This window comes from Moschus berezovskii, chromosome 11, assembly GCF_049115385.1.
Source record: "Moschus berezovskii isolate FMDL1 chromosome 11, NW_MosBer_1.0, whole genome shotgun sequence".
NCBI lineage: Eukaryota > Metazoa > Chordata > Mammalia > Artiodactyla > Moschidae > Moschus > Moschus berezovskii.
Window position 1 is genome coordinate 5,690,056 of NC_142470.1, and position 244,373 is coordinate 5,934,428.

Sequence of the window (244,373 nt, forward strand, 5' to 3'; positions counted from 1 at the left end):
GTGGGGCCGGCTCTCCGTCCGCGAGCACCGGACTCAGGCCTACCGGCTCTGGCCGAGGAGCTCCCAGGGCCGGCCTCGCTGGTCGGGGTCTGAAGCGGGTGGTCCCTGGTGGCCGGAGACTCCGGGCCTGGGCGCACTTGCCCCAGGACCCGGTCCCAGATCTCGGACACCCGCAGGGCGCGCCCTTCGGCTGGCCCCCACCCCCGGACCCCGCCGGGTCTCAGGGTGAGCCCCCGTGCCTTGAGGGGGCCGGGAGGAGCGCAGCGCCGCTCCCCGGAGACGCCCGAAGGCCCCTCGGGGGCGCCCCCGGGGCCTGCCCGGCGCCGCGCTCCCCGCGCACGGTGAGTTGGCGCGGGTCCGGCCCGGGAGGAAGTTTGCGAGGAGGCGGCCCCCGGGGTTCTCAAGCCCCTCCGGGCCCGGCGAGGGGAGGGCTGCCCGCGGCTCTTTGCTATCCTCCCGGGCTGGCCCCGGGGGTCTGGGCCGGCCCGCCTCTTCTCTATTAATTAGCCTTTGGGGAGGTGGAGTTTCCCCGTCGCCGTCCGCGGTGTGTGCGTGCGTATCAGAGGGAGAGCGGGGGAGCAATAAAAGGCAAAGAGAGTCCGAGACAAAAAAGACGCGGAGATTGAGAAGGAGGGAGGAGGGAGGGAGGAGCGCGCAGGGAGGCGCGGGAGCCGGGAGCGGGGACGGCGCGCAGCGCGGGCGGCGGGCGGGCGACGGGCGGCCGGCGGCTCTCGCGCTCCCGCTCCCGCTCCCGCCCGCACACACCCGCGCACACGCCGGCACGCACACACACACGCACACTCGCACACCCGCCCGCTGGCCCGGGCCGTCCCGGTGCGCGGCACCGAGGCGGGAAGCCGGCGAACAGAGCGAGCCCGCGCCCACCTCGGCGCCTTTGCGCTCCGCAGCGGCGCGCCTCGCCCGGCGTCCCCGCCAGCGGTCCTGCCGGAAGATGGTCAACGACCGGTGGAAGACCATGGGCGGCGCTTCCCAACTTGAGGACCGGCCGCGCGACAAGCCGCAGGTACGCGCGGGCCTGGGGCGTGGGGATACCGGGGCCCCGCGCGGTAGGCGAGGCGGTGGCGGCTCCGGCCGGCGGGCTGGGCACCCGGGCTGGAGTTTGGGGCGTACCCCGCGTGAGGGTCGACAGGCCCGAGTTGGGGCGGGCACCCTCCTCGGCTCCAGAGGAGACATTTGAACTTGGGGTTCGGGCTGCCGATGGGGGCGGTACCCCTTCAGGAGCCCCCTTGCTCCTGCAACGGACTCAGGTCCTGCGCAGAGAAAGTAAGGGACCCACAGAGTTCACAGTGTCCCCAGCACTCGAGCTCGAGCCTCTGTTTCCTCATCTCTACAATGGGCATCTGAACCATTTACTAAGTATCCCACCCTGGGCGCCACCCCGTGCCAGGCACCTGGCATGCGACCCCCCCCCCATTTCCTCTGAATCCTCACACTTTAGCCAGCCTACCCCCACCCCATACAGCAGAGGATCAATAAATATTTGCCTCTTGTAAGAACACTGGATATTGTGATTCTCCAGGTTTAAGACAAGGGAAGCAGGATTCAGAGAGAGTTGCTTCTGCCCCAGGCCTTGTGGCTCTGCTGGGATTTGAACCCCGGGTTCTTGGGCTGCAGGTCTGTTCATCCCCTGCTTTGTGCTGCCTCTTCAGGGGGCCAAGGAGGATGCCCAGGGCTGTTCACTGGAAGTGGGGTGAGGACCGAGCTCCAGGGCTGGCCGGAGAGGGGGCTGGGGATGGGAAGCCGAGTGGAGGGGCAGCCCCGGGGCCGCCCCAGGCTGGGCTGCCGAGGGACTGGGGCAGGCAGGCGAGATGCCGAGGTCTGCTAGCCAAGGAGAGGAAATAATGGAGCTGCCCGTTTTAAATTTCAAATTTCTCCCAGACAGATGTCATTGGGGAAGGAACAGTTCTTGTTTGCAGAGGCAGGAGGGGGGTGGCAGGGGCGGGCCTTGGCGGGCCCCTCACTCTCTCGGGAGCGGCAGCCTGAGTGAGCGTTGTCTGGAGCCACATGCCTCCACACTTTGCAAAGCCCTTTCCCAACCGTCTGCACAACCTCGCTGTCGGCAGTAGCCTGGGTGGGGAGGCAGGGGTGCACGTGGCCTTGTCGCAGGAGGATGGTGGCGCAGAGAAGTCAAGGCATGCACCCAAGTCACACAGCCTGTTAGCGGGAGAGCAAAGTTTCAAAGCCAGGTCTGACTCCATGCCTCTCCCAATGCCTCCTGGCCCATTCTCCTTTCCTGTGAGCCCCCTTACAGGTACTGGCTGCTTGTCATTTGCCAACAAGCAAATGACACCAGACTGCCTGTTTCCAAACGTTTGCTGCCTCATCGTCCCCCAAACACACGCACACACACACACACACATGCTTCACTCAGGGAAACCCTACATATACTTCAAAAACTTACTCAGATGCCATCTCCTCCAGGAAGCCCTCCCTGATGCCTGATACCCAGTGGGCTCTGCCTTGATTCCCAGCAGCATTTAGCCTGTGCTGCTCAGCTGGTTTATCTCCCTGCCTTGTTCCTTAGCCTTGGTCCCTCCTCTAGCAGGAGCTCCCTTTGGACACATGCTTCTTCTGGGCCCCCATCTTGGGGTCTCCCCCTGGGTCCAGTCTCCTGTCTTTCCATGCAGCTCAGACTGGGAGTTGAGGGATTTTTGCTCAATTGAACTGCATGAAGCCCAGCCAGGAGGAGCTGGGAGAGCAGCAAGTGCTGATGTGTCTCAAGGGGAGGTGGCTTCTGGGGGATCTATTTGAAATGTGCCTTTAAGGCCTCCTGGATCAGCCCTGGCCTCTCTGCTGCTTCGTGGGGTATATATTCCAACTGCAACCAGGCCAGAGCCCAGCTGTCTGCCCCTTGGCATCGGAGGCTGCCAAGAGCTTGTGGTCCCAGCGGCCTGGGCCAATATCAAACACCACTTTCTCACTCCGCCCCTTTGGTGATCCAACATGTAGACAGGCTGTCTCATTGCCAGCTCCAGGCTTCTCTGAAGCTTCAGGTAGGAGGCAAGCCCTTTCCTGTGCCCACCGTCAAAAGAGAAAACCAAGGGAACCTTGGGCCTGGCCTTCTTGCATCCATTGCTTCTAGTTTCATCTCGACCACTGACATGCTTTGTGACTGGGTAAGTTACGTCCCCTCTCTGAGTCTGGGCTTTACCATCTGTAAAATGGGAACAGCAATCACTGCTTCCTCCTCACTTCACAAGGACTTAACAAGAGCTGAGTGAAATACTGGTGTGCTTTGCAAACTGTAAAGCGCTGTACACCCTTGAGGAAGGTGGTTCTCAGAGCAGCCTGACCCCTTTGCCAGGCTGTCAACGTCCTGATCACCCCTTTGCCCACCAGGGAAAGCAATATGACCACCCAGTTCCCTCCAAAAGGCTGACTGAGGTTCTCTAACAAGGCACTTCCTCCAGAAAAGGTTTCGAAGCCACACTTGGAGTGCCAGCTGTGCTCATCTGCATAACTTCTCGTTTCTTAGTCAAACCACTCTCGGAGTTTGGCAGCAGGAATGATCAACCCAATAAACAGATGAGGAAACTGAGGCTGAAAGTTGCAGCCAGGACTTGAACTTGGGTGGCCGATGAGCCTTGTTGGGAAGACTAAGGGAAGAGAGAGGCTGGCTGCCCTTGGCTCCGCCCGCTTGGGCACATTATGTAATTCCCGAGGAGAGGGCTCTGGTACCTAGTGCGTGGTTCCCCAGGGCACACACCGTATCCACTGCCATTGAAGGGCCTACATCCAAGTGTTGCTGTTTCTGCGGACAGCCTCAGGCCGGCTGTGTCCTGGGCCTGTCCGGCATCAGCTCCTCATTTGCCAAGTGACCTTGGACAAGGTGCCGACTTCAGTAGAGCTTCACTTCTCCCCCTGTGAAACCAAGGGGCTCTCACACCCTTAGGGCAGCAGGTGATGGTGGAATATTTGCCAGGAGTTCGGAGTTGCTCAGATAAAAGGACCCAGAAATAGTCACGATTCTCCTAATTGTCTAGTGTGGGGCAGAAAGTCACCCTGTAACTATCTCCTCTTGTTGCGGGGGTGGGGGCAGGGGGGAGGTTCGTTTCTGAGCATTCGCTGAGTCAAACCACCCCACAGGGAGGTCAACCTCTGAACCATCCCAGGCAGTGTCTCTTGATATTTTCAAAACTTTGAAAAATATTCCAGACAGGGAATACAATTCTCATTGGGAAGTTCTTCTTGATGTCTAACCTAAACCCTGCTGCATTTAATTCACTCAGTGGCTATTTATAGAGTCGCTCCCTCCTCTCGGAGAGACCGCTGTAAACGTGTGCCTCAGGAACTTAGAGTCTCTTGGGAGGAACACACTCGCATCATGGGATTATGACAAACCACGATGGGCACTATAAAGAAAACCATGCACGCCTCTGTCCTCATTGCCTGGGCTTTGGGCGGAGGTCACTGTGTCTGGGTTGGACAAGAAGGAGGCTGAAGAGAACATGGACTGCCAGTCAAGGACTCCTTCCTTCTCCTTCTGTTCCCTCCCCATGGAGCTCAGCCCCTAGCCCAGCGGAGTGGCTGTGATGAGGAGGCCGGAGGCCAGGAGAGGCTGGGGTGGGAGGGCAGAGACCACTTCCCCAGGGAGGCGGCATTTAAGCTGGACAGCGTCTGTCAGATCTGTGACACCAATGTGTGTTGGAGGAAATGACAGAGGGGGCGTCCCAGGTGGCGCTAGAGGTCAAAAGCCCATCTGCCAATGCAGGAGACTTAAGAGACGCAGGTTCGATCCCTGGATGGGGAGATCCCATGGAGAAGGGCATGGTGACCCACTGCAGCATTCTTGCCTGGAGAATCGTATGGACAGAGGAGCCTGGTGGGATACGGTCCATAGGGTCGCAAGGAGTTGGACACTACTGAAGCGACTCAGCGCACAGGCAGGCAGCTGGAGAGAACGGGGCAGGAGTGGGAGTCGGGGTGGGGCGGGACCTGCTCCTGAGACCTCCGTAGCCCCGCAGTGGTCTGAGCGGGGCGTCCTGTGCTTTTTGGCATCAGGAAGGTCCTGGGATGCTGGGTGGGGTATTGGTTGGTGGGGCTGGGAGGAGGTGGGGAGGCTAACAGGGAGATGGTTGTGGTGATTTTAAAGCAGATGATGGGGCTTGGGCCAGATCAGGGCTGGGTGGCCATGGCGAGAGAGGGGCCCTGGGGATTCGAAGAGGTAAGAGTGGGTGCAGCCAGGTGCTGGCTGGAGGTGGGAGTGAGGGAGGGGAGCCCAGGGAGGTCGCTGGGTTTGGAGGGGGCTGGTGAGGCTGATACCATCCCTGGGTGGAACTCTCAGGTGGGCTCAGGTTTGAGGTGGAACGAACCTGGTTTAGGGGTCAGTGGGCTGGAGGCCTGGAGATCTGGGGAGTGGGGAGGGTGAGCAAGACCCTCACAAGACACATCAAGAGACCCTCCCTCATCGAAAATGGACTCAGAGCTGAGTGTTCTCTGGGGAGTGACAGGGCTGGTGGCTTAGCTCCTCTGGGAGGGGTGGACACGGGCAGTTCCCAGACCCTTCTCTTTGTCTCTAGAACACCTCTGGCCAGTCTCCTGGGGCCTTCCTGGTGGCTTGAGGTTTCCGATGGCTTTCAGCGTGGGTCATGTTCAGAGGCCCCTGGCAAGAGAGGGAGCTCTTTCCCCTGGACTCATAGAGTGAGCCAGCAAGCCCTCTTCCTAAATCTTTGGGAATTCCCCCCCAGATTTTGAGCAGAACAACCACCTCCTCTTTTTAATGGGTCTCTGGGACCCTCCTAATGCCAGGGCCAGAACATCAGAGCCCAGCCCAGGTCAGGCACTGTTTGCCTGGCCGGGGGAGCAGATGTGTGTTCCTGGGGAGAGAGGAGAAAGACTCCCCCAGGGCGTTTGGGCTGGGCAGGGGCTGGGCTGCCCCGCTTGCAACGATCCATGAGCCCAGGTGCAGCTCTGAGTCTCTGCCAGGCTCAGACCACACTGCCGCACCTTGGCTTTCCCAATGCAGACCCACGCAGGGTGTTTCTGGGGCTGGGGTGCTCCAAGGAGATGGGGGGCTGCGAGCGGCTTGCACCTGGATCTCACCGTGCCTGGCCTCCCCCTGGGGGAGGTTTTCTTCTTCCCACTTTGCTACAAGGAGTGTAGTCTCAGCTTATTCAGGGGAACCACAACCCAGCTCCCTTAAAAAAATAGGGAAAGGGACTTCCTTGGTGGCCCGGTGGCCCCCTGCACACTCCCAGTGCAGGGGGCAGTTTCGATCCCTGGTTGGGGAACTAAGATCTCACATGCTGCACAGTATGGCCTTAAAAAAAAAAACAAGAAGTGGGGTGCGGTGCAGGCAGAGCACTGGAGCCATGAGCCCTTTCTTCCAGAGCCCTCTTAGCCTCAACCAGACCCTGTGGCCATCCCTGGAGGCAGGGGACTCAGAGGAGGCCGTCGGGTCGCACGCCGCCGCTCTAATGAGGCACCTCCGGGGCTTTCTCCTCCTGCTTCCCCTGGCGTGAGCCCACCGTGTCCTCCCCTGGCTGGGACTTCCTGGGCTGCCTTGGATGCCAGCACTAGGGGTCATGCAGGGGAGGAAGCCACATCCCCCCAACGGAGAGCTCGCACAGGGGTTTAGCGCCAGCAGCAGGTCTCAGACCCTGGGGTTCCTCGGATTCCCCCCAACCCCTGCCTGGGATGCCTTCCAAATCTACAGGCTCCTTGCCCCTGGGAGGTGGGGACCCCAGGCATTCACCGCTCTGCCCTGGCCAAGGGCTGATGAGTTAAAAGCCAGCCCCCCACACGCTCCACTGGGCTGCTCGCACCTAAAGCCCCCCTTATGGTCTCGGATAGATTTCTTTGCAAGGCACGTAAACTGCAGCCTATAAAAGCGAACAGCACTTCATGTTTAAGGTGATCTCTGAAGACTGATTCTCTTCTGCTGAGTGGCCGGTTTCGTCTCCAGGCTCCGGCGTCCCCCTGCCCCTGGGGGGACCCCCCGCAGCCTTCTCCAGCACTCCTCCTCCTCTGCATCCTTGGCCTTCCCGCCAGGGACCAAGGGCCTGGGTGGAAGCGGATGCCCAAGGGGACTACGGTCCTGGGGACGCACATGGGGGATGTGGCTGGCCGCTCTGCCTCCCCAGCCGGGGACCTTAACGCTTTCCTGTGGAGGACATTGCTTAGAGCTGCTCGGGGCAAGGTGTCTCGCAGTGGAGTCTGGGAGGGGACTGACAGGGACTCACTGGCTGACACAGGGCTTTGTCTCAAACCCCAGCCAGGCTTCCCACAAGGCAGGACTGAGGTCGGATGGCTCAGCAACAGCCACACAAATGGGCGATGGGTTTGAACCCAGTCATCCAGGCCTGGGTTCAAATGCTCCTGTGACCTTGGGCAAGGCTCTTCTCTCTTTGAGCCTCAGTTTTCCCATCTGCAAAATGTAACCAACCACAACAAGGGGACGTTGGGAGGTTTCAGTGGTGGGAACACAGCATAAACTCAAGTAATAACGGTGACAATGCGATGCCCGCCCCCGTGGATCCTGCTGACTTGTGGCAGGGTTGGGGCAGCCTGGAGGCAACCTTCATTCTATGCCAGGCCATCCTGGCTGGGCACAGGGCTCAGCATGGAGGTCATGATCCTCTGCCCTGCCAAGCACCATGGGTCCCAGGGCCTTCACCTCCTCCAATGCCAACAAGGTCAGGGAGAAATGACCCAGCCCATCTGTCCTGCCCTCCATCCATTCAACAACCAGCTGCTCTAGGCCTTTTGGGGGAGGGTGGGGCTCACGGTTTAGAGCAGGTTTCCTAGACCTGGGCTCTGCCGGCCCCAGAAGTCTAGCTTCCCTTGTATCCACAGCTTTCATCATCTCCAAGGGGATCCATGCCCCCAAAGAGGGTAAGAGTCATAGTCCATGGGAAACGAGGTCCCTACAGGCAAGGCTGGCATGATTGTCCACTGCTACCCCTCAGGGACTGGCTTGGACCCTGGCTCCGGGGGAACACTAGGTAATACTGAATGGATGTTTGAGTGAATGAATGCAGTCAAAGGTGATAGCTGTATTTGTTAGTGGGGAGCAAGGGCTGTGGGAACACTGAGGAGGAGCCTCACTCAGACTGGGAAGAGGGCTGAGGAAACAGTCTAGGAAGGCTTCCTGGAGGAAGTGACATCTAGCTGAGCCCTGAAGAAAGAGAGTTTAGCCGTGGAAGAGAAGCAGGGGAGGCTGATGCTTCGGGCCGAGGGAGCAGCCTGTGCAGAGCTAGCGGAGGGAAGCTGACGTGTTCAGGTCTGGCTGGAGTAAATCGTGCCGCTCTGTGGAGTCCCAGTATGTCTGGGCAGGTGTGGAGAGAGGCGGGGTAGAATGTTGGGTCCCATCACTGCAGGGACAGGCTAAGGAACCTTCTCCCTCGTCTCTCCAATAACACAGACCCCTGAGCCCTCCTCCTCTGGTGCCAAATGGGAGATTCAGGAGTTACTTGTAGAATTTGAATTTAGGGAAAAGTAGCTATTTGCTCTACCATATTTTCTCATAGGAAAACACTGTATATAAGAGGCTGTTATTTTTTTTTTTAATTTGGCTGCATCCTGCTGCACATGGGATCTTAGTTCCCTGACCAGAGATCAAACATGCGCCCCCTGCAGTGGAAGCATGGAGTCTTACCCACTGGACCACCAGGGATGTCCCTAGAGGCTATTTTATGTATCACCAAGAAAGAAAGTTGTCAATTACAATTTTAAGATCCTCCCAAATGTCAGAGATGTTGAGATATGGAGACACACACACACACACACAAAAAAACAGGGAACGGCCATTCTAGCATCAATGACACAGAAATAGCACTTTGGGTGGAAAATAAAAAACCCGACACCTCCAGATGCTCTGTGCACATTGATCATGAGATAATAAAAGCTGCTAATATTTATTGCGCAAACACAGTGTGCCAGGCATGGCTCCAAGTGCTTTAATATACTAACTCATTTAAAGATGCCTCTTGGATTCAGAAAGTTGAGAATGTGGGGAAAATTCAGCGCTGGGACATGCCTGGCCCCGGGAGGAGGTGGGAGGCGGTGGGGCCAGTCCGAGCCTAGCTTCTCAAGGGCGGGGTGACCGTGGGCAGGCCCCTGGCCCTGTCTGCACCTCAGTGTCCCTGTGTGTCGAAGGCTGAGTGATCGCTCTGCAGGCTTCCCTTGGGCCGTGAGGGATGCGGGCCAGTGAGTCTGGATTTGTGCTCCATCACGGCGCCTCCTTTAATTACAAGCTGCACCGGGTCCAGGGGGTGCGGGGGGTGCTTTGTGAAGAGGGGGAGGAAGGAAGGGGAGGCAGGAGAGGAAAGGGGTCAGGGGAGGTGCTCGGGAGGCCACCCCCAGCCTGGGGACTCGTGGCAGCCTCATGGGCTTGCAGCGGTTTCAGGACGCGGGGTGTGGGTGCTCTGGGTTGAAAGACCTTCAGTGACAGCAGCCCATGACCCCAAGGCATCCATCCTGCTGAGACAGCGTGATGATTTGTAGCTTTGCTGTGTCACCATCGCAGCTCTCCCTTCCCGAGTCTGCACGACGTCGGGCGCCTGCCTATGGGGCAGGCGTGTCATCATTGCCCCCATTTGGCAGATGAGGACACCGAGGCTCAGGGAGGCGAAGACCCTCACTCAAGGTCACCCTGCAGGAGATGATAGCTTGGGGACCTGAGCCTGGCCTGTCTGACTGCAGAGTGGGAGTTCACCTCCCGCCCGCCTTTACCAGACCTGGGAGGGCTCAACATGGGGTGATGTGCCCACGGGGCAGGGGCAGCGACGGAGAAGGGCCTGTCCCTCCATCTCCTAGCTCTCTGCCCTGGATCGTCTTGTCGCCGTCCCCATCGCTGTCCCTCTGCCTCTCTCGCTGTCTCAAGCTTGCCATCTTTGGTAGCGGCTGGGGCCTGTTTCTCTGTCTCCCTTCTGGGGCTCTGTTTCTCCGCGACTCCCCTCCCTTGTCCCCGAGAAGGAGCTTCGTCCAGGCTTCACAAAGGGCAGAGGGCCCCGTCCGAGGGTTGGAGCCGGAGGCCGGGTCTGTCCCTGACGCTGTTGCTTCTCTCTCCCCGCCCGTCCCTGTGTCCGTCTCTGCGTCCGTGTGCCCCGGGCGGCCCGCAGCGGCCGAGCTGCAGCTGCGTGCTGTGCACCGTGCTGCTGTCCCTCACCGTGCTGCTGGCCGTGGTGGCCACCGGTGCCGTGCTGCTCCTGAACCACGCCCGCGTGCCCGGCACGGCGCCCCCGCCCATCGTCAGCACCGGGCCAGCCGGGGCCAACAGCGCCCTGGTCACCGTGGACAGGGCCGACAGCTCACACCTCAGCATCCTCATTGACCCGCGGTGCCCTGACCTTGCCGACGGCTTCGCCCGCCTGGAGGGCGCCCAGGCCTCTGTGCTGCAGGCGCTGAGCCAGCGCCAGGCCGAGCCGCGGCTGCCGGGCGAGCAGGAGCAGGAGCTGCTGGACACGCTGGCGGACCAGCTACCTCGGCTCCTCGCCCGGGCCTCGGAGCTGCAGGCTGAGTGCTCCGGGCTGCGGAAGGGGCACGGCACCCTGGGCCAGGGGCTCAGCGCCCTGCAGAGCGAGCAGGGCCGCCTCATCCAGGTAAGGGTGGGGGTCTGTGCCTCCCTCGGGGTCTGGGCAGGGGTGGGTGGGGTGGCTGCCACCATCTGCTGGCCCTGCTGAGTGCCTGGTGCCCACGGTGTCACTCCGTCCCCGAGTGCCCCAGGGCCAGGGGCTGTTGTGATTTCCATCTGCAGATAAGCAGATGAGGCTCAGAGAGGTGAGGGTCTCACCCAAGGTCACACAGCTCGTGCGGCCACCTTGGTGACCTGGGTGTCAGTGTAGTCTCCATGGCAATAGTCCATCCATGAGTCAAACCCATCCATCGAGTCGAATCCAGGCCTAGAGGGGCTTCCCAGGCCCTCCTGTGCAGGTGGATGCAAGAGAGGCAGGACACGGCCTCCATCAGGTGAATAGAAGTTCAAGGTCACGTGGTGCTCAGCGGCAAGCCCTCCCCACCCTCGGCTGTGCCATGTGGCCAGAGAGAGTCGTACCCACTCTGCCAGCTGCCCCCATTCACTGCCATTTGACGCCCACAGCTTTCCAGGGAAGGGGGGCACCAACTGAAGAGCTCAGCCAGCCCCTTAGTGTGTCCCCAACACTCTGTCCCACTCCAGCCCCCACCAGAGCCCAGCCAGGTAGGTCCCAGCAAGCACCAGGTGGATCTGGGTGAAGGGTCTCTAACACTGACCATGCTTGCAGCACCAGCAAGAACTTTCCCCCTCTTTCACCCTTGTAGAATCAGGGTTCAGGATCAGCTCACTGGCCCTCTGCCGTTTTCCAGAAGAGGAGAAACTAAGGCCCAGAGTGGGGCAGTGATTTGTCCAGGGTACAGTGGCCAGGTCTCCCCAGGTGGCGCTAGTGGTAAAGAACCCACCTGCCAATGCAGGAGATATAAGAGACACAGGTTTGATCCCTGGGTTGGGACGATCCCCTGGAGGAGGGCATAGCAACTCACGCCAGTATTCTTGCCTGGAGAATACTGACAGACAGAGGAGCCTGGTGGGCTACAGTCCATGGGGTCATAAAGAGTCAGACACGACTGAAGCAACACAGCACACGCGAGTGCACAGTGGCCAGGTCAGGCCTGGCATCTGGCCTCTGGAGCACTGCTCAGACTCCAGCCTTTACCCTGTCTGCTGCCCACCCCCCACCCCCACCCCCATGACTTAGGTCCTTAGGGACTGGGAGGTGAGCCCCACCCCTACCATGGGTGCAGCCCCTTCCAGACACGTGAGATGGCCAGGCATTTGGTCACTCACCAGCTCAAGAGTGACAGGCCTTTTCCCTCCCCCGAAGACTGCAGCTGGAGAAATTACAGTCCTCATCATCCTGTCTGGGTGACTGATGGGGAGGCAGCCACCCCATCCTGGGGGGTTGTTCAGCTGCCCTTCTGCTGCCCCTCCATCTGCAGCGTCCCCGCCCCTCATCCTCAGGGCTCGAGGAGACCTCCAGACTTTCTGGGGCATCTGGGAGTCTCACTCTGCTCTCCCCGTGGCTCAGCCCTGGACAGCCTGGCCCACCCGCAAACGTTCACCTTCAGGGCAGGGGTGGAGGACTGGGTGGGAGCCCTGGGCCTCCCACCCGCTCACCTGCACGGAGGCCTAGAGCCGTCCCCGGAAGACTAATGGCTCTTCTGGGGCCCAGCACTTCCTCAGCTCACCTGATATATTCACTTCTCACAAGAATGTTTAATTTGACTCATTTCCCACAGACTCAAGGTTATTTCAGAGACCATGTGTCTTGCAGAGCCATGTTGCCGTAGATCCTAGTTCCCCTTCTACGAGCTTCCCAGACCCTCTGCTGTCAGCCCGAGACCTGGGCTTCTCAGAGCAATGCCCACGGCACTCCCTGTTGGAGTGACCAGAGCTGCTCGTTAAAAGGCATGTCCCTGGACCTCACCCCCAAACCCCCAGGTCCCAGCAGGTCAACAAACTCCTGGGTGACTCCTGTGTACTGATGTCTAAGACCCACTGGCCTGGGAGCGGCGGAGCTGAGTGTTCCTGCCCTCACGGTTTGAGTCCGTAGAGTCAAGGCTTCACCAAGGACCAGCTCTGCATCCCTGAGCACCTGCAGTGCCCTCTCTGGGCGGGGTACTGCCCTCCTCACCGGTAACATGGGGCTAGCACAGTCCATGCTCAGTAGGATGCTGGTGCTCATAGCTGTACTGAGCTTGGCAGGTGTGTGGCACGTGAGCGATGTTGTCTACACATCCCCACGTCTTTTATTATGATGGTAGAAACTTTGTAAACTGAAGTTTCAGCCCATGGGGAGCCACCACTGAAAATCTTTTTATCGGTCCACACTGTGTAATAAGCACTTTGCAGTACAATAGCCCCAGGAGGTGGTGAAGTCGAAGTCAAAGTCTGACTCTTTGTGACCCTATGGACTATACAGTCCATGGAATTCTCCAGGCCAAAATACTGGAGTGGGTAGCCTTTCCCTTCTTCAGGGGATCTTCCCAACCCAGGGATTGAGCCCAGGTCTCCCGCATTGCAGGCAGATTCTTTACCAGCTGAGCCACAAGGGAAGCCCAGGAAGTGGAGGGAATCGTTACCCCCATTCTACGGAGTGACAGACTGAGGCTCAGCGTGGCAAAGCTCCAACAACTGAGAAATGCTAGAAACAGCAGCTCCGATTTCACTGCCTCTGAAAGTCGCCAAGTCCTCTTGAATGCAGTTATGCAGCTCAGCGAGCAGACACTGGCTTTCCCCATTAATTTGGGGCATGTTTTTATGTACATTTTCAACTTTAATCATTTGCTGGTTTAAACTGAGGTCTTCCTTGCCCGTTAGCAAGAGCTGGCCGTGCCTGAGTTTCTCAAGTGTGTCTGCCTCGTCACAGAAGGATGGGCAGTACAGATTCGACTGAACCGATGGGCTCGGTGATCTTTCCTGCTCACATCCCGCAGGGCAGCCCCCTGCCCCTGCTCCCTGAGGCTGCCTGCATCCCGCTGCAGGGCTCCTCCAATGGGGCTTGTCTCCAGGACACTGCAATAAAACCCTGGGAGAAAGCTGCCACCCCACCTCAATGCTCTCTCCACCCATCTGGGTGCCTCTTCCCCAGGACTGAGCCCCCACTGAATCACCTGCTCAGCAGAGGGGAAACTGACAAGGAAACTAAAAGCTTTGTTGGGCCTCTGCTCCCGGACAAGCCGAGAATCATATTTTGTGAACTGCTGGCACTGTATATTTCTATTTCCCTTCCTTGAACGAGCTATTACCTGGCCAGTGACAGATTCGGTGTGTAAGGACCCGGCAAGCTGCATGCTCGCTGGCTGGCTGCAGTCTGTCTGTGACCCTGCCTCCCTCCTCCTGGAGCCCTGGGGTGGGGAGGTGACAGACCACACACCCCTCAGGCAGCAGGCAAACTGAGAGGCCCCAGGTGGGACAGAGCTGCACTAACTGAGCCCCAAACCTCTGGACACGATCACAGTGGGAACGGTACAAATCAAGAAAGCAGACTGAACACATGCTGTCGTGAACCTTCCCCCTCCCTAGAAAACAAGGCCCACCGCGGTGGTTCGCGGGGAGGAGAGTAATGTGAAAGGGGTTTGGTTACCCTTCCAGGGTTATTTGAAAGTGATTGGAGGAGGGGCCTGAGCCAAAACCCAGAATCAACACCAGAGCCTGGATCCAAATCACAGACCGGCCTGCCCCCACCTTAGGCTCCCTGCACGATGGCGCAGCCCTGGATTCCTTTCCTGCCAGTCGGCCCACACGGGTTATGGCCTGAGTGTGTCCTCCACAGGGACCTCCCCTTCTGGGCATCAGTTTCCCCGTCTGTAAAAAGGGGACGGCACCTCAAGCCCTTCCACCTGGCAATGCTATGGGGTCAAGTGAAGGGGTGGACATCAGAGAGCCCCGGAAAGTCAAAGCCGGGTTCTCATGGGGACATGTGGGGGCTGCAGGCCTCCAGGGTCCCACCTGTGGAGTGCAGACCCAGCACCCCTGCTTTGTAGCCTTGCTGGGCTCTGAGAAGAGATGTTGGGTGACGGTGTTTTGTAATCTGGAAGGTGCCTCGTGAATTCCCAGGTGCTGAGTGCTCAGCCCCTGCTGGGGATTCACGCTGTGACTGATCCCCAAGGCACCTGGGCCAGGGACGCTAGGTTAGCTCCCTCTCAAGGCTGGGTTAATCACTCACCTGCAGCCGTGTAACTGGCAAGTGGGTAAGTTGGGGTTTGAATAGCGGGGTCTCCTTTAGTCAGTTCAGCTGGGCTTAAGGCACAGAAATGGATGAAGGACAGGGCCTGTGGGCAGCAGTGGCACAGGGGTCTCCTCCCACCTGAGCCCCCGTCCTTTGAGCACCGGAGCTGAGACCGCCGTGGGTGGCGGCCAGAGTAAGTCAGGGTCTCGCATCAGGAGCGTGCCTCCACCTTGAGGATTAGTGTGGGTGCACCAGAGCCGTTGCCATCCCTGTGCTCAACTCACCCAGGGCTCCACCCACCCGGAGCCCTACCCATACAGTGCCCCACCCACCTGGAACTCCACCCACCAAAGGCTCCACCCACCAGGAGCTCCACCTACCCAGTGCTCCACTCACAGGAGCTCCACCCATACAGAACTCCACCCACCAGGAGCTCCACCCACCTGGAGCTCCACCCACCGGGTGCTCCACTCACCAGGAGCTCTATCCACCCAGAACTCCACCCACCTCTGTGCCCCACAGCTTCTCTCTGAGAGCCAAGGCCACATGGCTCACTTGGTGAACTCCGTCAGCGATGTCCTGGACGCCCTGCAGAGGGAGCGGGGGCTGGGCCGACCCCACGTCAAGGCTGACCTTCAGAGGGCACCTGCCAGGGGATCGCGGCCCCGCAGCTGCGCCAATGGTGAGTGGGGTGGGGACTGCCTTCCTTGGATGACCTGGGTGCCCGGGTTCATTCCCACACGTACCCCACCTGCCCCACTGCCCCCTTCTACACACTGCTTCTGTGTGCCAAGGACTTCCTGCTGCTGGGCAGCACTGAGCACCCTACCTATACCCTCCTGTTGACCCCTCTCCCAGCCCAGTGAGGTGGAGCTCACTGCACCCATTTTCCAGATGAGGAAAGTGAGGTTCAGAGAGGGTGCTCACTCACCACATCCACCCAGGGGAGGAACGTGGATGCGGGGCCCAGTACCCTGACGGCCTTCCCTGTCTCAGGCTCTCGGCCACGTGACTGTCTGGACGTCCTCCTGAGCGGACAGCAGGAGGACGGCGTCTACTCCGTCTTCCCTACACACGACCCCGCCGGCTTCCAGGTCTACTGCGACATGCGCACAGATGGAGGCGGCTGGACGGTGAGTCTCCCGGGGTGTGCGGCCGGCTGGGCCAGGCCCCGCCTCCTCTGGGCCCTACAGATAGTCTGGGCAGACTCTGGGGTGACCCAGGAGGCTGAGCACGTGAGCCGGGGTGCTCTGCCTGGCCCTGCCCGGGGGCTCGCCAGCCCTCACAAACCGGCCGGTAATCTCACCAAAGCCTCCGCAGAGCAAGCGGGGGTGGTGTTCTGACACGTTGGGGCCACTTGGGAGCAGGGGTCAGATCCCGATGTCTGAATGGAGCTGCCTTCCACTCCCTGAGCCTGCAGCCCCCACCACCACCCTGGGCAGTGGTTCTGGAGGATTGGGTCCTGGGACTATCCGCTGCTAATGTGAGCTCAAGGGCGGAGGTTTCAGTTACTTGGTGGCTGGCGCATGTGCCGGGAACACAAGGGCAGCACGGTTGCTGTGAGCAGGCCCCCCCCAGGGCCTCCTGGCGGAGCCGTCGCCATCTCCTTGCACCCCCTGGTTCCTGCCCTGATGGGGATTGGGGGCCACGGAGAGGCAAGGGTGAGGTCCGCAGGTGGCCTGAGACCTCCCCGGGGCCAACAGAAGGAGGGGATGGCGTGGTGGGGCGGAGGCCGTGGTTTGAAGACCTGGAGGCCTCCTGATGGGCCAGCGGAGCAGCCCCTTCTACAGCAGGGTCGACACACGGGTCTCCCCCAGTCTGCGCCGCAAGTCCTCAACTCTGCCTTCGCAGGGGGAACGTAGCCACAAAACTAAAACGCCTGAGGGGGTGTGGTGCCATACGAGGGTGAGGGCAATGGGGTCGGCCAAACGGAGCAGGAGGTGAGACGGGGAGGCCGGAGCAAGGCGGCTGGGCAGGGCCCGAGCAGATGCTCTTGGAGGGCAGAGCTGCCGTTAGGAGCTGGTGTGAGAGCCGCTGAGAGCCCCCTGAGGACCCCGAGACAGACATTCCTCTAAACGTCCCTACAAGCTCCAGAGACAGGAGCGTTTAAATGCACTGGACTCACATCTGAGCCTAAAAGCACTTTTGTTTTCCGATCTTGGAGTATCTGAGTTATGGCCACCGCCTCTGGGACCCCCTCGGCGGGCAGAACAGCTCTGATACACCAGCCAGAGCCCAGAAATCAGAGTTAAGGGTTAGGACAGGCTTAATGAAAGACAAGGATGCCGGCCTGGACTGTGCGTCTTCCACTCAAGGGGAGTGGAAGCCAATCTCCTGGGAAGTCAATCAGGCTTGGGGCCAGAAGGCGGGTAATTCCTCAGGTCTGGGCTTCGGGGGCGATTATAGGGGAGTCGATGAGGTGAACTGGCCTGCCCAGCCCTCCTGCCCAGACATCTGGATTAGCCAGCCTGGAAGAAAGGCCATTCTCAGCAGAGAAGGGCTAGTGAGGCCCACAGACGTTAATATCCATTTGGGCTTCCGTCAAAAGCAATCTTTTCTTTGGATACCTCTGGGCGTCTGTCAGGATCACCTTCCTGCCACATGGAATCTCTTGGAAACTCAATTGCTGTTTGGGAGGGAGCTGGCTGCTGCTTTGCTAGACCCCGATACCATCCATCCTCATTTAGGCTCCATGTCCAAACTGCCGGGCCTCGAATGCCAACACAGGGGACAGGGTGCCTGGGGCCAGACACAGCAACCAGAACCTGCTTCCCAGAGAGCTGGGACTGCGAGAGGTTGGCACTCAGCATCCCTGTTTGCCTAGAGGCACTTTACAGTTTATATACCGTGGCCCTGCTGGCACTGCTCCAGCCCTCCTCCAACCCCTGGAGACCCACAGGGCAGCCTCAGAGAGGGCAAGAGGTTTGTCAAGGTCATCCAGGTGGTGCTAGTGGTAAAGAATCTGCCTGCCAATGCAGGAGACATAGACATAAGATGCAGGTTTGTCAATCCCTGGGTTGGGAAGATCCCCTGGAGGAGGGCATGGCAACCCACTCCAGCATTCCTGTCTGGAGAATCCCATGGACAGAGGAGCCTGGCTGGCCACAGTCCATAGTGTCGCAAAGAGTCAGACACGACTGAAGTGACTCAGCACACATACACCTGGCAAATAAGCAGCCCAGCCTCATGCAAGTTCGTGGAACCAACTGTCACATGGTGTCACTTGTCAGTTTACAGCTCAGCCATGGGGTGCCAACCACAGGCCAGAGGATTCCGCAGCAAGATGCCAGCCTGGCAGGGAGCTAGACAAGTCAGCCAACCTGTGTGGGGGCTTCAGGGCTAGGGGTCCAGGGGGACCCCAAAGGAGAGCCCCCTCACCCTGCCTGGGGCGGCCAGAGAGGCTCCTGGACTGGGAGGTTGGGGTACAGGGGGATGAGGTGAGAACAGTGTCCAGGCAAAGGGAACACATGCGGGGGTGGCATGGAGGGGGGCAGGGCTTGTTCTGGGACCTTGGTGGCTCCGTTCTGCTGGCATATCGCTCGGGGGCTGGGCACGGCAGGCAGGGCTTAGCTAGCATGGTTTTGCAGATGCTGTAGGAGTCGGGCTTTCTCCCTGGGGGCACGGTGGGCTCTTGTGGGGGAGTGACCGAGAGACGGGGGCCAAGGGGGAGAGCGTGCGAGCAGCTCAGGAGCGAGGGTTGCAGGGGCCTTGAACCCTTGCAGAGGGCATGGGAGTCGCCATGTGGGAATGAGGTCAGGGGACAGGGGGACACAGGCCTCAAGGTGGCCTCTCTGCTGATGTGGCCACTGGCCCTGGGGGAGCCCCAGCCCCTCTCGACGCTCACCATTGACCACAGTGACCCAGGCCACACGGGGTCAAGCTGATCAGCCAGGCCACTGCAGAACCTGCCCCGTGCACCCCACCCACACCCGCCCCACAAAAGGAGGAGGAAGGCAGGATGCAAGGCCACCCCCTGCTCACCTGTGACCCTGGGCAAGGGGCCCAGCTTGGTCGCTGGGTCATTTGAGAGTCCTCCCCGGTCCCCTCTCATGCTCCCTTTTTGCACCTGTCACAGGTGTCCCCACCAGGCTAGAGCTCTGCAGGGTGGCAGCTGGTCACCCTGTGGCCCCCGAAGCTCAGGCATCCACACGATGCTTGCACACCATCTGTGTTCCTAAATACTTGCTGGATGGGTAACCCTTGTCATCTTCTGGTGGTATAACTTCCCCTCTTGGAACCTCACTTTTCTCATCTGTTAAATGGGGATAAAGTAGTGCTCTTCATGGTTGGGGGGCGCGTCAGAATCCCCCACAGGCTGCCCACTTGTGGGGCAGGAGCAGAGGAAGGGGAAGGGGCACCAAGGGTCCTTGCTGAGCCTTAGGGATTCCCTGAGAACAGAAGAACTGGCTCTACCCTGTAGGATCTTATGGTCAAACAGTGTCTTTCATTATTTTTTACCTTTTTGGCTGCACCCCACAGCACGTGGGATCTTAGTTCCCTGACCAGGGATTGAACCGACGCCCCCTGCATTGGAAGGCAGAGTCGTCACCACTGTACCGCTGGGGGAATCCCAAGCGGTGTTTTTAAAGAGGAGGAAGATGTGTTAAAAACAGAAGCCAAATTTCCTCATTTGGAAGGGTGATGCGTGGGACGAAGCAGCCGTTTCCAGCTCATCCCCGGGGCCCTGAGAGACTGGAAAGGTCACATTCCCTCTGGAGGCGTCCCCTTCCTCGTCTGGCCAGTGGGGTGGCCCTTGTGTGTTACGTGGCCACCTTTCAGGGCCTGGGGAACAGGGTGACCAGGCCCAGGGCCTGGTTCGGGTTTTGTGGTTGGAAGGAGGGTCCAGCCGGCATCCGCAGACTGGGTCCCCCACTGTCCTGCCCTTCGGCCCCGGGGACACAGCCTTGTCCCCACCGGGGTTGCTTCAGTAGAGCTGCCAGCCAGCCTGATTGCCAAGCCCTCATCTTTGCATAATCACCAGTCGAGGTCACAGAAATCAGGTCCAGTTCAGCATCTCCTACCGTAGGGACCTGCAGTAGGACTGACTCTGCTCTGCGCCCCCCGCTCAAATCTGCGGTGCCGCCAGCTTTCCCCCGGCCCCACCAGCTGAGTGCCCGAGCCTGCGTTCTCTGCCAGCCATTTTACTGCCGTGCAGGGTCAGCCGGCTCAGACGGACCTCTAATTGGCTCCACTGCGAGAGCAAACCTCCCTTCCCACCGTGTCCATTCCCTCCCTACCTGCGCTCCCCAGGCTGAGGAAAATCCTTCTCTTACTGGGAAGACATCAAAGGAGCTGAACCCCTGAACAGATCCCAGCCCAGCAGGGGATCAGGCTCAGGAGAGATGAAAGCTCCCAGCCTCAGCCAGGATGCAGGTGATGGGGGGGGGTGTGGGACACACTGGGGGCGCCGCCTAGCAGGACTTGGAGGTCCGCCAGGGTGCGGTCTCCTCCCTGTGTCCCAGGGGCTGTGGAGGCAGGTGGAGACCTGCCGTGACATCAGTGGCTGTCGCCCGGCTCCCCAGTGTTCAGGGGGAGTCCTCTGAGCGCACGCTAGTAATGACCACGTCTGCTGCTGACGGCACCCCTCTGGTCCATGAGTGATCCGCTGGGAGCGGTTAGTATTTTTCAAACTTTGAACGTAGATGGGGTGGGGGGGTGCACGTGGAGCTCAGCCTGGCGCCTCAGCATCTGATAAATGGCAGCTCTGAGCGCTGTTTGCCTGGAGCCGACAGCCACCGCCTGCCAAGCCTGGGAAACATGGCGGGGCGCCAGGCCCAGGGGTACCATTTGCAGTCACAGACAAGGAGTGGGCCCACTTCCTTCTGGGCTTCGGCGGCTGGTTCTGAAGGAGAGGGAGGTTAGACATACCGTGCCCCTCCCCCACCCCACCGGGCTCACACCTACCTTCTCCTGCGTGGCGTCTTCACTGTGACCCTGCAGGACTGACAAAGGGTTGCTGACGGGGCCTTTGACAAAATATATATATATTTATTTGTCTGCCCAGGTCTTAGTTGCGGCCTGCGGGATCTTGAGTCACGCCATGAGGGATCTAGTTCCCTGACCAGGGATCAAACCTGGGCCCCCTGCATGGGGAGCTCAGAGTCTTAGCCACTGGACCCCCAGGGAAGTCCCTGATGGGACCTATTTTTTTTAGAGAGGGGAACTAAGGCTCAGAAAGGGTCCTGTGACTTGTCTGAGGTCACACGACCCACGAGAGGCACAGCCAGGATTTGAACTCAGTTCGGCCTTATTCCAGCAATTGTGCTCTTGCTAGCAAGCCCAGGCGCTGGGTGGGAGCTGCTGCCCAGAGGTGTCCAGAAAGGACTGGAGGAGCAAGTGCCTCCTGGGAAAGCTGGCAGAGTGTCCCCAGGGGCCGGCTTTGAAGGGCTGCGTTTGTTCCACGTCTAAGTTCTTTGTTCTTTAGAGACAAGAATCCGCCTCTGCCATAGCCTGCCACCCCTCCTCCCGGAACCGCCTGCTCAGGAGGCCTGGGAAGGCTGGTGGAGCACACCCAGCACAGTTCTGCCTGTAATTGGCTTCTGCAGCAGCTTCATCAGAGTCGAGGAAAAATCCCAGATGCTGCCTCCTGGGGACCCTTTGATGGCGGCAGAGACCACCCCTGGTACCTCATAGTGTTTGGACCCAGCCTGTGCTTGTCTCTTGCACCTCAACTCCTCTGACCACCTGCCAAGACCCTGCTCAATCTGCAGTTCAAACATCTCCTCCTCCAGGAAGCCCTTTAGGCTCCCACCCTCTCAACCATCCCAGCAGGTCGCTCATCATCCTCTGAGCTCTGGACAAATCCTCTGAGCTCTGGACAAATATAACAAGTGTTACCCTTATGGAATGCTGTGTTATCAACCAGCCCATTTAACCATGTCACCTGTATGCTGGTGGGTTGGAGCTGTTATAATTGCCATTTTACAGATGAGAAAACTGGGGCATGAAGATCAGAAGACCACCTCAGATTGGGAGCTGCTCTGCCCTGAGGCTGCTGGCTTGTGCATCCATCTCTCCTGGGGCTGTGAGCTCTCTGAGGGTCTGAGTCCCCCCACGAGTCCAGGCACACCACACGGGGTCTGCAGCAGCAACCCTGTCATTTTGTGGAAGAGAGAAACCAAGTCTCAGATGGTCACACGGCCCTCGGCTGGAGCCTGGATAGAACTTGAATCTCCTGGGTGCCAGCCCAGTGCATTTCCTGGGACCTGCTCAGCTCAGCTATGATGAGGGACAGACAGGGGACTCACAGGCCTAGGAGGGTAATGTCCACCCCCTCAGCCATGCGGCACTCCTAGGCCACCCTCAGTTTTTGTGTACTGTCCGTCTCCCTCCATCAAGTTTCAGTGGGCCCCTGCCTTGGGGCACTCCTACTCCGCAGAGGTCGCCCCACCTCTCCAAACCTTAGTCTTCTCATCTGTCAAATGGGAGCATGAACCCCTCCCTCCTGGGTTGTGGTGGGGAGGACTGAGATCATCCTTGAAGGCACTGGGGTGACCACAGAGCCAGGCCCCGACTCTCAAGAGGTCTCCACGCTCTGCGCAGCGTGGCTAACGAGATCAGTGGGGGCCCATCAGAGGAAGAGGCCCAGAGGACACTGAACCTGCAGGGCGCGAGACAGGCCCCTAGGAGCCTGTCTGACAAACAGGGGACAGTCGGCCGCTCTGCTCCTCCCCCCACCCCCTCCTGCCGCCCAAATGCAGCGGCTCCTTCCTTTGAAACCTCCGGGCACCATCTGCAGGACCATGTGGGCCCAGCGCTCCCTTGGCAGAGCCTCCCTGAGCGGCACTTGGAAGATGCCGGGCGGCAGGCGGCTGGCTTCTGAGAATCCGTACCAAAAAAATGCGCCCGTCTGTCTTCCCACTCGTGGCATCTGCCCAAGAGGCCGCGGAAGCGTTTCTCCATCAATCACTCTGCAGCCGGAACCCAAGGGAGAGGCCCCAAGAGCTGGGCCAGTGGATATTTTAGCCCTAAAATTAATCGCTTGTTTCCCGACCTTTCCCCCACCTTTTTTGCCTAAATGGAGACTCCTGTTCCATGGCTGGGACAGAGGAGGGGGAGGTGGATGCCTCAATCCTTATCTTGCCTCCCCCCTTTTTTTCATTTGGCTGTGCCAGGTCTTACTTGAAGCATGTGGGACTTTTAAGTTGCAGCATGGGGGATCTAGTTCCCTGACCAGGAATCGAACCCGAGCCCACTGCATTGGGAATGCCGAGTCTTAGCCACTGGACCACCAGGGAAGTTCCAAGAGGTCTTTTTTTTTTTCCCCTGCTACACTGAGCTGCCTGTGGGAATCTTTATTCCCTGACCAGGGATTGAACCTGGCCTTTGGCAGTGAAAGCATGGAGTCTTAACCACTAGACCACCAGGGAAGTCCTTTGCTTTCTTCTTTGTATCTTCTTGTCTGGCTGATCCTTGCTCTGTAATTTAAGGCCTTCTGGTGGGTGACATCTGGCCCTCCAGGGTCCCCAAAGCCCAGCTGGTTTCCAAAAATCTGAAGCCACGACTGCAGTTCACCCTGAACCCCGAGTTAGAGAAAACACTCTTGGGAGCCTGGGAGGACCTGCGGATGACCTGTGGCCTGTGCCCACCTGGAACGCGTGGCATGCTGTGGTCAGCTCAAGGGCAAGACCAGGGCTTTTGAGTCTGAGATCCCAGCCATTGCCCGGCGTGCTCGGTCACCCAGTGTCGGAGCTACAGGATCAAGACAGCCCATGGCAAAGGCCGACAACTTCAAACTGCGGGTCGTGATCCACTGGCTGGTGGAGAAATCAATTTAATGGGTTGTGAGCAACATTTTTTTTTTTTTAATGAAATGAAGTGGAATAGAACAGAAGAACAGGGTGGAAAATATTAACACCCATCCATCTGAAGGACAAGTATCGTTTCAGGAAGCTTTTGTTTCAGATACAAAGAGCTGTGAGTATGTGTGTCAGGATGTCAACCACATTTCCCTGGGTCACGGTCCAAGAATCGAAAAGCCACTTCTTTGGAACTGCAGCACGGCTGTGTCTCAGCCCTGGAAGGGGTCGGTCATGGTTTGTTACCACTCGGAAGAGCACCCGTGTTGGCAAACGATGCTCTGACCTCTGAGCTGTGGCGGATTGTCAAGACATCTGCTGCTCTCAGCGACCGCAGGTGCTTCCTAGGTGGAGGAGAGAGGCCGGGAGGCCCCAGTGATCTGGAGTGTGTGCTCACCCACCTCTGATCATTCACCCAGACCGAGCCCCAGCCGGGGCCCTGCCTGCTACTGGCACCCAGCCTGGAAAGGTAGCAGGCACGGGGGGCTGAAGATGGGGGATGCTGAGACATCGGCTCTTGGCCTGAGAGGCCTGGCACAGAGATAAGGGGCAGGTTGGGGACGCCCCTGGTGGGTGGCAAGTGAGCACGTGGATGTGGGCGGACTTCCAGGTGTCCAGCACGGCCTCAGGCTACGGAGTGAGGGGTGAGTCAGACTGTCCACTCATAGCTGCCTGACTTCTGGCCAGTGTCCGAGCTTCTGTCTCCTGGGATGGAAAGCGGGGCGGGTCAGGGGACCCAGAACCGGGGTCCCAGGGTAGGGGTAAGGAAGTGTGTGCTCCGGACAAGGAGAGCTTAGCCTGAGCGTCGGCTGTGCTCAGCTCTCAGCCCAAGCCGCTCTGTCTGTCCCAGTGGCTAGGGGTCATGTCCTGCCTGTGCCTGCAAGCATGACAGCCCCACTTTCCACTTCATAATAGCGGGAACAGGAAAAACAACAGCGATGGCAATAATGATACCAAATACTCCGTGATTTATTCCTCACTGAGGTCTGGGAGGTGGGCTGAGCGGTGGGTGAGGCAAGCGTGGCCCTGGGGCAGGAATGATGTTCCTGGGCCACACATTGGGACATGCGGGGGCCAGGACGGGCCCTTGCTCCAGGGTCACCCTGGATCCCCTCCCAGAAGCCAGCCCCTCTGGCCATCCACTATTCCTCTGATCTGCCCTGCTTCCTGCCTGGGTGGGGAATCCCCTCAACCAGGCCTCACCCTGTGTTTCCCTGCCCCAAGGGCCCTGACTTGGATTTCCCAGCTGGTTCCTGACACGGTTGTGCTCAGTGGGACATTTGAGGGAATAGACTTGGGACAGCCCCCAGGACAGTTCTGGAGGAGACATGCCCAAGTCTGGGAGCAATATGGCCTGGGGCCGGAGCCAGGAGAGAAGGGAGGAGGGGAGGCCCTGGTGGCCCGTGTCCTGGAGCTGTGGGTCTCCTCGGCTGGTATGGGCTGACCACCACCCATGTGCCAGGCCCTGAGTGGGCTGTCTGTGGGTGAAAGTCAAAGTATTACTCCCTCAGTCCTGTGCGGCTCCTTGCAACCCCTTGGTCTGTCCATGGAGTTCTCCAGGCAAGAATACTGGAGTGGGTTGCCATTCCCTTCTCCAGGGGATCTTTCACAACCAGGGACTGAACCCAGGTCTCCTGCATTGCAGGCAGTTTTTTTTTTTTTTACCATCTGAGCTATCTACAGCCAGTGGTCAGGGGGGTTTGATGCTGAGATCCCCATTTTACAGATGAGGAAACAGGCTGAGCAAGGCAGCGTCACTGGCTGGCACTCTAAGTGGCAGAGCCCGAGCTCTAGCGCCCAGATTGGGAACCACTGTCCTCCCCGCCCCCGCCCTTTTCTCGGGCTCCTGCAGCCCTCCCCCACCCCCCCACCCCTAGCCCTGCTCTTCCTGCAGAAACAGGCTCTGCTGCTGTCCGAGGCCTTCTCGGGGGAGTGTCTGAGCTTCTGCCAGGATTAGGCTTTCAAAGGGCGCGTGCTCAGGGTCCCAATCCGCAGCCATCAATACCCGCTCTCCACCGGCTCTCTGATCTCCGAGCCTGATCGAATTTCCTTCTGCTCGCGTCCCTTCTGAGGGCTTTCACGTGTCAGGCCCAGGCCGGGTTGAAGGTAGAGAAGCAAAGGAAAAAGGTGTCGTCTCCCTCCCCTTCCGCCACCTGACGTCAGAGCTGCCCGAGCGGCCGCGGTGATGGACGGTGCCCCGCGGACAGACCCGCAGTTGCGGGCAGACGCCGCACAAGGCGGTTCCGGGCGGCTGAAGTCGGGCTGCTTAGTAATGGATCGGGCGGCTCTGTGCCGCGGCCAAACCTCTAACACCTCAGACGCGGGCGCAGATGGAGGCGGTGGGGGCGAGTGCTGCCTCTGCAAATGAGCAAGAAAAAGGCTTGTTAGACAGAAAGGCTCGGGGGCGGAGGGGGGGCGGGGGGCGGCGAGCGGGGGAACAGGATTGTCAGCGGATCCTGTAAATACTCAAGGCAGCTCTGGTCTGGACCAGCGTGCTACTTATTTCAAAGCAATTTAACCGATGGGATTCCGGACTCCCAAATCAAGAATGTTATTAAAATGAAGAACAGAAGCGGCCCGGTGGCTGGCTGCGGACTCCCGGTGCTCCCCTGAGAAGTGGCCGGGGCTCTGCTTTCCCAGGGCCCCCTGCCTATCCCCTACCAGGGGTTTTTTAATAGTGTTGTGGGGGAGGTACATGAATGTCGCAGGGGCGTATTGAGAGACCCAGCCAAGCCGGGTGTGTGTGTGTGTTAAGTGAAGTGTCAGTTGCTCAGTCGTGTCCAACTCTGCAACCCCATAGATTGTAGCCCATCAGGCTCCTCTGTCCATGGGATTCTCCAGGCAAGAATACTGGAGTGGGTTGCTGTGCCCTCCTCCAGGGAATCCTCCTGACCCAGGGATCGAACCCAAGTCTCCTGCACTGCAGGCAGATGCACCTTGTGTGTGTGTGTTATTGGGCTTTAAAAACTCAAGGATGGGTTTTTGTTCAGTTTTGTTTTGGACCTAGGAAAAGGTACAGGGACCCTTGTTCACTCCCTTATTATTTGACCAGTGGGGAAACTGAGGTCCCTACAGGGATGGGAGCAGTCCAGGGTTGCACAGTGAGGCAGCAGAGTGGGTCTGGAAGTCTGGCTTTCTCCACTGCACCCCAGTCCACCCTGGTTCCTCCTTGACGGGGGCATTTCAGGGCCTGGGGGCGTTCGGTCAGTCCCCCCACCTCGGAATACCGTGAGCCTCCCGGGTCCAGGTCCCAGCGAGAGCTGTTGAGATGCATGAGGCTCAGCCCGTGTGCTCCCCAAGCAGGCAGGAGAGGGGCAGTGGGGGGCTGGGGGATGCATGTGGGGTCCTGAGAAGTCTGGGGCCAGCTCTCCATTCTCATCCGCTCTCAGGTGTTTCAGCGACGGGAGGACGGCTCCGTGAACTTCTTCCGAGGCTGGGAGGCGTACCGCGATGGCTTCGGCAAGCTCACGGGCGAGCACTGGCTAGGTGAGACCCCTGCCTGACGCCTTACCCACCCTCTCGCTGTGCGATGCATGCTGTCATGCACGAGCCCCCTCCTTACATGGATGCCAGCCAGGTCTCTGTGATCTCCCCGTGCCCAGGTCAGCTCCCAGGTTCTGCACGGAAAGGGGACCATCCAGTGGAAATGTGCTCTAGGAGCGGGAAGCCCAGGGCGGTGCGCTTGCCTTGGGTGGGTCCCTCGAGGCTGTGTGCTTGTCCTGCTGGGGGTGCCCTGGGACCTGGTTGCTGTCCCGGGCCAGGCAGCTGTGGCCGATGCAGGTGCTGGAAGACCAGGACGACCCTCACACTCCCCTTGCCCTTGAGGGTCGGCTCCCACCCCCCCAAAGCAGCACTGGTGCCCCTGCCACTCCTGGCATCTTAACTGAAATCTTCCAGCAGCCACTGAGTGCAGGAAAAGCATCCAAGTGGAGCCTTGACCAGCTCCGGGCGGGCAGGGGCCCCGATGGGAATGTCAGCGGGAGCCCAGTCCTCAGCTGCCCTGTGATGTGGCCTGCCTCTGCTTTTCCACACTCCCCTGCCACCTTTTCATCCAGTGTTTTGTCTTTTCCTATTGAGTTATGAGAGCTCTTTATATATTAAGGTTATTGATTCTTTGTCAGATACCCCTGATACATAGTTACTCCCAGTCATTTGTCTTTCACCCTATCTTTTTTTGGTAACATTATTGCTTATTTCCTAGGAGTTTTAACTTTTTTTATGTAGTTGATTGTGCTAGTCTTTTCCTTCATATCTTCTGAGTTTTAGACCCTGTTTTTCTCTCCCAATGTCATAAAAATGTCTATTTTTAAAATGCCTTTTCAGTTTTTGGTAGTAGGCTCAGCTCTTTAATCCACCCGGGATTTCACTGGGGTGGCGATGGGGGTCTGAGTATGTTTCTGTATCTTCCTCCTCACGCTCTGTGGTCTGAACTCTGATGGATGGTGGGGGTGGAACTCCAGTCACCCAAGGGGCGCAGGGAAGTGGGGGTTGTGAGCATCCTGGTGGATCAACAAGGACTGGAGAAACCCAGAGAGTAAAGATGAGGGAGGCGGAGGCAGGGGGGAAGGGGGCCTGAGGGGAGGAAGGGTAGAGAGGAGGGAGACCCCGGCCCCTCCCTCAGGACACCTGCCCCGGGGCCCCCCGTAGGCACTGGGCTGGCTCATTAAGGAGTGGAACTCTGCTTATCCCGGCAGAGTGCTGTCTTAATGGGGGTCCATGGGGTCCACTCGGGGGTGGGGAAAGGAATCTTCCAGCATCCCCACGGGGCTGGGCTCCCTCTTGCCCTATACCTGGATCAGATCGTCTGTCCTGGGCAGTAACTAAATGAGTGCACAGAGTCTGGCGAGTCTGCCTGGGTTTAGCTCTGCCACTTAGCAGCTGTGTGACCTGGGCCAGTGACTTCACCTCTTGGCACCTCATTCTCCTCACCTATGAAACACGGCTAATACTAGCAGCTGTCTCACCGGATCACGACAGCAGTGTCAGACACCTGGATCATGTGTGCAGTGGGCCAGGCGCTGTTCTAAGAGCTGTACAGGGGCCCTTTAATTAAATCAGACTCACTCGAATCCCCCTGGCTTCATTAATCCACGTGAAGCGCTCATAGCAGCGCCTGGCATTTGTAAGTGCTGTCTGGGGGGTGCCTACAGTCTGCCCTTTGCAGCCTGGGAAGCCCTCTGGCCCTCCCTCCACGGGCGTGCAGTCTGGGACCCAGAGAGGGCCAGCAGCTTGCTATGAGGCTCCAACCCAGGGAGACAAGGCCCCTGGGCTCTGGCAGGCAGGTCCTCAGTGACGGATTACGGTGAATGCAGGGAGGTTCCGGCTGTCCGGACGGCTTTTGCTCTCGTCATGGTTCCTTTTTCTCTGCCCTGGACCTGGGCCGGAGTCTTTCCTCTGGGCTGGTTGGGGAGGAGCCCACACAGCCCTCCCGCCCTGGGGGCATGAACATACTGACCCACGCAGGAAAGGAAGGCAGGAGGGACAGGCTGATGAAATGTCACTTGGTGCCGATAACTTGTAAGGCATTTAATTAAAAGCCCTCTTAATCAAGAGGTAATCAAACTGGCAGGGAAGCACCTTGAGTGTGAGTGGCAGGGGCGGGGTGGAAGGGGAAGGGGAGGGCCTGGCATGAGACCCTAGGGTGGGCGCAGGAGAGTGCAGGAGGGGAGGGGCAGTTGGGGGGGTAGGAAGTAGGACAAGGTGTGCTGAGGGGTGTCCAGAGCCAGGCGTGGTCTTCTGCCTCTCATCCACCAGGCCAGTGTGTATCGAGCACCTGTTATGTGCTGGCCCACCTCAGATGCCGGGGTTCCACAGTGAGCGGGACTGTTATGTTGATCGCATGGAGCTTTCACAGGGTGGAGGCAGGAGCCCGACATGGAAATAGGCAGCTGGAACCAGAATGATAAACACCAACAGGGGCACCTGGGTTGGCAGAGGTCCTCCACCTCGACAGGAGGTCAGGCAGTCTTCCTGAGGAAGTGGGATCTGAAAATGAACAGAAAGTAACCCGGTGAGGGGGCTTCCCTGGTGGCTCAGAGGTAAAGAATCCACCTGCCAATGCAGGAGATGTGGGTTTGATCCTTGGGTCAGGAAGATCACCTGCAGAAGGAAATGGCAACCCACCCCAGTATTCTTGCCTGGGAAACCCCATGGACAGAGGAGCCTAGTGGGCTACAGTCCATGGGGTTGCAAAGAGTTAGACACAACTGAGCGACTAAAGAACAACATCAAAGCAGGTGAGGAGAGTAGGGAAAAGTGTCTCAGGCAGTGCGAACAGCATGTGCAAAGGCTGTCAGGCCAGGGAGTGCATGTGAGGACTAGATCCCATCTGGCCGGAGCCCAGAGTGTCAGAGAAGATAAAGGCGACATCACCCCTAACCCAGAAGATTTTCCAGACTCCTCTTGACTCCTGCCACCTTTCTACCAGCCTTCAGCTTAAAACATTAGGAAAGCACAGCCTGATTTAAAGCAAACACAAAAAACACAAAACATGAAAAACCGTCAGTCCTGTTTCCTGCCAAACACAACTCTGCAGGAAGAAGAAGTAGCCCAGGGCTGAAAGGACACGCTTGGTGGTGGATGTCCCTTTCTGCCACCAACCACATCAGCTTAGCTCTCATCTCCCCTTGGTTCTTTCCAGGGAGGTCACTTCCTCAGCCCCCACCTTCTCTCATCATTCTCTCCTGTATGTCAGGGCTCAAGAGGATACACGCTCTGACCACTCAGGCGGCCTACGAGCTACATGTGGACCTCGAGGACTTTGACAATGGCACAGCCTATGCCCATTATGGGAGCTTTGGCGTGGGGCTCTTCTCTGTGGACCCTGAGGAAGATGGATACCCGCTCACTGTGGCCGACTACTCGGGGACAGCAGGTAGGGGTCCAGGCTGCCGTGGGGGGTGCGGAAGGGCTGGGGCAGCCCAGCCATCTCCCCAGCTGGAAGGACAAAGTCTTTCCAGGCCAGGGGCCAGCATCAAGGCTTCTCATCACCACCACCAAATCCCCAGCTAGTCCTCATCCCAGCCACATGAAGCTCGCAGGGCCTCTCCCACAGAACCATCCATTTTGCAGGTGAGCAAAGAGCCCAGAGCCAGGAATCAGGACATCTGGAGTTTGAGCTCTGCTGAGCCTCTCCACCCACTTTGAGCTGGGTTTCTCCTCCCAGGGCCAAGGCAAGAAAACCCGGAAAAGGGTGTGTGACAAAGCTAGAAGGAGGGAGAGGCTGCGGGGACAGCCGCCGGGACCATCACGGCGGCGCTGGGGCTGCCTGTGGACACCAAAGATGTGGGAAGGGGCAGGTGCGCGCGCGCTCACGTGTGTGCATCGTGCACGGGAAGCTGCGTGCACGCACCTGTGCCCCACTGAACACACACCTGTGTGCACCTGCTTAGGGGACTCCCTCCTGAAGCACAGCGGCATGAAGTTCACCACCAAGGACCGCGACAGTGACCACTCGGAGAACAACTGCGCCGCCTTCTACCGCGGCGCCTGGTGGTACCGCAACTGCCACACGTCCAACCTCAACGGGCAGTACCTGCGCGGCGCACACGCCTCTTATGCCGACGGCGTCGAGTGGTCCTCCTGGACTGGCTGGCAGTACTCACTCAAGTTCTCCGAGATGAAGATCCGGCCGGTCCGTGAGGACCGCTAGACCGGCGCGCTCCGGCCCCGCCCCACCCCTGCTGCCCCGCCCCCGCCGCGCCCCGCCCCGCCCCGCCGCCAACACGCCCCGCCCCTCGCCCCGCCCCAGCCACCACGCCCCACCCTACCGTCACCTCGCCCCGCCCCTCGCCCCGCCATCATCACACTCCTAGCCCCGCCCCCTGACGTCACCACGCCCACCCCAACTCGGCTCCTGCTCAGATTAGCGCCTGCCCGTGCATGACTGACCTGCTCTAGCCATGGGGTGGGCCAGGCCAACTCCGACCCGAAGCACCCCCTGAATGAGTGAGGCCACACGGCACCTTCACAGTCCCCACTCCAATTTGCCCCTGCTGATGGGGGCGGGGCAAATTTGACCACCCCAAATTCTGCCTGCCCCGACTTTAGCTCCATGGGCCACGTGTCTGCCTCGGCCTTGGCCAGAAGTCGGCCACATGCTCCTGGCAGCCCTTCCACTTTGCCAGCCCAAGCATCTGGAGTCATGGGCGGCGGAGGGGCAGATGGCACCCGTGGAGCCCTTTTAGCAGACAGAGGGAAGGGTCAGATATTTCTAGTTGGGTCCAAGGCCAGCCTCCTCTGACCCTCTAGACCGCTCCTCAGTTTCTTTGGTGCCTGGAGGTCCCCTTCTCTCCCAAGGACTGGGGAGTCGTGGTACTCAGGGCTGCCTGTGCCCACGGGCTAGGTGGCCACATCCCTCTACATCCCGAGGCCAAGCTGGGGTGCAGCTGCTTTCATGAACTCACTTGGGGTGACAGATCCGTTCCCTGGAGCCCTCCCCACCCACCCTGATTCCTGGTGTCTTTCCAGGCCTGGGAGGCCCCCAGTCCCCTTGGCTGCTCTGCCTATCCTATTGCCTTCCGGGGACAGCTGAAGTCTGGCCCCACCCCATGCTCCTGCCTGTGGGAGACACGGGACCTGTGCTGGGCCAGTGAAGACCTTCTGATTTTGGGGGCATTGGCGGGGCTGTGCCACCTCGAGCATCAGTTTCCAAGCAGAGACTCTGGGATCCTAGGTCCTCTGAGGAGCAGGCTGGACGGAGAATGCTGGACCCAGAGGGGTTTGGTGGCTGGTACCTGGTCAGCTGAGATACGGCTGCCTCAGCGGGGAGGCTGCCCCCTGCTGCCGACTGTGGGTGTTGCCACTTTGGGTCGGGGAAAGGGAGGGCGTCGCTGGGCAAGTAGGGGAGGCTGAGGCACCTCCCAGGCATTCAGAGACCTTTCTCATCGAATCCTGTCAAACTCAGTGCACTGCTTCTCCGTAACAAGAACCGCAGGTTCCCCAGGCCAGCGGCCAGGATGGGCAGAGCTGGGACTTTAGCCTGTGACCCCCTGCTCAACCAGCCTTGGGGTTCTGGTGTTAGAACCAAGCTCAGGGCTGTTTTGCCGAGTTTCTGCCTGTAGGGACCTGAGAGGGCCAGGAGGTCAGCCCAGAAAGCGGCCCAGAGGGTGGGCATCCCAGTGACCCCCTCCTCAGGCAGGGGCTGGGAGTGATTCCTAACCAGGACATCTGAAGGCAGTCGACTGGGGGATTGTCGGATCCAGCCCTCTCTTCCCTTCCCACCACGGTCTATGCTTCAATAATAATAAACCGGAGTTGGCCATGGACTGCAGGAAAGGCCCTGAGGGCCTCTGATGTGCCAGGAGACCGGGCCGGTCCCCTTCCGCTTCACTTGGTTGTTGGGCGTTCGGTAAGGTTTTCCAGACAAGACCCAGTCCCTGCTTTCCTGGCCCTCAGCTGGAATCAAAGACAGCCAAGGAATCGGCGGTGACAGCACAGAGTCACCAGGGCAGTAACAGGAATGCCAGGTGCAGGCAGGGTGGGGGCAGTGTGCTGGAGATGTGTGTAAGACGACCATACGGGCCCCCCCGCTGGCCCCTTCCCCATCCTCTAGAAACCAAGAGAGCCAGCCACCCCCGTCCCTGGCCACTAGGACCCCCCAGCCAAGGAGCAGAGGCCATGTGGAACCCTGTGTCCTCATCCTGGGGACCCCCCTTCCCCCTTCCAGCTCCAGACCAGAGCCAGCTTCTTCTGCCAGCCTCGCAGTGCCAGCCACTGTTTAGAAAGTGCCAAGCGCTTTCTGATCTGTCATCAAACATGCTCCTGGTGAGCGTGATGTTAATGGATTCACAGATGTGAGTGTGTGTCAGAAGGCTCAGGGGCGCTCATGCCAGGGCTTGGCCCAGGAACAGACGAGCCACAGCTTGGGCCGGGCGAGGATGGCTTTTAGGAGTGTCGAACCGACCTGGACTCACTGGTTCCTTCCTGCTGGAGATCCCTGGTCCCTCTCCACAAATCAGGTATAGCATCACTAGGGACACGGCCTCACCGAAAGCTGGCTGAATGGGCACATGGCCCGTCATGGTGAGGACAGGCAAGGCCAGTGCACCCCCTTCCTAAAGGGCACCCCTTCCCAGGGCCAGGAGGCTGAGGTGCGTGAGGCAGGCCTGGACCCCGGCTTGGAGGAGCTCACAGCGTGATTCCAGTACACGTGGCTGTCACCAGAGATGAGTGACCACAGAAGGCAGGGGGTGCCGGGGGAGCCAGAGAGGGAGCCACAGCACGGCAGACGGAGATGACGGATGCGTGTCAAGGCCACCTGGGACCCACGGTCACTGCGCCCGAACGCTGACCCACTGTCACGACGACGGAGTCGGTGGCTTGACGGTGGGCTACCTGTGACCCAGCTACACCACGTGGCCTGATCAACCCCCTCCTGCTTTCCTTCATTCTCTGATGAGGAGAGAACCAAGCAGGGGAGGCGGGCTCTCTCCACTGGGACCCTCAGGCAGGGCATTTACCCTCCCCGCTTCCGAAAGTTCCTTTCCATAGACACAGGTAGGTTTTATGGGATCAGCCTCAATCCTTGCTGCTCAAACTCTGGATCCATCTCTGAGACGCCACTCAGCCAGCCACCCCAGCTCCCCGAGTTCAGAGGGTGGCCAGGCCCTGGGTTTCCAGCCTGAAGGCCTCAGCGCGGTCAGCAGGAGATGAACACGGAGCTGGGGGCCGTTCTCAGACGGCATGTTCCCCCTGCAGCCTCATGTGAATAGGTTTTGTCACGTTGGTCTTGGAGCAGAAGCGATAGCCACACACCCCAGCACCCACCGCCTCCGGGTCCCCCACGGCCACGCACCCTCACCCACGCAGGCCTCTGGCCCGGAAGCTGGGAGCCCCGTCACCCAGGGTTCAGAGGATTCGTGAGGTCCGTCGACAGGACTCGCCGGTGGTGTGCACTTCAGCAGAAGGGGAGGGAGGTGGGGATGTCGTGTGTGCCGACGTCGGGGGACCCGGGACAGGGCCCTGACGAGTTTGAGGACTGACATGCTCACGGGAGAGACTGTTAAGGGACGTGCAGTCAAGGACACGAGGCTTTGGTCCGATGGGCTGACCGGCACCTCCCCAGGGCCTGTTTCTTCATCTGTGAGAAGGGAGAGGGCTGCCCCCAAACCCCGAGTGCCCAAACAGCTGGCAGGACTTGGCAGACCCGGCGGGGGCTGACGTTGGACCTTGGTGGGGATAGGGGTAGGCAGTGTACGCTGGACTCTGACCTGGCAAAGTCGGCCCGCTGCCATGCCCACGGGCTGCCTGACTGTCCACACAAGGGACAAAACCTGGCCTGGGACTGTGCTTGTGGGGCCCGTGTGTACTTGGCATCATGTGTGGTCCTGTCTCCAATAAAGTCTCATGGTGACTGACATGGGCCTCTGCCTCCCGCCTGCTTGGGGAGGCCCCACAGGGTGGGTCAGACACCCCAGGGTACCAGGACCACCTCATGCACACTCCCCAGCATGGCTGTTTCAACATGGGCAACCCCTGTTCCCCAGACAGCTCTGTACCCCCGGGAGCCGCACGAGACCCTGGGCAGAACCGGCCCCCCGCCTGGCCAGCAGCCTGGGCATCGGGGTGGGAGGCCTTCCCCCCTCAAGAGCACACCTCCCGGGGCTGAGCCTGGGCCCTTGCTTCCCACCACGGTGCCCAGGGCCCCAGTCGGTCTCAGCGGGTCTCTCTTGTGGCCGGGCGGCAGTCCTGAGGAGCTGAGACTCTTCATTCAGAAAATCAGTCACTGCTCTCAAGCACTGTCGTATCCGACTCTGCAACCCCATGGACTGTAACCCGCCAGGCTCCTCTGTCTATGCGATTCTCCAGGCAAGAATACTGGAGTGGGTTGCCATTTTCTCCTCCTGGGGATCTTCCCGACCGAGGGGTCGAACCCACATCCCCTGTGTCTCCTGCACTGGCAAGTGGATTCTTTATCACTTCCCTGGTGGCTCAGCTGGTAAAGAATCTGCCCGCAATGCGGGAGACCTGGGTTTGATCCCTGGGTTGGGAAGATCCACTGGAGAAGGGATAGGCTACCCACTCCAGTATTCTTGGGCTTCTCTTGTGGCTCAGCTGGTAAAGAATCCACCTGCAATGCGAAAGACCTGGGTTCAATCCCTGGGTTGGGAAGATCCCCTGGAGAAGGGAACGGCTACCCACTCCAGCATTCTGGCCTGGAGAATTCCATGGGCAGAGGAGCCTGACAGGCTATAGTTCATGGGGTCGCAAAGAGTCAGACACAGCTGAGCAATTAACACAACACTTCTTTACCACTGAGCAACCTGACCTGGGAAGCCCCATTCAGAAAATCAGTCCCTATTCATGGGGTTGCAAAGAGTCGGACACGACTGAGTGACTGAACTGAACTGAACTGAATGACTGTTTATTCATAAAACAAATTTGAAGCTTAAGGACATAGCAGTCCCCTGAGTTGCTGTAATGAAATCCAGTATTTATCAAGTGCCTGAGCTCCAAGCCGTCTGACCTCCTTAAGTCCCCTGGGGGCAGAGGCCTGGCAAGCAGACCCGACAAAGGCAGGACCGTTAGGGTTCCTCCGGGCTGGGTGGGACCCCAGGGCCACGCCTGTGACTCACAGTGAATGCCCTGGCTCCTCCAAGCAAGGCTGCCTTTGTGCAAAGGGCGGCCCTGACTGGCCTCTCATCAGACCACATCCTTTTTGTGTTGGGTCTCTTATCAATGCGGTCCACGCCGTCCCATCCTTCACTACCAGGTCCCCAGTGGAATCCCAGGGTCAGGAATGCGCAGCAATCAGAAGCGTGCAGGGCACGGCCCCCCCAGGGGGAGGCTATATAAAGCAGGGAGCGCCTGGGAGCCGCACCTCCCGGACGAGAGCCCAGAGCAGCTTTGCCCGGCCCAGCCCAGGTCCAGCCGCCCAGCTGGGAGCAGACCCGCAGCACCGTGAGTACGGCCGCTCCATCCCCGGCAGGAATCGCACTCAGGCCTCCTGCAGGTTGGGAGCTGGGCACGGGCGGCAGGAATCCTGGGGACCCACAGGACTGGGAAGGCCCCGAGGCATGGAGACCCGCACCTCATCTTGCTGCCGAGAGCAGGCAGAGATTGGCCACAGGTGCCCTCCAGGACTCCGGAGAAGGCAATGGCAAGCCACTCCAGTACTCTTGCCTAGAAAATCCCATGGATGGAGGAGCCTGGTAGGCTGCAGTCCGTGGGGTCGCTAAGGGTCGGACACGACTGAACGACTTCACTTTCACTTTTCACTTTCACACATTGGAGAAGGAAATGGCAACCCACTCCAGTGTTCTTGCCTGGAGAATCCCAGGGATGGGGGAGCCTGGTGGGCTTCCGTCTATGGGGTCATACAGAGTTGGACACGACTGAAGTGACTTAGCAGCAGCAGCAGCCCTCCAGGACTCAGCACTGGGCCTCCCTCTGTCTTCTCCCACCAAGTCCTGGATGTTAGGGCCTGAGCCCCAACTTGTGCAGGGGCCCAGTTTTCCGTGTGGAGTGTTCCAAGCCCCCCCTGGATTCCTGAAGGGGTCCACGGTTCCCCCAAAGGGAAGGAGAGAAGGCACCCACCCCGTTTTGAGACCCAGAGGCCACTCCCAGGTGGACTCATCCACCGGCTGGAGTCCCACCTCGTCTCAAAGCTGTCTGCCTCGCTTTCTGTGGGGAGGAAAGCCCTTGAGAAAAGCCCCCACCCCACCCAGACACTGATGGAGAGGCTTCCCTGAGGCAGGTAAGAGGTTGCTCCAGCCTCAGGACATGAGAGAGGCGTAGGAGGGCTGGATTTGGGAAGAGAAGAGGGGACAGGCTTTAAGATTTTCTTTTTAAGCTTTTTGGGCTGAGTACACTTTGAAATGTCTTCAAGGGAGCCATTTCTGGAAAGAGCTCTGGGAGGCCTGGGCTGTCTTCTCCAGAACCTGCTCCCTCTATTCCAGCCTCAGCTCTCCTCAGAGGACCAGCCAGCTCCCACACACGCTGTGGTCATTACTAAAGAGGCTTCCTTTGCGAGGGAACGAGCAATTACTGCCAAGGCAGGGGCACTGGGGGGAAGCTCCGTTTCTGTTCGCGTCCCCCACGGACCGCCGTGCGCAGGGTAGAGGAGCCATTCCCGTGTCCAGCCCAATTAGACCCGGGCTAGGATCCTAGCTTTGTCACTTACAGAACCGAGATCTTGGGCCCGTTACCCGTTTGGGGATCCTGCCTCCTCTGTAGAAGGGAATAAGGGCGGCCCTCAAGGACAGTATCAGGTGGGGATGGTTAAATTGGCCCACAGTCCAAGAAACCCCCTGGCCATTAGAATCGGGAACCCTAGAGCCTCTGCTTTCTAGCTGTGGGGCCTGAGCATAGTCTCTTAGCCTTTCTGACAGTTCTCTTGCCTGAAAAAAAAGAGGGAATAACAGGGCTTCAAGTTAGGTTTACTGTGAAGATAAAGTGCAACCATGCAGGCAAAGGTTTACCTTGCAGCCAGATTACACAGTTGGAGAAGGAAATGGCAACTCACTCTAGTATTCTTGCCTGGAGAAGTCCATGGACAGAGGAGCCTGGCAGGCTACAGTCCATGGGGTCGCAGAGTTGGACACGACTAAGCGACTATCACTGTCGCTCAGGTACACAGTTGGTGCTCAGCGGCATTGGCGAGCACGCCTCTCAGGGAGGACGTTGGAGTTAGGCCGGGCCGTCAGATCTGGTTCCCGCTTCCAGGAGCGACTGGCTTCCATGTCCCAGAGACATGAGCAGAGCATCCCCACTAAACAGCTTAACCAGACCCATTTATTATAGAGTTGAAAACGAAGAGGGGTAGATGCTAGTAACTGTACCCCACGGCTCTGAGATGATATGGCCCAGGAGTCAATAATTATAATAAGGGAAGAATGAGCCCAAATTTGCTCAGCTCTCCTGGGGCCGCCTGTAAGCCATCCCAGCGGCAGCGGTATTAGTGTGCTAAGCTGCCAAGGCCGTCAGAAGATTGCAGGAGAGGGAGAACCAGCCTAATTGGTGCGGCTGGCTCCTGAGCCTGCTAAGAAAATAAAGGCTGGTCCCCCAACGTGGTACACTTCCTCAGCTGCTTGCAGGCTGGGCTCCACCGAGCCGTCAGCTCACGCCTTTGACGGCGGCCCGGGTCCCCGGAAAGCAGGTGCACAGCAGTGCGTGGCCCCGGGGTGCAGCCCGTAACCCCCTCCTCTCTCCTCTGGACCAGATGCGGAGCCCTTACTCCCTGCCCTGCCTCCTGTTCCTGCCCCTGGGTGCCTGCTTCCCGGTGCTGCACACAGAGGAGACCGTGGACGCCATGGGGGGCACCGGATGTGAAATGAGCTGGATGGACCCGGCGGGGGGACGCCCCTTCCCATGGGGCCCCCCTGGGTGGCCAAGAGCCCCGCACCCACATGCCCTGCTCGTCACGGCCAAGGAGCTGCGGGCGGCGGGCAGGGCACGTGCTGGCTTCAAGCTGCGTCTCGGGAGGCAGGACGACGGCAGCGAGGCCACTGGCCTCCTCGTGGGGGAGGCCGAAAAGGTGGGGGGCCCGTTGGGGACCCTGGCTGAGGAGCTCAACGGCTACAGCAGGAAGAAAGGGGGCTTCAGCTTCCGCTTTGGCCGAGGGTGAAGGGGCCAGCACGTCCTGGGAAGGGCCCCTCTCCACCCGACTCCATCCCCGCCGTTTACACGTGCTTCTCCTCTGGCCTCAAAGACCAAGACACTGAGAAGGTGTGGGGTATTCTTATAAAGAATGATGATAGGAATTATAAAAGCAGTAGGATTGGTTAGGTGGGTGCTTACTTTTGATTTTCAACTTTGCTGAAGCAAAAAAACCCTGGATGGTGTCAAAAAGGAGCTTAAAAGACCAGAAAAGCGAGGTAACAAGAGATACCACATCTGGCACAGCCCCCTGGCAGACTGCTGTATTTCAGCCCCCTCCTCCGGGGGCCTGGAGCCAAGGATGCCCTTGGACCACGAATCTGAACAGGCAGAGCTGGTTGTGCTGGCTCTGGCTTAAAGGTAGGTGGCCTGAGTGATTCCGTCGGATAACCGAAGTTTTGACAGTCTCCGCCAGGACGTCAGGGGTTGACATCTGAAGTGTGACTGTGAGCAAACACATTCCACTGGGTAGAGTGTGGTTCTGAAAGTTAACAATGGGAAAAAAAAAATCTTGTTCTCCATCCCATTAAGACAACCAAAGTCCCTCTGGAAAGAACCTTGCTGCGGTGTTGCGATGCCACTCGGAACCCGCTGCCCCGCCCTTCTGACAACTGTCCTCATTGGTGGTACAACGTTTGCCAAGCCGGGAAGTCTCGTGGGAGGTGAATGAGGAATATTTTTTTTTTTTTTGCTGCAACAAGGTTGAGTGTCCAATGTTCAGAATGTGAATGTATTGCTGTCTTTTGAAATAAAAGTTGTAGTGACTGCAAACTGTGACGGGAAGCCCGCCTGACTCTTGCCTGCAGGTCCTCTGTGCCCTGGGAACTTCGCTTCCTGAGCTGAGTTGAGAGTTGCCTTGACTTTGGGGAGATGGAAATCGTGTTGCCTGTACCCCACACACCTCTCCCGGCATTCCCTTAATTGGCAGTTGGCGAAATACCCATGGTCTGAGGTACAGGGAAAGACCCATGGGGTGGTGCATTTTTCCTCTTGCGCTACACAGCTCTTGCCCTGGGTTTCTGTAAGCGAGGAGAATTCTGAAAGCAACTGCTCTGCCCCGAGGGAAGCCCGCGCTGGGCAGCCCTGGGGCGAGGCGGAGCGTCTCCTTCAAATGAGGCTTTGGTGAGTCCTGTGTCCCGACCCTAGTCAGCTTGGCAGTCTGATGCTCCTCACTGCCCGGCTGGCTTCAGCTGCCGGGACCAGAACCTGTATCGATGTTGCCATGGCAACATCTCCCCTCCTCCCTTGTGAGCCGTGGCTTGCCCCTGCTCACAACTGAATAATTCTCCATTGAGCTGTCACAATTAATTGGTAGATTCTTATTAGCCTTTTTAGAACCACACTGGGCCTAGGCCCAGCTTGGCACCTCAGAGCATTTCACAGTGCTTTTCCTCTTCTATTAGACTCAGGTTCCCCGGCAGCAGCTCTCAATCCTCGACAGCCTGGAAAGTCACTTCATTAAGGGGTGACAGATTTGAGCCACAAAAAGAGGTGGGCTGACTGGGGAGTAGAAATGGGATGGTGGGGTGGGACGGGGACGCGGGAGTTGGAGCTTCGCCTTACGCTGAAGCGAGCTGCTCAGGGCTGTGGTGACCGGGCCGGCAGTGACGCCTAGTCTGGGAGGCCTGGAGTTCCCTTTGGCCTCTGCCACTGGCGAGGGAGGGAGGAGCCATGAGGCCTGCAGCTAATGTGACAGGTTGACGGCGGGGTGGGGGGAGTCTTTGTGGGTGAAAGAGGCAAACACTCGGCCCTGAAGCCACGGACGGAAAGCTCACGAAACCAGTCAAGGACAGCCCTGCTGCGGAGGCCATGCAACATGGGGTGGCCAGAGGCGGCAGGCGGGGTCCTCGCCTGGGCTCTCACCCCGGCACGTGCTCACTTCCACTCTGATACGGGGGTTGAGGGGGGAGGCAAGGCAGCATCCTGGATTAAGTACTCCACCCCGAAGCACATTTACACACACAAAGGAGCCAGAGAATGTGCTCGTGACACACCGGGGGAAACAACAGACCAAGGGCAGAGGGATGCCCTGCAGCAAGGTCCCCTGGCCCATGCGCTCGGGCCAACTTCTACTCTCGGGACTAAAGGAGCCGCCCCCGCAGTCACTAACGGTGAGAACTGAGACCCTGGAGGTCACCGTGGCGGGAGGCGCTCCCGCATGTGTTTACACACGCTGCGGGTATGCACCGGCAGGCTTTTAATTTACTAGGATTAGGTTAACCTCGATGGAGAAATCCGAGATAAAGCAGGGGCGGGGGGAGGGAAGGGCCTTCAAACAGTGGATAACCTGTCATTAGGCTTTCATCATTAAACAGAAATCAACAACAAAGCTGTCCTCTCCAGTTGCTTGTACATTTGAGTTCAATAAACCTGAAAATCAGAACAATCAAACTGCTACGGGCGTTGATCTGTTAAATCCACTCCCACCGCGTTTGGCTAACCTTCCTCTTTAACCTCCCCACACCTCTCGACCCCCTGGCTCTGTAAAGGTTTGGGGGTCTCTTGTGCCATCCCCACACAGCCCCCCCTCCTTGGTGGAGATTACTCCCAGGTTCAGTGAAGGTGAGGCTCTTCGGAAAACATCTGCTTTGGAAGCAGGGCGATTAGGCTCCCCCCGTGGCCCGGCCAGCTCCACCTGCTGTGGCCGTGCTGTCCTCTGGCCCAGGCACCTGGGAGCTGATGCATTTGCTTGTGTTATGCATTCAAGACACACACAAAAAAACGCTCCATCTTGGTGTGTAGATCTCCAGGTATTTAGCTCTTAAAATGGACAGGGAATATTTGCCGGTATTTTCTTGCATGTTTGAAATATTAATAAAAATGTCCAAGAAAAAAAGAGGTTGGGGGCGGGGGTGATAGCAGACCGTCAGGCAGCAGCTGTAGTAAGTGAGGCGTCAACTCGTCCAAACAGTGCCCTGGTGCCAAAGATGCTGCAAGACACACGCCAGGGGAGACCCCGTCCCAGGCAGGGGGCTTTCACCATCCAGGCAGGGAGCCAGGGCCCTGGCCCGAGATGGGGGTGGCGACTATGGAGGAAGGCTGGCACCAGAGACAGGGGACACCACGGTTGGGCAGTACTGACCCACCTAATGTCTTCTGTACAAAGACGACACGTCGACACGGGCCCCCCAGAGTGCTCAGCTGAGGAGTGCCGTCTATAAAACACCCCGACGCCGACAGAGCTGGGCGAGCTGTAGTTCTCACCTCCCCTCTTTCATGATGGAGGGGGGGAGGTGAGCCTGGCCCTGGAGCCCTGATCTCTGCGGATCGTGCTGTGGCCATCTGGACTGTCGACAGATGAGTCTGGCGTTAAGCGGGCACGTACTGTGTGACCTTGGGCTAGCTGCTGTGCATCTCTGAACCTGGCTTTCTCACCCATGAAATGAAGACGGTCACAGAACCTCCCTCGTTAATTCTGAAAAAGGCATGAGGGTTTCCCATGGTGATGCGCAGTGCATTCATAGAGTAGCACTCCCCTGTGGGCTGTGATTCTAAGAAAATCCTCAGTGCAACCTAACACACATCTGGAATGCTCCCCAATTCTAAGCGTGGTTGGATGAGTTTCCAGCCAGTGACACCCATTAGCTGGCACCACCCAGGCTACGCACCCCGTGTCGCCCACCCTTCTGACCTCTTCCACCAGACCTCGTGCCCGTTTAAACATCACTGCGCTGGGTCTGGCGGCTGCCTGGCACCGTGTACCGTGGAGTGCGGTGAGTCTGTCCCCTCCCACTCCCAGTGCCCCCCACATTCCACGGCGTAAACACACCACCCCTACCTATTCTGTTCCCCTCTTGATGATTGACTTGTTTGGGGATCTGAAAGGTTTTAAAATTTTTGAGGCTGGAGGCTTATACATTTCGAGATAACCATGTCAACAGCAGCTGCCCGCCTTGCGGGGCCTGGCCCTTGGGTGCCCACTCTTGGTTCTGGACCTCAAAGGCACAACTCAGACCTTTGACCACCGTTGTGTGTGCACACAGGTATGTCTTCCTGGGGCTACATTCCAGTCCTCACTAGGTCATCAAGGGGTTCTGTGACCTAAGAGGTTCAGGCTAGAATGGCGAGACCCAAGCAAGTGTCTTCAGCTCGCCTGATACTCATGAAGACGTTACTTTGGAGAAGAGCCTTCTGACACCCCTGCCTCACGCCGGTACAGCTGCCAGGGTGACTGGCACATACATGAGGCCTCATCCTGGTCTCACCACGTGGGCGCCGTGACTGGACGAGCTCTCTGCCGGGCGCTGGGAAGACGGGACAGCTCACCCTGTCTACAAGGCTGCAGCGAGGAGTCTGGGACCCACGCACACCTGACCCAAGGGAAGCAGCCGTCAGCGGGGACTGTCACTGCAATCCCACGCCCTCTTTCAGACTTGAGAGCTGCCACTCAAAGGAAGAGCCTGCTCCCCATGGAAAAGCCCCCGACTTGGGAGCTCTGGTGTCCAGTAACAGCTCTGCCACTGACTCACTCTGCGGCCTGGGCCCATTTCTGCCTCCATGAGCCGAGGGGGAGACCTGTTCCCTGGTGCTGCTTGGGGCCATGCCACTCAAGCACAAACCGTGGGTCCCACCAATCTCGTTCCCGGGCTGGCGTTCCCACTCCCCCGCTGCAAAGCGGCACGGCTCGCTGCCCAGGTCTTTGGGAAAGAGGCTCCGCTGGACCGTGTCCACTGGTGGACGGGACCTGTGTCCTCGGACAGGCCTGCTGGCTTAATAAGTATCATTAGCAAGGGGCAGCTACTCACTTCCCCAGTGTCCACTTTCCAAGCCACCACCTGGCGTCAAATGGAGAACGGATATTGAGGACACATCAACATCCCCTCGGGAGGTCCCCGTGGGAGAAGTCACATTATGGCCCTGGCCAGTGGCTCCACCCCCTCGCAGGCCAGCACACCCTGCTCGTCTTCGTCCACCGAGTAATAAGACGCCCAGTGCGCTGAACACAAGTGAGCGGACGGAGCTTTGGGGACTGTGATAGCGGCCGAAAGTGAATTCAAATGCAAAGAGAAAAAAAAAAGACCGTGGGGAGGGCTGAATGCTTTCAGGCCAGAGAGGAATGCCGGACGTGACCTCCTCCCCCCGTTTCAGGGACGGGCGGCACCGCTGACAGTGGCACCGCTGACAGTGGTCCTTTCCCACGCCAGATGGCCACGGCCTGTGTGGGAGCACGGCCCACTCTCAGTGCCGCCGCCAAGCCAGGCCGCTGGCGAGCAGGTGTCGAGGGCGCAGAGGGGCCCGACGTGAGGGCTGGCTGGTGACACGGCCTGTGTGGGGTTCTGCTGCACTCCTGTTCTCTCCTGTCGTGTGAGACCTGACACGGTGCGGCCTCTGGCCGCTTCGGGAAAGCCTGGCTCCCTCCCGGCCTACGCATGCGCCGGGACTCTGAGGATGACAGGGAAGAATTATGGACCACAGCAATTCGCCCAAGGTCTGGTGTTGTAAACATTTATTTAAAAAATACTACGGAGGAGAGACGTGGATTCAAAAAAACAGAGTCATATACAGAAACAAAATGTACTGGACCGAAAAAAAAGACACCACAGGCATTCCAGAAGGGAGGACAGTGGAAAACTATTTACAGGTCATTTATAAAAGAGCGCGTCTATAAAAGAGTGTATTACCAAAGTATAAATGCAAAATATAGTGGCACATCGTGTGAACGGGAAGAGACAAGTACCTCATAGAAACGGGCAGTGGAGGGGACCTGGTGGGCTTCGTTCCGCTTCGTCTGCAAGGCCACTGGCGGTGTTCGGGCACCCTCCCCCCTCAGTCTGCGCAGCACAGCAGCCTGGGGGGGCAAAGAGGTGAGGCGCTGTGAAAACAGCATAAAACGACCCAGAGGAAACCATCTCTATCAGAGAAATAAAAGACAAACTCAGGTGATTAGTGTAAAAACAGGGCTCGAGTGAGGTCATGGGTACGGGGCGGCCTGGGGAGCGGGTGGGAGGCGGTCTCCTCCTGGTTTCTCCGAGGGTTCTCCTGAGCAAGGCCCAGGCAGGTGCTGGCCCACTCTTCAGTAGCTGCTCCAGGTCATGGTCAAGGGCACACAGGCTCCTGCCCCCGAGGCTAATCCTGGGCAGCCCGGGGAGATGACGCTGAGGACTGCTGAGACACTTCCTGGCGTTTCCTTTGTCTGATTCTCTTCATCCCTGATGACTCCCACCGGAACATTAGGTTAAGTGCTGCTCCTGGTGATTAAATGAGCTGCGTGCCCATCAGGGTGCGGCCTGCGCTGGGCGGGGCTTCGGTGCCCCAGTCCTTTCCCTCCCGTGCACGCGCTGGGTGCCCGATGGCGGCTTCTTCTCTGTGGGGAGGCAGCTGTGCTGAGGGCAGTTTAGAAATGCTTCAGGAATTCCAGAAAGCTGAAGACTGGCTTGTCACCAGGGAAAGAGCCCTGCAAGAATCTACTTTGCCTTAGAGGAGCACGATGGAATGGAAAGAGAGCAACTGGAAGTGAAGACCGAGCGCCTTGTCAGGGCCCCTGGGAATTCGGAAGGAAGCTAACTGCCTGTGCTCACTGCCGACCTGCCAGGCCCCGCTCTGGGCCATCCTGGGCCCGGCTGCGCCCCCAAGCTCACCACCCCCTCCCACCTCTGGAGCCCCCGTGTGCTCCCCCACGACCCTGCTACCCTCCAGACTCAAGCTTTCTATCCAGGATTAGCAGTGCATGTCACAGGAGAGCAGGTGATGGGGCCCTGAGGACCTGGAGAGGATGATGAGGAAGTTCCCTCCATCGCGGACTCCTCGGCTTCCTCCCGGCCCGGGACCCAGAGGCCAGCACTCTGGCCTGTCTCAGCCTCTCAGTTAAGAGCCATCCTTCACATGGGGGGACGGTGCAGGGCGGGGGGAGGGCAGGGAGACCTCTGGGCCGCGGCTCTGGACACGTGTCCTCAGCAGGAGGCCCGAGCGAGGCGAGTGTACACCTGCTGCCTGGGGTGAGTGGAGGGGACAGTACCCAAGCCCTGCTGACTCAGCTCCCGTTCAGGGTGCTTCTTCTTCGGGACAAAGGGGGCGAAGGCAGAGCCAGTGGAGGTCCTCCAGGGAGGAAGATAGAAAGGAAGTGCTCATCGACCTTCCCGCCTGGCTCCGAGGGCTCAGTTTTGAAGCCCCACATGCAGGGAAGGGGCTGGCGTGCCCATAGCAGTCCACAGACAGAACTCGGATGAGGCTCCAGGGGCCAGGTGGAGGAGGGAGGCGAGCGCAGAATGACGGCGGGCAGGACAAAGGTCGTGGTGCTGTGCTCCACGGCGGCCTCTGCTCTGCCCGGTGCAGAGCTCCAGGCCAAGGTCCCCACACGCGGGTCCTGCTGGCCACCTGCCTGCCGCCCTGGGCACACACAGGGAGCCCTCAGGCGCTGCCGGCTCCTGCTACCTCTGCACGATGTCGCTGATCTCCTTCACGGCGCTGAGGAGTTTGCTGAAGTCCTGAGTGGCTGCTGGGCCACCCCCTGCTGTCGCTGGGCAGATCTGCAGCTCCCGGAGGTTGTTCTCCAGCTTGTTGATGGCCTCGCGGAAGGCGAATTTGTTCCTCATTTGCTGGATGGAGTCCACGTAGCTCACGCAGAACGTGTAGAGGTTTTTGCCGGCTTCGAGCACGGCGCTGTGGCTGGCCATCTGCTCCGAGTTCTTGGAGATGGCCAGGCACAGGGCCTCGGTGCCATCCAGCACCATGCCCTTGGTGATGGCGCCACTGGCGATCCGCTCGGGAGGCTGCCGGGTTTTCCGAAGAGACACGCGGGTCGATATAAGTGGGATGAAGGCGGTGGAGGATGGCTGGTCCCCTGCTAGGGCAGAGGGTGCTGATGGCAAGGTGGCAGGGGCGGGGGCCGGGCTGGTTGGGGTCCCCGCCGGCTTGGAGGACGCCGGCGGCTTTGGCATGGACGGGAGCATGGGCTTCTTGGCGCCCTCTCCCAGCTGGCCAGGCTTGGCGGTGTCGCTGTTCACGGCGTCCACAGCCAGAGTTGCGGGTTTTGCCTTCCCCCCAGCGCTTGCATCCCCGGCCACTTCCTGGCTCGGGCTCTGTGAGGACTTCCCGGCTTTGCCAGTGGAGGTGGGTGGCGGGGGCGGTGGGGCGGGTTTGAGCTTGGACAGCTTCCCCTTGTCTCTCCCCGGGGACTCGGAGGCAGGCTTGTGCCTCCTCCCCCGGGGCTCCTCTGAAGTGGTGGTGGCGGCCTTGCTGGGCCCTCCGGAAGCTCCTGGCCCGGCCCGGCTGGTGGGGGGTGCTGGCTCGGCGGGCGTCCCCGCGGCACTGGGCCTGGCCTCCTCCTTGTGGGGAGGGCTGGAGGGAGGCGCGGCCGCACCCTGCCTCCGGAGTGGTTTCGGCGTTAGGCTGGGAGGGCTAGAGCCTGGGCTGGCCTCGGCCACGTCCTTGAAGACCTCGTCGGCAGCCTCCTCAGTCTTCTTTACCAGCCGGGGCGGTGGGGTGACCGTGCCTCTGGTCACCTGGTCAGATCTGTTCTCGCTTGCCCGCTTCCGGGGCAGGGCCGGCTTCTCGCTTTTGTGGCCTCCGAAGGTGGACGAGTCGAACTGCCTGCCCGTGGATTGTAGGTCCCGAGGCAGGGTGACTGACCGCCACTCTGTGTCCTTGGCACCATGGGGCACGCAGGAGGCTGAGCAGGACCTCAGAAAGCGCTTGCTGGCGCCGCCGCCACTCTCTTCTTCACCGGCGGCCAGCCGGCTGCTGGTCAGCGTGCTGGACTTCTTCCACAGGTGGGGCGACCGAAAGCCCGCGCCCCCAGACTCCCGGAAGGCCCCGTTGGGGACCGCGGCCCCACCGCTGGGCTTTGGGGACTTGGCCGACTCCGCTGCATCTGGGGGTGCCGGCACCAGCGCCCCATTGCTGATTTCCCGGCCTTCCTCCTCGCTGGCCGCTTTCCGCTCGGGCGGGCCATCCATCTCCCGGAAGGAGCTGCTGCGTTTAGGAGGAGTCGGGGCGGTTTTCTTCTTCTTCTTGATCAAGGCGCTGAACAGGTTAGTCTTCTTGTCTTTGGGAAGCAGGCGCTCATCCTCATTGAGGACGCCATCCGGAGGACCCCGCTCTTTTCGAGGGAGCAGCGGAGATACAGCGGGCTCGTGGTCCACAGGATCTGAAACATACAGGCAAGAGTTGAATGAGTCCAGGCCAGAAGCGACGAGCCCAGCCTTGCCTGGGCTGGCCGGCCTGTCCTCACAGAGCGGCCCTGCGTCTGGGCTCTGCCAGGCCTGTGTGTGTGGTTGGGCTGCCCACCCCTGGCGAGCGACTTCTCTCTGCTCACCCTCGGCTTCCTCATCGATAAAACGGAGGACAACAGAGCTACCCGGAGTGCTGCAGTGAGGATGGATTGGATGTGGGGCATTTATCACAGCTCTTGGCATGAAATCCTCAGTAGCTGTTGTCACTATATGTTGGTGTGGTTATTACTGGGCAGAGCTAAGGTCTCTCTCTTTGAGGACAGCAGAACAAAAAGCTGGGGCACCCGAGCCCACCGCCCCACCCCTGTTAAAGCGGTAGAGGCCCCTGCACACCACCATCTGGAGGGTACAAGGCAGACGAGGCCAAGCACAGGGTCAGGAGCTAGGCCTCTCTGATCAGGCGGCTGCTTGCAGCTCCTGCGAGGCCGGGCAGGAGGGAGGGGGGCCGCATGCTACGGGGTGCAGTGACAACAGGCTATCATGCTTGGGGAACTAGAAGGGTGACCTTTTAAAACTTTTAAATGGGCATTCTTTAAATATGAATAACAGCGCCTAAGAAATCTTTCTGGCGTTGCCAAGCTCCCTGCGAGTGAGTGACAGAGCTCTCCCTCCAAGGGCGGCAGCAGCCCGGTGGCTGTCAGCACCTGGGACGCTGAGGGACGGGGCATCTGTCAGAACAGCAGGAGGCACACAGGGCTCCCGGGTCCAGGGAAGTCGAGGCCCGCCCCAAACCTCAGCCCCGTTGGAGGAAGGCGAAGAGAGTGAATTTCTAATGAATTATGCACAGCTCTGTTTCAGGGGCTGAACAGCTAATTGACACTCTTGGCGCGCCACGAGATTACCTATCAGAATACCCCTCAGATGAATACTGATGGGGGGTAAATGAACATGATGGCTTATCACTGGCCTTTTAATAAACCGCAAGCTCTCAGAGCGGCCCCTCCTCCCCACCACCATTCCACTTCCTGATGTCAGGACAACTAACAGAAGGATGAAGGGGCCAGGTTCTAGATGCTGTCGAAGCAGGGTAAGCAAGACGGCCCAGGGAATGTGCCAAGAAAGCAGGATAATTTATCTCTTATGTCAACCTTTTAAGTGTATATTTTTGCTATATTTCATAGTAAATATATTCATGCAGAAGTACATATATAATACCTATGTATAGGAGCTACACATTCAACTTTTAAAATATGGGTACATGATGAAAGAATAGCAAGGAGAGAGAAGAAATCCGAAAACTTCCAGATGTTCAAGCTGGATTTAGAAAAGGCAGAGGAATCAGAGATCAAATTGTCAACATCTGCTGGATCATGGAAAAAGCAAGAGAGTCTCAGAAAAACATCTACTGCTGCTTCATTGACTACTCTAAAGCCTTTGACTGTGTGAATCACAACAAACTGTGGAAAATTATAAGTGATCAATGCAAAGAAATACAGGAAAACAATAGAATGTGGAAGACTAGAGATCTCTTCAAGAAAATTAGAGATACCAAGGGAATATTTCATGCAAAGATGAGTTCAATAAAGGACAGAAATGGTATGGACCTAAAAGAAGTAGAAGACATTAAGAAGAGGTGGCAGGAATACACAGAAGAACTAAATAAAAAAGACCTTAATAACCCAGATGACATGATGTTGTGATCACTCACCTGGAGCCAGACATCCTGGAATGAGAAGTCAAGTAGGCCTTAGGAAGCATCATTATGAGCAAAGCTAGTGGAGGTGATGGAATTCCAGCTGAGTTACTTCAAATCCTAAAAGATGATGTAAACTCAATATGCCAGCAAATTTGGAAAACTCAGCAGTGGCCACAGGAATGGAAAAGGTCAGTTTTCATTCCAATCCAAAAGAAAGGCAATGTCAAAGAATGTTCAAACTACTGCACAATTGCACTCATCTCACACACTAGCAAAGTAATGCTCAAAATTCTCCAAGCTAGGCTTCAGCAATACGTGAACCGTGAACTTCCAGATGTTCAAGCTGGATTTAGAAAAGGCAGAGGACTCAAGAGATCAAATTGCCAACATCTGCTGGATCATGGAAAAAGCAAGAGAGTTCCAGAAAAACATCTACTGCCGCTTCATTGACTACTCTAAAGCCTTTGACTGTGTGAATCACAACAAAGCGTGGAAAATTCTTAAAGAGCTGGGATATACTAGGCCACCTTACTTGCCTCCTGAGAAACCTGTATGCAGGTCAAGAAGCAACAGTTAGAACCAGACATGCAACAACAAACTGGGTCCAAACTGGGAAAGGAGTAGGTCAAGGCTGTATATTGTCACCCTGATTATTTTAACTTATACGCAGAGTACATCATGCGAAATCCCAGGCTGGATGAAGCACGAGCTGGAATCAAGACTGCCGGAAAAAGTATCAGTAACCTCAGATACAGCACCTTTATGGCAGAAAGCGAAGAGGAGCTAAAGAGCCTCTTGATGAAAGTGAAAGAGGAGAGTGAAAAAGCTGGCTTAAAACTGAACATTCAAAAAACGAAGATCATGGCATCTGGTCCCATCACTTCATGGCAAATAGACTAGGAAACAATGGAAACAATGAGAGACTTTATTTTCTTAGGCTCCAAAATCATGGCAGATGGTGACTGCAGCCATGAAATTAGAAGATGCCTGCTCCCTGGAAGAAAAGCTATGACCAACCTAGATAGTGTATTAAGCACTGGTATCACTGCCAACAAAGGTCCATGCAGTTAGTCAAAGCTATGGTTTTCCAGTCATCATATATGGATGTGAAAGCTGGATCCTAAAGAAGGTTGAATGTTGAAGAATTGATGCTTCTGAACTGTGGTGTTGGAGAAGACTCTCGAGAGTTCCTTGGATACCAAGGAGATCAAACCAATCCATCCCAAAGGAAACCAAGCCTGAATATTCATTGGAAGGACTGATGCTGAAGCTGAAGCTCTAATACTTTGGCCACCTGATGCCAAGAACCGACTCATGAGAAAAGACTGATGTTGGGCAAGACTGAAGGCAGGGGGAGAAGGGGACAACAGAGGACGAGATGGTTGGATGGCATCACTGATTCAATGGACATGAGTTTGAGCAAGTTCCAGGAAATGGTGAAGTACAGGGACGCCTGGCATGCTGCAGTCCACAAAGCCGCAAAGAGTCAAACACGACTGAGTGACTGAATAACAACATGATGAAAAAAATTGGAATCATGGAGTCTTGTAGATTCTGGCTTTGTCCTGTCCCTTCCCATTCACCCAGAGTGTGAGGCCCATCAGAGCAACCCCCTAGAAGCAGCTAAAAACCCAGACACCTGGCCCACTGCAGACATCTCCACTAAGCTGGTCTGCTCTGGAATCCAGACTTCTGTAATTTTTCTTTGGTTGGGTAACTGCAAAACCAGAGCAGCCCTGCTCAGAGCAGAGCCTGGCACACAGGAAGCACTGGATCCATGTCTGCTCATATTAACCCCTCTTGCAGCACTCCCACTGCCCTCGCTAGTCAAGGGGACAGCACCAGAGTCTCTTCTCAGGGACCACGAGAGGACCCCAGCTCTGCCATGGGGGTCTCATGGCTCCCTCAGCACCAGTGAGCTTTTCATATCAGTGCTTTCACAACGAGCTGCTCTTTGTTTGGTTCAGAGTTTATCATTGCTCTATCTGTCCACAATGCAGAACAACCACAACCAGTGTGAATACACGAAAAGGTGGGTTTGTTCCTGGTAGGAACATGAACACCTCTGCCTATCTGACTCGACTGACTGCCGAAGCAATGGCTCCTAACTGATGGGGGCAGGGGCTGGGGTGGGTAGAGAGTGCAGAGGAAAGGAGAACTTTCCTCGCTTTGCAGCTGGCCCACTCACGAGGGATGTGCCTGCCTTTCAGTTCAGGGTCGACTCCCTGGGGCCCCCGAGGCTGGGTGGGGGGTGGGCACATACCGGGCTCTCCTGGGCCCTTGGAGTGGGGTGTCTCGGGCAGGTCGGGGGTGTCTTTGTGCTCAGCAGCTCTCCTGGAGGTTCTCGTCTTGGTGGGCAGTTCTGGGGCCTGCAGCAGGGTACCTGCAACGCCTCTCATGCCTTTCTTCCCCAGCTCCTTTTCCACTTCTAAGAAACACCAAACAAATTAAGAACAAAACCAGCAGTCATCAGCAGTGGTATCATTGTGGTATGGTGGCTTTTTCTTTTTAAGGCAACAGTAGCCATCTATAAACGGTTACAGAAAAGGGACACACACTCTGGAGAAACAGTACTTGAGCAATCTTCAGAACCCTGGCTGCAGGAGACAGAAAGCCACCCTCAGCACCCCTGCTCCGCTTTCTGGTCTCAGGTGAGATGCTGACCACGTGTTCTAGCAGGAAGTGGACTGAAGGCCTGGGCTGGGCCCCACACGGCTGTCCCTCCCATGTCGACCTCGCTCCCTGACAGGGGCACCCCCAGGACGGGCACTTTACCGTCTGATATGCTGGATTCCTGGAACATCGTTTCAAAGGCTTGGTGGATCTCAGCGAAAGAGGGCCGGTCAGAGGGATTCCACTGCCAACCTGCGAATGAGACCCAAGTCAGACTGCCCACGAAGGCTTGCTAACATGGGGGGACGAGACATTCTCAATGGAAAGTCTGGAAATTAACATTCCAATCCTGCTTAAGCATCTTTTGCTGTGACAAGTTAAAGTGATGAATGTCATTGTGTCCTATTACAGACATTGAGAATTTGAGAAAATTTTAGATACTGGCAGGAATAAGGAGTCTAAAATCCCAGAGACAGGCTGACAGCAACAACTACATTTACAAATAGGATTTTACCAGCCTGCTTCCAGCAAATGTAGGAAAAGTTACTAAACCCAGTAGCTGGCTTCCTACCTTACCCTTACTTCATGGTTATCAAAGCCCCAATTCCTCATCAGGAAAGATGTACTAATTAAAACAAGGTTAAAATGAGGATTAAGGGATGACTAAATCCCATTAGGTGAAGACACAGAGTCCCTCTCGGAAACTTCTGTTGAGACTATCAATTCATATAACCTTTTTGAGAAAAAGATGATAAAACCTATCAAAATTTAAAATGCACATAGCTCCCTGAACCAACAGTTCAACTTCTAGAAGTACTAGCAAAGTGCATAGAGGTCTATGTATGAGGGTGCTGGTTCCTGCCTTGTTTATGATGACCAAAAAAAAAGAAACCAACAACAAATGTGTAAAACAACCAAATGCTCATCAAAAGAGGACTGGATGAATGAATAAATCATGCAATAGATATGCCAGATAGCTACATAAACGTATGAGACAGGAAAGTGGGGGGAAGAGAGTACACTTGCTCTGAATCACAGACATGGAAAGACAGGCCTGTTCCACTGCTAAGTACAAAAAAAAAGTTGAGGTGATAAATTTTTATACATTTTATATATGCAAACACATATATTATATACTTATGCACACACAACCTATAACACACATATAACATACATATACACACACCTGTAACATAATACACCAAACATATAACACACAAAGAGACGTGTGTGTGTGTGTGTGTGTGTCTGTGTGTGTGTGTGTCTGTGTTTGTCTGTATGTCTGTGTGTGTGTGTATTGCTGAAATTTCAGGGTCCATAATATATATGGGCTTCCCTGGTGGCTTAGCGGTAGAGAATCCTCCTGCTAATGCAGGAGATGCAAATTGGATCCCTAGGTTGGAAAGATCCTGGAGAAGGAAATGGCAACCCACTCCGGTATTCTTGCCTGGGCAATCCCATGGACAGAGGAGCCTGGCGGGTTACAGTTCACAGGGTTGTTAAACCTGGGGTTCTTATTAATAAATGCAAATTCCTAGTAGAGTAGGCAAATATTCTGAGTGACTTTTACTCACCCAGATTTAGTATCCATTGGTCTCATTTTGCATGAAAAACAAAAAACCCTCACACTTAAAATACTATGTATGAATAAAGGCACACAGAAACATGGAAAAAAGTTAAAGGAAAAAAAAAAGGTAGCAAAGTGTCACAGCAGTTGCTTCTGAAGAATGGGAAGGAAGAGAGGAAATGGAGCACTTTCAACCCCTCACTTGACACACACGCCCCGCACTGGGTGGCCTACAGAACCCCCATGGGAACCGGCAGGGGAAGGCTCACATGCTCGCATTAGTTCGTAGACCTTCTCTGGGCAGCCTTCCGGGCGCTCCATGCGGTAGTCCTTCTCCAGCAGCTCATACACCTGGGACAGGTCAATTCCTGGGTACGGTGACATGCCATAGGTAGCAATCTCCCAAAGCAACACTCCAAATGCTAAAAGAAAACATAAAGAGCAAGGCTGTTGAAGGTGCGTTTCAGACTCGACTGCACCACATTTAAAGCCGGCTAACCGTGCAGCAGACTTCAGAACTTACAACCTCAGGAGCAGCCCAGAAACTGTGACATGTCATGAGGCTCTTAATTACCAACAGCCCTGGACAGAACAGAACAGAATGAGGCTTTCTGGTCACTCACTCCCACGGACTAGCTGTAGGAGAGGAGAGGCCTAGGGTGACCAGCCCCTCCAGGGACTTTAAGGGAGCATGGCCATCTTGTTGGTAGATGTGGTGGAAGGCACCTAGGACTGGAATTGAAGAGGCTATTTCTAGTTGTGGCTCTGTGACCAATTAGCCACGTGCCTCCAACAGGTACCTCTCCCTTCTGGGTACGTGAAGTTATCTCTAAGGTCCCTTCCATGAGTTGGAAGTAAATATTCCATTAAAATCTAACGAAATCACTGAAACTCCAGGTCCCACCAAGGAACCATAATTCCTTGGAGAAGCAGGTGGTTCAGGTCTGGGGCAGAGAATGAACCTGGAGTATTTCATTCATTTCAGATAGCACAGATGCTACAGAAGACTATAGGGTTTTGTCAGAAAGAACCAGGAATAATCTGAAGTCCCCACGGGTCAAAGCTGAGACGATCTGAACATCAATTTTAAAAAACAACTGCAGTGGCTTAATCCATAATATACTCAAATATAATTAAATCCAAGAGCTTGTAATAATACTACAAAAGAAAAACAAAACCTAATTGGTCACCACTGGAATGTATTAAGAAATCAATCTGTTATCATGGAAACTGGTAAATAATGGCAAGGAAGTTTATATTCATCTTGTCTTTCCTGTATGAACTGTACCCCCTACTGTAATCAAATGGTAGGAGACAGGAAGTTTTTTCTTATAGAAGTACGGAACTCATAAATGAATACGGAACGACAGAACTAGAGAACTGTCATTTGGCAACCCCCTCATAAATCAGTGGCTCTAGACAGAGAGGGAAAATCAAGAATTAGGGGCTACTGATCAAAGGTACTCTCCTTCCTATGAAGTACTCGTACCAAAACAAAACAAGTCAAACCCGAATGTGATCAAGGTGTCTAGGTCCAACTACCCATTTTCTGGGAATAGTGAAGACTTGAGGAACATGAGAAGCAGTGAGCAGAATCCAGAATGTGGGAGACTTTAAAGGACAAATGGCAGGATCTCTTCCACAAATAACCAGCAAGAGACACAGAGAGATAAGAAAGGAGTTTAAAGATTAGAGACCTAAAGGATATCATCGGGCTTCCCTGGTGGCTCAGAGGTTAACGCCGTCTGCCCCCAATGCGGGAGACCCAGGTTCGATCCCTGGGTTGGGAAGATCCCCTGGAGAAGGAAATGGTAACCCACTCCAGTATTCTTGCCTGGAGAATCCCATGGATGGAGAAGCCTGGTAGGCTACAGTCCACGGGCTCGCAAAGAGTCGGACACGACTGAGCAACTGAACAGAACAGAACAGAAAGGATATCATCAACTAATTGCACTGGAAAATTTGTATTTTCACCCCAATTCAAACAGATTAAAAAAAAAAGTGTGACTTTTATGATTAATTGGAAATTTAAACATTGATATTTGCTAATATTTAGAAACTGGTTACTTGATGGCTCAGCGGGTAAAGACTCTGTAATTCAGGAGACACGGGTTTGATCCTCGGGTTGGGAAGATCCCCTGGAGAAGGAAATGGCAACCCACTCCAGTATTCTGGCCTGAAACATCCCATGGACAGAGGAACCTGGTGGTGCTACAATCCAAGGGGTTGCAAAGAGTCGGACACAACTGAGAGACTAAGCATGCAAAATTCAGAAACTAAACTCAATTTGCAGTTCTACAAATACAAAAGCCGTCTTTAAGAGACATATGAAATATTCATGAACAAAACATTATGTTGTCTGGAATTTGCTTTGAAATAACAAGGGTTGGGGTATACGGTGAGAGGGTACCACGAGGTGAAGACAGCAAAGCTGGGGGTGGCAAATGCCTGGAGTCATCAGGCAACTCTGCCTCCTTGACTGCCTGCTGACAATCTGCATAACAAAGTCTAAAAAGTAAAAATAAAATACTGTCACACAAGGCTTTGGAAAGGAACATTCTACTTGAATCCAAAACCATACTCTGCAGCATTCTCTCCGCAGAGGCAGACCCTGGGTGCCTGCAGGGTGGGCTGGCTGCCCTGCACATCCAGGCAATCTAAGAGTGAAGAAGACATAAAGTTGTTAAGTTGAGGGAAAGAGTTCATCTGAATTATTTTGGAAGAGAAAAAAAACCTCACTTTTACCTCATTTGGAGAGAAAACATGGGAGAAAAGATTTTTTTAAATGAAAAAGACGTAAAAGAAACAGAGAAGGAAGTAATGAGAAAGAAACAAAAGAGCAAGGAAAAAGGAACTGAAAGGGAAGGAGAGAAAGCAAAATGGGGACACAGCCCCACCTTAAATGAGGGCGAGGACAAAACTGGAGCGGTGGCCCTTACCCCAGATGTCCGACTTGATGGAGAACTTGTTGTAGGCCAGGCTCTCGGGCGCTGTCCACTTGATGGGGAACTTGGCCCCGGCATGGGCTGTGTAGGTGTCCCCTGTCATCAACCTGCTCAGGCCGAAATCAGCCACCTTCACCAAGTGGTTTTCCCCTACCAGGCAGTTTCGGGCAGCAAGATCTCTGGGAAAGGAAACAGTTTATCTGTGAGTTCCTGGCTGGCTGTCAGCCTTACAAATCTTCCACCACTGTTTACAAAGGTGCAACACCCACAATGGGAAAATGGAGATCCTAAATAAATACATCTACTTGTAAATAGTAACCATCAAGCTCTACCTGCAGAGGGTGGCGGGGAAACAGGCTCCCTGGCCCCGTGACCTGGAGTGAGTAAATCACCCTAGGACTCGCTTCTCTCACCCATAAAATGAAGATGATGATAACGGTGCTTGATTCTTAGGGTGGTCATGAGTGGTAGTGAATTAACAGTAAAGCACTGACTGATGCCTGGGGGACAATGTCCTTAAGAGTCTGTTCAGCTACTACTGCCCTGTGCCAGGCACAGGGAGTGGACATCCAGGCCAGGCTTTGATCTCGAGAAACTTACATCAGAGTGAGTCTCTGCTTGTCCTATTTAGACTCAACAGGATAGAATAAAGCCCACGACATTCTTTATCCAAATTGTATTTCCCACTTTCCTATTTCTTCCTGATGCGTATCCAAATGTATCCTATGGATTCTCTCCTGTATAATCGGCTTCCTTTCGCTTCCTGATTCTCCCACGGAGGCAGGAGCCTAATCTCTGGTTCACGGACGTTAACCATGAAATCGCAAGGCAGCCTGGAATGCGGAATGAGAAGAGGCACCCGCTGAAGGCGATGGCTGTATGAGATAGCCTGATCACCAGCAATGAGAGGGAAAGGAAATCCAGGAGGGCTGTGCCTAATAGGATTTTGGTAAAGCATTTTGAGTGAATGAAGAGAGAACGAACCGAGCCGTGCAAGGCAAACCAGAAGTCAAGAAATTTCAATTTGCAGCCTCAGAGGCTTCACTTTCCTGAGTGACAGGAGCCTCTGAAGCAGACTCTCATGGAGCAGAGAAAAATCTGTTGTACAAGGCAACGCCAGCAGTTCACACATGCTCCTCTTACTCCTCACTATGAAGTCCCGGGTACAGGTTTCATACTTGAGTTAATTGGGAAGGAAAGGTCACCACGGTGGCTGAAGAACATCTTGTATAGAAGACTCCGGCAAAGCCCATCAGGCCCTGTCCTGCACAGGCCATCACTCTGCTAGGAAGCCATTTCCACCAGCAAAGAATGTGGAGACCAAGATAATTGTGGCATGCTTGAAGGTCAGAACACTCCAGGCTTTGAAACAGCCAAGATGCTTAATTTAGAACTACGCATACACAATCCTGACAATGGTGGAAACATCCCTGAACCAGATGACAGCAAGTTAAGTGGAGAATGAAATGATAATTACCAGAAGGGAGGGGAAAACACACACACACACAACACAGGAACAAAACCCAGGTAGGGCCTTTTCTGAGAGCTTGTGGGGAAAAAACGCCCCAGCGGTTTCTGGGAAGAGGTCACAGCACGACTGATGAACCCTAGTCCTGGAGGATAACAGGTGCCCTATGTCACAGGGAGCCCTGCCAATGAAAAGGGGGGCCTTCTGATGAACTTCACTCAATATTCCTCTTAGTCCAAAATGATTCTGCACTGAAATACTTCTCAGTCTGGGGATAACTGCTCTGTGGGTCCAAGGGTCAGGCCGGGCTGAGTGCAGTCCTGGCCACACGCCCGAAGCTGGCAACGTCAGGAACCTGGTGTTTGCCTTTGCTCCAAGGTCCAAGGAGCTGCCGGCACTAAAAAAGTCAGAGGCCGAGCCAGAAGACCTTGTAGGTTGGGTCTCTTTTGTAAAAGGATGCCCGGGTCCCGTGGCTGCCCCGTGCCTCTGCCGGTGCGGGGAGGGCAGCCTCATGGGGCTCCTACCTGTGGATGAAGTTTTTCTTCTCCAGGTACTCCATGGCAGACGAGATCTGAGTGGCCATGTAGAGCAGCACCACGGCATTCACCTCCTGCCGGTTGCAGTCCCTCAGGTAGTCCAGCAGGTTCCCATAGGTCATGAACTCAGTGATTATGTAGAAAGGGGGCTCCCGGGTGCAGACCCCTGCCAATGAGACTAGGCTTCAGTGTGCCGCTCCGCTCCCAATGGAACACACAGCAGAAAAGAGGAGCCCTGAACAACGAGGCTCCTGAGACGCATTCTCACTCTGCCCCGACGTCCTGCGATGACTCCATGCACTCATGGGTTGAGATGACGTTCCCACGGGAGGGACATGGCCCTCCTTTTTTTTCCTCTCAAGCCCATGGGCTTCAACAGGAAAGGCTGCTGCCGAGTTCAAGAGCAGAGGCCAGGCCACATCAAACACACGGAATCATCACCCCAATGGATATATGGATATTTCTATGTACAGGATCGCTTCAAGAAGGAACTTCTGAAATTTTTAGGTTTCAAGATGCTGATTTGAGACTTGTGCTTGACCACTTTTGGGTATCAACTTAAAAGTTATAACATTCTCTCTCACTCGTGTGACACATGGACACACACACACACCCGCCATCTCTTATTTGTGCGGGTGCATGGACACACACACACACACACCCCCATTCCACACAGGCCTCTCTGTACCAAGGGCTGATGCAGGCAGGGAACAGATGTACAGACCAGAAACCTTAAGGCAGTGAGCCATTCACCTCTGCTCCAACAGTGCCTGTATCACTCGGAGAGTTTAATTCAAAGCTCAGAGTCCCTCACACTCACCGAGTAACTGTACTAAATTGGGGTGCTTGATCTCTTTCATTACTGCAGCCTCTTTCAAGAACTCCTCCACCTCCATGGTATCCTCCTGCAGGAAAGAAAGAAGTGATGACATTATCTCAGCAAGGAAAGTGTTCAAGTGGGGAAGTACGACTTGAATGGTTAACAGAAGCTGGAACTTTGACGGGCAACGATCCTGGTCCACCCGTTTCAACCATGACATCCTTCTGGACAGGTTCCAAGGTGGCTGGTCATCAGCCCGACAGCACAAACAATTTTCCACTATGGCGCGGAGCTTTTGAATTCTTACCCTGAGCACAAAAGCAAAGTTGGCTGGGTATGTTGGTGACTTGCTCTGGTGGGTGGCTCTATGCAGACTACTTGTTTCCATGACCTACTGAAGTTTATGGGGAGGGAGGGAGATGTGTGAAGGCAACCACCACAAGCATGGTACCACTTCCCTAAGGAATGGCTGGTTTCCAAGGACTCCCGAAATGCTTAACATAAAAAAAAAAAAAAAATCACTTGAATCCGAAAGGTACTTGATTCAAGAGAAGAGACCTTGATGACACAAGAGGATGTACAGCACTACCAAAGAACAGGGCCTCAAGGTGTGGCAGCAAGAGAGGACGCTGAGTTTCTCAGAAACATGGTCTCACACAGCCCTTAATGAAGCAATCACCACTACCTGTCAGGTCAATTTACTCAGATCCTAAAACAAGCCTCACTAGCAGCTCCCCTAGCAACGGGTTCATAAATGTGATCACCAGTCCACACCATGTTTTAGCGAGTTCACAGTATTTAAATGCCAAGGGGAGACAAAGATATTAGCACATGCTCAGAGCAAATGTGACAATATTTCTACATTTCCTCACCTATCAGGGCGGAGTGCTGTGGTGCTGGGTCCTGAGGTTGGCCCTGTTATCAAGATCGTGGGGGTAGGCTTATGTCAGGGAGACCTCTTTTCTGACCACCAAAGGAAGAAGCCGGTGGACGAGACATGACGTAGTCTGTTGCTATAAAGGCCAACGAGGGAAGTGAGACCCTACCCGCCCAGGTTTCAATATGGAGTTTTGAGTCTGTCTGAAGAGCAAGACTGCAGGGGAGACGGGGAGAGCACGTCTTGAAAACTAGATTCCCCAAGAAGAAAGCTTTATCAACTACTTCAAAAGGGGAGCTTTCTTTCTTTACACTGTACCTGCTGCCCCTCTGGGAAACAAAGAGCTAAAGTGTCCTACTCACTGTAGCTGCCGGTTTCCACCCTGGCACCTGGGGATGACCTCCAGAGGACAGGTCACCCTCTACTGAGCACTGTCCTGCTCTGGTCAATCGTGTTTACCAGTGAAGCAGGACCAGTGAGGATATGTGTCAGCCCCTGAATCACTCAGCTCAGGGCTTGGTGGGACTGAAACGTAAACACAATTTACTGCCCTTTAGAAATGGTGAGGGCTTCCCTGGTAGCTCGGTGGTAAAGAATCCACCTAGCAGCAGCTCAATATCAGAAAAACAAACAACCCAATCAAAAAACTGGCAGAAGACCTAAACAAACATGTCTCTAAAGAAGACATACAGATGATTAATAAATATGAAAAGATGCTCAACATCGCTTATTATTAGAGAAATGCAAATCAAAATACGATGAGGTATCACCTCATTGTATGAGATGATGGCCATCATCAAAAATATCTACAAACAACAAATGCTGGGGAGGGTGTGGGGAAAAGGGAACCTTGCACTGTTGGTGGGAATGGAAATTAATAACAGCCACTATGGAGAACAGTATGGAGATTCCTTAAAAAACTAGGAGCAAAACTACCATATGACCCAGCAATCCCACTACTGGGCACATACCCCGCGAAAACTATTTTAAAAGACACATGTACCCCAATGTTCACTGCAGCACTATTTACAACAGCCAGGACTTGGAAGCAACCTAGATGTCCTTCAACAGATGAACGGATAAAGAAGTGGTGGCGTGTACATACAAGGGAATAGTACACACCCATAAAAAGGAACAAATCTGAGTCAGTTCTAGTGAGGTGGATGAAACTACAGCCTGTTACACAGAGTGAAGTAAATCAGAAATAGAAAAACTAATATCATATATTAAATCATACATATGGAATCCAGACAAATGGTACTGATGAACCTATTTGTAGGGCAGTATTAGAGACATGTAGACAACAGATTTGTGGACGCAGTGGGGAGAGGAGAGGATGGGACAAATTGAGATAGAAACATATGCACTAACATATGTAAAACAGTCAGTGGGAATTTGCTGTATGACGCAGGGAGCTCAACCGGTGCTCTGTGATAACCCAGAGGGGTGGGGTGCAGTGGGAGGTGGGAGGCAGGTTCAAGAGGGAGGAAACACATGTATACTTATGGCAGATTCATGCTGCTGTATGGCAGAAACCAACACAATACTGTAAAGCAATTATCCTCCAATTAAAACTAGATAAATTTAAAAAAGAAAAGACTCTACCAAACAATGCAAGAGGCCTGAGTTCCATCCCTGGTCTGGGAAGATTCCACATGCCCTGCAGAGCAACGTAAGCCCGAGCCACAACTATTTCCTAGTTTTTAAAGAAATCTCCACCCTGTTCTCCACAGTGGCTCTATCAGTTTACACTCCCACCAACAGAGCAAGAAGGTTCTCTACTCCACTCTCTCCAGTGTTTACTGTTTGCAGATTTCTTCAAGCAACTACTGAGCCCTCGTGCTGCGGCTACTGAAACCTGCGTGCTGCAGTCTGTGCTCTGCAAAGAGAAGCCCACGGACCCCAATTCTACAGTGGCCCCCACTCACCACTGCTAGGGAAGAGCCGTGCAGCAACAAAGACCCAGCAAAGCCGAAAAGAAATAAAATTGCTTAAAAAAAATAAAAAAAAAGGTGAGCCATTCTAAGGTCAGTTAAACATCCTGGGTGGTCTCTGTGTCAAGCTGCACAGGTGGGAAAAGAACACACCCCTGCCACCACCTTCTCTGCTCCTGAGCACACTACGCAGACCACACTGTCTCTGGCGCGGAGGGCTCTGATCTAGCAGAGTGACACACTATCGACTGCTGGAGGGCAAGTGCCTGCCGGAACCACAGGATTCAATGCCACTCACGGGAAGGACCAGGGCCTGTAAGACTCTTGTTCAGCCAACAGTATGTTTAATAAGCAGCCCTTGAATGAAGGCTTGTGGGCGTAAAGGCCCCTATAATGAACCACGCAGAGTGAGCTCATTTCCGAAGTAACACTGCTCTTGTAGCTACTGACTCTTCTATAAGAACCATGTTCCAGGTCTTGAGGGGCGTGGATGTGCAAAGGAACACTGGTTTTCGAAGGCATCCTCTCTCTCCGTTCACTCACTCACACACGCACGCACACACACATGGCATGTGGACAGTTTAACTCCTTGTTTTTCATCTTTCAGGACAATCTTGTGTGAACTTGTCTCCCCCTGCTGGAAGCAGGCCTGGTTCAATTTTTAACTTAAACGACTAACGGCATCCTAGACTGGGAGCTGTGTTAACCTGGAAATATCCCTGATGCTATCCTGTTATAGTCCTTTCATTTTAAAAATCTCCATCGCCTTTTTGAAGAGGATTCTTCCATTTACATAGTGAAATAAAAGAAATTCTGAATGATTAGGGCAAAGGCCACACTGTGAGTAAAGGCTGTGAATCTCAGTCCTGTCTGTCAAGGAGGGAGATGGGTCCCCTGGCCTCTCTTCACAAGGCCTGACTGGATGCGGACGAAAGCTGTGGCTGGCCCAGTGGTTAAGAGGGTGCTCGTGAGGTATCCCTACCGAGCTCTGCTGCTATGTCACCACGGTAAGTCACTACATGACAAATAACAGTATCGCTGAACTTGTTCTCTCACCTACCGCATGGAAAGAAGAGCGCTATCTGGCTCGTACACAGAAAGCGCTGAGGGCAGCACCCAGACACGGTATCACCATTCCTGAACTCACTGTCACTATCATTAAGAAAGCTGATCTCTATTCCTGAGAAGCAGGCTGAACATATTGCTTGTATGGAAGACAGGCTGGTTCTTCACTTAACATTGGTTTTTGGGTCTTTTTCACATTCTCTCAGACTCAACACGTCACAGGTAGCTTCATCCTTTTTGTTCACTGGTCTCATCCCCAAGAGTAGGAATTCTATGGCACAGGAGAAAACACCATTTTTAAGTCTAGCCCAGCTCTCAGTCCTCTCCAGACCTCCCTCTTCGCAGAGCTGGGCTCGTGTCTACGGTAGAGCAGCTTCCACGTTTCATGTTTACCTGACGTCAGAGGAGCACGGTTACAAGCGCACTGAAGTGCCACCCCGCACCATCAGCTCAACCAGGATCAACACGCAGGAGAGATGGGGGAGATTCTGAGCTAGAGTAAGGAAGACGGCTGGTTCACAAATCAGGTGTGGGGGCTTAAAGCTCAAGTGAAAAGTCCACAGGGGACGATCTCAGAGGAACCCCAGACTCTGGTCCCCAGCAGTGTAGCTGTGCTGAGCTCCATGGCCAGAGGGAACCCACGCAACAGGGCAGCAGCCCCTCTCCCCAGCACATGGCTCCTCACGAAGCCAGAGCGACCACACAGACGGGCCGGGGTTCCTGGTGTCCTGGGGCCTTCCCTTCTCTGCTCGGGACTGGAGCTCTCCAGTAAGACCAACTTCCTGGGGGTGGGGGTTGGGGAGTAATATAAAACCCAAACCAAACACATACTGTGTTGGTGCAGGTGGGGAAAATGGGCACTTCCTCCACACGGGTGCTGGAGTGCACAGTGGTATGAGCACTTGGATCCAGCAGCTTCTGCTCTGAGGAACTGACCTACCAGCTCAGTCTCCCACAAGTGCAAACACAGAGAGTCACTGTACACTCCATGTAATAGCAAAGCAACAGAGAGAAGATGCATGTCTACGGAAGGCTGGTAAGATATTAAAATATCGACCAAAAACAAGGTCACCTTCTGAGTACTGTCAAGGAGGAACTGCCAAGATATAGTAATAGAAGGTACAGAGCAGTGTCTATAGCAGGCTACCATATGGTTAAAAAAGATGACACGCGTGGGGACTATTTCCGGAAGGACATGAAACTCAAGGATGGAGGAAACTATGTATGTATATTACCTACTGGAAAAATAGGTAAACAAGTGAGTATGGGGTTAAGCTTCAACTTTTTTCAACAGTGCTATTTTCCGCTATTTTAACAGTAAATTTGTCAGCTAGCTTAGAGTCAATATTAACACAATTAGACCAATGGCAGACTTTTCCAAATTGTATTACTTATACAGCTGTTTTATACAAAGATGACTGATGTACAAACTCTTACTAGACAGCTCAAGACTGAAGACTGTCAAAATTCAAACTGAACGTTCCCTATGAGGAGGCCGTTGCTGTAATTCCAGTTTCCCACCATAGGGGTCAACCTAGTGTCCTCTTTTTCTCTCTTCGGGTCTTCCTTTTGCCCTGAAGGGAGCGACCAGTGAGGCCTGGAGGATCAATACAGAGTGGTGGTTAAAAGCAGGGCCTTGCTCCCCTGCTGGTTAAGGAGGGTCTGGTTCCGTCCGCAGAGGGCCCTGAGATCCCAAACAGGAAGAACAAGGAGGGCCTCCGTGAGAATTGGCTGAACGGACAGAAGCTTGGGCTGGAACATGAGGGCTTCCCAAGACGCTTCACGAGAAAGGCAGGGCACAGCCTGGGGGGAAGGGAACGGGGGCTGGGAAAGGCGATTTTTAAAGTGCGTGATGGACATGAGTTTGAGTGAACTCCAGGAGTTGGGTGATGGACAGGGAGGCCTGGCGTGCTGTGATTCATTGGGTCACAAAGAGTCGGACACGACTGAACGACTGAACTGAACTAACTGTAGTTTGTGTGTATTCTTCATGATGGACGAGGAATCGGACGCTGCATATCAATTTTTCGAAAGACCTGGGCTTGACAGCAGGGTGTCTGGGTTTACGCCCTGCCTCTGTCACTGCCAGCCATGCAACTGACGCCAGGCCAGTTAGTGAACCTTCCCCTGCTTCAGGTCTCTCAACTCTGAAATGGTAGGGGTAATCAGCAGCCTTCTCTTCAGGTTGGAAGGATTAAATGAGATGCTCTATGTAGAGCATGAAGCATTCAGACTCTGCCAGGCATGCTGGGAGCATCAGTAAACGACAGCCACCACTGCCACTCAGAGCCCACACACACTCTCTATGTGTGTAGTGGAGATGAATGCCCCAAATGCTGACACCAGGCTGATCTGATAAGCAGGAAACATACTGACACATGCTTTCTGAACAGGGTAGTCTGGAAGGAGGGATCATTTATTTAGCCATTGCTCAGTACCTTATTATTGGGTTAATCCACCTCTAGAAAATGAAACACTCCCCCTTCCCTAATTAGCTGCCACTTGGAATGACTGACTAGTCACAGAAATCTATGCAACTATATTCTGTAATTTTTTTCATGAGCTGCGGGATCATAAGTTAATAAGGCTCTTAGGGAAAATCATTAAAAGTATAAGAAGCTTAATAATGCATCATTAGAGAAGTACGTTCTGGAAAGTACCCACTTCCAGATAACTGTGATGTACGGGCAGGATAAAGACCCCCTGAGCTCCACGGAGCCTCTCCTCTAGAAGCATCTTCAGTTATTCAGAAAACAATGGCTCGGCACAGCTAGTGGGCTGTGGTTTCCCCAAGTGCAACTGCTACCTCCTTCTCAAGTTTTCAAAAAGGCCTCTCCCAGACTGCCGACTATTTGTGATTTTCCCCTTGTTTGGCTTTGGCAAATCCTGGCAAGCATGTGAGTAGCGCCTGAGCCTTGACCAGTTCTGCAAGCCAGCCGAGGCCTTGTCTCCCAGGGCCTGGTCTGTGGCTGTGGCACATGGGGACGCGGGAGCACACGTCTCCCTGCCATCGCCAGGCCTCCGCTGAGTTCATTCGAAGCCTGTTGACAGGGCTGCCCCAGGAGCGGTGAATCCGATCACCTTCTTCCTGTGCATCAAAACTTTCAGGGTGCCCCACTGCCTCCGGGACAGCACCCCAGCTCCTCAGGTGGGCTCGAGGCCTCTGAGACGTGCCGAGTCTGCTCTGCCTGCTACCTCCCTCTCCCAGCTCCGTCCCCTCGCTCACCCTGTTCTGCCACTGTGGCTCGCTCGGGGCCCGTCCTGCCCTCTCCTTGGCCAGCAGCGCTCACCCGTCCCTCCTCTCGTCCCCGCGTGGCACTACAGCTCTGAGCTCCCATCGTGATCACAGCCTCTGTCACACATGGTGCAGTGACTGGCACACCAACCCATTTCTCCTACGAACTAGACTACCTAGTAGGGCTTCCCTGGTGGCTCAACAGTAAAGAATCTGCCTGTAGTGCAGGAGACCCGGGTTCGAGCCCTGGGTCAAGAAGATCCCCTGGAGATGGGAATGGCTGTCCACTCAAGTATTCCTGCCTGGAGAACTCCATGGACAGAGGAGCCTGGTGGGCTACAGTCCATGGGGTCGCAGAGTGGACATAACTGAGAGACTAACACTTGCACTTTTCAGACTACCTACTTACAACTAGACAACTGTACCTACCTAGACTTAGCCCGAGGCAAAGAACTCTGTCCAATTCCTTTTTCACAATCTCAGTGTTAAGCTCAGGGTCTGGCAAATAAGAGGATTTTTAAAATCTTGATAATCATTTACCAAATTCTTCACTATCTGGAAAATATACAAGAGTCCTCAAAACATCCATGCCACCCCCCTCCCCCAAGTATCAATCCTGCACCCAAGGACTAAGCTAAGGGGACGCAGTCAGTATGAAGGCCAGGAAGCCACCTTTGGTCTCTGGGACTAAAGAATGTGATCTTTTCTCTAAAGTGTCACTTCGTATCCAGAAACCACAACTTCTACTTTGTCCCGCCTTTGAGTGAGGGCATTAGGGAATTAATCGGGTCCTGGAAGGGCAGGCATTCTGGCCACATGCACCCAAACGACCTTCGAGAAGAAGCACATACACACTTGGGTTCGTTTTCCCCAGGGGTGGGTATTTCAGTTCTGCTTCTTTGCCAATAGCTGCAAAACGGGGCTCCCCTCTCTCTCATTTCTGGGCACAGCTCAATGGAATCGGGAGTTTACAAGTGAAAACCACACAGGTCAACACTAGGGGACACTCTCGCCACAGCTAAAACTGTGGGTCACATTTTTAAGGAGGTGGAGGCCTGCAAATTAAAACTTCCCTCCCTGGGCATCCTAAGAGCCGCCTGGACGCTAAAAACACTAAGCATCAGCTGAGAGGGAACATCACAGGCAAGGGTACAGAATAGACAGTATCTGAGTTAGCAAGAAGCCCCCATGTTTTCTTAATGCCTCCTGGTCGGGGCAGCCCCACACTCGTCTTTCCAGGAGTCTGGACACATGATATAGAGAACTGGAACCTACGAGAAACACCTAGTGCATCTGCTCTCACATCTTAAAAAAAAAAAAAAATCCACAGATTTGGTTTTGTTTCCTACAAAACTCAAGAGATTCCCTGCCCACCCACCCTCACCTTCTTAACTCAATAGGAAGTGATTCAAATGCTACACAAACTGAACGGAAACCCGCAGCTTTAAAACACCCTTGCCACAGAATGAAAAAACTCCTTCAAATGACTAATCGTTTTACACCAAAAAAAAAAAACAAAAAAAAAAACCCACAGCATGTCTCAGCTCTCAGCATATGTGGAAACACGTGGAGAATAAGAGAATGAGTCAACCCGCTCACAGAAACCCAGACCGTGTGTGCCGAGAGTCAGGCCCGGGGCCGGGTGTGCAGGCAGGCGACGGAGCACGCGTGGCTGTACCCCAGCGGACAACAGCACCCTGTAATTGAGGCACTGTGAGTGCCTGGTCTCGCTGGACGGCCTGCTGGGCGGGTCCCGGGCTTACCTTCAGGGTCTTCACGGCCACCGTCAGGCTGTATTTCTTCCACACGCCTTCGTACACCTCTCCGTACTGGCCGCCCCCCAGCTTGTGCTTCATGGTGATGTCTGTGCGCTCCATCTCCCACTTGTCGTAGTTGGGGGACACGCCGTAGACAGTGGGCTTGTTGCGCTTGGGGGCCGGGTAGTGGAGAGTGGTGATGAGCCCGTCAGCCACAGTGGAGTGGTGATGGACCAGCTCGGCCAACGTGTTAAAGCGGCTCTCTGAGGAGACGTAGAGCTGGGGAGACAGGGACAGCCTTCAGCCAGCAAGCAGACAGAGCCCAATGACTCAGGAGGCCAGCTCTGTCTGCTGAGCCTTAATGCACGGCAGCCCCTCAGAGGAACCACCCTCCACACAGGGCCCCGGGTGGAGAAAATCACTCTCTCTGTGTTTCTGTGAAATCCTCCACCCGCAGCTCTCTGCAGCCAACCTGAGCACACTGGCAGAGTCCGTGGAGTGTGCCTGGCTGGCCCACGCACAGCCACGGCTCAGCGCCAGTCTTCTCACCACCTGTCTCACTTCTCGGCCCTGTACTTACCTCGGGCTGATGATTCCTGGCCCACCTGCTTGCTCACTGTCTAGCTCCACCCACCAGAATGCGTTTCATGAGAATAGAGCCCTTCAGCCATCTGCTTTTATCCTGTGTCCCCAGTGTCCAGAAAAAGATACATGCACATAACTGGCACTCAATAAATGTTGCTGGTTAAATTAATAAAGAGGAGAACTTAGTATTTGCTGATTAGAAAAGAAAATGAATTATAATAATTATGTTTATTACCCTAAACTTATAATGATATAATTATCTGGAACTAAACAGTGATCAGGCTTCCCTGATGGCTCAGTGGTAAAGAATCCGCCTGCCAATGGAGGAGATGTGGGTTTGATCCCTGGGATGGGAAGATCCCCAGGAGGAGGAAAAGGCAATCCACTCCAGTATTTCTTGCCTGGAGAATCCCATGGACAGAGGAGTCTGGTGGGCTACAGTCCATGGGGTTGCAAAAGAGTTGGATACGACTTAACAACTGAACAGCAACAACAGTGATCAGAGGTTAAAATCACTAAATAAAACGTAAATCTCCTTCTCATTCTTACTCCCTTGATTTGGGCTGAGTAGGAAGCATCAGAGGCCAAGACTTGCAAATGCCTGTGGCATGCCCATGTGGGATGCCCTGCCAGCTCTCTCTCAGGACAGAGTGGGGGCGTGGAGGGCTGCAGAGGCCACACGGCCCCCTCCAGCACAGGGAAGTAAGGAGAAGGGATAGATACACAAATACACGTCAGTCTCGAATTGAGACTGATGGCAGGTGAGCACCCACACAGCGAACCCCTCCATGTGGCATCTTCGTCTGAACTTGCAAAGGGGAGGAAGGCAAAGGCAGAGACTGGCAGAGAGCAGCATGAGGACAGGACAGCTATCTTTCTTCCTTCTTTTTGGTTCAATGATGCAGTGAGGGGGTATTTCCTTACCAAAACCAATTCACATTAAAATTCACAGAGAACACTTGGGATCCAGGCATACAAGTGACTCTGCTGGCTCACTAAGGGCAGCTGACAATCGCTCAAGGTGGAACGGATCTTTAAAATCACAACTAGGTGTTCGTAAGCCTTGCCCAAACTGCAAAGATATGGGAAGGAGGAATACAGATTTGGGACAGTGGTGATGCCTGAGGCAAGAGGGACAGAAGGAACAGGATCAGTCAGCTGCAGCTGTATTAACTTCCTACTTAAGAAAAAAGAAGACACAGGAAGAGAAAGCCCAGAACACCTATGGCAGGGCCGCGGCCTCAGCTGCTGGCAACAGAAGGCTCTGTTACTTTCTGCATGTCTGCAATTTTAGACAGTAAAAACAGTTTAAAGGAAGGAAATAACAACAAATCTACAAGCTGATCCCATCTATAGCTCTCAAGAGGTAAATAGGAGTCCTTAATAAGAGATCTTTCTTTGCTTGGGAAGATGACAAATTTTTAAAAATCAAGCAAGCCAGTGGCAAACTGTGGGTTCAGATCAGTCGCTCAGTCGTGTCCAACTCTTTGTGACCCCATGGACTGTAGCACGCCAGGCCTCCCTGTCCATCACCAACTCCCGGAGTTTACTCAAACTCATGTCCATCGAGTCAGTGATGCACCCAACTGTCTCATCCTCTGTCGTCCCCTTCTCCTCCCACCTTCAATCTTTCCCAGCATCAGGGTCTTTTCCAATGGGCCAGTTCTTCACATCAGGTGGCCAAAGTATTGGAGTTTCAGCTTCAGCATCAGTCCTTCAATGAATATTCAGGTTTATAATCTGCAATCTTTTTGCAGCAATTCTACTAAAATAAAATTCTAACCCCAAGAACCGTGCAGAACAATCCTGCAGCCCTGGGGAGCTTGTCCCTCAGGAAGAGGGCACCTCTGGGTGGGAGGACCAGTCAGGGTGAGGAGGCCCCACCTTCACACCTCAGAGCGCCGAGGACCAAGCCATGAGTGAATCGCTCTAGGGAGAGGCCACGGGCCACCTGCAGGCCCCCCGAATGAGGCGGGGTTGGGGGCAGGCAGAGGAGGCACCGCTGAGCCTGCCCTCAGCTTCCTGTCTGCACACTGACGACGCGGCACCCCAGTCAGTGCTGAGTCACCAGTGCACCTGCCGTTCACAGAGGCGACGGAGTGGGGCACCCAGGGAGAGCTCCTCAGCCCTGTCCTTCTCTGGAAAACTCTGACCGCACCACTACAGGCTGCAGACCACCCCCCGCCCCCCAAGTCCTTTTCTCTCCGGCTGCTCAGCTGGTGGGCACTTTTCCTACCAAGGAGTGATGAGAGGAGGGAAAAGTCATTCCAAGGAGGCACCCCCCGGGACCAGAGTGACCCTCCCAGCCTGGAAATCTGTGCACAGCACAGGCAGAAGAGCCTGTTCCGCCTGCTGGGCTCCCGGGGCAGGTCGCCTGGGAGCGAGGCTTGTTACCCATTTCTCCCTGTCAGCTTGAAAGCGGCGCTCCCCAACCCGAGGATCAAGTTCACTCAGTTGCAGAGAATGCTAATGGCTCCCCTAAGCCCTAGTTTATGCAGAATTTGTTCTTGGTCTCAGCTGATTCCCTCTCAGGTTCCTTTGTTAAGAGATTTCAGAATGATGGGAGGTTTCACTGACTGGGCAAACTTTATCCTTCCTAATAATTAAATTTACAGACCCTGAGACTCGGTTCAGTTTTCAACATAAAATTTACATCCCGACACTTATTAAATATTGACACTGCTCTTCCTTCAACGTACAGCACAGCCATCTTCTAAGAGTCAAGTCTGGGGGCCCCCCTCTGATTAGGGCTGGTCTGTGAGCGGCAAGTTGCTTAGTGAGCTGGGGGAATCCTCACCAGGAATTCACGGCATGTGCACAGGAGACAGTGAAATGAGCATCATGAAAGGCGTGTCGCCGTGCTATGCGCCCAGTTACATCAACACTCTGGGTGCTCAGCCAGGGCTGCACGTCTTCCTAATCATGCAGGGACCTGAGAGATGGGGCCTGTCAGAGACACTCACCAGGAACAGCTCTCCTCCTGACAGCCAGGGTCACGGGTTCATCAGACTTGGGCAACCTTTGGCTGCCTCAGACCTCGGCGTCCCACATCGAACGTGTTATTTACAGGCTGTGAGGCTAGGAAGTGACACCTGCCCAGCAACTCCCAAGCTCCTCAAACACCAGCAGGAAGGCCGTCCTTACTGATAATTCCCCCTGGGCTCCCGGACTAGGGAAGGTCAGCTCGGTTCAGAAGGCTTTACACCAGGTACCTGCACCTGCTGAGCCAGTGTCAGGGCAGGCAGGTCTTAAAGACACAAGAGGTTATAGAGGTGGGGCCCCATCACACCGCCTCTGCTAAAGCTAAACCCAGATTCTGCTCCTGTCAACCCCGAATCTGTGACTTCAGCAACCCACGAAAATAAACGCCAACTGGGCAGCTCGTTGAAGGAAGGAAGGAAAGACCCTTACCAAGGACTGTGAGGAACTGTGGGGCTTGGCAGTGGCGTCCCCCCAAGTAAGAAAGACAGAGACACAAACAACCAAATAATAGGAGAATGACGGGGGTGGGTGGTGGAGAACAGCAGCCTTTAATTCTGCTTTAATTCTGTTGGCAGAGGGTTCCAAACTTTAAGAAAGCATCAAAAACAAAAACCAAATCCCAGGGTATCTGGAGATTGTTAAGCCTTGCAGGACACCCAGGAAACAGCAGTGGCTGTTTGGCAGGGCCCTTCCAAGAGGCTAGCCTGAAACTCCGAGTCCTAGGCCCTGGGCCCCAGGCTGACTGACCAGCCACACGGGCTGCTGAAACCAGAGCCAAGAGGGTGGAGGCAGAAAGAAACCCTTTGGGGCCTGAGAGAAGAATCTTCTAAAAACTCAGTTGTTTTCTAAAGATTAGCTAATTTGAAAATAAGAATTAAACTTATTCAACCTCGGCCTATTCCTTCCGCCAAACTTTAAATTTTCCCCTTTGAAATCCAACAAGGATTGCATCAAAGCTTTGCTATGCAAGCAGCGTTTTTCAGTGCTGAGCCATGTTGTCTCACGCATCGCTATAATACCTCCCTCCACCCCACCGACTTGGAGGCTGTTCCACTCATTCCAGGAATACGACCCCACCCAACAGAGTCCCCTTGAGTGTGATCTGATGACCCCGTGGGCTGAGAAGGCTCCAGGTGCTGGGACAGCTGAACAGAGTCTTTGCTGGGGGTGGGGCGGAGGAGGGAAGGGGGGTGTCAAGAAACCTGGGACACGCTCATGAGCTGCCCAGCCGTGGACACTGCCTGGCTGGCGCCCCGTGGACCACGTGGAATGAAAGGAACCCACCTGGCACACACCAGATTCCAGACAGGGAGCTGGGCTTCCTCGTGAGAGGACTCTCAAATGCTACAGATCATGCATCCATGCAGGCCTTGCTCTCTCCCCCGCTTTAACAATATTTCAGACCAGCCCCCAGCTAATGAGCTGTCAAACTAGATCATGCCTGCCCTGCATCTGTTCCAAGGATGCTGATTAAACAACTGCAGGGAAAAGAAACCATCACCCTGCTCAGTGCAGACCGCGCCTGATTACTGTGGCGCGGCGCAGCTCGCCCTGGGTGAACAGCACAGACGGGAAGCAGGCTGTCAGCTCCAGGAGACCACCTCCCCTCCACAGGTGGTGCACTCTGTTCTAATTCACTGAAAAGGCTCCCCTGCGGCCTGAGGGCAAGGTTCCAAAGGGCCCAGCACCCTGGAACGTATCCCGTAGAATAGAAGGACTAGGCTCCACAGCTGGGCTGATAACAATGACCTGCAAAGCATGCTGATGGGGCTGCACTCTGGTCACCCGTCAACAGCAGACTACGCAGTTTGTCGTACAGACTCCCGTGCTGGTGTAAAGACATGGGCAGTGACAGAAAGGATCAGAACACTGAAAAAAGACATGTACTATGCGTCCATATGGTACAAATGAGTGTGTGAGAATAGCCATGAAAATGCCAGCAAGGTTAAGAAAAGGTGACTAGGAACGTCCCCGGTTGGTCCAGTGGTTAAGACTCTGCTTTCCAATGCAGGGGGCGTGGGTTTGATCCCTGGTCAGGGAACTAAGATCCCTGCTGGCCGCCGAGGTTTGGCCAAAAAAAAGGACTAGCCTTAACAGATATTAAAATATATTTTAAAGTTGTACAATTAAAAAGTCTGGTATTGGTATATGAAGAGACAGACCAATGAAAGAAAATATACCTAAATACAAATGTAAATTTGGTATACTTCAAATGTGTAAGAAAAGATGAATTTAGGAAGCAGAGGTATAGCAAATATAATGAGGTACCCATCTTTGCCAGTCAGTGACAGAGAGGTTTTTGAAAGTCTGAGAACATACTGCTGCAAAGGGGAAAGGGAACACGCTCTCACAACACTGCTGGTGGGAGAACACATCTGCACAATTCCTAGAGAAATTAATCTGCACCACCTACACAAGTTTTAGATATGCGTAACCTTCAGTCAGTTCTAGCAACTTATCTCGCATAACTTGGACTGCACACAAAGAAGTCTGTGCAGTGTAATTTCAAAATGCTGGTCATGACCCACCAGTGGGGTCTATGGAATAAATGTAGTGGATTATACCCAGAATGTTTTAAAATGAAATAGAACAGAATGGGATACAAAATATCAGAGTGCATTACATACAGTAAGAGTAACGAGCAGGGTTTCCTGAACCTTCTGTCACTAGTGTGTATATGGGATGGTGGTGTAAAGCTTTTTTAACAGTGGGCCGAGATTTTTTTTTTTTGAAGGCTTGAAATCCACCTTGTAACGGCATTATAATAGCAAAAGATTGGAAACGGCATAAAAATTGGCCAACAGGGAACTAAATTAAATTAAAAAATGACGGTCCATCTATACTATGTAGTCATTAAGAAGAATGAGGCAGCTCTGAATGTGCTGCCATAAAACAATCTCCAAAATATATTATTAGATTGGAAAAGCAAGATGCAGAACAGTGTAGATTATGCATCACTTGTGCTCCTTAAAAAGTATAAACAAGTATACACAGGGGAACTGTGGGAGAAACTGGTCACAGTGGTTGCCTCTGGGCAGGGGAACTGAATTAGGGGACAGAATTATGTTTCATGGCAATTGATTTTCTTTTCTTTTACACCATATGCATGCATCACATGTTATTAAAAAATGCAAACACCACCTGGACCCATGCCGACAATCCACCTATCTACACCCTCGATGACAGTGGAGACCCTCGAAGCAGACAGTGGAATCTGAGCCTGGTTCCATCGATGACTCACTATGTGATCTTCAACAAAGAAATTTCATCCCTCTAAACCCTGAAGACTCTTGAGAGTCCCTTGTACCGCAAGGAGATCCGACCACTCCATTCTAAAGGAGACCAGTCCTGGGTGTTCATTGGAAGGACTGATGCTAAAGCTGAAACTCCAATACTTCGGCAACCTCATGTGACGAGTTGACTCACTGGAAAAGACTGATGCTGGGAGGGATTGGGGGTGGGAGGAGAAGGGGACGACAGAGAATGAGATGGCTGGATGGCATCACCGACTCGATGGACATGAGTTTGAGTGAACTCCGGGAGTTCGTTATGGACAGGGAGGCCTGGCGTGCTGTGATTCATGGGGTCACAAAGAGTCGGACACGACTGAGCGACTGAACTGAACTGAACCCTTCACTGGAGGCTTCCCTGTTAGCTCAGTTGGTAAAGAATCCGCCTGTAATGCAAGAGACCCCAGTTTGATTCCTGGGTCAGGAAAATCAGCTGAAGAAGGGATAGGTTACCCACTCCAGTATTCTTGGGCTTCCCTTGTGGCTCAGGTGATAAAGAATCTGCCTGCAAAGCGGAAGACCTGCGTTCAATCCCTGGATTGGGAAGCTCCCCTGGAGAAGGGAAAGGCTACCCATGCCAGTAATCTGGCCTGGAGAATTCCAAGGACTGTCTAGTCCCTGGGGTCACAAAGAGTCAGACCTTCATTTCCTTAATGCAAAAATGCAGATAAAAGCATGATCTGTCCTGAGGACTAAGGTGAGGTTTAAAAGAATAGTAGGAACTCAGTAAATGTTAATTTCTCCTTTCCCTTCATGGACTCTTAATGACTGTTTATAGGAAGATCAAGAAACCATATATATCAACTCCTTTACAAAACTATAGCTCAGGTTTGGAAATATATAGGTATAATGTGATCCCATGTTTATTTAAAAATATTACACACACGTGATTTTATCGACAGGAAGAAGGCCACGTACCACACTTGTTTTGGAGAGGTACTATTAAAGTGATCTCTCACTTTAAAAATAACCATCTATTGTGTGAATTCTCACTAAGGATAAATTACTATCACAGCAAGAGATTTTCTAAAAAGGGAGAGTCTTAATGTAAGAAGTATGTCCAAAACCCGACAGTCCACCTATCTTATGAAACTGCTGACCATACCACTCCAGGAGGACAATGAAAGAACATCAGGCTGCAGACCTCTAACTGCACATGACTGCTCCTCCACAGAGGGTCTTTGACCAGGCTAGTGGGATGATGCCTGCTGTTTCAAACATCTTGCTTTTCTGCAAGAACTTAGCAACCCAGCAGCACGTTCTCTGGCCACCGCCCCAGCCCATCGGTACCCCTGCCTAGGGACACCTACCTTGCCATCAGAAGCAGTGTTGATGCGGTAGTGGTACACCCTCCCTTCATATCTCAGTGAGATGGACCTCTGCCCAGGACTACTCTCGCTCTCCCGAACCAAGAAGCTGCCGTTGATCCCACTGCTCAGAAGGTACTCGGCGGCGTTGCGGGACACAGGCCCGTGGTACCAGGAGTGCTTCTCCAGGCTGTTGACCGGCGTGATGTAGTTGCTTGGGACCCAGCCTTGGCCATTTTTGGTTTGGGCTTCACACCACTCCCCATTGTGATTGTAGCCTAAGACCCGGAGCTTTTCACCTTAGAAGAAAAGAACCCGAACCGGACACGTCAGTTTTAAAAGCTAACGCGTTCGTTCTCATTCACTCTTCTGTGATTACTTAAAAAAAAAAAAAACTCCAAATTCCTAAATACCTACTTCATTTTAACAGGTCCATATAAATAGATGCATTTAGAACTGTATGCGTGTGCTCGCTTCGGCAGCACACATACTAAAATTGGGACGATACAGAGAAGATCAGCATGGCCCCTGCGCAAGGATGACAGGCAAATTCGTGACGCGTTCCATATTTTACAGACTTTTTTCGAGCATTAAACTTGTCAATGTGATGAAAAAAAAAAAAAAAACTGTATGAGTATACAGTTTCCTGTTTACACTGAATTTGTAGATAAATACATAGCCACAGTTTTTATAAATCTATTGTTCAAGTGCCCTAGTTTCCAATATAAGGAAGCTTTTTGTAGAAAAATACTTTTTCTTTAAAAAAAAAAAAAAAAAGTGTTTTCAGTATTTGGTCCAGATGTCTTTTTCAATACAAAATAGAGAAAGCTCTGCTTTTGCTAAGAACTATACAAGAACTTTTCTTCTGAAGGAAAAGTGACTCTCATAAAGATGCTCTTAGTTTTTCTGGCTCTTTCTGCATTCCAAACGGCTCTTTCAACAAGCAAAGGTGTGGCCAGTCAAGCCACATTTCCCCTGATCTCTGTCTCCTGAAACCACCAGCAGCTGCCCACAGCTTCTTTACCTTTAGTTATGCTTAAAGTGTTATCCCCACTGGCCACAAAGTCATACAGTGCAACAAAAAGGTTGGGGTCATTTTCACTGGGACCGGCAAGAAGGTTTTCCTTAGAGTTCCAACGAGCTGCTTCGCTCAGACCTTGGGGCTCGAAGTCAGATGCTACCGGCCTCTGAAGGGCTTCTGGAAGAGAAAGAGAAGAAACAGGGAAAACAGTTTCATTCTCAGGAGCAAAGTCTGTGTTTCCAACATTATGCGTTCCTGATTTACTTTACTTCTTAACATCTGTACATACTACTTATTAATAAAAAAAAAAGGGGGTTAAAAAATGGGACTCTTCCATTCTCAAATCTTGTGAAAAATCCTAAGCATTTACATTCCAGAGAGGTAACTACTTACTGTTGCCAAACGGTTTAAACTTTAAATTCTTTAACTCAAAATGAATTCTATGAGAAAGAGATGGTCCATCCTCACACCTCTTTGCCATTGCTAATTCATGTTATAATACGGAGCAAAAGCTTCTTGCTTTAAAACGTTTGCAAATGTATGAATGTTAACATATATACATAATTTAAAAATCAAATAGCACTGAAGGGCTTATAATGAAGGACATTTTCCATCCTACTCTTCTGTTGCCCAGAGCTAACAGTTGCTTTATTTTGGTGATCACCTCCATCTCTCTGAACACAAGCTATCCTATCATGACAACTGCCCCTCCCTCTCCCACACCAGGCTCTACTACTTACCTTTCTATTTTCAGTAACAGACTTACACTTTAATTTCCTGTTCTCCCTACTAGAGTCAGTATCTCTCAATGATTTACCTCACAAGATAAGGATATTAACATCCTACCCTTCCTTCTACCTACTCCTACTTCCCCACTACACTCCAAGTAGCCCTCCTTTTCCTTTTCTTTCACTTTGTGTAAAAGTTCTGTTCTTCTATTTTGTCATAACAAAGTCTTCCATTTTTGTCTATAGGTATAGTCTAAAAGTTGAAAACCAATCAACATCTTTTATGTTAGGAACACATTGATTATTACTCACTAAGGGGTTAAGCACAATTCAGTATTTTTTCCTGAAGTTTCTTCTTCCACTTTTTTTTTTCCAAAAAAAAAAAACTCTCCCCAGGTTCTTTCAAGGCGGCAAATCTACTCCAAGAAGATCTCAGCAGTTATAGAATATTATGGGGTGAAATCCGAATACTCATTTAAGGACACTACAGTAATAAATCAAACTTTTAAAAAGGAGGAAAGTGGGAGATTCTAATTTTTATGACAAAACACAAAAGCAAGAAAACAAAATTGTTTCAGTTTTTCCCTTTTTTTATGGATTTGGAGGACCCAAACATGTTTTCTTGGGGAATGATGTCCATCTCTGGGGTGGGCATGATTTTCCAGGAGTCACTTCAAAGGACACACTAGAGGCAGCTAAAGTATCTGAGAGACTAGGCTAACCTTCCAGAAACACGACTGGAGAACTTTCAGAAACAAACACTCTTTAAACAACCTCTTTGAAATAAACCAATAGAACATAAATAAGAAGCCCTTTCTATCCTAGTTTTTGTACTCCTGACTACAGTGAATTTTCAGGAATTGTTTTTCTAAAGGGTAAGTCCCAAATTATGTCACCACTGCACTTGGTAATTTCATCTTGTGAATCATGAGGGCAAAGAGAATTTTAAGGAAGAGGGTCTTGTGACACTACCATTTCCCAGAATGTGCAAAAGGCTTAGTGAGATGAGTTAGGCCCTGTTCTCTGAGTACTTACAATATAGATAGCTCTAAAAGCATATCTAGGCTTCCCTGGTAGCTCAGATGGTAAAGCGTCTTGGCTACAATGCAGGAGACCTGGGTTCGATCCCTGGGTAGGGAAGATCCCCTGGAGAAGGAAATGGCAAACCCACTCCAGGACTCTTGCCTGGAAAATTCCATGGACTTAGTAGCCTGGTAGGCACCAGTCCATGGGGTCACAAAGAGTCGGACACGACTGAGCGACTGCACTCACTCACTTCACTCAAAAGCATACCAAAAAAGCTGGTTAAAGCAGGGAATTCTTGAAAATTAAAACATGAGATCCCCTAGCCCCGCCTGAAGGTACACTGATTTGCTACTCTTGACGACAGGGCAGAGGACTGTCCTGAGTGTGGGTGTGTGATTAGAGTTGGATGCTGTCTTACCATCCTACACACAATGCCTCATCTCAGTTCCAGCTCTACATTCCTGCAGGTGGAGGAAGAGGGTGGGCCACTGGCTATAAAATCCCAGTACAATCCCTTCCAACTGTTCACAGTTGTGTCACTCACACCTAGTCCTGAAACAATTTTTTTTAAAGACACCTGCATTTACAGTCTCTCTAAAGCACTGACCCAAATTTTCATAGAGACAAATCTCTTCCCATTTGGATTTCACTGGTTTCATATGAGTCGAGTAATAAAACAAGTATATCTGAAAAAAAGGGACGTGGGAAGAAACACAAGTGGTGTGCTTGTGACTCAGGGGGTGGGAGCAGAATGTGGCAGAGGAGCGGCTGCTTGACTCTGTGGGCACCAGAGAGGCATGTGTTATGAAGGGAGCCAGGCTGCTCCGTGCTGCAGCGAGTCAGTTAAGTGAAAGCAAGTCAAGAGCTTCTATGGTCATTATGCTAAGCAGACTTATTAGGCAAAGGATCCTTAACATAAAAGAACTCTTGCAAATCAAAAGGGAAAAGATGAAACCCTCCTCCATAGAAAAATGGAGAAGGAAAACGGCAACCCACTGCAGTATTCTTGCTTGGAGAATTCCACGAACAGAGGAGCCTGGTGAGCCTCAGTCCATGGGGTCACAAAGAGTCAGAAATGACTGAGCGACTAACATACACACTCCCATTATGGAAAAATAGACCAAAACTATGAATAAGCAATGCACAGAAAATTTAAATTACTACTAAACAAGGAAAGCATGTTAACCTTTCTTGTAATCAAAGAAAGGTAAATTCTCTGTCAAGGTGGGCAGGGACATTTTCTTGAGGCTGTGTAAAACGTCAATGAAACGGGCATTCTCATACAATGCTAGTAGTTGATGTAGACACTGCTGGAACATTTTAGGAGAAAAACCAGAAACATGAACTGAACTGAGTCTTTGAAGAATTCCATCACCTTAGATATACCTCGAGGAATTTATCCCAGGAGACCCAAACAATGATTTGTATCTGCTCAGTCACTCAGCTGTATTGACTCTTTGAGACCCCACCGACTGTAGCCCGTCAGGCACCTCTGTCCATGGAATTTTCCAGGCAAAAACACTGGATTGGGTTGCCATTTCCTTCTCCAATGACTTATATGTACTGATTTTCAAAATAACAGCACCAAAAAGGAAAAGCACAAAATATTTATCCATTCAAGATAGGTTAGTTTGCGGTCGGTCCATCCATAAATTAGAATATAGTCATAATGTCATTCAAAATATTTTTGGAAAAACGTATATAACAACTTGGAAATATACTATAACAATCCATAATTTTATAAAAGTTGAAGAAAGTCCAGAAGGAACTATACCAAAATGTGAACAGTAGTTAATGCATGGTAGTTGTCAACAGTACCACTAACAGTAGTTTAACACAGGGTGGTGGGATTACAAACAATTTAAGTTTTCTTTTTTCTTTTCTATATCCTGGCATACTTCTCATCATGAATGTGAATTGTTTCTATAACCAGAGAACAATTACAAGAATAGAAGAATGGTCATAAAGAAGCCAGCTGATGCTTATATAATTGATCATATAACATGAAAAAGTACACAGGGGGAGGACGGACTCTTCTCTCTCTGTCCTGAAAAAGTCCATGTGCATTTCCCTGCAGGATCCCAATCTCGTGGGCGTGCGCACACGACTCTGGCAGACCAGGGCTACACAGGAAATTAAACCAGAGTCAGGAATACAGAAATGCTTTTCTTCTCAAAGGCCATCTGACCTCTTCTATCAAACATTCTGCAGCATCTGGATTTGATCAAAGTTACATAATCGGGGGAAGCGGCCTGGAAAACACCTGGAATGGGCAGAACACAGCCATCGGCCTGGGGGTGACTATCGAATTAAAGTGTGGATTATTAAAGGGGGACTGTCCCTCACATGGAGACAGATGCTGAGAACTTCATGTGAGGGGATGAGGCCACTCTGTCAGGAAGGAAAGGGCCTCCCACTGCTTTTTGATTCAACAGGACGTCAGGAAATCCAAGGCAGCCTCTCGATTTTCCTCTCCAGTTCTTGCTCCATTCCACAAATTAATGGCCAAAGCCCAAAGGGAAGTATTGCTCATGCATGCCTCTGGATCGAGACGCTGAAGTGCAGCCACAGTCCAACACCAAAACCTTCCAGTCAATTCCCAATCCAGGCTGATGTCAAAATTGACTCACGACGTATAAATGCCAAGTTCCTTGCTTCATTTCATAGTGAACGATGCTCGTCAACCTTAAAAATGATCACAGCTTACAAGGCCCAAGTTGCAGAATGTACTTAAATCTTTCTTGCCTAATACATGAACTTCCTGCCAGTCCCCGGATGGACCCTTAAAGGAGCTCAAAGGATTCATTAAAAAAACGATGCCCAAAATAGCTCCCCTCTTCTGTTCTGCCAAAGGATAAAGAAATCCTTGCATCTATTCTTCTTAAAAATGTTAGTTTAACATTTTATGCAGCATCCTGAGTCATAGCTTTAATTTAAGATTTTTATCTTCAAGAATGCCTCTCACCTCATTGGAAATCCTTTTGTTATTATCGTATCCTTCATGAAAAGGTTTCCACTCACCCACAAAGCTCAGGAAAAGTCATTAATTAGCCAGCTGAATACCAAGAATGGTGCTATCTAAAAGTGCTCCAGAGTTATGGCTCCAACTGTGGCAACAACAAACTGAACAGCGTGTAAGGACGGTGCCACAGAATTCAATGGGTCTGTGAGCAATTAACTTATCTGGACGGCACTCGAAGAAAAGAGCTTGGGTCTTTAAAGCATAATTTAAAGATCATTTTATACAAAAATAATCCTTTCTTAAAAGTTGTGAGTCACTGATCAAAAATGTTTACCAAAGATTCTCCCATATGGCATGTCTGGTCTAGACTCTCAGGGGCTGCTGCTGAAGCTGCCACTGCCAAGGAGGAGGGGAACAAGCTACTTCAGTCCCAAAGCGGGAGGGGATGGGAGTGGGGAGGGGCAGAGGGGAGGGGATATGAGTGAGGAGGGGGTGGAAGGGGAGGGAAAGCAAGGCTTCAGCTCCAGGAAAAACATCCCAGGGAAGCTCGCCATCTTCTTGGTGGTGGTCGTGCAAGGTCATGGTTCCTGCTGGAGTCAGACAGCCGGGCTATGTGGCAGTCATTACTATCCACCTCGTGGCTGGGGGGGCGAGGGGGGAGGACAGGGTGTGTCACACGTGATAAACATCCCCTTTACTTTTGCTCACACTCCATTATTTAAACCCTGGTCGCTTTAGTCTTATTTCCTTTGTGGGCCCTTCATTATGATCTTCCAGTTCAAGGAATCTCTGTAATTTAAAAATCTATAAAACAGATCCTTCAAAAAAGAGGGACGGCTTCGTGTTTTATTTCACACTCGGTTCCAACCGATGAGATCATGCTCAGACTATTCTTAAGTCAGTTTATAATAGTCTGATACAACTTTTTATAATATGAGCTTAGAGGAAAAGGATGATTTCCCACAATCTGAGCTCGATGAAAGTCATTTTATCTACATTCTACATGGTCCTTTATTTTGTAATTTACACCCTCATCCAGAGCAGTTAAACCTAAAAAACAAGTTTAGCTGAATACAGCCTTGGCATTAACTTCACCCTCTGAACACAATGTTCCCAGCGCCCCCAACACACTGTGTCAGCTACTGGGGAGCAAGAGTAGGGCAATGAGGTAAGGATGCAAGGAACACAGCCTCTGCTCCTTGAGGGAGAAACATCCGTTCATGAAAATGTACATACCCTCAAAGCAAAAAGTCTAACAGAAGACAAGCGCTGTCCTGTGGATTAATTTTTAAGGATACAGACATGGACTACCAGAAGTTGTGAAGTGGGGAGAACTCAGCAGGGTTAGGAAGGAAGTAGACTCTGAATGCAATGGCAACCCACTCCAGTACTATTGCCTGGAAAATCCCATGGATGGAGGAGCCTGGTAGGCTGCAGTCCGTGGGGTCGCTAAGGGTCGGACACGACTGAGCAACTTCACTTTCACACATTGGAGAAGGAAATGGCAACCCACTCCAGTGTTCTTGCCTGGAGAATCCCAGGGACAGGGGAGCCTGGTGGGCATCCGTCTATGGGGTCACACAGAGTCGGACACGACTGAAGTGACTTAGCAGCAGCAGACTCTGAATGAGACCATGCCCAGCAAGAGAAGCCTGATTAACACAGGGACCCAAGGCCAGCCTGACACATCAAGCCTACTCAGGGCTTCACCTCTGCTGTACTGTGGGCCCTCTGGTGATGTCCAGGAACTCCTCAGAATAAAGTCTGCAAACACATCAAATAAACATGAAGCACTACAGAGAACAACTGTACTGAAACAGTCCTCAAAGTATCTTTTGAAAGTAATCTGTAATACAGTGTTTCTTTACTATGCAATAAATATATGCTCCTTTATTAACACATTAAACTGCAAGCTCCAGTAGTAGCTACTGTCATTTCAAAGTAGTGATGAGTTTAGGCAATAATCGCAATTGTTATATGATATGAAAATATCTGAGTTCTACTACTGGCAAAGTCACAAGCACTGCTAATATTACTGTGGTTATATACATTTGTAAAAAAAAAAAAAAAGATAAAATACTAATTTTCAGTTAGCACTGAGTGAAATAAAGTCTTAAATATTTTTCCATCCAAGGATATGGAGCCTCTGAATGTCATCCCAGACCCCAAGGGCCTTGAAGGTTCAAAATGTCTACACTATTGACGTAGTTCAGCAGAACGCCAGCAACCCAACAGAGACAGGCCTAGAAAGGGGGCCGTTGTAGGTTCCTGTGAAGTCCAGATTATGTAAGTTTCTTTAAGTAAAAGGAACTGATAATTTTCTTTCCATTACTTCCCATTTAGGTGTGTTATAAGCAATAAATTAGATGGGTTTCCAGAGAAATCCCCTTTAAAAAATAATAAAAGTTTTTTTAACAAGTTATTTAAATTGGCCCAAGGTGTAACTATTGCTGAGAACCTTTTTATATTGTGATATTCCTAGGCAGTCAATTTTAGAAAACAGAATTCCCCATCCTAACCTCTGTTCTGATAGGCAGTTCGGATACTAACTCTTCTGAAGATACACAGTCCCCTGTCCCCCTTCGCTCAACCAGAAAGCGAAAACAAAACAAAACAAAGGAATTTTGTGTCAGTTTCTAAGAATCTACTGTCAATGAAGTCTTCGATGACTAAAAATGGATTACAAGGACCGACATAAAGACTCTACTATCTTCACACTATTCTGAACCCAACATTCACACCCCTCTCCGTCTCAACCCAGTAAGCGCACACCCACCGCCTGGCCACTCTTCCTCCCAAATCTCTCAGCAAGCCTGTATTTTCCAAACCCTCGACTGGTTCCCAGCTTTGATCTGGCCCCCCGTTCCACCTCCGCACTGCCACCAGAGCGGTCTTCCTAGAAAAATGCAGATCTGACCCAAGTCGCTCTTCTGTTAAAACCCACCAAGATGGCCGCCGGCAAAGAAGCTGAAGAGAAAGCTCGGGAGGCGGCCCTACCTGCAGGCCTCCTTCACGTTTACTGGCGCGGTCAGCTGAGGCGATGCGAGGAACAGGGCTATCCCGTGCCTCGCGGGGAAGCAGGCAGCTAGCCGACAACGCAGGAGACACCGTCCCCTCAGACACCGGCGGGGGCTGTTGCTGCCGCCACCTCTGCGGGAGGAGCCCGAGCTCCAGAAGAGCCATCTTCCCCAGGACGCCTGCTCTTCATTCAGCCTCCGCCCCAGGTGCCCGCGCGGTTCCCCGTGGCTGCCTCAGCGGGGAGCACCCTGCCCAGGGTCAGTCACTGCCCTGGAACGCCTTCCCTCCTCACCCTCCACCGGCGCCTTCTCCGGGGAAACCTCTGACCCGCCCCTCCGCTCCCCACGGCTCACCTCTGGTTGAGACTTCCGGTCTGCCTCGCACTCGGGGAGGGCCTGATGTCCGTTAAGGGCACCGCGAGGAATCTACCCCCTGTCCCTCGGGGGTCACTGAGCCTGGGCTCCAGGGTGGACAAGCCTTGTTCACATCTCAGCCCACCGTGTCTTTAAAGACACTAATTTCTGAGCCTCAGTTTCTCAACTGCACAATGGCTTCAAAACCGAGTCGGGCCTTCAGGAGGGGTCAACGCATACTTGCCTATGGAGACGTTCTCCGCACGGATGCGGGCGTGGCGCCTGGCACCAGGGCGCCGCAACAAAGGGTAATCATCCCTTCTCTTACTGTTCTTACCGTTCCGTTCAGTCACTCAGTCGTGTCCGACTCTTTGCGACCCCGTGGACTGTAGCCTACCAGGCTTCTCCGTCCATGGGATTCTCCAGGCAAGAATACTGGAGTGGGTTACCATTTCCTTCTCCAGGGGATCTTCCCGACCCAGGGATCGAACCCGGGTCTCCAGCATTGGAGGCAGACGCTTTAACCTCTGAGCCACCAGGGAAGCTTACCACAATAATGTAAATTCCTCTGGGGCAGAGGTGGAGCGTTCTTCTCACGGAGTCTTCAGTCTCACCTGCCTAATACAACAGACGACCCAGCCCTGCTCGGGGTTTCTTAGAATGAACTCAGTTGTAAGAACATCCTGCATTTGTCTTTGGCACCAAGGTTAAAAAAAAATTAGGTCATGACTGAAGAATGCACCTTAATGACCTGTCACCCTTAAGTAAGAACAGCAGAAGTGATAGACTTGGGAAAGATGAGAAGCAAATGCAATCCAACCAGGAAAACTTAGCAAGATTTAGGACATGCAGTAACTTTTTAAATGGAATGCACACCACAGCCAAGAACCTAAAGCAAGGTGTAGCACCAAAGTGCCTTTCTCTGCGCTTTCAAAGGAAACGGGATCCATTACTGTCTCGTAACAGGCCGAGATGCCTCCACAGACTTCTTGTTTGTGAGGGAAGAAAGGTTCCCCGAGTCCCTGGACTGGCCCAAAGTGTCCACAGTGAGCCCACTAACCTGAAAAGCCTTTTTATTCTGTCACAGGCCACTTGCAATAGACTGAAAGCCTCCCCCTCCGCCTGCCAGGCTTGGGAGGGTGTGTAAACCCTCATTTCACATTTCCTGTTTTCTGTTAGAGCATCATCAAGGCTCCCGGGTCACTTAGACCCGAGTGACTGAAGTGAAGAGGCTGCCCAACAGAAGGCAATTTCCCTAGAACGTCTCATCAGCCATTACTATTGGAATAACTTTAATTGGAGTCCATCCTAAAGGAAATCAACCCTGAATATTCACTGGAAGGACTGATGCTGAAGCTCTAATACTTTGGCCACCTGATGCAAAGAGCCGACTCACTGGAAAAGACCTGATGCTGGGAAAGATGGAAGGCAGAAGGAGAAGAGGATGACAGAGGATGAGGTGGCTGGATGGCATCACTGACTGAATGGACATGAATCTGAGCTAACTCCAGAGACAGTGAAGAACAGGGGAGCCGGCGTGCTGCAGTCCGTGGGGTTGCAAAGAGTGGGACTCGACTTAGGGACTGAACAGCAAACAACAAAAATTGGAGCAACTGAATGTAACCCCAATAAAGGTATTTTGTCTCCAAAACACAATGGTCAACTCTATTTATCCATGGCCCATCTTTAAGTTAAATTTTAAGGTTAAGGTATTCAATGCACAGCACTGTTGGCTAAATTTGAGGACTGATAAGACTGGTGGGCTGCAGTCCATGGGGTCGCTAAGAGTCGGAGACGACTCAGCGACTTCACTTTCACTATTCACTTTCACGCATTGGAGAAGGAAATGGCAACCTACTCCAGTGTTCTTGCCTGGAGAATCCCAGGGACGGGGGAGCCTGGTGGGCTTCCGTCTATGGGGTCACACAGAGTCGGACACGACTGAAGTGACTTAGCAGCAGCAGCAGCAAGAGTAATAAGGCTGAAGTTTATGCATCTGAATGTAAGGGAACAACGGTTAGTACTTATTGATCCCTGCTGAGTTGCCAGCACTGTGCCAAGCACTTTACCTGCACGAAATCCCCACAACCCATTGAGTAGCCTCTATTACGAGCTCTATTATGAGAGGGCAGGAAATGGAAGCAGATGGGAAGCGCCTCGCACGCGCGCTCTCCAGGAATCCCTCGGTCAGCTGTCTGCCTGTCAGTCTCACTCAGGCTCCAGCATTGCTCTCTCACGGTCTGGCTCTTTCTTCTCCTTCTCCACTGCCGGCATCTCTCGTCCCCCTCCCCCATCCTCCCTCTGCCCTGTCCTAGCCCCTAACCCCCTCCTCCTCTCTCATCGAGGTTTACCCCTCTCCTGTCTCAACCTGCCTTCTTGTCTTTGTCTCCCAGTCTGTACCTCCTCCTCCTCCTGTCTGTCTTCTCTATCACCACCACAGACAGTATAACAAAGCATCGAAGGTGTGGATTAAGACAGAAGGATTCGAAAACCAATTTCAGAGAGTAACAACTGTCAGTATCTGAGGACAAAGTTCAGTCTCTCAAAACTCAGCAACTAGCAAGCTATTTTTCCAAACGGCTTTGGAACTTCACTAGGCAAGAAACAAGACTGACCATAAGTGATAACTATTAAAGATGGACAAGGAGTACAAGGGACTTCACTATGCTGTCTGCTGTTGTTACAGGTTTAAAATTTTTCCACTAAAAAAAAGTAAAAAACATGAAAATTCTCTGGTGGTCCAGTGGTTAGGATTCTGCATTCTCAATGCCAGATCACCATTAGAGAGGAAAAGTTAAATTCTTTCAATGTCTCATCTGATCTTTGGTTCTTGGTTACATATACTTCTGGCTTTATTTTTTCCAGTTTTATTGAGATGGAATTGACATACCTCATTGTCTAAATTTAAGGTGTACAACATAGTGACTTGATCCATGCACATTTTATGAAATGATTACCACAGGAAGTCTAGTTAACATCCATCACCACACACTTACAAATGACTTTTCTTGTGAGGAGAACTTAGATCTACTCTCTAAGTCATTTTCAAATACACAATATAACATTATTAACTATAGTCACCATTCTGTACAATGTTACGCATTTTTAAAACCTATCCATCAATAATTTTTCCTGTTTCTATTTCAGATCAGTGATTACACTGATAAAATTGTGGCTTGGTTTTACAGTAAGGTAGTAAGTAGTATGAAATTTTCAGTTTTCACATGTTTGGAGCTGTGGAAATGCATCTCTAGAGATGAGAAATAAGATGCCAACTATGGCATCTATTCCTGCCAAGAGGGTTTTTCTTTCACAATTAAAATATTCACCATGGGAATAAGAAAGGGTCAGAGGAAGAGAAGATACTCTTCCCTAAAACCAAGGACAAGGAAGTATTCATTATAGGCATCAAAGCAAACTTGGAAACAAATTGTTTTCTTAACAAGAAAAACTATGGGTGGGTTTAGTTCAAATTCTATCATCACATTTCAGCCATTACAGCAATTGGCAATGCCAACATTTTAGACCATGAAATATTTAACAACAGCTAACATTTGCTAACATCTTGCTCTGTGCTAAACAGTTTAAATGAAATGTCTCACGTGAATCTCCCAACTCAAGAAGGCAGGGACTACGATGAGCCTTATTAGAAACGAGAACACCGAGGCTCAGAGAGCAACATGCCACAGTTACTTCACTGGCAGGATGGCTGACATCTGGGCCAGGCGGGTTGGCTTCGGAGCTGTGTGCTTCCCAGGAGAACAGGACCTCAGCAACATTCTAGCCATAACACTGCCTGGATTTAAGGACATCCCAAAGGAGCCTCACATCAGTATAAATACGTACACTTAGCACTTTGGCAACCCACTCCAGTGTTCTTGCCTGGAGAATCCCAGGGACGGGGGAGCCTGGTGGGCTGCCGTCTATGGGGTCACACAGAGTCGGACATGACTGAAGTGACTTAGCAGCAGCAGCAGCACTTCATTGGTCTCAAAGCTTTCCTGTGACTCATCTCCTGGATCCTCAAAAACAATCCTCGAAGGTGGGTTGGCCAGAGAATGTTTGTTCTCTCGGTCTTAGAGGTTAAGAAGGCAGAAAAGTTGAGACATGAAGAAAACTGGGTTCGCATGACTCTACATTCAAACATTTTTCCTACCCAACTGAACTGGGGCCCTTCTTCCTCCTCCTCTCCAGAAACCTCATAGCCTTAGTATGAGAATGAAGTGAGGATGTCTATGAAGTGCTTGGTGCCAAAGAACTGTCACCTCGTTGATGCTCAACAATTTCAATGTAACCCTCAAATGAAAAGGAATGACTGGCTTTCTATTTGGTTACAGAAACAGCTTCAGATTTTTCTTTGTTACTAAACAAAGGAAGTATTTGATGACCTCAGAAGAGAGTATTTAGAAAGAGAGCATGAGCTTCTGTGAGGCAGAAGTTCTAAAAGTGTATCTGTGTGGCTGGCACCACACAAAGCCTCCACCAGAAAGTTAACTGCTGAATAGAAGCGTTTCAAAGTGGGCCCTTAAAATAAATGCTGACAGTTCACAAAGAGTTCACTTCACAGAACTAACACGTCCACATATAAGCTTCATGCACAGTGTATGCAAACACAAACACACGAACAAATCAAAGTAAACTGTGGGGGAAAAAAAGAATTGGCGAATGTTCATGTTTTCTTTCACACCTTTAGGAGAGAGAAGAAATTAATCAGAAAATTCAGTGCGTGAAGTAGACCTAAGGTTGTAAAGTTCAATGTGGCCATAAAGGACAGATATACCTATAAACATACATTTTTGCAAAGCTGAAACATGGAAGTTAAAGGCTATAAATGCCTATGTGTGCATAAAATGTTTCTAGAAGGATACACAGGAAACTCAAGTGAGGTTTCTGGATGAAGAACAGAATTTCTTCTCACTAACCTTTAAGAATTTTTAAATGATGTACGGCCATTCTAATAAATAGTAAACATTTAAAATTTTACTGCTAAAAGTAGTCATTTTTAATTAGAAAGAAAAAAAAATCCCTATTTCTGGCTTTAGAGTGTTTCTGAAGAATCCATTTTAACATCCACAAAGAGTTCCAAAGGAGATGAACAGTCACAGCAGGTAAAGCATATAGTGGCTAAAACCGGGCTCTTTGGGGCCAGACAGCAAGGGTTCAAGTCCTAGCACCACCACTTGCGGGCTCTGTGACATTAGACGAGTTTCCTAACTTTCAGATGCATCAAGTTTTCTTCATCTATAAAATGAAAGTAATCAAAGGGCTATCATGAGAAATAAGCAAATAAAATCATATAGTATGCTCAAACAGTGCTTGGTTGGAATACAGTAAGCATTTGATAATTGTTGCTTTGGCAGCTAGGTCTAAATAGCAATAGATGCATGATCAAGTTGCATTTATGGCTGAACTTACTCTCAATGGAAAACTTGATCATATTCGATTTTCTCAGGCACTTGGGACACCTGGGCCCCCAGTGTGTGTCAATAAACACTGACTGATTGATTTAGGATGTCGGTAAAAACAAAAAGGCTGGATTACTTATCCAGATGTTAGAAATATTTTTCCCAAGCGGCTAATACCATATCCAGTCTTTAAGAAACTATCACTTAGGTCTGTTAAATTCCCTCAACTACAAAACAATGATTTCATTTACTTTCTCCAATTAAATATAACAACGAAAGAAGGAAAACTCAGTAACAGAAAAGAATTCCTAGGGTGATACCTTCCTAGATGGAGACTTAATGCCAGGTAGTCTGCTGTAATCAGAATTTTCTTTTAAACTTTAGAGTCAACGTTTCAAGACACATTAGATTTTGTTGTAAACCCTCACCTCCAAAAAAAAAAAACAACCCATAATTAAACCATCCAGGTAAGAACTAAATCTATTGTTTACCCCCAGGGAATACAAAACAACTTCACAACAGTGCTGTGACCTAAACCTTCCTCCATCTCTGCAGCTACAAAAGTCCATTCATCTACTCTGCCTGAAGCATCATCTGCAAAATGGATGGTGATGCCGAATACTAACTCGTTACAGATGTAAATGAGAACGTGCTCAGAATTCTGAGCAACTGGGAAAATAAGCAACATGTTAACTGAAGATGATTTTGGCGGCTCACATGCCAACTTCTAGGGACAAATCAACCATCTTCTCCTTCTAAACGCTGGATCTTGTGAGCCTACTCCATCTGGATGTGCCTTCTCCGAGGTGGCCAATATACACATTTCATGGCAAGAAGGGCCAACTGATTTCGCCTGTACCACTGGTGTTTATGGTTTGAGCTGCCCGTGTGACTTCATGCAGACCCTCAGGTCAAAAAGTTGGAGAGAAAAGAAAAATACATGAGACAACGAACAAGGCCTCCTGTTCATTTCTCCTTCATTTTAAAGAGAAAAACATTACAACTCTGATCGCACTTCAGCAGCCGGAATTCTACCACTTGTTCTGAAAGGGGCTTTACATTTCTACTCCTGTTTTAAGTCCTAAATATAAAGGACAGACAAATGCAAGCAGATTTACATCCCTAAAGTACAACTAACTTTTCTGCTGAAAGCCAATAGTCTGGGGTCACGAGTCCCCAAGTCAGATAAATTTCCGCTTCATCCTGAAGCTACAAAATGAAGGCCACTCATCATAGTCAATTGCTTTTTTAGGTGTTTTTTTTTTTTCCAGTTGTCACCTTACTAGGACAGAAAACAAAGACACACAGGAAAGAGGAAAGGGGGGCAGGCGGCGGGGGGATTAGAGAAGAAAAGGAATAGAATGGGAAGAAAAAGTGAACCGCCGGGCTCTGAGGCTTTAAGGAAGGAACTTAACACGAGGTGACCCTCGTCCAAGTGCCCTAGACTCATTCAAAATCTTCCTAAAATGCGGTGGAACGTCTCTTTTCTCCCCGCAGAAGTCTTAAGAATTCTTACGACCTCTTCGTGGTCCGTAGATAAGATGGAGAGTGTGTGTGTGTGTTGGGGGGTGGGGGGGGGATGGTGTAGAAAGATCACTTCAAATTCTGTATCCATAAATGGTAGAGCCGTGTTCCCTTTTGTCCACGAGACTTTAATGAAAATCGTCTGTTTCGCAAACACGGGTCGACCTTTTGGACGCGTAATGCCCAATTAGCGGTGGAAATTCCACGACGTGGGCTCACGAGGCCCTCCGGGCCTGTACGCCTCGCCTTCTCAAACTTTCTCGGGGAGACCCTGCAGGCCTGGGCGCCCCGCGACTTGGCCCTCCCGGCGTGGGCTGCCCCCACACCCCTGGGGTCGGTGCGCGCGGGGGTGCGGTGGGGTGGGGTGGAGGGGCCCGGCGCCCCGCACCCTCCGGGCTGGCGGCTGCGCCCAGGGGCGGGCGAAGGAAGCAGAGAGCGGGAGAGGGCGCGGGAGGAAGGCAGAGGGGAGAGGGGGAGAGGGCGGGCGCCGAGGGAGCGCGCGCGCGCGGCCGGGCGAGGCCTAGGAAGGCAGGCCGGCCGGCCAGCCGGGCGGGCGGCGGACACGCGGCCGCCCTCGGCCCGCTCCCCCGAGCTCACCTTCCAGGTAGCAGCTGGAGGAGGACGAGAGCCCCTTCTTGGATTTGCAGCCCACCAACTTCAGGCAGATCTCCAACATCTTGGCGCGCCGGGGAGCCCGCGCCCCGGGCTGCCCTCCGCGGCGGGCTCAGGCCCGGCTCGCCCGGCTGGCCCCGCGCGCCGCCCCGGGCCCCCGCGGCCCCGCCAGGCCGCCCGCCCCGCCGCCCCGCGCCCGCGGCCGCTCCCGGTCTCGGCTCCGGACGCGCCTGTTAACAAAGGGCCCCCGAGCCCGGCCCCGTGAGGCCCGCCCCCGCCGCCTTAACCCTCTGCGCGCCGCGCCCGGCCCGGGCCGCCGTCCAAAACCGACGCCTCGCCGGTTTCGACGTTAAGGAAAGCGGGGGGATGGCGATTTTAAGCGCGGCATGTCTTGGTTCTCAGAGTTGCGAAGTACTGTCCTGACGCCCCAAGAAAAGACACCGGCGACTACGGCAGGCAAGTCGGGGGAGGGCGGGCCTGCTCAGCATCACTTTTAGGAACCTCCTGCATCTCTGGGAGGAGATCCCCACCCCCAACTGCACCGCTGAAGGCCAAGCGAGTTGCACCGGGCGCGGTGCCCTGGCCAACCCCGTGTCCCCGACTGTTGGTGAATAAGGCAGATTCCTCTGCATTTATCAATACGGGTTTCATTTCTATTCGGTGAGCTTACTGTGATTAAGGCCAGCTCAGTGGGTGTCTGAGGAGTGAATGATCAGAGAGCTGCAACCCACAGTACAACTACACAAGTTTGCAACACATTTGTCAAGTCATACACCCAGACTAGGAGACAGAGCAGACGTGTGAGGTCAAACACAATGTCTGATTATTAATGAAGGGAGTTTAGTCTCCTCCATGAGAACGCATCAGGGGCATGGCCTGCGCCCCTTCTTTAAGAAGCCTCATTTTTCTTTGAGAGAAAACTCTTGTTTGGTGTGTGCCACCGGGGGAGGGGGAAACACATTATTTAAAATCCATTTCACCCCTGGAGAAGGGCTACGGCTACCCACTCCAGTATTCTGTCCTGGAGAATCCCATGAACTATACAGTCGCAAAGAGTCAGACATGACTGAGCGACTTTCACTCACTGCTGTTCTTGGCTCCAACAGACAATATCATCACATATAACAACATAAAAAATAACAATAACGTGTGACTTGGCACCAAACTGGAAATCTACATCATTGGAATATGAATCCAGTCATACCAAATAATTTAACAAAATTGGGAACGTTTCAGCAAGTATAGGAAGGAGAAGTTGTTTAAACAGTGTTAGATAACTAAATTGCAACAGGGAGAAAAATCAAGTTAGTATACATCATAGCATCCAGGAATACTAAGAGCTGAGGGGTACTGAGATTCTACTACGAGTCAGACTCCTGTGAGAAGCACCCTCCAATCAGTACCTGTGCACAACTATTTTGTATGGAAAACAGAATTATCATCCTGATTCTTCAGGTGAAAATCTGAAATTCAGAGGAGTCAAGCACCTCGCCCAAAGTCTGAGCTGGACTACCCCCAGGTCTCCCTGGCTCCAAGGATCAGGCTCCTAACCAGTGGATTATGCAGTCCCTTCTCACCAAAAATAAATCCCAAGTAAATTAAAGCTACATATATCTTTATCTTTGGCAAAATAACTAAGGTTACCACATGTTTCAGAAGAAACCTTCTGAAACAAGAGACCCTGGCTACAGTCATCAGTCCCAAAGGCAAAGCTGGACTCATCTGTGGTTCATCCTATCCTGTAATGACAAAAACCTGGGTATCTTCACTATACTAGGAATGGCTAAGTGATAAGACCTTCACTCAGGTCTGCCAAAACCTGATAGTTCAAGGTTGGACTAGATGTGACTAGTGTGTATCACAGTGTTTCTCAGCCACAGCATCATTAATTTTTCAGAGATGTCCTGTCAAATTCTGATTCATATATAACATGTGTTTTTACTGCAACTAAGTGACCTGTGGTTTGTGTTGTGGTGCCAGGTCAGACCTCATGAGCAGCTAAGAAGACATAGCACTTCCCATTGCCTGGAGACACAGGGCTACAGGGCTACGAGGTGACAAGTGACTGTGGATGCCATCTATTGATAGATGCTGGGAGACACTATCGTTCTGTCAAACAGCCTGTGTGCAATGACGGCCAACTGTTACTGGAACCTTTCAACCTCCCAAGTATAATGCCAAAAATAAAATCCCAAAGGGTGCCACCAATACAAATAAGCTGAAAACTACTGTGTTGGTACCTTTTAGAAAATGCAAGGGCTTTGGATCAGACTATGGTAAAGTCTGTCGTTATACAGCATTTCAGATGTAATGTGATGGGCTATATTCAAATAGGCACCTTAATGCCAAGAACAGTGGGCATTTTTGCAATTTTAACCATATTCTTGGATTATATCAATTAATACAGGCCCAGATATTTGCCTGCATGTGTTATACTTTATATTAAGACGTAAGTTTATTTTAAAAAGTTAATGACTATTACTAATATTCTGCTCTTGAGTCTAAAATGATCTTATCCCTTTAAAACATCTTAAAATGAGTAATGCTTATAAACTGTGTCCAGATCTTTTAAAATAGTTATAAAACGATACATCAACAGGTCTGGGAAAACACTCTGAATTAGCAGCAATGAACACTGAAAATATCACCAAGCTGCCCACTACCAAATTAAACTGAGACTATTCTTTCCAGATCTAGCTTTTGATGCTTTTGACTCACTCACAAGTACAAAAAAATTCTGCTACAAGCAGATGGGAGAGCTCCAGTTTCCTTACTAGAACAAACAGAAGCCTGAGAAGGATTCCTTCTAAGTAATCTTAAGCCTAAAGGCCATTAACTTAAAAAAAAAAAAAAATTAAAAGATTGTGAAGTAACCTGTTTGCTACGTTGTACTCAGTTTGGGAAAGGATAACCTTTTAATATGTGCCAGGCACAAACCTTCCAACAATCCTATGGATTTCCTGTAGTTTAACTCCATTTCACAGGTAAGGAAACTGAGGGGTAAGCAGGTACGGGGACGGGTTAACAGTCTTTCCAGGTTTACAAGGCTAGGAAGTAGTAAGGTCTAAAGCCCTTGAACTTTCCAAAATGGACATAATTTGTAATTTAAGTGAAAGGTGGATAATTGTAGCAAAGCCAGAGGATGAAATTCATTAACTATTGAAAGATGTCTTGAAACAGCTGATGGAATAAGAACTATTTAAGAATATTTTAAAATAAAGAATAATGAGAAAGAATAAAGGTCCTTACTTACATTAAAATATGTGATCTGCGCTGTGTTTCTGAAAGCACGGTCCATGGACAACCTATTTTGAATTGCCTGGGGTGCCCGTTTAAAATGCAGACCCTCGCTCTCCAGTCTAGACCTACACAAGCAGGATATATGGAATGGTGCTATCTTAGCATGATCTGAAGATGATCTGCGTGCATACGTAAGTCTGACAACCATTGTTTTGGAAGAAGGAAGAGTTCCTCCTTGTTTTCCCTGGAAATAGGACAAATAGGGATGGATATTTCTAAAATTTATTCATCTGAAAGCAGTTTCTGCATTTAAGAAATTGTATAACTCTAAAACAAGTTAGCAAAAGAAGACTTCTCTGAAAATTTTGGATAAAGAATGAACTTTTTTAAAGTCTGGAGTTCAGTCCTTTTTTTAATAGTAGAGTTGGCCAGGGCAGGGGCAGGGGGCATGGATAGGCAAGGGCCCACCACAGAAGCTGCTCGTGGGAAGAAAGCAGGATATAGTTGCAGGAGGCAGGATGTGGAAGCTCTACCTGGGAGCAGCAGGATGGGGGTGGGGGTTTAAGGGAGACAGATGAAATCTGACATGGTGCCTGGTTTGGGACCCCCAGGACCAAATGATCCCAGATCTGACTGATCCCCTCCCTGTTTCCAGCCAAGTTAATAACTTTAGGAGGAAAGAGCAAAGATCTTGAGGTATGTACATGTTTGCTATTTCACTGTTTCAAGTGCCAACAGAGACTACATCCTCTGATTTGCAGACACTGTACAGTGAGGGCCTGCCAGGCTCCCAGGTGATGGGTCCAATCCACAGGAAAATGTGGCTTAGAAGAACATATCAACCATACCTACTTTTGCCCCTGTAAAGGGCATGCATGCACCTCTGTAAGTATCATAGATTTTCAGTGAGATAACACTGTTTATTAGCCAAGTGTCACAAAGGTCCAGGTACTCTGGTGTGGGGGAACTAGGTGAGACGGGAGGCCATGCAGTGAGGCTGAATGAGCCATGACATCACACTACCTTATTCTCGATCTCAGATTTTCCACCCACTGTGGTGGCATAGGTACGTGACTCAGTTTTCTAGTCGGTAAAACTGTGGGGTGGTGGTCTTAAGAGTAGCCATCTCGCTGGGTGATGAAAATTAGAAATAGTGTATGAGAAGTGCCCCATGCAGGGAAGGTGCTCAGTGAACAGTACTTTGATTTCCAAAAGAGGACTCTTACTGTATCTGGTGATGCTCTGTGTTCCTGCCTAAGTCTTACTGGGACCAAGGCAAGAGCTAAAATTAACAAATGTGATACGTGAAAATGATTCCAGAAAACACAGTCTGAGGGAGTGAAAGCAGCCTGGAGGTTTTCCAAGGGACAAGGAAATCAGCTTATTTTATTAAGGGAAGGAAAGAAACACTAGTTATGGGGCAAGAGTAGCAACCAAGGTTCAAGTGTCACAGAGAGTCCTATCTTTAACTTCTAAAGACAAAGTTTTACAACCACAGCTCGGTGGCAAAACACAAACTCCACACCGCACATCTTTAGTGAAAGCCTATTTCAGTCCCAGAACTTGAGAACTTGATGTTCAGTCTACTCATATCATAGGACAGTCTTCCGCAAAACACTGATTGTTTTGTTACTCCCTTTGGTAGTTCCAGACCTACAATTCTCAACCGGGGTGGGCTGGAGAGGCACATCTGAACTGCTTTAGGGTATTTACATCCACTTTCTAGAAAGATTTTACTATATTTTTATAATTGACAAGTCAAACATTATTATTAAGTGATTTTTCTCCCAGAGGAAACTAATATTTTTGGTATGCCCTAAATAAGTCTTATTTTTATTTTCAATCAAAGTAATAAAAGTACATGGTTAAAAACCAAATAGTACTAAAAGTCATATAATAAAATCAGAAGTCCCCTGACTCCATCCCCTGTCTGTTTCTCCAAAGACAGCCTTCTTCACATTCTTAATATCCTCATATTGTTGTTTCTGGATTCATCAACTTTCCATATGCTATATTAACTGGTTAACATAGTATCATGCTATCACCGGCTGCAATCTCCCATAACAATACAATCACAATTTTTGGTTAAATCAACAATGGCCAGTGTTGATCATTATTACGATGACATAAATATTGTTCATTGCGCCACCAATAATATACTGTGAATGCTTCCTTTATTATATAACTTTGTTTATCCTGGAGGTATTAGTAGGTTCCTAAACTAATTGCAGTTTTGCACTGTTAACTTTGCCATTTGATACTGGAATACATTCTTAAATAAATGGTTATTTTATACATCATTTTAATGTGCATTTCTCAGTTTTTTTTTTTTTGCTAACGACTTATTACTTGCTGCGAATTTTATATTTATTTTGGACTATGGAAATGCTTTAGACAAAAAGCAAATTTGGGTGATTTTTCTTATTCTAGCTCAAAGTGGGTCATAAAGCAGCAGAGACAATTCGTAACATCAACAACGCATTTGGCCCAGGAACTGCTAAAGAACGGATAGTGCAGTGGTGGTTCAAGAAGTTTTGCAAAGAAGATGAGAGCCTTGAAGATGAACAGCATACTGGCCAGCCATCGGAAGCTGACAACGACCAATTGAGAGCCATCATCGAAGCTGATCCTCTTACAACTACATGAGGAGTTGCTGAAAAACTCAACATTGACCATTCTACCTAAGGTTATTCAGCATTTGAAACAAACTAGAAAGGGGAAAAGCTCGATAAGTGGGTGTCTCATGAGCTGCTGCTGCTGCTGCTGCTAAGTCACTTCAGTCGTGTCCGACTCTGTGTGACCCCATAGACGGAAGCCCACCAGGCTCCCTTGTCCCTGGGATTCTCCAGGCAAGAACATTGGAGTGGGTTGCCATCTCATGAGCTGACTGCATATCAAAAAAAAAATCGTCATTTTGAAGTGTTGTGTTCTTTTATTCCACACAACAATGGTGAACCATTTCTCAAGTGGATTGTGATGTGTGATGAAAAGTGGATTTTATACGGCAACCAGCAACGGCCAGCTCAGTGGCTGGACTGAGAAGCTGCAAAGCACTTCCTGAAGCAAACTCACTCCTGAAAAAAGGTCATGGTCACTGTTTGGTGGTCTGATCCACTACAGCCTTCTGAATCCCAGCAAGACTATTACATCTGAGAAGCATGCTCAGCAAATCGATGAGATGCACCAAAAACTGCATTGCCTGCAGCTGGCATTAGTCAACAGAAAGAACCCATTTTTTCTCCATGACAATGTCTAACCACACATGGCACAACCAATGCTTCAAAGAGTTGGGCTGTGAAGTTTTGCCATGTTCACCTGACCTCTTGCCAACGGACTACCACTTCTTCAAGCATCTTGACAACTTTTTGCAGGGAAAATGCTGCCACAACCAGCAGGAGGCAGAAAATGCTTTCCAAGAGTTCATCAAATGCCGAAGCACAGATTTTTATGCTAAAAGAATAAACAAATGTATTTCCTGTTGGAAAAAATGTACTGATTCTAACAGTTCCTCTTTTGATTAATAAAGATGTATATGTATAATGATTTAAAATTCACGGTCCAAAACCACAGTTATGTTTGCACCAACCTAATAACTGCCTTGATTTTTTTCATTTGATTAGTCTTCTGTATACTTATTACTGTTTTTTCCCAAAACATTTCAAATATCTGTTAAACAACTAGTAGTATTTTTTCCAAATATTAAAAAACATTTAAAATATCCTCAGTTCTGTTTATTGACTCACATCCTCATGAGGCTGGAATTCACCATCCATTAGCTTCCTGGGGGTGGGGAGAGGTGCATGTTTGAAAAAAATGCCTTTCCATTCCAGTGAGTTTGGCTGGGTATAGAATTTTAGGTTGGAGATAATTTTCCCTGCTTAATTTTGAAGGTATCTCTCAAGTATCCTCTAGTTCTCAGTTCTATTGTTTAGAAATATAAATCCACTCTGACTCCTGATCTTTTATATATCACCTGCTTTTGTCTTTGGAAGCTTTTAAGATCTTCTAATATTCTCAGTGTTTTGAGATTTTACAATGAGATGGCTTGGAGTGAGTCTTTTTCCATATATTATGCTGTGCACTCAGGGAGCCAATCCAATTCAGAGATTTAACTCCAGAAAATGCTCACTTCATTCAGTTCTGAAATTTTTCTGATATTTACTGTTTCCTAAATTCTCCTCCATTTGCTCTCAGTTCCCTCTTTCTGGAAGTCCTGCCAGATGGATACTGAAGCCCTGGGACTGAGCTTCTAAGCTTCTTATCTGTTCTTTTTTGTTGTCTAAGTCTTTGCCTTACGTTTTGCTTTCTAAGAGAGACTATCTTCCAAGTCTCCAGTACAGTTCTTCTGAGCCCTTCTGTTTCCTACGCCATCTTTATTTCACCATGTCCCCTTTCTCTGTGGATTTCTTTTACCCTTTATCTGCCATGCAGAGACTTTTAATTTGGCTCTCCACTCATTATACATGGGAGAGGAACTAAAGAGTATGCACAGAAAGGGCACAACGTGTGGACTTAAATGGAGGGAGGCGGTGAGCTCACCTTTCCATCAAGAGAATGCCCAAACAGGCTTTTCTCTGAGACCATTCAGTTTTTTTTTTTTTTCTAGAAAAGATTCTTTCCATCTCTTCTCTGTTTGGAGGAGAAGGCAATGGCAAGCCACTCCAGTACTCTTGCCTGGAAAATCCCATGGATGGAGGAGCCTGGTGGGCTGCAGTCCATGGGGTCACTAGGGGTCGGACACGACTGAGCGACTTCACTTTCACTTTTCACTTTCACACATTGGAAACCCACTCCAGTGTTCTTGCCTGGAGAATCCCAGGGATGGGGGAGCCTGGTGGGCTTCCGTCTATGGGGTCACACAGAGTCGGACACGACTGAAGTGACTTAGCAGCAGCAGCAGCTCTGTTTGGAAGAGGGCTGGAGAATCTCATTATTCAGTATGCAGACTCAAAAAAGAACCGGCTCTTGCCCACCCCACAGGTTTCAGCCCAATGGTGTACCCACACCTCTGCTGGGGGTAATATCCCAGAGTCTAGAGACTTTATAGGGCAGTATCTCAATAATACTTCTAGTCTCATGAAAGTGGGAAGGAGAAGTGGTCATCTGGCTGTCCAGGGAGGGGGAGGGGTATGAAGAATCTAAAAACTCCTTTAACAGGCTTTCAACTGATCCCCTTGATTTCAGTTAAAAGCCTCACCACTCCCAGCTTTTTGTAGTACTAAAGACTCCAATTTCTGATTTTTTTTCCTCTCAGGTCCTTATACCTGGCTTACTTCTAATCACTGTCTCTCTCAGAAGAGGTTAGGCTTTAGTTTCTTTGATTCTGCTAGGTCTATTACAACTTAAAAATAAATAAATATATATATGAATTTCTTCAATTATTTTTATTAATGAGTCTATTCCTTTATTTTTGGCTGTGCTCGGTCTCCATCGTGGTACTTCTCACTGTGGTGACTTCTCTTGCTGTGGAACACGAAAGCTTCAGTAGTTGGAGGATGTGGGCTCAACAGTTGTGGCTTGTGGGCTTAGCTGCTTTGTGGCATGTGGAATCTTCCCCAACCAGGGATTGAACCTGTGTCCCCTGCATGGCAGGTGGATTCTTATCCATTGTACCACCAGGGAAGTCCTATTACCCCGCTCTTGACTGCCTTCCATTTTCAAAAAACATTTTTGCCTTTCTTATCTGCTTTTCTTATTGGTTTCTTTTTGTCCTTATACATTTTCACTTAAAAAAAAAAAAATCATTTTACTGCTGTTCCAGTAGGGCTTGGGGGAGGTAGTAGGAATGAAAACAGGTCTGCAAACTTTAATCATTTTAAATCAGAGTCTCATTTGACAATTTTACAGATGAGACAACTGAGGCAGGTTAAGTAACCTGACAAGGTCTCATAGCCAGTTAGTGGTAGAGCCCAGGAAAGAGCCCGAATCTCTGAATTACCTTGCTAGACTTTTTCCATTATATGACACCCATGGGGCACCCATAAACAAGAGTTGACAGACTAATTTTAGGATATGAGGCTGAAAAAGTATTTAAAATTTGTTGCAAGGTCTCAAATCTTAATATTGCTGGTAGTGAAGAAACAACCAAACCCTGAATTCTTAAATCCAGTCACATAACTTTAAATTATAAATAGATATGTTATTAAGCAGAAATGGTTTGGGATATTCTTATTAAACTCTAAGTGCTTGAATTCAATTTAAAGAGGTTTCGCACGATTTCATGAATTGTCTTTGTCCCTTTCCTTTTGGTTAACTTTTAAAATAAATGCCACAAAATTTTATTTTAAATCTTGGAAAGTCTTGTTTGTTTTTAATCAGAATATTGAATAAAGATTGAGAAATCTACAAGACAAATAAAAAAGAGCAATGTTGCCGAAATCTAAAGGCTTCAAACTATTTTCTTTATAATAAAGTAAATTTAAGCTCACTTAAGTAGAACTGGTTGAAAAAAGAAAAGCCCAAGCACTGGTTATTTATAAACAGTACTCCTTTTATTTTCAAACACTAGCACTGCTTTGGATTTTATAGTTTTGTTCTGTCTGAACTGGAAAATCAATGGTTAATCTTTTTTCTTCTCTTTCTGTAAGACTAAAAGAATCTGCGAAAGCAGCAGACCAGGCCTAGGGGATCACGTTACTTTGGGGGTGGGGGCAAGGAGGCAGCTGGAGGGGAGTGTAGAGAGAAGGGCCAGAAGGGAAAGAAAACAAGTTGTCTGAACCTCCCTACAGTGTAAGACCCAGCAGGGATTAGGAGGTACGTGGAGGAGCCCGTGTTTATCCAAGTTATCTCTGGGGCGGCTGAAATGGGCTGTGAAAGTATGGGCTCCCTCGATATTAAAACCTTCTCAGCAGCAGAGCTGCACCCGGGAAAGCGGAATTCTTGGTAATTGTTACCAAGGCCTGAAAACCTAGAAATGAAACACTCAGGGAGCGTTAATGTTTGTTTCTTCCAAACATTCAGTACCAATTTGTTTTGTTGTCAAGGTTTTAAACATACAAAGAACAAACGGATTCAGATTTCTTCCCTACACTTGTTAGAAATTACTGCTGTCCTTAGAGAAGCAATGACATCTCTAAAGGAAACACTGCTGCTCTTTTTCCTCCTAAAGAGACAGATCTGGCATATTAATACAGAACTACATACTAACCAGAGAAGGTCAGTTACAGTTAACGTTGGAGAAACTGCTCATTAAATGGCACTGCCGGGGGTAAGAGCCACTTGAAAAGCTACAGAACAAAGTTGACCTGGCAGAGGCTCTCCTCTTGTCTGCCACTTTCCTACCATTGGTATATAAAATCTATATTCAGTAAAGCAGCTCCAGAACTGTATTTGATCACTAGGGTGTCTTCACATTCCCTAAGTAATAATAATTCATATTTAGTATTTATGGCTACTTCACCATTAAGAACAATTCTAAAACAATAGTAAAATGAACTCCTCCAAAAGGTTTAGGCCAACAACAGCATATCAACTAGATTTTCTCTGATGAAAAAGTCATGGGAACCCCACACAGACTAGTTACAGGAGCCGCCAAGCCCAACAATGGCCCCTAACGTCTGTTCTCCTCTCTCACCCTCAGACTCTAAGTTTTAGATGGACGTACTGCCCCTAGTCCCTCCTGTTCCTAGCCATTACCATGTAACTAAGTTTTAGCTGGAATCAAGATTGCCAGGAGAAACAATAACCTCAGATATGCAGATCTGATACGCAGACATCACCCTTATGGCAGAAAGTGAAGAAGAACTAAAGAGCCTCTTGATGAAAGTGAAAGAGGAGAGTGGAAGTTGGCTCAAAACTCAACATTCAGAAAACTAAGATCATGGCATCCGGTCCCATCACTTCATGGTAAATAGAAGGGAAAACAATGGAAACAGTGAGAGACTATTTTTTTGGGCTCCAAAATCACTGCAGATGGTGACCACAGTCATGAAATTAAAAGACACGTGCTCCTTGGAAGAAAAGTTATGACCAATCTAGACAGCATATTAAAAAGCAGAGATATTACTTTGTCAACAAAGGTCCATTTAGTCAAAGTTAACGGTTTTTCAAGTAATCATGTATGGATGTGAAAGTTGGACTTTAAAGAAAGCTGAGTGCCAAAGAATTGATGCTTTTGAACTGTGGTGTTGGAGAAGACTTTTGAGAGTCCTTTGGACTGCAAGGAGATCCAACCAGTCAATTCTAAAGGAAATCAACCCTGAATATTCATTGGAAGGACTGATGCTGAAGCGGAAGCTCCAATACTCTGGCCACCTGATGTGAAGAACTGACTCACTGGAAAAGACCCTGATGCTGGGAAATATTGAAGGCAGGACGAGAAGGGGATGACAGAGAATGAAAAGGTTGTATGGCATCACCAACTCAATGGAGATGAGTTTGAGCAAGCTCTGGGAGTCGGTGATGAACAGGGAGGCCTGGCATGCTGCAGTCCATGGGGTTGCAAAGAGTCGGACACGACTGAGAGACTGAACTGAAGTTTTAACCAGTGATACAGGGAGCAGAGGTGGCGCTCTGCTAAAGCCAGGTGACGTTAGTGGTAAAGAACCCGCCTACCAATGCAGGAGATGTAAGAGACTCTATGTTTGACCCTTGAGTCAGGAAGATTTCCTGGAGGAGGAAATGGCACCCCACTCTAGTATTCTTGCCAGGAGAATCCCACAGACAGAGGAGCCTGGCAGGCTACACTTCATGGGGTCACAGAGTTGGACACGAATGAGCCTCTGAGCAACATGGCGAGCAGAAGTGATGCATGTAACTTGTGGGCCAGGTTCTTAAAAGGAATGAGAACAGCTTCCCTCGCTTTTCTACTTCCCACTGCCTGCAAGGGGACAGGCCAGCTGGAGTGGCCGTTTGGATCATGAAGTAGAATCTACACCTTAAAAGTAACAAGATAGAAGGTGTCTGAGTCTGTGCAGTCCTCATACACATACAGGACTGCTAATGCCAGACTGTCACAGAAGCCAGAAATAAACATGCAGTTGTTTACACCACTGGTATTCTGTGTCTGTACAACAGCCATTTATTCTTTACCGTAATACTAAAAGACCAGTTCTAACTCCTGTAAATCTAACAATTTCCCAAATCAACTGTTTCTTTTATCTAGTGAAATCTTTTATCTAGTGAAAAACTGTTAATCAGAGAGCAAGCATTTGAAATTGCCCTATAACCTTTAGAAAATGAGCAAGTGTTTTAAATAATCGCTGTGAAAAACACAGTCCAGTATCCAGCTAACAGCAAAGACTCAAATATTACACATTAACTGTTATTACTAGTATTTAACTGTCTCTTTCCACAGTCTCTGGTACTGCTGTGAGGAAGATTAAAAGATTCTGTGTTCCAGGATATATCTGAGAAAGAATTTGTATCCAGAATACAGAGAACTCAACACTCATTAAGACAGTAAGCAAACCAAATAAAAAATGGATACAAGATTTAAACTGGAGTGTCACCAAAAAAGAAATATGAATGGCTAATAAGCACATGAAAAGAGGCTCAGCATCATTAGTTATTCTAGAAATGGAAACTAAAAACACAATGAGGTACTTCTTCACAGCCACTCAAGTAACTACGATCAAAAAGACAGACAAAGCCAAGTGCTGGTGAGAATGTGGAGAAACTAGAAGCCTGGCGTGCTGCAGTCCATGGGGTCACAAAGAGTCAGACACGACTAAGTGACTGAACAACTGTTACAACACTGCTGTTGGAACATAAAATGGTACAGCCTGCCTACAGAAAACACTTTGGCAGTTTCTTAAAAAGTTAAACATAAATTTACTATAAGACTCCCAAAATCTCTACTATTAGGACTCTACCCTAGAGGAATGAAGCCATATCCACACATGAATGTCCACAGTAGCACTGTTCTTAACAGTCAAAAACTGGAAACAATCCAAATATCCATCGATTGATGAATTAAACAAAATGTATTTCCAAAGAATGGAGTAATGACTCAGGAACAAAAGGCAATGAAGTGCTACAGCAGAAATGGCAACCCACTCCAGTATTTTTGCCTGGGAAGCCCCATGGACAGAGAAGCCTGGTGGGCTACAGTCCACGAGGTCACAAAAGAGTCGGACACTGCGGAGCCACTCAACAACAACAAAGAACAGATAACCTCGAAAACACCTGGTGACGGGAAAGAAGCCAGCCACGAAGACCACATATTGCACAATTCCCTTCATATGAAACGTTCAGAAAAGGCAAGTCTACAGACACAGAGAGCAGGTCGACCAGCTGCCCGGGGACAGGGGTGGGACGGACCGCAAGGGGGCACAAGGGGTCTCTCTGGGATGATGGAAGTGTTCTACAGCTGGACTGTGGTAATGGCTGCACACTCTATAAATCTACTAGAAATCACTGAATTGGGCACTAAAATGGTAAATTTTATAGCATGTAAACCTTACCTCAAAAAAATGTTAATAAGAAAGCAAGCAACGTGTTCTACGATCCTGACCCCATTTCCTAATTGGATAGTGTACAGAGGGTGAGAAAGCCTGGCCGCTGAGTTCCATGCTGTGAACCTAAAAAGACCACATTGTGTATTGTGGGTATGTAGCAGAGATGCTTCTAATGAGAGCCCCACTCCCAGAGAGTAAGTGTGAAACAATTCCGCCCAGCCCTGATGCCTATACTGTCTCCTGGCATATTCCTGGCTGAGGAGTGTATGTGCGGGAGGACTGGATATACAACTAAGATGATTAAGACCAGTGGGAGTGGGGGGTACAGCTCACTTACCCGTTGATTAAAAACGACCTGGCGCATCAAGGACTGAAGCTGAAATGCACAGAGACACATCTCCCATTCATAAGAAGCACTTGGACATGCTCACGAGTCCCTGCAGCTTTCCAGCCTTCACCTTCACAGAGGCCTGCAGGGATGCGACTTTTGAGTTCCCAAATATGCACCTTGGCACCACTCATCATCTGGACACACAGTCCAAACTGTTAAACTTCTCATAGAAACTGAGAATCATGGTAAATTAGTTGAGATCAAAATGTTAAGAAGAATATTTAAGATCTGTTGTAGGACAATGTCTAGGTGATAAATATTACGTTTCCGAAGTCCAAGGAGAAGGAGAAGCAACCAGTTAAATCCTGGAATTAATTAGGAAGGAATATTTCATGAGTCTGAAGTTTCTGACAAAGGAACTACAAAAGTTAATCAGTCAATAATTCTCAATACTGTGCAGACTTCTCCTTTACTTTTTCTCGTCTGATGTCCAAAGCGACTCAAGGGAGAGAATACCCTGGCGGTCCAGTGGTCAGGATTCTGAGCTTCCACTGCAGGGGTCATGGGTTCCATTCCTGGTCAGGGAACTAAGATCCCACAGGCCTTGAAGTGTGGCCAAAAAACAAACAAAAACAAAACTCAAGGGACGTACAGAGGAAAGACTGTATTCCCAATGAAGCCACAGCGATTGAAGCCCAGCATGACGGAATCCCACAAGAAGAGGGACTCAAGAAGCCGGCATGCTCTGAAGCCAAGATTCCATCAATAACCCAACTGTACCTAGAATAACGGATCCATCCCATGCATGCCTGGCAAAACAGAGGCCACATCAAACTAGAAGAAGAGACAGTTCCTGCTTTAAAGAGATCTGGGTATTTATCTTCACTTCTTGATCCTTGTCTGACTCTTGACTTAGCTCTCATAAAACTCTTATTACTTGTCAATCAAAGATTTGACTTGTCATCAGAGATTTGAGAATGGGCTGTTCATTCAACAAACATCATAGAGCCAGTGGTGATGAAGACGATAAAAAGGAAGAAGACACACTTGCAGGCTTCTCAAGATGCTTGGTCTTGAGACAGACATGGGAAAGAGAGGAGCAGACACTGCAACAGGGAATTAAAAGGTTGTGGTTGGCTGAGTCACTAAGTCGTGTCCAACTCTTGTGACGCCATGAACTGTAGCCTGCCAGGCTCCTCTGTCTGTGGGATGGTCCGGGCAAGAATACTGGAGTGGGTAGGCATTTCCTTCTCTAGGGGCTTTTCCTGACCCAGGGATTGAACCCAGATCTCCCGCACTGCATGTGGGTTCTTTACCAACTGAGCCGTCTTTCAGTTTAGAAAATTTCAATAATAGGCATATGCATAATAGCTGCAGGAGCCCAGAGGAAGTGGCTAGTTCTGTCTAGAAGTGAAGTGAAAGTCGCCCAGCTGCGTCTGACTCTTTGCAACCCCAGGAACTATACAGTCCACAGAATTCCCTAGGCCAGAATACTGGAGTGGGAAGCCTATCCCTTCTCCAGCGGGGCTTCCCAATCCAGCGATTGAACACAAGTTTCCTGCATTGCAGGCAGATTCTTTACCAGCTGAGCCACCAGGGAAGTCCAAGAATACTGGAGTGGGTAGCCTATCCTTTCTCCAGCGGATCTTCCCGACCCAGGAAGATCCTAGACATTCTGCCTAGAGATGTCAGGAAAGGTTTTCCAGTGGAGAAACCAGTAATACAGTACCATTTCCCTTCAGAATACAGAAATCAACTAAAAGCATACAAGTGGCCCACACATATGTGTTGAATTGATTCTCCACAGAGGCAGTACAAAGGCAGTTCAGTGGGGATAGGATGGTCTTTGAACAAATGGAGCTGGAACACTGTGCCATCCATTCGCAAAATGATGACACTTGGTCAATATGCACCATAAATGCTAAATGAAAACTTGCAAAACTTCTAAAGAATATCTTTGTGACCTTGGCATCAGCAAAAAAATTTTAGATACAATACCAAAAGTATAAACCTTAAGAGAAATAACTGATAAACTGGACTCTATCAAAATTAAAAATTTCTGCTCTTCTAAAGACACTCTTGAGAGAATGCAAAGGACAAGACTGGGAGAAAATGCCAAGTGCTGTTAAAAAAGTGGAGCAACTGGTGTGAACTGCTGACGGGGAATGCAAAGCAACACATTCACGTCGTAAAATGGTTTGGCAGTTTCTCAAATGTTAAGCATATCCCTAACATATGGCCTACCAATTCCATTCCTAATTATTTAATCAAGAGAAATGAAAACTAATGTTCACACAAAAACCGGGATGTGAATTTACATACAGTATAGTGGCTTTATTCATATCCACCAAGAACTGGAAACTCAAATGTCCTTCAACAGCTGAATGGATAAACACACTGCCACACCGTCACACAACAGGACACGACTCAGCAATAAAAAGGAATGAACCATGCTGATTACATGAAACAACACAGATGAATCTTAAATGTACTCCGACTCATAATTCTATTTTATGATATCCTATAACAGACAAACTCTTCAGGAAAGAAAACTGAGAAGTGGTTGCTGGGGCTGGGAGGATATGTTGATAACCAAAGGGATCAGGACTGGAGGCATGGGTGATGGGACAGTGCTGGGTCTCAAGGGTGGTGGTAGTTTTATGGCTGTATGTGCTGGGCCTAGTCGCTTCAGTTGTGTTCGACTCTGTGCGACCCCAGGGACTGTAGCCCACCAGGCTCCTCTGTCCATGGGATTCTCCAGGCAAGAATACTGGATTATGGAGTGGGTTACCATGCCCACTCCAGGGGGTCTTCCCGACCCAGGGATCGAACCAGCGGCTTCTGCATCTCCTGCATTGCAGGCGGATTCTTTACTGCTGAGCCACCAGGGAAGCCCTACGTGACTATAAGCACTGCAAAACTCAAAACTCTAAAAGGGGCAAATTTTACTGTAGGTAAATTATGCCTCAGTAAAAACACTTCCTTCTTCCTTCAGGGACTCCACTCACTGCCAGAGCCCCAGCTTGGTGCTTCCCTGTGAATAACAGCTCTCAGGGGCTGAGAGAGGGCACTGCATCACTGGACTTGATTTGGCTGGTGAGAATTACATTAGTAGAGCTAAAGGAGTGGTCCTGGAGGGGTGAGAACAGCCTATACCATTTGGTTCCTTTGCCTTTGCTCCTTCTACCTACAAGACTCAAAGATGAATATATATCAGAAGTACACGCAGCACTGATACGCAGCTTTATCCACTGTCATTCCAGGTGGCAGAAATCCATGCTAAAGGGTTGTCTTTCTCTAATGCAAACCTCCCTGCACCTGGATGGGAAGGCACTGGTGACCACAGAGGAGAGGTAGCTGTGGCGGGTGGAGAGAGCCCTGCAGGACTGTGGGGCCCTGGGTTCCAGAGGTTTCTGTACGGAGGTGAAGGCACTTCGCCAGCTCTGAGCCTCATTCACCTGCAAAATGAAGGCTGTACCAGATGGCTGTTGTGATTTGTCCAGGCTCTCGGTTGATACGCTGATTCAAGGTCTAAGGAAAATCTTTCTGCTTCTCCTTGTTAAGGGCTTTTTAAAAATGACCACAGGCATTTTCCTGACCAGGATGAGTTAGGTTTGCTAACTTACGAATGCCAGCACCGTACCCAAAGACTGGCTTCCCTTATCTAGACCATGCCCACAGCCAGTCAATCTTCACAGATAGACTTAGGAGCACTGGGGCCACAGGCAGGTCTCCAGCAAATCACATCAGAAGTGTAAACGGTCAGCCCTGGCTGGCTTCAACTGATTCCTATCTCAACATTTCCAGAGCAACATTTCCAGAAAGCTTTATGAAAAACAGTGTCCAGAGCCCTGGGTGTCCAACTTCCTGCTGGTAAGGTGTGCAAAGACGAGGATGGGGTGGGGCTGACCAGGTTTGCAGTCTCCTAAGGATTGAAGGCCCTGTTTAATTAATTCTGCAGCTTTCCACTCTTTAAGGCCACAGACTTGCCTTTAACTTTGTCCTATAGTTGTGAGCTCTTGACTCTGCCTAGGGTTTGCATATCTGATTCCTGAGACTCAAAAAGCCCCATAAGGGAAATTTGACAATATTCAATATCTATCAAAACTATAAATTTATTTACCCTTTGACCCAGCGATTATATTTTGAGGGGTTTACTCTATATACCCACCCATACACACACAAGTGGATGCGAATATACACATATTCATTCAAATATATATTCATTGTAGATTGTTTAAACAGCAAGTATCCATCGTTAAGTTAAATAAACTTTGGTCTTAGCCTTCAAAATGGGGTACATTTATGCCTGGATGGGGGCACATGTTAGCTTTCCAAGAAATATGCAAGTATTTACTTTAAAAGGAGTAAAAAAAATAAATAAAAAGGAGTCAACTTTCAGAGCTTCAATTTCACACGTTATCCTTTGTACAACTGATCTGCCTAAGAACTCCTCTGTCAGTTCTCCTTGACTAATGCTGCTCTCATAATGACCCCTCACTTTCCCCACAAAGGAGAGGAATACCCCTCATAAGTCCATGGGTTTAAAAATTCCTGGTTATAAACCATGGGACAATCTGAGAATATATATCTTCAGACAGGAAGTTGGGTTTCTTTAAAAAATTTTTTAAAAAAATTTTGTATTTGAGTATAGTGGATTAACAATTCTTTTCTTTCTTTCTTTTTTTGTGAGAACAAAACAAAGAGATGCCCATTAAGAGATTAAATATTACATATTCTGCAAATGTTTATGGAGTACCTACTAAGAGCTAGGTACTGTCCTACACTCCAGGGTTACAAGAGCTAGAATACAGGGAAAAGAATCCCTGCCCCTTGATATTTCACACTCCCGGGGTGGGGGTGGGGGTGGCGGCAGACAGGCAGCAAAATAAACTAGTAAATTATAGACTACACAGAGGGTAGAGACCACTAGAGAGGGCTTCCCCGGTGGTTCAGTGGTGAAGAATCCGCCTGCCAATGCAGAAGACATGGGTTGGATCCCTGGTAAGAGAAGATCCCACATGCCACGGAGCAACAGAACACAGCTAACTACTGAGCCTGTGCTCTGGAGCCCGGGAACGGCAACTGCGGAGCCCACATGCTGCAACTACTGAAGCCTGTGTGCCCGAGAGCCCGTGCTCCGACACAGGAGAAGCCACTGCAGTGAGAAGCCCGGGTACCTTCCCTGGAGAGCGGTCCTCGCTCCCCACAACTAGAGAGAAAGCCCATGCGGCAATGAAGACCCACGCAGCCAAAAAATAAATTAAAAACAAACAAAACGAAACACTAGGGAAATAAAGCAGGTAATAGGGGTGGGGATGCTGACGTTGAAGAGTAGGGATCGAGAGCAAAATTTTAAATAAAGTGATGAGGAAAACTATCACTGGAGATGACAATTGAGCAAAGACCCAAAGGAGGTAGCGTGAAGTATGGGGGAAGCACTTTCCTAGCCCAGGGAACAGAAAGTACAGTCAGTGGGGCAGGGAGGATGACTGGGGAAGTTAGAGGAAGAGCAAAGATCCCACGAATTTTTCACTGCATTTTCACTTTCATTCAGTTCCAAATACTTAAGAATTTCACTTTTGATTTTTTTTTCTTCGACTCATGGTTTTACTTAAAAGTGTGTTATTTCATTTGCAAACAGTTGAAAGCTCTTGCAGCTATCTTCCTGTTATTGATTCCTCATCTAACTCCACTGTGGTCAGAGATCATACTTTCTATGAATTCAATCAACTTACATGTATTGAGATGGTTTAAATGGCCCAGGAAATGACTGATCTTGGTAAACAGTTTCACGTGCACTTGAAAAGAATGTGTATTCTCCTCTTTGGAGGTGGGGCCAGAGTGTTCTATAAACATAAATTAAACCAAGATAGTTGTTTTTATTGTTCAAACCTCCCACGTCTTTATTGATTTTCTGTCTATGTGTTCTGTCAACTGAGTGAGAAGTGTTAAAATCTCCAGATATAATTGTGGATTTCTCCGTGAAGTTCTATCAGTTTTTGACTCATGTATTTTGAATCTCTAATACATATATGAACACTTAGGATTATAGATTCTTATTAGGCTGACCTCTTTATTATTGTGAAATGACTCTCTTTACCCTTGGTAGTATGTTTTGCTTTGAAATCTACTTTGTCTGATAGACCCACTCAAGTTATCTTTTAATTGATGTTGACATGGTACATTATTCCCTACCCTTTTGATTTTAATCTATCTGTATCAAAAGAGTTGGACATAACTTTGCGATAAACAACAACAAATCTTTATACTAAAAGTAGGTTCACTGTAAGCAGCATATAAATGGGTCTTACTTTTTTATCCAATCTGACAATCTCTGTTTTTTATTGGGACATTTACAACTTTTCTATTTAACATAATGTCAATGATAGAGTTTAATCTATCATCTTGCTATTCTATATTTATCCAATCTATACTTTATTCAAAAAGTAAGCTTCAGATGTACTGCTATGGTTAGACAGCATCAACGACTTAATGGACATGAATGTGAGCAAACTCCAGAAGACAGTGGAGAACAGAGGAGCCTGATGTACCACAGTCCATGGGGCTGCGAAGAGCCGGACACGACTTAACAACTGAACCAGACAAGTACTGATGTGTAATTGGCTCTATGTTCATTTTTCAAAGTTTTCCTGCCTGTCCTTTTCTGTGTTAAGTAACTTCATGATTACAATTTATCTGTTGGCTTATTAGCTATAACTCTGCTGCTTTAGAGTTTGTCACATACATCTTTAACTTATTACAATCTATCTGCAAATGACACATTAACTTCACATATGGTATAAGAATCTTGAGACTTCCTGGGTGGTCCAGTGGTTAAGAATCTGCCTTGCAGTGCAGGGGACACGGTTTTGGTTGCTGGTGGGAGAATTAAGATCCCACATGCTGCAGAGCAGCTAAGTCTGCGTGCCATAATTGGAGAGTCTGTGCACCAAAATGAAAGATCCCACATGCCACAATTCAAGCCCTACACAGCCAGATAAATAAATAAATATTAGAAAAAGGGTCTTCAGTAGTATGCTTCCATTTCCCTACTCCCACTCGTGCTTTGCTTCTACGTAAGGTATAAATGCCACAGTGTGTCATTTCTGCTTTTGTTTAAAAGACATATCTTTTAAGAGAGGTTTAAATAAAGAGAAGAAATATTACATAGTTGTAATAATAGTTATCCTTTTCCCAGTGTATTACTTTCCTTCTGTTGCTCTGGTTTCCACCAGGTATCATTTTTCTTCTGCTTCAAGAACATTATTTTAAACATATTTTTATGAACCCTGCCATGTTCTAAAGAGGCAGCAGTGAGCACCACTGAGCAGTCTAAGGTTAACTCAGATATGTGAACAAGAGCTAAGGTGGTGTTGACTGATGAGAACCAGTTAGTCTTCTAGAACAAGACAAATGAGCAATGAAGAACAGGAATAGCAGAGAGACATGAAGTTTTGGGAAAACCGTTTGACCCACTTCTACAGAGAAATAACCAGTGAAGACAAAATAAGCCATTTTGGAGGGTCGGATAGAAATGCCTTTAGAATGAATGCTAAATGATGTTTTTTCACGGGAAGCTCCAATGCAGTGGTTCTTAAACTTGAACAAACTCCAGAATAACAAGGATAGCTGCTAAAACATAGATTGATAAGGCCCTACCCCATAATTTCTGATGCACTGAGCATGGGAGAAGGCCTGAAAACTCAGATTTATAGCAAGTTCCCAGGTGATGCTGATGCTGCCATCTGGGGACCACACTCTGAGAAGCGCTGTTCTCAGGTACACTACATGAAATTGCTGGCCTGTGAATTTTAGGATCCCAGGAGTATGACTCTTAAAGAATTGGCTGAAAAACAAAAGTCCTCATCACCTCAATTCTCCTCTCAAAATGAACAAATCAACCCAATGAACCAAAAAATTAAAAAATTTTAATAACAAATAATACTATATTAAAACTCTTCTGTTAGAGATATTTAAAGGTGAGTCATCTGTGATCTGTGGGGAAATACCCTAATATATCTCCCTAGAAAAAAGTCCTTGATGACAGGGTAAGTCTCCTGTCAATTTCTTTAACAGAAGCCCAGGCATCAACATGGTATCCATTCCTGCATTTTCAGCTATAGAGTTATCGTGATGCAACTTGCCAGAGTCCATGTCTTAAGCACAAAAATACATACAAGCTGCTGAAGATTCTGCGGAGGGGAGGTGAAGGCAGAATGATCCTGTAAATGTTTCCCTTCTCAAAAAAAAAAATAATAATAAAATAAACATATTTTTAGTGGTAGCCCACCAGTAATGAATTCTTTTAGCTTTTAATATGTCTGTAAAAGATTTTACATTGCCTTTGTTTTTGAAAGATATTTTTACCAGGAAAAGAATTCAAGGTTGACAATTTCCTTTTTCTTTTGTTACTTTGAAGAGGTTCCTCCATGGCTGCCTGACTTACACTGTTTTCCAAGAGGAATCTGCTGTCATCCTGAGCTTCGTTCTTATTTACGTAATGTGTCTTTTTCTCTGGCTGCTTTTCACATTCTTCTCTATCACTAGTTTTAAATAATTTGAGCATGATGTGCCTTGAAACCATTTTTCTTCATGTTTTTTGATGCTTGGAGTTTCTTGAGGTTTTCCGGTCGATGGGTTTATTACCTTCACTACATTTGGAGATTTTTTCCCCAGCTACCCTTCTCTTCTGTTATTTCTTCTGCCCCTCACGCTCCCTTTGTCAGGCATTCCAATTACATATACACTCGGTGCGACCCTTCAGTGATGCCCTGTTCATTAATTTTTTTCAGATTCTGTTCTTTCTGTGTTTCATTTTGGACAGCTTACATTGTCTTCAAAACCACTAATCTTTACTTCTATGCTGTTTATTCTGACATCAATTTCATTCAGTATATTTTTCATCTAGAATCTCTAGAAGTTTATCTTCCATGTCTCTAACACAGTCTTTTCTCTAGCTTCTTAAACATATGGAATACAATTATAATACTTATTTTAATGTTCATATTTACTAACTGTACCATCTGTGTCATTTCTGGTCAGTCACTGGTTGTATTTCTTACTTCCTTACATAACTAGCAATTTTTGATTGGACGCAGAAATTGTGAATTTTACCATATTAGGTCCTAGGTATTTTTCCATTGCTAAAAAACTATTCTTTAGCTCTGTTCTGAGATACAGTTTGGAAACAGTTTGATCCTTTGGGGTTTTGCTCTTAAATGTTGTTAGGCAAGACCAGGGTAGCATTTATTCTACCATTAACTGGGGCAAGACCCTTGTGATGGTTACTTTTATGTGTCAGCTTAACTGGGTCACAGAGTACCCAGATATTTGGTCAAAATGTTATTCAGGTTCTTTCCATGTGGGTGTTTTTGGATGAGATTGCCCTCCTTAATGTGGGTGGATTTCATCCAATCAGCTGAAGGCCTGACTAGAAAAAAAGGGCTGATCCTCTCCCAAGTAAGACAGAATTCCTACTGCCTGACCACCTTTGAACTGGTATTCTAACTTTGTGTAAGAATGGGACTTAAAAGTATACAAATTCATTTTTGCTTACGTTTGCACAAAGAAGTGATGGAAAGACACCTAACATAACTGACTACAGTGCTTCTTCAAGCAAGAAATGAGACTGGAATAACCAAGTAGTTCGCACAAGGGTCAGAGTAAGACTTCTCAATCTACATTTTTTACACATTAATTTTTAAACTAGCAAATTCATTATTTTACTTTTAAAAAGTCATCACAGGAAATAGGGCTGGCCTGGCTTACTACCATATGAACAGGAATCTTGATATTCTGCAGCATGCTGGAGTCCAGTAGGGCGCTCTCTGAAATTTATGTCTTACTGGTGTAACTATTTCATAGTAATTAAATCACCTTGGATTAATTCCAAGGCAGATTTATCCTACCATTAAGTCAACAATTTAAGCAATATTTTGCTCAAAAGAAGAGCTAGACTATGAATTCCCCAGGCAGCTGAAACTATGTCTCATGTCCAGTTCACCTTTGTACATACTTAAAACCAAGTCCTATAGTTATTCATTATTAATTGGTTCGGTTGGCTGAATTAAGAACCTAATTCCACGGTTAAGCAAATAGTGTTAAGGTGAATTTCCATAAGCCCTGTTTTCTAAAGATAGTGATAGATATCTATTGTTGAAGGGTTCACTGGGACTCCACTTGTTGGTTTCCTGGCTTTTGACCAGATTCTAGAGTTATGAGGTTTACACAAGCACCATTTCTTTTTTCTTTTTTTTTTAATTGAGGTATACACCAATAAACTTAAATTCCAAAGAACCCCCTATGGATTCCAGCATGCTGCAGAATATTAGGATTTCTGTTCTTGCGTTAATAAGCCAAGCCAGCCCTACTTTCTGTGATAATGTTTTTGATAAAATAAAGCATTCACTAGTTTAAAAATTAATATATAAAAAAGATTCTCCCACTAAAATTTTTTGATAAAGTAATACAAATTTATTTTAGAAAAGTCAGAGTAGAGAATGCTAGTATCTTATTTTTTATTTCTATTTAGTCTTTTTAAAAATTTATTTTTGGTATTATAGTATCATACCTAAAATAGAAATTTAAACCAACACTTTACTGAAAAGCAATTATCCTCTAATTAAAAATAAATAAATAAATAAAATTTTAAATAATTAGAAATTTACATCCCACTTGAAAATAGACTGATTGCTTAATCAGCCCAGCCATGGCTTTTTAGTAAGAATTTTTCATGTTTATAAAGTGAAAAATACCTATTCTGTAATTTATCTCTTCAGCCAGCTGCAATTTCTAGACATCAGAGTCCCTTACAGAGAAATGTACCTAAACAAAAAATATCTGGCTAGTTGTGCAAAAGTAAGATACCAAATTAAATCTTTAAGCTATAAATCAATAATCAACATATCATATCTGGACACAACTTTATTCATAAATGCAGTAAATTTAAGCAAAATTTTTGAATCTGTCATGCTCATGTACTTATGATATTGTTGGGAAAACAATTTTAAAAATAAGAGCAAAGAAACAGCTACAAGGAACAGACTATTCTGAAACTATTTCCAGGAATAGGGTTTGTTTAAACAAAATGTATTAAGTGAAACCAGCTGCATCAAGGGTCAATGCCATCTGAAGTGGAATTCTAAAACCACCCACTTCATAATATCTGGGTAATTATTCCTTCCTGTTGCTATAAAGGAAACACTCAATGGCCAACTTGCTATAAGACAGCATGGCAAGGAGCAGGGCACTAATGCACAAAAGGCCCAACCGTAGCACAAGTGGATGCCCCCCCAAAACCCTTGAGTCTCACTAGCTAGTCCAAATAGCTTTATGCCTCCATATCACGCATCAGACAAAGCGCTGAAGAAATGTGAAGGGAGCCTTTCTTTTGAGGGTACCAGGAGAGAGAGGCCTATAGTCAGGAATAACAACATTCTGCCAGTAGGTCAACTGATGATGCTTTCACACAAACTGGTTAAAAAACAAAACAGAACAAAACACTCCTTGAATTAAAATATGCTCTGCTGCTGCTGCTAGGGAATTCTAAAATGCATACTTATTTTCTAATCTGAAAACTAAAACAGATCTCAAGAAAAAGGGGAGTCTGAATCATAAACAAGGTTTCATTATTTAAAATCATTTTCCTTAACTTATAACAAAAGCATAAAAAAGAGCTTGCTTCTTTGAAGACTTCCTAGTGGCAATATATCAGGGGGACCCTTCATGAAGTCATGTGACCCAGTCAGGACTATCACCCGTTATGAAAGTGTTTCCCAATGTATCATCAGTACTGGTGGCAGGACTGTAATCAAAACAATGCAGTTGAGAAACGCAGCCATTAATCATTTTATTTTGGAAACCAATTAGGGGATGATGAAGGAAGAAAAAACAGTGATTCATTTGTTTTGATGAAATCTGGCCTTCAAAAGACAGAACGGGCCAGGAGACACCATATTTTTATGGTCTAAGGTATCTTAGACTAGACCTTTTAAAAAAGATTCTTCCCAAGCTCACTAAATGAACAAAATAAATCAGTTAGTTTATGAACCTGACATGATGTATTCTGCTAAATTTACGAATGTAAGCTTACAGGTAAAAAATAATATATATGACCTAAAGGCAGTCACAAACTTAAACTCTACAAGATAGCGATGTACCACCATCCAATGTCACCAGCAAGATAATGGTGGCTCAGGTTTGAAACTGCACTCATTAGCTGGGTTTACCTCACTCTTTTAAAAGCAGGCAAAGCTCAGTATTAAAATTCAAATCAAAATGTGCAGTTCACAACACAGCTTCTATGGACCAGAGCTGTTTCTCAGAAGAAATAGTCTGAAACTTCTAAAATCCACCCAGAGGATAATATCAACAATGTCCTGAAAGGTTTTAAGAACATTCCAATTATAGGGATTCCTGATTAGTATGACAGCTGCTGCTGCTGCTGCTACTGCTAAGTCGCTTCAGTCGTGTCTGACTTTGTGCGACCCCACAGACGGCAGCCCACCAGGCTCCCCCGTCCCTGGGATTCTCCAGCAAGAACACTGGAGTGGGTTGTCATTTCCTTCTCCAATGCATGAAAGTGAAAAGAAAAAGCGAAGCCACTCAGTCGTGTCCAACTTGCAGCGACCCCGTGGACTTCAGTCTACCAGGTTCCTCCGTCCATGGGGTTTTCCAGGAAAGAGTACTAGAGTGGGGTGCCATTGCCTTCTCCGGATTAGTATGACTGCTGCTGCTGCTGCGTCACTGTGTGACCCCATAGACAGAAGCCCACCAGGGTCCCCCGTCCCTGGGATTCTCCAGGCAAGAACACTGGAGTGGGTTGCCATTTCCTTCTCCAATGTGTGAAAGTGAAAAGTGAAAGTGAAGTCGCTCAGTCGTGTCCGATCCTTAGCGACCCCACAGACTGCAGCCTACCAGGCTCCTCCATCCATGGGATTTTCTAGGCAAGAGTACTGGAGTGGCTTGCCATTGCCTTCTCCGATTAGCTACCACCCATTAAAACTTCATGATAACTTGGGCCCAGGTTAGACTTCACAGTACTTACTGAGAACAAAACGGGTAGAGGCTGAGTCCTTGGAGGAACTGGGGGAATGCAGGGCAAAGTAAATCCATGGAAGAAACTTTTGAAGAAATTCATCAATACTGACAGGAATACGAAAAATAAGCAAATTTCCTATGATTCTTGGTGGCTGATTAAAAAGTGTTGTTCCTTAGCAACATCTCTGAGCCATTACTATATAGAAGCAAGATGGTGTTGGTGGAGAGTACCTGATTAGAAACCAAGAAGACATGAGCTTGAGTCCTGGGACTCTGTCCCTTCACGAACACAGGCAAGTCAATTAACCTCTCTAAGCCCAACAGCCTTCACCCAAACAGCTGAGATAGTATCGGCCATCTCATATGACACCAAATGAGATGATGTCACACGACCAATGTTGCCGGCACAACCACGGAAGCAGAAAGTGCGGTATTATTTGAAATAGCTCTTAAGAGTCTTTTTTTCTTAATTTGATCCTAGTTGACTTTCTCTTAAAATATCCTACTCAACATGTTTCACACATCTTATACTCTCCCTATTCGCTATTTTCACTCTTTCTGCTGCCCAGGACCCTACGTCAGAAATCTTACTTGACGCAGCTACTGGTCTGTGGAAGGCTGGGAGAAGGATGAAACACTTGAAGGGTGGTCAGTGCAAGAAGAAAGCTGATGGAAACTGGAAAGGAAAAAGAAGAAAATCAAGAGCCAAGGAGTGAAATGAAAGTAGTCAAGTCCCTGGCAACATAGAAGAGGCTTTCGGTTACTTGTGCCTTAGGCTACCATGTGGCCTCTTAAGGGCAGAAAATAGACAAAAGAAAGTTCTCAGTTTGAGCAACCACTTCAGTGTCCAGAGAAAGGGAAAATGACACATTAGCAATGAGAAGCTCAGAGCAAATTCCCAGAGTCTGTCAAGGCTCAACCTAAGTGATGGTGGGTCCCAGCAAATATGCAGGGCTTACCTCACAAGTGAACCCCAAAGCACCCTAGGTCTACTTCCTAGACAGAAATGCTATTCTGTTTTCAACTTTCTTATGCTTATTCTGTCTGGATGGAAGAAAGATGATTTGGAGGTTTAAGTCCTGGATGCTTACTCCTTGGAAGGAAAGTTATGACCGACCTAGATAGTATATTAAAAAGCAGAGACATTACTTTGCCAACAAAGGTCCGTCTAGTTAAGGCTACGGTTTTTCCAGTGGTCATGTATGGATGTGAGAGTTGGACTGTGAAGAAAGCTGATCGCCGAAGAATTGATGCTTTTGAACTGTGGTGCTGGAGAAGACTCTTGAGAGTCCCTTGGACTGCAAGGAGATCCAACCAGTCCATCCTAAAGGAGATGAGTCCTGGGTGTTCATTGGAAGGACTGATGCTAAAGCTGAAACTCCAATACTTTGGCCACCTCATGGGACGAGTTGACTCACTGGAAAAGAGTCTGATGCTAGGAGGGATTGGGGGTGGGAGGAGACGAGGACGACAGAGAATGAGATGGCTGGATGGCATCACCGACTCGATGGACATGAGTTTGAGTGAACTCCAGGAGTTGGTGATGGACAGGGAGGCCTGGCATGCTGTGAGTCATGGGGTCGCAAAGAGTCGGACACGACTGAGCGACTGAACTGAACTGAACTGAACTGAGGCTCTAAACCTCCTGGGATCTTCAGGCAAGTTAATCCACACCTTTCTGGGTCTATCCAGCTTCTTAAATTTTTTTTCTTGGAGTCATTTACCTTTTGAAATATATCCTTGGGAATGTCTTTTAGTGCTGAGTCCTCAGTGGTAAATTCTTTTTATTTACCTGAAAATGTCTTTATTTCATTCTCATTCTTGAAAGACAGTTTCGTGGCTATGCAATTCTAGGTTAACAGTTATTTTCTTTGCCTACATTGAAAATATCATTCTACCATTTCAGGGCTTCTCTAGCTGTAGAAAAGCCAGCCATCACTCTAATCTTTTGCACGTAATCACCTTTTCTCTCTAGCTATTTTAAGAGTCTTTTCTGTTTTTGATGTTCTGTTGGTTCACTATATATTTAGACATGTGTTTCTTTCCTTCTTTCCCTTTTCTCTTTGACTGCTTTGGACTTTAATAGGCTTCCTGAACCTGAGAATTTTTATCTCTCTACCACCCTTAGAACTTAGGACAAGAGAGGCCCCTGTCCTCAATTCCACGATTTAACAGACTCCAGCTCTCTCCATAAGGCAAGTGGTCTGAAGGTTCAGGGGATATGTCCACCCACAGCCTGAGTAGCATATTTCAGGTACCCGGGACCCTGGAATCCCCTACCTCAACAGCTCCAGGCCCACAGTCAGGGTTTATCTGGATCTCTCCCCCACTTCTACTCTAAAAGTGGAAGGCACCAGCAGTGTGGACACATGCCAGAGGGTGTCCTCAGGTGGCATGTCTGTGAGAAGTGTGAACCGAGATTATATATGTATAATTATATATGTAAAATAATAGGGTGAAACATCTATGCATGTGTGCTCAAGGCCCCTCGGCAGTGCAGAAAAAAGCCGGGGGAATCTTCCAGTTCACTAATTCTCTCGTCAGCTAGATCTATTTTCATATTCAATCCCTTCTTGAAATTTTTATTTCAAAGATTACACTTTTCACTTCCTGACATTATATTTGGTTTTTAAAATAAATTTGCCTGGTTCTGCTTGATGATATATTTTTATTTACTCATACTTTCAACTTCTCCTTTTGTTTCCAAAAATTACTGAGTGAATTTATTTTATATTCAATATCCAATATTTCAAATATCTGAAATCATTAGATGTCAGAGTTTACTATGATTTCTAGTGACGCTTGCTCATATCTTGTTTCTGTGTGTCTGCCTGTCGGCTTTTTGGTGTGTTCACATTGATTGGAATGACCCATGGGAACTCTTTTCAGAGAAGACTTCAGTTTGCTTCTGTCAAATGCCCAAGGCCACTAAAAACCTATGTCCACTTTAAGTCAAGATTTCCAACTTGCAGTGATTGGAGTGGGGTGGGTATCACACAAATAGTATAGAATCAATTTCCAAATCCATGTGAGAGCAGGTCAGTAGCCACAGTTCTTATGTTACTCTCTTTTTTTTTTTAAAAAAAAAAAACTTTGTCCTCCACTTGAAGCCAAAAGTGAAACAGAAAATTTTCTTGCTGCTTGATATTATATAAAGTACTTCTCTCCTAGTCCACCTTTCCTCTGAGAGTGTAACCTCTCTCAAGTCTTGGCTTCACAAGAAATGGTCCTGGATCACCAGCTAACTCACTTCTCTATCCCCAGAGAGCCCAAGGCTTGTCACAGGCACACTACTCCCCTCCCTCCCCCCACCAAAGTTCTAGGTCATCTGAATCTATGTACCAGGGTATCATCAATGGATGCTTATTCTGGGGGTAAAGTTTTGTAATAGCAGATTATTTACATTGTCACAGAATCTCTTCCCCACAGATTGCTTTTCAGTTGCAGGAGCAAAACCAGCAACTAATTATCCAAACCACACACTTTACTAGATAATCAAAATCGATGTCACTAATGACAGGCGGAAGGACACTGTGGGTACCTGGATGTCATACCATGAGAAAGACATGACTTTACTTTTGCAGTATCCTAACCAGGGGTGCGTAACCTGAATCTAACAGTAAGGAAACAGACCAGAACTGAAAAACATTGTATAAAATAACTGGCCTATATTCTTTAAGAAATATCAGTGCTATGCAAGATAGAAATACTAAGGAACTGCTCGAGATTACAGGAGATTAAAGAATATGACTGCTTAATGCAATCCATGATCCTGGGCTGGATCCTACACTAGGGGGCGGGGTGGGGAGATGCTCTAAAGGGCATTCCTGGGACAGCTGCAAAAACTGGAAACACGGATTATAGATTAAACAAAAATATTGTTATCAGAATTAAAAATTTCCTAAAATTGGTAATCACACTGTAGTTAAATAAGAGAATATCCTTGTTGTAAGGAAATATATTTGAAACATTAAGGGACAAATGTTACAACCTCGAGTGACTCAGAAAAATGAATTTTATATCCACATACACATATGGAGGGCGGGGGGGCAGTGCAGAGAAAGAAGGATAAAGCAAATGTAAACTGACAAAAATCGTAAATATTGATGAATTTAAGTAAAGAACATGTGGGAATCTCTATACTATCCTAGTAAATATCTTGTAAATTTTGAAATAATTTCAAAATACAAAGTAAAAAAAGTGGGTGATCCAACTTGAGCCAATGGCAGATACGGAAAACAGAATAAACAAACATACAGTGCTTGCATTAGCAAACTATACTGATCTGTGAGGAACCTAAAACTCCATTTTACCAAGTATTCCTGCTGAGAAACAGGTGAAGAAATAATACAGAGCTCTGCTCCCATTTAAGATACACAAGGTTGTAAGAGAACATCTCTCAACCTAACAAGAAAAAGTTAAGAGTATCTATAAAATCATAACATTTCTTGAGCTAATCAAAGAGAGCTGAGGTCACGAGGTAACCAAGTGAACTGAATTCTAAAGAGTGACAAGTCCCTCCAAGGAGAGACAAGACATACAAACTGTGTGACCTTTCACAGAGCACAAGAGAAAAGGCTGGATGCCATAAAATCAGGTAAAAGGGAAACAGCTTAAATTTTAATGAATTCTTATAAAGCCAGTTGTGGCTCAGTATAACAGATCTCTGGGGAGTCCAAACATCACTGCTGTCTGAACTGTCTTGCGAGCTCCTTCCCATGAGGATTCTACCAGATGCTCATGAGAAAGACTGGGAGCACAGCGGGAGACTGGAGAGCCCTCCACCCCCCCAGTACTGACTTGGGATAAAGTCGTGCCCACTTCCTGGACCATTCTCTTAAATAGTGCGTTTTAATCCACCAGGTAGAAGGCAAGAAACCCTCCCTGCACCCCAGGATCCAGGCAAAGATCTACCATTTCTGGGGGTGGAGGAGAAGCAAAGACATCGTTGGCTGAATTGGCCATTGACACAATATACAGGTCTGCTATTGCCAGGGAGGAGCGGCCCGTGAGAAGCTATATTCCACTCCTGCCACAGAAGGTAGAGTCTGTGTGCCACAGAGGGTGGAAGTGCTGGACTGCTAAGAAAGCCCCATCACAGGACTAAGGGGACCAGGATATTCCCTGCCACAAGCAACCGTGTGCCTGGCTCCAAGGAGAAAGTTACAGCAATTTACCACTTGGGTAATAATAAAGGTAGGTGAAAAGTAAAAGAATGGGGAAAAAACTACACAAGCTTTATCAAAAGGAAGCTGCAGTGGCTATCAGAACAAAAAGTATTACCAGGGATTAGGAGGGAAGTTACATAATGATAAAGAGGCCCATTCAAGTCTCAACAGTCCTAACCGTGTCTATACCTAATAACAGAGCTTTAAAATACAAAAAGAAATAATCTAAATGAAAGTAATTTAGTCTTTCCTTTCATTCCAACTAGTCATTTCTTTGTCCTTCCTCCATCCTTACTAGTACAACTTTTATTACTCGTTATTATATGGTAACCAGCTTTGAAAGCTAATGACTAATTTAAATATATGCCATATTTTCATTGCAGCACTGTTTGTGTGAGCAAAACAACTTAAATGTCCTATGACAAGTTGGCAGAGATGTTTACTGCATTAGGGAAGAGGGAGGAGACGATATAAGAGGAGTTAAGTCCCACCAGAAAGAAGGAGGAGGTCTAAACCTCCCATCGTATCGGAGTGTGACAAGAAGAAGAGAAAAAGAAGCAAACAGACAGACAGGTCATCACCTCCCCTTCCTGCAACATTCTGAGGGCAGGGATGACATATCAGCAAGGGACAGACGTATCCAGCAAGAGACAGAAACCACAGCAGTAATTTGTACAGGGAAATTTTAATATAAAGAATTAACTAACAAAACATTAACTAGTAAGAGGGCTTTCTAACTGTGTCTCTTTGGCATCCACTAACTACAGGGCCAAAGTACCCAGCCAAGCTGCTTACAGCTGCCCTGTGATCCCGAGCCTTTACTCCAAACTACATCCTTATCCAGCTCTCACACACCCGGCTGGTACTTCCCTTGCCCTAAGTCATCCAGGGCCAAGGGAAAGCACGTGAGGAAGGAGCTAAGAACTTAGAAGAGCCTCCCCGCCACTCCAAAGCTGAAGCTCAGACCCTGCACACAGAGGTCCTGCTCCACTGCAGGAACACACAGCCAGCTAGTGGCAAGGACACCTGCCAGTGGGAGCAAAACACAGAGGTCTATGGAAGTGGGCCACCGTGCGGTGGGGAAACCTGTTGGGAAAGTATGTGAATGGGTTGGAGCCAGTCCACAGTATGGCCTCTTGGGTAGTCTGGGAGGGATGCTGAGTGTCACTGGGCGTAGTCCATGAACAGTCACGCCCCACTGAAAATCAGCACACCGGAAATAGGGAAGGAAACCCCTTCTCCCTCGATGGTCTTGCAAGGTCCCTTCAACTCTATTCCTCTACTGACAAAGCCTAACATTAAGCCAGCTGGCAAAGGAGAAATGCTTACAGAGTCTAGACCCCATGTCACAAAGCAGGGCAAAGAAAAACAGATTTGGAGATGAAAGGCAATAAACGGGGATCTGACACAGAGGGGAGGGGGAGGGCAGACTAGTAGATGGAGGGGGAAATAACGGGCTTGTGCCCCACTTGAAACTCTGAGAGGAGACCACCTTGCAGGAGGCAACCTCCCATCCATACACAGGGATGGCCACAGAATAAAAGCAGGGAGGAGCATGGCAGGATGAGACACAGGGAAAGTCTGAATTGTAGCACCCTGAGCCTCCCTTAGTTTCTGTGTGGGAAGAAAGGGACTCGGAAGTTCTTTTCTGCTTCACGGAAAAAAAAAAACCAAGAGCCGTGACATCTGCCACAGGGTGAATGCATTGAAAAGGCAGACAAGGCTAGTCACCTAGACCTGCTGGAAACAAAAGAAGAAAACAAAAACACAAGGTTACCAAACACACCTCTGGGGACGTCTGCACAAAGGGCCCAGGGACCAGACGGGACTAGATCAGCAAAGGCAGTGAACAGGGAGCCCGCCCTCATCACAAGACCTTATTATCCTCAAGTCACTCAGATGTCATTCTTTCCTGGGGAAGGGCAGGAGGTAGGGGGGCAATGTGGAGCTTACCCAGAAGTTAATTTTTAAACTGAAAGGAAATGAGACCATGTTAACTGGCTAATTTAAACATTTCTCCCCACTACAAGATGGCAATTTATGAGGAAGACATTGGTGATTTAAAGAAAAAAAAAAAAAAAGATTCTCATATCTCTGCACAGTAGGTGGTAGAATATAAATCTATGACTCGTCCACATTACTATATGTCTTTAAAAGAGAGGAAAAAACCAAAAAGAACACGCTAACTTGTATATGCATACAATATTAAACTTCATCAAGTCTAAGGAGCCACTGTGAGATACAGTTTTACTTTATGTATCACTAAACCATGGCATTTGAATAGAATTATTATAAGATCCATCCTGATATTAGAGTTTTTCTTCTCAATTTTTAATTTAACCATTTTTCAAAACTGGCATACAATTGATATATAAGTTACACACACGTGCACAATATTCACAATATCTAAAGGCTATATTCCATTTATAGTTATTATAAAATATGTTATAGAGCTTTTTAAGTGTGAAATAATGGACATTTCACAATTAAAGTAGCTCTGAAAAAACACAGGAGAAACTAGCAAGGTAGACCTTGCTGCTGCTGCTAAGTCGCTTCAGTCGTGTCCGACTCTGTGCAACCCCTTAGACGGCAGCCCACCAGGCTCTGCCGTCCCTGGGATTCTCCAGGCAAGAACACTGGAGTGGGTTGCCATTTCCTTCTCCAATGTGTGAAAGTGAAAAGTGAATGTGAAGTCGCTCAGTCGTGTCTGACTAGTAGCGACCCCATGGACTGCAGCCCACCAGGCTCCTCTGTCCATGCGATTTTCTAGGCAAGAGTACTTGAGCGGCTTGCCATTGCCTTCTCCAAAGGTAGACCTTGCTGCTGCTGCTGCTAAGTCACTTCAGTCGTGTCCGACTCTGTGTGACCCCACAGACGGAAGCCCACCAGGCTCCCCCTTCCCTGGGATTCTCCAGGCAAGAACACTGGAGTGGGTTGCCATTTCCTTCTCCAATGTGTGAAAGTGAAAAGTGAAAGTGAAGTCGCTCAGTGGTGTCCGACCCTTAGCGACCCCACAGACTGCAGCCCACCAGGCTCCTCCATCCGTGGGATTTTCTAGGCAAGAGTACTGGAGTGGCTTGCCATTGCCTTCTCTGAAGGTAGACCTTACTTTCTACCAAATGCCTTCCTTTGTTGCTTTCATTTTCTTACTGTGTGTATTTAAAAAAACACACATGCACAAACTTGCCTGCTGCTGCTGCTGCTGCTGCTAAGTCACTTCAGTCGTGTCCGACTCTGTGTGACCCCATAGACGGAAGCCCACCAGGCTCCCCCGTCCCTGGGATTCTCCAGGCAAGAACACTGGAGTAGGTTGCCATTTCCTTCTCCAATGTGTGAAAGTGAAAAGTGAAAGTTAAGTCGCTCAGTCGTGTCTGACCCTTAGCGACCCCACGGACTGCAGCCTACCAGGTTCCTCCATCCATGGGATTTTCTAGGCAAGAGAACTGGAGTGGCTTGCCATTGCCTTCTCCGAACTTCCCTGCTATTCATCTTAAATTGTCTACTTAAAAGACATCCTGGTCACTCTCAATTTGAGGGAAGAACTTAAATTTCTACCTAGACACATTCTAATTCCAACAAAATATGTGTTCCCAATTCACGGCTGTCTAAATTCACATGTAACCTACTGCTCCACCTCTCTGCCTTTTGGCGGGTACCTTTCTGGTGCTTCACCTTATTATCAGAGCACGTCTCTGTGAACTGGCCAAGTGAAGGGTGCTCTCTCTCCTGCAGGTGTGATGGCTGTCCCCACCCAGAGCAGAAACCCCAGGCTCCATCTCATCTCAGCAGCTCTCTGTGGTCCATATAAAAGGAGGCCAGCAGCTGATCTAATATTCCACGTGGGAGTTACACTGTGGGTGGTTACTTTCATCTTCACAGGAGTGAGGACCTTCCTAGGCCGTCTGCTTCATCCTTAACTTTTTTGTCTTTTGAATGGTTCATCTTTAAAACATTCCTGTGAGTTGGGGAATTCTGCACATGGACCGCACACTGAACAGTGCTCCTGGATCCATGCTGATTTTCTCATGTGCGCCAATGGTGCCGCGCTGGTGGAAGAGAGAAGGTCCTTATTCTTGGCTATCAGGTGTCTACAGCCAATCTCTAGGTGGCTGAGTAAAAAGGAAGTGTTTGTTTGTAAAGAGAGACGGAGAGGGTGTGGCAGTTGTTAATAGCTGATGAATCAAGGGGAGGGATAGACTGGTTGTTCTCTGCACTTATTGTTTCAAGTTTTTACCGGTTTGAAAATTTTCATAATAAAAAATTAAGAAAAGAAATGTTCTCGATAAGTACAAGCTATCCTTCTTAACATCTTCAGGAAAGGAAATTTCATGACTTCCCATGAAGCCAATACAGCTGCAGCATCTTAGTAAGGGGAATCTTGACCATCACTGAAGCAGCCATTAATACAATTACCGGGGAGTTCTCTGCAGGCACCATGCTAAGAGCTTTAGCTCATGGCCTCTCAATAATCCTTTGAGGTGGGTGTGTGTTATCACCATTCCTATCTCACAGGAGTCAGAGCCAAAGCTTTCAAGTAACTATGAGTAACCATGAGATCCCACTCCAGTTACGGTTCTGTTCTGTTCAGTCACTCAGTCGTGTCCGACTCTTTGCGACCCCGGGGACTGTAGCCTACCAGGCTTCTCCATCGATGGGATTCTCCAGGCAAGAATACTGGAGTGGGTTACCATTTCCTTCTCCAGGGGATCTTCCCGACCCAGGGATCGAACCCGGGTCTCCCGCATCGGAGGCAGACGCGTTAACCTCTGAGTCACCAGTTACGGTAGAGTCAGGATTTCTGGGCAGAGAAACTCTGGGGCCCATACTCTTTATACCATCTCTTCAAACTTGGATCAGGACTCATTCCTGCTCATGAAATCCACTAGTAAGTCACAGCCCAGCATTTTTCAACTATGAAATAAAATAGGAAAATCACTGTCCAGGATAAATAGGGTGTGTATTAATTCACAGATTTTCTTCAGATACACAGAGCGAATCACAGTACGGTATATATTCCCCACACAGGTCACAATGTTTGAAAACCATTGCGTTATTCTATATTGCTTCTTCTTTCATTTCCTGCCCAGAAGCCTCACTGTTTAGGAGACAAGAGAAAAAAAAGCAATGCAGATTTACAGAGTTAAGGGGGAAATTCCATTGGGAATTCTCTAATCTCAATATAAGCCAAAATAATATAATTTTAGTACACACTAATAGATAACAATGCAGCTGTTGGCAAATTTGCTAATATAAAAGACATTTTCAAGTAGGAATTTGGATAATCCCCTTGATGTTTGTTACAGTAAGATGTTATCTGCCATTCTATTAAAAGATACCAATTTAAAATTCCGGCTGAAATAGTGCATATAAATACAGTCAGTTGTTAAATGAAAATTCTTCTCTGGTGATTCTTCTCCGCTGAAAATCCCACTGCATGTCAACACGACTGAGGTCAGAATGACGAGTGGAATCTGCACTGAGAAGTCCGAGGTGAGGCGTGTGTGTGTCTGTAACGCTGGCAGGGCGGGACCGCACAAATGAGTGGTAGCGAACTATATCAATGGCGTCTCCCCAAACCAAGTGCCCAACCTTTGTTAAAAGGTTAAATGAGAAAAGTGAAGGGGGAAAAAAAAATCCAAACGTGTTGAGGACAACCATTTAAAGAGGGTTATCTGTGAATTAGTCTTACCAGCACCAAATGAAGTCATAGGAAGAAAGTACTATGTCTTTAAAATCCACAGCTATCTTTCATTCCAAGTTTCTGTTTAAGGCCATTATTGCTCCCTTGGGACTGTATTGACTCACTGCATCTTCAGAATGACGCAAGTGAGCTTCTCTGCACAACTTCAAAACAGACTGTGAATATATCCAGGCAAAGGCAGTCTGGGGAGCCAACAGATCCACCAGGCACCCATTCACACAACTGCTAGGACCGGGCAGGTGACGAGGATGCTCTGCTTCTCATCTTCAATTTCATCATGGTCTGAAAACTTTCTTCAACTGGTAAAAAACCCTGACCACTTTTTCTGCATCTTTTCTTAACTTGCCGATCCTCGTTGGGACCTCAGATCCACCTTCTCTGCCCATCTGGGGTCCAGTCTACTTTCTTGGACTTACTTGGTTATGTGGTAAGAGAAGAATGAAAACAAGAAATGCAGTTCAGATTTCTCCTGTGCTGGGTCTCTCACACATCTCCAGTTCCCTCCTCTTTTTTTTTAATCTAACAAAAAAAAAGAGAGAGAAAACTCACCGTGGGGAGTGGAAGGGCAACTTCAGTTACCCATGCTCTCCTGCCCCGTTATTAGAAAAACTGAGAGCTGGCTATAACTCGACATTCCTCCCATTGCTCACAGAACACCAAATGGTTCCCCTCAACTCCTACGTCAGTCCCTGTCTGCATCCACCAACCACGGGCAGAGTGGGAAACGGGGAGGACTGGCAGTGGCGGACCTCCACGCGGCCATTCAGAATTGAAGAGTACCAGCCCAAGGCACGTGCCAGGCTCCGTGCGGGCACTGGAGATGCAGCAGACAGGCCAAGTCAGTCCAGTCCTTCCCTGCACAGAGCTGACAGTCTGGGAAGGAGGGAGGCTTTAAATAACTGTCACACTAACAGGGTTCATTGTAAGTATGGAGAAGTGCTAACGAGGACTAACACAGGTGGGCTTGAGAATCTGGCTGAGAGTGGGAAGGTCTCTCGGAAAGCGACAGGTAACATGAGACCTGGAGGAAGAGGTGATGTTTGCAAAGGAGAGGGGAGGGTGGGATATGAGAAGCCGGGGGACAGTTCACCTCGAAATAGCAGGGACAGAGGCCCGAGGCAAGGAAGGGCTCGCTACAAGAATCAATGTGCGGTGAACAGAATCCAAACCTGAAGCTTCAAGGGGTTTCATCCGGAGACCAGTCACACAGACAGCTCCAATCACCACCAATGTGACAAAGGAAATAAGGCTACAGCTGCCTGGCCTGAAAACCAGGTAACTTCAGGGTTACCTGGTTCAGCACATTTCCTAAAAGCCCTACAGCTTTCTTCCCAAAACACATGACCAAAAGGCAGAGAGACTGAACCAACATAAAATGTGTGTGTTTTTTTTTTTTTTAAAGTAGTTTACATTTGGGGCTGATCATTTTCACACAGTGTTCTTTCTGAGAACACTCAAATTATGAAAGGTATCCGTGGTGCCAAAAAGCAGAGTGGGGTCTATTAATACAACAGCTGAGCAGCTGTAAAGAAGAAAACCTCGAGTAATCAAGCTAAATGTCAGGCTTTGCCTGCAGTATCTCTCAAAATCAAACTCAACTTCATCATATTTCTATTTTATCCTTACAACATGGGTGGTGATAGTGGTAAAGAATCTACCTGCCAATACAGGACACATAAGAGACACGGGTTCGATCCCTGGGTCAGGAAGATCCCCTGGAGTAAGAAGTGGCAACCACGCCAGTATTCTTGCCTGGAAAATTCCATGGACAGAGGAGCCTTGCAGGCACGTTAGCCACCTAAAGTATCAGAAGTATGACAGTGTTTTAAGCCCAGAGAAGCTCCTCACGTAACAGATGAGTCATGCTTTATATTGTTGGGTGCTTAGTTGAGGCATTTCACTATCAAATGCACCACTTTGAACTCATTTCTCTATATAAATGTATAAGCTCCCCCTCCCCAAGTATAAAGGGAGGCCCTTTCAGGATTTACTATTGGGGACGAAAGTCTTTAACATATCTCAAGATTTTACAGGACTCTGTATCAGAGGTGAAATTGTACCCCATTATTCCATAAGTCAGCAAGCTCTAACAAAGTAAAAAATGGCGGAGGGCAGCAAAGAGGCAACGGAGGATGGAATTTTTATAGTAAACAGCTTTGCCATTGTGAATAATGACTGTTACTAAAATGTGCGGCTGCTTTTCCAGTATCTCCCTCTTTCTCCCTCTGTTGATCTCCGTTGCCATAACTACCATTTGAATCATCTTAACAACTGCATACACATCTCCAGTGCTGTTACTGCCACTCTGTCACTCCAGCTCGGCTTTCGTTCACCTGGCAGCTGCTTAGACCAGAGGCTGCTAACACACCACACAAGGGGCTGTTTTTGAACAAGTAGTTAAGAATAAATTCTTAGATTTTTTTTTAAAGTCCTAGTTCTCAATATATGGTCATATTTAAATTTCAATCATAATTTTCAATCAACTAGAAAGTTTTTTCTTCCCTAATTGCCACAAACTTTTTAATTTTCAAGGAAAAAAATGAGAAATTTTCAAAAATAAGAAACTTATAAAAAATTCTAAGCTCTACATTTGGCTCTGTATATTTGGCTTCACGGCCTATGCTTCCCTTTATCTGCAATCCATCATCATCAAAGGTGGTAAAGTAACGACTGGGTTTCTGGGGAAAGATGACGGACTGAGCACATGCCCAACTCCTCTCCTGACGGCGGCCCCTTTAAATCGCAATAAAGGAATTTTAAAGGAGGTCTAAACCCACAAGGAAGAGAAAAGAAAAGGGGGGTTGTTATCAGACTAGAAGTTCTAACAAATTTTTTTGGAATCTCAAAGTGGATGGGTGCACGTCGGCTGGTGAAGCAGAGCAGAGGAAATCACCGCTGAGCAGAGTCTTCAAAGAGAAGAGTGGTTAAGAGTGGTTAAGAAGAGTGTGCCAGGAGAACTCTGAGCACGGAGATGGCAAGTAGAACATAGGGTGGAGGTGAGGCAGGGGAGTGGAAGCTGAGGGGCGCAGGCCTGAGCACAAAACGACCCTCAGCCAAAACCCACAGCTGACCCCGCTCTGCACCCCAGACACTCAGCCCGCCAGCAAGGAGGGGTCTGCGCCCAAGGAGGTGAAGGCAAGTCTAGAGCACACAAATGCAGCCCGCTGACACCCCGATGTCACATAAGCCACCAGAGAAGGTTTCTTATCTCCCCTACTCACCCACACACACAGAACACACTCAGCCTCCCCACTCCCACTTTGCTATGGACAACAAGGATCACCAGACTCTTGAGGAAAGCCTAGAGCATCACAGAGAGAGATCAAGACAAACAGATTAACCCTGAAGGGAACAGATAATTTAGGGGGAAAAAAAATATTTAAAGCACCAAAACACAAGACCCTACAACTCCTCTAATTCATACCCTCAGAAAGTCTTGTAAGGATTACATGTTGAGAAATCAAGAATATCATGCTAGGAAAAAGATTTTAAGAATAAAAAAGAAACACTCTGGTAGTTAAAAAACATGACTGCCAAAAATTTTAATTTAGTTGAAAAATAAAAAATAAACAAGGGCTTCCTTGGTGGCTCGGTGGTAAAGAAGCTGCATGTAAAATGCAGGAGACATGTTCAACCCCTGATCTGGGAAGACCCCACATGCCGAGGAGGAGCAGCTAAGCCCGTTGTCTAGAGCCGGCGAGAAGAGAGCTGCCCTCGCTCCTACAACTAGAGAAAGCCCGTGCACCAGCGAAGACTCAGCACAATCAAAAAACAACCAACTACATAAATAAAAATTCTTAAAAAAAAAGAATGAAAAGTAGGGACTTCCCTGGGGGTCCAGTGGCCACACTCCCAGTGGAGGTTTGATCCCTGGTGGGAGAGGCAGATCCCACATGTCACAACTAAGACCTGGGGCAGCCTAATTAATTATCGATTTTTTTTTTTAAAGCATGAGAGGTAGTCAAGGAAATTTCCCAAAACCCTAGAAAAAGGCAAAGGTCCAGGAGGGCAAATATGAAATTAATACAAAGAGCCCCTGTAGTAAACATGGCCCAGTTTCACAGCTTCCGTGGCAGTCTGCACTCTCCCTACAGCTCTGCTCAGCCCCTCCGGGGCTTTCTCCTGTGTGATACCATCCTGGCCACCAGGGTGCCTGGCAATCAGCTACCACAACTTGTCAACTGAGGTTCACTTAGACCTCACCTGATTCAAATTTCAGAGGCCAGACTGACCCCTCAGGATTAACTCCTGTATCTCAGGGTGGCTATACCACTCAAGCGCACCCACAGCCTCTCTTGCATTGCAGACACTCCCCTGCCTCACCTCTTTTGGGGTCCTTTTCCCTTTTTCCTTAAAGTATAAAAGTTTCTTTGTGAGAGTCTGCTGCAGGTAAAAGTTCAGTTTTCATTTATCTGAAAACGTTATTCCCTGATTATTAAAAAATTATATTTTAGCTGAGTTTAAAATTCTAGGTTTGGCAATCATGTTCTCTCAGCCCTCTTAAAACACTATTCCACTGTCTTCTGGTTTCCACTGCTGCTGCAGAGAAGTCTCCCTGGGAGGCAATCAGTTTTCTTTTTGACTGCTTTAAGATCATCTTTATGCCTTTGGTGGTCTATTATACTAATCTGTCTGGATAATGCTGTTTCTAATTTTAATCCTACTTGGGATTTACTCTGATTCTTAAATCAAAATATTTCTGGTTTTCCGTATTTTTGGAAATTTTTAGCATCATTTTCTCAAATACTGCCTTTTCCCCACTATCTCTTTAATCTTTTTCTGCCTTGCCATTTATTTTAAATTATCTCATTCTGTTTCTTTAGATTTAATTTTCACAGTTTTCATCTTTGTTTTTCTATACTGCATTCTATGGAGTTTCTTCAGCTTTAGTCCCAGTTTACAAAAACTCTCTTTAGCTATGTCTAACTCACTGCTCGGAGAAGGCGATGGCACCCCACTCCAGTACTCTTGCCTGGAAAATCCCATGGGCGGAGGAGCCTGGTAGGCTGCAGTCCATGGGGTCATGAAGCGTCAGACAGGACTGAGTGACTTCACTTTCACTTTTCACTTTCATGCATTGGAGAAGGAAATGGCAACCCACTCCAGTGTTCTTGCCTGGAGCATCCCAGGGACGGCGGAGCCTGGTGGGCTGCCGTCTAAGGGGTCGCACAGAGTCGGACACGACTGAAGAGACTTAGCAGCAGCAGCAGCAGCAGCTACACATTGCTTGACCCATCCATTAAGGTTTAATTTCACTGCTTATGTATCTCTGCTTTCAGTCCTTCCAAATCTTTCTTCATAGGATTTTAGCTCTTACTTATGTTCTATTTTACATGTTACTTACTTAAATGTTTTAAGCTATAATTTTATATTATAATTCTAATACCTAAAGCTCCACACTAGTTCTTCTTTTTCTCTCTCTTGCTCTCACAGTTGCTTATTTCCTCATGTTTTTAAATTGAGAATTATGCGCTCATGTTTGGAGAGGCTTTATCTGTGGGAATCCTGAGCTAAGGCTAGGATAAACGCAGCTATATCCAAAGAGGACACGTATTGACTACTGCCAGTATCCGGGAACTCTATAAACCCAGGATCTCTGTAAGGTAATTTCTCTTTTTGGAATTCCCCAGACTACATAGGTCAGGTAAATTCAAACAAAGTTCATGAGAAGGCAGGCTGAGGGTAAAAACTACCCAAGGAGAATCCCACCACCACCACACTGCCCCCCCGCCGCCCCCTCGCAGCAATTCAAAGTACAGGTCAAATCAGACAAGTTTTTTTTCTTTTTTTAAAAAAATCTGCCAATGGGCTTTTTTCATTCTACCATTTTGCTAGAGATATAGGCAGCACTTCAATAAGCCTAACTTTATATGGTGGTCTCAGTTCCAGACTTTGTCTCCTATCCCAAATAGCCTTTAAAATCCAGGTCTCACAGACACTCACCATATGACTGAACCACTCCATTCGTAGCTGTATACCAAAGGGAAATAAAAGCATATGTCCACACAGACTTGTTCACAAATGTTCTGGCAGCTTTATTTGTAATAGCCCCAAAATGGAAACAACCCAAACGTCCAAAAACAGGTGAACAGATAAACAAAGTATGGTATGTCCAGACAATGAAATCATATTTAGCAATAAAAAGGGACAAACTATTGATACAACAATACAGATGAATCTCAAAATAGGTAAGAGTATACAGGATATGACTGTATTTTCTAGAATTTTATATAGACGAAAACTAACACATGGGAATAGAAAATAGGTAAGTGGCTGACAGAAAACAGAGCAGTGTAGAAGGGGAAAAGACTGCAGAAGGTCATAAGAAAGCCAGATGATTGATATTTTCATTATTTTAATTATGGTGATGATTCCATGGGTATATACATATGTCATAATTTATTAGATCATACACTTAAAATATTTGTAGTTTACTATAGGTCAATTATACCTCAATAAAACTATCTTTCTGTGGGGGAAGGCCTCTTGGTTACTGAAAACAGCAAATGATGCCAAGACAGCTGTGGTTTCAGCTTGAGCCTCTAATTTTCAGTTTGTCTGTTATTTTTTAGGCCTTGAGGAGTTCCCCCTTTTCCTGCAAGTTCGGCTACTTACTAAAAGATGTCATCTATTTAAGCATCGTGCCTGAGCATTTTTATCAGGTGGATTTTCAGAACAGTTAACCTGTCACGTCACCAGTGAAAGTCTCCCTCCTATCTGTGCTTGCAGGCGATGCTAAATTTCCCTCAAGTCCTATCACATCATGCCGTCCCACCCCAGATCCTTCAACAATAAAACCCCCGGGGCGAGCAGAGTTGGATCACAACCTAACCCTTACGGGCCTTGTATTTTCCTTTCCTCAGGTTCCTGACGTGCACTCTGCCCAGAAGCTGTGTCTTTGTCCTTATCCTTAACTCCTTTCAGCAGTCGTACCTGGGCTGTGGTGAAATCCCACCTCTTTACTCCTGGCCTCCTCACATGCCCCAAAGCTCTCTCTCCTCATCTCCCCCCACCAAACAATGCCACTCCCAAATCTCTCCCTGACCCGTCACCCTTGTGAATGGCGGGCTCTCCTTTCTCTCCACCACTGTAATTCCTCTCACCTACGCTCTTCAGTTCAGCTCAGTTCAGTTCAGTTCATTCGCTCAGTTGTGTCCGACTCTCCGCGACCCCATGAATCACAGCACGCCAGGCCTCCCTATCCATCACCAACTCTCTGAGTTCACTCAAACTCATGTCCACAGAGTCGGTGATACCATCCAGCCATCTCATTCTCGGTCGTCCCCTTCTCCTCCCGCCCCCAACCTTTCCCAGCATCAGAGTCTTTTCCAGTGAGTCAACTCGTCGCATGAGGTGGCCAAAGTATTGCAGTTTCAGCCTCAGCATCAGTCCTTCCAATGAACACCCAGGATCGATCTCCCTTAGAATGGACTGGTTGGATCTCCTTGCGGTACAAGGGACTCTCAAGAGTCTTCTCCAACACCACAGTTCAAAAGCATCAATTCTTCGGCGATCAGCTTTCTTCACAGTCCAACTCTCACATCCATACATGACCACGGGAAAGACCATAGCCTTGACTAGACGGACCTTTGTTGGCAAAGTAATGTCTCTGCTTTTTAATATATTATCAAGGTTGGTCATAACTTTCCTTCCAAGGAGTAAGCGTCTTTTAATTTCATGGCTGCAATCAGCATCTGCAGTGATTTTGGAGCCCAAAAAAATAAAGTCTGACACTGTTTCCACTGTTTTTCCATCTATTTCCCATGAAGTGATGGGACCAGATGCCATGATCTTTGTGCTCTTAATGGTAACTAAATCATGCCTAGCATTTGAATTAAATGCCTGGGTGTTTCATCTTCTCAACTTGGTTCCTGAAAATCAGGACCATCTTTGACTCTCCCACAGCTCTAGCACAATACCTTGTGCTTCTGTAAACAAGCAATAAATACCTGGCAAATGAATCACTGAACATACTCGGAAATAAAAATCCTTAAGGGCAAATTAGTACAATGGGAGATAGCTCCCAAAGGTGCAGAAAGGCCAACTGAGTGCCTGGGTCCGACTCTTTGTGGCCCCATGGACTACAGCCCACCAGGTTCCTCTGTCCATGGAATTCTCCAGGCAAGAAATACTGGATTGGGTTGCCATCTCCTCCTCCAGGAGATCCCCCTGACCCAGGGGTTGAACCTGAGTCTCCTGCATCTCCTGAATTGGCAGGAGGATTCTTTATCACTGTGCCGCTTGGGAAGCCCAACCAGCCTGACATTCTAATACAAATCTCCTAAATCCAGACAGTCACAGCAAGAACTGTTTGCAAGTACCCGTTTCAAATCTATAAGGCATGTACACTTTGCTTCAAGAGAATCACAACTAAAATGTTAAAACTGCACTCCCTAGAGTAATTATCAGGCAGCACTTTTAATACCAATTTTTGAAGGAGAAATATCTATGATATTTTCTTTACAGATGTATTTTTTTTCCTCATAAGCACACATGCTTCTGAGTGAAGATATCTGCAGCATTTCAAAAGTCTAGCACTGGTTAATGTACCATGAATATGTCCCAGTGCTTAAGAAAGAACAAACGTTCCTATATTCTGACATCTGCATAATTTCCTGAGCCAACAGAACGAAGGGCTCTAGGTCCCGATCTGTCCCCCCAAGCTCAAAGCACAAATGTATAGCACGTAAACTGGCATTCCTGTTGCCTGTATTCAACTCCACGCCCAAACCCATAGTTTTTTCCAATTTCACTTTTTAAGGGAGTGCCACCCTGTGGTGACTGACTTCAGTACACTTTTAACAGATCCCACCAAGATGTGTTATGTACTCGATAACAGGAGGCGAAGGAATAAATTATCCAGGCCCCATTTTATACGGTATTTTATAACAGATTACTTTCACAAACGATCAAACTTTAATATATAAGTCTAATAAGATATTCTCTGTTCCCTTCAGGAGGGTACAGGTTGGGACCCTGATCTTATGATAGTGAGACCCAGAATCCATAATCCCCACGGCAACTGTAGCGGGCAGGGCTGAGAGGTGCGGCAGGAATGCTGCGAGGCCCTGCAACCCCAGTCTCCTGCCTCGCTGTCCCAACCCCACAGCTCTTCTCTATGAGATGCAAGTTATCTGGCAACTTTCAATTTTATTTATTTATTTAACAAATACGTATATGGCACTTACTATGTGCCTGCGACTGTTCTCAGCACTTTATAAATATTTGTAAAGCAATATTTAGAGCAGTGCCTGGCACACAGTAAACACTACATGTGTCAAATAAACAAAAAATTAACATCTCCAAATAATTTGTATTTAATGCAGCTCTTCTCATCTGAGGAGTCTGAAGTAACAGTCTATATTATAAAATCTCAGCAATCTTCTAGGGTTTGTTTGTTTGTTTTAAAAAAAGGATGCAAAACTCATAGAAATAAAGCTGAGAGCAAAAGCCAGAAGTCTGTGCTCTAAAAGGCTGGAGCACTGTCCTTCAACTGGTGACTGGATACACGAGCAGTAACATATCCACACAAAGGAATACCACTCAGAGACCTAGCGGGAGGGACTCGCATAACATGCAACACTGTGAATGACTCACGACGCATGACGCTAAGTGAAAGAAGCCAGACTCCAAAGGCCATATACTATATGACCCTGCTGTATGATGTCCTGTACATATAAGGGCAGAAAACTGACTGTGGTTGCCAGGAGCTCAGGAGGCAGAAGGGTAGGGACGACTCCAAAGCAGCAGCACTTGGGCATGTGGGGGACGAGGGCAGGGCTCTGTGTCTTGAATGACGTGGTAATTTCACAAGTGCATGCGTTTGTCACAGTCCACAGAACTGCACCCTCAAGAGTAAGCTTTATACTATATGGAAATTATACCTCCATACACCTGACTAGGTCCATAGTTTCGCTTTCCAAATTAAAGACTGGTTATATTTTAAGAAGCTAAAGAAGTTCCATTCTAGAAAAGTTAAACAAAAACTGGTCAGATTTTTTTTCTCTGTAACTGACCTCTATCCTTTATTAACTTTATAACTACCCTTCATAATAGTTACAGTTTGCTGAGCTAACTATGGAACAAGTACTATTCTGTTTCTTCCGGTTTACTGCTTCCTCTTCTATGTCAGCTTCAGATACACACGAAATAAGGAGGGTAAAAATGCCCCTTCACTTCTCCATAGCATACTCCCGCACCCATTCCACTCCCAGGACACAACCACCATCAACAGACTTTTTTCTACGCATATTCAGAGCCACACTTTCCCCTGTGGTATGAATGGGACTGCATTCCATATTATACTTGCTTTTCTACTGAATGCTTTGAACGCCTCTCCGTGCCTATGAAAGCTGCCTCAATCTCTTTAACAGCTGCAGAATGTTACACAGAACCATGGCCATAATTTATTTAGCCATTTCCTAATAACATGTACCTAACTCCTTCCAAATGCTCTAAGGTAGGTCCCTCATAGAGAGTTTAATTCTCCCAATGACCCAACAACGAGACGGCCTATTAAAGATAAGTACCACAGGGCTTTGGAAAGACGCACTAAGTCCTTCCTTCCACAAATCCTGCCCTGTGCCAGGAACACAGCAGTGCACAGGTCAGACACTCCTGGCCACCATCTACGTCACTACCTTTCTTCTTCACTGGCTGTAACCATTAACAACCCCCTCAGCCCCCGGACTGGTACAAGTCAGGGCTGATGAGAGAGGGGCTCTGGGGGCCAGCAGAGGGACTCTCGGGCTGGGCTGGGTGCAGAGTGACTGCCGGGGGAGGCCTTCCCGCTCCTGATACTTGGTGCGGCCTTTCCTGCATCCCCATCAGATGGAGGACACACAGCGAGAGTCGTCGCGGACTCTATCCTAGAGCGGCTCTGCTCCCCAAACAGAAGTCATCCGCCGGCTGCTGCTACCTGCGGGCTCACACCAAGTCTCTCAGGAAGTGGTGCACCCGGCAAGTCATAAAGTAGTTCGCAGGTTCACAAATGAGGCTGCCGAGTCAATCTTTCTCTCAACGAGGGAACGGAAAAAGAGGAGGCTGTGGGCTCTGACAGCTGTACTCATGAATGAAGGGTACAGGGAAAGATCCCCATTTTAAGAGAAAAGCAGTGATTCAGTTCCAGCAGATAGCTACAAGTGAAAATGCAGGGTTTGGGGGTAAAATCTCACAGTTTAAAAAAAAAAAAAAGGTATTATGGGAGCTTTAAAAATGTATCTCAAAGCAGAAGAGCATCAGAACCTCCGGGCACTCCACATACTGTGTGTCCCCACGTCCTCATCTTCCTGGCTCCAGCAAGTATTGACGCATAGTTGATCATCTTTCAATTAGACCCTGGCCCACTATTCTGGACCAAATAATTTTGAAGCATATATCTAATACTATATAATTTCATTCATAAATATTTTAATACACGCTTCTAGAAAATAAAGTCTAACTTATAAACATAATGATCCTTTTGGCTATAAGACCTAAAAATTAACAGTAAATCTTAAATATCATCCAATATTCAGTTGAAGTTCAAATTTCCCCAATTAGCTCATAAATGCATTTCTACCACTCCAATGTTTATAGTTTGCTTGAGTTCAGATCTTAATAAGCTTCATGTACTGTGGTTACTTCTCCTTTAATCTATAGGTTCCACTTAATCTTTTTCTTCTAATTCACTTTCTTAATAAACCAAGACCTTTGCTCCAGTATTGCCCTCTGTCTAAATTTTGATGACTAAGTTTAACATGTTAGGGGGTTGAATTTTAATTGTTTCCTTTCCTGTGCAAACTTCCTTTGCTCATTTGCGGGTGACGACTCCTGTTTAAAAGAGGTGCCTTTTTCTGTGTATAGAGGGAGGCCGGGGATGGATGTATGTGCACACTTTATTCTGGAGGGCTGGTCTGTGGCTGGTTGGAAGAATCAAATGTGTTTCTCAGACAAACTGCAGCTCTTTCACAAGTAAAACTTGGTATTCCCTCATGAGGTCAGACTCTCCAGGGCATTCTGAGGCCAAGCAAGCCTTTAGAAGAACAGGACTACGGAGGACTTCCCTGGTTAACACTCTGTGCTCCCACTGCAGGGTGCATGGGTTCAGTCCCTGGTTGGGCAACTAAGATCCCACATGCCGTGCAGTGTGGCCAAATAAAAACGGTAGGATTATGAAGAGGTCCTCTGCATTATAGGAGTATAGACAGCTGGGAGACCCAGGTGGCGCCAGTGGTAAAGAACCCGCCTGCCAGTGCAGGAGACGGAAGAGGCACAGGTTTGATCCCTGGGTTGGGAAGGTCCTCTGGAGTGGGCATGGCAACCCACTCCAGTATTCCTGCCTGGAGAATCCCATGGACAGAGGAGTCTGGTGGGTTACAGTACGTGGGGTCGCAACAAGCTTGACACAACTGAAGTGACTTAGCACACACAACCAACTATTTCCATAAATAAACAAGGCTGAGTTCGGATGGCATGAGTTGTGAAGAACTTAAAAGGGGAGAAAGAGCTGGTGCTGGCGTGGGCGCTCTGCTGGGATGGGTACTCTGGGTAGGTCGCTGGGGAAGGTCTTTCCTAAAGGTGCCATGTGAGCTGGGTCTGTATGATCTGAAAGGCCAGTAACCAGAGCCGGTGTTCCAGTACCCAGCAGAGGGCAGAGCAGGGCCGGGGGGCAGGCACTGACAGGGCAGAGCACCCCAGTGGGTGGAGGGAGGGATGGGAGTGGGGGTGTGAGTGGGAGACCAGGCCGAGACCACACAGGGCCCACAGGCTCTGGAAGGAGACTGGGGACTCCCTTCTGAGGTGGGCACCCACTAGAGGACGAAAACTGGGAAGTGAAAAGGTCTGACATGGATGTCTGAAGAAGGGTCTTTCTGACAGCAGGAGAGCAGACACCGAGGGGGAAAAGACTGGGCCAGAAGGTGGAGAACTTTTCCGAACAGAGGTGTTGGTGGCGGTGAGGGGCCAGGGTGGTGTTTACGTGCTCTTAGCCTTTATTCTAGGATGCTAGGATTCTTCTGAGATTTATTCTAGGAGTTCTTCTTGGAGTTTTTGCTGCCACCTCAGATGTGGGAGTGGGGATAAGGGAGGGGTCCAGGTCGACACCTATGGGAGTGCGGGCCGGGGAACTGGAGAGATGATGCCATGATCACAGGCTGTCACCTCTTCCCCAGGCCCGAAGCCATGAAAAAAAAAAGGACAGGACCAAACTGTGAAGACCAGATTTGGGGAGAACCCATTAATGCCAAAAAAAAAAAACCCACAAAATAAAAACCCAAAACAACTCTGAAAGCGCCTGCGCGTCTTCCTCTTGACAGTCACAGGGTTCACTCTCATCTGAGCCCTAACGAGCTGCGTCCACACAGCCGCTCGGGGGAGCCCACCGCCCGCGTCCTGCCAGAAGCGCCCAAGGGCTAGGCGGCCGTTTACCATAGGTTTCCGCTTCTTTCCTCCGGGTCCTTCTCGAGGGTCTGTCTGGGATCCCCCTTCTCTCCCTGAGCCAGCGGTCCTGCCTGGCCAGACCCACCTTCCGCGCTGGCGGTCACGCAGCTTGCGCGGGATGTCCGGCCGAGGGGGAGCGGGCGGTGGGGCGCGCCGGGGAGAGGGCCAGAGCGCTTGGCACGCGTGCGTGTGTGCAGTGCCCCGGCCAGGGCCGCGTTCCTCGGCGCGCACCAACGCACCGGAAACCGCGGCTGGGCAGCCGTTTCTCCGCAACCCCGGGACACTAGCCGTGGCGGTGACCCGCACCCACTTGGTCTCCGTGCTGCCAGACACGCTCTGATGAATTCGCCCGGCTCTCTGCTTTGTCTCTGCTCTCCTCCGGGAAGCACTTACGGGTGACCAGCACCCGGCCCCGGTGACTGTCTCCGTACCTAACTCTGCTGATGAGGGTTTTTTTTTTCCGCCAAGCGTCTGCATAGGACTGATTTTTTTGGCCCCTGCCAGGATTTGGAAAATGTGCCAGACTATGATGCCCTACTATATTTATAACGCTTTCAAAAATCTCAACATTTGTTAAAGCATTAAGCTATGGTATAAAAAAGAAAAAAAAAAGCAAAATGGGCTCTTGGGGATCTAAGAGACAGATCAGAAACACAGAGGCTGTCTGGTGGAATTACGGCCCACACCACAAAGTGATGTGAATTTCCTTCTTCAAAAATAGAAAGAAACACTGCTCTGTTATTGCCAGTGCACAGGTAAACTGTTCTACTGGACACACCTTCCAGGCGGCACTCCCAAGGACGTCTCCAAAGCCTTTAAAAGTACCTATTCTTTTGATGCAGAAATCCCACTTCTAGAAAACTTATCCTGAGGAAATAATAACATACAAAAATGGATTATGAAGACAATCCTGGGGAGAAAAACTGCAAACAGCGTTCAGTGCTCGTGAATGCGATTAGGAGAAGAGACCATGGCATGGCTACATCTACCATGTAGGTGAGATTTCCATCCTGCCACACGTGCGTGCAGTGCTTCCTCCTCCTGAGAGAACTCAGCAGAGAAGCAGATGAGCAGTACCCCGCTGGCCCAGGCTGCCGGCTGCTCATGGTTACCTCTCCATGCGTCTCTAACAACTGCCCTGAGAAAGCAATAAAGGCCATCTCACACAGACATACAGACACACGCACACGCCACATGAATATACAACTGTCTGCATATAATTTCAAAAAGGCCTACAAAATCCAAAGAGAAGCATATCATTTATATTTAAGAATAAACAAACAAACAAAAGGAATAAACAATCATCTTGGCAAGGTAACAAACTCTGAATATGGACAACTCCAACCACAAAGAACAGGGGCGGGAGAAACTCAGTTTTAGGAGGCAGGCACCAAGCACATCACAAACGCTACCTGGATCTTTTTTGAAAATTATTTAATTGAAGGCTAATTACAATATTGTGGTGGTTTTTGCCATACTATCTGTTATCTCCTGAAATGATTAAATTAATCCACACAAGGTGTCGGGAACACAAAACACAAAATACCTGGCCCTACACATACAAGCACAAGGAATGAGAAATCTGTAGAGATTTCCAAGGTTTTTGCATACATTCACTAGAACAAGAGTCTGAAACTGCTAAGTAAACCAAATACATCGTTGAGACAAAAAGCCCAGACCCTCGAATGAGAGAGGGAACCTTTGACACGTAGAAAGGTCAGAGACAGTTTAGTCTGAACCCAAAGACCTGGACATACACTCCTCCAGGGGTAACGAAAGAAAACAAAGAGCTCTTGGGAGACGCATGGGACACAAAAACCTCCCTCTGCAGGATAAACGCAATCCAGAAAGTTCAGCTTTTCCTTTCTCTGCTAGCTTCTGGATAAACGCAGCTGTTCCCCTCGAGAAGAAACTCTTCCTAAAGAGCACGGTGACGGCCACACCCCGGCCTCTCTAGCTGGGCGCGGCCTGCCCTCTGCCCCCTCGTGGCCACTCTCCCTTCCCTGTTCAGCAGCTTGCCCACTCAGGACCTTCACATGTGCTGCCCTTTGGCCTGGAGAGTTCTTACTGCTCCGAAGCCTGCCTCTTGGTCCAGTCTCGGCTTAAATGTCTCCTCTTCCTGCCCTCCCCCCAAACCCACTATGTTAGGACCATTTCTCATGTGGGTGGGCAGAGAAGGTGGTGGTGGTGGTGAATGGTAACACACAGTCACAGCTGAGACGCCTGCAGGGCCTGCTGGGTCTTGGGGCGTTTTCCTCATTCACTTTACCCGTATAATCTCGTTTAATCCTCACTATAACCCAAGGACGCGAGTACCATTAGGATGGTCACTGCAGGGCCGGTATAGCAGTCAGCATCCAACATGGTCCCCCGTGATCCCCATCGCACCTTCAGTTCAGTTCAGTCGCTCAGTCGTGTCCGACTCTTTGCAACCCAATGATGGACTGTAGCACACCAGGCCTCTCTGTCCATCACCAATTCCTGGAGTTTACCCAAACTCATGGCCATTGAGTCGGTGATGCCACCCAACCATCTCATCCTCTGTCATCCTCTTCTACTCCTGCCTTCAATCTTTCCCAGCATCAGGGTCTTTTCAAATGACTCAGTTCTTCGCATCAGGTGGCCAAAGGATTGGAGTTTCAGCTTCAGCATCAGTCCTTCCAATGAATATTCAGGGCTGATTTCCTTTAGGATGGACTGGTTGGATCTCCTTGCAGTCCAAGAGACTCTCAAGAGTCTTCTCCAACACCACAGTTCAAAAGCATCAATTCTTTGGCGCTCAGCTTTCTTTATAGTCCAACTCTCACATCCATATATGACTACTGGAAAAACCATAGCTTTGACTAGATGGACCTTTGTTGGCAAACTTTAGTCCCCTCCCTTACTGAATAATGCTGGCCAGTATAACCGACAGGATATGGCAGAAATGACAGTGTGACTTCTGCAGCCAGGTCATAGAAGACACAGTGGTTTTGGCCTTGTGTTCTCTTGGACTGCCTGCTCTGCAGCCACTCAGGTAGCCTGTGGAGAGGGCCATGTGGCGAGAAGCTGAACTCTCGCGCCAACATTCAGCATCACCCTGCCAGCCCTGTGAGGGAGCCTCCTTGGAAGCGACACCCGTCCCAGCCCCAGTCAAGCTGTCAGATGGCTGTAGCCCCAATTGACGTCCAGCCTGCAGTCTCACTGAAGACCACAAGCTAGACCCAGCCAGCGAACCGACTTCTAAATTCCTGGCCCACAGACATTGTGACGTGATACTTGTTCTGTTAAGCCTCTACATTGTGAGGAGATTTGTCATGCAGAAATAGATAATACTCATGGGAAAACTGGGATTCAGAATGAAACACAGTTACACAACTTACAAGTGGTGGGATCAGAATTTTTGAGTCCCACTAGTCTTCCCTGATGGAGAAGGCAATGGCAAGCCACTCCAGTACTCTTGCCTAGAAAATCCCATGGATGGAGGAGCCTGGTAGGCTGCAGTCCGTGGGGTCGCTAAGGGTCGGACACGACTAAGCGACTTCACTTTCACTTTTCACTTTCCAGTTTCACACATTGGAGAAGGAAATGGCAACCCACTCCAGTGTTCTTGCCTGGAGAATCCCAGGGACAGGGGAGCCTGGTGGGCTTCCATCTATGGGGTCACACAGAGTCGGACACGACTGAAGTGACTTAGCAGCAGCAGCAGCAGTCTTCCCTGATACTGGAGAAGGAAATGGCAACCCACTCCAGTGTTCTTGCCTGGAGAATCCCAGGGACGGGGGATCCTGGTGGGCTGACGTCTATGGTGTCGCACAGAGTTGGACACGGCTGAAGCGACTTAGCAGCAGCAGCGGCAGTCTTCCCTGATAGATTCAGTTGGTAAAGAAACTGCTTGCAATTCAGGAGACCCCAGTTTGATTTCTGGGTTGGGAAGATCTGCTGGAGAAGGGATAGGATACTCCAGTATTCTTGGGCTTCCCTTGTGGCTCCGCTGGTAAAGAATCTGCCTGCATTGTGGGAGACCTGAGTTTGATCCCTGGGCTGGGAAGATCCCCTGGAGAAGGGAAAGGCTACCCACTCCAGTATTCTGGCCTGGAGAATTCCATGGACTGTATGATGACTGGGGTTGCAAAGAGTCAGACGTGAATGAACCACTTTCACTTTCAGTCTGACTCCAGAACTTGAGTTCTGAACCATTCTACCAGGCAGCCTTCTCCACAGCAGGATTAATGCCCCCAAAGGACCCCATAAAGGCAAGAATCATGACTGTCTTTTTTTTTAATGCTATAGCCCCACCAAACACCAGTATGACAGAGCTGGCATACAGCAGATATTTTGTCAAAAGAAAAATAAATGGAATAAATGAAATGAAAAGAATCACCAAAATGTGGGGTCAGTAGTGGAATTTATAAGGCGACATGCTCTAGCCTACATTTTACTAGATTTTTAATTTTATTTATTTATTGTATTTATTGTTGGCTGTACTGGCTCTCCGTTGCTGCGCAGGAATCTCACTGTTGTGGCCTCCCTTGCTGGGGAGCAGAAACTCTAGGAGCAAGGGCTTCAGTAGTTGCAGCTCCTGGGCTCCAGAGCACAGGCTCGATAGTTGCGGCACACGTGCTTAGGTGCTCTGAGGCATGTGGGATCTTCCCGGATCAGGGATCGAACCCGTGTCTCCTGTACTGGCAGGCAAATTCTTTACCACTGAGTCACCAGGGAAGCCCCTTGGCTAGGTTTTTTTAAGTTTTCCTACCAAGTACATGTATTCTGGGGTTCACTTCACTTGAATTCAATTTGCACTGGGATCTGAAAGGAAGGAAAGCCTATCATCCAGTGTCCCAGGGCAGAGGAGCTAGAAAGCAGTGCAAAGACCCTATGGTTGAAACAGATCTGTCCTGTTTAATGAGTAGCAAGATGGGGCCAATGTGGCTGTAGGGGGAGGCCGGGGACATGGATGGGGCAGATCTCGGTTAGGCGTTTGGCTTTTAGCTGAAGTGAAATGAGAAGCTACTGGAGGGTTTTTAGCAGAGGAGCAATATGATCTCATTTGCATTCCTGAAAGATTATTCAGGTTTCTGTATGAAAAATAAGTTGTAAAGCATAAAGTCTGAAAGCAAGAGGAGGCCAGTGTGCATGGGAAGTGAGGATCTGATGCGGTGATTCCTGTATGAGCCTGGGGCACACCGCCTGCAGACATTATGCACCCAACTATTCTTTTTCCCTTTGAGAAGGCTCAATTTGAAAATCACTATAAACATATGCAATCACTATAAAGTACACACCCATGCACCCAACACAAAATAAAACGTTACCATATTCTACATTCAGTGGCAAAATATTTACAACATATTGTGAAAGGTTTTTTTTAAAGCAAATGAACGGTTTCTATATGTGAGGGGTATGGCTCTGAGCAGAGAAATAAATCTGAAAGGTTTCCACAGAACCAAGAGTGGGTTATCTCTAAACAGGATCGGAGACCTCAGTGAAATTGTGGATGGCTTTTACTTTCTTTGTGATTCCTTTCTATACTTCTGAATTCTCTTTAAGTTATTTAACAGTATTTATTAAAAATTCATATATGCACACCCCATGGCTAGCAGTTCAAGAATTCTTACCTGCATTTACCAAAAGACATGTATAAATACACACTATTCATCATAGCCCACAGGGTCGCAAACAGTCGGACACAACTGAAGTGACTTAACGCACACGACACACACGATAGAAAAACATGCATTCTCTTTTTCAATAATGAGCACTTATTTAATGGAGAGAAACATAAAATTGTTTTCATTGGTAGGGAAATACTTAACTTTTCTAATATATTTTTTTAATTTGAAGAAATGGCTGGATAGACCACTAAATGAAGATTTACATTATTTCAAAGCAGAATAATTTAACGGGGAGAATCTTCTGGTCACATGGTAGCTGCAAAATGCAATGTTCTTGACAGAGTATGGAAGAAATCTGTTAATGTCTAACAACGATTTTTCAAAAAATTAAAGGGGGGGGTTTGGTTAAAACAGGATATTTCAGCATTTCTTGATTTTTGTCCTCCTGTTCCTAAAATGCCGCCAAAAAAGAACTTCCCTTCATAGAGGAAAGAGAAAAGGCTGGGAGAAGCTTCAGGGTGGGGATGGACTGACAGGTGAGAGGTGTGATTTGCTGCCCAAAGTCAATTATCAGACTTCAGTGATATGCCAAAGCCCATGAATTCAGTTCAGTTCAGTTCAGTCGCTCAGTCGTGTCCGACTCTTTACGACCCCATGAATCACAGCACGCCAGGCCTCCCTGTCCATCACCAACTCCCGGAGTTCACTCAAACTCATGTCCATCGAGTCGGTGATGCCATCCAGCCGTCTCATTCTCTGTCGTCCCTGTCTCCTCCCACCCCCAATCCCTCCTAGCATCAGACTCTTTTCCAGTGAGTCAACTCATCGCATGAGGTAGCCAAAGTATTGGAGTTTCAGCTTTAGCATCAGCCCTTCCAATGAACACCCAGGATTGATCTCCTCTAGAATGGACTGGTTGGATCTCCTTGCAGTCCAAGGGACTCTCAAGAGTCTTCTCCAGCACCACAGTTCAAAAGCATCGATTCTTCAGCGATCAGCTTTCTTCAGTCCAACTCTCACATTCATACATGAGCACGGGAAAAACCATAGCCTTGACTAGACGGACCTTGGTTGGCAAAGTAGTGTCTCTGCTTTTTAATATGCTATCTAGGTTGGTCATAACTTTCCTTTCAAGGAGTAAGCGTCTTTTAATTTCCTGGCTGCAATCAGCACCTGCAGTGATTTTGGAGCCCAAAAAAATAAAGTCTGACACTGTTTCCACTGTTTCCCCACCTATTTCCCATGAAGTGATGGGACCAGATGCCATGATCTTCGTTTTCTGAATGTTGAGCTTCAAGCCAAAGTTTTCACTCTCCTCTTTCACTTTCATCAAGAGGCTTTTCAGTTCCTCTTCATGGGCTATGAATAGTCAAAGCCCGTGAATAGTCACAAAAATGGTGGGATGGGGAAATACACTTAGCCACCAAGAAAATACATAAGAGAAATTTTCTTCCTTAAAAAGTAGAGAAGCAGTATGTTAAGCATGTGTTATCCTAATGTTTTAGCAGAAAAGCTGCTGCCTCATACTTTCAGGTCTTCTTACAAGGATCAATTATGCAGCCACTTGGAAAAAAATAGAGTATTTCCTGCTTTCAAGAACCCCTGACATTTGTAAGAGTGAATGTTAAGAGAACGGAAAGAAATCCAGGAACAACAGGTCTCCTGTTATCGGATGGCACTGTCTATTACAAACCCAAGAATAACAGGAATCCACTTGATAGCAGCCACTTGGAAGTCGCCACACCGAAGGACTGCCTTTAAGGAGGGGGTAAGAGACCAAACACAGCAACTGCTTCTCCTTGGCACAGCAAAACGACATCCTGACAGCCCCAGGATCTGCGGATGAGGCAGTGACAATCCTAAGGAGACCACATTTTAACCAGGATAAAGTGGGAAAACTAAAGAGCTGCAAGGTGGCCAAGGGTGAGCCTTCCAAGTCTGCGACAGGAGCCCGGGCTCTCGTCCAGGACCACCACTGAGAAGATGGGAAGCGTGGCTACTTAGTGACACTGGTCCTGCAGTGTGATTGGGAGGATTAAGCCAGAGACTAGGAGAATTCCAGACACATGGTATGTTCAACAGTTATTATAATAAATGGCAGACATCCTGGGAAACACTCACCCCCTGGCTCTACGTGAGTCAGCAAGCTCTGCGGGTGCCCCCAGGCCTCCCCAACCCTGGAGAACTGCTGTCAGGCACTTACCAGGCCTTCCTCTGCTCTGATGAGTGAGAGAATGCCCTTCCAAACCCAAGGAAACAGGTATGATTTTAGCTGCAACAACCAGCCAGATCTGAAGCTAGTAAAGACAGAGTCAGAACTCCATCCCAGGTCTGACTCACTCCTGGGCCCAAACTCTTAGCCACTCTGCAAAGCGAAACGGGCATGAGGCGTCGAGCACCGAGCAGCACGTCGCGCACTCAGAGTAAGCCGTCGGTCTAAGTCAGGGAACCACTGAGGTAATGTGAACAATATCCCTTCAAGGAAGCGAACGGGGGTGACGCTCTTGGGGAAGAAAAGACAGTGCGGGGGCGCCCTGGAGAGACCACGGCTTCTCAGCTCTCTCAGAATCTTGCCCAAACTCTCCAGTTTCTTGTACAACATTAGATTCTCAACAGGATCTGGCATTCTCCTCCAGGAGGCGAGCAGACTTCCCCTGTGGGCTGAACTCAGAGACCGTCTCATAGCAACTTGTTCTGAGCTCTTGAGAAAGAATGCTTGAGCCAATCTCAGTTTCTTCCCTTACACAGCAAGTTTTGAGGGCCCCAGACTGCCTTCCCACAGGATCAGAAGGAAATTCTGAAGAATAAAACGGCCTGAGACCCCGCTTTCCACCCAGCATTCAGGATTCTCCCCCTCTTCCTGAGGTCAACTGTGTAGCGAATCCAGCAGGTAACACCAAGAGAAGCCCTTCTCTGCCCAGGCTGAGGTTCTAGAGGATTCCAAATGCCCACATCCCACAGCCATGAGGACGGGGCAAGAAAAGAGTCTGGTTTTCATTTCCTTTCAAAATGCCCCAGACACACACACCTCAAAACCTCCTTACAGTCAAGGTAAAATGGACACGGATCAGTTATCACATAATAGAATGCAGCCAGCCAACGCTAATCCTGCAGAGGCCAGCAGCCAGGTGGCACCATGGGCACAAAAGTCCCCTTAGACATCTGAAGATAAGTTGGCAAATAGCAGCAATAAAACAACATCTTCCCCTCAACTCCCACAGCCTTAACTATTTCTCTTTTTCGGCAAAACGCTATCGGGTTGCTTTAGACGCTGTCAAGGTAAGTCTAAAGGCGAAGAGAAAAATGTTAGAGTGAAATGGATTTCAATGGTTTTGAAGAGAAAAATGTCCATTTATAGCAGTGCTGAAAAATAGCTGAAAAAGGCACCAACTTCATTGTGCCTGAATTTGTCAAAATGTTTTAAAAGTCGTAAAGAATTAAGTGACCCACTGAATTAGCTAACTGGAAATCTAAAGTCTGTTGCAATTTCATACGGAAGATCTCAATGTCTTTCATTTGACCACATAATTAATTAAACTCCCCACCCAGATGCAGAAAGCCCGAGAAGCAGCTCTCTGCAGGAGGAGACCTGGGGCGGCTCTGTGTGAACCAGGTGTGACTAAAGTCAAGGAGAAAAGGAAGTGAGAAAACACAAAGCCTCCCAGATTCAGCTGCTTTCCTAAAGCGGTATAAACTTGGAAGCAGGCTACTACAGCAGGGAACCAGCTTCTATCTGTTGATCTTTGCATTTCGAAACCCATTCGTCTTCAGAAGAAAAGTGGTTGCCTCTTCTCTCACAGAGAAATACTAAATGGCGTACATAATGAAACAACCACACAGTTTGCAGAGCACTTTTTAATAAAGGAGAAGTGTAGTCAACACTTGGGTATTCTGACAGAAACTTATCCTGACGCTAAAGGGTGTTCTTTCTGCACAATTAAAGGTGTGAAAAGCACAGGTCCTGGAACAAGTCCCGGCCTCCTTGGTCACCTGGGGCAGCCGTCCACAGATGGCAGGTCACAGACCCCATCTCTGGAGACCAGGCAAAGCAACAACCAATCAGAGGTCCCTGGTGCTGGGTTTGCAGAGACAGCCTTCATTCTACAACACCACACGGCCAGGGAAAGGAACTTCAGGGTGCCAAAAACACAAGAAAATACAGTTTTGCTTAGCTTTTTCAAGACAGAAAAAAGGAGAGAATTGCTCAAAACGGTCTCCTAATTTACACACTATTATAGCTAAGGCATCAAACACACCTTACAAGTGAAGAGGAAAACCATGTGAAGTGGTGTGTCTTACTGAATCTACAGGAAGTCAGTCCTACCAGGCACTTATTCTCATCATTACAGTTGATTCTCTCTAGAGACCTAGACTTTCCAAGTCATGGGAGAACCATGAACACCGTGGAAGTAAGTGGGGAGCGAGCATCAGCTGTGTACAAAACACAGTGAGAAGCGTGGATGGAGATGGTCAGCCCGACATCATCACTGAAGCATGCCCAGAACAAGCCTCACCTTCTTCTGCTCAAGAAAGAACTACAAGGAACTGTCCTACTTCTGTGAGTTCACTGCTGCTGCTGCTGCTTACCAGACTGAAGTTCAAGAGAGTCACTTCTCCCTCTTGCCCATCTCTGCCCACTTGACCAACCCAGCCAAGCCCATACCCAAGATGGCTCTTGGCATCACTGCCGTTCATCAGGCTCTCCTTATCTCCTTCTCAAATTACAGACTGATTACGCTAAATCATGGCTCTGATGTTTTGACAAACTCCTTCAACAAACATTTACTGAGCATGTACTATGTGTCAATTACTGTTCTAAGTACTGGGGATACTCTCATGATGCTAATGAGAATCCTCTGTGACTTTCAAATGGCTGCCAAATATCCCCACAGTATTTGGCTTGGCATTTGAGGTCATCGCTGAAGCAAGCCCAACGTGCCTTTCTGCCTTAATCCATGTACCACCCTGAACACTGCAGCCAAACCATTCCTAACAAACTTTTTCCTTTGCCACCTGAAGACATCTCCTCTCCCTTATTAAAGAATAATCTCTCTGAGACTGTTCCCTAGGGCCCTCAATGAAGATACTCAGAGAGGGAAGAGTCCTGAGAGGCCCCACTGAATCTGAATTCCTCTTTATCGTCGTATCTTGCCTCCTTCTGAATAACCCCAGTGATAAAATGATTCTGGTTTTCCAAGGCACTCATGCTATTGCTCAACTGCTCTCCTGTCTGACAACTCTTTCCACACTGAGCCCAAACACGTTTTACTTTGTGACTGCCATCCACTTCTCCCAATTCTGCCTTCCAAAGCAGTGTAGGGTGAGACCAGATTCCTCTTACATGACCATCCTTTAAATATATTCAGACGGCTAACACACCTTCCCTTGGTCTCTTCATCAACCTCAAAACATCACACAGGTTCAACTATTCACCACACACTCGATCACTGAGTACTCACTGAACATCCTATATGACAGGCACGAAACACAACCTCTGCTCTAAAGACACGTAAGAGGAAGTGACAGAGAGGCAATTATAAAGCAGAGTGATAAATACCACAGTGACAAGCAAAGAATGCAGCTGGAGCCGGGGAAGTGATGCCTCTCTGGAGGCGGTGGATTCTGGCAGGTAGCAAGGAAATGACATGGAATCCCACTCTCTGAGCCATGACCATTTTTAGGTTAAATAATGGGCTCTTCAAATATCAGAGATTGAAACTTGGTGCTATTTATTTATATTAAACCTCAAATGTCATATTAAAAGGAACACAATTAGACTAACATAATAATATAAAGATATGTCATTTATTTTATTATTAGTTCATTTATTCTACTCTGCCAATCCTTTTTAACTGAGGTTTTTAATTCTCAGATAATGGTTACCAGCATTCATTTAATTGCCCCTCATAATTCAATAAGAACTCACACATCAGAAGCTAGTGTGTTGGACTTAATCAAGGACCAAAACACAACTTAGCACAATTTATTACGATAGATTACCACTGCTTCCGGAGAAGATAAACGATTGTACTTCAAATCTAGTCTAAACGATGATTAAATGTCCCTAAAAGTGATCTATAGCAACATTAAACCAGTGTGAACTGCAGCCTGACAGCAGGAAATAGATAAACTCATATCATGCTTGGGGTCATGGTGGAGACAGGGTTTGGTAGAGATTTTTCATTTAAAAAGATAATTAGGTAAAGAATCAACATGTTTTAGATTTTTAAAATTATTCATTAGAAAGCTACACAACATTCACCTCTTAAAACACAATCAAGAATATCATCAACTCATAATATTTTATAAAGAAACGTGAGAGAAGATACATTAATCGGAATAAAAGAGATTTGTAATGTGGTACTGTACCGCTGTTGTTCAGTCACTAAGTCATGTCTGACTCTCTGCGACCCCATGGACTGCAGCACACCAGGCTTCCCTGTCCTTCACTATCCCCAGAGTTTGTTCAAATTCATGTCCATTAAGTAGGTGATGCTATTTACCCATCACGTCCTCTGCCACTCCCTTCTCTTTTGCCTTCAATCTTTCCCAGCATCAGGGTCTTTTCCAATGAGTTGGCGCCTCTTTGCATCACGTGGCCAAAGTAATGGAGCTTCAGCATCAGTCTTTCCAATGAATATTCAGGGTTGATTTCCTTTAAGATTGACTGGTTTGATCTCCTTGCAGTTCAAGGGACTCCCATTCTCCAGCACGATTCAAAAGCATCAATTCTTTGGTGCCCAGCCTTTTTTATGGTCCAGCTCTCACATCAGTACATGACTACTAGAAAAAGCATAGCTTTGACTATACAAACCTTTGTCAGCAAAGCGATGTCTCTGTTTTTTAATACACTGTCTAGCTTTTATTCCAAGGAGCAAGTGTCTTTTAATTTTATGGCTGCTGTCACCATCTTCAGTGATTTTGGAGCTCAAAAAGATAAAATGTCACTGCTTCCACTTTTCCCCTTTCTATTTGCCATGAAATAATGGGAATGGATGTCATGATCTTTGTTGAATGCTGAGTTTGGAGTCAGCTTTTTCACTCTCCTCTTTCACCTTCATCAAGAGACACTTTAGTTCCTCTTCGCCTTCTGCCATTAGAGGGGTATCATCTGTGTATCTGAGGTTGCTGATATTTTTCCCAGCAATCTTGATTCCAGCCTGTGATTTATCCAGCCTGGCATTCTGCATGATATGCTCTGCATATAAGTTAAATAAGCAGGGTGACAATATACAACTTTATCATATTCCTTTTTCAGTCTATTAATAGTTCTATTAGTCTATATAGTCTGGTTCTAACTGTTGCTTCTTGACCTGCACACAGGTTTCTTAGGAGACAGGTAAGGTGGTCTGGTATTCCTACCTCTTAAAGAATTTTCCACAGTTTGTTGTGATCCACACAGTCAAAGGCTTTAGTGTAGTCAATGAAGCACAAGTAGATATTTTTCCGGAAATCTCTTGTTTTCTCTATGATCCAACAAATGATGGCTATTTAATCTCTGGTTCCTCTGCCTTTTCTAAATCCAGTTTGTACATCTGGAAGTTCTTGGTTCATGTACCGCTGAAACCTAACTTGAAGGACTTTGAGCTTAAACTTACTAGCATGTGAAACTATATTGTATGACAATGCTGTTAGGCAAGATTCTGCTCCTAGATTATAACGTTCTTTCTTTAGCTATCGTTCAGTTCACCCTTTTCTTCCTCATACTTATAAAGGCAATAAAAAGACCAAAGTTAAAACGTATAAAGTTTTCACATGAAAAGATTTTCAACATCATTAGACAGCAGGGAAATGCAAATTAAAACCAGAAAGAAATATCTAACAAGAATAGCAAAAAAAAAAAAAGATAATTCCAAGTGTTGGTAAGGAAGCCAGGAATTTTGGCACGGCAAGGTACTGGTAGGGATGTCAAATGATAGCTCCTCTGCAAAAGAGTTTGGAAGTTTCCTATAAAACTAAATAAACTTATCAGGTGACCTAGTAATACCCACACCGAGAAATAAACCCACACACTTCTGGTTAACCTACAACAAAGGTGGCAAGAATATACAACAGAAAAAGACAGTCTTTTCAATAACTGGTATACTCAGAAAACTTCATGGAAAAGAATATAATTACAACATTTTTCACATAATGCACAAAAATAAACTCAAAATGGATTAAAGACCTAAATGTAAGATCAGAAACTATAAAACTCCTTGAAAACACAGGCACAACATTCTTTCACATAAATCGGAGGTAGTTCTTTGGATCTGTTTCCTAAGGCAAAAGAAACAGAAGCAGACATAAACAAATGGGACCTGATTAAACTTAAAAGCTCTCGCACAACAAAATAAACCAGTGACAAGAGGAGAGGACAACCTAAGGAATGACAGAAAATACTTGCAAATGATGCGACTGATGAGGAGTTAATGTCCAAACTATATAAACAGCTACAAAAGTCACGATCAAAAAAAAAAGCATTACAAAATGGAATGAGAGAGTGAATAGACTTTTTTTTCTAAAGAAAACATATAGACACACGAAAAGATGTTCAACATCACGAATCAATAGGGAAATACAAATCAAAACCACAACGAGACACCACCTCACACCTGTCGGAATGACTATCACCAAAAAGACAAGTGACAAATGCTGGCAAGGATGTGGAGAAAAGGGAACCCTGTGCACTGCCAATGGGAATGTAACTGGCCACTACAGAAAACACCATGGAGGTTCCTCAAGAAACTGAAGACAGGATTACCACACGATCTAGTAATTCCACTCGTGCGTATATATCCAAGGAAAACAACAACACTAACTGCACCCCAATGTTCACAGCAGCATTATTTGCAACAGCCAAGATATGAAAGCAACCCAGGTGTCCATCAACAGAAGAATGGATAAGGGTGTGAGATACACACACACACAGACACACACACGTCTACATACACATACATACATACATACAGTGGAGCACTACTAAGCCATAAAAAAGAACGAAATTTTGCCATTTTCAAGGACATGGATGGACCTGGAGGGTATCATGCTTAGTGCAATATCAGACAAAGACAAATACTATATGTTATCACTTGTACGTGGAATCTAAATAATAAAACAAGCAAATGAATAGAACAGAAAAAGAAGGGGGAGGCTGAGGGAAACATGACTACAAAACAGAAGATGGGAGAGGTCAGAGGGATTTGAGGAAAGAGTTACAAGCCAAGGAGTGCTGGTGGCCTCTAGAAGCTGGAAGAGGCAAGGAAGAGGTTCTTCCCTAGAACCTTGGAAGGGGCAAGGCCCTGCCGACACAATGACTTCAACCCAGCAGTACTAATCTCAGACTTCTAATTTCTAAAACAGTGGGGAAAGAAATTTCTCTTGCCTGTGGTAATTTGCTGTAGCATTCATAGGAAACGAAAATGCTATGTGAATTGAAGGCTTATATTCTCATTAAAAACTGTACAAAGAGGTTTATAACAACTCTATTCATACGCACCACTAGCTGGAAATGACCCAAATGGCCTTCAATTGATGAATGAATAAACATACTGTGGTACATCAGTAAAACAGACTACTACTCAGTAATGAAAAGGAACAAACTATTGCTATTTGCAACACTTGGGTGTACCTCAAAGGTATGATGCTCAGTGAAAGTCAGTCTTCGAAGGTCATACACTGCATGCTTCCATTAACATGGCATTCTCAGAAAGACAAAATACAGAGACAACAACAGATCAGTGGTTGCCAGGGGCTAAGGATGAAGGGAGGGAGTGACTGCAAAGGAATCCAATGAGCAAGTTTACTGGTGCTGTGAAAGTATTTTGTGTCCTGTTGTCATGGGTGGTAGTTATTTACAGTTTATTCTATATCTTCCCTCTATATCTTCTCTAATTAAATCAGCACTAACCCCTGCTTATTTAACTTATATGCAGAGTACATCATGAGGAACGCTGGGCTGGAAGAAGCACAAACTGGAATCAAGATTGCTGGGAGAAATATCAATAACCTCAGATATGCAGATGACACCACCCTTATGGCAGAAAGTGAAGAGGAACTCAAAGGCCTCTTGATGAAAGTGAAAGAGGAGAGTGAAAGGTTGGCTTAAAGCTCAACATTCAGAAAACGAAGATCATGGCATCTGGTCCCATCACTTCATGGGAAATAGATGGGGAAACAGTGGCAGACTTTATTTTTTTGGGCTCCAAAATCACTGTGGATGCTGATTGCAGCCATGAAATTAAGAGACGCTTACTCCTTGGAAGGAAAGTTATGACCAACCTAGACAGTGTATTAAAAAACAGAGACATTACTTTGCCAACCAAGGTCCATCTAGTCAAGGCTATGGTTTTTCCCATGGTCATGTATGGATGTGAGAGTTGGACTGTGAAGAAAGCTGATCGCCGACGAATTGATGCTTTTGAATTGTGGTGCTGGAGAAGACTCTTGAGAGTCTCTTGTACTGAAAGGAGATCCAACCAGTCCATTTTAAAGGAGATCAATCCAGGGTGTTCACTGGAGGGACTGATGCTAAAGCTGAAATTGCAATACTTTGGCCACCTCATGTGACGAGTTGACTCACTGGAAAAGACTTTGATGCTGGGAAAGTTGGGGGCAGGAGGAGAAGGGGACAACAGAGAATGAGATGGCTGGATGGCATCGCCAACTCTATGGACATGAGTTTGAGTGAACTCCGGGAGTTGGGATGGACAGGGAGGCCTGGCGTGCTGTGATTCATGGGGTCGCAGAGAGTCGGACGCAACTGAGCAACTGAACTGAACACAGTAATAAAGAAGAATGAAATAACTTTTGAGCCCCAAGCAGCCTCCAAAGACATTTGGGTCAGCCCACATTCACTATGTAACTAAACATAAGCCTAAGGATCATAAAGTCAAAAAATGATTCTGTATTGGAAGAGCCTCAAAGAAATTCACCTGTTCCCTTCATCCTATGGCAGGTGGAGATGCTGGTGAAAAATAACATGGCTACATAGCCTAAGAATGGAGGAAGCTGAAAGCAAAGGACTGGAAAACCAGTTGCCAAATAACCAGTAGAGGGTAAGCTTTACTTTAAATTCCCACAGACTTCTTTAAATTGACAAATGCCCAGAAATTCATGAGAAGAATCAGCCATCACAACAACATAAAGAAAAAATGCAAATACCTGGTGTGTGTGTGCTAAGTTGCTTCACTCATGTCGAACTCTTTGCAACCCTATGGACTGCAGCCCACCAGGCTCTGGTAGACCACTAAATTCCTTAGGCTTTTACCCTTGTAAGAAATCTTTCTGACCAAGGAAAATTGAAGACTTGCAGGGTTGCTTATAAACCTCAGAACTTAACCTCTAGCAAACAAACCACAATATATAAATATAAATATTTTTTAAATTGTTTTATTATTCTTACTTTTTATTTATTTATTTATTTATTTTGGCCGTGCTGCGTGGCTTGGAGGATTTCAGTTCCCGGACCAGGGATTGAACTCACGCCCCCTACACTGGAAGCGCAGTCTCAACCACTGGACCGCCAGGGAAGTCCCTATCCACAATATGTCATACCAAACTGTGCCTCACGAATTTACAAAGGTTCACAAATAAAAACCTATGCACACTCTGAAAAAAGGGCTGAAAAAAAAAAATGTGTGCAAAATGACAAGCAGTAGATTTAAGGATTAGATAACCGTCCTAAAGAAATAAGAAACTACAGGAGGGAAAGAAAAGGAGGCATCTGGTCAGAGGACGCTGCCACTACAGCAAGAATGGCCCGAAGGCCCAAACAACAAGGAAATCCTCAGGGCAGATGATTAGAAGCACACATTTCAAGTAGCAAGAATGGAAAGATCTCTACAGCTCACATCCTCCAATCACCCTGAAGGAAGTACTTTTTAAAAATAAAGTACTTACAGTTTAAGCAGGAGTTTTCTTGAGAATTTTCTTGAGGCATTGCATTCCAGTGTCATCATGTGTTCAGATACAACCCATGGATTTTAGAGATAATCCATAATTACCAACACTGTGCAACCTTGTCTCTGGCAAACTGCTCATCACAACATTATCACCACTAGAGTTTATTTCTTAATTTTCCTCTAGTTTAGCCCTTTGTGGCCTGCTCCTTACTACTGACAGGATATTATTCTAGAATTGTAAACAATAAGAGCAGCAATAATCAACATTTGTTAGAGGCTAAGTAGTCATGCTTTCCCAGTGGTCAGGTATGGATGTGAGAGTTGGACTAGAAAGAAAGCTGAGCGCCGAAGAATTGATGCTTCTGAACTGTGGTGCTGGAGAAGACTCTTGAGAGTCCCTTGGACTGCAAGGAGATCCAACCAGTCCATCCTAAAGGAGATCAGTCCTGGGTGTTCACTGGAAAGACTGATATTGAAGCTGAAACTCCAATACTTTGGCCACCTGATGGGAAGAACTGAGTCATTTGAAAAGATCCTGATGCTGGGAAAGATGTGAAGGCGGGAGGAGAAGGGGACAACAGAGGATGAGATGGTTGGACTCAATGGACATGAGGTTGAGTAAACTCCGGGAGTTGGTGATGGTCAGGGAGGCCTGGTGTGCTGCCATCCGTGGGGTCGAAGAGTCAGACGTGACTGAGCGACTGAACTGAGAGGCTAAGTGCCAGGCGTTGTTAAGACTTTTATTATCTCATTTAATTCTCCCATCAACAGTACAATCAAGGTGAGTACTATGATTCCTATTTTGCAAATCAGGAACCAGAGACTCTGAGAAGTTAAAAAGACTTGCTGGGTCTCCCTGGCAGCTCAGTGGTAAAGAATCCACTGCCAATGCAGGAGACACGGGTTCAATCCCTGGTCCAGGAAGATCCCACATGTCTCGGAACAACAAAGCCTGTGTGCCACAACTATTGAGCCTGTGCTCTAGAGCCCGGGAGCCATAACTACTGAGCCCACATGCCACAGTCACTGAAGCCCTTGCACCCTAGAACTTGTGCTCTGCAACAAGAGAGGCTACCACGATTAGAAGCCCATGAACCACAACTAATGTAGCTTCCGCTCTCCGCAACTAAAGAAAAGCCCAAGCAGCAGTGAAGGCCAAGCACAGCCAAAAATAAATAAATAAAATTATATATATATATATATATTAAAAAAAAAAAACCCAAAACACTTACTGTATTGCTCAGTTCAGTTCAGTCGCTCAGTCATGTCCAATTCTTTGCCAACCCCATGGATGGCAGCATGCCAGGCCTCCCTGTCTATCACCAACTCCCGGAGTTTACTCAAACTCATGTCCATCGAGTCAGTGATGCCATCCAACCATCTTATCCTCTGTCATCCCCCTCTCCTCCCACCTTCAATCTTTCCCACCATCAGGGTCTTTTCAAATGACTCAGTTCTTCGCATCAGGGGGTCAAAGTATTGGCGTTTCAGCTTCAGCATCAGTCCTTCCAATGAATATGGCAGGATTGATTTCCTTTAGGATGGACTGGTTGGATCTCCGTGCTGTCCAAGGGACTCTCAAGTGTCTTCTCCAACACCACAGTTCAAAAGCATCAATTCTTTGGTGCTCAACTCTCACATCCATACATGTCTACTGGAAAAACCATAGCTTTGACTAAAGAGACCTTTGTTGGTAAAGTAATGGCTCTGCTTTTTAATATGCTGTCTAGGTTGGTCATAGCTTTTCTTCCAAGGAGCAAGTGTCTTTTAATTTTATGGCTGCAGTCACCATCTGCAGTGACTTTGGAGCCCCAAAACATAAAGTCTCTCACTGTTTCCATTGTTTCCCTATTTGCCATGGAGTGATGGGACCGGATGCCATAATCTTAGTTTTCTGAATGTTGAGTTTTAAGCCAACTTTTTCACTCTCCTCTTTCACTTTCATCAAAAGGCTCTGTAGCTCTTTGCTAGTACCGAGCAAAATGTGTAGCACAGAGGATGTCCTCAGCTAGTATCAACTACACCAGTGCTGATGTCTGCAGTCACACTGCTTGTGAGTGGTAAACAGGGACCTGAATTCAGAAAAAGTCATGATTTCAGTATCACCCTTGTCTCCCTGTTGGGACAAGGAGGTAGACACAGAAGCAGGAAACGTCAAGAGACAAGAGAACCCCGTTTACTCTACAGTCTGTACCCTCATTTCTGGGAAGGCTGGCTTAACACATACTCTCATTCCCTGAAGCCTTACTTTTCCAGGCTCACTTTATTAGCTTAATTTCCCTTTCAAAAACAGAACCAGCCACAATCAAACAAGAAGGAGCTTAATAATTAGACAATTTGGGGAGTTTTATGAGATCAAACATGCCACAAATTTCAGGATTTCCCTGGTGGTCTAGTGGTTAAGACTCCATACTCCCAGTGCATGGGGTACAGGTTCGATCCCTGGCAGGGGGAACCAAGGTCCAAATATGGCCAAAAAAAAAAAAAAGGAAAAAAGGGCCAATTTCAACACTGATAAACATTTTTCCATATGCATTTCAAAGAACAAGAGCTAAAGTCTGTTATCAAGAGTTCAGGCTGAAATCTGAGGGAAAGAACTTCAGAATGATCAACATAAATGTGAAAGTCATTTCCCCCTCACTCAGGGAGTTTCCATTTCCTATCTTGGGCCAGAATTCACAAGCAGAAGGGAGGAAGGGAGAAACAAGGAGGTATCAAGAGTTAAGCTGTGTTTTTTTTTTTTAACTTTCTACAGAAAAATGCAAATCAAAACTGCAGGGTGGTCTATTAGGCAGGCCAGTCTAAGCCACCTACACACCAGACACTTAAAAGGTCCCAAGGAAAGCAGAGTAGCTTCTCACCTCCCTACCTTTATTCTTGCCTACTTTTGTCTCTGTAAAAGCAAACAAGTGAAAACAATTCAACTCTAACACAACTTCAGCAAAAGAAAAAAAAAAAAAGAATATATGTATATATAATATGTATATACATATATATGGTTTACCTGCTCAATTTTTAGATAAGAGTACATAATTTTTCACAAAAATAGAGACTGCTTCACTATATAATGGGAACCACCAGAAGTTTCTGAGCTACAAAATGCCAGATTGCACCTTAGCACAAGGGCTCTGGTGTTATTTGGGAACTATAATTTGCTTGCTCAAAAATTTTTGAGAGATAAAGGTACGTGATATTTTACAAAAATAGAGACTGCTGCTCTGCATAATGGGAACCACCAGAAGGCTTTAAGCTACAACGCCCCACACTTAAATTGTTCTTTAGCATAAGGGCTCTGGCATTATTTGGTAACTTTTAAAAAAAAATACACCAGGTGGGAGGGGGAATCCAGATGCGGGGGACACATGTATACCTGTGGCTGACTGACGGTATTGCGTGGCAAAACCATCACAATGTTGTAATCATTCTCCAATTAAAACAAATTAATTGAGAAAAAGAAGACATTTGACATAAATTGTAAAAAAATAATAATTAAAAAAGTAATACACCAAGGGCTCTGCATAATGTTTTGCACAGAGAAAGCACTCTGGGGGCAGGTACAACAGGTAAGGAATATATGACAACACCTGGTGTCCAGGCCTCCACTTCATCTAACGCCCTTCAGAGGAGATGGACGTGCTTTTGCTGAAATAGGGCTCAGCCTCCAGGCAGGGGAGAAAAGGTTTTACATATAGTCATCAGGCCTTCTCAGAAGTCTAAGTACACTATTGGTTAATGACTGAAAAGCCCCAGTGTGCGTCCTGTCTGACTCACTGCTGAGCGCACAGCCTCAAAATGACTGACATCCACACAGCTGGAGACATCCCATATACGTAGGAAAGCGAACTGCTATTCCTCACAGATGGCCCTCCTTTGAGTTCAGCCAAAACCAAAGACAACCAGAGAGTACACGTGACCCTGTAACCGTAGTGGGCCTAGGAATGAGCCTCACAGCACAACAGACGAATGGGGCTGGCAACTGCTCTGTTAATGGCACGGAAGGTCTGGGTCCGACTTACCGCAGACCCCAGAGCCCCGGTGCTATGTGGTGGCCAAATCGCTGGGCGTCGCCAATCCCAACAAACCTACTTTATCCCTTTTCTTAGGCGCTCATCCAATTTCCTTTTCGCTACACTTTCCTTACCCTGTTTTTGTTTTTCTCTGTACTGGGTTGTAAATGGCTAAGGACAGGTGTGGTCTTGCCCTCTTCTGTGTAACCCACAGTTCTTGGCCAGCATAGGCACTCTGGTGGGCTCACTGGTACCCCTGCTCATGGGTGTCCCGTGGCGTCTGCGGGAGCAGGCAGCCCCACGACTAGCAACCATGCAGAGAGGCCGCCCACGTGGCTTGGGAACTTTGTACCAACGCACAGAAAAGGAGCCAGTTTCCAGTTCTTTCCAGCCCTGCGATTCAAGGACATCCCAGGTGCAAGGACATGGCTCTTTGGGTTGTGTTATCTGTGGCCATTCATTATGGGATTCATTATGAATTTACTGGTAAGTCCTCCAAGAAGCCAATTTAAACAAAACCTTCATTTCAATTAAAGAATCATACGTTACTGACTCCACTGACTCACTATCTACGTCATGACGACACATTCTTACAAAGCAGTGATGTGAACTTAGAGAGTCATACCAGAGTTTGATCACCTTACAGAATCCATCCCATAACCATGACCTCATGATCTGGAAACACTGCAACCCAAACGCACCCTGTAAACTGTCATAGGACACCTCCATTTTTCTTTCTTTGATCACGGATTACTTGTCCCAGGAGAGTATTAATTTTTCATTTGAACAATGCTGACTGAACTTTAAATTACTTTCTGAATCAACTCTTCTTTGAATAATTTACAGAAATACATGGTGTTTTTGTAAAAAAAAAAAAAGTGTAGCTATTTTTAAAGTAATACATCTTATATTTCCTGAAGGCGTCTGTCTGTCATCTTGTTGATGTTGTTCAGTCGCTAGGTTGTGTCCAACTCTTTGCAATCCTATGAACTGCAGCACAGGATTCCCTGTCCTTCACTGTCTCCTGGAGTTTGCTCAAATTCATGTCCATTGAGCTGGTGATGCCACCCAACCATCTCATCCTCTGTCACCCCCTTCTCATCCTGCCCTCAGTCTTTCCCAGCATCAGGGTCATTTCCAATGAGTTGGCTCCTCTTTGTTATCAGGTGGCCAAAGTATTGGAGCTTCAGCATCATTCCTTCCAATGAATATTCAGGGTTGATTTCTTTTAAGACTGACTGGTGTGATCACCTTGCAGTCCAAGGGACTCTTAAGAGTCTTCTCCAGCACCACAACTTCAGCTCTTTCTCTGTTATGCCCACATCTTAATTAAACTTTTTAAAAAAATAAGAGCCCTAAAAAAAATTTTCAGGAAACACTATGCATTTAATTTAACTGACAATGACATGATGGCATGATCGTGAATTAGACAATACCAAGGCGGGTGCTACTAATTAAACATCACATGTCATGGCTCAGTCAAAGTAAGACAAGGCTATACAGGCAGCTTCCTGATAACACATAACAGAAGCAATGAACTTTTCTGTATTTCAAGAGATCCATTTTCCCTGCTAGGCTGAAAAGGCTTACATATCACCAATGAAACACACATTTTTCTAAGGATAAAAACTTTTCCTTACCTTGTAGCCACTGAACAATATATTTTGTTTTGAATAATGGGGGGGTGGAGAGTAATACCTATTACTTTTTAACAGCATGATTTAACATTTTTATGTTATCATTAACCCACGCAGACCACCTGATCCCAACAACTACCTCAAATGTGCTTCTCAAACAAAACAAACCTTCCAGATGTGCTAATAATGATCACTTCTTAGTTTCCATTTTTTCCTTGCTGTTAAAAGTATCTGAAACTGTAGTTGTATTAAATAACTTAATGTATCACAAGTGATTGGACTAGTACCTGAATGTACTCATCAAATGTTGCCAGTTACTACTGTGGAAGGAAGGGCAATTGAAAGATAAACACTATTGTGACATTTCTTTCCCCTTCGGCAATGTTCTGACTGTATCTTACACTATGAGGTTCTCTGCATTATGACTGTATCTGGTTTTCCAACTGTCATCTCTCAAGAACAGATAGTGTTGTGAGGCAGAAGCAGTTTTAATACTTAGACAAGAGTGGCCACCAGCAGGCCTCAAGGAAGACAGTGAAAATGAGCTGAGTCCTTGACCAGTCTTTACCCTGGGCACTCAGCACGCTTTACCATGTGGCTTCCATGTAAAACGGTCTGGAACAAACACAATAGCTCCTTAAGCCAGAGGTCCTGTGTTCTTTAAACTGACCCAGAGCTCAGCACATTAGCTGGGGTGCTGACCACAGGATCAGCCAAGCACAGGAGAGCCAGGCACTGTGCCAGGGCTGGCACTGGGTGGCCCAGTCAGTCTCTAAGAAGTGGCAGTAGCCAGGCCGCACTACCAACCCAGGACTGGGTTTAAAGGCAATAAAAATAACCTATTATCTTTAACAAAGTGGTGCTGTGACAAGGCAGCCCAGCAGTGTACTTCAGGGATATAATTAGTACAGTGTGGTAGGGAGAGTGACAGTTGCTCAATCGCGTCGGACTCTTTGTGACCCCATGGAATATACAGGCCATGGAATTCTCCAGGCCAGAATACTGGAGTGGGTAGCCTTTCCCTTCTCCAGGGGATCTTCACAACCCAGGGATCAAGCCTAGGTCTCCTGCATTGCCGACAAATTCTTTACCAGCTGAGCCACAAGGAAAGCCCAAAAACACTGGAGTGGGTAGCCTATCCCTTCTCCAGCGGATCTTCCCAACCTAGGAATCGAACCAGGGTCTCCTGCATTGCAGGTGGATTCTTTACTAACTGAGCTATCAGGGAAGCCCAAATATGCGAAAGTCTCTCAGTTGTGTCTGACTTTTTGCAAGCCCATGGACCATACAGTCCATGGACTTCTCTAGGCCAGAATAATGGAGTGGGTAGCCTTTCCCTTCTCCAAGGCATCTTCCCAACCTAGGGATTGAACCCAGATCTCCTGCATTGCTGGTGGATTCTTTTTTTTAACTTATTTTTGCAGGTGGATTCTTTACCAGCTGAGTCACATGGGAAGTCCGTGGTAGGGAGAAGCGTCCTTATAAGACAGAATTTTGTCAGTTTCACAAAAAAATAAAAACAAGCGTGAAAGTAGAATATAAATGCAGAAGTGAAGACGCTCAGTCGTGTACGACTCGTTGTGACCCCATGGACTGTAGCCTGCCAAGCTCCTCCATCCATGGGATTTTCCAGGCAAGAGTACTGGGATGTATTGCCATTTCCTTCTCTAGGGAATCTTCCGGATCCAGGGATCAAACCCAGGTCTCCCGAATTGCAGGCAGACTCTTTACTGTCTGAGCCACCAGCGAATCCCTTAGACTAATGCACAGTCTAACAAATCTAATTATGATTTGTCAATGGAATCTGTCATTTTTCTTTCAAAAAATGGAAAGGTGAAATAACTGATCAACTTAAAATGTGTTACCTTTTCAGTGAGAACACTGGTGGTGTAAGTTACCGTAAAGTGCATGCATGCTTAGTTGTTTCCGACTCTTCCCAACCCCATGGACTGTAACCCACCAGGCGCCTCTGATAGTGGGATTTCCCAGACAACAGTACTGGAATGGGTTGCCATTTCTTTCTCCAGGGGATCTTCCCAAACCAGGGATCAAACCCTATCACCTGTGTCCCTGGCACTGTCAGGTGAATTCACCACCACTGCACCACCTGGGAAGACCAAAAGTAACAGTAAATCCAACACAAAATTGGCTTAAACAATAAGGAAACAGTATGATGTCATATAATTCAAAGTCCAAAGGTCAGCTGGCAGTAGCAGCCCTACACTGTCTCCCTCACTCCCCCACTCCACCCCAATGCCAACCTTCCCAAGGCTTCCGGGCTCCGGCCTGAAAGTGGCTGCCCTCATGGTTTACACTGACTGCCAGAAGCAAAGACTGTCCTCCCACAACTTCAGGGAAGAAAAGGCCTTGCTTTCCACCAGAGGGTCCGTTCAGATTGCGATGAGGGTCTGAGGCCAGGGGTGCTCAGTCCCGGCTGCTTGTTAGAATCACCTGGAGAGTTAAAAACAAAACAAGGAGACACTTTGCAGACCTTATGGTCACAGTGTTCTCTCCTTTTCCTCCCCCGCGGTAATCCTTTTGTACAAAATCTCTCTCTGCTAAAAAACAAATCAAAAAACTGATGTTCCCCAGGGTATCTCCCCAGGCCAATTAAATCCTCCCAAGTGGTGGAACCTAGATGGATGTCTTCTCAAGCCCCTAAGGAGAAGGAAATGGCAACCCACTCCAGTATTCTTGCCTGGAGAATTCCATGGACAGGGGAGCCTGGTGGGCTACAGTCCACGGGGTCACAAAGAGTAGGTTGTGACTGAGTGACTAACACACACAAGGAGATTCTAATGCACAGCGAGGGCTAAAAACTGCCTGAAGCCCCTCTGGAGGCTGGGGTGGGGCTGTTCCTTGTGAGATGCAGGGCAGTGAAGGAGTCGAGGGCAGTGGGTGCTGTGCAGGCAAGCAACCCGGCCCTGCAGTTACCTGTTTAGGATCTGCCACACAGTGAGCCCGGCGAGACAGTTCGCAGCAACAGAAATACATATATCCCTTCAGTTCAGTTCAGTTCAATCGCTCAGTCGTGTCCGACTCTTTACGACCCCATGAATCACAGCATGCCAGGCCTCCCTGTCCATCACCAACTCCCGGAGTTCACTCAAACTCATGTCCATCGAGTCGGTGATGCCATCCAGCCATCTCATTCTCTGTCGTCCCCGTCTCCTCCCACCCCCAATCCCTCCCAGCATCAGACTCTTTTCCAGTGAGTCAACTCATTGCATGAGGTGGCCAAAGTATTGGAGTTTCAGCTTCAGCATCAGTCCTTCCAATGAACACCAGGATTGATCTCCATTAGAATGGACTGGTTGGATCTCCTTGCAGTCCACGGGACTCTCAAGAGTCTTCTCCCTTAAGCATGTTGAAAATGCTCAACCTCACTCAGAGGAGAGCTACTAATTAAACCCACGGTAAATCCAAGATACTATTTCCTACTGAAAAGTCCCCAAACTTGGTAACACAGGCTCTCAGCTAGGCTCTGGGGATATAATTACCTGTGAGAATTACTAGTGAAGAATAGCCATCAACACAGTATCCACCTTAATATCTACTGCCTACTGCTATCTACTGATACTAAGTAACACCTTGGTATAGAAACTAATTAAACTGACTCTAAAATGTATCTAGAAATGTTTCTAAAAGGTACCTGGAACAAGAACAGCCAAGGGAATCCTGAAGAACAAAACAAGTCTTACTCTGTGCTAAGTTGCTTCAGTCCTGTCCTACTCTTTGAGATCCCATGGACTGTAATCCCCTAGGTTCCTCTGTCCATGGGATTCTCCAGGCAAGAATACTGGAGTGGGTTGCCATTTCCTTCTCCATACTCTACTGGCTATTAAGACTTACTTTAAAGCTACAGTGTTTAAGACTACATGACACTGGTGCAAGGACAGACAGATAGAACAAATAAGTAAGGAATTCCCACAGAGACCTAAACACACGTGGACACCTGATTTACGCAGAAGCAGGTGTTCTTCTCAATTAAAGAACTAGTTAAATATGGGGGAAAACAAATAACCATCGTCTCTACATAGAAAAAATCAACTTCAAGTGAACTATAGGTCTAAATACGAAGGGTAATAGAATAAAATTTCTCCATGACCTTGGGGTAGACAAATATTTCTTGCATAGGACCAAAAAAAGCACTGATCATAAAAACTGTTTTTAAAGTGAACATTAAAACTAAGAACTTTGGTTCATTAAAGATATCATTAAGAGAATAAGAGAAAAAAAAAAGTCAAGCCACAAAGTATGAGAAGATACTTGTAATAAATGCATTCAAAAAGAGATTGAGAATATATAAACAACTCCTATAAATCAATAAGAAACACATATATGTATGTGTATATATGTATGATATCCAAATAGCCAATAAACATATGAAAAGGTGCTTAATATCATGAGTTACAAAAAAAGTTCAAATTAAAACCACAATGAGACACTACTGCAGAGTCCCATGAAAAGTGAACATTTAAAACACTGACAGGATCAAGGTTTGACAGGAATGTAAAGAAACTTAGTCTCCTCTACTGCTGATGGGAACTACACGGATGCAAGGAAGGACTGGAAAGTTCTTTGATGGGGAACATGCCTATGCCGTGTAAACAAGCAATTCTACTTCTAGGCATATAATAAGAACATTCAGTTCAGTTCAGTTCAGTTCAGTCACTCAGTCGTGTCTGACTCTTTGCGACCCCATGAATCACAGCACGCCAGGCCTCCCTGTCCATCACCAACTCCCGGAGTTCACTCAAACTCATGTCCATCGAGTCGGTGATGCCATCCAGCCATCTCATTCTCTGCCGTCCCCTTCTCCTCCCACCCCCAATCCTTCCGAGCATCAGACTGTTTTCCAGTGAGTCAACTCGTCGCATGAGGTGGCCAAAGTATTGGAGTTTCAACTTTAGCATCAGTCCTTCCAATGAACACCCAGGACTGATCTCCTTTAGAATGGACTGGTACATTAGTAGAAGCATTATTTGTAAGTAGCTAAAACTGAAAACCATCTGCATGGCCATCAATAATAGCATGTGTAAATAAATTCTTGAACATTTATAGACCAGAATACTAATTAACAATGAAAATGAACAAACTACCATTACCTGCAACAACATGGATGAATCTTACAAAAATAATGTGGAATGAAAGAAACTATCAAAGCACAGAAATCTACATAGATATATACTGCTCGGGTTGAAAAATATGCAGCCCTGAACTTCTGCTTCTCGCCATAATGCAGTATCAGATACCCTTTCGCCCTAAGCAAATGTAAAACTGAACAAAATAAATGAGACAACTGTTTTCAGGCATAAGACAGCAGGCAAGGCAGGGCTGTGACCCTCAGAGAAGAGGAAAACAGCAGGGCAGCTCCAACTTCCTGCACGGGGCACTTTCCCAACCATGCTGCAGGGAGATGATGGTACCCAAGCTGACAGCAGCAGTCCCAGTGAACTGCGGAAGACAAGACTGGAACTCCAGACTGCTGAGGCAACTAGAACGTCAGGGCAGGACATCTGAGAGGTGGAGGCTCTGGGAAGTGGAAAGCATAAGACAACAACAGGTGGTTGATACACAAGCAAGGTGAGATTCCATAAGACTCAACAGACAGCGTCGGCTGCGAGAGCGACAAGTGAACAGAGGTGCCAAGATTCCACAGTGCCTGGAAACGAGCATGTGCAGCCGGTCCAGAGCAGACAGACCTTGCTAAAGACCTCTTGCATTTAGCCGAGATTCCAGAGAAGTCAAGCGTTAGCATCAAGAACGTCCTCTACAGTAAGGGCCTTGCCTCTGGACTAAAACAGACTCACTCTAACAAAATACAAACAACCTACGGGGTCAAAGGAACATGTCAGTAACTTAACCGCCCGTCAGAGCAAAATGAAAACCTCTCTAAAGCAAGACAAGACTGAAAAGCCCTACCGTGTAACAGCCACGTGTCTGACATGTCATCAAAAATAATTAAACATGCCAAGAAGCAAATGTGACTCCTAAGGCAGGGGAAAAGCAATAAGTCAAAATAGACCCCAAGATGACCCAGACTCGGCTTCCCCTGTGGCTCAGGGGAAGAATCGGCCTGCAATGCAGGAAACCTGGGTTTGATCCCTGGGTGGGGAAGATCCCCCGGAGAAGGCAAAGGCTACCCGACTCCAGTATTCTGGCCTGAAGAGTTCCATGGACTGTATAGTCCCTGGGGTTGCAAAGAGTCGAACATGACTGAGTGACTTTCACTTTTCACTTTCACTTGACCCAGATATTTGAATCAACAGACAGGTCTCTACCCTCAAGGATCTGGAGGAAAAGATGGACCTCGTGAGTGAAAAGATGGTGAATCTCAATAGAAAAATTCAAACTATAAAAAAGAACCAAATGGAAATTTCAGAATTTAAACTGTATCTGACATGAAAATTTTAAAGAAACTGAAGATTAGAAACTGCAAAGAGTTAGTGAACTTGCAGATCAACAGAAAGTATCTCAACTGAAAAATAGGAAAAAAAAAAAGTCTGGTGACTTAACAGAGTTTCAAACTATATGACATGAAAACTAACAGAATATCTTTAGTTATATTTTCATTCTAAATATTGCTCTTGTATGCCTTTTCTTTTTCTTCATCAATCTCACTAGATGTTTGCCTATTTGACAAATTTCTTTCAAAGTCAGCTTTTGGTATATTTTAAATTTTTTAATCTATTTATTTACTTATTTGGCTGTGCTGGGTCTTTGCTATTCCAAGTGGGCTTTTACTAGCTGTGGTGAGCAGGGACCTCTCTTCACTGGGGTGCACGGACTCTAGGCGAGGTGGCTCAGGAGTTGTGATGCATGGGCTTAGTTGCTCCATGGCATCTTCCGGGACCAGGGATCAAACCTGAGTCCCCTACGTTGGCAGGAAGATTCTCAGCCATTGGGCCGCCAGGGGAGTCCCAGTTTGTGGTATTTCTGACCCTTTCCATCTCTCAGTTTGTGTTTTTATTCTGGCCACTCTTCTTTTGTACTGTGGGATTACTCTGCTTTCCTAGCTTCTTTAATTAAATGCTTAGTTACCCCGTTCTCCACCACCATCTTTGTTTTCTAATAAAAACTTTTAAAGATAAAAAATAAATTTAAAGATAGAATTAAAAGCAAAAAAACCCCAAATCTATCATCATAGCTGTGATTTTTAACATCTGAGGCTCGGCAACAAAACACATCAAAAAAGAAACTGAGCAAAAGTACAGATAAAATAAGTATACAAAAAATAAGTAAGGCTGTAGAAGATTTTAAACAACACTGTCAACCAACTTGATCTAATTCACATTTACAGAAAATTACAGCCAACAACTGCAGAACACATATTCTTTTCAAGTACAAATGGAACATTCAGTAAGACAGGTCAAAGGCTGGGCCATAAAATTAACCTCAGTAAATGTCCAAAGACTGAGATTTTACAGAGGATGTTCTCTGATGACATGGAATTAAGTTTGAAATCAGTAAGATATCTACACTCTCCCACATATCTGGGAATTAAACACTTTAAAAACAACACATCAAAATCTGCCTTTAAGAAGGAGCAGGGAGTCAAGCAGAGTTCTGAAAGGCAGACGGGTTTTGAACACACAGAATAGTGACGTCCGGGGCACAACCACCACACAGCAGACAAACGCAGAAGGCCCTAAGAGTGCTTCCTCTCACTGCAGCGCATCTTCTAAGCAGCAGTCTTAATCTTTTTAGCCCACAGACTCAGAAAGTATGCCTGACATACTCCTATGGGTGTAATTCCCAACTCAATCATGCTAACTTGTCCTTTTCCCTCCCACTCATTACATGCATCTCTTTGCAACACACTTCACAACACACCAGTGGTTATCACATGGAGATCTGCAGCACAGCCAAAGGCCCGAACCAACACAAAGTGATTTCTTCTTTCCTCCAATTTCTACTGTTTTCTTTGCTAGGCTGCTTCATTTAAATAAGGTAAAAACTCTTTCAGTTAAATCATCTTTGATCATCCTCCGTCACTAATCCCATTTTTCTGTTTTCTTCTTCATTATTCGCGTATTTCTTAAAAAGGGGAACAAGGGACTTCCCTGGTGGCTCAGTGGTAAAGAATCCACCTGCCAGTGCAGGACACCTGGGTTTGATCCCTGTTCCGGGAAGATCCCACATGCCGCAGAGCAACTAAACCCAAGTGCCACAAAACTGAGCCTGTGCTCTAGAGCCCAGGAGCTGTAGCTGCTCAAACCCAAGTGTCTAGAGATCCACAAACTGCTGCAATGGGAAGTCCGTGGACTGCGACTAGAGGGTAGCCCTCACCGGCTGCAATTAAAGCCGGGTGAGGCGTCAGTGAGAAAGCCAGCATGCAACCCAGCAAAAATAATTCAGCCAAAATAAATAATAAGTAAATAAAATTTTTTAAAAACTTACTTGTAATGCCAAAAGGTTTTTTTTTTTAATGGGGAATAAGATTTTATGAAAAATAAGAAAGCCATACAAAATGTATTAGACTATGAAAAATAACAGGATGCCTTAAAAAAAATGTACAAACATATAATTTTGCATTTTCTTAGTTCATGTATCACAACCCCAATCCCTAACATAAAGTACATGATATAATCTTTCCAAACAACCTCTTTATTTAAAGACCTGATTTAACTTCAATACCTATAAGACTCAACAGCTATACTTTTTCCCACCTCCTAACCTGTATGGTTGCACAGTATAATTTAACAATAGTAAGAACTATATTGTTGCTCTATCAAGTTCCTATTTGATTAGGAATAAGGTTTTATTTGAAAACGGTGAAATAGTTTTAAACTGAGAATAAATAATTTCTTACAATCATTTTTCAGTTAAGCTCATAGTAAAACATCTGATATGTACAAATTAAATAAGTAATACCCTGAAAGACACAGAATGTACCAACTTAAAATTAGAAAATCTAGAAATAATTTACAGAAAAAAAAAAACCTTCAATTTTTAAAAGTACTAACTAGAAAAGCGTTACAAAGCTTTACAAATTGAAATGATTTTATATTAAAAACATTCACTACCAAGGAAAACTTGTGTGCAAAATTTTTTTTTTAACTCCGCAACTTTCTGATTTAGAGAGGAAAAACCTAGAAAAATGGGATTTAAAACTTAAACATGAGTTAAAATCATTCTCTTGTAAAATTTTGAATATCACCACCCTGACCCCCGCAAAAGGAAAAAAAAAAAGATTCAAACTAATCCCACATAAAGGCATCAAGTCTCAACTTCATGAACTACCGAACGGCACCTTGCTTATGTGAAACACACGTGGAGGTTCTCCCTTGGGGATGTCACCCACTCTCAGTGCTCCAGATACCATCAAGAATATGGTGACCCTCAGGTTCTCTCTCCAGCCTGGACTGCCTCCCTGAATTCAAGCTTGGAGTATGCATGGATGCGCATCTGACATCCCCACGTACAGGAACTCAAATGCAGCAAGTGCAAGCAGCAGCTCCAGGTGGCCACCACCTCCTCACACTCCTCCTCTGGTTTACATTCCATTTTCCCAGTCACTTAGTCCCTGGACCCTTGACTTCTCTCACATCCCACATCAAAGAGCAAATCTAGTCAGGAGTGCTTTCAGATATTCACAGAATCTGACCCCTTGACCACAGCCAGCGCCCTGGACCAAGCCAGAGCCATTCTCACCCAGACTAGTGCCGTCAACAGCCAAGTGGACTCCCTCCTGCCTCCTCGGCTCCTCTTCAGGATGAAGCAGCCAGAGAGAGTTCATTACAGCATAAATCAGGTCGTGGGCCTCCTCTCTCAAAATTCTCCCAAGAGCACATGAGGAAAAGTCAACATCCTTGAAATGGACAACAAGGCCACTTTCTTCTTCAGCAACCTCCCCAGCTCCCTCATTTAATCTCCTGCAACCCTCCTCGCTCTCTTTGCTCCAGGTACTCTGGGCTTCTCGAACCTGCTAAGCAAGCTCTACCCAGGGCCGCCATGCGCCTTGACTCCCCTCCTGCCTCAAAGCCGTCGGTTCCATGGCTTGCTCCCTCACCTTCCTCCTCAGGTCTCTATTCAAACCCACCTTCTCAAAGAGCCTCTCTGCCCACCCTAACTAAAGTTACCCCTAACATTCCCTGTCCCCTTTCCTATGTTATTCAGTTCCTCAGCAACTCTATGTTTTACTTGTTGCTGGTGTTAAGCTCCTTATTGCAAAATTCAGGCTTAGATTGAAGAAAGTAGGGAAAACCACTACACCATTCAGGTATGACCTATGTCAAATCCCTTATGAGTATACAGTGGAGATGATGAATAGATCCAAGGGATCAGATCTGGTAGACAGAGTGCCTGAAGAAAAACGGACAGAGGTTTATAACACTGTACAGGAAGTGGTGACCAAAACCATCCCAAAGAAAAAGAAATGCAAGTAGGCAAAATGGCTGTCTGAGGAGACCTTACAAATAGCTGAGAAAAGAAGAAAAGTGAAAGGTAAAGGGGAAAGGGAAAGATATACTCAACAGGAGAGACAAGAAAGCCTTCTTAAGTGAACAATGCAAAGAAATAGAGGAAAACAATAGAATGGGAAAGACTAGAGATCTCTTCACAGAGAAGGCAATGGCAACCCACTCCAGTGTTCTTGCCTGGAAAATCCCATGGACGGAGGAGCCTGGTGGGCTGCCGTCTATGGGGTTGCACAGAGTCGGACACGACTGAAGCAACTTAGCAGCAGCAGAGATCTCTTCAAGAAAACTGAAGATACAAGGGAACTTTTCACACAAAGATGGGCACAATAAAGGACAGAAAGGCAGAGGAATCAGAGATCAAATTGCCAACATCCACGGGATCATAGAGAAAGCAAGGGAATTCCAGGAAAACATCTACTTCTACTTCATTGACTATGCTAAAGCCTTTGACTGTGTGGATCACAACGAACTATGGAAAATTCTTAAGAGATGAAAAAAACAACAAAAAAAAATTCTTCGAGATGGGAACACCAGACCACGTGAGCTGCTGTCTGAGAAACCTGTATGCAGGTCAATAAACAATAGTTAGAACCGGACATGGAACAAAGGACTGGTTCAAAATTGGGAAACGATTTTGCTGTATATTTTCACATTGCTTATTTAAGTTATATGCAGAGTACAAATGTGAAATGTGAAATGCTGGGCTGGATGAATCACAAGCTGGAATCAAGATTGCCAAGAGAAATTATCAACAACCTCAGAAATTCAAATGAAACCACTCTAATGAAAGAAAGTGATGAGGAACTAAAGAGACTCTTGATGAGGGTGAAAAAGCGGAGTGAAAAAGCTGGCTTCAAACTCAACATTAAAAAATCAAAGATCATGGCATCTGGTCCCATTCAGTTCAGTTCAGTTCAGTCGCTCAGTCGTGTCAGACTCTTTGCGACCCCATGAATCACAGCATGCCAGGCCTCCCTGTCCATCACCAACTCCTGGAGTTCACTCAAACTCATGTCCATCAAGTCGGTGATGCCATCCAGCCATCTCATTCTCTGTCGTCCCCGTCTCCTCCTGCCCCCAATCCCTCCCAGCATCAGAGTCTTTTCCAGTGAGTCAACTCTTCGCATGAGGTGGCCAAAGTATTGGAGTTTCAGCTTTAGCATCAGTCCTTCCAATGAACACCCAGGACTGGTCTCCCTTGGAATGGACTGGTTGGATCTCCTTGCAGTCCAAGGGACTCTCAAGAGTCTTCTCCAGCACCACAGTTCAAAAACATCAATTCTTCAGCGATCAGCTTTCTTCAGTCCAACTCTCACATCCATACATGACCATGGGAAAAACCATAGCCTTGACTAGACGGACCTTTGTTGGCAAAGTAATGTCTCTGCTTTTTAATATGCTGTCTAGGTTGGTCATAACTTTCCTTCCAAGGAGTAAGCGTCTTTTAATTTCATGGCTGCAATCAGCATCCGCAGTGATTCTGGAGCACAACGAAGCAAAATCTGACACTGTTTCCACTGTTTCTCCATCTATTTCCCATGAAGTGATGGGACCAGATGCCATGATCTTAGTTTTCTGAATGTTGAGCTTTAAGCAAACTTTTTCACTCTCCTCTTTCACTTTCATCAAGAGGCTTTTGAGTTCCTCTTCACTTTCTACCATAAGGGTGGTGTCATCTGCATATCTGAGGTTATTGATATTTCTCCCTGCAAGCTTGATTCCAGCTTGTGCTTCTTCCAGCCCAGTGTTCCTCATGATGTACTCTGCTGGTCCCATTACTTCATGACAAATAGAAGGGGAAAAAGTGGAAACAGTGGCAGGTTTTATTTTCTTGGGCTCCAAAAATCACTGCAGATGGTGATTGCAGCCATGAAATGAAAAGACGCTTGCTCCTTGGAAGAAAAGCTATGACAAACCTAGACAGCATATTAAAAAGCATAGACATCACTTGGTCGACAAGGGTCCGTACAGTCAAAACTATGGTTTTTCCAGTAGTAGTGGATGTGAGAGTTGGACCAGAAGAAGGCTGAATGCCAAAGAATTGAAGTTTTTGAATTGTGGTGCTAGAGAAGACTCTTCAGAGTCCCTTGGACAGCAAGGAGATCAAACTAGTCAATCCTAAAGGAAATCAACCCTAAATATTCATTGGAAGGACTGATGCTAAAGCTGAAGCTCCAGTACCTTGGCCACCTGATGTGAAGAGCTGACTCACTGGAAAAAACCCTGATGCTGGCAAAGATTGAGGGCAGGAGGAAAAGGAGGTGACAGAGGATGAGATGGTTGGATGGCATCACTGACTCAATGGACATGAGTTTGAGCAAGCTCCAGGAGATGGTAATAGGCAAGGAAGCCTGCTATGCTGTAGTCCATGGGGTCACAAAGAGTCAAACACCATTTAGCGACTGAACAGTGAACAACAACTCCACCAACTAGAATGTAAGTTTGAGGAGGGCAGGGAGGTGCTTTTACCCACTATTGTATCACCAATGACTAAAACACTTCCTGGTACACAGTGTGAGATCAATAAATATTTGCTGAGAAAAGAAAGACACATTAAGGTAAACAAGTTTACTAGGGAATGCTTTCAATTCTGTTTTACCAACTTTCACAAAAGTGAATTTTCTTAGTCAAGACACTGAAATTTGGAAGGAACAGAAGGTCCATGAAATAATACCATGGTTTCCTTCCCCCTGTTGCCTGTACATATGACTAGCCCTTTGACCCTGCATAATCCTAGCATAAAGCTGCCATCTGCCCATTCCATTCAGGTTCATCACCACCACCATACCATACAACATTATTCTTGGCTTCCAGATTCACATCTGGTCCAACACTGTATATTACGGCTGCAAGTTTTTTTAATCCAAACTATATGGATATTAACCAACTCTAGAAAGATCAGCCTGTGAGAGATCAAGAACCATCTGCTCCCCTAGGAAAAATATACCCAAAGTCCAAAGAAATTCACTTGTCTTCAGTTAAAACATGATCTAGGCAATTTCTTTCATTAAACAATATTTATTACAAAGAACTGACTATTTGGTTGAGATGCCATCAATTTGTTTTTTAAACCCTCCTAATTTGGGTATTACAAAATAGAACAGATTTGTTGAAAAAAGTCTGAAACATCACAAATGCAAAGTAAAAAGTGAAAGTTTTCTGCTATTCCACCTAAATTCCAATTTCCTAGAGATTAACAATTATCAGTCTGACCACTTCTATACTTTTCTCTGTACATGTACAAATAAATAATTTTTGTTTTACAAAAATGCGGCCACACCATGCAGATTGATCCCCAAATTGTTTTTCTCCACTTATCATTACACGGACAGCTTTCCGTGTTGGCAGTTACAGTATGTTGGTAATAAACATCCTTATATGATTTCCTATTTCTGTTTGTTTGCTCACTCCCTTATATGACTTCTTGATAGACTTCCTATAGCAATTGTTTAAAAACTTTTATCTCATGACCTCTTTACACTCTTGAAAATTATATAGAACCCCAGAGTGCTTTTATTTATATAGATTATCTCATCAGTATTTACTATAGTATAAATTTAAACTGAAAATGTTAAATTATTCATTTGTTCACCTAAAAATAAACATTTTTATTTTCACTAGGAAATAGCTTGTTTTCCCCCATTTATAGATAACTGTAAATACTGTTCTTTGAAGCTACACCAAACTCGGTAAGTGGTAGTTGCCTAAAGGCTAGTTTTGATATAGAATCTAAAACTCTTATCAATTAATATTTGTAAAATACAATAATCTCAGATATGCTGATGACACTATCCTTATGGCAGAAAGTGAAGAGGAACTCAAAAGCCTCTTGATGAAAGTGAAAGAGGAAAGTGAAAAGGTTGGCTTGAAGCTCAACATTCAGAAAACAAAGATCATGGCATCTGGTCCCATCACTTCATGGGAAATAGATGGAGAAACAGTGGAAACAGTGTCAGACTTTATTTTTTGGGGCTCCAAAATCACCGCGGATGCTGATTGCAGCCAGGAAATTAAAAGACGCTTACTCCTTGGAAGCAAAGTTATGACCAGCCTAGATAGCATATTAAAAAGCAGAGACATTAGTTTGCCAACAAAAGTCCGTCTAGTCAAGGCTATGGTTTTTCCCGTGGTCATGTATGGATGTGAGAGTTGGACTGTGAAGAAAGCTGATCGCCGAAGAATCGATGCTTTTGAACTGTGGTGTTGGAGAAGACTCTTGAGAGTCCCTTGTACCGCAAGGAGATCCAACCAGTCCATTCTAAGGGAGATCGATCCTGGGTGTTCATTGGAAGGACTGATGCTAAAGCTGAAACTGCAATACTCTGGCCACCTCATGCAACGAGTTGACTCACTGGAAAAGACTCTGATGCTGGGAAAGGTTGGGGGCGGGAGGAGAAGGGGACGACAGAGAATGAGATGGCTGGATGGCATCACCGACTCTGTGGACATGAGTTTGAGTGAACTCCGGGAGTTGGTGATGGACAGGGAGGCCTGGCGTGCTGTGATTCATGGGGTCGCGGAGAGTCGGACACGACTGAGCGACAGAACTGAACTAAACATTAAAATTCAATGGTCCATCTTGCCCTTTGAATGAATCTTTTTTACCTATGCTTCATTTTATAACATCATGAGTTGTCATTTACAAAGTATCAGTTCACTGAATCATGTAGGTCTTCCAAATAATGTATTCCATTATAAGATATCAAAATAGTGTGTTTATAAATATTACCACCAATCTCTCACAGGAGCATATTACAAGTTTTCCAAAACCCTAATTTTTGCTGGAAAGCAAAGATGTTTTCATTGACAACAGACACTACCAGCTGTTTTCCTTGAAACACTTTTTAAAACATTTTTTTTTAAATCTGAATAATCACAGTTTGTCAGTAAAAATGGTAGTCTATGAAAAAAGCAGCAAGTTCAGCTCGAACTAACCACTGCCCAAAGCTCTTCATAGAGACAAACAGCACACAGAAGTACTTTCCAGTTCCTTCACAGAAGATATATACATAACAGTTGAGAATTGATAAAATTAATAATTTCTGCTGTTTCATCAGGAACATCCTTAAGTGAAAACCAAAAAATATATGTATTTATTTATTTTTACTAGTTTACTTCTTTAGCATGAAGAACACAATGGCTACTATGGTTAGTTGCCACAACCTTGATTCATGCTTAGAAGCCTGCGTTGCTTTTGCACCATTACTGCAAAGATAGCAAATAACGTCTTGCGTGAGTGCATGCTAAGGTCAGCTCAGTCGTGTCCAACTCTCTGTGACCCTACGGACGGTAGTGCTCCAGGCTCCTCTGTCCATGGGATCCTCCAGCAAGAATACTTGAATGGGCTGCCATTTCCCTCTCCAGGGGACCTTCCTGACCCAGGGATGGAACCCTCGACTCCTGCACTGCAGGTGGACTCTATTGCTGAGCCACTGGGGAAGCCCAACATCTTAGTCCTGTGTTAATAGGAAAGGGTCTCACCTCTGGACCCTCTGAAGGGGTGAAAGGCACACCACGGGCACTACACTGTTTCATGCTAGGACAGTTTCCCGGAAGTGAGATTACTGGGTCACTGCTATGTATATTTGAAATTCAGATTTTAAATTCAGATATGTTTGGCCAAAGCTCTCCAAAAAGTCTGTACCAATTTTCACTGAGGGTGGCAGAGGAAAAGATGGTTGGATGGCATCACTGGCTCAATGGACATGAATATAAACAAACTCCGGGAGGTAGTGAAGCACAGGGAAGCCTTGCAAGCTGCAGTCTATGGAGTCGCAAAAAGTTGGACATGACTCAGAGACTGAACAATTTTTACTACCTAAGGTTGCATGATCATCACTAGTTGAAATGCAAATAATTCACTTACAAATCTTGATTGTGGGAAGTGCCATAATACATTACTTCATTTACCTGCCTAAAACCAATGCTAAAAAAACAACTCGTGTTTCAAGGCAAAAGTAAAATCCAAGTACCCAGATTATTTAGAAAAATCAAACCTCAATTGTCAGATACAAGTTCACTGAATAGAGAACTTTGTTTACTGTGGTCACAGATTGTTAAGGGTATCTGTGATTGCATTTCAAAGTATATGCTACTTGCACACGTCTTCCATTTGCTTACAGAGGGTGGGTGGGCTCAACTAATATTTTAACAAGTACAAGGTCTGAAAAATGTCAGGCTGTGACAGTACAAAACGGATGCTAATTAACTGGTGCGTGGCTGGCCCCTGGCACAGACATCAGTCTAAGCTGATCCTTAGCGTTAAAACTTCACGCAGAATTACAGGACGTGACCAGTATAATATGTACTGTCAGCACTCAAATGCCGGTGGTGTTCATAAAAATGTCAAAGACAACCTTTCTTGCCCCAAGTGTCATGTGAAACAAAGAGTGAAGGAGGAAAAAGCTCCATTCTGAGGAAAGGACTACTCCATTTCAGGTGAAACCACTGAAAGCTGGGGCTCCTCAGTTCACAAGGAATGTGGCCTCCCCTCAACTGTTTCCACACAGCTCCAAAGTGAGGATTTTCAAGTTCTACTTACGACTGAAAAGATCCAAGGTTATTAGTGCCAACTAGGGCCTGTGGTTTTCAGCTCGGGGGGTGCACAAACCCCTTTGAGGATAAGATTGAAAGCTCCCCACAGATAAAGCAGTGAAGGATCTATGTACCTCAGAGGAAGGAAGAGCCCAGGCCATAGGTCAGAGCAGAATCATGGACTATGGATCCTGAGAAATCACTTAAGTCCAACCTCCTCAGGAAGCTGGAATAGTAAAATGGCTTGTCCAAGGTCAATGGTGAGTTAGAAAGGGAATCAGGCAAGAAATAAAGCAGTAAGACTTTGAATAAAGCCACCCAGTGTCACCAAGTAACTTTTTCTTATGCAAAGAAAGTTCCACCCAAGACTGAGATAACGACAGGAACTGGAAGGAACCAGCACAAGCCCTGTGGTCCCAAAGTTCCTTACGCATGGCAAATCGGAAAACAGGGCCAGAAATCTTGAAGAGCACTCACCGTGTTCCACGAAAACATTGCAGTGTGGACCCCCGTGCCTCGATGATTCCTTCTTGCCTGCTCCTTTGATAAAGTGCAGGGCAGGCAGACTTGGCCTCCTTTGGTCCCCAAGAACTTTTCCAGGCTGCTGCCCCATAAAGCAAGGATAGGCACCCCTTTCCAGAAGAGGGTTCAAGATCTTTCAGAATGATCAGTGAGCTGAGAAGGAAACGATCTTTACGTGGGATTTCACATTCACCGCATCTCCACCAGTCAGTAACTGAGGTCAATCACAAGACATTTTCCACAATAAAAGGAAGCGAAGATTTTAGGTTGACGTGTGCAAACAGGAGTTCCGATTATATTCGCAGTTTATCAATTAGAAGTAATGTAACTGCAGTGCGACCTCAAAGTTCCTGGATTTCAAGTGTCTTTTACTGGCTAAGTTTCCTCCCTTTCAAGAAGAAAAACCTAAACAGAAATATTCACAGGGGATGCTGTACAACGGTCAGTGAGGCTAAAGTCGTGTCGATTTCCACACATCGAGGAAACGTGGATCGGTCTTTGAATGCTCCTCCAGAACTTTTCCTGGGGAAGTCACCCATCCCCTATCTTGGTGTCTCCATCTTCCAACAAATTTCCTGCCACCCTAGCTGCCGCTCCTGCTTTCTCTCTACACTGCTCTCCGGAAAAGGACACGGGTCACGCCGACTTCAGCGAGAGCTGGCCCTCTGACAAGAAGGAATGCATGGCCAGCAACTTTTTAAGTCCGCTTTTTAAAAGGCCTGTGAAACCAGTCCAGGCTTTTCCTCTGCATTAAAGTTTCTGGCTGGGCTGAGGCTGAGGGGGCCGTAGGTGACATTGGAAGAAGTCAGGGCATTACAGGCTCACGGGAGCAACGTTGGGGGGAAGGGGCGGCCACTTGACAGCAGGGAGGGGATTTGAATAAGGGGGGCGCTCCGAGGCCAAACTTGAGGCCGGGATTCGGAGTTAAGGGGCGGCTCGGGGGTAAAGAGGGGGGCTGCCGGGACGGGGGGGGGCACGGGCGGCTTACTCCGGGGGACGACGCTCCTCCAAGCCTCAGGAAACGGGGTGTCCCCAGGTCTGGGGAAAGAGACCACAACCCCAGGGTCCCAGAGCCGGGATGGAGCTGATAAGGGACGACGGGCTCTCGCGGCCCCGAAGGCGGGCGGCGGACAGAACGGGGAGGAGACCCGGCCGCCTCAGCTGCCCCAAGCCTAGGGGGGTCTCTGTCCGAGACACCCCCCTCGCCGGGCCCCGGACGTGGCTACGGCCGCCGCCGCCAGGCAATCACATCCTCCAGGCTCCGTCGCAAGACCCGGCCTCCCCGCCCAAGTAGGGGCCGTGGACAACGCAAGGCGGGCTCCTCAGCTGCAGGACCCAGGAACCGGTTCCGGCCCCGGCGCTGCTCAGGGACGGTCACCGTCCCCCGCGGCCGCCATGATGGATTACTAGCCGCTCCACAACGAGGCCAGGCCCCGCCCCGGCCCCGCCCCCCGATGACGTCCGGTGCGCGCCTCGCGTGGGCACCGGGACCCTCCCGACACCGCTTTCGGAGGCGCTGCGGCGTCCTCCGGCTGTGGTCCCCCTGCCCTCCAGGGCCCGGCTCCGTACGACCTGTGAAATGTGGTTCTCCGGAGGGGCAAGGTGAGTGGTAAGGAAGCTCCCGCCTCCCCTGCACTGCCATTGGCCCCCGAGAATCCGGGTCAGCTCCCTCTGCTGCATCTCATTGGCCGACGAGACAGTAGGGCTAGAGCTCCCAGCCAACCACTTTTGGCGTAGCCCGCGGGGGCAGGCCGGGATTTGTGGTCCTGCGGCGCCCCAGCCCCTGTCCGCGCTCGCCCGAGTCTTGCCCTCTGCTCCCGGCTCCTGAGCGTCGGTCCCGCCCTCCTGGGAGCCGGTGGACTCTAGCCGGCCTCACGCAGGGGCTGGCCAATGTCTCCCCTGAGCGGGTTGGTAAGGCCGGCGAGGAACCAAAGCAAGGGGAAAACTGCGGATTGGATTTCCCTAGAACCGGAGTTGGATCGTTTCCTTGAGCTTCTTTAGGAGAGAGAATTTAGCTCGCTCCTGGAAACCGAAGTTATTTGGTGACTCCACCGCCGCCCCTCACCCCCAACTTCCACCTTGACTCCAAGAAGCGTAAATATTAGAACGAGCGAAAAATAAACCACTGGAGAGCCTCGACATATTGCTAACGGATTGTTTCTTTGAAGTATCAGGGAACCCACTCATTAATAGCATTTTAAGAACCTTTCGGAGGCAAAGCATAATCATAGGTGTTAGAGTGAGAAGGAATCTTTAAGATTAAACTTGTCCAGTGATGTATGTCAACTTTTTCTCAATAAAACGGGCGGGGGGGACCGCGGGGGAAACAGTAGAAAAGGATTACACGATCTAATTTCAGGGGTGTACACTGGATGGCATCACCGACTCGATGGACATGAGTTTGGGTGAACTCCGGGAGTTGGTGATGGACAGGGAGGCCTGGCGTGCTGTGATTCATGGGGTCGCAGAGAGTTGGACACGACTGAGCGACTGAACTGAACACAGTCAAATGAAAACATGTTAGCCCAAACTGTCGAGTTTACAGAACCAGCCAATGACCCATGCAACCATATCCACACATGCCATAACCCATTTTTATGCAACTAAAATGTACCCTCCTGGTCCCCTTTTTCACTCTCCACGTCTCCCCAGAGCAATGCACCAGGCAGAATATGCCCATCTCTAAAGGGATCCACTCAGCACACCTAACCTACACTATGGTCTTCCACTCTTCATAAACCGTGTTCTCATTTAATCCTTACTGTAGCCCAGTAACACAAGTAATGTATACAGACGAGAAAACCAAGGAAGATGTGAGTTACTCAAGGTCACTGGCCTAGTCATGTGACAATTTGAGCCCAGACTGATACTACCCCAAAGCCTTGAATTTTCTCTTGTACCATTCAATATCAAGAAACTGTTGATCTGATATTTAGTTGATATTTTAGAAGTTGCTACTGATAGGGGAAAACCAGTCACATTTTAGGTGTCGTATGTTCAGTTGTTGTGTATTTTAGAAATATTTCTGCTGGATTGGGAAATGGTGCTGATTTTCTATATTGGCTTGTAAAACTAGAGTTCCTTGGAGGTACTGAATGTGAAGCAAATTCATTAGCAGAATTTATATTTAGATGTTAATTGGGTTAGCTTTGCTCTATCACCAAGTAGTCTGGCTGATGAACATCATCCTGGCTTATAGATCAGTCTTCAAGCATCAACACCCTGTTCCCTTTATTTACCCATCACTTTATCCTTACCATCACCCTAACTTTTCTCTTTGAAGATTTCACTTTTTATTCCTCTTCAAGCTTGCATCATTTCCTACACATCTTCATTCTTCACTCTCTAGCTTAAAATTGACCAATCAAATCAGAGCTCTAACCCACACTTCTTGAACTAATAAATCATTCACAAGCATTATTGAGCCCCTGTGTGCCAAGCACTGTCCTAGGTGCTGGGGTACAAATGAGGCGTGGGGGTGGAGGGGCTCATCCTTGTCTCCCACAGCAGACATGGGAGGGACAGGCAGTATACAAAATGAGTAACAATCCAAAGTGTAGGTCTCAATGCTGGAGATAAAATTTCTGGGCCCCCTTTACTTTCACTGTCAGTCCAACCCCTTCTCTCAAGGGTTGCTTTATGATCCATCCCGAGAGCTTAAGCCTACCAATCCACAGTTGCTAATGAGCTTTAATGAAGTCACTTTAATTATCTGAATGGCTTTCATTTATAAACGAGGGTCATATCAAACTTTACAAGGTTATCATGAGAATCAAATGGGACTTTATTTCCCATAAATATTGACTATGCTTTAGAGGCCAGCAGCACTTGATTTAAAGGTTTATCCTTACTCACTATTTACTTTCTGCCATTTTCTAGTTTTAGGTGAACCCCCAAGCAAGACTATAATATTTTTTTTCCAAAGATGCTATAGAATGATACTCTTAAGGACTTAAAACTAGAATCCAGAGCCCAGCAAATACCTGACAGTCAGAAGTAAATAAATGTTGCCAAATTTGAATAAATCCCTTTAAGGTCATATATTCCACTAAGAGTGACTCAGTTCAGCCTAATTTTGTGCTCACGCTTATAAAGCAAAGCAACCTACACATTGCTAGAGGAATTCAGAACCGGTGTAAAAACTTCAGATTAAAAAAAAAACAAAAAACCTACTGAAATAATGCTTAACAAGGGCACCCTCTAGTGGGCCACAAAAAAAGTAGATAATCACCCAAAAAGATGTTTTGAGACTTTTATACATTGGTATTTCCACTTAGTAGGTAATCACTATTCAGGATATACTGAGTGAACAGTACGGGCTGGCAGCTTGGGAGACCAAGTGAGAAGGGCAAACGTTCAACGAACCCACTTATGGCCCTGATCAAAACCAACCCAAAGCAGGGATGCAGGCTCCCATCCTTCCCCACTCCCTTCTCTTCAGGGACATACAAGCTAGAACATGTTCTCAGAAAGAAGGGAGCAGACCTAAAGCTGCCTGTACAATACTCAGCTGTTCGCAAACCCCTCAAAACAGGTGACAGACTGAATAATATTATAAAGACATACAATTCAACAACAAAGAGCTATGTTTCAAAACTGTCACATGCTCCACATTACTACTGAAACTGCCCTCAGTTTAAATTTTACTAGGTGTTCCAGGTTTAAATTTAAAGGCCTCTGTCAGAAGAATTTCTATCTCCCAAGTCGTCCTTCACCTGAAGTTAACTCCCAAGTATTACATAGAATACAAGAACAGAAACAGTGATGCCACATATATAAATTAAAAAAAAGAAAAAGCTGCTCACCAAATAGCATTCTCATATACTGACTTTAAAAGAACTGTTTACCCCAAACCCAAATCAGGGCACCATGTTTAGAAAGTCATTTGAAAAAGAATGCATATGAATTCTAGCCATTCTCAGTGAGACAGAACTTCAGTATCTTGTTTTTACCTTTCAACCCTGAATTATTCAAAAGTAAATGCATTGCTGCTTCAGTTATAGGAGGAAAACCTTTTCTTTTTCCATCTCCACTTTTTTTACTTTTTTTTCACGTTTATTAGAGCACCCAAAACATTCATTCTCTCTCTCCTCAATTATTCAGCTTCTTACAGATCATCCTCAAAGGCAAAACAGATTAAGGCAGCCTGGCGGGGATGTACTTACGTCTGTCACTAGGAGGAACATGTAACAGGAAATGAGATTCCAACCAAGCAAAAGGCTGCTTGGTTGCTGTGTTCTTCCACTGACTCTTGGGTCATTTTACCAAGCTACACTCCTCAGTGTCATTCTCGCTGTAGAGGAGGTGGGAATGGAGGCCAAAACAGACAACTGAGGGGATCAGAGAGGCTATGTTTTACACAGGGGCAATTTCATGGGGCACTATGTCTGGTGAGTTGACGGTGACTACAAAAGAGTCCCCGTCCGATTCCAGGATAGGAGTCTGTTCGGCTGGAACTCTGAATGCTTTTAAGGGCCTGAAACTACCCGTAGCACCAGAAGTCTGTGGGCAACTCAAGGGGTCGGCAGCAGTCATCACCTTCCCCCTCGCTTTGCCTTAAAGCAGGAGAAAGCAGGACTTCGGGGTAGAGGCAGCCCAATGTAGGTCCCTGATGAATTTCCCAGTTCTTCACGGAGCTGCGCACAGGGACAGCCAATCAGATTCTCCACTTTCAAGGACTGCTCTGCTCGGGTCCACACAGTCCTGGCCTTCGGATGCTTCTTCTTACCCCTCCTGTTCCAAAAGCCTCTGGCGTGTTTCCATCACAATTTCCTCCATTATTTCTGGCTTTAAGATGTCTTTGATCTGAAAAAGAAAGGACAAAAGGTAATTTGTTCAATCAATAAGCACACCATTGAGCTGACCCAAATGTAAAAGCCAAGCCTAGCTAACACGAGCCTTCTGTTTCCGTTTATCAGAGGCTATGTGTTGCAAGAGAGGATCTGCCAGAACCAGTTTAATAAATCAGCAAGGTTCTCTGGGATATAGCTAACAAGAACAACAAAGCTACTACTCCAGCATTCACTAGAGGGGCAGCTAAAACTGGGATGGCCAGGACGAAGTCCAGGGGGTCGCTATCATAAACCAGCCCCACCTGGCACCCCCAACTGCCCACAGACCCTTACATGGACAGCAGACATTGAGAATATTATCAGCATCTCAGGGAAAGTTCTACCAGGCAACAAGGGTGTCCATCAGGTGAGTTCGTATTGATGGACATGGTAAAGGTACGTGGGGGGGCAATGGAGCAGATGACACGCCACACCTGCTCACAGATCAGCAAGAAGGGGAGCCCTGGGTGTTGTACCTGATGTTGAAGGGATGCTTCATAGCAGTACAGGATGCTGGTATCATACAGCATCATCCTCTGAGTTGCCAGCGAGACGATGCAGTTCCGGAGCCGGGAGATCACCTCTCGATCGCCAAGGGAGACCGGCTACCAGGGGTGGCAAACAGAATCAAGACCAGAACGAGTGAACGGTTACAGCAGATCACAGGAATCATTTATAACTGAGGCAGGATCACTCTGGGACTCCAAACCAAGCTAACTGCTGACTCCAGGGAAGATGAAAAAGGATGGCTCCCTCAGTGGCTTTTTGGCTGTTACCCTGCAACTTTGCCATCTGGGCCAACAGAGATCAAAGTCGCTGATTTCATCTCTCTAGAACAAGACAGGGCAGCAGACTTCAATGGAAATGCAAACGCAGCAGTGAGAAACGGGGAGCGCCCCCACCTGCCGCAGAAGCACAGAACCCACCAAATGCCTCTCCATCCCAACAGGGGCAACGGTGGGCGGCGGGTACTCACCTCCAGGTTTGCGATGAACCCCCCTGCATCGTCTTCTTTGTGCTCAGGGGTTGGGTAGACCCAGATGAAGCCGTTGTTGCCCAGGATCACTGAAGCACCACACGGCAGGTCATGGAAGTGGGTCTTCTGCCGTTTCACCAGGGAGGGGGAGACCTGAACCAAAACGCCCTGACCTAGCTAAAAAAAATATATATCGTACATTAAGTCACTGTAGGATCACCAGTGAGGTGACTATAAAGCAAAGTACAGACTGTGTCCTAGGGAGGCTGGAATCAGGGTCCTTGCTGGTGCTAACTGCCATGACATGCACATGCAAAATAAAGACACTTTCTGGAGGCGTGTGTCATTTACACATCCCAACAGAAGGTGACTTTCACTCTCTTCTCCACCATTTATTCTCCTTTGTGAGCGTCATCATGTTCTGATCCAGGGCTGGTGTGACGGCTGAGAGAAGGTACAGCCGATGAGGATGTGGGCTTGAGCCTCTTGAGGGTCAAGGAGCACTGCCCTGTTCCACCTTGATCCCAACCGCCTGTCCTGCCCATGAGATATGCCACTGGAGAAGGGGACCGGACTTCCAGGGGGCTGGGTGCAAAGACGTCCCTGGTCCTGGCGGGTGAGCTCAAGCCCACATCCCGCAGAAGGTGCATATGCTACAGGCCCCAGGCCCACAAAGGTCAGCACAGGCAGTGCGCCTGTCTCCTCTCCTGATTCAAGGGTGCGGCGTGGCTGGCTGCAGCCACTCCACTGACCAGCGAGGTTTCTTTTCCACTCAGAAAATGAGAAAGTTCACCCAGACAAAGCCGAGACTGACTCATCATTTGTTTAGGAAAACATGTTGTCATTAAAAAAATAAATAGCCTCAATAATGTCTGTCACCTTATAGCAAGAAAAGCAAAATTTCTTTTAGAGGCTCAAGTGACAAACCCATCTTTCCTAACAATAATATCCATTTTCTTGACTGGACGTGTCCAAGGGCCAGGGGCCATAGTGTTTCATCTCACACATCTCCCTTAGCTGCAACTCAGTGCTGAGGCCATGCAAAGCCACTGCACCCCTTAGTAGAGAGCAGAGACAGCCGCGGGGCCAGGGCCCAGGGTCATAGGGGCTCTTCTGCCAGAGCAATCTCCTCCACAGAAAAAGGGTGAGGGTTGTCGTCCTTTACAATGCTACCAGCCCACACCGTGAGTCAGCGTGTGCAATGTCAGCCTGTTAACCCTTAACTTCCTGGCGCTTTAGGCCAGAATTCCAGAGACAGCTGGAGACCGGGAAATGGATTTGAAGTCTCACTCATCCAATGAGTCACCCAGACAACAACTTACTTTTCCGTATTTGAGACTCCTCGTGTGCAGAGAGATGGCTCCATCAGAAAACACTGCCTGGACCTCAGCCTGGTCGGTGATGAAGGAACAAACACTTTCTTATCACCTGTGTCCCTGGTTCCCCCTCCATCCTTGCGTCTGTGACCACCAGTCACAGCTGTAGATGGGATTGGAGGTCACACTGCTGTGACTTAACCTCTCCCCCTTGGCTGTCATGAATATCCTGACATGAACACCACCTTTTCTCCTTCCTGGGATGAAAGTTAACATCACCAGGAAACTTTGAGCTGGCTTCAAGCATGAGCCACCATTAAGTTACAAGACCCAGAAACACGACTGAGCAGCAGCAGGTCTGAATAAGAGCTGGAGGGTCAGCCTGAGCTGAGGAGATGGGGCGGGGAGGGATAAATTAGGAATCTCGGAGTAACATATACACACTGCTATGTATAAACAGATAAATAAGAACCTACTGTCTAGCACAGTAACTCTACTCAATATTTTGTAATAACATATACAGGAAAATAATGTGAAAAAGAATATACATTTACTCATATATGTGTGTGTATAACTGATTCTCTCTGCTATACACATGAAACTAATTGCAAGCATGCGTGCTCGGGCGCTTCAGTTATGTCTGACTCTTTGCAACCCCCTGGACTGTAGCCCACCAGGCTCCTCTGTCCATGAGATTCTCCAGGCAAGAATACTGGAGTGGGTAGCCACTGCCTTCTCCAGGGGATCTTGCCAACCCAAGAACTAAATCCCCGTCTCTTACGTCTCCTACATTAGCAGGTAATTTCTTTACCACTAGCACCACCTGGGAAGCCCCCAAAAGTAACTATACTTCAATTTTTTTCAAATGTATATTTTTTTAATGTAAAAAGAAAAGAGAGAGAAAGGCTGCAGCAGAGGTCTTAGCTCTTGGTCAAGGCCAGGATTACAAGTTTCTCCTGTGAGAGACCTACAATTTAAGCCCCATTTCCCAGCTCCACAGCAAACACAAAGATGCTGGAAGACAAGGTGAAGGATACACTGATAAGGTCCCCTTCCTGTAAGAAACCTCTCATTGCCAGCTCGTCTTCTGCAGATCTTCGCCTCTGAAACACACAAGGAGAAGGCCACGTTAGGGAGTCCGACCCTAAACCGAGATCTTGCTCTATCTCTTCTTTCTCTTTCACTTTCTCCCAAGACCTCTGAAGGCAGCCACCGCGTGCACACACCAGGGTAGGTAACCCATGCCACTCAAAAAAGACAAAGCCGTGACCACTACTTTCTGTCTTACAGACCTTCCCGTGGCTCCTCTTCTTTGAATAATATTCAGACTCCTTATGTGATTTGCCAATCCCTAGTCGAGCCTACCAACCTGCCGTGGCGGCCCACCACGCTCCAGTAGGACCAGCTACCTCCAGCTTAACTGTATCTTTGCTCACACTTTTCCGTTTATCTCAGATTCCTGAACTCATCGTTAAAATTCTAGCCATCCTTCAAGGATAGGATCAACTTCAACATTCATTTTCCCTATAAGCTTCTCACGGGGAATTTAATCATGCCTTTTGTACAATCACATACTTGTTTACTCTTGGACTGCGGGTATTTAGACCAGTTATCTCATAGTCCCTGCTAGTCTAAGCTCTTTCAGGAACTGAAAAAGCTCAGGTTCCTCTCAGGTTCTCCAGAGAGAGAAGCACCATGAGCCTCTCTGTAAATAGATGCTGGCCTGAAGATAAGGCCGAATCACGGTATTTTACAAAAGGAAACAGCTTAGGTACTGTGGTTGTCTGGAATAACCAAATGTCATTAGATTCATGTAAAGCTGATTTGTAAACACAGTTTTTTAAGCAAGACCTTCACTGAGCAAAACTGATATACCCAGAAAAGGAAAATTATTAGCACCAAGCATCTGAGAGAGCTTCTCTCAACTGTCCTTTGGGATCTCCCCACAGACATCCCAGATTCTACCACATACCAACTGCTGCCTGAGTTGGGAGGCCTGGGCCAAGTGAAAAGCCTACGTGTACATCCAGACAGCAAAATTCACAGCAGACAAACAGGAGTACAAATGGCAACCTCAATATAAACCAAAGTTCTCTGGTGGAGCAAGGGATCCCAGCACTCTCACCAGCAAGTTATACACAGTCCCAGCTGGAGATCCTTACCAGCTCTCCTCCGGGAAGGTTCATGGATGAGAGAAGCAAGACTGAATCCAGCCTGGAGTTGGTCTCCACCTTCCACCTCTTCTGTTGAACCTGCAAAACAAAGGAACCCCACATCTGGACACATACTCCAGAGGCCAGAGCTCACACTGTAAATGACCAATAAACCCCATGGGACAAACCATTGACATCAAACTGTTTACAAACAAACCGTTTACATCAAAGGTCACGTAAGAGCCAAACACAATGAATCCTTCTTTCGTGTAACTGCGTATAATAGGACGACTATCTCATTCACTAGATCACCAGCTCACTTTGACTTTGTAAAAACCAATCTGATAAGACTTTACCTCTGTGATTCTCCCCACTACAATGTCTCCCACTTCACCATTATATCTGAAAGAAAAAGCAGAAGGTCCTCCATCAGTGAAAAGACTCCATGACAAGACCGAGTACCATTTGAGATTTCAGTTAAACAGCACGCAGGCCTGGACCAGGCACCACATTTGGTAAATTCACATAACCATGCTGTTCAAACTTAGTTTCAGGAACTGACACCTTCCAACATTCCTATGCATATAAAGTCTCCATCAACTATTCTTACACGGTTTATTGCAAGTTCATTAAGTCTGAAACCCCTTATTTTGTTAATTGCATGAAAAATGGATGCGCATCGGATATTTTCTGGTGGGCTCTGGAACACAGACGAGTTCTGCATCAGCCAGAGGAAGAGAAAGGAAACTGAGCCAGGGTACTAGCCAAACCAGCCTACTCATGCCTCCCCCGCCGCTGGCCGCATGTCTCAGACCCTTCCCTAACTCCTCCTCCCAACTCTGATGATGGATTAGAGCCTCCACACTGAAGGCTGTCCTTGGGCCTCTTCTCTTTCCAGCCCACACTCACTTGGTGAGCTTACCCAGCTCGAGGGCTTTAAATATCACTGATGAGTCCACCACTCCCCTGAATTCAGGCTCTAGCTCTAGTCAACTGCTGGCTACCCAGCACCTTCACTTATGTGACTAAGAGGAATCTGCATAACTTACAAACCTCAAACAAAGCTTTCTAGCAGCCCCTTCAATTCCTAGCAAATGGATCCTCTCCCAGTGGTCACCAGCCCAGGAAACAGCAACTCCACCCCTCTAGTTCTCAAGTCACAGTCATTGCAGTCTTTGGGGGAACCCTGTGTATCTCCCTCCTCCCTTCTCTCTCCTGCTCTGGGACAAGTCCAGCAGCAGATTCTAGTACCTCTATCTTATCAATATAGGCAGAAATTAAAACGCATCCCAAAGGAAGAAGTAAAACTATCTCTTCTCACAGACATAGTCCTACATGTAGAAAATCACACATACAAAATCCTACAGCTTTTCACGGTAAATACACTCAGAACACAAAAAACACGCAGAATTGATCACTATTCCCCATTTCTTTGGTTATCACCTTAGTCCAAGCCACCATCAACTGAGGCAATGAAAACAGCTAGAATCTGTCTCCCTAACCCTGCCCCACCCCTGCCCCCAACAGCAGCCTGAGTGATTTCATTAAAACAGAAGTCAGATCATGTCCTTCTGCTCCACCTGCTCCAGGGCCTTCCTAGACTGCACAAAGTGGAAGTCAGAAATGTTTATCGTGGCTGCAGGGCATGCAGACTGCCTCCCTCACCTCTCTGCATCTGCTCCAGCCCCACTGGCTTATGTTCTGGGGCTAACCTTTATTGAGCTCCTCGAGGCAGGCAGCTCTCTGTGTAAAGTACTTTATACACACTATCTCAGTGAATTCCAGTGGAAATCCTACCCAGGAGGTCAAGCAAGGTCTCATTTTGCAGAAGAGGGAACCAAAGTTTGAAGAGATCAGATACCACAGGGAAACCTTTGAAGCCTTCCCCTACGTACAGTCATCTCTACCCTTCCTACAGTCATGTTCCCGAAATCCCAGATCTACAGAATGATAGGGCAGGCAGGGCTGGGGGTATGGAGTATGTCATGGCCGAAAAGACCTGGCTATGCAACTCAGTTCAGTTCAGTCGCTCAGTCGTGTCCAACTCTTTACGACCCCATGAATCACAGCACGCCAGGCCTCCCTGTCCATCACCAACTCCCGGAGTTCACTCAAACTCATGTCCACAGAGTCGGTGATGCCATCCAGCCATCTCATTCTCTGTCGTCCCCTTCTCCTCCCGCCCCCAACCTTTCCCAGCATCAGAGTCTTTTCCAGTGAGTCAACTCGTCGCATGAGGTGGCCAAAGTACTGCAGTTTCAGCTTTAGCATCAGTCCTTCCAATGAACACCCAGGATCGATCTCCCTTAGAATGGACTGGTTGGATCTCCTTGCGGTACAAGGGACTCTCAAGAGTCTTCTCCAACACCACAGTTCAAAAGCATCAATTCTTCGGCGATCAGCTTTCTTCACAGTCCAACTCTCACATCCATACATGACCACAGGAAAAACCATAGCCTTGACTAGACGGACCTTTGTTTGCAAAGTAATGTCTCTGCTTTTTAATATATTATCAAGATTGATCATAACTTTCCAACCAAGGAGTAAGCGTCTTTTAATTTTATGGCTGCAATCAGCATCTGCAGTGATTTTGGAGCCCAAAAAAACAAAGTCTGACACTGTTTCTTCCATCTATTTCCCATGAAGTGATGGGACCAGATGCCATGATCTTTGTTTTCTGAATGTTGAGCTTCAAGCCAACCTTTTCACTCTCCTCTTTCACTTTCATCAAGAGGATTTTGAGTTCCTCTTCACTTTCTGCCATAACGGTAGTGTCATCTGCATATCTGAGGTTATTGATATTTCTCCCAGCAATCCTAATTCCAGCCTGTGCTTCTTCCAGCCCAGCGTTCCTCATGATGTACTCTGCATATAAGTTAAATAAGCAAGGTGACAATATACAGCCTTGACGCACTCCTTTTCCTATTTGGAACCAGTCTGTTGTTCCATGTACAGTTCTGACTGTTGCTTCCTGACCTGCATACAGGTTTCTCAAGAGGCAGGTCAGGTGGTCTGGGATTCCCATCTCTTTCAGAATTTTCCATAGTTTACTGTGATCCACACAGTCAAAGGCTTTGGCATAGTGAATGAAGCAGAAATAGATGCTCTTCTGGAACTCTCTTGCTTTCTCCATGATCCAGCGGATGTTGGCAATTTGATCTCTGGTGCCTCTGCCTTTTCTAAAACCTGCCTGAACATCTGGGAATTCACGGTTCACATATTGCTGAAGCCTGGCTTGGAGAATTTTGAGCATGATTTTACTAGCGTGTGAGATGAGTGCAATTGTGCGGTAGTTTGAGCATTCTTTGGCATTCCCTTTCTTTGGGATTGGAATGAAGACTGACCTTTTCCAGTCCTGTGGCCACTGCTGAGTTTTCCAAATTTGCTGGCATATTGAGTGCAGAACTTTAACAGCATCATCTTTCAAGATTTGAAATAGCTCAACTGGAATTCCATCACCACCACTAGCTTTGTTCGTAGTGATGCTCTCTAACGCCCACTTGACTTCACATTCCAAGATGTCTGGCTCTAGGTCAGTGATCACGTTATCATGACTATCTTGATCGTGAAGATCTTTTTTGTACAGTTCTTCTGTGTATTCTTGCCACCTCTTCTTAATATCTTTTGCTTCTGTTAGGTCCATACCATTTCTGTCCTTTATCAAGCCCATCTTTGCATGAAATGTTCCCTTGGAATCTCTAATTTTCTTGAAGAGATCTCTTGTTTTTCCTATTCTGTTGTTTTCCTCTATTTCTTTGCATTGATCACTGAGGAAGGCTTTCTTATCTCTCCTTGCTATTCTTTGGAACTCTGCATTCAGCTGCTTATATCTTTCCTTTTCTCCTTTGCTTTTCGCTTCTCTTCTTTTCTCAGCCATTTGTAAGGCCTCCTCAGACAGCCATTTTGCTTGTTTGAATTTCTTTTCCATGGGGATGGTCTTGGTCCCTGTCTCCTGTACAATGTCACGAACCTCCGTCCAGAGTTCATCAGGCACTCTATCAGATCTAGTCCCTTAAATCTATTCCTCACTTCCACTGTATAATCATAAGGGATTTGATTTAGGTCATATCTGAATGGTCTAGTGGTTTTCCCTACTTTCTTCAATTTAAGTCTGAATTTGGCAATAAGGAGTTCATGATCTGAGCCACAGTCAGCTCCTGGTCTTGTTTTTGCTAACTGTATACAGCTTCTCCATCTTTGGCTGCAAAGAATATAATCAATCTGATTTCGGTGTTGACCATCTGGTGATGTCCATGTGTAGAGTCTTCTCTTGTGTTGTTGGAAGAGGGTGTTTGCTATGACCAGTGCGTTCTCTTGACAAAACTCTATTAGCCTTTGCCCTGCTTCATTCCGTGCTCCAAGGCCAAATTTGCCTGTTACTCCAGGTGTTTCTTGACTTCCTACTTTTGCATTCCAGTCCCCTATAATGAAAAGGACATCATTTTTGGGTGTTAGTTCTAAAAGGTCTTGTAGGTCTTCATAGAACTGTTCAACTTCGGCTTCTTCAGCGTTACTGGTTGGGGCATAGGCCTGGATTACTGTAATATTGAATGGTTTGCCTTGGAAACGAACAGAAATCATTCTGTCGTTTTTAAGATTGCATCCAAGTACTGCATTTCGGACTCTTTTGTTGACCATGATGGCTACTCCATTTCTTCTAAGGGATTCCTGCCCACAGTAGTAGATATAATGGTCATCTGAGTTAAATTCACCCATTCCAGTCCATTTTAATTCACTGATTCCTAGAATGTCTATGTTCACTCTTGCCATCTCCTGTTTGACCACTTCCAATTTGCCTTGATTCATGGACCTAACATTCCAAGTTCCTATGCAAAGAGGCGCGGCCGAGAGGAGCTACCCCACGCCTGAGGCCAGGGCCAGCGACCGAGAGGAGCTGCCCCACGTCCAACAGGCAGTGGCAGTGTGGGCGCAGGAGGGCCGAGAGGAGCTACTCCACGTTCAAGGTCAGGAGGGGCGGCCTTGAGGAGATACCCCTCGTCCAAGGTAAGGTACAGCTGCTGCACTTTGCTGGAGCAGCTGTGAAGAGATTTTCCACGACCGAGGTAAGAGAAACCCAAATAAGACGGTAGGTATTGGGAGGGGGCATCAGAGGGCAGACATACTGAAATCATAATCACAGGAAACTAGTTGATCTGATCACATGGACCACAGCCGAATGTGGTCCACTGGAGAAGGGAATGGCAAACCACTTCAGTATACTTGCCTTGAGAACCCCATGAACAGTATCAAAGGGCAAAATGATAGGATACTGAATGAGGAATTCCCCAGGTCGGTAGGTGCCCAGTATGCTACTGGAGATCAGTGGAGAAGTAACTCTAGAAGGAATGAAGGGATGGATCAAAAGCAAAACCAATACCCAGTTGTGGATGTGACTGATGATAGAAGCAAGGTCCGGTGCTGTAAAGGGCTATGCAACTCAGATGCCACCAAATATACACCTCGTGCTCTCACCTGGTTTTCAAAGCTTTTACACAGATCAACTTGTTTACTCTCTCCACGGAGCCAGCCACAGATGCAATGAGCTTCTCTTCCCCCATGTAGGTTCCATGGCCTCTGTTGCAACAGGAAAATACAAAGGATACCAGGGTAATACTTGAGGTGACCTCTCACAGCCAGAACAATGTGTTCCTCAAACCTGATGCCTCCTGCCTCAAAGACAGGCTTTAGTGATGGTTGCCACCTCTGCCTAAACACTCCTTCTTTAGAGTCCTACGTGGCCATCTCCTTCATTGTACTCAAGTCGACTCAAATGGCACTCTTTCCACCAAGCTTTCCTCGACTCTCCCATTTGTAATAGTCACCCGCCCTGCGGCTGCCACCCCCACCATATTTCCAACTTATGCTCCACTTACCCTGCTTGACTTCTTAATTTTTTTCTACTGCGTTTACTAGCAATTATTCTGAATAACTTGTTTGTCGTGCTTATTTCTTATCTGTCTCTCTCAGAACATATAGTCCACCAGGACAGAGATTTCCTCTTTGTTCAATTTATACCCCAACCACAAATATTTACTGACTGCATGAATAAAGGACTTAAGATTGCCTGGGAACCAATAATGCCAAACTAAGAGGTTAAAGGAGATCAATCCTGGGTGTTCATTGGAAGGACTGATGCTAAAGCTGAAACTGCAATACTCTGGCCACCTCATGCGACGAGTTGACTCACTGGAAAAGACTCTGATGCTAGGAAAGGTTGGGGGCGGGAGGAGAAGGGGACGACAGAGAATGAGATGGCTGAATGGCATCACCGACTCTGTGGACATGAGTTTGAGTGAACTCCGGGAGTTGGTGATGGACAGGGAGGCCTGGCATGCTGTCATTCATGGGGTCTCGGAGAGTCGGACACGACTGAGCGACTGAACTGAACTGAACTGAAGAGGTTAAAGGGCAATGAAATAAATGCTGCACCTCTTTCATATGCATACGGGGGAGGGCGGAAGCAGGCTGAGGTATCAGTAGTGTTGACCCCTGTGATGGTGATAGCACGGTGAGTCTTACTTTTTTTTCATAAGCATTACCCCTCATGTAATCCTTCCCTGGTGGACAGTAAAGAACCTGCCTGCAATGTAAGAGACCTGGGTTGGATCCCTGGGTGGTGAAGATCCCCTGGAGAAGGGAATGCAACCCACTCCAGTATTCTCGCCTGGAGAATTCTATGATCAGAGGAACTTAGCAGGCCACAGTCCACCGGGTCGCAAAGGGTCCGACATGACTGAGGGACTAACTCTTCCACACTTTCACGGAATCCTCACCACTCTCTGGAATAGTTGTCATTATTTTACAGATGAGGAAACTGACCTCGGAGAGGTGATACAGCTAATATTGTGATGGCAGCAGGACTGGAACCCCAGCTGCCCTTAAGTTGGAGCCTGCCCTCAAAGTTATCTATTCTGGTGCATGTAACATAATATATTTGCATGCCCCCTAAGCCCAAAATGGTAACCCATTCCAGTATTCTTGCCTGGAAAATCCCATCGACGGAGGAGCCTGGTAGGCTACAGTCCATGGGGTCGCAAAGAGTCGGACACGACTGAGCGACTTCACTTTCTTTCTTTAAGCCCAAACAATGACTCGTTCAAAAACCGTGCCCCTGGCTAGGAGATGGAATGCTGAGGGCTAAGTGGACGAAGTCAAAAACGCCCACCATCCCTTCCGCCGAAACCTGTGAAGAGGCCCCAGCTCCAGGTTCAACGAGGCAGGCTCAGAATCGGGGCCTGAGTCACAGGACCCACGAGTCATGGCTACCAGTGATCGGGACAGGAAGGTTTCGGGGGAGCTGAGGCAGCTGCAGACGGGGACATACAAGATGCAGGGAGTAGGAAGTCCGAAGCCTCGAAAACGAGGCAACTGAGATGCTCAGCAGATGCGCCCCGGGTACCGCGGGCACTTAAGATGCAGAACACAGGCCCAGGTTTCACGTGGAGAGAGCAATGCAGACGCCCCTTGCTGCCCAGAGTCCCCCACAACCCCACGTACCGCATGAAGCCTGTGTCCGTGGTGATCGTGTCCCCTGGCACCACTAGGTGCTTTTTACTCTCGCGGCCCAGGCTCTCGCTAAGAGGCTTCCGAGGGACGGGAAGCCTCATCTCCACCGCCATCTTGGCGCCAACAATTCGCGCAGGCGCAGCCCTGCGGAGTCACGCTTTCCGTCTCCGCAATTCCCAGCCGTCGCTCGTAGGGGCGGGACCTCAGAACAGCCGCCAATGGGAACTCACGGTTTGGCCTCCATGTTGGCTATTGGCAACCATTAGGTTAACACGAAGGGAAGGAAGGAGTCAAGTTGCCATTTTTACTATTGGCAAGGCTGCTCTTGTCAAATAATAAAACCTCAGGTTGCACAGAGTTTGACTTTTCAGCAAAACTCTTGTGCCCATCCTACTTACTGTTTTCCAGGGTTAGAAATAATTGTGAAGGGGGCCTCTGAGTTTCCTTCCAATTCAAAGCTGCTGAAATCTCTCTCTTTTTTTGGATATGCGATTGACCAGGAGGAAAGAGCCTCTTTTCGTACTGTTACTAATAGCCCCTGTATTCTACAGTACTGTCACCTCGTGAGTGCTAGTTCAGCACCAACAATCACCTACACCCCCAAACAGTGCTGCAGGTGCTGTTTCTATTCTTTCTTAAGCGAGCTGATTTCCCTGGTATTTCTTTTGGGAAAAGCAAGAAACCGTCTAAGAACACATTTAAATCTTGCCAAGCGGGTGTGTTTTGACAGGGAGGACAAATGGACACAATACAAAGATTTTCGCGTATGTTTACTCACACAGCGAAATGAGCCAGGAGCTGTCCTAAGGGTTCAGTGATGAACAGATGAAAGGATATGTGGTTTTATCTAGGCATCAGGAGTATTTCGCTTGTCCCTCTCCCCAGTTCCTACCCTCTCCCTCACCCTTGCCCTGCATGCTTTATAGCATCCACAACAGACTTAGTTTCAACCTCAGGGAATTGGAGCTGATCATTCTTCATGCAGGCTTCCCAGGTGGCGCTAGTGGTAAAGAACCCGCCTGCCAATACAGGAGACATAAGAGACACGAGTTCAGTCCCTGGGTGGGAAAGATCCCCTGGAGGAGGACACGGCAACCCACTTCAGTATTCTTGCCTGGAGAATCCCATGGATAGAGGAGTCTGGTGGGCTGCAGTCTGTGGAGTCGCAAAAAGTCGGGAGTCGAAGAGCTGGGAGTTGCAGTTGGGCAAGACTAAAGCGACTCAGCCCAGCCCAGCCCAGCACAGGGATTCTAAACAGGATGAAATGAAATAACTTGCATCAGCACCACTCACTGAGACCAGTAAATTAAGTCTGTTTTCTCCTGAAGATCCATCAGACCAATAGCCTGGTAAATCTTCAAAAGGATAGCATTTCTTTCACCTAAGCGTGGCTCACAACTACATGTGTCTAGAAAGCCAACCCTGTAAGGTAGTCAGTGATATAGATTCTAATTGCTCACAGGTCATCAGTAAGCGGACAGCCAGACACTTGCCCTCCTCCTTGCCTGGAGAAGGGGTTGAGTTCAGTTCAGTCACTCAGTCATGTCCGACTCTTTGTGACCCCATGGACTGCAGCATGCCAAGCCTCCCTGTCCATCACTAACTCCTGGAGTTTACTCAAACTCATGTCCATTGAGTCGGTGATGCCATCCAACCATCTCATAAGACAGAGGACAGAGGAGAAGGGGCTAGAGCCAAGAAAAGTATGAGAAAGGGTGCATCTGTTGAGTCTGTTGAGAAAGGGTGCATCTGTTGAGTCTGCTCTCAACCAGAAGAGGGCGGTGGTGTCCTTTGAAGCAGTGTAGCTCAGTCAGTAGCCTGGGAATGCTCCTAGACCAGGTTATAGTCTTGGGTTATAGTTATATGCTGGATTATAGTCTTGACACTATCCAGTTTCAAGGAAGGATGGACATAACCATAACCCCTCCCGTTCTCACGGCACTTTTGCTTATGGCACCTTTCACAATATTGGGATTGTGGATCTGTCATAGTAGATTCAGTGTCTGGTTCAGATAGGGGATCCCATGACCCCTGCATGGTGAGAGGGGCCAGGGAGCTCTCTGGGGTCTCTTTTATAAGGCACCAATCCCATTCAGGAAGGCTCCACCTTCATGACCTAATCACCTCCCAAAGGCCCCACCTCCTACTACCGTCACCTTGGGGTTAAGATTTCAAGATATGAATTTGGGGTGGACATAAACACTCAGTCCACTGCAGGTACCTTTTTAAAGAGGAGGAAACTGAGGCCCCAAAAAGGACTAGAATTCACACAGCAGTTGGCAGCAGGGCCATGTTCCTCCTGACCGCACCTGCTTCACCCTAAAGCCTGCACATCCTGGGCGTCTGGTGCTTTGCATTAAGCAAACGTTATGTTATTGGAATTCCCGGTGGTCGAGTAGTTAGGATTCTGTGCTTCCACTGCCAGAGTCCCAGGTTTGATCCCTTGTCAGGAACCTGAGATACCACAAGCTGTTTGGTGCAGCCAAAACAAAAACAAGAAAATATTGTGTTTTATATTCCTCACAGTCAGCTCATCTTGGAGGTAGACATTAGGATCCTTGATGGACGACTTTGCATCAAATCCCCAAGAGGCTTGTTAGAAATACTGATTCTTGAGCCCAGATTTAAGCACTGGGATTTTGTAAGAGGGGTCCAGAAGTCTATGAGTATGTGTCTGAACTCCCAAAGTGACATTAATTGCTGAACAGGCCTAACACTCACCATTTCCTCCCATATCCATCTACCTCCCCATCTGTGCGGCTCCAGGGCCATCACCCCAAGCCAGTGGCATCACCACCTAACTCAGTTCCCTAATTCTACCTTTACGATGCCTACACTCAATTTCTGTACAGCAGCCAGAGGTAGCCGAACTTATCTACAAAGCAGAAGCAGACTCAGAGACCGAGAGAACAGACTTGTGATCACCAAGCGAATAGGGGAGGGATGGATTGAGAGCTGGGGGTTAACAAATGCAAACTATTATATATGGATAAACAACAGGTCTTACTATATAGCACTGCTGCTGCTGCTGCTAAGTCACTTCAGTCGTGTCCGACTCTGTGTGACCCCATAGACAGAAGCCCACCAGGCTCCCCCATCCCTGGGATTCTCCAGGCAAGAACACTGGAGTGGGTTGCCATTTCCTTCTCCAATGTGTGAAAGTGAAAAGTGAAAGTGAAGTCGCTCAGTTGTGTCCGACCCTTAGCGACCCCATGGACTGCAGCCTACCAGGCTCCTCCATCCATGGGATTTTCTAGGCAAGAGTACTGGAGTGGCTTGCCATTGCCTTCTCCACTATATAGCACAGGGAACTATATTCAGTATCCTGTGATAAACCATAAAGTGAAAGTAACCCAGTCCTGTCCAACTCTTTGCGACCCCATGGACTATACAGTCCATGGAATTCTCCAGGCCAGAATACTGGAGTGGGTAGCCATTCCCTTCTCCAGGGGATCTTCCCAACCCAGGGATTGAATCCAGGTCTCCCGCATTGCAGGCAGATTCTTTACCAGCTGAGCCACCAGGGAAGCCTGATGAACCATATTGGAAAAGAATATTTTTAAAAAAGAATGTATACAAAAGTAAAGAAAAAAAAAAGAAAATTATTTTATGACAATGTGACTAAATAATTAGCTAATTAAATTTTAAAAGAATGCACATATACACATATATGTATAAAACTGTATATGTTCATATACATATGAACTGAATGGGGCTTACCAGGTAGCACAGTGGTAAACAATCTGCCTGCCAATGCAGGAGACACAGGAGACACAGTTTCGATCCGTGGGTCAGGAAGATCCCCTGAATAGAAATGATAACCCACTCCAGTATTCTTGCCTGAAAGATCCCATGGACAGAGGAGCCTGGTGGGCCACAGTCCATAGGGTTGCGAAGAGTGGGATGTGACTGAGCGGCTGAGCACATGAAACCAAATCACTTTGCTGCAGAGCAGAGCTTAACACAACATAGTAAACCAGCCATACTACAATAAAACCGTAACTAAAAAGGAAACAAACAAAATGAGCCAGACACATAAAGAAAAAACACACACTAAGTTCTCCTGTATAGCACACGGAACTATATTTAATATCATGTAATAAACCATGCCAGGCCTTCACTGGGAGCTCAAATGGTAAAAGAATCTTCCCGCAATGCAGGAGACCTGGGTTCAATCCCTGGGTTGAAAAGATCCCCTGGAGAAGGAAATGGCAACCCATTCCAGTATTCTTGCCTGGGGAATCCCATGGACAGAGGAGCCTGGTGGGCTATAGTCCATGGGGTCACAAAGAGTCCAACACAACTGAGCGACTAACTTTCACATTTTTTTAATAAACCATAATGGAAAAGGGTAAAAATAAACAATTAAGTCTTTTAGGATATTCAAAAATAAAATAAACAAAAACATCAGATTAAATCACTTCCTTGCTTAGGACACTTCTGGCAGCTTCCCTGTTCCCAAGAATAACATCCACATTCATCTTTGCCTGACTCTGCCCATCTGTGACCAAACCTGCTCCCTCACCCAGTACATACGTTGCAGCCAGAGGTGTTGACACCAAGGACGTGTGTGCTTTTGGCGCTGTCTGCATGGAACGCTCTTCCTCCCAGGTCTTCGTGTATCTCCTCCTCACTTAGATCTCAGCTCATATATCACCTTCTCAGAGAAACCTTCCTGACCACCTTATCTGGACTAATCCTGTTTTTATCACTTGATCCTGTTTTATTTCTTGTCATTGAATTTTCCCCTGGTTAGGGAACTAGACCCCACATGCCATGCAGAGCAGTCTCAAGTGAAAAAATAGAAAAACAAACCCAGGGACTCTTAGAACAGCACTCAGCAAATATCTGTGGAATGAATGAATTTATTCCGCAAGCATTTCTGGAGCGTTTCTACCCAGGGTGTTTGGTCAGGAGCTCAGGGATCAGAGGGTTGAGAGGAGGACAGAAAAGACCTCCTGACAGCAATGGTGCTTGAATGAGCCTTGAAGGCAAGGAACTGTTGACACTTGGGAGTTGGGTTGAGGGTGACAGAGAACTCTGGGTGAAAGTAACCAAAAAGGAAATCAGGAAAAGTGTGAAAACAGAGGCAGCAGGAATCCTCTAGCCCTGAGCTCTTTGGAAGCAAGGAGTCCTAACCACTGGACCACCAGGGAATTCCTCCCCTCACCCCCTGATCCCCAGAAGTTTTGCAATCAGAGATGTGCACAAAGATTTCCACCCAAGGACCTCATGTTTTGAGGACTGCCTCTCCCCAAAACATTAGAAACTGTTTTGATGCCTATGGCAGCTTATAAGCATGTCCACCAATTTTAAGAATGGCAGTCTGTGCCTGCTTGTCTTACATCTGGGCAGGCTTGTGACTAAGGCAGCTGTCCAACACCTTGATAACGCATGTCAGAAGTGCCTCTACAGGACTCCAAAGACTGATCAGAACAGACCAGGTAGCCTTGTTCTCCCACAATACCCACCTTGAAGCCCTGAGCCAACATGCACAAAGTTTGACTTCCCCAAGGCAGCCATGCCATGGGAAGCAGTCAGGATGGGTGCTAACAAGCCATTGTCCTTAATCTCTCCCACCCCGTCATGGCCATGCGGCCTAGCAGGCCAGCCCCAAGGTGGGAATGAAACTGAGAGCTTAGAATATCTGTTCCTTCACTTCAAGAGCTCCAAGGATAATGGCTAACAGAAAGGGCAGGACATGGGGTGATGGACAGCTGCCTTAGATGCCCCTGGGGGATGACCAGTGAGGTGGGTGGTAGAAGCAGCCACAACCCTTCACTCCACCAAAGGCATCCTTGTGTTAACAATGGTTTCAATTTACTAAGCACTTACTACACACCAGGTCCAAAGTTATGCATTTCACGTACATCTATTATCCCACTTAGTCCTCACAATCTCCTTAGGAGCGAAGTTTCACCCCATTTTTCATTTGAGGAAGTTGAGACACATAGACATTAATTCACTTGTCCAAGGTCACCCAGCTAGTGAATGGCCAACTAGAGTTTCAAACACAGAGCAGTGACCTCTATCTAGAGCTCTCTATACACAGAGGTACTGAACCATGCAATAAAAAAAAGATATGAAAGTCACATTGATTGGAAAAGAAATAAAACTGCCTTATTCACAGACAACATAATCATGTACAGAGAGGTCCTAAGGAATCTAACCTCCCAAAGCTACAAGAATGAATAAGTGAGTTTTCCAGGATTAAAGCTACAAGGTCAAGACAGCGCCAAAAGCACACATATCCTTGGTGCCAGCACCTCTGGCTGCAGCGTATGTACTGGGTGAGGGAGCAGGTTCGGTCGCAGATGGGCAGAGTCAGGCGAAGATGAATCTGGATTTTATTCTTGGGAACTGGGAAGCTGCCAGAAGTGTTCTAAGCAAGGAAGTAATTTAATCTGATCTGTTTTTATTTCTTATTTTATTTTTGAATATCCTAAAAGACTTAATTACTTGTTTTTACCCTTTAATCAGCTGGTCTATACCGCATTCCTATAGGATACACAGCAAGCCCTTCGGATTGAATCTGCAGCCTGACCGGGAGGTGGTGTATTTGTGCGCCTTTGTTGGGAGGAGGGGGACGTGCACTCTTGGGAAAGGAGCCTGAGGCTCCTGCTGGAAAAGTGAACAAAGTAAGAGATTAGGCTTTGAGTATCAAGTCTCCCAGCGAGGAGTGAAAGTCACTCAGTCGTGTCCAACTGTTTGGGACACGACTCTTTGGGCTGGGACATGACTCTTTGGTTTGGGACATGACTCTTTGGGACTGTATAGTCCATGGAATTCTCCAGGCCAGAATATTGGAGTGGGTAGCCTTTCCCTTCTCCAGAGGATCTTCCCAACCCAGGGATCGAACCCAAATCTCCCACATTGCAGGTGGATTCTTTACCAGCTGAGCCACCAGAGAAGCCCCAACCTGTGTGCAGTACCAGCCAATGCCTCCCTTCTAGCGCCACCAACGCTATCGAACACAAGCACTTTAGTCTGCAATTACAACCTGCTGCCAGCAGGTGGGTTCTGGAGCAGGGGCTGTTGCCCTTTAGATCTGCCGGTTGGAACTTCATTAAATTACCTACAGAAAGCAATTTAGATTTTTGATCAAGGGCCGGCCCACTGACTTTTATGAAGTCTGACACTGCATTGCAGTGAGAGGAGGGGAAGGCCAGGGGCCACCAGAGGCATCGGAAAATGTCTCGCGAGGAATCAAAGGCGAAGCAAGATTTGTAATGGGATGAAGAGGAGGAGTACGAAGAGTGATGTCCCCCACTGGCCCCAAAGACCTGCAAGTGAACAACTTGCAGGACCTTCAAGCAAGACCAGTCCCCCGAAGTACTGGATCTTTGGGAATACCTGAAGCTCCAAATGGGAATGGCCTGAATGTACAAGTGTGAATTCCAGCATCTTCAGGGGTGTGTGTGTGTGTGTGTGTGTATGTACACTGCTAGAATGCACAGAGAGGTGGGCCTGATGGATGCCAGCAGGTTGGAACGGTGACAGCCTCACGGCTGTTACGTGCCAAAGCACAGGCGTGAACTCACACTTCCCAGTTTGTGCACCTCCTCCTGGCCAGGAGGTCCTGGAGAGGAGAGCCAGGGTCTGGCCCTACACTGATGGCCTCCCTGCTCTTTGTTCGTCCTGAAGGAGGGTCCGGAAATGGGCACCAGAGCATTTTGAAATTCTTGTCGTTGGGAGGGCATTTGACGTCCATCTTGGTCCACCCGCACAGGCTGCATGGATTCCTTCATGGTCCATGAAAATTAATTTAAAAAGCAGCAAAGATTCGGGAGCAGGAACAAAGCAAGACACTGATATGTGAGAGTCAGCTGGAAACCAGGAGGAATCTGCCCAGCGCCTTGTGAGCTTGACTGCTTTATACTGTGGCCTTCTCTTTGGGGAGCTGTGACAAGGATGGTTATTTTAAAAACCAGTAGGTGAAACAACTCTTCCTGCCCGCTCTCCAACTCCTAGATATTTTCCACATTTCCCTTTCATGCAGGCAAAAGCGTCGACCCATTCAGATGCTAAGTGGTAAATGTTCCAAGTAATTTTTATTTTAGAATACAAGAGAGGTACAAATGTATTTACAGTTGTACATGTACAATCAAATAATATATATCACAGGTTCGTAAATATCATTTAAGATAAATATTTACAAAGTTAAAGTGACCGTTTTCTGGAAGTAGAACACAGGTTCTTGAAAACTATACATTTTATACTTTTCATCAATATTATAGTTTATTTTACAAAACGCCCTAGGCGGGATTCTAGTAAATGACCGCAAGGTGGGAAAGGCGACACTAGAGGGCGCCCACGGCCCGGAGTGTGGGGAAACCGGACGGAGTCCAGGGCGGAACCTCCTGGCATCCCGCACAGCTCGGAGATGCTTTCCGGGCCGAAAAGCCAGTCTTAGCCTCCTGGTGCCGGAGGGTGGCGAGGAGGGCCCGGCATCCCCTTTCCAAGCTTGACGTTAGAGCTGAAGGCGAGGCGGCGTTGGTCCAATTCTCTCATTTTACAGATGGGGTTAGGGAAGAGTAAGCCCAAAGAGAGGCAGGCCTTATTCCAGGGAGTGGATTTCTATTTTGCCTTGGTGCGTGCTTAAGTCGCTTCAGTCGTGTCCGACTCTTTGCAGCCCTGTCGGCTGTAGCCCACCAGGCTCCTCTGTCCATGGGATTCTCCGGGCAAGAATACTGGAGTGGGTTGCCATACCCTTCTGCAGGGGATCTTCCCCACCCAGGGATCGAACCTGGTCTCCTGCATGGCAGGCAGATTCTTTACCGCTGAGCCACCGCCGTTTTGCCTTCCTTCTCAGCCTGTTTGGCACATTTGTGCCTTGTGTGTCCCCAGGGAGCCCATTGTGGGGGTGCGGGCAGGTGGCCCGAAGGAGAGAAGCCCCCCCTCCACGCCGTCCTGGCAGGGAAGGGCAGGTCTCTCCGGCCTCCCCGGGCTGCCCCTGAGCCCGCCAGCCCCAGCTCTCAAGTTGGGGGCGACACTGCAGGATAGCAGTCCCTGAGGAGGGAGGAGGAGAGAGATGGCGCGTGCCAGCCCCGCGGTCCGCTGTGCCCACCCTGGGACAGGGAGGTCGCTCTCCATTCCCAACACGCGGCTCTCTGTGAGGCTGATGGGGGTCTCCCTTTCCCTTCCCCTTCGCTGAGGACCCTCGGAGGCTTTCAGTCCCCTCTCCGGCCACCCACGAGGGCGCTATATCATCCCGGTCCCGACTCAAGAGGCGCGCGACTCGGGGACCGTCTGAAGAAGAGGTGGCCGAGGTCGGGGAGGGGGAGGGAAGGCCTGGGAGAGGGACTTCGCCCCTCAGGGTCCTCGTGTGCGAAACTGGGGCGAAGAGGGTAAACCTTGGCGTCACTTCTGGGGCGCGCCTACAGAGCCGGGTCCGGCGGTCGCGTGCGGACGGGAGGTCGCGTCAGGAGAGATGACACCCGCGTGTGGCGCGGCGGTCCGGGTGTGGGGGGCGGGGCGCGCGCGGAGGGAGCGGGGGCGCGCACGCAGGCGCAGGCGCTCTCAGCACCAAGGCCAGCAGGTGTCGCGCGGCGGCCTGGGGTCTGGGCGGCGGGGGCGCGCGGGGGGGAGCGGGGGCGCGCGCGGGGAGCGGGGCCGCGCACGCGGGCGCAGGTGCTCACAGCACCATGGCCGGCAGGTGGTGCGCGGCGGCGGCGGCGGCGGCGGCGAGCGCGGGCGCGTGCGCGTGCGGCGCGGGCAGCGCGGGCGAGTGGGCCTGCAGCGCGGCGCTGGGCGGCCGGTGGCGCGCGCTCTTCTGGTGGGCGCGCAGACCGGCCAGCTGGGAGTAGGCGCTCTGGCACACCTGGCACTTGTAGGGGCGCTCGCCCGTGTGCAGGCGCACGTGGTTGCGCAGCGTGGACGACTGGCTGAAGCGGCGGTTGCAGAAGCGGCAAACGAAGGGCTTGTCCAGCGTGTGGATGCGCATGTGCGAGCGCAGGTTGCTGCGCGAGTTGAAGCCGCGGTGGCAGATGACGCAGCGCATGCGGCCCGCCGTGCCCGCCGCCGAGTCCGCGGGGTGGAAGTCCTCTGGCCGCGCGGGCGGGGTCCGGGTAGGGGGCGGGCAGGCGGGGAGGAGGAGAGAGAGAGAGCAGCCTCGTTAGCATCCCCGAGGCCGGCGGCTCGACACCCCCTCCCCCGTACGCCTTCCCGAGGGGCGCCCTCCCGGGGCTCAGCCGCCTCGGATCAGCGATCCGTCGGGGTGACCGCTCCGCAGACTGACCGCCGCACAGGGGTGGGAAGGGGCAGCGAGCGCCCTGACCTGGCATCCGTTAGGAGTTGGACTCCAGACCCATGCTGCGAGATCTCGGGGATTTAGTGACTTAGCCTCTCGGGGAAGCCTCAAGTTTCTCATCCAGTACAATGAGAACCTACGTGAATGCAGGGCACCCAAAGCCAGGTGCTTTGTAACAAGCTGGAGGGATGAGGTGGGGAGGGAGGTGGGTTCAGGATGGAGGGGACACATGGGTGCCCTGTGGCCCATTCATGTTGATGGAAGGCAAAAACCATCACAGTATTGTTAAATAATTATCCTCCGATTAAAATAAATAAGTAAAATTTGAAAAATAACTTTAAGAAAATGGGAACCTACTACGAGTTCACGGGGATTATGCACAACTACACCTGGGTGCGTGTGCGTGCTTAGTTCTCAGTCGTGTCAGATTCTCTGTGGCCCCGTGGACTGCAGCCCGCCAGGCCCCTCTGTCCATGGTATATTCCAGGCAAGAATACTGGAGAGGGTTGCCATTTCCTCCTCCAGGGGATCTTCCTGAGATGATCACAAAAAAAGCTGACATCTTCAAAGGCTACTCTGCATAGAGCACTTTACCTGCCTAAGCCCGGACTTAGGAAGTACAAGGCTTATAGTAACCGTCCATAAATGGTAGTAACTGTTATAACTACTCCTTTTCCGCCCAAAACCTTTCATTTATTTATCCCACATTTATTTACTGAGTGCCATCTATGTACCAGGGCTTCCCCGGTGGCCTTGATGGTAAAGAATCTGCCTGCAATGCAGAAGACCTGGGTTCGATCCCTGGGTTGGAAGATCCCTTGGAGAAGGGAATGGCAACCCACTCCAGTATTCTTGCCTGGAAAATTCCATGGACAGAGGAGCCTGGTGGGCTACATTCCATGGGGTTGCAAAGAGTTGGGTTTGACTGGGCAACTTTCACTTTTTCAACTGTGTACCGGTGAACTGTACCTCACTTTTCTCACCCCCAAAATGAAAGTAATGATAACATCACCCCCAAAACATTGTTATGAGGGTCAGAAAAAATGGTTTGTGAAACATTAGAGCAAGGGCTGGATAGACAGCAGTTCCTGAGCTTCAGATTCATCCTTTAAAAATAAAAATGACCAAATATCACAAAGGTTTTATGAAGACCCAAGTGGGATGATACCTGTAAAAGGTTTAGCCCAATACTTGGCAGGAAATAGGTCTTGAGCAAATGGTCTCTACCATGATGATCAATGACCACCCACCCCCACCCCATCGCCCAACAAACGCACACACACTCTGCTCAGCCTTAATTCAACAGATGCACACTGAGCACCTACTCTGTGCCGGGTCCAGAACCATGGACAGAGCTGGGAGGGCGCTTAGACATCATCTTGCCCAACAAACATCCTTCTTTTAGAGGTAGGGAAACTGAGCATAGAGACATTTCTCAAGATTGCACAGCAGAACTGGAATTCAATCCAGTGTCCTTACTGCCTGGCCCCTTGCTCCTCTGCCACACCCTGCTTCTCCCTCCACCCAGTCTGCCCCCAGACAGTCTATTTTGTCCAGAATCAGAACTGTCTTCCATCCATGCCTGGACCATGGCAGCAGCTCCAGGGGCATCAGCCCCCTTAAACCAGGAAGTGCCATGTGCTTGATGCTGCTGGAGGCAGAACCAAGGTCCCCAGAGGTCAGGAGTTTCCCTGCCAAACACACACACACTCTGACTCTCTCACTCTCTGAGTTCTGTGGGTCCATTGTCATTTTATCTCATGGGGACTACCTACCATGCTTGTTCTTTTTCTGCTCCTCCTCCAGTCCAGGTACACCAGGGATCCCCAGGAAGGTGTTGTGTGAATTTCCATACCACACCAGCAGCTCCTGGTCTGGAGGGATCATCTGTAGGGAAGGAGGCAAGAGGAAGTCAGGGAGGCAGCAGCCCCCTGCCCCTGCCTGCCAGGGGAGGATGTCCCCTCACAGCCAGGAGGAGCTGTCCTAGCTCCCACCATGGACATGTGGATACATTCGCAGCCCCAAGAGAGCCACATTGGGGTCCCTTTCTACCAGGCTATCTCCAACAAGCTTCACAGACATGGGAAGCCCTGGGATGCTCCACCCCTCTGCTTCCCTCTGCCCAGGCTTCTCACCGTCTCATCCCGGCTCTGCTGCTGGGACCAGAGCTGTCTCCCTACCGCCCTCCCAAACTGACAACAATGGGATGGAAACCATGCTTCAAGCAGAAGTAACTGAAGAAGGAAAGCTAGAAAACTTGTCATTTCTCTCCGAGGGGAACCAGAGCCAACCGGCCCTCAGGTCTGCAGGGCTAAGCCAGGCATCCCCAAGGAACACGGGCTGCAGGGCACCCTGTGGTTCTCAGTTACACCCTGCCTGATGGTGTTCTGGAAACGTCTCTCAACCAGCGCACCCAGGAGGCAGCACCACATCACATACACTTCTCTCCCTGTCACAGGCCTCTGTATGACTACCTGCAAATGGCTAAAAAATAAGCTTTCAGATCAATGAATGCTTCTGCCTCCAGACATACCGGGGCACCCAGCCTTAAGTGGGATCTGCCTCGCCATGTCATAAGCCTGTGGGACAGCTTCCTAGGTGGCTCAGAGGTAAAGAATCTGCCTGCAATACAGGAGATGAGGGTTTGATCCCTGGGTCGGGAAGATCCCCTGGAGAAGGAAATGGCACCCCACTCCAGTACTCTTGCCTGGAGAATCCCATGGACAGAGGGGCCTCATGGTCTATAGTCTATGGTTTGCAGAAGTGTTGGATATGACTTGGGAACTAACAACGATAGGTCTATGGCAGAGAACTCCACGGTGACAGGGCTCTGCTGCTCCCAGGGGAGGACCTGCCACAGGGACCTGCCATCGGGAGGGTTCTGCAGTGCCAATCCAGGGAGGCTGCGGAAGGCTCGCTCCTGAGGTGGTGCTGACCCGTCCTCTGGGACATCCCAGGGGCCCCCACCCCTTTGGTGGCAGCCAGTTACTCAAGGTGAAGAGCCCTCAGGTCCCAGCCAGCTAGAGCAAATGCGAGAGGGCAAGGCCCATCACTTCCTGAGGCCTGGACCCCAGAGGAGTGACTTTGGCACCCACCCTGGGGGTCACTCTCTGATCGGCCCAGAGCAAGGTGGACACCGCCAGGCAACAGCTGGGTTGTTTTCCTCGTGGGACCTTTTTGGGTTTTTGGCTGCATCACATGGCATGTGGGATCTTAGTTCCCAGACCAGGAATTGAACTGGTGCCCCCTGTGGTGGGAGCTCAGAGTCTTAACCACCGAGCCACCAGTGAAGTTGCCAGGTGAGTCCTCTTTTAGTTGCAGTGAATACAAAAAAATCACACAGGACTCCATGTAAGCTGTCTGAAATCACCCTAGAATGGACCTTTCTCCTTGGCTTCCAGGGTCACAAAGAAAGCTCCCACCCCTTCCCTTTAGTTCTGGCCTGCATACCCCTGCCAACCACAGAACCGTTCTGCTCGCCACACCTGCGTTCCTCTGGTCTGAGCCAGAGCCAGGAAGAACCTCAGACCATCAGAGCCAGCTCTGCCCAGCCCTGCAGGGGAGGGAAGCAGGGAGAGGAGGAAGTGGGAGAAGCAAAGTTCCAGGGGGCCTAGGCGATGTCTATCCTCCGATGACTCAGCCTGAGGTCCCCATGCCCCTTTCCAACAGACCCCACAGCCCTTGGGGTGTCATGGTGAGCCACATGGCCAGTGAGTGACAAGGAGCCTGGCAGAGGGTGCCACGCCCGCTCAGATAGATGGGGTTTAAATATGGAAAGACCAAGTGCAGTTGCAGAAGCCAAGGGAAATTAGGCCTAAAAGCAGACAGATGAGAATCTGGCACTGCAGCAAGAGTGCTGATGGCTTCCGATCATTCACAGGCATGGCCACTGTCAAGGAGGCCAGCAGGCCAGAGCTGGAGGCCTTGCTGAAAAAGCTGAGAGAGGTTTGGTGAACCCCTTAGAAAAGAGGGTGATGGAGCTAAAATATTCAGGATAAATTCACTGTGAAGGAAGCTGCTGAGAGACGGTGCCGGTGGGCCTTCAGACCCTGGGTCCCTGGGTGACCTTAGGCGAGCACTCGGCCTTCCTAAGCTTGTCTCTGAAAATGGGGGTGGGGGTGGGGAGCATGATCTGTGAGGTCCCCCAATACTAAGACTCTGTAGTCACCTCTGACGTTGTCCCAGCCCCTGGCTTCAATGTTCAGACAACACCAGATCTTTGTACATCAAGGTACTTCTAAAGTGACCAGTTATCTGGTCCAGCTGTCTGGCTATCTGTACATGCCCCTTCCTTCAGGAGATGGTACTGTCAAGGGTTCCGGCTCAGGCCCTGGACAGGTCAGGGTCCACTTGGGCTCCCCACCTGCTGAGTGTGCCCCCTTGGGCGAGTGGCCTTCTGTCACCAGTCCTCAGTTTCCTCAACTATAAAACAGTGGCCACACCTCTGCTGGGCATCCATCTCTGGCCTATTGGGTCCCTCAGTTGTCCCCACAGAGCCTGCAGTGTGGTAAGGGGGGGCCCAGGATACCCGTGGCTCTGCCTTCAGTGACCATCAAAAGCACAGGCTGGGGAATTCCTCTGTGGTCCAGTGGTTAGGACTTGGCGCTTTCACTGCTGCGGGCCAGGTTCAGTCTTTGGCTGGAGAATTAAGATCCCGCATGCCATGAGGCAGAACGACAACAAAAAAGCACAGGCTGGCCTGCATGCCCCCAGGACACCAATACCACGCTGGTGCCACTGTGTCCCGGCCCCATCTGCCCTGAGCGGGAGGGGAAAGCCCAGAGGTGGGGTGAGAGGGGTCAGCAAGCCCCCACGATGTCTCTGAAAACTGCATCGCCATCGCCAGACTTGCAGTCCAGGAGTCAAATACCTAAGTCAACACCGGCCTTTTCATTTGAACTGACAGTGACAACCATTGCGAAACGCAAAACAAATGCAACGGTGACAGCAATCATGGTGACGGATGAGGAGCCGAGAACATCTGGAAATGCGTGGGTTCTGAAGAGTATTATTCACAACAGTGGCTGGGGATAACATTTCTAAAATAAGAGCTTTAATGTTGACTGTGTTGAGTCATTTATTTACGGACACGTTTTTCAAATGGACTAAAATTAATTTTACTCCTGGATTTTAAAAATTAGAACAGTGACACAGACACAAAAGAGCATATTGGGAAAAGTAATTTCTGGTTTTCTGCAAATCTTTCCTCAGACGGGTTTGTCATTTTGAGACCTTTTTTTTTTTTAATGTTGATTAAAGTTGACTTACATCTTCTACATGCGGCATCTGATGTTTTAAGAATTAATGAGTACATATTACTTTTAGACAAAAAGAATGTTTTTTAAAATTAATTAATTTAGATGTGCCGGGTCTTAGTTGCAACAGGAGGGACTTTTTTTTATTTTTATTTTTTTCAGTTGCAGCATGTGGGATCTAGTTCCCTAACCAGGGATGGAACCTGGGTACCCTACATTGGGAGCGTGGAGTCTTGGCCGTTGGACCACCAGGGAAGTCCCACAACAGGAACAGTTTTTAAAGAAAGAAAATCTATTAAAAAGAACCTGCTAGAATTGACAATGACACACTTCCCCGGACAGCAAGAAGTTTCCAGTTTGGAGAAGAATGGATACATGTGTAAGTAGGGCTGAGTCCTTTAGCTGTTCACCTGAAACTATTGCAACATTGTTAATCGGCTGTACCCCGGCACAAAATTAAAAATGTTTAAAAATAAAGTAATCGGAACTGATGACATGAGAGTATCTGAGGTTATCCCAGTCAAGAAAAAAAAAACACGAAGTGTCCAGTTCTCAAAGCAGCGCTGCGGAAGGCGGCCTCAAGGTTCTCTCTACCATCAGAGCCCTGGGAAACTAGCGGCAGCTCCTGGCCTGGACCTCTGGCCTCTGCCTGCTCCCAACGACCCCAGAGATGGAGACCAGGAGAGCCCAAGAACCGGCAGCCTGTTCCCTGAGAGCCTAGTACCACTGGCTGGAGGCTCCAGATGGTGATCGCCTAAGAGCAAAGAACAGCTATGGTCCTCTGCAGGGCCCGCCAGTGCCCTCAGGAGCCCTATTTCTCCTTTTTTTTGGAGAGGTGCGCACTGCACGGCATGCAGGGCCTTAGTCTCCCAACCAGGAATCGAACCTACACCCTGCCCCCCCACAGTGGAAGTGTGATGTCTTAACCCTTGGACCACCCGGGAAGACCCTAGTCCCATTTCTTTCCGGTCAACACTCTGGCCTGGCTCAGCTGGGGCTCTCCACTGGGGCTCAGAGAATGAGAACCAAGATGCTTGTTCACTTTTCTGGAGAGCAGAGACTAACTCAGGACACACAATAAACAAAGCAATTCCCAAAGAGACCAATGCCACACCATAAAGTTCTCATCATCAAGACTCTGGGTGAATTTCAGAGCCTGACTCTTTAGTTGACAAATTACATAATCTCCCAACGCGTGCTTCTTCACCTTCCCTATCAGCCCAGTTTTGTCCTGACCCATTTCTGAATTTTTATTATCAGTTGAAAACGTGTGGAGGTTTGGGTTTGTTTTCCTAATATAAATTCATGTCACAACATGGAACATGCTCCCAGGAGGCTCTGATGCCTCCTGTCCCCGCCCCCAGCGGTACAGAAACCCTCGTCCAGAAGGACCTCAGTGTCATCTGGACGAATATCAATTTCCATTGTACCACAGATGTCCTGACACACCAATTAATAGAGTTCCAGCAAATAGATATTGGCCAGGGAGGTCCCATGGCGCAGTGACCAAGGGCTCCGCCCGGGGATCAGACAAATTCAAACCACAGCTCAACAGTCTCCCAAGATCCCCCTGAACCTCAGTTTCATCATCATTAAAATGGGGATAAAGAAAGCCCCAGGCTGAGGGGATGAAAGTTGCAGTCCTTAGCATGGTGCTGGCACATGGTAACTGCTCCAGGGATGGTAGCATCATTAATGATGCTTATTATTAATAATCAAAGTCCCTTAACTGCACCCACCAGTGAGCAAGGTTGAAAGGAAAATAGAGCCTGTCCTCATAGAAAAAGAAAGATGGAGAGATGGAGCTGTTGGTCTCTAGGGGGAGAAGAAGTTCAATAGCCTGGAATAAGAAGAAAAGTTGCAAAAAAGGAAAGAGCCCACATTTCAGGGCACAGTCCTATGCCAAAACATCGGGCGAGGAAAGCCTGAGAAGTTTCTTCCCAGTTCCCAAATCCAAAATTTGCATAAATTATTCCTAAATACTTGTGTTGAATTTGGGGGTCAAATTTCTTGCTTTGCAGGGCAGCCGGTTTTATTTACCAGTTTTGTTTTCCTGGGAGAAACAGGTCTGTGTGTCCACTTTCGAGCCAGCTCCCATCACCCAGAGAAAGACTTATGCATTAACATGTAGTGCCCATGTGCCATGTGCTGGGCAATTTCTAGAAATGTCATTTTAGGCACCTGAGTTTACAGTAAATTCTTCCCTGGTAGAAGACAGCAAAGGGAGGAGGGTCCTAGTATAACATGCCGGCAAATCCAGCCAGATACCAAATCCACCTGGACTGGCTGTCCCCAGAAACCCATCACTCTCGTCTCCATTTGGATGAGAAAATTCCTTTTGAATTTATAGAAAATTTCAGAGCCACATTAGTATATTCTGCTTATTTTATGAAGATGCTTCTTTCCATTTTTTTTTTTTTTTTTGCAAGAAACGGGTTACTGTTATAAAATAAACATAGCAGTTCTGGGTGAGAGGAAGACTAAGAAAACAGGTCATGGCACAGACCCTTCTTGGCTCCCTCACACAAGCACAGGACAAACAGCCCCCATACTGCAGAGGTGTCTGGGGGAGTGGCCTGGGGCAGCAGGAATTTCTTCCAGCCGAGCCCTGCTGCATGGCAGTCAGTCACACACACCCAGACGCACAGCTGGTCCGGTAAGTGGTATCTGACATTTTGGCACATCACTTTAAGAAAACTGCCACCACAAAAAAGAAAAAAAAGTGCCCAACATCACTTGTTTAAAGTAAAATGGGTGATCTTTTGTGTTTTCTTATCCCTCACTCCAGCACTCGGCTTGCTAATTCCGTAGAAGCATGGATAGCCAAATTGGTCATATCCAGGAGGATATATTTTCCTAATCTTCTTTTTTCAATGTTTAAAATGTGTTTTATTCTGTTTTGTTTTTTGGTCACTCTGATTGGTGGCTTTTGGGATCTTAGTTCCCCGACCAGGGACTGAACCCAGGCCCTCGGCAGTGAAAGGGCTGAGGCCTAACTTCTGGACCACTAGGAAATTCCCTTCTTTTCTTCAATTTTAATTCTCTGTCAAATGTAGATGACTTTAAAAAATCTGATAATCTTAGATTCCTCCGTGGAGACACATCTTAGCCACCTTGCCCTCTGACTCTGAATTTCTGTACAAATGTCTGTTAATATTTCCTGACTCTGCTCAGCGCTCAGCCAGTGACCTGAACAGTGAGATGAGACTCCTGTCTCCATAACTGATGCAGTCGGGAGTCCTCTGCTACAGTCATGTCGGCATCCTCACCCTGTTCCCTGTGTGTGAGTGTGTGTGTATGACTGTGTGCGTGTCTCTGTGGGAGGGATGGGAGGAGTGTGTGTCCCCATCTTGTCTGTTTCAGGGTACCCAAGAAGCAGTGCTCAAATGTTAAGGATGCACGTGAGGCTGAGCAGGTGAGAGGGGGCGCTCTCTGCCAGAAGTGGGGTTCAGCCACGCATGAGGCCGACCCTAGGGTTGGCCTTTCTCCCATAAGTACCTCCACCCTCAGCCTGGGCTCGGATCAGTCCTGTCTGCACTCTACCCCGTCTCATGCAAACTTCAGTCCAAGAACTGCTCACCTTCCTTTTTTTTTTTTTTGCACAGCAGGGCATTAGGATCTCAGTACTGAGACAGGGATTGAACCTGGGCCTGGCATTGAAAGCGCCAAGCCCTAACCCCTGGACCTCCAGGGCCTTCCCAACCTCTCTTTATCCTTCCTGGTCTTCCTTGGGTCCAGCCCTTGTTGGAACACACTTCCTGGCCACACCAGGCCCAAGCAAAGACCATTCTGTTGCCACCCCTGGGAGATTCCCTGGGGTTTGGTTATTGAGCGACAGCTGTCCAGCACCCCCTCAGAGCCTTAGAAAGACGTGAGCTCTGAGTTGCAGGAAGGAAATGGACTAAAGGAAGGGGGAGTCCTTCAGAACACCCTGAACTCGGCCAAGCCCAGCCCCACCCCACCAGGCACCGTGCCTCTTCCCACAAGCGTGGGCTCCAGAGGATTGTGCGGGCACAATCCCCCCCCCCCCGCCCCCGGTACAGCACTCACTGCCAACCTGCCACTGGGAGGCGGGGCTGCTCACCCCCTCCTGGGCCAGACACTGAGCAAATTCCCTGCCAAGGGACAAGGTCTTAAGGGTCCCAACAGCCTGGCTGCCTCAGCTACCACCACTCGTGCCATCATCCCCTCCCCAAGTAGCATGAGCCTATCTGCCTCTGCCCAAGCGTTTCACAACTCCTTTCCATTCCCCTTGAGCCTCCTGCCCTGGGCCTGGCCGGCTCCCCACCCCACCCCCACCCCCATCATGGGAAGTGATATATATCTGCCTGCTATCTCTCGCTTTCCGCTTTCCGTCTTGTCAGAGCTTCACTCGCTCAGATATCAATGCTAACATCCCCCTACCCCGACCCCACTCCAATGCCCGTAAAAGCTCCTGAGTCGGCCAGTCTACCCAGTAAACTGTAGATGATCACAGAAGCCTTCCACACAGATTAAACACATGAGGATTCAACGCGATCACACTCCTGCCACATCTAGGAAAAGCCTGATGCCTCAAGTGATGGGGATGTGATAGCTGAGGCTAAAGTCGCAATCCACACCATCCACACGTCACTGGTGGCCCATGCACGCAGGACGATGGGCAATGCACAGCCAAAACACTGCTGACGCAATACCCTCTCTCCCCACCAGATGCTTTCCCTGGACTGCTTTCTGATGACTTGTTCTCTGCATCTCTGTGGCTTCTCAGTCCCAGGACACCCTCAGCAGGTATCCCAGGACCTCGCTGTTGAGGTGCCCATGACGTTCACAATGGCGTACAGTCAAAGGCTCTGTCCTTTCTGACCTGCAGCAGGAAGCTTGCCCTGGAGGTCATGCTCCCGGAGACCATGGTGCTCGGGCTTCAGTCCTGGGCAGGGCCAGCTAGGCCAGCGTCTTCCCTAACACTCCCCTCTTGCTCAGTCCCTGGACACAACTGCCCTGCATCCGAGCCCGGCTGCACCCCCACTGCCCCTACACAATGATACACGCACTCACCTCAATGGCTTTGTAGAAGATGCTGGTGCCGATCTGGACCACCTCAAGGTTCTGCTCCTGCTCATTACGGGCGCATTTGATGTAGGTCATCCAGCTTCGGTGGTCCTCCTGGCTGGCGTCGATGAAGTAGCGCACCGTGCCATCCTCATTGAACACCTGGGCGCAGGTAAATCGGGGGCCGAGTGAGGCAGGGCTGTGGGGTGTGTGCTGCCTGGGGCCAGGGCTAGGCCCCACACCAGGTGCATCCACACACTGTCTCTTTCCAGCCTCCCAACACTCCCAGGAAGTGGACACAGCTATTATCATCTCAGTTTTCCAGCGGAGGAAAGGAGGGCTCAAAGCAGTATGGCGACTTGCCTGAAGCCGGCTGGCTAGAAGTGACCAACAGGGAGTCAGTCTCCAGGGCCCCACAGGCTCCTGCTGCCACGGCCTCCCCATCCCTGGATGAAAAAGGATCTCCAGGAGATCACTGACCAAAACAGCATCCCCTCCAGCCAGCTCTCCAGGAAAGCAGTGGAGAGTGCTGGCCAGGACCTCAGAGGGGAACATGGAGGAGCCTAGAAAGGGAAGCCTGGCCCCCTTGGGGACCTTGGCCTGGCCTCTCTTTATGGGAGCCACCAAAAGTACTCCGAGATCTACTGGAGCCCAACTTTATAACCCAGCAACCAGTGGAGAAAAGAACTGCTGGCCCAGGCCTCCAGAGGTGTGGGAGGAGGTGAGGTTAGGAGAGGCCTTGGGGCATCCCTGTGGCCTCTTTCCTCTGCTACTGTGACCACGTGTAGGATTTGTTCCACTTGGCGCCTTTCGTATCCGCTAGGAGGGAGTCGTGGTGAAGTCTTGGGGAAGGGAGGGGAAATGACACTAGGGAGTGGGTGCATCAGCCTGACCTCCTCCAAGTGAGAGCTCCAGGAGGCGGAAGTGCTCTGGGAGTGGCTTTATCCCAGGGTGGGCGGGCAGGCACTTTGCTAGCATCTGGCACTGTTGTAGGGAGGAGAGACAGAAGACCTTGGATGGAAGGTCACTTTCCTTCTCTAAAATGGGAATAATAACTCATTGGGCTGCTGAGACAATCTGGTGGAATGCAGGCCCGGCACTCAGAAAGCTGACTCCGTGCTCAGAAAGTGGATTCTGTGCCAGCTCAACGGCATTCGTGCCTACTGTCATTGTTCCAACTGGTTTGAGAAGCTGACTCCCAAGGAGCACCCTCTCCCTTCATCCTTCCTTCCAGTCACAATCACTCCAAGGCCAAGGCTGGCTCTGAGGGGCTCTCTTTTGCTGCTGCTGGAGTGAGGGGAAAAATGCAGGTGGCTGGGAGGTGGCTCCCAGGAATGGCTTTCCAGGTCTCCAGTGTGACTCTGGGCAAGGCATATGACTTCTCTGGGTCCCCGCACCGCCCCACCCCACTCCCAGAAATGCTCCCCAAGGTTCACAGGAGGAAAGAGCATTTGCTTATGATTTGGGGAGGAACCTCCAGACATCAGGCAGGTGTAGGAATCGACCTCAGGGACCGGTCATGACCCAGCGCAAAGCACCTACAGCTTCCAGCAAGGGAAGAACCAGCGGTGGATCAGGCAGGCCGCCAGGGTCCCACCTACATCCCACACCCCACAGTCCACGCTGCTCTTCCGGCCGCCATGATCCGGAGACTCTGCCTACCTCCCACATGAGGTTGTTGTTCTTGCAGATGTCCACATGCTCCGGAGCGATGACACGGCCAGTGAAGGGGCCCATCTCGGTGCCGGCCTTGATCCACGTCTTGGAGAAGATGCCAAGGCCCTCGCCGGGGATGGAGCTCTGCGCGATGATCACCTCGGCCGGCAGCACCAGGCTGGACAGCTTCTGAACCTCTGTGGCCGCCAGGCAGGGGGACTGGGTCAGAGTGGGAGGCAGGGAGGCCCGGCTCTTCCCGCCCCCCTCGCCCCCCCCCGGGGGGTGGAGGCTCAGCAACCCGCGGAGCCTCGAAAAGCAAGAGGTGCCTTTGGGATTCATTTCTAGGAGGGTTTTCTTGTGTTTGTTTTCGTTTTGGGTCTTTCCACGAATTCTCAGAACATCCACAACCACCCTTCCCCTCCACTTCGACCAAGTTTAAGAACAGATGGGCCAACGGCTGTGCAGGCCTTAACCAATGAGTAAACTGAGGCCCGATCCCCCGAGGAGGTGACGGCCCAGCCAAGATTCTTTCGCTCGGCTCGGGTTCCGGGCGGTTCTCCCAGCTCTGCGCGCTCTGCGCTTTCCGGCACCGAGCGCAGGGCACTGTCGGAGGACCCGGGGCTCGGCCAGGGATTCTGACTCCGCTCGGGGTGCGGGGAACCTCACGCCCGCGGCGCGCCAACCGCGCTGGGAAAGGAAGTCGGGCTCTGAGGCAGAGGCCGCTCAAAAGAAAGGCGGGCGACTGCGGCGGGCCGTGCTTCACGCTTTCTGGGTGACCCTGGGCGCGCCCGGGTTCCTCGCTGCCCGGCGAGATCCGGGGGTGCCAAGGAGGGCAGTGCCCGGACCTAGGCCAGCCGCGAAGTCGCTTCTCCGGGTGGACAAGAGCCGGGGCCGCCCGCAACCCCCCGGGGGGGGGTCCTCCTGCCTTGGCCGGGCAGCGGGGGTGGGAGCGGCGAGGCGCACAGGGGCGGCCTTCATGTCTTACAAGGTTCCCCTCTAAGCTACCTGGGAAAATACTCGGCGAGCGGGCCGGCTGAAAGGGGGGGGTTAAACGGTGTCCATTGCGGAGCGGCCGGCAATTTGTCACGCTGTTAAAGTGATCGCATTCATTCGGCGCCATTCGAAAGAAATTGCTAATTCTAAATTCATTAGCCCTGGAAGAATGCTGTAGCAGTAAATTGTAGCTCAATGCGGAGGGGACTTGTTTAAAAGGGGCCGAGGAATTCCCCTTACAAAAAGGGGGGATTAGACGGTTGACATAGCGTGAATGGAAGTGGAATTAGTCTGCACGGTAAATTAAGAGAGGAACAGAAATCGTAAAGGGGAAAAGCGGGCGACGCGCAGAGATGCCAGCGCCGGGGAAAGATATTGTTTGCGCGCTGATGAATGAGGAGTAAGAACTTGAGACATCTTAAAGAAAAGAGACTTTTCTCCCTCGCTCGCTCTCCCCCGCTTTCTCTCCCGTCCGCCCTCCCTCCGCCCCCGCCCCAGTCCCCGCTGCCTTTTAAAGTTCTTGGTTTAAGTGGGAACTCTCGCGGGTCAAGCCCAAGTTAACTAAATGAATTTAAAACCCCTTCTTTTTGAGTCAACTGCTATTACACGCCTAGTAAGGCTTTAAATGCCGGGAACCCGCCGGCTCAAAGGGGACGAGGGGCGGCTGGGGAAGCGCGGGGGCGGCGGGCCCGGTAGCCGCAGCGCCCAGATCTCGGACTCCGAGCCGCGCGCGGTGGAGGCGCCCCCCGCCCCGGCCCGGGCTTGGCTGCTTGCGCTCCGGCTCGGCTAACGGGAAACTGAGTCACGGGCCGCTTGTGGAACGCCGGGATGGGCGCGAGCAGCTGCCACCGCCCTCTGGTCCCCGCCGCAGCCCGCGCGTGTGGGCCCGGGAACCAGGGGGCTGCGGGGAGGGAGGGATGCGATCGGCCCCGACGGCGCGACTCACCGCCGGAGAAGGACTGCGCCAGGACCTCGGCGGTGAAGGCGGTCTTGGGGCTGGCGTGGTGGCTCTTGTCTTCGAAGAGCTGCTCGCCCAGCACGTTGCGCCAGCGGCCGTACAGGAAGCTGTGCAGGATGTCGGAGGTGATGACCTCGGCCAGCGCCAGCCCCGGCGCCTTCAGCCCGGTCTTGAGCACCAGGGCCTCCGCCGGGAGCACGGAGCCCATCATGGGCGGCCCGGGGCTCGCCGGCGCCGAGGACGGAGGGACGGAAGGACCGCCGGACAGCCCGGCCGAGGCGGGGGATGTGTTGGGCGAGCCGGGGGGGAGCCCAGGAGCGGGAGAAGAGGGTTGTGATGGGGAAGGAAGAGGGGCAGGAGGGAGCGGGAGGCGAGGGGGTGGCTCGGAGGGAAGTGAGCGAGGGGGAGCAAGGCAGGAAGGCAGAGGGAGACGAGAGATGTGCAGCGATGGCAGAGGCGGCGCGAAGGGCTGGAGAGCCAGGGGTGGAGGCGGAGGCGGGTGCGGGAAGGCGGGGGCGGGCGGTGCGGGGTGGGTGGGAGGCGGGTGGCTGCAGAGAAACGGGCGGCGGGGGGCTCTCCGCCGCGCGCTCGCCTCTCACACACCCGGCCCGGACGGTCTTCCCCTTGGCAAAAAATCTCAGCGCCTTTATAGGAGCCGCAGTGACCCTCCTAATTGGTTATTAATGACCCCCTGACGTCGGAGGACAGACTTGTACCCGGCCCAGGCGCGAGGAGCCTTCGCCGCCAGAGCTCAAGGGGCGGGGGCGCTCGGCCGCTCGGATCGGTCCCCCCCCGCGCTCCTCCCGCCCCTCCCTGGCCCTTTCACCCCCTCGTCCCCCCACCCCCGCCACCTTCTTTCTCATCCGCTCCCCGTGGGAAGCGCCTGGCCGGGAAGGAGGCTCGGCCCGCGGCGAAGAGAGGAGGGGCCGGAGCAGGGCAGGGGGCGCAGCGAGGCTCGCTCGGACTCCCGGGACCAAGAGGAGGCGTGGGGAGACGCCCGCCCTCGGGCCCCGCGCTCACCCACGACCCCAGGCCGGATGTGCGCCCGGCATCCCTGCCGCCCAGGCCGCCAGTCACCTCCCCTGCGCTCCCTGGCCCCGCCTGGCCCGCCGGGTGCCGCGCTCTCCCCGCGCTCCACGCCCCAGACTGCGGTAGTCGCCCCGGAGCTAGCCGGCCCGGCGCAGGCCCGCGCTGAACTCCTGCGCAGACGGCGCTGTGGAGACCGGCGCTTCGCTTCAAACGGGCCTCTGCAGCCGCCGGGCTGGCTGCCGGTAGCCGGTGGCGAAACTCCTCTCTGGGCGGAGAGGGCTGCGGGGCGGAGCTGCGGCCGCCGTCGGGGCTGGGGCTGGCCCGAGACGGCTTCGCGGGAGAGATCTCCCGGTCCTAGGGGGGCTAGATCGGGGTTGGGAAGGGCACACCCACAGACCGAAATTCGCGGGTCGCTTGGCAAAGGCTTTTTCCTGACGGATGCAGGGAGATCGAAAGAGGTCCCCGGAGCATCACCAGTGGGAACGGCGGTGCCCAGGAGCCAACGCCCTCCGCATCTGCAGGGAGCTCCCGGGGCCCAGCCGCTCTGTGCCCTTGGCTACAGGCTCGAGCACCTGACTCCTTCAGTTCAGCTGCGACCTAGGGAAGCCCGCCAGCGTCCCGCACCCTTCCTGCCTCCTACCTCTTTCTCTTCTGGCCTCCCACTTCACTCCCTCCCTCCCTGCTTGCTTCCCCACCCCACCTCAACCTCACCCGACCAGCAGACTTTCTTCACGAAGATGCCAAGTCTTCCCCGAGGGCCAGCGCAGTCTCTCTGGGGAGACCGGGAGCCGGGAGCCAAAGCGGGCAGGCCACCGCTAACCTGCGGGCTTTGCTGCCACCCAGGGTCAGTCTCAAGTCCCACCCTGCCTACCCCAGCCCCAGACGAGGGATGGGGAGCAGCGAGGGCACCCCCATCTGCTGAACTCCGCACCCTCCCCACCAATGTCAGATTCCAATAACCGGTTTTCTGGACCTTCAGGCCAGTGCCTTGGGCTCACTGGTGAGTTGGAGGAATGGGACCCCCCCCCCCACATCCCGCCCAGGCCTTGTCCTCAGAGAGGGGACTTGGGCAGAGGGGCAAGGGGGCCTGGTTTCCTACAAGGAGTACTGTCTTCGTGCCCTTTGGCAAAGAGCTCCCTTCACAGTGGAGTCCTGTCTTTGCTAAGCCAGCCCAGCACCTGCCACCACGGACACACTAAGACACACCCGGTTTGGCCCAGTGGCCTCCTGCATCCCGGCGTGTGCAGCGGGGTATAGAGTTCAGGAAGGCGGGAGCCCCTATTCTTCAGACCCAAGGCCTGAGGTCACCTCGAGTCTGATGCCCCAGGGGAAACCGCACTGGGCAGCAGGGGCGACCGTCGGGCGTGGCGCCAGCAGAGGGCAGCGCGACGGAGGAGCGAGCTGCAGCCCGCGCGCGGGTCAGGGTCCCGGAAACCTCGACTTTCTTCCAGACGTCGCTTGAGAGCCACACTGGCTCTGGTTTGAGCCGATAGTTCGACTCCGAGAGGAGCGGAGGGAGTCAGGGCGTGGGAGCCTCCACCGCTCCTGGGTCTCTGTTTCTAGGAAGACTCGGTGGAGAGCAAGATGCGCCCAGGATGGAGGCGACTACGCTGTCGGGGAGAGCCCCCAGGAGCCGCAGCCAAGCTCAGCGAGCCCCTCCGGGAGACAGCGGCGGATCGAGGCCTGCTGCGCGTCCTTGGGACAGCCCTTCCCCTCTCTGAGCCGTGCTGTCCCTGTATGTGCAGTGGTTTGGGTTGGACTTTGTGAACTGAGGCTTCTTCGAGCCTTGCGTCTCTCTGGGTCAGGTCACTTTCCAATGAATACCCTGCGAATTTTGCCGATTCCAGGGGCCACAGCCCACCAAGACAAGTCTGTGCGGTCCCTCTGTCCTGGGGTGCAGCATTTAGGTCCTGGACTTTCTTGGCTCGGGGTCAGAAGATGAGGTGATGGAAGGTTCGGACTGCAGCCAGGGAGCCCTATTCCCTTCGCCTACACCCGCTAACTCAGAGAGCGGTGCTGTGGGAGGGGCAGAGGCGGAGCGGCCCTGGAGCAGCTTCACCTCGCGCTCACATTTTGTGCCTGGGGTCTAGCCGCCGACCCATCCAACCGCGCCCCAGTCTTAGGGCCCCTTGGAATTGGGGAGCAAGGACCCCGCGCTTGCATCTACCCTCGCTGAGATTGAGAGGGAAAGCCCTGCATTTCCCGAGGTTTCTCCGCGGATGAACCGAGTCCTTTTCTGGGGGTCCCGGGCGCGGAGTGTGCCCGCGCCAAGCCCCCTCCCCTGGCCCGGGCCCGGCCTGAACTCGCAGGCGCGGCCCCCAACCCCACCCCCACCCCGGCCACCTCCGCCCTCGCGCCCGCGGCCGCCGCTCCGAGATCTCTTTAATATTCATGGGCGTTAATAGAGAGGCCCCCAGTATATCGGTCCATTGTGGGAGGCTCGTAGGGCTTGAATAGGCCCCGGCCCCCTTTCTTCGGCGCGGCTTCCCGAGGGGCCGGGCCAGGAGTGAATGGCCCCGCTTCCCGCCCCGCGCCCCCTCCCCCTGGCGGGGACAACATCTTTATCCCCGGCGCCGCCGCCGCCGCTGCCGCCCGGGCCCCTATTCACGCGGCCCGGGCTCCGGGCGGAACGAATCGATCGGCTGCGGCTCTTCGGAGGTCATCCTCATAGCTCGGGGTCCCCCCTTCTCCGCGCGCCCACGGGAGTGGAGAGGGGGAGGCGGCGGAGAGCATGCCGACCCCACGGACCGAGGGGCGCTGGGCGGGCGGGCGGGCGGGAGGGGCAGGTGGACAGCCGGGCAGGTGAAGCGGGACTCGGCGCCCCGCGGCCGCTGGAGATTTCTACTTGTTGACCCGCGCTGGGCGGATCGCGGAGAGAACCCGGGCCACAGCCCGACTCCGAGACCCGTCCTACCTCCCCTCGAGGCACCCACAGGACCCCCTTCGGGTGCGGTGGCCGCATCTGCGAGGCCCAGGGCACGGGGGTGGGAGGGGGCCGCCTAGGGCTCCCCAGGCCCAGCTCCTCCGCCCGCAAGGCAATTTCGTTCTCGCCGGTGCGCTCAGGTCTGGTCTGCGCTCTTCCCGGGGCGATCGGAGGGGAAGCCTGTCTCCCGGCTTCCGCGCCCTCACTCTTCGGCCCTGGTCCGGGGTGGAGGGGGCGCTCGTCTGTCAGGCGGGGCTGCGGCGCACGGGTTCCCGCCCCTCCCGCCCCGCCGGCCCTAGGAGGCGCAGAAAGGAGCCCATTGTCCGCCGGGAAATACATTTTTTGGGGGCCGAGTGAAAGCCCGTCTTTCTTTTGAACTTTAGAGGAGCGTCTTCTGCCTTGCCCCTCGGAGGGAGAGATTTGTCCCCACCTCCCGGGGGCCCCGCGCGCCTCCTCCTCCCGAAACATCTGCCAGGGGAAAATCCACCCTGGAGGGCAGCTCGCGCTCGCTCTAAGCCCCGCGAACTCATTAAAAAGATATTAGCGGCTGGGGCAGGGCCCGCGCAGGTATCGATCGGCCGGAATGAGCCGGAGGAAGAAAAGACGAAGAATGCGGACCCGCGGCGCCCCGGCCGCTTACCCCGGTCCCTTGGCCCCCTGCGCGCAGCCCCGAGGCGGGAGTGGGGCCCCTGCGCGGTCCGCGCGTCCGGCTGCCTCTGGCGGCTCCTCGCCCCCTCCCCTGCCCCGCGCCCCCGCCGCTCCTAGCCTGCACGCGGGTTCCCGTCTCCTCCCACCACGTCCCTGCTCCGCCAGCTCTCCGCAGCCGTCGCGCGCCCGCACCAACGTCTCTCCTCTCCCGCTCCGTCCCTGGCGCTCTCTCCTTTTTCTCCTGCGCTCCGGCCGCCCCTCCGGCTTCCTCGTACCCTTCGGGCTTCCTCCCCCCATTTCTTTCTCCTGCTAAATGTCAGTCTCTCTGGTCCCCAAGCCCGCGGGGCCTAAGGAAATTCCTTCCTCGCCTGGGGCCCGTGTCTCCCCGGTTCCCGCAGGCCGATTCGGGGCTCCGGGGGACGCCCCCGCTCGCGCGCGCAAAGAAACTACCACTGCGGAGGTGGGGTGGGGGGTGCGGGCCGCCGAAACGGTTTCAATAGACGTGACTCAGGCTGGCTAGCGCGGGGCTGTCGGGCGGAGTGGCGGCCTCAGCACCGCCGTGAATAAGGACCGCTCCCCCCATCTCCAATCTAATTAGCCTCCGTGGCCGCGGGGAGACAAAGGCGCGCCCCGGGGGCTCCCACGTCGAGCGCCGTCATCTGCGCCCAGGCCGGCAGGCGGGTGACTGGCACGCGAGTCTCTCTGGGCACAGAGGCCCGCATGTCCCCTCCTCTGCGCCTCCTGGAACCTTACCCCGCATCGCCCACGCCCGGGGCCTCCAGGCCCGAGGTTGGCAGCGCGGAAGTCCTGGCAGATCGATGCGGCGGGGCTGAGGCACGTGGGCAAGCTGGAACTCCAGGAGGGGCGCGGCAAGGCACAGGCTTTCGGAGATAGAGTCGGGCAGAGATGGAGGGAGACGGAGGCAAAGAGAGGCCGAGAAGGATCCAGATAAAATTTATTCTGAGACTTTGGAGATCCATCCAAGGATGCAGAGAAATGAAGGAAATGGAGGCAGGGATTCCAAAAGACCCTGGGGCTTGGGGAGACTTCTGAGAGAGGACTGGTGGAGAGGCAGGAATGGGGGTGCCTCGGACACAGAGACTGGGGTACAGGGAGAGGGTCTGGAGAAAGGAGGCAGGAAGGATGAGGAGAGGAGGCTGGGGCGGAGGGGGGGGTAGGTGGGAGACGGGTGGGACCCTTCTTTGCCTGTCTTTCTCCAGGCCCTCTGGCCTGGCCCCTCACCAGCTTTCAGCCCCTCCTGTGTGCCTAGGACCAGCCCTAGGGATCAGTCCCTGACTCACCCACATGCCCTTCTTTCTCCAGAGGCCCTTCCTCCACCATCTCCAGGCCCGTGCACCTGCTGCCCTTCCCCTCTGCCAGCTTCACAGCCTGGTGACCAGACTGGGAGCTCCTGGAAGGCAGAGGCCTTGTCTGGATCTTCCTTGGTCTCTGGGGTCAGCTCTGGGGCTTAACACACAACAGATGCTCAGCCAGGGAAAGAATGACCGGGGTGGATGGAGGCACGATGGTGTTCAGTTCAGTTCAGTCACTCAGTCGTGTCTGACTCTTTGTGACCCCCATGGCTGCAGCACGCCAGGCCTCCCTGTCCATCACCAACTCCCAGAGTTCACTCAAACTCATGTCCACAGAGTCGGTGATGCCATCCAGCCATCTCATCCTCTCTGCCATCCCCTTCTCCTGCCTTCGGTCTTTCCCAGCATCAGGGTCTTTTCAAATGAGTCAGCTCTTCACATCAGGTGGCCAAAGTATTGGAGTTTCAGCTTCAGCATCAGTCCTTCCAATGAATATTCAGGACTGATTTCCTTTAGGATGGACTGGTTGGATCTCCTTGCAATCCAAGGACTCTCAAGAGTCTTCTCCAGCACCACAGTTCAAAAGCATCATTTCTTCGGCGCTCAGCTTTCTTGGTGTGGACAAATTCAAAGGACCATGAGGCCTCTGAACTTGCTCATCTTCTCTGGGCAGCATGAGGAAGCCTCTGTGTCCCAGTGAAGTGGCATCTAGGGACCTCCATGCTATCGAGTCAACATAGCCAAGAGGCTAGGGCAGCCCAGATCCTCAGAACCCTGAGCCCCAGTTAGGATGTTAGGGAGGAGACGCCAAGGCCCAACCTCGGATGCTCCCACCTGGGTAGACATGAGGCAGTGGGATGTGTGTCCTCAGACCCGAGAGGCTGAGCCAGAGGGACCCACTACTGAAGGCCAGGCCTGCTCCCACTCATCCTAGCTGGGACCTCAGACTCCCTGGGCCTCCCTGCCTCCAGTCCTGTATCTCATCCACAGAGAGATGCCGCTCCCATAGCATCCGATCATCATTGCTGTCCTAGATCCAGAACCATCCACAGCACCTGGTATAAAGTGGTGAGGGCTGCCGCGGTCTGAAGGCTTCTTTTGCACCTCTGCGGCCCTGGGTCAGGCAGGCACAGAGGAGACTGCGAAGAGCTCACGTGGCAACTCGGCAAGGTCACCCCATCCTACAGCAGAGGAAATGGAGGCTGTGCAAGAGTAATGCATGCTCGCCAAGCCTGGACCCTTCCCTTCTATGCCTTCCTTGGTCTCTGCAGCCGGCAAAGAAAACCCTCAGGGTGGTATCATCATATCCGTGTATAAGCCCGCATATAAGCCAGAGAAGAAAGCCCTTCATTTGCCCCCATGCTCAGGACTCTAGATATATTAGAAAATGGGTGCTCAACTGGACTGAATGGAGATTTTTTAAAAAGTCTTTTTATTTTGTATGGGGTATCACCAGTTGACAATTTTGTGATAAAAAATGAATAAAAGAAAAAAGAGAAAAATATCTCATAAAATAAAAGAATAAAGAAAAGAAAACACACAAACACACAAAGAAAACAATGTTGTGATAGTTTCAGGTGAACAGCGAAGGGAATCACCCGTGCATATACTTGTGCCCATCCTCCTAAACTCCCCTCCCATCCAGGCTGCCACATGATATGGAGCAGAGTTCCCTGTGCTATACAGTGGGTCCTTATTGGCTATCCATTTTAAATTGGATGGAGATTTTTCTTAATGTTCAGTTCAGTTCAGTTCAGTTGCTCAGTTGTGTCCGACTCTCCACGACCCCATGAATCACAGCACGCCAGGCCTCCCTGTCCATCACCAACTCCCGGAGTTCACTCAAACTCATGTCCACAGAGTCGGTGATACCATCCAGCCATCTCATTCTCTGTCGTCCCCTTCTCCTCCCGCCCCCAACCTTTCCCAGCATCAGAGTCTTTTCCAGTGAGTCAACTTGTCACATGAGGTGGCCAAAGTATTGCAGTTTCAGCTTTAGCATCAGTCCTTCCAATGAACACCCAGGATCGATCTCCCCTAGAATGGACTGGTTGGATCTCCTTGCGGTACAAGGGACTCTCAAGAGTCTTCTCCAACACCACAGTTCAAAAGCATCAATTCTTCGGCAATCAGCTTTCTTCACAGTCCAACTCTCACATCCATACATGACCACGGGAAAAACCATAGCCTTGACTAGACGGACCTTGGTTGGCAAAGTAATGTCTCTGCTTTTTAATATATTATCAAGGTTGGTCATAACTTTCCTTCCAAGGAGTAAGCGTCTTTTAATTTCATGGCTGCAAAAAGCATCCGCAGTGATTTTGGAGCCCCCAAAAATAAAGTCTGACACTGTTTCCACTGTTTTTCCATCTATTTCCCATGAAGTGATGGGACCAGATGCCATGATCTTTGTTTTCTGAATGTTGAGCTTCAAGCCAAAGTTTTCACTCTCCTCTTTCACTTTCATCAAGAGGCTTTTGAGTTCCTCTTCACTTTCGGCCATAAGGGTAGTGTCATCTGCATATCTGATCAATGCAAAGAAATAGAGGAAAACAATAGAATAGGAAAAACAAGAGATCTCTTCAAGAAAATTAGAGATTCCAAGGGAACATTTCATGCAAAGATGGGCTCGATAAAGGACAGAAATGGTATGGACCTAACAGAAGCAGAAGATATTAAGAAGAGGTGGCAAGAATACACAGAAGAACTGTACAAAAAAGATCTTCACGACCAAGATAATCATGATGGTGTGATCACTCACCTAGAGCCAGACATCTTGGAATGTGAAGTCAAGTGGGCCTTAGAAAGCATCACTATGAACAAAGCTAGTGGAGGTGATGGAATTCCAGTTGAGCTATTTCAAATCTTGAAAGATGATGCTGTGAAAGTGCTGCACTCAATATGCCAGCAGATTTGGAAAACTCAGCAGTGGCCATAGGACTGGAAAAGGTCAGTCTTCATTCCAATCCCAAAGAAAGGGAATGCCAAAGAATGCTCAAACTACCGCACAATGGCACTCATCTCACACGCTAGTAAAGTCATGCTCAAAATTCTCCAAGCCAGGCTTCAGCAATATGTGAACCGTGAACTCCCAGATGTTCAAGCAGGTTTTAGAAAAGGCAGAGGCACCAGAGATCAAATTGCCAACATCCGCTGGATCATAGAGAAAGCAAGAGAGTTCCAGAAGAGCATCTATTTCTGCTTCATTGACTATGCCAAAGCCTTTGACTGTGTGGATCACAATAAACTGTGGAACATTCTGAAAGAGATGGGAATCCCAGACCACCTGACCTGCCTCTTGAGAAACCTGTATGCAGGTCAGGACGCAACAGTCAGAACTGTACATGGAACAACAGACTGGTTCCAAATAGGAAAAGGAGTGTGTCAGGGCTGTATATTGTCACCTTGCTTATTTAACTTATATGCAGAGTACATCATGAGGAACGCTGGGCTGGAAGAAGCACAAGCTGGAATCAAGATTGCTGGGAGAAATATCAATAATCTCAGATATGCAGATGACACTTCTTAATGTTAGACTCATGTATAGCCTTCCACCCCTCCTCCTCTTTGTCTGATGGCAGACTTTGGGCAATCAGGAAAAACAAACTCACTTGAAGACCAGTTAAATAAGGTGTGTGCTGTGTGCTCAGTCATGTCTGACTCTTTGCGATCCCATGGACCAGAGTCCACCAGGCTCCCCTGTCCATGGAATTCTCTAGGCAAGAATACTGGAGTGGGTTGCCATTTCCTTTTCCAAATAAGGTACAGTTACAATGAAAGGCAATGTGCTGCTCCAGGTATCCAGGGCTTCCCTGCTGGCTCTGCTGGTAAAGAATCCACCCAAAATGTAGGAGACCTGGGTTCAATCCCTGGGTTGGGAAGAGCCCCTGGAGGAGGGCATGGCAACTCAGTCAGTATTCTGGCCTGGAGAATTCTGGGGACTGTATAGTCCATGGGGTTGCAAAGACTTGGACAGGACTGAGCGACTTTCACTTTCAGATATCCAGTAAGTCACAAATTGGATTTTTTCTGGAAGTTTCTGGACACCCCAGTCTCTCAGACCATCATGTATTTATTTTATTTATTTATTTTTAAGATTTTTTTTTTAGTTGTGGACCATTTTTAAAGCCTTCATTGAAATTGTTACAATATTGCTTCTGTTTTCTATTTTGGTTTTTTGGCCCTGAGGCATGTGGGATTTTAGTTCCTGGACCAGCGACTGAACCCCCACCCCTTGCACTGGAAGGCACAGTCTTAACCACTGGACAGCCAGGACAGTCTCTCATGTATCTATTTTAGTTATACAAATGTTTAATGCATGCCCACAGGGTGCCAGGCTGGACCTGGAGATCGAGTGAGGGTTGTCATGTCTGGCAGGGTCAGCCTGGCCCTGGTGGCTTCTGGTTCCAGAGACTTTGGTTTAAGTTCCTTTAGTTCAGCCAGCATCTAAGGCGCACTCGCGCTGCACCAGCGCTGTCCAAGCTCTGAGAGGCTGAAGAGGACCCAGCTGGTTTCCACCCTCAGTATGTTGATGCTTCCGGAGCAAGCCAGGCACATCCACGTGCCCACGCCATGCTGTGAGATGTTAGCCAGAGATGGAGGCTCCTTCTCCATGCAGTTTCAAGAAGAAAAGCTTCGCCTCCTTATTCTCCTGCTGGTCCAAATGTCCTCTTCCTCCTACAGCTCTCAAAGGGAGTGCTTGGAGCCACCAGCCCACCGGGCCCGTTTGTTCTCACCATGAAGTGAGAAGCTGTACTTTCTCTTCTTTGTTAATATTTGTGTATGTGTGTATCTGGCTGTGCCTGCTCTTGGTTGCGGCGTGTGGCATATTCAGTCTTCATTGGGGCACGCGGGATCTTTAGTTGCAGCATGTGGACTCTTAGTTCTGGCATGTGGGCTCTAGTCCTCCCATCAGGGATCGAACCTGGGCCCCCTGCATTGGGAGCATGGAGTCTTAGCCACTGGACCACCAGTAAAGTCCCAGAAGCTACACTGTCACACCCCCAGATGGGGGGCTTTGAATGCTGGGTGAGCAGTGAAATCCTTTCTTTGGGTGAGATCTTGGGAAGGAATCTGATTAAAACAGTTACAGGACTCTCAGGTACAGCTCTGCCAGGTGGAAAACTGGAAATCATCACCTTCACCTGTTTGTGTTCTTCATTCGCCAAGTCGTGTCCAGCTCCCTGTGATCCCATGAACTGCAGCACACCCACCCCCCTGTCCTTCACTATCTCCCTGAGTTTGCATCACCTTCCTGAATGGAAAATCAGCAGTTTTTCTTGGACCCATCAGAGAACTGAGGTTGCAAGGCGAGCTGTCACCCTGCCATCTGGAGAGACGGGACTCTGGAGGATCACAGCTGAGATCTGTTCAGTTGAAACAGAATCCCTGGGGCACAGGCCGGTAGGAACACTGAGTGGTAATTTTGATGAATTGCTGGAAGGCTGCGTATGGACCGGCTGAGAAACTCCTGGGATCTCCTGTCTTGGGTTGGAGGGAAGGCTCATACTTTCATGGGTTTTATCTCTGGGAATCCCACCAGGTTCTCCAGGAGAAGATCTGTGAAGACGCTCTAGAGTCCTTGGTGGGAGAACAGGAGAAAAATCCTGGTGAAGTTCACCCAGAGGCTTATCCCGTGTGTGTGTTAGTCGCTCAGTCATGTCCGACTCTTTGTGACCCCATGGACTGTAGCCCACCAGGCTCCTCTGTCCATGGGATTTTCCAGGCAAGAATACTGGAGTGGGTTGCCATTTCTTTCTCTCGGGGATCTTCCAGACCCAGAGATCGAACCCAGGTCTTCTGTATTGCAGGCAGATTCTTTACCATCTGAACTACCAGGGAAGCCCAATCCCATGTGGGGAATGGGAATTCTCCCTCCAGCCACCTCCAGACTTCCCAAATTACCCCAGGGAGAAACAAACGGGATAGGAATTTGCTTGGAACGGCTGCAGCCAGAGAAGGTGGGGAGGCAGAGGGTGAAGGTCTACCCTGGAAGAAATAACCCTGAGACACAGCTGCACTGAAAGACTGACGTTTAGGGGACTTCCCTGGTGGTCCAGGGGTTCAGAGTCTGTCTTCCAATGCTGGGGTTGGTAGCAACTGCCGAGCCCGTGTGCTCTAGAGCCCAGGCACCATGAGAAAAGCTCGAGCTGCAAGTTGAGAAGGCTGTGCACTGCAGTGAAGAGCCTGCGGGCCACAGTGAAGACCCAGTGCAACCAGAGTCCAAAAATAAAGAAAAGTCTGATATTTAACTGGGAGATGCTAGGGTCCTCCCCACACCCTGCTCCTCTCCAGGGCCCCAGCAGGGCCCTAGTATGCTAACTGCAGATGCTGACTGCAGCCATGAAATTGTAAGACACTTGCTCCTTGGAAGGAAAGTTATGACCAAACTAGACAGCATATAAAAAGCAGAGACATTACTTTGCCAACAAAGGTCCGTTTAGTCAAAGCTATGGTTTTTCCCATAGTCATGTATGGATATGAGAGTTGGACTATAAAGACAGCTGATCACCGAAGAATTGATGCTTTTGAACTGTGGTGTTGGAGAAGACTCTTGAGAGTCCCTTGGACTGCAAGGAGATCCAACCAGTCCATCCTGAAAAAGATTAGTCCTGGGTGTTCATTGAAGGGACTGATGCTGAAGCTGAAACTCTAATACTTTGGCCACCTGATGTGAAGAGCTGACTCATTTGGAAAGACCCTGATGCTGGGAAAGATTGAGGGCAGGAGGAGAAGGGGACGACAGAGGATGAGATGGTTGGATGGCATCACCAACTCAATGGACATGAGTTTGAGTGAACTCTGGGAGTTGGTGATGGACAGGGAGGCCTGGCGTGCTGTGGTCCATGGGGTCACAAAGAGTCGGCCACAACTGAGCAACTGAACTGAACTGAACTGATGCCAACTGGTGCATTGCCGCTGAAAGAGCTGCAGGTCTCAGATTCTATCTGAGGAGGGGCACGTAGGGAAGCCTGAGGTCAGGGGAGGAGACAGAAACAGACACTGGAGAAACTGAAGCTCCTGGCCCCCACAGCTATGGAGAGCATTACACACAGCCTCACTCCCAGGCAGATTAATGCGCAGCCTCATTCTGAATGCCCAACCTATCATCTCATACAACGTGTGCAGCTTTCAGCAAAATACTGCAAAGCATGCCAAAAGGTAAGGGAAACAAAGTACAGTCTGAAGAGACAGAGCAACGATCAGGACGAGACTCAGATAGGAAGATAGGATACCAGCCTGAAACTATCAAACAGGGAATTTATCGATTGATTGATTGACTTTTGGCTGCACTAGGTCTTCATTTTATCTGGGTCTTGGCTGTGTCCTGCGGACTCTTTGCTGTAGCATGCGAGCTTTCCTGCCCCGTGGCATGTGAGATCTTAGCTCCTCAACCAGGGATTGAGCCCACGTCCCCTGCTTTGGAAGGTGAATTTTTAAGCACTGAACCACCAGGGAAATTGTCTAACAAGGAATTTAAAATAACAGATTACTATGTTAAGGGTTCTAATAGAAAAAGTGGGCACCATGCAGGAACAGATGGATAATTTAGGCAGAGAGATGGAACCTCGAAAGAAGACTCAAAAGGAAATACTAGAGAAGGAAAACAATGACAGAAATAAAGGATGCCTCTGGAGGGCTCATCAGTGGACTAGACATGGCTGAAGAAAGACTCAGTGAATCTGAATGGATGTCAAGAGAAACTTCCCAAAGCGAAGTGCAAAGAAAAAAGGAATACAAGAAACAACAGGAAAGGCAGCCAAGAACTGTGAGGCTGTCTCCAAAGCTGTAACATCTGTGAAGCTGGGATCCCATCAGGAGCAGAAAGAGCGAGAGAGCAGAATATCTGAAATAATGATGGCTGAGAATTTTCAAAAGTTAGTGACAGGCACCTAGTTCATCCCTCCTAACTCAGGAACTTGGGATTAATATCTACACACTACTCTGTATAAATTAGATAAATAACAAGGTCATATCATATAGCACAGGAAACTATGCTTAATATATCTTATAATAACCTATAGGGCTTCCCAAATGGTGAGTGGTAAAGAATCCATCTGCCAATGAAGGAGAAGCAGGAGACCCAGGTTTGATCCCTGAGTCAGAAAGATCACCTGGAGGAGGAAATGGCAACCCTCTCCAGTATTCTTGCCTGGAGAATCCCATGGACAGAGGGGCCTGGCAGACTACAGTCCATGGGGTTGCAAAGAGTTGAACACAACTGATCACATACAAACAACACAACAGCTTGTAAGGAAAGAGAATCTGAAAAAGAACATATATACATATGTGTGTGTGTATAAATCATTTGCTATATGCCTGAAACTATCACAGCATTATAAATCAACTCTACTTTAATTTAAAATAATTGACATGCAATCAACTATAGATCTAGAAAGCTCAGAGAACATAAAAAAAAAAAAACCAAACAAAAAGAAACAAAACAACAAAAACAAATGCACAAGAAGCACCACATCTCGGCATGACACAGTCAAACTGCAGAAAACCAAAGAAAACAAATACAGTGGCATTTAAATGTAAGAGATGGCTAAATTCATATTTACATATTACTCGCCAGACCTGATACAAAGAGCCGACCTATTGGAAAAGACCCTGAAGCTGGGAAAGACTGAGGGCAGGAGAAGAAGGGGATGGCAGAGGATGAGATGGTTGGATGGCATCACCAACTCAATGGACATGACTTATGAGCAAGCTTTGGGAGATAGTGAAGGACGGGGAAGCCCGGCGTGCTGCTGTCCACAGGGTTGCAAAGAGTCAGAGATGACTGAGAGACTAAACAGCAAAAACAACAGTCCGTGGCTAGTGATAGAATCTAAACTAAGAGTTTGGGGATGAGTTTCACGGAAGCCACAGCATCCACATTATTTCTTCATCGGTTGCACAGTGTGGGCGTGACCTTGACTCAGACAAATATGCATTTGTTAATAACAATGGTATTTGAACTGCTTACCTTGTTATCTTAGATAACTTTTTAATAAAACCGATGAAGAAGTTTCAAAAAGAATGTGTGGGAAGAACTTTTTGTTTCAAAGTTGAGTTGCTAAGTAACCACTGCCAGTGGTAAAGGAGCCCCTCTCCCGCATGGCAAGCTCTACAGGGGGAGGAGCTCTGTAGGGCGAGAAGGAGAAACAGGAGAACTTGACTGCCAGGGTCAAGTTCAGTGCCTTGAGTATACAGGTGGTGCTCCAGCTGCGTCAGTTGTGGATATTAACTGCACAGTGACTACTGGCCACGCTGAGACGATCTGCTCGCTAGAGTCTGGTGTGCTTGGTCGCTCAGTCCTGTCCAACTCCTTTGTGACCCCGTGGACTGTAGGCCGCCAGGCTCCTCTGTCCATGGGATTTTCCAGGCAAGAGTACTGTAATGGATTGTCATTTCCCTCTTGCCTGGCTGAGCATCAGTCAGTTCAGTACAGTTCGGTCGCTCAGTCGTGTCCGACTCTTTGCGACCCCATGAATCACAGCATGCCAGGCCTCCCTGTCCATCACCAACTCCCGGAGTTCACTCAAACTCATGTCCGTCGAGTCAGTGATGCTATCCAGCCATCTCATTCTCTGTTGTCCCCTTCTCCTCCTGCCCCCAATCCCTCAGCCAGAGTCTTTTCCAGTGAGTCAACTCGTCACATGAGGTGGCCAAAGTATTGGAGTTTCAGCTTCAGCATCAGTCCTTCCAATGAACACCCAGGACCCATCTTTAGAATGGACTGATTGGATCTCCTTGCAGTCCAAGGGACTCTCAAGAGTCTTCTCCAACACCACAGTTCAAAAGCATCAATTCTTCAGCGATCAGCCCTCTTCACAGTCCAACTCTCACATCCAGAACTCAGTAATAAGCTCAGTGATGAACTTTTGGGTACGATTTTGCTGGAGTAGATAGTGGCAGTCTGAATTCCAAGCCCAAATCCAGAGTGAGAACTTTCCTCATCAGTAATGTGAATGGTGGGCGTATAACCTAAATGGGAATGAGGTAAGCTAGGAGCGTGGGTGGGCATGTTTCAGGCCTTCAATGGGTTAAGTTATGGTATAGATTATAGATTGTTGTCATGAATATGCACACAAAAATCCTAAGCAAAAATGTTAGGAAATCGATCCAATGATATGCAAGGATAGGTAATACATTACCACCAAGTGAAGTTTATTCTAGAAATGCAAGGCGAGTTTAACATTTGAAAATCCGTGCTCGCTTAGGCAGCGCATGTACTACAATTGAAGTGATACAGAGAGGATTAACACAGTCCTTCGGAGAAGGCGATGGCAACCCACTCCAGTGTTCTTGCCTGGAGAGTCCCAGGGACGGCGGAGCCTGGTCGGCTGCCGTCTATGGGGTCGCACAGAGTTGGACACGACTGAAGTGACTTAGCAGCAGCAGCAGTACACTCCTTGCACAAGGATGACAAATTCATGAAGCATTCTATATGTTTATAGACTTCCCTGGTGGTAAAGAATCTGCCTGCAATGCAGGAGACCCAGGTTCCATCCCTGGGTCGGGAAGATCCTCTGGAGTAAGAAATGCAACCCACTCCAGTACTCTTGCCTGGGAAATCCAGTGGAGAGAGGAGCCTGGCAGAAAGCAGTCTATGGGTCTCAATAAGTCGGACATGACTGAGCAACTAACACTTTCACTTTTCTTTCAATGACTCATTGGAAGAGACCCTGATGCTGGGAAAGGTTGAAGGCAGGAGGTGAAGGTGATGACAGGGGATGAGATGGTTGGCATTACCGACTTGATGGGCGTGAATTTGAGCAAGCTCCGGGAGCTGGTGATGGACAGGGAAGCCTGGTGTGCTGCCGTCCATGGGGTCACAAAGAGTGGGACACAACTGAGGGACTGAACTGAACCGGTAGCTGATTTACTTTGCTGTACAGCAAAAACCAACACAACATTGCAAACAGCTCTCCTCCAGAACAAAATTCATTTAAAAACCGAATACCCATCAACGTGATTCATTTCATTAAAATTAAAAAGGAGATAATTCATGTGACGATGTCTATGAAAAAACATGTGACAAAAATGCAGAAAAAGCACGTGAAAAATCCCACATCTGTTCATGGTAAAACTCCTGGCAACGTAGAATCAGAAGGGAACTTCTTTACCTGATAAAATGTATGTACGACAATTGTA

General features: G+C 49.0%; 6 protein-coding genes and 1 non-coding gene across 9 annotated transcripts; 3 read left to right on the top strand and 4 right to left on the bottom strand.

Moving 5' to 3' along the window:
• Positions 1-952: 952 nt before the first annotated feature.
• On the top strand, positions 953-31,182 carry FIBCD1 (fibrinogen C domain containing 1). The gene is made up of 7 exons (XM_055400466.2): positions 953-1,024; positions 10,083-10,562; positions 15,189-15,348; positions 15,663-15,799; positions 26,854-26,950; positions 30,159-30,338; positions 30,856-31,182. The coding sequence occupies exons 1-7, from the start codon at positions 953-955 to the stop codon at positions 31,113-31,115; spliced, it is 1,386 nt and encodes a 461-aa protein (XP_055256441.2). The 3' UTR covers positions 31,116-31,182.
• Positions 31,183-38,624: 7,442 nt separating this feature from the next.
• Positions 38,625-39,767, top strand: QRFP (pyroglutamylated RFamide peptide). Its single transcript, XM_055399067.2, has one exon. It carries the CDS (start codon positions 38,625-38,627, stop codon positions 39,027-39,029), a length of 405 nt encoding a protein of 134 aa, XP_055255042.2. The 3' UTR covers positions 39,030-39,767.
• A 4,723-nt stretch (positions 39,768-44,490) lies between these two features.
• Positions 44,491-186,027, bottom strand: ABL1 (ABL proto-oncogene 1, non-receptor tyrosine kinase). Of its 2 annotated transcripts, none has more exons than XM_055400927.2 (11): positions 185,350-186,027; positions 77,873-78,046; positions 76,852-77,147; positions 68,691-68,963; positions 59,817-59,901; positions 58,985-59,162; positions 56,987-57,171; positions 54,317-54,469; positions 52,643-52,732; positions 52,131-52,295; positions 44,491-48,146 (listed from the first exon to the last, which is right to left on the bottom strand). In XM_055400927.2, exons 1-11 carry the CDS (start codon positions 185,483-185,485, stop codon positions 46,429-46,431), a joined length of 3,453 nt encoding a protein of 1,150 aa, XP_055256902.2. In that variant the 5' UTR covers positions 185,486-186,027; the 3' UTR covers positions 44,491-46,428. The 2 variants fall into 2 exon arrangements, with proteins under 2 accessions (XP_055256902.2, XP_055256903.2); XM_055400928.2 differs by lacking the exon at positions 185,350-186,027 and adding an exon at positions 93,483-94,606.
• On the top strand, positions 77,315-77,421 carry LOC129540171 (U6 spliceosomal RNA). The gene has a single exon (XR_008682622.1). It is a non-coding gene; the product is annotated as a U6 spliceosomal RNA (small nuclear RNA).
• A 64-nt stretch (positions 186,028-186,091) lies between the features above and the next one.
• LOC148776063 (uncharacterized) lies at positions 186,092-186,991 on the bottom strand. The gene has a single exon (XM_088841087.1). The coding sequence runs from the start codon at positions 186,188-186,190 to the stop codon at positions 186,092-186,094; it is 99 nt and encodes a 32-aa protein (XP_088697213.1). The 5' UTR covers positions 186,191-186,991.
• A 2,642-nt stretch (positions 186,992-189,633) lies between these two features.
• On the bottom strand, positions 189,634-203,306 carry EXOSC2 (exosome component 2). 2 transcript variants are annotated; one of them, XM_055400367.2, is made up of 9 exons: positions 203,168-203,306; positions 201,143-201,244; positions 196,027-196,072; positions 195,680-195,769; positions 194,555-194,620; positions 193,524-193,592; positions 192,202-192,378; positions 191,702-191,830; positions 189,634-191,199 (listed from the first exon to the last, which is right to left on the bottom strand). In XM_055400367.2, exons 1-9 carry the CDS (start codon positions 203,287-203,289, stop codon positions 191,119-191,121), a joined length of 882 nt encoding a protein of 293 aa, XP_055256342.1. In that variant the 5' UTR covers positions 203,290-203,306; the 3' UTR covers positions 189,634-191,118. The 2 variants fall into 2 exon arrangements, with proteins under 2 accessions (XP_055256342.1, XP_055256344.2); XM_055400369.2 differs by lacking the exons at positions 189,634-191,199; positions 191,702-191,830 and adding an exon at positions 191,840-192,055.
• A 9,504-nt stretch (positions 203,307-212,810) lies between these two features.
• On the bottom strand, positions 212,811-227,529 carry PRDM12 (PR/SET domain 12). The gene is made up of 5 exons (XM_055400929.2): positions 227,307-227,529; positions 225,374-225,564; positions 223,718-223,873; positions 215,201-215,312; positions 212,811-213,220 (listed from the first exon to the last, which is right to left on the bottom strand). The coding sequence occupies exons 1-5, from the start codon at positions 227,527-227,529 to the stop codon at positions 212,811-212,813; spliced, it is 1,092 nt and encodes a 363-aa protein (XP_055256904.2).
• Positions 227,530-244,373: the final 16,844 nt, after the last annotated feature.

Coding starts and splice junctions, on each gene's coding strand:
- FIBCD1 (XM_055400466.2), top strand. CDS start 953: ATGGTCAACGACCGGTGGAAGACCATGGGCGGCGCTTCCCAACTTGAG. Junction 1,025..10,082: donor GGCCGCGCGACAAGCCGCAG/GTACGCGCGGGC, acceptor GGCGGCCCGCAG/CGGCCGAGCTGCAGCTGCGT. Junction 15,800..26,853: donor CAGATGGAGGCGGCTGGACG/GTGAGTCTCCCG, acceptor ATCCGCTCTCAG/GTGTTTCAGCGACGGGAGGA.
- QRFP (XM_055399067.2), top strand. CDS start 38,625: ATGCGGAGCCCTTACTCCCTGCCCTGCCTCCTGTTCCTGCCCCTGGGT.
- ABL1 (XM_055400927.2), bottom strand. CDS start 185,485: ATGGGGCAGCAGCCTGGAAAAGTTCTTGGGGACCAAAGGAGGCCAAGT. Junction 77,148..77,872: donor CACTTTAAGCATAACTAAAG/GTAAAGAAGCTG, acceptor TTTTCTTCTAAG/GTGAAAAGCTCCGGGTCTTA. Junction 57,172..58,984: donor AAGAAAAACTTCATCCACAG/GTAGGAGCCCCA, acceptor TTCCTTTCCCAG/AGATCTTGCTGCCCGAAACT.
- LOC148776063 (XM_088841087.1), bottom strand. CDS start 186,190: ATGTCACCTACGGCCCCCTCAGCCTCAGCCCAGCCAGAAACTTTAATG.
- EXOSC2 (XM_055400367.2), bottom strand. CDS start 203,289: ATGGCGGTGGAGATGAGGCTTCCCGTCCCTCGGAAGCCTCTTAGCGAG. Junction 194,621..195,679: donor ACCTTCCCGGAGGAGAGCTG/GTAAGGATCTCC, acceptor TGTGTGTTTCAG/AGGCGAAGATCTGCAGAAGA. Junction 191,831..192,201: donor GGTTCATCGCAAACCTGGAG/GTGAGTACCCGC, acceptor CACCCCTGGTAG/CCGGTCTCCCTTGGCGATCG.
- PRDM12 (XM_055400929.2), bottom strand. CDS start 227,529: ATGATGGGCTCCGTGCTCCCGGCGGAGGCCCTGGTGCTCAAGACCGGG. Junction 225,565..227,306: donor GGCGCAGTCCTTCTCCGGCG/GTGAGTCGCGCC, acceptor TGGCGGCCACAG/AGGTTCAGAAGCTGTCCAGC. Junction 223,874..225,373: donor ACAACAACCTCATGTGGGAG/GTAGGCAGAGTC, acceptor ACCTGCGCCCAG/GTGTTCAATGAGGATGGCAC.